Source organism: Cyrtonyx montezumae, unplaced genomic scaffold (genome assembly GCF_038088225.1).
Source record: "Cyrtonyx montezumae isolate F1298 unplaced genomic scaffold, pur_monq_1.0 scaffold_3, whole genome shotgun sequence".
Lineage (NCBI taxonomy): Eukaryota > Metazoa > Chordata > Aves > Galliformes > Odontophoridae > Cyrtonyx > Cyrtonyx montezumae.
Genome location: NW_027072034.1, coordinates 150957784 through 151246141, shown reverse-complemented (window position 1 = coordinate 151246141; position 288358 = coordinate 150957784). Strand labels below are relative to the sequence as shown.

General features: G+C 36.5%; 2 protein-coding genes across 2 annotated transcripts; one reads left to right on the top strand and one right to left on the bottom strand.

Annotated features, from left to right (window-relative positions):
* The first annotated feature begins 101565 nt into the window (after positions 1-101565).
* On the top strand, positions 101566-218601 carry SEMA3C (semaphorin 3C). The gene is made up of 18 exons (XM_065743667.1): positions 101566-101891; positions 104787-104927; positions 169539-169699; positions 172053-172115; positions 175261-175380; positions 178895-178985; positions 183344-183463; positions 184624-184766; positions 186830-186944; positions 188581-188650; positions 191324-191468; positions 195771-195993; positions 205086-205174; positions 207236-207277; positions 208520-208677; positions 211499-211566; positions 214647-214777; positions 216702-218601. Exons 2-18 carry the CDS (start codon positions 104825-104827, stop codon positions 217113-217115), a joined length of 2256 nt encoding a protein of 751 aa, XP_065599739.1. The 5' UTR covers positions 101566-101891; positions 104787-104824; the 3' UTR covers positions 217116-218601.
* Positions 218602-239145: 20544 nt separating this feature from the next.
* Positions 239146-267206, bottom strand: CD36 (CD36 molecule (CD36 blood group)). The gene is made up of 14 exons (XM_065743666.1): positions 267122-267206; positions 263749-263984; positions 254420-254580; positions 252281-252425; positions 249949-250128; positions 249739-249830; positions 249279-249325; positions 246252-246321; positions 244524-244711; positions 243583-243701; positions 242487-242560; positions 241706-241760; positions 240716-240880; positions 239146-240022 (listed from the first exon to the last, which is right to left on the bottom strand). Exons 2-13 carry the CDS (start codon positions 263866-263868, stop codon positions 240716-240718), a joined length of 1416 nt encoding a protein of 471 aa, XP_065599738.1. The 5' UTR covers positions 263869-263984; positions 267122-267206; the 3' UTR covers positions 239146-240022.
* Positions 267207-288358: the final 21152 nt, after the last annotated feature.

Sequence of the window (288358 nt, the reverse complement as noted above, 5' to 3'; positions counted from 1 at the left end):
ATGGATTTCTTTCTTTATAAAATTGATTCAAAAACAATTTATAAATATTAAAAAAGCAATATTTTAATGATTTTTCACAAAATTTTCCACTTATTTAAAAAATCATCAATGTATTTTCCACGAAATAACACATTATTTGAAATATATGGAAATGCATTCATTCTTTTAGCTTGTACAACACTAATTTGTAGAAACTGGACTAGTATTTTTTTTATCTCATGTAAGCTTTTTGAGATTGCTAAAAGAAACTTAGAACTGAAAGAAATTATTTTCAATTCAACAGTAATGGTCTTGAAAACTGTGATTTTATATTGAAACTATTTTAGTTATGGTGACTTACATCAGCCAGTGACCTTTGTCTTACAAGCATGCATATATGCCATAATAAGTGTACATGTTCATTTTCAAAAGAGACATTCATATCCTTGACATGAAACACATGTAGATATAAAAACAGTGGAGATATAAAACTGACAACAGATAGCATAATAAAAGCATACTAAGATGTGTTATGTTGTATTGTCAGGATACAATGCACTCGACAACAGACATTGTCACATAGGCTGTTTTGTTCCTTTAAATCAGAAAACAAGCAATTTTCATTCTCTCTGAAAAAAATAGAAAAATGTATAAACATTATAAGGGAAAGAACTGCAGTGTAAGAAATGATGATGTGGCTGCTGTTGTGCTGTTAGATTTCATCTCAAATAAACACCTATTTTGAAGAATTGTGTTATCTGCTTACACAGAGACTTATGGTGGCCTTTAAAGATGAAACAAATGATGAAACAAAGCTTTATATGCAGAAACTGGGAATGTGAGCTCCTGATATTGTATATTTTTGATAATATATAATTGATTGCCTGCATAAACTAGTATCAAACTTCAGTATAAACTCATGTCAATGTTAATCATCTTATTTTCTTCATTTTAAAATGAATGTTCCTGGAGCACTCTTCTGATACACTAACCTTGTCTTCTACGATCCAACTAAACATATTTATAGACAGTTTTAACTGATATACACTCTTACTCCTTCCACAAATCATGTTTTCACTCATCTTTTACTTTTACAAGTGGAATAAAATATTTTAGTCTTACTTGATAGGAACAGATCTCCACTCCATACTTGAAGTCCTTTCTGACTCTGTTCCAGTATGAAATGGTTTCCTTCAGAGGGTAACCTGCTCGTACTTTGTGTAGTAGTCCTCTACCCTGGATGAAACTTGAGGAGAATCCTAAATGACTTCATAGGAATAGAGACACAGAAGGTGAGCATTTGTGTGGACACGAAATAAGTTCCCTATCTAGACAATCAGATAGATGAATAAGTCTGCTGTGTATCTTTCATGAAATTTAGATAACGTTTAAATTTGCATTTTGTTTCACGTGGCTAAAACTATACTAGTGAGTAAAGCATTTCATCTCAACAGATTTACAGAACATTGTTGGTTTTGAAAATGCAGTATCTATACCAAATTATCTAAAGATATGTATTTGAGAATATACCTCTTCCCTGTTTCCAGGGAAGCTAAATATTCATTTTTAAGAGCATCTTAAAGGAATTTCTCTTCTGGGTTCATTTTCACTGAAAGAAATCCATTCTTCCTGGTTTGAGGCTGCTCTAGGTTGCAAACTTCACCGCTAGAGTTATGGCAGCCTAGAAAGTTTGTTCAAAAGTACAGTACTGATTCTGATTAAAATGACAACAGCAGATTCAGTTACCGTGCCCTTGTGTCCTTTTCCTACTGTAAGCTATTGGAATAGTATTTAACTTACACTTGATTTTTGATATTGTCAAAATTTCTGTCATGCTATATAGCATAGAATAAGCCACAAGTAACATTTCTGAAAAAAAAACCAAAGATCTCGATGTTGAACCAGTAATATCTTGCTGATGATCTGAATTAAAATGAATAAGGTATATAATTTGAAGTAGAAATATGTGAACACTTTTTTTCTTTGTTACTTCCAAAGATGTCATGAGTTGACTTATATGCTTGTAAAAATAGATCGCCCTCCTTTGATTTTTCTTTTTTTTAATTTCACTCTTTGATCAGCAGCTATTGGTCAGCACAGCAGGGATGGAGGAACAGACAATATAATGCTCTGTTCCAAAGGACATATGCAACTCCTTAACAAATATAGTTAGGCCTATTTTGTAACATTTAGACACAATCCATATGTAGGGTGTGGTATGGATCTGGATAAGATTGAAGCTTCTTGGCATCTTAAGTCCTTGGTTTACAGTGAGTCTATACAGTTTCCAGATTTCTTGTAATTTCCCCTGGAATTCAGACTGAACTGGATGAGGGGGGAACATATGGAGATATTATGCCTTGCATTCATATTAGCATCACGACTGAAAGCATGTCCACTTTCTCAGTGTATATTTTGGTCATTACTGGATAGGCAAATAACTTGGTTCTAGATTGCTGCTGGTGTTTACAAACCTACTGTGAGGGCACTGTCCTTTGTTCTCACTGGCAGGGAACTGTTAGGTCCAACCTGCATATTCAGCAGCATGGAAGACAATTCTCACTCATAGAGACACCTGTAATGAACAGGCAACTCTGCAGACAACAATGAAGCTGATAATACTTTGGGATCTTAAAATATTGCACCTATTTTCTCAGAATTTTCTTATTTTGTAACCTGTTTAGTGGGAATATGAAAAATGCATGATTATATTATGCAAAGTCTCTTGATCTGGAACACAAGTCTTACACGGAGCAGCTGAGTGAGCTGGGATTTTCCAATCTAGAGGAGACACAGAGGAGTCCTTATCACTCTCTACAACAGCCTGAATGGAGGATGTGGTGAGGTGGGTGTCAGTCTCTTTTCCCAGGTAACAATTACAATACAAGAGGTAATCACTTTATTTTGTTCCAGGGGAGGTTCAGGTTAGATACTAGGAAAATTTGCATCTCACAAAGGGTAGTGATGCATTGAAACAGGCTGCCCAGGGATGTGACTGTCATCGTCCCTGAAGACAACCAAGAAAAGGGAAGATGTGGTACTGAAGGACAAGTTTCAGTGTGTATGGTTGTGATAGGTTGGTTGTTGGACTAGATGATCTTGGTGGTCTTTTCCAACCTAAATAATTCTATAATTCAGTGATTTATGCGCTAAAATCCACACTGTGTTTCCCATTAAGTTTTTAGTCTTGATTTTGATCAGGAGGCTGGGAATATTCATAAAACTTGAAGGGGAATGTGTACCAGTCTTTGAAACATTCTAAACAGACCCACAGTTCTGGAAGAAGAAATCTGCCAAGTCACTTGGATTTTCCAAGGTTATTTTGCATCAATATTTTGCATTGCTGATCAGGTCTTAAAAATAGAAACCAGTAAAACAAATTTTGCCTTTATATATTTATAATTGAAATCTTTAAAACAACATTACTGAAATTTACTTTTACTTACATTTACTTCAGCTGAACTCTATGATCAAAAGCCAACATACTTTTTACAAATCCAGTCCATATCTGTCTGAATTTTTGTGCTACCTGTCATGTTTGTCTGTGACAACAAAATCCTATCGCCATAACAAACCAAAACATTTTACATTTGTTGCTGATGTTACAGGCTCTCTGGTAGTGGTCATGAAAGTGTGACATTTTCTAAGGAATCGAATGGAAGAGCCAGTTCACTTCACATGAGGACAACTGCAACTACCATCAAAGACAAAACACTGTGTAAATTGCAGCACCATCTTGGTCAATGAGGGGTCATTTTTAACCATTAGAACAGCGACTGTACCTAAATAAAAGTGAAATTAAATACAGAACTCAATGGAACAAGATTCAGTATAAGGAAGCTACTGCAGGCTCACCGTTTCTAGAAAAAAAAAAAAAAAAGAAAAAAAAATTGAAATCTGTTTGACTGTAAATGACAGAAACTATCATTCTTTAGATGAATTAGATGAATTTAGATGAAACTGCTAAATTTTATAATTAATTAGACTAATACACATGAGAATGGTGCAAAAGACAACCATAATTATGTTACAGAGTCTCTGCTGGAAGAAAATGTAAAACCTGCAGAAGGGCAGGTGTTTGTTTGCTTGTTTGTTGTTCCTTAGTTTTCATTAAAAAGGTGGAAAAGAATTTGTCAGTCAAGGTTTAGAGAAGTAGAAACCAAGCAGATAGCAGATTGTAGCAAATATTGGTGTCAGAGTTGCGGGGTCACTGGTCAGAGTTCACTCACCTCTGGGCCAATGATATTTCTGAGTGAAAAGACATTGTCATCTTTTTTCAGTCAAAATCTTCAAACGAGTTGCAGGCTTTCCATTTAGTTCTGTTACATGTTCTAAAAGAAAGGATTTGTATAGGAAATAAAGCACAATGCTTTAATGACTTTCCACTGGATTATGCATGCCGAATCACAAAGACAGAATGAAAGGCTGATGCAAATCTGGGTGGAGGGAGATTCAGAAGTATCTCACTTATGTTGCACATTACAACATTGAGACACACAAATACTTCTGTTCTTCTGTTTTGTTTTTGTTTTTAGTTAGTCTAGGTTGAGTTACAAATAATTTCACGGGTACTCCTTGTAATGAGGTTTACTATCCAGGAACTGATCCCCACTCCTAATGTTTAACGTACCACTAAGATGGAGAGTGGCTGAGTTGCCTCTCTGGGACAGAAATAACTGGAAGACCATATACTCTTCCACAACACATGGTGAGATCTTTAAGCTCTCAGGAAGTCTGTGACAGAATACAAGCAAGAAAGCAGAGATATAAAAGATTATCTTGAAAACCTATCATCATCATTTCTTGAGTAAAAAGAAGACATCTGGAAAAATGTCCTCACAAGATCTATGAGGAAATTGTTTCTATGTAGATATAAGTAATTCTATCATCTAATCCTATTTCTGAGATTCACATTGTGGGGTGGAGAAAAAGGCAGTGCTCATTCTAACCAGCAGCACATTCCCCCATAGTAATATCACTGCAGTTTCATTTCTGAAGTAATGCTCTTGGACAGTCTCCATTTCTTGACTAGCACCGAGGACAGCTTGAAGACCAGAAGTATTGGGTCATCAAAATAACTCACTAAAGGAGTTAGAAATGTCAGCATGCAGTTATTATCTGACAAGCTAGGCTTAAGTGAGATGTAAAATTAATTTGACTATATTATTGGACAATTTTATAATTAGTAGAATTAGAATTTATTAAAACATGTAAAATTAGTCCACAATGGGAGAAATAATATTACATTTCAGGTAGTGCTGAGTTACATTTACATGTACTAAGGCTGAGATCATAACTAGCCAAAGCAAAAGAAGCATTAATATATACACAATGAACTTTCCAATCCTTCTTGAAAAATATTCTAATGATACAAGAAGTTAATTGTTGAGAATCGTGGATTTCTTTAGCAAGACATCCTCTTGTATGTCAGCAAACCAGAATGAAAGAGCTCTGTGTGTATACACATGCAAAATCAATGTGCTGCAGTGTTCATTCTGTGCCTGGATGGGATATGCTGCAATACCTATTAACAAGGTTTATTTCAAACAGCAATCGTTCAGTATCATTCTATGAAGAACCACAATTCAGTCGCAGATATTATCTCCAACAGCAGACATATTTACATACAATTCATCTTCAGATAGCAAAATATAAATCAAATTATTTATAAAAAATTCGTATTCAAGTAAATGTTTCTTTCTGGGAAAACAAAGAAACAAACAAAAATGCAACAGTGAACATAAAAGTAAAGAATTTTCTATTATTCAAAAAAAGTGTGACTGATATTGCTCTTTTCTTGTTTCCCATTCTCTACTTCTTTGTTTCAGTTCTCCTCTTTGGACGACTTTCCCCATATTTTCTCCTGTAAAATACATATTTTCTCCTGTAAAACACTGTAAACATGTGATGAATCTTTCTTGTCACTGTTGTACCACATTTTTGTACTATTAAAAACTGAAAGGATTTAGTTTCCTATGCAAAATTCAATAGTTGGCTTTCCAAAAACTTATAAATGAAACCTTCTTTTAATATATTTATGAGGATACATTGATCTGTGTGCGTGAAATTATGAGCCAGAACCAGAAAGTAGGGCTGATTCTCTTGCCCACTGATTAAGATATCTGTGTGTAAAATAGTTTTCTGTCTCTTTCTGAGAACCTATTTTATTGAAGCTGAGGTTTTTTTTTACTGCAAATTAGGAAGAAAATGGTTATGAATTTTGTTAAACTAAGAAAAGTATGCGCATCTCCAATATCATAGCTGAGTGACATACTGCTTTGGTACTACATTACTATAGAACTTTTTGAGGTATGGCTTTTTGATGAAGAAAGAGCTGCTAATGTTTCCTGCTTCTTTTGAATATCTAAACACATTCTGCAAATTCGTGAATGTCTTAACCATGTTTCTGGCAAATAAACTACTGACAAATAACACTATCCCTGGCTGCTTGTAAAGGTAAAACCTCGGCATGCTTCTACTCAGAAAACAGCTCTGTAAAATTTGCATTGTGAGGCTCTGGATTTATTGTCTCTCAGGGACTGCAGAGAAAGTTTTCCTAAGTGTCATTACTGGAAACTATGAAAGCTGCTTTGATTTCTTTCTGACTTCTACATTAACACAGTTATTAAAGACTCTGTCAAATATCTACTGGGAGCACCTTATTTTCTTCAATTTCTGACTCCAGTTTAAATTTCACTGAGCAGGAAAGTATAAAACTGTGAGCAAAGCGCATTCCTGCACCTGAAACTTTGTTCAGATCTGTTGGTCATGTGGGAACCAAAACAAAAAATGACTCATTTTCCATAGCCACTCGGCTCTACAGTGCTTCACTGGAAGATCAAGTTCTCATTTTTTTTCAACAACATATTCAGCTGTAAATGACTATAAACACTGTATTACTTTTCTTTTTTTTTTAACAAATAAAACAACTTCTGATCTCTTCTGTATGCAGATTCTTAGATCTAATCATGGCTTGAAAAAAATACGTCTGGGAAACCAGTAACTCACCCAAGAAGTGGTATATGAACACAAAGATAATAAATAATAAGTTAATAAAAATACATTACATTTTTTAATTGTCTGTTATGATTTCATATTGAAATGTATGTGTAAAACTCAAGGAGTTTTTAATGTCCATTAGAGAGTCACAAGTGCAATCTTAATCACATTAGAGCTACAGAAAATATAGAGGCTATGTCATATCCCAGAAGCAACCCACAAGGAACTTTTCATGTACAGCATAACAATGAGGTGACATTGAGTAGTCTACCTTGGTCAAAACGACTGAAAATTAGATTAGAAATACAATGCTCTTCATGCCACATCACAGAGAAGAAATCAAAAACTGAGACAGAACTAAGGAAAAGAGAGGGCTAGTGTGAAAGAAAGGTATTGAAATGACAAAAAGAATAGGATAAAAATGAAAATTTACCATCAAGGGAGTGATATTGTACCTGACAAGCTCTAGAAGTTTTAGAAGATTGCATAAGCAAGCTGGATGGTAGAGAAAGATTAAACTGTTGAAATTAAACTGAAATAAACATGTAGTGGCAAAATGTATTTTAATACCTTCATCATTTACATGTCTATTTATATTAAGAATTCAGAATTAGTCATGCTTGTGGTCTAATCTGACTGAAATTTTCTAACATAAATATCTGATTTGAAATTATTTATTACTGTTTCTTGGGCACTGTATCTTGACACTTTCAAGTAAACTGAACAGTGATGTCCATTGAGATGACTATCACAAGATCTTGTGATGGGAAGAATGCAGATTCATAGAAGAGACAGAATCTAATAAATGTCAGTGTCATCCTACTTTTAATTAATTTACTCAGTTCTGTGTCAACTGAACAGAGTAGATCCAGGATCCATCAACATATCTGCTTCATTTTGAAAGCAGAATGAAAGCAAGTTGAGAGAGGTGGTTCTTCCCCCTCTACTCTGCCCTTGTGAGGCATCACCTGGAGTATTGTGTCCTGTTCTGTCCCCAGTACAAAAAAGACAGGGATCTCATAGAGATTCATTCATAGAGAGAATCTAAATTTGAACTAAAACACCTGCTGATCCACTTTAATTGAAAAAAAAATCCATGCTCTGCTTTTCTTTCTAACCCTGTCTGATTTCCAATTACCCATATTTATTACATTTGTTATTAGAATTATCAGCATTTTTTCAAATAGACACATAAGAATGGAATTTATCACACTGTGCTATGTATTTCCTTCAGGAATTAAATAATGTGTAATACTTTCCTTTTTTTCCAGGGACTTTGTCATTTTAGTATCAACATTAAACCATCTCAACTAACAGATACTCCAAACTAAAATGGGTCTGGATAATATATAAGTCATATATCAAAGTTCAAAACTTACATAAGAAACTCTTATATGGAAGTGATTAAAAAAGAAGTTTGTTGTGTTAAACTATGTTAGTGAGTGTGCTTTGGACAGCGTAAATTGATAGTATTTATTCATGTATCAAATGTTTGTAGGCATTCCAAACTGTGATATAAAAAAAACATTAATGAGCATAGTTTGAATTAAACACACCTTATTTCACACTTCAGGTGAGCTAAGAATATTCACGTCATTTCCTATTGCAGAGTTGATGAGTGGAAGTCTCATTAAAACACAATAGCTTTTGACTGTGTAACCTGAGGGAGTTATTTTAAGTGGTATCTGGCAGCTTTCTGCATATCTCTTCAATTTCATAATTAGTTTGAAGAAAACTAAAAAAGTTTATGTGATGATATTCAGCATAAGGAAAAAATATAGAAACAATGCAGGAGTGGAAATGGTATTTGACTGTTTTTTACAGAGACAATAGGTGGTTGTTGTTTTTTTCACTTTTCCAGATAATTCTTCATCAAAAAATGTACTCATTATAACATGCAGTATCATATTTCACTTCTCAATGATCCACTGGTCCAATGATATATTTAGAACCAACAGAAAAATTGCTAACATTATATGTATTAAACTTTAAAAACATCACCTTATTATTTCATACTTTTATTATAACACAAATTTTCTTAGAGTCTGCAATGTGAAGTCCAAGAGTGTCTAATACATTTATTTGTTTATGATGTAAAGCACATAGTGGAGGCATCTTTAAGATTTCTCTAGTAACTTTAAAGCCTTTCTTATATGATGAGAGCAGTGGGGCCTAGAGGAGTGGGGTTTTTATAACTTGCTTATTTATTTTTCTTTAAGATCTCTGCTGTATCCTTATAGTCTTCTGTCAGTTAATACATATTTTCTTAGCAGGACATCTCTCAGCTGTTAAAAGGCTAAAAGTCTCATACTAAGTTGTTTCTCTACTTGATTTGTATCCTATGAAATGATGCACATCTGCATCTGCATCATATCTTCATGACGGGTTAAAACTGAGAAGAAACTAGGATTGCATTGGATGTGGAGTGGGGGAATGTAGTCAGAGTCCTCTGTCTGAGCAAGGACTTCTTTTAACTTTTTGATCTTGCTCCTATCTCGGGCCTGAACAACATTCTTGTAACATTCTCCCAAGCTGGAGTTACCAATTTATCTATCTTCTGTGTGGACCCTGTTGTAGAGTATATTTCTGTCATTAATGTCAGTTTTATTTTTAAGTTGAGTGTTGGCAATAAATGGCTTCTAAACTTGATTGCATCAGATCATATTAAGGTCATGCATTCTTTTTTACTTTTACTGTATACTTCATGCCAGACTGAAACTGTAGAGCCAGAAGAGTTCAGCACAGGTCTTGCTTCGAATTCGGGATGAGTAAGAAGATACTGATATGCCTGTCAGATTTATAGTTAAGATTGGCTTCAGGGAGGTGATTATATCTCAGACAGGATAACAAGGTGTGGTTGTGCAAATATTCCACATAAAACCATGACATTTCATGACTTTTCTAGTGGTCAAATCCTGTCATTTCATTGCATTTAATATCACTGACAGTAATGAAGCCATTGAGACAACGAAGCTTCTTATCAGGTAAGATTAAAAAATGTCAGCTGTCACTATATAGAATTGAGAGCAAAATTATCATTAACCTATTCCTTGCAGTGCAAAACAAGAGCTAACATATATCTCTCTCCTAATAAGAACAAATGTTCTACTCTTAAAAAAGGATGGGTTGCAAATTTTCCAGGAACTTTTTTCTTAAGAAAAGACTAATGTGATAGAGATTTGTCTCATTAAGACATGCCTGTGAAATGTATGATGAATTAATGATGTTTTTATATTGTTACTGAAACTGTCACCCTATTTCAAAATGACTAACTTTTATCTTGAGTTTTATATATCTTGCTCCAAAAGTAATGCCTTCTTATTTGTTTCCATGGAAAATACAACTGGTACAAAGAGCACAATAACACTCTGATAGAGCAAATTCTTAGCTACAAAACACTATTTTTCCTGCATAGACACACCATTAGCTATGTCTTTTCACCAGCAATGAACAAGAGCCTTCATGCTATACTCATATAAGCCTGCATGGCCATCTGGAACGTGGCTTGCTCTTCATGTCACTCTCACTACTGCTGAAACACATCACCCACCTCCTCACTGTGCTAATATTCACTGTTTGGTCTCCATAAATGTTCAGCAGGCATCAATGAATGTCAGTGGGTGCAATTTTTTCTGCTTGGAGGAATTCAGTGATGCAATTTTTTTCATAAACATTTCCACATCTGACACCATTTTGTCAGACTGCCCCTCTGCTGCCATATGTCACACAGGAACAAAATGTAATAGGATGTTGGAGTGTTCAAACACTCCTGTCATATTACCACCATTTGCTGCTGGCGTCAAGAGCTAACAAAATAAAATAGGAGGCATTATTTTTAAATTAGCCCTCATAAAGCAAATTGTCCTAAGTTCACGATCAGAATTAAATTTTTCATGTTTAAAAAAAACCAACCACTGTAAATAGAAGCAAAACACACTGTTTTCAGTATGTATTTCTGAGATAGATTAACATATATTTTGGTATAGAAGAATAAATTTATCTACAGAGCACAATAATTCAATTTGTTTTTTGGTTACCTCATAGATTGCCAGTATAAACAGGAACACTCAAATACGCTATTTCCCAACTGTAGGTGTTATGAATCTCATTTCATTTAACTAATTGATGTGCCTGTAATGCACACATTTATATCTGTGCTAATTACTGTCAGCTATTTCACTAGTTAGCAAGAAAAAAATAGTGAATTTATTTCTGCCAAATACTAAGACAGCTCAACTGAAACATATTCTAAAATCTCTTTTTCAACATTAAATGCCGAGATATTAGTGAAACTATGATAAAAAAATGTGTTTACATTAATTTGACAGTAGCTGCCTGTAGAAGACTTCTGCAGTCTACAGACAAGTGATTTGACTCTATCTTTCTCAAAATCTATATAAATCAGGTGATTTCTTGAAAATAAATTAAATCTGGATTTGAAAAGACAATAAAAAATAGAAATGTTTTAAAATTATTTACTTTACAGAATTTTATGGAATCATTGTATGGGCTAGATGTACACATATATGAGGAAGGAAATATGTACAAATAATAATGGAAATGATAGAATGTTTTGAGTTGAAAGGGACCTTTAAGATCATCTAGTTCCACCTCCTCTGATATAGGCAGGGACACTTCACACTGGGCCAGGCTTCTCAAAGTCCCATCCTCCCTTTCCAGCCAAGATGTGTGAAATATTAAAGTGTAAAGGAAATATTCATCCTCTCCATAAACATGCATTAAGAAACTGTATCTATATAAATATGAAAGCATATATATAGTATAAGTATTTCATGACTGTTGATCTTTATCAAATCTGTTTATATGATCCATTTGTTCTAGCCTGTATGAACTGTGCAATTGTTATAAATACAACTCTAAATTTAATAGGATACTTATTGTAGAATAATTACATTCCAAATGCTTATTGAAAACATGTATGGTTTACAAAGTTTTGATGGTTCTTTTGGAAAACTGTATCTGTTAAGTTTCAATGATTACTTGTTTAAAATAAGATTCGAATTTTCATATGCATTCCTGCCAAGCTCCATATGAGACATACTCAGGCTGCGACTGATTCATCTATTTTATGTTTTGCAGATGTAGGTTGCTGCTTTTTTTCATGTGACAAGGATGTCAATAGACAATAAGATGAAACAGACAATGTCAATGGGACAATTATTCCTAGGTAAATGTTGACAATTTACAGAAATGAATCAATTTATTTTTTCCACAACTAGAAATCATAGAGAATCATAGAACTTTAGGGGTTGGAAGAGACCTCTAGGGATCATCTAGTCCAACACCCCTGCCAAAGCAGGCTGTCTAGATCAGGTTGCACAGGTAGGCATCCAGGTGGATTTTGAACATTTCCAGAGAAGGATATATTCTACCACCTCTCTGTGCAGCCTGTGCCAGTGCTCTGACACTGCACTGTGAAGAAGTTCCCATGCATATTTGTGTGGAAATTTCTGTGCATCAGTTTGTGGCCATTTCCCCTTGTCCTATTGTCACACACTGCTGAGAAGAGTCCAGCCTTGTCCCTTTGACTCCTGCTCCTTAGATACTCATAGAAGTGGATCAGATTCCCTCTGAATCTTCTTTTTTCAAGGCTGAACAGACCCAGGTCTCTCAGTCTTTCCTCATAAGGGAGGCATTCCATGACCTTTATTATCTTTGTAGCCCTCCACTGGACTCTTTCAAGGAGGTGCTTGTCTTTTTTGTACTGGGGAGCTCAGAACTGGACACAATACTGGGCTCTCCAGTACAAAAATCCTATACTGTGTACTCAATATATTTCAATAATTTTACCCCAAGTAATATATCTAGTCTATATAATTACATATATAGACATAATCTGGAAAACACTACCCTGCATTTAAGCTACACTGTGGACAAATCTAAAAAATCAGAAACTCTAGTGCACTACCATCCAAAACTAATTGGAAGTTGCATCTTATATTTTTAAGTACTAAAATTCAACTGATGGCACAAAAATTAATAATGTAAAACGGAGGCTTATTAATCTTCATCTGTCAAAGTAATTTCCTGAATAGAACAGGCAGTTTATCCATAGGATAAAACTGGTAGGATAGCCTGGTTGGTGAAACACAACAAGGAACTGTCGATTAACAGAACGCTTTAATTCAGAAAATGGGTTGTACACATAATTGTTATTGAAATAGAACTTTAATACTCCCTATTTTGCAGTTGAGTTTTCTTCAAAAAATAATTCTGTTTTATTGTGGTTTTTTTTTTGTTTGTTTGCTTCTGTTTATCGGAATTAACACCATAGCTAAGGTGAACAGAACTGGGAGGAGATCTCCAGGCATAATTCAATGAATCATCTCAAAAAGGATATTAGGATTGAATAAAGAATGCAACACAAGTGATTGGAAAGTACAGTAAAATGATACATTACAAAGCAATAAAACCTAATTGCAAGTGTTTCTTTTACCATTTTAAGTAAGAGACAAAAAATGAAAGAAAGATTGTAGAAAAGAGAGAAGACTGGTAAAGTTTAAAACTGTTTTTTTTTAAATCTAGTAATAAACTTGTTTCCAGTAAGAATGTTGCTGTATGATATGGGATGGAATGTAAACTGGTTGATATAGGTGAAAGTGGAAAATTGATATAAAATGATAAAAACTCAAGATGTCTCACAGCTAGCAGTTGAATGCACTGACTAATGTGACGCCTGGGGCAATGGGAAAAAATAAGGATGAGAGAGAAAAGTTGTGGGTGAAAATGAAGAATGGAAAAACACCTACTACTTATTGTTACAATCAAAACAAATTTGATTTGGAGAATTTAGATAAATTTATTTCCAATTGACATAATTTGAACACTAAATTAGTGATTCAGATACAGGAACCAGTAATAAAATGATTAGAAAGACAAACATTTAAACGCTCTACCTCCTCCACGCCCAGCTACCACCCACTTACACCCAGTATATGCACAAAAGAAATGTAGAAGATGTTTAACTGTTCTGTTTTTTGTTTTGTTTTGTTTTGTTTTCATTAATTTTATTTTCTCCTTTCAATTAAATGAATTTTATATGCTCAGGAAAAAAATATGTATATCCAACAGCTCGTGCCTGGTATCTTCAACAGTCTAGCATACAAAGTAAATTTAACTGCTTCAGATTCTTTTGTAGGTTTGGCCCACTGAAGTTTTCTTACACCTAAAACGATTACAGGTGAGTAGGTCAACTCTTCCAACTCAAAGAGCACTCTGAACCTCTAAAGAGAGAAAATAAACTAAAAATCCATCAGAAAATTGGAGAAATAGTGGAGGTTACTTCTTTGTCAAGAGGGAATTCTATTACATGTTCTCAAGTTCTGAAGGCACTAAATCAGGACTTGTGTAATGCATATGAAGAAATTAACATAAAACAGATTAGTTTGGAAGCTCACGCTATAATCTGTCCTCAATAATGTGTTTTTCTATTCTATTAACATGTATTTTTTTGTTACCAATTACTAAATATTAAACTAAAAACTGAGTTTAAAAGCCATTATGTTATCAAAATCATCAAGTCTATAAAATGTGCTAGAAATTCTAATTTTGAATCCTTCCTATTTGAAGACATATAGGAAGCTTACTGAATAAAAGTGATTTAATTTACACTTGTTTCATGCAGGAAATACTGCATAAAATTAATTCTATTAATAGAAACAAAACTAGAAACTCACTAGATACAATTTATTAGGTCAATATTATGAAAGATTGTTTTTTTGCATGATATTAATAGTCTAGTTAATCTACTTAGGACCAAAACTTAATTTTAGATTTACTCACATTCCCCTCTCCTACCTCACAATATCTTAAAGTTACAAATTTTCATTTTAGTTCATTGCAAACAAGATTGCTGATTCTTTTTAAAGATTATTTATCTGTTGGTGTGATCTTCTGTTTGATGATCTTGAAAACTTAACTGGTTTATATTCTTCTGTTTCTTCTTTTGAATCTTTATTCTCTCTCATTTTACCCTAGTCCACATCTATCTGAGAAGTGGTTTCAATTAACATTTTGACAGTGTTAAGAAAAGCCACAGAAAGACTTTATTTTTTTTTCAGTAAGTTGTATGGAATACTCATACTTTTTTTTCCAAAGTCCAAAATATGTTTAACCTTAGATAAAGTGTAGCTTTATATACCAGTACAGGTAATATATGCAATTTACTCTCTCGATACATACTAGTATATTCCATACAATCTATAAAATATGTACTTAAAAACCTGATGTTTCCTGACTTTTAGGGCAGATCATATTATATTTCCTCCACAAAACGTCTGTCTGGATCTAAAGTAACCCTTTATATTATGTTCTGGAGACTTGGTCAGAGAGGAATGCTTGGAACTGAAATAAATAAACTCTCTAACTCTCTTAACAGACCAACTTTTTCTATGTGCTTTTCATGATTTATCCAGCCAGCTGCCACTTTCCAAACCTTGGTCTCAGTCCATTGTGACGAAGAACAAAGGAGGTGGCTTTTGTTTCAGACAAAAAAGATTATAGGTAAACTCAACACAGAAAGATAGAAAGCCTACCAAATCAAAGTCTGTAAAAATCATAAAGCCTATGATAAGTGCTGCTGAATTTCCTCCTACTTGTGTAAAATGTGATCTATGACATTAGGTTAGAGGACTGTCACTAAGAAATGCCACCAAACTACTTTAGTAGACACTTCTCCCTTCTGTTTTGACTTGTTAAAGATTCATATCTTTTTTTATAGGACACTGAAGACAGGATATTCCATGACCTATTCTATGATTAATTTTTGAATTCCAATATTGTATATGCATTTGATTGTCAGCAGTTCATAACTGTTAGTTATTTGCTAAGATATTTCTTCGAGTAGACGAAATAGCCCATCTTTGGACCAAACCTGGATAAAGTTCTGAATGAAGTTCAGTCTTAATTACTCAAACAGACATCACCATTTAAAGCTAATCTGTAACAAAATCTACAGCTGAGTATTTGTATGAAGAAATCCTCATGCAGGTGAACAACAAACTCATATGTTATCAATCAAATTCCTATTTCCTTCAAAACCTATTTAAGCAATTAAGTGAACAAAACACATGAATATTAATTTTTATTAAAATATTTATCTGTTTTCAAAATCAATGGCTTTAATGATCTTGTGTCCAGTCTGGAAGGAGAAAATAATGAACAACGACATATAGTATGTGTAACAGATGGTCCTTAAGAGGTGGAAATACACACTTCTGTACATCATAGGAATACAAATATTTTGAGGTAACCTCTATGGGACAATATTATGTCTGAACTTTCTGGCCACAAACAGTAATCAAAAAGCAGAAGTATTATGTATGAACAGCCACATTAGGAAATAATCTCTAACTGAAAAGAATGTTTCTGTTCCCCTCAGCCTCAGAGCACATCAGCTGTACATCCATGCATTGTAATACTACACCACCACATAACTGTAAAAAGCTGTAGTAATATCCAGTAACTCCAGGGCTCTATTAGCTTTATTATAGTGATAATCTGCTAATTTTGACTTACCAATATTGACTTGGAATAAAGAGAACCCTTTTTACAGTGTTTCAAGTGCCTGACATTTAACAAGATAAAGTGAGAGATAAATACCATTTTGCCAAGGATGCCAAGAGAAGAAAGAAAAATACGATGACTGCAGAAAGGTACAGAGCTAGTTTACTGTATGGCTGCCTGCCTACACCCTCTTCCATTATTCTTAAGTACTTTGTCGGTACATAAATATTTATATTTATTCTTACTGCAGTGGTGAAAAAGATAAACTGTTGTAGTTGCAATGGATTCTCCCTTTCCTTTAACAGTGGTTTTACTATTATACAGTTTGTCTGGTCAAGTTCAAATATTCTTTGTGGTAATATTCTGACATCAAGAGGTTATGGATTTTCTTTCTAAAACATTACCTTTTATTTTTATTTCATTTTCCAGAGGTTAAGTTAGGAAAACACCCATTAAAATGATATTCTATGAACTGGAATGAGTACAGCTCAGATTTATCTTGATAGATATAATCAGAATGTAGACTAAATTCCATTGTTATCTCTTGGATTTTTGGCAGACTAAAAAGTGAATCAGAGACAAAAAGCAGGATTCCATCAGACACATAAACATTTTTTTCTTATTCTGAACATATTCATTTAGCCAAAGATACCTAATCAGCACAGTATAACTGCTAAGATCAATGTTTACATAAAAGAAATAACAGAAGTTACATTTATTGTAGTGCATTTAAACTACTATATTCCAAAACCTGGAAAAGAAGCAAGTAGATTCCTTTTTGCTCCTGTATGACCTGAGTGGTGTAGTGGTACTGAAGGGAACAGATGCCATCCATAGGTACCTTGACAGGATTGAGAAGTAGGCCCATGAGAACCTGATGAGATTCAACAAGGCCAAGTGCAAAGTCCTGCACCTGGGTTAGGGCAATCCAAAGCATAATATCTCAGGTTGGATATTAGGAAAAATATCTTCACAGAAAGAGTTGTCAAGCATAGTAAGAAGGCTGCCCAGGGAAGTGGTGGTGTCATTGTCCTTGGAGGTTCTTTTGGGAACTTCTTTATTACTGAAGGATAAGTTCTTATAACAGTGCTTTTTTCTTTTAAATATGAAAAAAAAAATCTGTCAACTCATCAAATAGTTAGCTTTACAGAGAATAATTTCATATTTTCCTACTATTTAAAAGGAAAAACTTACTTGAAACTATCCTATTAATATTTTGCCACACTGACAAATCAACTCTAAACTAGTTCACTGCTTTCAAAAACTGCTCTTTCCTTTACCTTTCCAATGGCAGAACCAGCCATGCTAGAAATTGTATGGATACTGATAGCAGCTTCATGTAAATAAAAGGGAAATTTCTGTCCTAAAGTGGGGATTAAAGCAGTCAACTGATTTCCAGTAAGTTTACTAAATATCTTTTAAATATTCTGCTGTTATTTTTTGTTAGTATTATTAACTCAGAACTGATTCAATCAAATAACTTATTTTTGATTAACAAACATCTGAAGCATTCAGTCCTCAGACTCAATAATTTTTCCATGTATAATTTAAAATAATAAGAATACATTTATAATTTAACACAGTTACTGTGCTTCTGAGCAAACTATTAGGTCATGCACACGACCTGAATGCTGTTACAGAATAACCAGAATCTATAGAAATGTAGCTGGTATTTTATCCACAAAATCTCTACAAATTTCAACACTGTGCTTCATTTTAAACAAATTTATCTCTATTTTTTTTTTCTATGTCAATATGAAGGAAGTAAGATTTATTTTGGTGCAGTACAATGCGCAAGAAACACTGCTATCATGTGAATATATGCATTTAAACAGTACATTTAGGATAACATTGAACAATAGGCTTTCTCTGTCTGAAATGTTAGGACAAATAAATAAGCACAAAGTACATAAGGGAATGGATGTGTTGGTTGATAAAATGCACACTGCACTTTAATTTGTGGATTTAATTAATAAATCTAAATTGTTGAATCAAATCTAGACATTCAAGCAAAACTTTATTCATTTTCTGCTCATGAGAGTAACCTGGGCCCATTTCAAATCAATGGTAACTTTTATTTTGACTTGACTTTACTGAGGCCAAGTTTTTATCCAACAGATTTAAAAAGAAACCAAAGAATGTGGCCTGGCTTTCAGTACTATGGATTGTCATACATGGATTATGGAAGCAGCAGCAGCACCATTTTTTTGAGGACTACTCTAAAGAATCCTAAAAATCTAGACATGCATAAAATGTCACAGCTGTTGCATCTTTCTTTACCCAAATATTTTTTCACAACATTGTATATACATGGCATTGCAAGAAATACCTTTAAATTAGCAGTTGGAAAAGCCAAAGCAATTCATTTGTAACACAGTTTTCATAAAGTACATAGCTCTCTAATGCTTATTTTAGTTTCCATATCAAAATAGCATTTGGTCTAACTTGAGGAAAATTATAAAGTTGGAAATAGGAGCATTCACTCACTGGAATGTTTTCTTTGTACTGTAAATGTAACAGAGCTTATTAAAAACAAACAGGATTGCTTTAGCATTTAATGCATTTAATTCTTTGAAATTTTTTTGAACTTGTTTTTATTTCTGTATAAGATCTTGCCATGCAAAAATCTGAAGGTTCTTTGAAAACACAGGGAAAAAATTGAGGTTGGATATCATATTAGTATTTCAGAAGATAGTTTAACCTTGAACTAATGTGTTTTTCTAATAATATGGCCACTGCTTTGTACTGTGTATCATGATTTTTCATTTGTCAGACAGAAATCACTACCATACTCCATGCTATCCTGTCATTGTTTCCAAATCTACAGATTGCTTGTTTGCTTCTGAAAAGACAGAACTTTCTTTACTTGAGTTTGCCTATTAGTTATAAATTATTTTCAGTTATGCTGAACACTAACTTTTTCACAAATTAGAGCTTTTTCCTCATCTCACCTCTTAGAAATGCACTTTTCACAAAATTTGAAATTTGATACATAAAATCGAGTGGCCAGATGGAAGGGATTTCTTGCTGAAAAAAAAAAACCAAACCAATAAGATAACAAGTAGTCTATAGGAATCTGGAACAGGTGATTTCATTTTCTCTACTTTTCCCCATCTTACTCAAGGTTATTGACATGAAAAACCTTGTGATTATTGTTTTTTCATATAAAATATAGCTTACAGCAATCACCTCAAACCTTCCTGTCATGATCTGTGTTTGGTGTTCCTATTTTTCTTTCTAGAGTACTCATCTGCTAAAGATAAGCAATATCTGTCCTAGTTAAAATTTGGAATCACAGATTTGGTTTATCGCTTTTTATTTATCTACTGATTGATTGATTATTAATCTTTCTGTGCTGAATTTACAAAACACAACCTTGTCTGGTTGGTTTTTTCTGAAAAAATTACTTCTGGTGTTGTACACCCAAACAGTGTTTGATTTAGAAAACTCAACGATCAGCTCACACCTACTGAAGTCTGAAGTTAATGTAGCATCTTGACTCCCTGTCTTTTTATTACAAAATTCCATTTCAGTCTCAGTATGTTCTGGAACTACATCATATCATTAAATTTTACAGATATAGCCACTTCAAATATTTCTTTAGGTTAGTACAAGAGGTGAAGAACAACATGTCCTTGGGTATCTGTGATGTGAAAAAGCCTTGGAACTCATTACTATTACAGTGAAGGTGGTTATCTGCTGCACAAAGTGCGGCACATCCACAAAGAATAATGTTCTGAGTCTCATCTTAAAGGAACTTGTTTGTGCTTTGAGAGGCAGAACAGGATGAGAGACTGGGTCTGGGATCATGAGGAAGTCTGCACATCCTGAAAAGGGTAATGTGAAGAACTGAAGAATAGGCAGGATACACTGAGTTCAGGTAGAAATATATTATTAAGGGGAGTATGCAGAAGTATCACTTTCTGTTAAAGATTTGGTGGAGCACAGAGCTTCCTCCAAACCTTTATTACCTGACATTTTTAGTTCATGACTTTGCTCACATATAGGATGCCTTGTGATATCTTTACTGATCTTCAGCTACTGATCTGAAATGCCAGATGTTTCTCTCAGACCAAATTATATGGATATCATAAGTTTTCTATGACATCTCAAACATCAGTAGATATCTGCGCATGAGTACTCAAGTCTTTGAAGTCAGCACAGGTCAAGATTCAGGCATATGAAGCTGCCTGCAGTGTTTTTATTTACATTTGAATATGGTACTGAAGCTCCCAATAGAGCAGACGGTGTCTGCTCTGAGGACTAGAGAACTATTCTGCACACCTCAGACCTGTCTTGCATCTGACTGGCTGTAACTGTCTGGGTTTGACTGACTGAAAACACAAGAGTCTTGATTCACTTCTCAGAGCAGATGTAGCCAAAGATATTTTGTTCATTCTCCACATCCAGAGCTGCTGATCAGGAGACGCACACATACAGCAGACTATGCCCCTCCCTGCTTTGTGCTACCAGAGACAAACAGTATCATTTTTGATCTTCCTTAAGACAAACAAGCTCCCCTTAGATCCTTAGTACATTGAAGCCTACTGGGTGTAGAAAGGACAACACACTCTGTCAGAGTACAAACAGAAGACATCTGGTGATGGTCATGTGCAGTTGCTCTTTTTCACTGAGTTTTGCTTTCCTTTAAAAGCACAGTTATTAGTACACAGCTATGGGCAAACATATATACAGAGATTTGAAAGATTTTTACCTCCAGATTTATTCACACTACCCTGAAATTGTGCATTAAGACAGATTTGGAAAACTAACAAAACAATAAGCTAATAAAACAATCTTTAAAAATCTTCAGATCTTAAGAAGCTATACACTTTGCCATTGCTTCTTTGTCTTTTATATGTCATTCACAAACATTTTTCACAAAGATTTTTTTTCTCCATTTTGATGTTTGGAAAACTGTCTGATATATTCTGCTACAGAATCATAGCTCTTGTGTGAAGCAGCAAATAGTTATTAATAACTAAGTCTGATTATTTTATTTGAATAAACCTAGTTACAACACCTGTAAATGTCTGTAAATGTCTTCAGTGTTTCAGTGAAGAGAGATCTGAAGATTTTGCTTTCTTTTTTTTTCCTCAGCTATCTCTTCTATTCATTGTTCGGAAAAAGCCCTTAAAGGACAATAAGCAACACCATGTGTCTTGGCATGTCCTTTGCTGATGTCAAGCCACATAATAAGCTGTAACTAAGTAAACAGTTGGAAAACAACACTTCAGCCCTGAAGTATAAAACTGCATTACACATCGTGAATTACTTGAGGGTTGCATTTTTGCTACTACAATAAGGAGGGTAGGACCCAAGGTTCAAACACTAGCACATGGTACCCCCTTGAGTTGAGATCAGGACAGTTCCTAACAGACAGTGCATGTAAGGGTGCTCTGTCTAGCACCTGAGGGCTGAAGAGTGAACCCTGTGCTATCTTACTTTCAAATAGAGATGGAGCATAAAGGAAAAATTTGTGAGGCTAACTGAGGCTGCAAGTAGTAAAGCATTTTATGTTAAGCCTTTACAGAAACAGTATTTGGGTCTTTGTGTCAAATTCAAGTTTAAAAGGATTGCTTAAAGGAGGCTCATGAACAGAGTTAAAGAGCAGCATTTGTCAGACAATTCTTTTTCTGTGGTAACTGAACCAATTTAACTGTGATCCATTTCTTTGTTCAGAACTAAGACTTGTTTATCTGAAGAAAGAAGATTGTAAAAGTTCCGAAGAATTTACTGCAGAAATGTTAGACATGATATACTCCCATCATTATGATAAAGGAATGTTGTGTATAACAGCAAATGTTGCTTAAAGGAAGAGATTCTAGGGCCTTAAATTTCTTTTTGCTATAAAATTTAATATAAATAAATAACAAAGTGAGTTATCGATAATTTTAGCATGATTTATTGTGTTATCCTCAAAAATAGATAAACATCTCAAGGACTAAAGGAAAAAGCAGCTCTTCAGTGTACTTGAAATATTCATGGGTGGTGGATGCACTTTGGGCTGTAATGGTTTTAGCAGCTGGTTACAACAGCCTCTTCCTAAACAGAGGCTTCCTTTAGGCTGAGAAGTTTTCTCTTTCATGTAAAGACAAAGCTCTTCCAAACTGATTTGTAAACTTGGGTAAGTTGAATACATGTCAGCTGAATAAAAGTTGTAACTACATCTCAATCATAAGCCATTATGTTGCGTAAACTAGAAAAAAGTATATCAGCAACTTAAACATCCAAACATTTGCCTTGTTACTTTCCTTGTTTCATCCATGGGCAATCAGCTGTGCTGTCCTACGAATTCACTGAAGGTTATTCCTGCATAGCACTGTGCAACTTGTCCTGCTTACAGAATATGCAGCAAAGAGAATCTTCTTCATTTGAAAATTTGAGATTGGATAGAATTCAAAAACACATAGGTTGCTCCAAAAATAATGCCTTCTGTTTATTTTTGTGGAAACAGATACAAAGAACACAATATTATTTGATAGAAATTCTTAGCTACAAAGCACTGTTTTTTCACACTCACCACCATTAGCTCTGCATTTTCACTACTGATGAACAGGAGCCTACATGCTGTGCTTGTAATTGCCTGGACCAGCAGAAGTTACCCACTGTTGCTGTCAACACTGATGAAACACAACATCCACCACTTCACCGTGTTCACATCCATTGGTTGGTCTCCATAAATGCTCAACAAGTGTTGATTAATGTCAATGGGAGCAATTGTATCTGCCTGGAGGAATTCAATGACACACTTCTGCTTTACACATACTTCCATGTCAGATGCTATTTTGTCATACTGCCCCTCTGCTACCATCTGTTTCACAGCAACAGAATGTGACGAAATATTGGTGGGAAGGTTCAGTCTCTACTCTCATACCACCAACATCTGCCTCTAATGTCACAGGTGAACAGAATAAAATAGGAGGCACTGCTTTTGGAGCAAATGTTATATATACTTTGATTCAACCAAATAAATATGATTATGATTTTGATGTTGACGTTACAGATCACACAGATTCTGTGTTCCGTCTCACACAGGATGTGAGTTTACAAATTTCTTAATGATACAAATCAGCCATATATGTTTTCTGTCGCTGGTGCTGTTGCCTTCAGGATGTGCTTTGTAGCTTTGTAGCTGTGCAGGAATTGACAAAACATCTTTTATAATACTAACTTCTTACTGTCTAATTTGTGCTACATCAAATCCTCTCAGCAGGAGTGCCTTTAAAAACAACAGAGTTAAATGGATTTACTAGCAGAATAATCAAATGAGATAGCAATATATATGCTTTTAAGAAACTACATGAATGGGTTTTGCTTACCTACACATATTTAGTTTTACTTTAAAGTGCCAAAGGATACCGGTGAAGTTCAGTAATAAAAAGTAACCTTTTCTTTTTCTTCCAGAAACTTTAATTATTACTTCTGCAAAGTCTGAGCAGTAAGAAAGGAAAACACCCTGTTTAATAATAGAAGGCTTGTTATATTTTGAGTTACATGCAAACCTCCTCTCACTAAACATAGGGAGCTACTTAGAATAGAGTTTGCAGATGTCAGGTAGTCATTCCAGTGTGTGCTTCTAGGGTTAGATAAAAATCAGAAGAATTTAACTGTCTTATTCTGTTTGCTTTTGTTGTTGGGTTTCTGATTATTGTTTTTTGATGGTGGTCATTTTTGTTTGTGTGTTTTAATGAAAAATAATCACCTTCATTTCTGAAGACCCATTTGGATGATAGGTGATGAGTTTTTGAAACTTCTAATGGTCAATTTGTATCTTACAATTGATGTTTTTGCCAATTCTCTATCACTGAGACAGGCATAGAACTGATTGGCTGTTGAAACATGACTTTACAGGTTTTCTGAATAATATACTGCATCTACTTTCTCCCTGTGTACTTTCTGAGGGAATATTTAAGGGTTTGAAAAGTCTGTAGAATGGTTTATGTGGCTGAAAATTTCACCAGGCATTATTTTAGTTAAAAATAAATAAACAAAAAGAAAAAAAGCACAAACAGAAAATCCTTTCTATACAGAAAAAATAAATTAAAAAAAAATCAAAACACAAAATTACTGAGATTAGAACATTAGTTCAGTACCTGTACATTGTATCCCATTTATGAATACAAACATATCAGAATATACATTGAAGTTGCAATACAGAATCTTCTGTTATAAGAACTGTAAGAAAAACTAGATTGTTTATTGTAAGAAAATTCCTGATGCCTTCTGGAAACTTTTTACTAGTAAGTATGGATTTAAATGCTTGATTACATGGAACAGTTGATGTGGGTCCAAAGGAGGCCATGAAGATGATCAGAGCACCTCTAATTGGGTATATTCTCTACCACTTGGCTGGTCTTTTTCCATAACAAATGAGCAGATAGAGCAATGCACTCCAGAAAGAAATTTTCTTTCTAAAATAAGCCAAATTGCTTTCCGGACACAGTTGTCTTATTCCATTGACTAAACAGATTGTATATGGAAAACACTAAAATGCTTTGTTATTTATTTATTAATTTTCTTCTTAACTGCTTCAGTGCTACATTTTCTTACTTTTATTAATAGATTGCACACCAATTGCAGTCAGCATATTAAAATTTGCCTCTGCTGCATTCATAAGACATAGCTTTTGCCTGTTACTGGAATTATGGATTTGCATGCTTTCTCTCAAAGACTTCACAAACTAAAATCAGAGTTTGTGATTCTTTTCATGATTTTGCTAAGTATACAGTGCACAGCCAATTTTCCAGCTTCTCTGCAGCTCTGTGAAGGCACACACCAGTAATTTATTTGAAACTGTGATCAAAGTTAAACAGATAAGTCTAATTTAGCTAACATAGCAGTGTGAGTCTACAGCACTGCCTCTTTCTAAATTAAGCTACTCATGATGGCTTACAGCTTTTTAAACTTGGAAGATTTGTCCCCGACCCCTAGTGCTACACATTCCCATTTGTCTTTTCAACATTGGTTCTTATCCCTGGGCTACCTCTCTGAGTTCATTCTACAAAATAAAAAGTACACAGAAAAGATATACATATTGGACAGAAAAATGCAGAATTTCACTTCTATCAAATATAGTCTTCTTTTGTAGCATTTATCTGTGTATCATATAAATAAGTTTTGTATAGAATGAGCATATTAACTTTGTATTTGTGATCAATGTGAAATGTATGTACTTTTTATACAATATTACATTATATTTATGCATTCAGAGAGCTTCACTTTGTCTCCTCCGATGACATTGTAAATCTCAGCTTTGTTTAGCTTTCAAAAGTACAATAAACAGAGGGGCTTTGGGGGGCTGGTTAGCTAAAACATAAATTGCACATGCTTGTGAGTTTTCCACCCAGATATCCACTAGGGAGCGAGCTTTCAGCTTTTCCTGGGGAAGTACTTTGAATGGATAGCTGATCAAGTAAAATAAAGAGATTCTGTTTGAGTTTGTGATGACATCACATTAAATGAGGAGGACCTCAGAGAGATACTGTTCTGAGCATAAAGGCTGGGGGTCCTGTGAGGCTTTGAGGAACAAGACAAGGAAGAAGTAATCAGACAATCCTCTCATTTCTGACTTTTAGCTCCGGAAAATGGATTTTAAGAATACAGCTTATTTCTCAAGATCTAATCCTGATAAGAATTACTTTACCTTAAAAAGAAACAAAACAATAAAATTCCTTTAACAGCTCTTTGATAACAGAAGTATATCCTCGATGGAGAAATTGCTCGTTAGTGGTGTCATCTAAGGGTTGCCTTTAGGTAAATGAGATAGCTGACAAACACTGAAGAAATAGGGGAAAGGTAAAAGCATCCACGATCCCACTCCTGACATCCTCTGCCTCCTTTTGACCCTTTCCCATCCAATGGGTTTCCCTCCATTGCTGGAGGTTTCCAACCATCTCTCCCTACTCTCAGCACTAGAAAGGCACGTGTTTTAACCCTGAAGCCAGTAAAGCAATTCTGATCTGGCAACAGCCCATTTATACAGAGAAACCTCTTGACAAAGCAGACTGATACTAGCCTGGGGATAAATGTGCAGTAGAGAAACACATTTATATTTTCATGTGTTTGCTGAGAGCAAACTATATGTTTCATTCTTTTATGAAATCATCTCACTTCATAACTTTATAAGCATTAAAGTGAGATGCCAATATGTTTGTAATTTTAACTCAACATAAATTGTATTAGGCAATGTCTAGACCAAAAAAATAAAAATAAAAATAAAAAACCACTTTTACAGTGGCTTGTTGAAAGTTACAAAAGTTCAGTAACAGTTTTAGCAAAACTATAGGATACACTTTTTTGAGGGTAAAACTATAAACCTTTTACTAAATGATTTCAAATGAAGATGTGCTATTGCAGCTTCTAAAAGTATTTATTTCTGTATCGGCATTACTGATTTTCATTCAGCAATTTTAAAATTAAACATGTAAATATATTTGGTATAACTGTTGTGTAATATCTAGAAGAGAATTTTTTTTAGAAAAAGAGCAAAGCAGCTGAGTGAAGTAATATTATAGGATTTTCTATACTGAGAGGAGGGGAAGAAATGTGATGATAAAAATGCATTTGAAATTTATTATTAGAGGTGAAATATATATATATAACATATTACAAATTTGTGATCACATAATGCATGGAAATCAGTGCTGGGGAAATAAAACTTGAACTTCAAAGCATGCCCTGATAAATAACTATTCTCTATTGGTGTTATGATCATGGGAAATTTGGGATTCAAAGAAGATGTGAAGAGGCAAATCCAGTATACACCCAAAGCAAATTGCTCAGATATTATTAATATATAAATAGTGATGAGACTGCTGGAGAAAATCTCAATTTCCTGTAAGCCCAGGTTTCAGCTTCTGATGTATCTCTGAGGTCTATAACAGAACAAGAGAATTAGTAGAATTAGTCAGGCTTGTTTCGTTAGAAGAGTGCTTCCACCTACAGCAGTGACACTTGTATCCATGCTATAACGGTTCAGTACTATCATGGATTCACATTAAAGCCCAAAGTAATAAAATTGCTTGAGAGGGGTTTCCTTCTGCAAAACTCAGTATCTGTACTAATATTTAATATTTCTATATGAGTGAGTAGTACTACAGACAAAGAAGAAACCTTTTATATTAAAGTCATTTAAGCCAAATTTGCTATTTTGTTTCCCTGATTGTCAATATTTTGAAAAGAAGCTGTATTACTCATAAACTCTTTAAGGCCCACTAATTCTCTATTAGCATGACCCAAGGACTGTTGTAGCCTTGCCCAATCCTGTTCTCTAAGCAAGTATGCATCAGTTGTGAGATGATAAAGAGGCCCATGTACATTCTCGCCTGTCCCAATACCAGGAGTAAAGCACTGGCAGATTGCATAGAATCACTTCACAGAGAAAGGAGCATGGAAAAATCTTGCTTGCAGATCTGACAAGTTAAATAAAAAAAATCTCTGAAAGAAGAAGGAAGTAGATAAAGCTAATGTATGTCACTGCAGTTTAGACAGTACTGCTCGATGTTTTCTGGAATAGCATAATACAGACGCAATTCTTCACTTACATCAATCTCAAACAAAAAAAAATGCATACCCTTAATCAACTGATATCAGCCTTACTTCTTGTTTGCCAATACTGACAAAGATTTAGAATAAACTATTTATTTGTGAAAGTATTTTGAAGCAATGTTTGTTTCAGACACGCTTGTACTAGAGATGGCATTGGTCTTTGCCATTTCTTCAAACTAAAGATGATTCTGAAATATTTACTCATGTTTATTATCATTACTTCCCATAAATGGTCCCTTTGAGCTAATATATTTCTTTATCCTTTCTTGAGTACAGTATTATATGTGGCCATGTATAATGCAGCACTGTTTGCCTAGCCTTTCCTTGTCTGCTTCTGTTAAATTTTTATTGGAAACTTTCCAAAAATCTTTGTTAAAAACTGTTCACAACAGTATCAACAGAACACTTGAGCTTTGTTGGAGTACTGGCTAGGAAACATGCATGAATAATATTGACTGTATAAAAACATATCAGATATGAAACTGAGTAAAATAAAATTTGTGATTATAGAAGATTATCGAAGAACAAAGTTACTTAGTTGAAGTCCCAGAGGTAAGAAAATCACACAGGCCATGAAGCAGAATATGTTCCCAGAGCGAATGAGAATGCCGAGTGGTATCTGTGAGTAACTGCTGGGTCACAACTTTCTGAGGAGCAGTCCAACAGCAAAAAAATGGGGAGGAACTATGGGAAATAAATAACTGTTCAGTAAAAAATCTGAAACAAGATCATTTAATAATATGAATCTATTGTGTGGATTATAATTCATCATTTAGTCAGTTGCTAGAGAACTAGATACTAAAACAAAGGTTAGATCAGGATTATTGAACTATATGATAAGTTGGTCAAGATCAGACTAATTCAAATAACAGACAATTTTGTATTAATCACATAATGATCTTTTTAGATACTATTTCTTAGAGATCCTTCACATGTTACAGTGTATCCAGAAGAAGAGATAGGATTCATATTTAATATCTAAAAGTTAAGCAGATAATCCAGTCTTAACTAAGCTCAGACATCCTCTGAAACAGATGTTATGTAGAAACTCTTTATGATGCATTCAGACAAACATCTACAATAATTCAAATACCTGGAGATGCAAACACATCCTCTGATCTTCTCGTGACCAGAATAGAGATGATATTGCTTATTTAGATGGGGCAGCTGACTCTACTACAATCAGAATAAAATAGTGAATGAAACTCACCTGAATATTTGACCTTTCAGAGTCTCTACTGACTAGCTGAATGCAGGGTATTATCATCATTCATCTGTACACCATAATTAGAATACTGCAGAGGTCATTGCTGTTCATTATCTAAGGGAGATTCTATTGTAGTTCCTGCTTTCTCATGTAATCATAACTCAAGAATAAATAAAGGATTGATTCCTCACTGGGGATATAGTCTTCCAATACTTTGAGCCAAGAAAAAAGTCCATCATCTTCTTGAGAGCTTAAAAAAGTAAGAAACAATCTATAGAGTTTTGTACATTTTGGTTTGAAAACAACTATGGAAAAAGCAGAAAATGCATCCAAAAGACCAATATAGTAGTCTAGACAGGAAATACCTAGGGCATGAACCATTATTTTGGCCCTTGATAAAGTAAAAAATTCTGAATTGTTGCGATAGTAAGAATATTAAATTTAATCTGGCAGTTGTACCAGTAAAAGTAGCAACATTTAGAGCACTGTGAAATTAACTATTCTTAAGGATGAAACATGAATTAGGTGTGAAGAAATGAGTCTGAGAAAATCTCTTTGACGTTCTTGGAGCTGAGAATTCCCCTGTGAGTAGAAGCTGTACCACATTATAACAGAAGCTTTATACATCTGCATACACTCATTTTACCCAGGTGTGAACTGATTAGAGTAGAATAAATAAATCTCCCATAGGAAAAAAAAATCATGCTTAGCATTATGGCATTGCTTTATAAGTGTATATTTAACATATTAAGGAAATAATTGGTGCTTCAATATTTTTTAGGATTTTTTTAAATACTCCACATATAAGAATTTCTCTTTAGTTTCTTAGAAGCTCAAAGTTTTTTAAAACTTGAAACAAATATTTGTTTCCCACAAAACGGTGCTCTAAAAATTTTAAATGAATCTTTTGCAATTTTGCTTTCTTAGAAATCTCAAAAATTCTATCTCCTTTTCAGAGAACTTAGAGGTTTGAAAATGACTATATATAAATTAAAGATTAAAAAAAAGTTAAAAGATATGTCTGATTAAAGGGAAATAATATTTGCCTTATATTATTATTATATTATTTATATAATATATTATAATATTATTATATATATTATATATAATTATAATAATATTATATATATATAATAATATTAATATATATTATAATATTATTTGCCTTATATTTATTATTATTGCCAATAATAATAAATAAATATCCTCTTATGAACTAGAAAGTAGAAACATATAGATAATTATATACATTAAAGTGAAAAAAGTTATATAGCAAGGACCAATGTGAACCCTGTGAACAGCATTATGCACAATTTATTTATTATTTAATGAATCTTAATTCCACAGGATCAAAATAAGTTTTCTGAGAAAAGATCACAGTAAAAGTAATTATCAGATATACATTCTGCAGAAAAAAAATTTATTGGACAATGGTGAGAAAGTTCTAAGGAAACACCAATGTCCAATGTGCACAAATGGACATCTGTACAAATAATATCCTTGCAAACATGAAGGCTAATATCTGATACTGGAGGGGTATTTATTTCAAAACTGTGGCACACAGTGGTTCCATATTCATTGAGAATTGATTATACACCCCAAAACAATAGGATTCTGATCTAGGTCTGGTGTGACTGCTTGGTTATATTTCTGCTGTGGCATGCATGCTGTGCCAGAGCACACCATATGGTGCTTGGGCTGACTTTGTGTAGCTGCAGAACAGATGATACTTGATCTGATCCTGAGTCTGCCAGAACAAAACTGCCCTATCAAAATATTTAGAAGAAATTTGGATCATCAGTATGAACATGTACCAGTTCTTACTTACTAACATGTGCCTTCAGCTCTTTTGATCCACTATCAGAAGCTTAAAAATTGTTTTACTTTTCTTTGAGAGTTTGTTTAATTTTTTGAGAGGAAAAAAAAAAAAAAAAGACATTTTCTAATGCTGAGCTTCCTACTGCCTGGGATGATTCTGTGTTTTGGATTTAGGATGAAAATAATGCTGATAACACACCAATGTTATAGTTGATGCTGGGCAGTGTTTATGCAAAGTCAAGGACTTTTCAATTTCCCATACTTCCCTGCCAGTGGGGAGATGGGAGTGCACAAGGAGAGGGAACGGCATAAACCAGGAGAGCTGACACAAACTTGAGAAATGGATATCCTGTACCATATGGTGCCACGCTGAAATACAGAACTAAAGGAGTTGGCTTTGGTGGATGCCCTACTAGAGGGCTGGTTGATCAATAAGCAATTGCACTGCTCATAAATTATTTATTGTTTTTATTGTTGTTTTTCATTGTTACTATTTCATTTTCTTTCCTCTTTCTTATTAAACTATCCGTATCTCAACACATGAGCTCTTGTGCTTCTCAATTTTCTCCTACTGAGAGGGAGAGAGTAAATGGCTATTTGGTGTTTAGCTGTCTGCTGGGTTAAACGACCGCAAAGCAGGAAAGAACCGAATACTCTTGATCTAACTGAATTATATTTTAATCCAGTGGAACAATCAAGTGTAAAATTCTAACTAGATGCACTTCCAAAATAAGTAATTTCGATTTGAAATCTAGACTTCATTTCATAAATATGAAATCTTCCCGAGATATACCAAGATTTCCTAGAGATTAGGAGATTAGGGAAAATTTTAGATTTTTATTTGTGTCTGTCTTCTTCTTTTAGAGGTTATAATATAAAAGAGATTTGTGTTTTATTATTTACCTGCTGTTTTTATTACAATTAGTATTACTATTACTATTATTTTTATCTGTCTTTTTATTTCTGGCTTTTGTCTATGAGCAAGTAAGAATGACCTGAAATTTCATAGGAAGGGTATGCTTTATTCAGCTATTTACTTACACCGCTTTGGAAGAGGGAATATCCTTCAGTAAGGACTAAAGAATGAGAACATGGAGGGCTGAAATCACACCTGCAATCACATTTCCTGGACTTTATAGATGAAAGAGTTCTGATTTCTTCTAACTGACCCCTCAAACCTGTTAAACCTCTGTTGCATTAGTTACACAGTTTCAGTTGTTCTTAAAGGAGAGTTGCACAGCCTGCTTAGATTTGAGATCTTACACTGTAGAACAATGCAGGGACAGATCACAGACATAGAATCAGAAATTAAAGAATGGGTGAAATCTCTACAAGGCATATCTGCTTTAATCACATGAAAAGTCATTAACATTTTCCAATTTTTAACCACACACATTAATTTCCTTCTCTTTAATTTGTTCATTTGATGTTTGATTGTTTTATACTAAAGACCCCTTTAAAAGATGGAAACATCCATGTAATCACTCTTTGAAGTGGACATAGCTGCCAAGTCCAGCTTCTGTTAGCATCTGCTCATTTGTTTCCACTTTTTCCTCCTTTCTTTTGTGTTTATTTAAATGTTTATTGAACTTGATTTTAAGACCTACATATAGCCATATGTTGTGGCAAGCTAGAATTACTCTTCAGGTCATGCACTAAAGAGTTTGGTCCACTGAGTATGGTGGTTAAATTCTCTGAAATCTAATCCTACTTCTGCTCTGTCAAGCCTTGCATGGCTGACAGCAACTCAGCAGTAACGAAAGGTCAGCTTGGAAGTCAAAGATTTACAACCTCTATGTCTCATTTGTCTGGAGACCACAGAAGTCTTATTTCTTTCCCAATACTTAAAAATAAGAAGGCCTATTCAAGAAACCACCTGCTTTTAAAAAAGCTTCATATTCATTTTCCTGTATGAGTGGAATTCAGACATAAAATAGAAATAAATTAAATAGAACAAAGAGGTAAGTCAAAACTAATTGACAAAACTTTTGACACAGTAAACAGATCTACTGTCTTTTAGGATAAAGCTCAGTGAAGTAAACTCAGAACTCAGCAGTTTCCCTCATGGTTTGAGGTGTAGTCTTTGACTCAGTGTATTGCACACGTTGCACTAGTGGAGGCCCATGTGCTTCTTTTGCCTTAAGCTTGAGGTTTCATTCCTGTTCTGAAAAGCACCAATGGGATATTACAGAACTCCTAGTCATTGACTCAGCTTTGCTGCCAGTATATTTCAGGATGGAGCTGTGGCCCCTCTCATCTACCATCTTCTTCGTCCATTTGCTTGAGGAGAAACTGTAAAGTCAGAGTAATAACCTGAAAATTATTATATTGGAATGGGTATCTGCAAGATATCCTTTCACATTTCACCCACGTGTAGGCACATAATTCACAACCCTACGGAATTTAGCATAATATTAAATACAGGATCAAAAATAGCACTAGATGAGATCCTCATATGCACCAGAGAGAAATATGCGGACTTGAGAAATTTTAGACTTTTATCCGTATTTATCCTAAATTTTAGACTCTTTAACCCTTTTATTTGTAAATATTTATGTAGATCCAGAGATGGATGAAGAAGGGATGCACATGAATTCCTTTCCCTCAACAATGTATAAACACCTGAGGACAGATAACTGTCATGGTAAACTCTTTCTCAACAGGTTAATTTTCTCTATGGTATATGGAAATTGGCTTTAATTCTCAATATTTATTACAAAAGATTTTGTATGAGCACTCAGGGTTTTGCCAGAACAATGTATTTCTAAGTAGCTTGAAATAAATAAACAGATAAAATAGATGGCCTTGTATTTTACTGCTAGTCTTCTGTTTGCACAGAATACTCAGAGCAATATATTCTTTCCCACTTTCTTTTCATTTCTATTTCATTCACACTACATTTTAAACCATGAGGGAGGAAAATAATAGAAGTTTGAAAATTGAAACAGCTGTACCAGAATCAGAACAATGCCATGGTTCATTTCAGTTTTTATTTCAGATAAATTTAACACTCTTGCTCTCTTCCTCTGGTGGCTTAATATGGAAATTGTTTAGTTTAATTATTATAAATGATCCTGTCAAATAGAGAAAAACACCGTGGCCCAAATAAATCACGACAGTATTACAGATTCTTAATTAGAACAAATCCCTAGTCTCAATTAAAAATGAATGTCTGTATCAAGAATCAAAGACGTTTTTATTCCTCACTCAAATTTATATTTGGGAAGGCATCTGGTCTATTTTAAGTGTTTTTTTCCAATACTAAAGATGGTGGAATCTTATAGTTCACTTTTACGAACTTAGTCCATATGAGGCTCTGAGATGAGACTTGATCTTGTTATGAACTTCTTGGGAAAAAATTATAGAGGTGCAGGGAATCATTAAAATAATAGGCAAGAGACAGGTATACACAGAGTATGTGCAAGGATATTGACAAAACAAGTACATACTGTGTTCAGTGGTCTGCAATGAGATCTTGTAGCTCTACTTCACCTTCTTAGATTTGGTCTTAGTTGTTGCAAGACGACATAAAAAAAATAAAAATCAGTCAGTGCAGTGCAGAATACAAGCAAGAAGAAAAAATATAACAAGCAAGAAGTAAAAGAAAAAAGAACAAACCTTTTTGGATAGGACAAAAGAATTGAAAGTGTGAAAATAGACTGGCTAGAATAGATGGACATAAGGACAGATGGACAGATGGAATTTCTCTGTTCTTTTATTTTCAGTCACTACAAATATTGCTTCAATGAAGAACTCTAGGAATCACTTCTCTTCATGGGAAAATATAAGTCTGTAAAGCAGAACAGAATCATTAAGAAAAAAAAAAGAGAGATGTAAGAATGTTTATTTAACTAAAATAGATGAAATGTGTGGTTTTATTCTTCCTGCTAGTACTGAAATATATGGACTTTCCTGAATAAAAAATCTTGAAAAACTTTCATTGGGGTAATCAGCTTAATCTACAAGTCCTCGTACAAAGTCATGTTTATCACAAATCATTACCCTCACATACTTTAAAAAAATGTTTCTTCCTCTAGAAGCATGCATTCACCTATTCCTAGTTCGATCTTAAACTTCAGCAGTGAAGGCTTTATGGCTGAAAGTAAAGAATTTACTAAGTTAAATAGGAAAGTGGTACTATATCTTTGTCATATTCTGAGTAACGAGAAGAAATGCTCAGTATAATATAAACAACAGGCAAGAAATATGCAAGACCACACATGAATAAAATGAACAGAATATTCCTTAATATTCTACAGGATACACCTTTGTGCCAGGCCACACAGCCAGATCACTCATCTTTTTGTAGTTGTCTCTAATGATCAAATGCAGTTCAGGACCAACTACTTAGAAGTCTTATTGTCACCAAGAAAATAAGTTGGAAGAAAAGATAAGGGAGGAATGCTGGTCCGAAAATGTTATCTTACTCATTCAGGTTTACAGACTAACTCAATATCAGAGCTAAAGCTATAGACTTTATGAAATTGTGAAATAAGCTTATGTCTTTTGATGCTTTGTTACTTATCATCAACAGGTGAAAATTGGGATGTCTTTAAAAAACAAGAGAGGAAAAATCAAAATCTGCAAATGCAAGATAATAAGATATGGAAAAATATTTCTTTTTGTTTATATGTTGGAAAATGGGATGGCTAAGGAGATTTTTAACATTTTTCTGTATGTAAAAATCTCCCAGAAAATAGGCTTTTTAAAACTATACCTTTCTTTAAATAGTGAAAGTGTTATGAATTTACTGTATCGATAATGTGTATATTGATAGGCAAAGTTTATTTTAGGATAACAAGATTCTTGGGATGTTTAGCCCTATTTATAATTGAATGCAGAGCCCTAATATATCCATAAATTCTAAATATTCAGTGACAAAACAAAAACAGTATATATTACTTTCTTTATTCTAACAATTTCTATCTTTTTCTTAATGTGAAACCTGTTAAAATTTGGGTCAAATGTATGTGAAAATGACCAAAGAGATATTGGACTTAGATCTCAACTTTACAGACATTCCACACCAGAGCATGGATATTACCCTGGCAAACAAATGCAAAACAGGCAGAAAACCGTTGGATAGGAATGACTGGGCAGACTTACTGGAAAAGTTAAAGTAGGCCACATTGAAGATTGTGGACCTTGAAACTGGCACAGGCCTTGAAGCTACAGGAGTGCTCCTCTGACCTTTGGCAATTCTCAGCGCCTATTGATTTATCTCAGTAGGTAATGTTATCTCCTTTATTAGCATCAGCCAAAGCCACACCAGGTAGATCAATACATGCATTGTAACTTTCTGTATCTTCCACAGATGTGCTCATAATCACTTACAGTGTATTGCTTGCATTGTGTTACAGACAATAATCAGCTATTAACCCATCATAAAATACATATGTAAATAATAGAAAGCATAAGGCATTTTTTAATAATAAACATAATCTAAAACAGACAAAGATCAGAACTCAGCTGTAGAGATATGTGATTACTCCCATTCAGGGTAAGAATTCAGACATATCTCTGAAGTTTTCAGATAATCAAGCACTCTAAACTGAACCACCAACAGAAGCAAACTGAGCACCATCGGTTTAGATGGTTGGATGGTTGCTTTGATCAAATCAGACTCTTGTTTTACTGTCCTGGAATTGTCCCTCAATCTGAGCTTCACTTGAAGTAATTAGTCGAGGCTTATTGATTTCTTTATATAAATACTTGAATCTAGGCTCTGCAGATCTCAGCATATCACTTGTCAGACCCACTTTAATAAAACTCATGCACAGCACAAAAGAGGGGTTTGCGACCAGGGTTTTCTTTGGCATGAGGAGTAGGTGTCAGTGCTGCCATGTACGTGGTGAACCACAAAATTTTCCTTGTTATTCTTGTCTTCTTGTCAATGCTTGATTACACATTTCAGGAAACATTGTGGTAGGTCTATGTGAGGAAGGCTGGAAATGTGGAAAGAATGAAAGAAAAGCATCTTTACCCACGGTTCAGGATGTGTTCAGGAACCATTTCTGAGCTTAACATAACATAGTCTAAACGGAAACAGCTATAAACAAAGAAAGATGAAGGAGCTTTTAAAAAGCAGTAAGAATACTTAAATACAGTTCAGAGAGTACCTGGACCCCATTTTTGGTTTGAGCCATGGGGTTGAGGGTTCCAGAGAGGTTGTGAACAAAGAATCTCTGCTGTGTTTGCAGCACTGGAGCTCAGATTAGTCTCACACTGACCATTTAAGCCTTTGCTGGTGCTTCCTGGCAGTGTGATACACTTTCATGGCAAGGTTAATCACTTTTCTTTCATTGACAAAGCCAAGTGTAATACAGGCTCTTGGTCTATCAGTCTGCAAGTCAAATAGATAAGATATATGAGATCAGGAAGTAAAATGAATTTGTAGCTTCCTCTAGGAAAGTCTGTACTCAAGTTCCTCTGTGTGTATGGCTCCCAGCTGTATTCATCATATGAAGAGTCAAACCATAAGTGTTGTTTAATTTATGAGGTTTTTTTTACTGGGAAAGAAGATACCTGTGAGAGACACATTATACCTGACTTGCTCCCAAACAGACAAAAGTCAAGAGGCAGAACCTCTTGACAATGTCAGTCCTCCTGGTGACTACACAACTAGCTGAACAGGTGAGCACAGCTTTAGGAGTGATGGCAAATGTCATGGGGCCACATGCTTTCAAAAGTCATTAGCAACCTTGTCACTGCTGTTCCAGCCTCTCAGCAGGAGAAGGAGAAGCTCCATGATGGCAGTGCCTGGAAGAGTGCCCAGATGCTGATGGCAGATTTTTGGAAGCACAGTTCCTGATAAGCAAGAAACCTCCAGGTTTAGGACTGGAAAGCGGAGGGCAAAAAGTTTCCTTCAAGCTAAATCTCAGTCTGTTTCTGGAAAGAGGTATATTCGCCTGGGAATTTACACATTTAAAATCTGTTTTCAGGAACAGATGGAAAAAAATATTCACTGAGGATAAAAAATTATCTGGAGAAAGAAAAGAATAGACAAGCAGTAGTGAAAGAGTCCTTATGAAAGGTCATTTATTAGAGAGAAAGGAAAGGCTGAGATCAGAATCATAATCTTAACAAGATCCAGTCCAGGGTGGTATTTCTTAATGGAAAACTTCTGACAGATCGCAAGGGGAAGCAGTCTGAAAACTCTGCTTCCCAAAGGCCCTCATGTGATTTTGATTTGAGAGCATGAACAGTGTTGAACCCAAATGGCAGGACATCTGCTGACTAAAGCCTAAGAGAGCGCTTTCAATTTCCAGTCATTTCTCAGTTGCAAAGAATTTCCTCATTTGTAACATTTCTGTTAACTGTTTCTCCTCCATATCGTAAAAATATGTGTCAATGTAAAGTTTTATGAAAAAAAATCTATTAGCACAGATATCTATTTTTGCAAAAACAATTGCAGCTTTTTTCCATCTTATATCCAGGTCATAGTGTTGCTAAGCAGTGTCTAGGTCCTGCTAGCTTAGATGCCTCACATTTATGAAATCATAGAATAGTAGAATCACCAAAGTTGGAAAAGACCTCCAAGATCATCCAGTCCAACCATCCACCTATCACCAATATTTCCCACTGAATCACTTCCCTCAGGACAACATCTAAACATTTCCTGAATACCACCAGGTTTGGTGGCTCCATCAGCAACCTGGGCAGCCCATTGCAGCACCTGACCATTCCTGCAGAGAAGATTGTCCTAACGTTCAATCTGAACCTCCCCAAAACTAATTGAGCCCACATTTCTATGATGAATTATGTTATTTTCTTATATTATTGATGGCATAAAAATATCTGTTGAAAAGTGACCAGGCATTCAAATGTTATTCTATATTGTGGTTCCAAAGGTGTCAAAATGAGGTAGCCTTTCACATTCACTTCAGCATTCACAGTGTGCCTGAGCCCAAATGTATGCTCTTGTGTACATTATTTGCTGACATTTTTAAGCTGTGAGTGCCATACATATGGCAAATTATACAAGAGATTTGTGAAGAACGTTGGCTGTGTTAGCAACATCTGTAAGTTACTAAATGCATCCAATTTCAGCAAAATGCTGGTGTGCTCTGCAGTTTTCTGTTTCATAGGACACCGGTGGTTGCAAATTAAAAGAGAAAGCGAACAGTAATCTTCAGCTTTGCTATTTTCTAAAGATCACAGCTCTGAGTAAGTGAAGCTTTTCTGCTGGCTGTGGACTTGGTCAGATCTGACACTTCAGCAACAGGTGTTTTTGCTCCACAGATCTAGGGCACATGCCTAGACCTTCTTCTTCGTCCTTGTCTCCACACCTCCTGCTTTTATTACTTTGAGACTAGATTCATATAGAAATGATGATTCACAGAGGTATCATTTAACAAGATAAACAACCAGTGTGTCTGTGAAGTCAACAGATGGATCTTATTTACACTGGTATAAATCAGTGGTATGCCTCTAGGTGAGTGGAGTAAGTAGGAAGATAGGAAGAGGCAGGATAATATGGCACACTTTATCCATGGCTGTGCTTACTTAAAAGCACATGACTGGTAGCTATCAGAGACAGTAAATTTTCAGATATTATCTAAGTAAGTTCAGAGATAAGGAAAAAGAGAATGATCTCTAGGGAAAGTTCTGAAATGTACAGCCTCACCAAAATTCTTCCCAAAATAGAGTTTGGTACATGGAGTTAAGCTTCCTCAGTACCAAATGTTGAGACTGGTTTTGAGAGATGGGAGATCATCCTTTTCTTTACAAAATGGCAGGAGAATCTTTTACAGCAGATGTGATTTCCTTGCATCCAACAGAAATGTGTTCATTTAATAGCTAGGCATATGCAGCATCTGATAGGAAAGGGTTTGCCCCCAGTACCTCTTTGGTGCTTTAGGGAATTACTGCAACATACCTCAAAAAAAAAACAAAAAAAAACAACACATTTCTCACCAGATTGTCCAAAAGACTCACAAAAGTGGCTACAGTAGTGACTACTGAAGTAATTGTGGTGGTGGTGGTATATCTCAGACAAATCTTTTGCACATTTTTATGACTTTTACATTTTGTCTCCTTAAACATAGTAAAATGTTTTTGCAACCTAAAAATTTCTAACAATGTAAAGAAAACACAGAGCTGTAATTATAATATTTTTCATGTTAGCCATCATCAAAGTATTAGGCCTAATTTACTCTAAATCATCAATTTATAAAAAAGCTTCTGTTTACCAGCTGCCAGCTGTCTCAGTAGCTGCCCAAACTAATCAGACTGACCTCAGCTGGAACAAGGGTGACCTCCATCAAGTTGAAGAGTTGATTCCTCTAGTGCACACAGATTCAGCAGTAGTTTTGAACTTAGAAACCCATCCTCTGCCTCTTGTACCACATTATATTATTTAAGAGTATTGCTTCTGTTCTTTCTTTTAAGAAAAAAAAAGGCATGTAAAATTGGCCTATTTTCTCATTGGAAAATCATATTTCTATAATATGTTCCTCTGTGGAGATGAAAAAAAAATAGCACCTAACCTTATACTTCACTAAGTATTGACACATTAAATAGATCTTTTAATTATACTAATAGACACAGTACTAGAGGCAGGGGAGAAAGAAGCTTTCACAGCATCTGCCTTGGGATTTATGACAGTTGAGTTTTGTTCTAACTCTCTTTGTACAATGGGAGGTTTGGATTCTAGGTGCATGTTATTTCCTCCTTGACAGAGAAATATATAGAAATGAAAAGGAGACAATGTCTACTTTTGTGCTAATGTATAAATTCTTACATTCTTTTAGAGCAATAATAAAAGGGAAAGTATTGACTGGTAAACTTAGAGATTTTAAGCACGTCTAAGACTTCAGCATTGGCTCGCATTAAGGCACCCTCTTCATGGTGGCTGCTCATGGACACTAATCCAATTACTCACAGTTGTGAAAACTTTTAGTCTTAAAGAACAGGATCCGTTATCCTGAAAATGCTGCTCAAATATTTTATTAGGTTCTGGGGGCTGATCCAGCTATGAGTAACTGCATAACTCCCTCTCTCTTCATGTTGCACATGCGATTGGACGTTTTGCAATGGTAAATGACTTCAAGAGTCAGAGTCAGAATTTCCCTTCATAAATGTGAAGTGTAAATGAAGCAAAAAAGAAAATATAAGCCTTGAAGTTTCTCAGACACTTGTCTCAGTGAAAAAAGAACTGCAAAAGTTGCTGCAAAATAAAATGGCTACAAATCAGAATTAACATATTTTTAATCTATTTCAGACAATCACCTCTTAATGAACATGGTGTAAAAGAGAAAATGGATCACAGAGTGAATATTTTTCTAAGCACAATGATGTGGTAAGTGCTGTAACATATAAGACTCATATGCAGAGTATTTGGGCAAGTTTTTTATTAATTTGTTAGTTTGCTATTGTTTCTTTTTTGTTGTTGTTTGCTCTTTGGAGGTGGGGTTTGGTTTTGTTGCCATTGTAATATTCTTCCTCTTTCTTCTTTCTTCAATTTGATTTAAAAATAAAAATTACACAGAATAGTTAGGAGAAGAAAATGGGGAAGAAGAGAAGAGGGGAGGAAGAAAAGATGGGAAAGGAAAGGAAAGAAAAGGAAATTTGGCTTCAAGGAAAATGTTTCAAAAATGCCTACTTTTAATAACTGCTGATATGTTACAAAAGTTAAAAGGATCCTACAAAAGCACATTCAAAGAAGATAAATAACTCAAAAACGAGAAAATTAAAACCAGAGGAAAGTTCAGTATTAAAACCTTTGTTGGCTTTAGCTGGACACGAAGTAACCCCTTACATTTATTCTTTCTGCTTATCTGGAGTCCCCAAAGATTCAGTAGGCTTCACTGGATAGAGATTCACTAATTCAATGACTTAATACTGAATCCTGCACTATGTTGTCATGGCTAGAAAATCTCCGCTTGTGGAAAATGCTTCTAAACAAGGGCAACTCCTTCTTTATTTATTGTTTGAATATAATCATATGGTTTCCTGCCTCGCACATCTGGTCCTAGATAGTCAGATCTGGAAACGATAGCTTTTTACATTTTTAACCCCACCCTACAGTGTCAGTAAGGACTTGATCCAGATCCCAGCTGGAGTCCTTTCAACTGACTACAGTAGAAATTGAACAAACCCCCACTGAATTGCTGTCTCCAGTGCATTGGATATTAAGAAAAAAAGTTCCAAGGGAAAAATCTGTCTTATGATGGTAATAAACCAAGGATTCTTTACTTGAATCAGCTAGTACTAATTGTGTGTCACAGAAATCTTCATTTGTCTTATCCCTTGGTATTCATTAAACTATCTCTCTGTTCTAAGGTTCTTGGTTGCTGTTAAAATATGATTTATTTAGGAAATTACAATAGACTTGATGCTTTTACTATGTGACATACCATGTTTAACTTACTCGTCTCATACATAAATCTATCTTATCAGCATGCTACTCTTTAAAAGACCCCTGAGTCTCATCACTGTTAATTAAAATGAGGTTATTAAAAAAAAGAAAAAAAAAGAAAAAAAAAGCTTGATGCTACTGGTTGTAGAACATAGCTGTAATTATACATTATTAATTCATAATAAATTCAATTTTACCCAAAGTCATTTATTTTCACACAGAACAGGGAGAGTTGGAGGGTGTGAGATAGAGTTTTCATTTGTTCCTTTATCATAACACAATTAAAAAGTAAACAGTAATCTACTATAACAAACAAATAAAGCAGTTTGAGCAGTAGCCTGTGGATAAAGATTCGGGTTTTGCTGAGTATTATCTTTTAGCTGGGTATTATCTTTTCCTAGGATCACTAGGATCATAGTGATGAGGTAAAAAGAGAGAAAGTGCTGTCATCCTGTCAAAACTGGGTCCATGAAGTGCATATACAGGCAGTAGTGCTGAATAAATACAAGCATGGGGCAAAGAGCATGAGATTAGCACTATTCCCTAAGTTACCTAAATAGAAATAAAAATACCAGTGTTCTTGTACAATACTTACCATAAGGAAAAATGCAGTGTTTCTTTTTTAAAGTGACCACATATGTCCCATTTGTAAACCATTCAGCATGGCAATATCTGATACTATGGAATAAAATTTATTTTCATGTTTACCTGGGCTATGGTTCAACAAGTCAGAAAACTTGGCTCTAGGGCTCTTCCTATCAGATCCCAAACTCCATGGCCACATGCCACTAAGAACTGATCCAGTGTAAACCCACTCTGCTGGTTCAGATTTGTTCAAAACATCTTGAAGGACTAACCAGTGGCCTATGCACTGGACCAGGGAGCATCTGTTCTCACACAGCTGGTAAAAATCTGCCATAAAAGCACAAAATGCCAGCTAATACAGTTCTAGTTAGTTTGGTTTGCACATGTTCTGGATTATATTTATACTGATGAGTGATCTAGCATTGTCTCACAGTGAAGTCAGGGCTTGCGGAAGCATTGCTTGTAGCAGGGAGTAAGCTGCTCACTGTCAATGCGCAGACACTGGATATCTTTGCTTCTGCACAACCACCACAAGCTAAATTCTTTATTCCCTCCCCAGTAAATATACAAGCAGACAAAATGTACCTGAAGTAGGTTAGCCAGTTAATAATGGCATCCAACTAAGCTCTACTCAGATCACTCTCTGAAGAGGTACAGTAAAGCAAACAATAGCCTTGAGACTTCTGAGATATACGACTTGATAAACTAATTGATGTTCAACTTTAAAAGTTGTCTGTCACTCAGTGCCAAAAGATGAACTCTAAGTAATTGAAATAATTCATATAATTTTTCATCCTTTTCCATATTAAAAGATACAGTCAAATTGTTTACCACATATCCACCTTCTTATATCTAGCTTGAATAAAGAGGTGTAACTTTCTTCTACGTTAACAAATGTAAGGTAATTTCTAAACTCACTCAAATTACACATCTTCTATAGACTATAGCAACTAATAAACTGAACAGTGCCTTGTATATACAGATCTCAAAATGAGAGACTGATAGCAAATATAAATTTTTGTCAAGCTAATATATTGGAAAAAATTATTCTGATTGTATGAGATAGTTTGCTCTTCTGAATGTTCTGTTCTTTTCTCTTAACTCTCTAGAATCATAGGCAGTTTGCTTGGAAATCCTTCTTGAGAGAGCAGAAGGAATTTTCAGCTGTTTTTTTGTAATAGCAAACCCAAGACTTCACAGAAAATACTGACTCACATTTATACCAGTAAAGTGTTGTTAAAGATTTCACCAGGGGTTTAGCAGGAAATATAGATTGTAGTTCTGGTGATACAACATGCCATTTCATAGCTACACATCATTAACACTTCAAAATGATCTGTTTCATTTATTTTTTCATTTCTATTTCTCTCACTTTGCTTCTGTCAATTCTCCAGAGATATTTTCTTAGCATTCCCTTTATTCTTGAATCTGGAAAAAGAAGACTTTATAATAATTATTTATTTGATTGAATACAAATTCTAGTGGTTTGAAAAGTGAAAATTCTCAGATAAGCATTTTCTTCTCAGCACTCCTTTCTGACTGTTTGGCAAGTTTTTGATGATTATTTATTTATTTGTTGATTTCTGCCTGTTCTGAAAACATGAAGTCTTCTGTGAAGGAAAACGAAGCAGTTCTGAAGGAATATAGTATGACAAATTGGGATTATCTTGATCCAGGTGGATGGCCTTGCACATGGCCTTGTTAAACTTCATGACATTGGCATGGGCGCAGCTCTCAGTCCTTTCCAGGTTCCTCTAGAATGTCAGCTGCACCACTCAGCTTGGTGTCACCTGCAAACTTGCTGAGTACACTCATTCTCATTGTCCATGTTGCCTACAGTGCTGTTAAGCTGCACTTATCCCAGCACCCATCCCTTAGGGATGCCACTTGTCATTGATCTCCATATAGGCACTGAGCCACTGACTGCAACTCTCTGAGTGAGATTATCCATCCAATTCTTATCCCATGAGTGGTTCACCCATCAAATCAATTTTTCTGCAATTTGGTAACCAGCATGTCATGCAGGACAGTGTCAAATGCTTTGCACAAGACCAAGTAGATGACATCAGTTTTTCTTCCTTTAATCACTGAATGCTGTAACTCCATTATAAAAGGCCACCAACTTTGCCCTTTGTGGAGTCATGTTGGTCAGCCTCTATCAATTCATCTTTATTTTCCATGTGCCTTAGTAGGGCCTTCAGGAGGATCTGCACCATGATCTTGCCACTCACAGAGGTAAGACTGTCTGGCCTGTAGTTCCTTGGATCTTCTTTTTTACCCTTCTTGAAAATGGAAGTTATGTTTCCCCTTTTCCAGTCAGTTATAACTTCACCACTGCTGTGACATTTCAAATGTGACGGATAGTGGCTTGGCAATTTCACCTGCCAGTTCTCTCAGAACCCAAGGATGGATCTTATCAGGTCCCATGAACTTCAGGTTCTTTAGATGGTCTCGAACCTGATCTTCACTTGGGTAGATCTTCCTTCTCCCAGTTCTTACTTTTGCTTTATGGACTTGGGTGGTGCAGCTAGAGCCTTTGCTGTTGGAAACTGAGGCAAATAAATCATTCAGCACCTCAGCTTTCTCCATATCCTTTGTGTCCTAATCACCCGGTCTAGTTAAATCTGCTCATGAGTAATTTTCAAAAGCATGAACTATAACCACCTTGAATTTGGAAACCAAGCAAATTCTTTGAAGTATTGGAGCACCTGTGTAGTATGTTCAAACATGTATGCCTGGACAATCATTCTGGCTTGCTCCCTTTAGGTAAAGATCCACTTAATAATATTTGATTATTGTTTACTGATGGGTTTGGAGACACAATCAAAGTCCATTCCTTTTCCACATCCAGATGATCGTTCCCATCTTCTCATCACATTCTTTCATTTGATCCAACTAATGAAATTATTCTTAGGGTTGTGCTTTAAACTGGATAACTTAAATGATGCAGGTATAAAAATAACTCTAATCTGAATAAAGAACTATTTTAAACTTGGTATGTTGATGAAGATGAACTTATGAAAATATGTCTTTTGTAAACAAAATATTGACCTTTACACATTCAACAGAGGACACATGAAGCCCAGCATGTTCCTTAATGATTTTCTGTTATTAATTAAATACATTAATAACACACAGTTTTCAGCCTCTGTACTTAATTTTCTCAGAGTCTGGTAAAGACAAGCAACCTTGGGGAGAAGTAGTTTGCTTTGTATTGATACTATGTAGAAAAACAGCCACAAAGATACCACTTGACAAACAGGATCATGAGGAATAAGCATGTATTCATAGTCCGACTTCCCTGAAAATGCTGTTTGTTGCCTACAAGCTCTACACAAGGTTCAATTAGAAAAAGATCTATTAATGAATAGATGGTAAAACAAATATGCAGAGTAGGCTGCGTTTAAAAAAATGCAAGAGTGAATATGCCCTTTTGAACACAAAGAGTGCTGAAGCTTCTATCATTGCCTGTGGTATTGAGGATGGTAACCAATATCTTGTCTAGTATGTCTGGGACTGCATAGGCCAAGGAGATTCTCATAGGAAGGCCAAAGACTCAGAACTTAGGACACCAAAAAACATTGTTTGGCCACTGTTCTGTCCATTTAAATGGGTAGAGATTGAAAAGTCAATGTTGGAAACATTTATGCACTTCTACCCTGACTAAAAAATGGAGAAAAACTGTTCCTTGAGTCTGCAATCTGCTGCTTGGATTTAGCTATATGACTGATTCCGTGCATGTTACATGCAGCACCTGCTGTTCTCTGTAGTAATTTGGAGAAAGCCAGGCAATCTGAATACACATTTTTCACTCATGACTTCACAGTAACTAAAAGCCTTTGACACGCAGAATTTCATGTTGTTACAAGAACTGCTCCAGAGTAACAACCTCTCCCTCTCTCAAGGGAGGAACGGAAGTTTGAGCTGGAAACCTGGATTCCAAATATCTATCAATCTGTTCTTTTGCACAGAAAATTGTCTCTGTTTGCAGTATTTCTGTGTTGCTACATTAATGCATTGTTTGTGTGGGTTTTTTTTCATGTCAGCAACTATATGCTGCTCAATATTTATGGTAGGAACTAGAAACAGAAAACATTTTTGGCAATGTTTCTCAATACTGAGAATTTTCCAAATAATATTTACATTTACGTTTTATTTCGTTTATACTGACAAAAATTGGCAATAACAGGAGATAGTTAAAGAAATAGATAATCTCTTTGTTGCATAGACAAGAAATAAAGGTTTTATTATCTTGTCTTTCAAAGACAAGCCTGATACTGTATGCAATCAGAAACATGTTTCTTATCAGCATCTTTGTAGCTAGATTAGAAAAGTAATGATGGCCAAATTGTAATGTCACAGATGATCATGTATAAAAACTCTATTGTTAAAAAATAAAAATAAAAAAAAAATCAACAATATAACAGCTAAAGCACTAATGCCTAAGGAAAAATATCCTCTTGGATTCAAACTATAGAGTTTTATTTTTTGCCTTTTTCTTTTACATGCATAATAGCTAGTTTTTTTCAGCGGAGATTAAACAAATCTTTCTAATATTATAGTCTTGTGGATAAGGAGAAAAAAATGTTATTTCTCTTCCCTTCTGATCTGTGTAGTTGTTTATGTCTAGTTGTATATGCACACTCTCAAGTCTCAACTATAGTATTTTCAGTGAGTGAACACAATGAAGGAAAAAGACAGATGATTAACTATCAATTCACTACATGTTCAAATTACTAGGTGTAAGAGCATGCAACAAATCTCCCAAGTCAGAAACCAGAAAAAACATGGATTTGTCTTTTTGACAAAAACAAGAGTAAATATGTTGTAACACAGCAAGCATAGAACATATCCTTGTTGCCAAGAAGCTAGGTTGAATATCTCAGACTGACTTTTATATAACCTTATATAAAGATGGAAGAGAAAATATAACATATGAAGCCTAAGATTCATTAAGCAAATGGTGAATACTGTACACAAGTATAGGAAAATGATATTCATGTCACAGGGCTAAATAACATTGCCATAGACTCTGCCTTTGTGTTTAATGAACCTGTGAAGCTCTTTGATATTTTACAGGTAAGACAGTGAAAGGCCCAAGACAACGTGAATGCAGCATCAACAAAATGAGGTAATGCCCCTTCCACCTCCGTCAGTAATGCTATTCCATCCTGTAGAGGAGGTAGTAAAGTGTGAGTCTGGATAACCAGCATAATATATCACATAAATTGCAACATGTGGCTATAATAGTTTACAACCAAATGCAGAACCATATGCAAAAAAGGATGCAACATATGGATGCTCAGGCATCTCAAAGTTGTCCTCAGGACAAGTGACCCAGTGGTGAGGATGTCCTGCCTGGTTTTCAACTGCCTCTTAAATTCTGCACAGCATTCCTAATTGTACTTCACTCTGCAAGCAAAGCAATCACCATTACAAAGTCAGCATTTCTCAGCAATGCCATCCCAGAGTATCTGATATATCATCTTTCTGTCTCTGGGCAGGATGTAATTGCTAAATCTCTAAACGAAAGATTTTTTATGGCAGCTACTATAATTTGATCTCTTTCCTTGATGTGGTTTGAAAGGCCTAGTGGAGACAGTTATTTTATGTGCATCAACATATTTTTAATTTACTAAGTTAATACAGAATCTAATTTATAGGAGATATGAATGAAGTACTGCATCCAAGAGGCTAATAAAATCTCCTAATTTGTTTTCTAAATGAGAGCATTTTCTCCAAAATACCCTTCAGATACACAATCAGATAAAGATGTATTTCTGTGCATGCAGATACATTTCTTTAGAGTGTCACTCTGTACTGAACTAACCATAATGCAGGTTCTCCATGCTTTCCAAAAGAATATTGGTCTCCTATAGGAATTACTATACCATTTAATGCCTACATAATTTCACTGTTTGTAAGATGGTTCCACTAACATGAAAAGTAAATATTTTGGAGGTAATAAAAACACCCAAAACTACATTTGAAATATGTATTATGAAAGATTCTATTAAAAGATTAGAAATTCAGGTTTTATGTGTATGGGCAGTTTCCAAAAATTTCTGTACTTTAACAATAGATTTGGACTTCACAGTGTTTAGAGAAGGAATATCTTGACTGGAAAATTTTTTCTTTCTAGATTAGCTTGTCCTCTCTGATTATAAAATCCACGTCAACAAGAAAACAACCTGTTTTTTAAACTATATTAACTATTGCTTTGGTTTATAAAAGTAGAAAATTTGAAAGATACAAAAGATCAAACTTGCAAGATGTCTTTTTTTCAACTCTGTAATTAGCAAAGCTTAACTGTGAATCTAGTATCAACATCAGGAGGCCTCACAAATTGGTGAACATGTGCCTAGAAGATATGATTAATTCCAGTATCATGAAAAAATAGATTACAGGCAGATATACTGATGGTTTATTCAAAAAGGCCTGCTCTCTAAGGAAATAATTTTCTCTCTTCAGTGTCATTTTATATTAGCCATCCATCATCTGGTCATCAAATTCAGCTATTCCTTCAGTGCCAAGTCTATTTTCAAGTTTCTACATTCCTTATGTGTCACTGAATCTTCTCTTTCTCTCCAAGTGTGCTGGCTGTCCAGGCTGGGTCAAACGTCAAATGTGTCTGGTGTCTTTAGAGGCATTTTTTGTTTGTTTGTTTGTTTTTACCAGATCTTTCTGTTCTCTGTGCTTGCACAACTTTTCCAATAGTTCATTCAAGAAAGGGTGTTACTGAACAGAGATATGGAGAAGTTTCTGTGTGGTCCTTAGGCTACTTGTGTGGGATGGTATAACCCAATGTTACCTTCTAAGGGTGCTAATTCTTCCCTGTTGATTTAATTACAATAGGTTATTTCTTTCTTTTTTTTTCCTTTTTTTTCTTTTTTTCCTTTTTTTTTTTGTTAAAATTGAGTGTTTTCTTTCTCTGTTTTTGAGAACCTCTGTCCAAAATTCTGCTCCATCTTGCTGTCAGATGAATCTGAATTATTTCCACTGAGTTCAAGCAAAAAGTAGCTTTCTTCTCTGCTCTCCTCAGAAAAATCCTTTGCAGAATCCAGTGCAGCATTATTATGATTGGGTAAGCCTTTCTGGGGAAGTTCTTCGTCTTGAGTTACACTCGGTAGAAGTACAACATAAAAATACCTTTGCAAATGGAGCATCTAAAACATTCTTACCCTAGCTGGGCCCACAGCTCAAGCCAATCTAGGTCCATATAATAGTATTTTATTAAATAACGTATATATATTATATGATATTACAGCTCTCAGTATTATTTGCTGGTCCATTAGATGTAAACCTTTTCCTATCGTTTTGCTAACTCCTTTTTTCTAACATCTTCCTTCTTCCATATCTTATATTTTTGCAGTACAGAGAAATTACTCAATAATAACCCTAAAATCGCTTTTAATAATATTATTTATGCGTGCATTTTAGTAAAACAGAAGTCTCTCAAATTTTTCTTAAAAAAAAAAAATCCCTTTCAGTTTCACTTGGCTAATTAGGATTTTTAATGGCTTTGTTTCCTGCAATGTTGCCTCCAGATATAAACATTTATTTACCCTCTTTTTTATTTTAGATGGAAATGTGAGTCAGACTTAACAAAGAACCCAAGTAGAACCGGAGGATGAAGGGTCTCATAGAAATGAAAATACTGGAAAGCTCAATTGCTCACCAAGCAAAGATAGACATTTTTGCCTTTTGAAACACATATAACTGTAGGAGTAGAGTCAGTAAGAAGTGAAAGCAAATGTCTCCATTATCTAATTTCATGATACTTAAATATAGAAGAAAAGATCAGATATCTACTAAATATCTCAAAAGGGTGTGTCTTTGTAATGGAATGCTTTTTCTTTATCTGTTCAAAAGAAATGTTTCGTCTTTTGCCAAAACACTCTTACACAGATCTCAACTCATATTTTTCTTTTCTTTTTCATTTTCTTCTTTTTCTTTCCCCTCCCTTCTGCACCACCTGGGTGGATTTTATTACTTTTCTGGGGTGGGAAGTAGTCAGTGAGTACTGGTAATCATAAAGCAATTCATTTCTGAGCCTACTTCCTGCAGGCTTTTTTAAAGAATACAGACTTGGCAATTGTGCTTTGACATTTCATTATTAGCATTTGGGGAAGAAGTGAAGCTTCAGGACTTTCATTATTGTTTACAGTGACAGCAGTAGCATAGAATTTTAACTGTAACATACAGTCCTGACTCAATGTTTCCGATCAGCAGCAATAAAATTGTACTGCTGCCCTACAGGATTTTGTTTTAATCCTTATGGCATTAACTTTCCATCATGTGGCACTGGGCATTAATTAAATCACTATGAGAATGTAATGGGTAGCTGCAGCAACAGGTGCTGATGCTATGCTGCCTGTGTGCCTGGCTCTGCTCAGTGTGCCTGTCTGCTCTCCCTCCTTTTTTTTTTTTTCTTTGACAGAGCTGAAAGGGGGAAATCAAATTTATGATAACCTAGCAGTAACTATTGTAGTTTAGATCCAGATCTAGAAGTCAGAAAAGAGCTGCTAAGAAGAAAACAGTTTGGCTTCACTTTACACAGAACTTTTTTCCTTATGTCTGGGATGGTCCCAGGAAGCCTCTTTTTAAAGAGACCGGAAACACAAAGCCCTTTTTCCCCACTTCTGCCTGTCTCAGGAACTGCCTGCTTTCTTTCTGCCTGAAGGCTGCCATGACAATATCTGTCTACTTGACCATAAACGTGTAAACCTATACATCTGTTTCATTTTTTCTTAAACTGAAGAAAAGTAATATGGTTTTCCATGAAGTGTGATGTTGAATTTTATCTTGTGCAAATTAAATTTCTATAAACAAGTCCTTTTACCAAAATTTCACACTTGTCCTTTTGCTCTTTACTTAATTTTACTTCTCTTAGTTTAAGGCAACTTGCTCTAGACTCTCTGCAACTAAATCCTAAACCTACTGCCTTCAGAAAAAAAAAAATCCAGATTTCAAAATCAAATAATCAGATGCAACTAAATTACAAATTCCTTGCCGCTATTGTCTGTTAGTTCCTATCATTTTTTCTGATCTTTCTCTGTTGGCACTCACTTCATAACTTCCTTTTTGTCTTCTTCACTCATCATCTTTTCCTTACTAACTGTAGCCACTTCTTTGTTCAGAGCATTCAAACAATTTATCCAATTCCTACTCACAGTAAAATCTGTCCTTCCAAATTAATCTAGACATTTTTAATCAACTACAACCCATGATTACAGACTACATTAATTAAACTATAAAAATATTTTACCAGTTTACTACCAATTAAATGAAGCTGCCATGAGCATTGAAATCTACCTCTCTACATGTCATAACCACATTCTTTTCCTCCCCTTTTTTTTTTAAGGTGAGGATATTAAATACAAAATACTAATTTATTTGTCATGCTCTACTTGAGTCATTGTACAAAGAAACTTCAGTATCTGATATCTTCCATCCATCATTTGGACAGTGAGAAATAGCCCCTCAGTTCCTAAAGTGGTTGCTCCACGCAACTGGAATACATAATGTAGGGAATGTTCATTGTCTCAGACTAACAATGATCTTGTTTATAATATGCCAACACTTTATACTGTGTTTATCAAGAGTGTGTCAGAGGTATTGATGGTAAGCAGAAGGGAAGACGACTGTGCAAACCTCTAAATCTGATTCATTGAATCATATGATCCAGAAAAATAAAATAAAATGAAATCAGTCACAGCAGCTAGGTATTGTTTTATAATCTGATTCAACCCTCCTTGTCTTTAGAGAATAGGAGAAAACATTTGCTTTCCTGTACTTTCTCCCTAGCTGTACTTAGTACAGTCACACTCCTCAACTGCACTAGACAAGAGTAGAATTTGAAATAGAATTTAAGCAGTGCCTAAAACTTACTTAATTATGGTAGCCAAATTAAAAAGTTCCAGTTGGAGCAATTAGATTTCAAAGTCTGTTCTATCAAATGGAAAGAAATTCAAGCCCCAGCATAGTCTGAATACTAATTTGAAATTTATGGCCTTGTAGAACTTATTTAATGCCCAAGTACAAAGTCAAGTTTGTCAGAAACAGGAAGAAACACCACCAGGTTAAGTTTGAATGAAATGAAGAGTGACATAACATTAATTCCAGACCTTCTTTCCTTCAATTCTCCTGAGTATTCATTTTCTTTTTTACTTCTTCATGGTTATTTTCTGCCTTTTCTACTTTCTTCTCACTTATTTCTTTAAGATTTTAAGAAGGATCCACCTAAAGAAATGTATCCTTTTCTTTATTTTTCATCAAGTTGATCTGGAATTCATATTGTGACTCCAAGAATTTGCTTTGATATTTCACTATTTTCTTTATTTAAAAACAAACAAACAAACAAATTTTCCCTTGTATTGTTAGTATAAAAACAGGAACTTTTGTATATAAATAGGTATTCACAAGATAATTTGTGTTAAAGCTGTTGTTGTGACATCCTGAAGAAAAATAATGGAGAAGAAAACGTCTTTTTGAAAAAGGGACCTCTGAAATAGCATTGAGAAAAAAGATTGACATAACACGGAAAGTGAAAAGCATGCAATCTATAAGCTGAAATCATGATCTGTAGTCCTATAATTCAGGAAGAAGACAAAGAAAGGAAATAAACACTTGGTTTATGACTAGTATTGTGCCTTCATCAAGAGTAACTGAATTTGTGCTTATGCAGTAAATGCTTTGTTTATCAATTCTTTGTACGTAAAATGCTTTGTCTCCTTTGATTTTCTTTTTTTTTTTCCCCTCCAGCAAGATTATGGATAAGCACAAACAAATTACTGCTAGTGAGTCATTTGCCTCTTCTGGATATCTATGACGTGGCAATTCTAACCTTCACAGTTGTGCTTATCTTTTAGCATAACATGACCCGCACACAGAGAAATACTTTCTCATACATACATCACTGGCAAAGTTCATCCACTTAAAGCTGTTTCCAATGTAAATAGGTGTCATGTTTTTATGATTTTTGTTATCAATATTCCACATCATAACATTATGTGAGGCACTTGGAGTTAAAGAGTTAATGCTCCAAGGCCATGGACTGCCAAATTTCTGGGTACCAGGTTCTCAGGAGAGAAGAACTACATACTGCAGAAAACTTTACGTTCCCATTTTCCACCCAGAGGGAAAGATAAATCTGCATGCAAGTCCTAAGACTTCCTCTTTTTCTGCTCAACTCGGTGGATGTTCCCTAGCTGTCTCATCTTCAGCTTTAGCATAAGGCCTTTGTTTTCAGACACACTCTCTCTCACTTCATTTGATTTATTAGCTTCAATTCTAAGTATGTGGTATTATATTGTGTTCTTCTGCATTCCAATATCTTAAATAGTAAATCAGTTTTCCTCCAGATCGTTGCCACTGTTTATTTTTGGGCCCATCTCCCTACCCTTTCCCTTTTCCCCCTTCCACTTCCCTGGGGCATGGGTCTGTTGCTCCTTTGTCCCTTTAGTCATGGAACTGGGCCAAACCAGACCATAAGCCATTGACAATAGGGAAAATATTATATTAGAAATCCATTTGTTTTCAGTTTCTTTCAAATGTTCCTGAACATTACCTTTGAAAACAGTTATTTATTTTCTATTTACTACTTTATGACAAATTATATTTTCAAATACTATTCCAAAAAAAAGCTTAATCAGAAGATAAGAGATTATACATGCCACAGCAGGGAGGATAAAGAAATTAAGTTTAACTGAAGGCTTAGGAGTGAAACTTTGAAATGTACCTTTTCTTTTTTTCTTTTTTTTAATCAAAAACTAAGTTAATATACAAAAATTTGATTGTTAAGATATACAAATGTATCATATAAATTAGTTCCATTACCTGGGAAAATGTCCAAAGACTTACTATCAGGAAAAAAATTATTTCCTGGGCCAACCCATGCCTCAGGGGTAATGCTATTCAGACAGAGATCATCTGCCTAAATACCATCTCTAGTGCTCCTTGAATCGTTTTTGTAAAACCATATTTTATGTGGTATTCACCGATCTCTGGAAAACTGACATTTATCTTCTTTATCTTCTACCACACTGAATGAATATAATGTTTTTAATGTATATTTGTGACTAAATAGGAGTATCTTAAACAGTCAAGGAAAGGAAATCTTTAATTTAACCACAGACCTCTCAAATCAGGCGACAGATGTTAATTACAAGTAAACATAAACTAATTTCTGGGACTATGAGAAAGAGCTTTCTTGAAACTCTCTCCTTCAGTGGCAATCCAGACTCCTCAGCACAATATAAACTAATTGAATTAATGTTGATTTTGATTACATGCTTCAATAAATGATGTTTTGGTGGGTTTTCTGTTTATTTGTTTATTTTTCCGGCCTGTAAACAAAAGAAAGACATAATAATGACAGCTGACATTACACTGGTCATTTTATGTGGTCACACTGCATATGAAATCTGCTTCTAATTCATGCTTAGGCATTCAGGACACATACTGAGGAGAGTTTAAGAAAATTAGTTTTAAATAATCATTCCCAATGTTCCAAGCAGATATCTTATTTATAGAAAAAGCAATAAACCAACACAGTAGGGAATCAAAAGTATACTGCTAAAACAGAATTATGCCATCTTTTTAACTAATGTATATAATTTTAAATTATAGGACAAAGTCCATATTTCAACATTTTTCTATATTATTTTCAACATTTAAGCAAGATAATTTAAATACTAAAGCTCTTCACACTATGCATATTTCAGATATTTAAATCAGAAATTTAGTTTTAAAATTTCAGAATACAGGAAGTATTAACATCTTATTTTTCACTTCTCCCATTCATATTATGTTTTCTCACTGTAAAATACATATATTGGTTGGCTTACAAGTATTATCATAGGATCTTTAAGGTTCCACACTATGTAAAATGTGCGTTGTACCAAAGACTCTCACAGCTTTACCTTCAAATATAAATGGGTCACTGTACTTGAGAAGTCAGAGGCAGTCACATTATACTCACCTCAGGAACTGGTCTACTGGTGGAGACAGACTTGAGAGAACCTTTGGCCTTTCCTTGAATGAACTTGAATTCTTTTTGCCATCACATAACTGTTTGACATCCTCCCATTTATAGAACATATTTAAACAGCTTATTCCAGGCCACTGCAGTAGGCAGTCAGACTTGTTCTCGAGGACAATGCTAAGCTGTAAAATCATGGAAGAGGAGTTTTGACCTTTGTTCATGTAGGTGTCACTTGCTGAACTTGGTCAGGCTGCACTTGCCAGTCATTGTATATCCCAAGCAAATGTTTTGCCTGCTACATGGTGTATTGTATTATAGTTGTCACAGCTGTTCAATGTTTTTCTAATGGTTATTATACTGGAAGATAATATTTTCACTGAAAATACTTTCTTGTCTTTTAAAAACATTTTAAATAAGGAAAGAATATGACAGTTCAAAGATAAAAAATTATTTCCATTTATAGTTTAGTTCCTTCCTTTTCCTTCCTTCCTTCCTTCCTTCCTTCCTTCCTGCTACATGGTGTATTGTATTATAGTTGTCACAGCTGTTCAATGTTTTTCTAATGGTTATTATACTGGAAGATAATATTTTCACTGAAAATACTTTCTTGTCTTTTAAAAACATTTTAAATAAGGAAAGAATATGACAGTTCAAAGATAAAAAATTATTTCCATTTATAGTTTAGTTCCTTCCTTTTCCTTCCTTCCTTCCTTCCTTCCTTCCTTCCTTCCTTCCTTCCTTCCTTCCTTCCTTCCTACCTTCCTTCCTTCCTTCCTTCCTTCCTTCCTTCCTTCCTTCCTTCCTTCCTTCCTTCCTTCCTTCCTTCCTTCCTTCCTTCCTTCCTTCCTTCCTTCCTTCCTTCCTTCCTTCCTTCCTTCCTTCCTTCCTTCCTTCCTTCCTTCCTTCCTTCCTTCCTTCCTTCCTTCCTTCCTTCCTTCCTTCTTTCCTTCCTTCCTTCCTTCCTTCCGAATTCCGAATTCCGAATTCCGAATTCCTTCCAAATTCCTTCCAAATTCCTTCCTTCCTTCCGAATTCCTTCCGAATTCCTTCCGAATTCCTTCCTTCCGAATTCCTTCCTTCCTTCCATTACTGAAGTGATTTTTTCCCTTTTATTTTTATGTATATATATATAGATATTATATAATAATTATATATAGAATAATTATATAATAATTATATATTAAATTATGTACATATATACATATATGTATATCAATAGTCTCTGTAATTTTTCCTTTCCCTAACCAATTAGGCTTGGAAGTCCCTACAGAGAGACTGTCACAGGTCCCTTCCTGGTCTTCTGTAGCCCTGTAATACCATTAATTAGTTGCAGATATCAGGCTAAGGCCTAAGCACCACCAACTGCGGAGTGTTTGACAGCTTTATCAATTTCTTCTGCTCTGGAGAATCTATTTCTCCGCAGGTCAAATTTTCTATCCATGTAAACTGTGTTATTGGAGAAAAAAATATATGTGGGTCAAGCCCAGAAAGGACTTCTTTCTCCCAAGTGGAGTAGCAAAATAGAGTAACAAAGCTTGTGTTAAATACCTGGAATCTTTTTTTCCTGGTTTTAAGGCCTATGGTGCTGGACACTGAGAACCAGAACAGTGAGTACTTTTAGATTTCCAGCTTTGGCTTATAGTTCCTACGCAAGGTAAAAGACAAATGTTGAAGGCAGGTGAGTACTTTTTTAAGTCCTAGAGCCATGCTGAGGTGCTTCTGTCCTTGCACACTCTCCCTGAGAAGTTATTTGTGCTTCTCATTCTGCTACACCTCCCATACCACCTTCCTTGTAGCACCGGCTCTGAAACATGTCAAGAAAGGTTCCTTTTTTCTCCTTTTAATAATTCAGTGTTTATAACAGTCATCATTCTTTTATCTTGGATCTTCCTTAGAATGACTTCTAAGTTAACTGTTCTGCAGTAGATTATGTTTTATGTCTGCCTATTTTTAATAGCAATTTTAAAAGTAGATATGCTACTAAGTTCAGTAGTTTGCAATTCATCAGGGGTTTTTTTTTGTTTGTTTGGTTTTTTTTTGGCCCACTCCACTAATTTGCATTGAAGAAGAGAAGTAGAAAATGACCAGATTTTTCAGATTTTTGAGTTAAAATTAAACAAGCAGTCAAATGAAACTTAGAATCAGAAATCAGGACAAGGGTTTCAAGAGTATGATAGATAACATTTGGATATTCACTTTGGAATATTTCCCAGACAGTTATGTTTGAAAAACATAAACTTTAAAAATCCAAGCCTGACTTTCAGCTTTCCACATTTACCGTTAGGTCATGTTTGTGTTATTACCAAGATTCATCTTAAACACGTAGTTAAATGAACTGCGTCCAAACAAATTGGAACTTGCCTGGAAACCAGCACAAAACTGTGATGTGGTACAAGAAGTTGGAGGCTGATGATGTCATACTTTGTCCTCACAAAGTGGAGGCTATGGAAGTTTCTCATAAATGTAAGTGAATGTAACAGTGCTTGTTTACACAGCAGCCTATTCTGCAGGTAGCACTGTGTGTTACAGAGCTGAAGAACAATTTCTGCATGATTTTCCTTAAGTAAGCTCCACTGAAAAATTTCAGGTTTTATTTCAGAAATGTTTTCCTTTGCTGCAGTCATGCTTTCTACAAACACAGTTTTTCCTAAACTAAAGGAAGGAGGCTAAATTCCTACCCACTCTACTGGTGAACAAACCACTGTCAAGTAAAAATAATTGTAATGTATCTCAGTGTTCTGTTAAGTATTTAAATCTCTACTACATAAAGAAAAAGCTCTGTCAGCTGCACTGCCCTATACACTGTGTGAGACATATAAAGAGACATGCCTGAGAAAACGAAATACTTACCTGTGGAAATATTTTCAAACACATTTATGAATAGAAACAATCCTAAAGTCTGACCTATAGAATGAAGGAGATTTCTTTCCTTCCTATCTCTTCTTTTCCTTTCCTCCTTCTCTTCCTTTATTTCTGTACAAAACTATGTGGAGATGTAGCCAATTTGTGAATAATACTGAACTGGCTTAAATAATATTTACAGCAAACTTTCAGAGTGACAAATTTCACTCAGCTCTTGAAAGTAGTCTTGTTACACTTAAGTCAGTTGATTGTGCTCTATTATGTGGACTTAATATCAGCCCAGCATTGTATTCAGCCTTCATTTTCTATGGAGAAATATCCTGCTTATTATTTATATTCCATTGTATCTTTACTTTCTAAGCCAGCTTATTGGCATGTTAACAAAGCCACAGTCTCAAACAAAATAATGATAATTCATTTTGATGAGGTTCCAAGTAGGTGAATGTGAATGTCGTATGTTTGGTCAACATAAACTAAAGTAAAACAGAGAGAAATATGAAAGTATTTAATCACACTGCACTGTCATGCTGTTGAAGAAACTCATAAACAGTCTATTCCAGGGTGAAAACACTGTGCCAAACATTTGTATCTGGGACAGGACTGTACGTTCCACCCGTGTACTGCAGGAGGGCAAGTATTAACACACACAGTTCAGTACAAGCAGAAAAGCCTTTAAAAATGAAGGATGACAGGGCAGAAGGTGGGGGAGAGAAACCTGAAGGGTGTTCTGCATTCGGAAAAGAAGGAATTATTATTTCTCCTAATATGGTATAGCCTTGAGTAAAACGATTTCCTATAACTCATTCAGAAAAGAAGAATGGAAAAGAAATCCCAAGGGACAAAATTTTTTTCTACCTTACTGAAAATAATGTTTTTGAGTGACAAATAACTGATTTCATTACAATTAGCATACATCTTCCACATTGGCAACAAGATCAAACTAAGGGCTATCCACTCTGTATACCTGTCATGTTACTAAAAGTTTTACTAAGTCTAGGAAGGAAATGATACCACTTTGATGTTATTTTTGGCTGTCAAACCCAGGAGTTGGATGAGAAAGTGTTGTAATAATATTCTAACCTGCTTATAGGGATTCAAACCCATATCTCTCAGCACAGTGTCCTAATCACTAAGTGGGTCCAGGCAGGAAGCACACTCCACATGCCTACTGCTAAAATTGCTCCAGAACTCACTGGTTGAGAAGAGGTCAGAGGAACAGATGGGAAACAGATTGTATTCCAGTGGTAAGGCTTTAACCTCAGAGAAACACAGTCCCTCTGGTAACACTTGCACTATCAGAGCACACGGATGGAATGCACGTTTCCTTCCAAGCTGCAGTCCCAACATCTGGGAACACAGCCGACATCAGCTCAGCACCATAGATACAAAAGTTTTGTACTGAGTTAAACTACCAAGTTAATCACCTTAAATACTAAATATGGAGTCACACTCTTTCCTAGGCTGTCTGGTTTCAGTGATGTTTTAATCTTGCACTTTTTTCAGCAGGTAGGATGAAGTCTGTTCTAAACATTGCCTTACCAAACAACCCCTCAGAGGAGTTTGGCCCTGTGATCTGAGCAGAGAAACTTGGACCTGAAACCTTCCAAAGAAGGAGAGGAGTCCAGATGCTGCTCTGCTCTAATGCGAGTTTTCAGTCATCTTCCTGAGATTTCTAATTCTCTCCACAAAATGACTGGAGAGACAATGAAATTGATTCTGGATTTTGGCTCTAGTTTGGTGTCCCAGTTGACAGACTTTTAGGTGGCATACTGCAAAACTCGTAGATGCCTGAATCTACACTCTAAGCCTTAAGGTAAAATTCCCACACAGTGCTTATGTATAAAACAGTTCCTGTGTCATGGACTTTTTCTTAGTCTTCATTTGTACTGTGAAAATTCATCATATTTCTAGGTCTACAACTGAACTTTCGTTCTGAGTTGATTCTGCTGCTATCCTGGTCTATGGCCAGCTGTTAGTCAAACATGGTCAAATTGATGCAGGTGGCTTAAAATCTATTTAAATTAATAAATGAATAAAAATGAAGGAAAAATCAGCAGACAGTTCCCCTTAGCATACAGTATGTTTTCTGTTATCAGTCTGTTTAAATTATAGAATGTCTGGTCTATGTCTTCTCAATTTCTTGAGCAGCACTTAGTACAAGTAAACAGGGACATTCAGCAAAAAACTAATCTAAACAGAACACTCCTTGATTTACTCAAAATCTACAAATTAGAATAAAGACAAGGCTGTATTTTCTTAAATCTCTGTTCTGACTGGTAAACAATGACTTTGTGGGCCAAAATCCCCTTTCTTCAATCAGAGTTGTTTATCATCATTGCATTAAAATGACCACACACAAATTGCTCTTTCCTAATGTCCTGATAGTACACATTTTCTTCCTTGAAAAAATATTCCTACATTTTCAATTTTGGATCTACAATTTGAAAATTTAGTCTTTTTATTTTCCCTATGAAAAATGAATATTTTTCTAAGTAGATATTCTGAGTCCACATCTTCTTGGGAAATATATATTTTTTTCCTTTTGCTTCTCTTAGTCATAGAATCACAGAATCACAGAATGACTTGTGTTGGAAGAGACCTTAATGACAATCTAGTTCCAACCCCATTCTATGGGTAGAGTTGCCATCCACCAGATCAGGCTGCCCTGGGGTCCCATCCAACCTGATCTTGAATGCCTCTAGGGATGGAGAATCTACAGCTTTTCTGGGCAACTTTGAATAAAGAGTTTCTTCTTTACATCTTACCTAAATCTCCTTTCTTTTAGGTTAAAGCCATTCCCCCTTGTTCTGTGACTAGAAGACAGTGTAAGAAGTCGGTCCCCCTCCTGTTTGTAAGCTCCCTTCAAGTACTGGAAGGCCACAATGAAGTCTGCTCAAAGCATTTTCTTCTCCAAGTTGAACAAGTCTCTCTTCATAGAAGTGCTCTAGCCCTCTGATCGTCTTTATGGCTCTCTTTCAGTCACACTCCAACAGCTCAGTATCTTTCTTGTTTTGGCCTTTAAGGTTGTTTTTTCTTTTTTGGGTTTTTTTTTTGTTTGCTTTTTTTTTTTTAATGTATATATATAACACCACCCTTTCATAAACTTACATTAAGGATTTTGTTTGTTGTTATTTTCTTGTTGTTTTCACCAAAGCTCTGCCCTCTTATGAGACAAAACCTTTGAGCTAACTGGAAACCATCATTCATCAATATGAATAGGAGCAAGTATCCTCAATTTAATTTCAAATCAAATCTATTTTTGTGATGACTTCAAATTTATTCAGTATGAAAACTGATGGCAAATACTGCCATGTATATTAAAACTCTCACATACATTCACTTCAGTTAAGCTATCTGATTTGAATTTAAAGGTCTAACAGTTTTGGAAAAAGAGCATTATTTCATAGGTAATGTATAGATCAACTTACAGTTGATAAGACAGTTGTATATGTTGTATAAGACTTCAATTTATTGCATATTAACATCTGCATATGCTTAAGGTCACCCTCAGACATTTAGGCACCTTTCTTTGCCTTTCTTTCCTCCTCCTTTGTTTGGTTACTCCCTAGCTGGTTCAGCAGCCAATATTTAGAATTTCCATTCTACTTTAGTGCAAACAATAATTTAAGTAACTTCTTCCAAATAAATGTAAAAGAAATCCTGACAGTTTACAGTATAGTTACATAAAACTTATTATCCTAATCTTATTTGATTTTCATCTTGTGAAATCTGAGAGATCCTGTATTACTGACATATAACTCCAAAAAGGAGGACCGTTGCCTAGGATTTGCAGTGTAAACAGTTCTTAGTGTATACACCATTTTCCCCTGCTGTACACACCCTCTAAGTTAACTGTATCACAAACAAGCTGCAGTAATTTAAAGAACATGTGTCTCGGCTTTCTCTCAAATAAAATTTGGGCTTGGAAACTATACATTTGTAAATCTCATTTAGAATGACCTCTTAACTTCTTTGTTAATACGATTGAGAGGACAGCATAGCGCCTATTATCTAGTGTTACCTTCCTGACCTCAGCAGTCAATGGGAGTTTTCTACTTCACAGAGCCAAAACGTTGATCTCAGTTAAGTACAAATTTTGGAAAGAAGAGCAGCACCCTCAGTTTCTCTTAATGACTGTGTTCGTTAAGATGGGGGACAAAACATGTTTAAAAAAATAATAATAATATATTTAAAAGCTTATGTCAGATCTCTTTCTCTGGGTACTTTATCATTCATTGAGAGAAAGATACTGCAACAATTAGAAAACAATGTAAAGCATTATACACAGAGTAAGTCATATCTGTCTGGGGTGTTTTACTTCATTTAATTTCACTCATAACTGAACTACAATGAGAAATGCTACTCATCATTCAAGCACTGTTGAGTTTCCAAAACAAAGTGATATAGAGCACCTTTCTGCCCCAAAATAATTTCATATTCTGCTGCAAGATTTTTACACAACCACAGAGTGGCTGAGGTTGGAAGGGATATCTGAAGGTAACCTGGTTCAAGCCCCTCCTCAAGTAGAAATACCTAGAGCAGGTGGCCAGTTACCGAGGAACATGGACATGTTGGCTGGAAGTATCTCTCATACTTTCTGTTCATTTCCTACTTCCTGAAATAAATTATTATGATGTGGGTAACAAAATGACAAAATTTTGCTAACAAATCAACTTAAATTGGTGGTTCTGATTTAGGGGATCTCAGCTCATTCCCACAGCGCATTTCTGTGAATGGTGGTTAATGACCAAGAGCAAATTTTAGAGAATCAAATGCAAAAGAAAATCAGATTGAGATATTTTTCCTCCTTCATACTTTCTCTTCTCTCTTTCTGTACCATGAGTCAAGTCAAATGGGTTTGTCACCCTTTGGCTCAGCTCTGCAGGTACTAAATATTTTGCTACTCTATTAAATAAAATAATGAAATAAAACTAAGATAAATCATCCCAAACTTGAAATTTATTGCATACATTTCATGGCTGAAAAAAAAATGTTCCTAAAACCTGAAATTTTTTTTTGTCTTTATATATATGTGTGTGTGTGTATTACATATATAAATATGCTATGACCTTGTTTAGTTTCAGAGATGATATCTTGTTCAGTAAAAGTTTAAGCCTGACTATAAAAATTGTCCTGCTTATAACATTTATAGTTGTATTCAAGGGCAACTCTTTTAACATGAATATCATCACTTGGCTTTGATTTTGTTAGCTTGGTAGGTATTTAAAGATTTGTCATACAACTACTTCTCATAGATTCACTATGCTACTGAACTTTTCTCTCCAGTAAATGTGGCATAATTAAAAATATTTTATACCATTGTTGTATTTCAACTATTGTGAAACCAATGACAATCAAACCAGTGAAACGTAAAAACTACGTCCTCTTTCTCATGTTGGAATAAGCTTGCCCAGAGCAAATTTACTTTTCTTCTGACCACTTGGCTATATAACAGCACGTTTGTTTACATACCCTATTACAGATTGATTGTCTCATTTCATTAGAGTGTTTTAAAACAGTGACTGAAGAACACTATAGTCTTATTTTACCTGTGAAGAAAATAATTCATCACTGGATATGAGGTTAAATATCATGATTTCAAAACTGCAGTTATTAGCATAACCTGACAGTTTCATAGCAGAAGATCTAAAGGGCCTATTTCAAAGCCTAAGCTAGAATTTTAGCAAAATTCATTAGTTCAGCACCATAACCCAGAAAACCTATAATACAACTCTGAATTCCAAGCTCATCAATCAGTTCCAAGTTCAGCCCTCACACTTTCTTCACACTCACTCCAGCAAAGAAGCACATTGTGTTATGGAGGCCTTGCTTACAGCAACTGCATTTCAGGACCAAATCTGCATGCCCATAATGAAATAACATTCAGTATGAATGCTTCCAAATACAGGTTTCACATAATATAATTCACATAATATAATTCACATAATATAATTAACATAATCACTGGTTTCACATTGTTTCACTGCAACAGTAACTGTCCTCACACAATTTCTATAATAGAACCATAGAAAACAATATTAAAAACTGAGAATGTTGAGTCCGTTTCCTTCTCCAATGTCCAGAAAATTAAATCTATCCCTATATTTTCCCAAGATATTCTAAGGCATGCTATCGAGAATATTTGGGCTTTGGTGATTACTGAGAACAAAAATATATAGAAATTTTGGGAGGGACCTTATTGTGATTTATTGAAACTAGGCGCTAAGCAAAAAGTGATTCAGAACTTAAAGAACTAGAAGACCAAAACTATCTTCTCATCCTGCCAATTTAATTGCAGGGAAAGACATCTGTGGACCACTTCTTGATCTTCAAACTTTATTTTACTACAGCATTTTAAAGTGAAAAGGACTTCACACGTAAAACTTCTTCCCCTCAGTCAAGCTTGTTATTCTGAATATCCTTGCTGGGAATAGGTGCCAAGTTTCAAGAATTGCAGCTATTAGTTATTGCTGCTTGGGCAACTATTCTAGACCTTGACCTTAGAACTTGCAATTGAAACTACTTAGAAAGTTTAGCTTTCAATGCTGTGTGAACACTGAGTGGTATAGCTATAGCTACAGTAAGTAGCAAGCAGTGTCTAACGTCTTGTATCACCTTTAAAATAAAACAGAATTCTTTCTTGGGGATGGAGACAAACTGTCATTTTCTAGTTCTGTTAAATGGCGTTTCTTTTGTTCAACTTGTTTGTATCTCTGTGACCTGCAGTAAATGGTGGCATTGAAACCTATGTGACCTGAGAGCTTTGCCTGGCCATGGATGGAAGACAGACAATATATTTGTTGCTTTCATACTGCTTATTATGGGAAAGCTTCTAGGATTCTCAAGATGCACATATTTAATAAAGTAGTTATTAGTACTAGTTAACATGATATATGTCATGTACCATAGTTATAAACAATTATATCAGTTATAAAGATAGTAGTCTAACAGTAGAGGCTTGTTCAGATATAATCTGAGGCATTTTTCAAACTCCTTAGGAGGGAAAGTTTTCTCTTAATAAAACACTCATTTGATTTTATAATTAAGCCATTGGAAAATAGCAAGGGAATAAAGTCTTGTGTAAGCAATTATGATTCTGATACAAACTGCAGTTTAATTATTAATCGACGCAAACGTATCACACATAAGAATCGTTAATAGAAAAATGAAAAATTTTGAGTAATTTTAGAATTTTAGAAAAGCATACTTGGGAAAACACATGCTTCAACACATTACCACTGAAGGGCAATCTCAAAAGAATCTAGTAAAATTAAATATTCATAAAGACTAAATTTTAGCTGCAATTAAGTTTATTTGACCATTGCTAAAATTTCCACTTGAAGCCGCAATAATAATGTTTACAATAACATCCACAACAAAAATGACCTTTCAAATATTCAGCTTGTGTGCAGTCTGTTGACAAATAAATACAGATTTTTTTACCAAGTATGATTTTGTTCCATTTAAAAGAAGATAATTATATGTATAGCTGCACAGCATCTTTTAGCAAACTCAGAGCCATCAGACTCTAAAATATCTGTCCATCTAATGTAACATTAAAACCACTGCCCCTAGCTCAGACAGTAAAACTCAGCTTCCTAAAATAGGAATTTCACTTCAATAAAAGTCTCTGACCTTTTACCATTTCCACCTTTGGTCAGCAATATTAAGTTCTGACACAAGAATAGAACTGAAAGTTGTGCAATAACAAAAAATAAATCTATTTTTTGAATGATTTCCAGGCTGGATTGAGGAACACTCTTGGAAAGCTCTTCAGAGAGCCTGTCCTCACAAGATTTGCAGGTCAACTTCTTGATGAAAAGGATTTGAATAAACATGAGCACAAGCTACCCCAACCTTTTGTTCTGTGACTTCTCAGGTGGAGAAAAACAATTAAATAATGAATGTATTGGCTCTGGAAAGTTAATTATTGAATGATTCATGGTGCTGAAAAACAGCACTGGAGCTAGTCCAAATTGTATAGTTATAATACTTGAACTGAAAAAAATATCATTTTACTGAAGCCAAAATACAAGAATGCTAGCAATGTGTTCTGGTTTCAAGACATCATGGCAAACACTAGACACATATGAATTTAGAAACTGCAGTTTTGCATTATCAAGTTCAAGCATTAAATACTTTAAATCAGAAGGATACACTTCCTAAGACAGTTACATTGCAGAACTGTGACAAGTTACAAATAAAGATCCATTTATAAAATAAGTGAAGTGATAGATAAACTTTGGAAAATCATAAGAAATTTATCAGTTTATTTTAAAGTGGAATTTTTTTCTTTTTTTTTTTTTGATGGGTACAAGAACAAATCTGAAGAATACCTGCCACTATAAGTACTATTTGGTAGATTCCTGCTCAATGATTTATTTTGCCATTTTTATTCTAACTTGATTAACTTGCACTTCAGCCTGAAGATGGGAGTTCAAGAAATTTGGAACAGTCCATTCTTTGTGAAGCTATAACACGTAGAGCTCCAAGAGGCAGAGATTTTAAAGACTTGCATCTCTCCAATTGCAGCACAGATTACAGTTACACATCAGCTTTGAGAAACAGATGAAGGGCAGCACTTTGAGTCTACTACTTGTAATCAAATCATATAATCTCCTTAATAGTTTTGTCCAGAATTTATAATCTTATATTTTATGAACTAGATGTTCCAAAGTATCCTTTTAATTACACAGAAACATTTTAATTTGTGTTATTTGAATTCATCTACAGTTTACAGTAATTTTTGTCAAGATTGTTCTTGTATTTAATAACTTTTAGTTAACTAATCCAATTTGCTTAGTAATAACATGTCCATTCATGTCCATTTTCATTTTTTAATGCCAAAAAAAGCAGGTTCTTTTATTCTCCTCGTGAAGAGATTTCCATTCTGTCAGTTGTCTTAGCTGCTCTTTCTTCAGTTGTTCTTGAATATAGGTAATTGCTTTTGCTTTATCATATAGACTAGAAATTATGTCTCAGAAGATATGACCACATTACTTTGAAGTTTCCCTCCTTCTGCTGGAAATACCTGATCAGATATACGTTGGGATCGCATCTGAATTTTTCATTGATATTGGTAATGCACAATCATGCTGTAATTGACTTTAATGTACAGGACTTAATCTTTTTTAGCCATTTACAATGAATTACTCTCTGTAGCACATTTGTACTTATCTAATAAATAACATTCTAATTTATGTGTCATATTATTACATTTTATCTCATTAGCATCACACCAAACGACAAAGTATTTGGGTTCATTCTGGATATCATGACATTTCTTTCAGATGGCATCTAACAAACTTGTCATCAGATTTCTTTAAATATATCTTTAATCTAATGTCAATATTGATCATGAAAATATTAAGTTAGAACAGCCATGGGAAAAAATCATTAAAAAATCTGATTAAGCAGAATGCTGACATTATTTTCAACCCATTTTAATTAGTCATTAGTTCGCAAAAAGATGCTCCATTAATTTCCACTTTCTCTAGTTTTGAGAAAATTCTCACGTGGGATCACAAGAAATATTTCACAGAACTCCAGACAGATCACATCTGCTACATCTCCTGATTTTAGAAAATAAGTTAATTGAGGAAATGACAAATGATACCAGATCTAATTATCTTTTCTGAAGGTATGCTGCATTCTCCCATCGCCTGTAGTTTTAAAACAAACAAATATTGAGAATGAAGATTTTGTCTGGTCATAAATAAATCTTCCTTTCTTAAACTAAGTAGAGCATTTGCTGTTTTCCTGGTAAGGTAATGTGTTTTTTCAACACAATTTAATTGAAATCCTTGCTCCCCTAGTATAAATTCTGCAGACTGGAATACAGGAAATTTCATTTGTGCTTTAAGTAAAACTTTTGGGGTTGTGAAGAGAGTCAAAACTTACAGAGGATGTGAAATATCCATTCCTGATGAAACCCAACTGGACATGGGCCTGAGCAATCTGATCTACATCGGCGCTCCCTTGAGCACAAAACTGCACCAGGATATCTCCAGTTGCCTTCCATTTTGGAGAGTTCTGTGAGTTTGTACAAGCAAGAAGTGTTGAAAAGTACTACATCCATTTAGGTTATCCAGAAAATTATATACCTTGTTACAAATACTTAAATTAAAGTCACAATTTTTAATATTTAATTTACTATGTTATTGTTCCTTTTTCTTATTTAATTAAGTGCTAGTATTGCATAATAAATGTGCCAATTGGTTCTCATTACTTAACAATGACCACTTTTTGCCCACACTTTCTCCATTTTATCAGTAGGAACAGAAATTGACTTAGATAGACAGACAGACAGATAGATAGATAGACAGACAAACAGACATAGGTAGATAGATGGATCTAACTAATTCACTTAGTTACAGCGGTGTGTCTTCTCTAAATTTAGTAGCTTCACACAGAGTGAAGTAGATTTCTCATAATGTAAATGTCAAAGAACAGCAAAACACAGTTTAAAACGTATGGGTGTGTGCATATACTGATATAAAAAGTATGTTTACATATGTCCATGTGTATATTCACACATGTATATATAAATATATGCAGGTATGTATGCATAAATACAAATATAAAAATATATATTTAAATATTTAAATATAAAAAGTGCCACCCTGAAACATAAAACAGCATATGAGACCAGGAAAACATGTTTTCTGCAAAGGAGAATACAAAGGTTAGAGTATACTGTCTTTCTTCCTTTAGCAGATATCATGTACAAATGTATTCACACATAAATACACTTGTAGCTTCAACTCAGAATGTCATTGAAGATTTGACAAACAAGTAAAACCATAGGCTGGAGATTAAATAAATTTTTCCTAAGCAAATTATACAAAAATAAATAATTTCAATTTTTGTATTTATTTTACTTCTTTACATTGTTTAAAACTTGTACCTGTACTCTCACATATGAACCTCTAATTTAGTTATGTAGCATGAATCAGACACAGAAACTCTAGTAACTGATATGAAATTTTGAATTCAAATATCCCAAGGCACACAAAATTTCAACGATATCAGCATACTTTTATTTTTCCTTTATATTATTAAAGACACAGTATGTCAATTCTCTAACTCCATTAAAAGAAGCCTATAGAGAAACTTACTACAGTTCAGCTGTGTGTACGATTCACCTTTCTAGTCAGTGGATTTTTGTAGCTCTGAGATTGTAGGGAGTTTCACCTCTCTGCCTTCTAGCTTAAACAGAGTCCATCAGTGTGTTATTTTCCAACTTTTTGATAAAGGTGAAAAACATTAGATGTGTAGCTTGTATTGGTATGCTAGATTTGATTTCAAATTGGACAATGATCTGCTGTGAATGCAAATTAAAATCTGTCAAAAGCCAATGTTACTATGAAACTGCAGTATGGGAGGCTGGAAGAAAGCTGCCATTTTTCTGTAAAATCCCATATAATCTTGAGATAATTATCTCTTAAATTCTACTCCAGAGAGGAGGTCCTCCAGACTGACGTCATGACTGAGCAGAGTTTCAAATAGGCTTTCTGTATCACACAGACACAGATGAAAACCCTGTTACTTCTGCACTGTGCCAAATATTTATTACTGCACATCTTGGCTCTTGGTTATTTGGAACATCTATTTATTTATTTATTTAAGGACCCTGCTGTTTCCCCTATAAGCATAACACAGAACTTGTATTAGTCACCTCCACTGCCAAGTCAATAGGCAACTTCTGTAGTACTGTATGGATCACTGAACAATGAATGTGTGGTGTAAAATAATTCTTTTTTTCCCGTATTAACATCTTTTTTTATTCCTCTTCAGCTTAATTTTGTCATCCACTTGTGAATACATACAGATTTTGAGGTCTGGAAATCCCATATCTGTCTCAAACTTTGGCTGCTCAGACAGAATTTGGAAGATCTTTTGTATGGCACCAATCCTATAGGTTTCCCAACTGCTTTTATATCCAGCTCAGCATGAATCCTCTTCTTTAGCATATTTTCATGTGTATTTCATTAATTTTACTGGAAGGCAAAAAACTAAGAATTTGGAATCAAGATACAGGGTTGTTGTTTTTCTTTTCTTTTAAATAGAGTTTAGATTCAGTCTGGATTTATATCCAAAGTTTTGGTAGTCTCAGTCTTTGAATATAAATTGACAATGATGATCTACTATGACCTTTATACATAAATTTAGTAGTTCCGTTCAACTAAATTCTTATATTTTAGAGATGAAGGAAAATCAGATTTTGCTAATTGAACTTCCTGAGTAAAACAGATTTCCTATGATTATACAGACAGAAAAGAAACTGAAAACCCAGAATGCAGACTTCAAGTCCAGAAGGTTGTGGAGATACAGGCCACAAACAGAATGCCTAATTAATTGCTTCTGAGGTTTAGGAAGTCCCAGGAAAAAACTATTTTATATTAATGTTTTCAGACTACACTATGAGAAACAGCCTAGCTTGGATTCATTATACCAAGTAGTTCTGGGATCCTGCTCATCACGCATCGTGTTTTTCAGGAGACAATTTTACAGCCACAGTCTCCACTTTTTGTACTAAGGGAATCCTTGAAGGCTGGATTGCACCTTTGAGAGTACTGTTCTGCCAGAAAGTGTTCCTGATTAGATCTCACTAATAGAGATACTATAACATATCATTTTGCATAATTATCATGAGATTGTTGCAATGGGATGTTATTTTTCTAGCTGAAAATGAACAAAGGAATCATAACTGAGGAAATATGACTAGTAAAGTATTTCAGGCTTTTGTAACGTGCAATCTCCTCAAGTCTGGATTTAAAACAGGATCTAAACTTCAATTTCCTGGGAACTATTGATGTAAGGGAACTTACCTGCTATTATTTAAAAATCTGCTTCAGGGATGTTAAAGTAAAAAAAGACTCTGGAAATCCAACAGTATAAATGGAATAATGGAAATTAAATAATTTTAAATGACAGCTTATTACTTGGCAATTCTGAACCAAAACTTCATTTTGAAAAACATATAATTCCTGATTTTGATTTTCATCTACTTTCCTTTGCTAGCCAGAAGTTATAGTATAGTTATTATTTCTAAGTCTTGGAAACGGTCTTCTCTTGGGAAATTTCTAAGAGGTTTTTGCAGACACAAAAGGCCCATGGAGTTCTTATAAAGCACTAAAAGCTATCTTTGTGATTCTTTTCCTGAAATCAGACTGGAAAGTACTACACTAAATACAAGGAAACACATTATTTTTTCTTCCTGTAAAGAAGAAAGTTGCAATCAAAAATAAATATTTTACATTTCAGTGTTTTGTTGACTTTCTTGCAGTCTCACATTTATTAAAATTGATGGAGGTTGGAAGTCTTGGAGATTCTAATAATACTTACAGAGAGGTTAGTCACTGTTCGTCTACACTGTGTTGAAACAACTCTTAGTATGCGCTCCAGCTCACTAGGAATAATGAATAATCTGGGGAAAAAAAACAATTAAGAATCCATTTACTAACTACGCTCCTTCCTTTTCCTTTTCCAAAACAAATCAGTGAAACTTTATAAAATTTTGCATATTTCCACCTCTGAAAAATCCCCATCACAAGTATTGGCAAAGCAGACTGAAAAAAAACATGCTTGAGGTTATCTTCACTCAGCTGCAAGCAACAGAGTGCTAAAAACGTTAGATATATGGGACACAACGACAAGGTCAAGGACAGCGATGTTCATCCCATATGACTTTGCAGGTATATAATGTTTTTCCACATCTGATCTATTTACCCTTTCTTTGTAGTCAACAGAACTAAACAGGTAGGGAGCAGGTCATCTGGCTTACATTAGCTTTTTATTTATGAGGTGATTAATTGCTCCCTATTTTTCTTTACAGATTGTGAACAGATATAAGGTCACTATTTCAGGTGTATAGTAGGAAAGAGCAGCTGTTAAGCTAAATCTCATTCAGGCTGTCTTCATGACTTGCTCAGGCACCACTGTGTTATAAACTCTGTGATGCTGCAACAAGACTGAGCCTACTAACTCAATTACAGTTCTGAATTCTCTACATAGTTCTGCAATATATAGTATGCATAAACAATTGCCAGACACGCTCTACAGTTCAAAGCTGCTTTACTTTGAATATTCTGTCTTAAATGGGGAAAATGGAAATATGTTTTCATTGACAACAGGGAGGTGAGGATGTCACTCATAGCTCTTCTGGTTGAATTCTCGTTGAAGTTTCCAACTATTCTCACTGAACAATGACTTGACAATTTAGTTGAAATACTAATAATAATAAAAAGTGCACTAGACTGTGAGGAAGTGTTAGAATTAATCATTCTAGTTTTTAGGTGGGTTATTTCTAAACTGGCCACTTTTTATAATTCCATCTTCTCTCAATAATCTCCACAACTTCAGATGTTTTGTGCAATAGTTTTTGTTGTCACTTTTTGTCAACTGAAAAGCCAATCCTCTCCTTTCCTTTACAATTCAGTCCAATGTAGGATTACTTTTGTGTGTTTAAATGGGAAAAGAATACTCTTGGGTTAAAATAAATATTTCACTTGAATCTTCATTACATGTGTGAGAGTGACTCAGATTATTTTCTTTTCCTTTGAGTGTTGAGCTACCTTCCAGGAAAGTGCCACAACTGTTGGATCATAGGGATTCTGTCATTCAGTGTTATTAATGCCTTCTTCTGACATGTTTTATCTTGTATAAATTTGAAACATTTAGAAAGACAAAGACAAACCACTCTAAGGGAGTGTAGAAATGTTTAAGCCAACAAATAATTCTTCCTGGCTTTGTATTTTATTCAAACTAAAACAGCTGGAATGTAAGAGGCAGAAGAAGAACTAGCTTGAGAAGGCCAACAGGATAAAGAATATAAGATTTTTTTTCTGATAGTCTGAAACCCCTTTTTTAAACTTCTGTAGGAGTGGAAGTACCTGCGAGTTGTGGATGAATGGCTGGTTGTATCCAGACTATAAAAGAGAAAACATGCACAGCAGTGACTCCATCACTCTATTTTGAAACATGGTCTTGACTTTTCCCAGAAAAAAACAGTAAATCTGGGTCCTGAAGAGCTTTGGGACTAATGGCACTACATTTTTCAAGTAGTAAAGTGTTTACAGATCCACAAATGTGTGCTCACATTTCTAGATACTGTTTCCAGACTTTGTTTGAAATTCAGTTGTTGAAATGTGCTACTTCTGTGATGTCTGATATACAAAGTTTCTCTTGGAACCTGTATTTTATATAGGACATTGCTTCTGGTCTGGGCCAAACGAGATTTCAGGGATTTGGCTCTTTCAGTTCAGTTTCCTTTCTAAATAGATAGCCAGAATAACCTGAATGAAAAGTATTTTTCATAACTCCATCCTAAATATATTACTGCTGTACTTACTCTGCTAAATGCTTCTGCCAGGCAGTGTTTTCTGATTCCCCATGCTACCTGATGTAGAGAGACAGAATATGATAGTACTTTTCTCTAAAGCACACTGGTGGAACCACACTATGCAGCACTGGAGAGACACTCATCTCTGACTCTTGTTCTCTCATAATTACATGTGTGGTTTCTTCAGTGAAAAGTACATGAAATGACCTAAAGTTGTGTTTCTGGAACTGTGTAGGACTTTCTGGGATTGTAAAGGAAAGTTATTTAGCATAAAGGATGTTCTGGTGTAATTTCATCTGTGTTATCTTCATGTGTCCCTGGAACATGCTCTCTTCAGAATGAAGGGAAAAAAAACATTCATTGCATAAAAATTCCCAAGTTTTGCAGATGTATTTTGTAGTACTCGAAAGTAAATTCCTGAGCATCTTTTGATTTCACCATTTTCATTTTGGCTACTTTCAGTTTGCCTAGCCAATAATTCTTCTTGTGAACCCCTGCATAAGTAAATAACACATACCATCTGACACATGACAAAACTATTATCCGAATATTCTATTCAAATCTTAATTTTGTCCATCTGTAACTTGCATTTTTTGTATATTTTCCCTCTTATACCCATGAGTCATTACTCTGAAGAATCTAAAGGATCCTGATTAAATGTGCATACTGTACGTTATAATAAACTAAAGGGTAAAGAATGTCAAATGATTTTTTTCCAACCAATTAAATAATCACAAATGGTCCTTAATTTCTCTTGCAGATATTTTTAGGCTAACTTGATACTCCGATGCTTGAAATTTAAATAGAAGGGTAGCAAAGTTATGTATAGGAGGCATTTCCTAATTTCCATAATTTGTATATATATATTATCCATCACGAGATAAAGATGTAGACAAAGATTGCAAGTGTAAATCTATACACACACTATGATGATTTTGCCCTGGCCAGACCCAACTCTGGTCCATTCTCTAAGCACTGAAGATGCATTAGTGTGTCATTACACTTCAGTGATAACAGCAGAGTCTCAGCAGAGCTCAATAGGTTCAGTATAGCTCTAAGCTAACATAACCAGCTCACTGACAGATTGGAGCAGGCTCACACCCACATACTCTGGAGTACAGACAAAATAAGTTCAAGTCTATCTGCACGTGTTCATAAAAGCAAAAGCACAGCTGCACATCCTAAAAGAGAAAGGGAGTGGCTCAGGCCAGAAGCTCACTCCACTTCCTGCCTAAAAATGGAGAGGGAACTGAATATTTGGGAGGAGAGGGAGAACTGTCTGATTTGATGACACAGTACACAGAATTGTACAAGGAGTTTGCCTTTCAGAGAGGCATGGAGCTGCACTTCCCCTAGCACAGAGCTATTGCAAAAGGTTACAGTTAATCCTTCAGGGTATGATTCCTATGTATGTTAGCTTTTGAGCCTGCATTAGATCATCCAGCTGTAGGAAGGAGAAATACTTGGCAGGAAAGAAAGGAAAGTAAGGCAATGTGCATATGTATTTGGCTCCATCTTCCTCCCAGTTGAGCACTACAATTATATTTCTTTCAGGTAGGAAGGAAAATCTGTTAATAATTTGGCTTTGTGTATCTCATCTCTGTGAATTCATTTTTATTCCTAGTAATAGCAGAATTTATAATAATCAGATTTTCATAGTGACATAGAATCATTAAGGTTGGAAAAAACCTCTATGATCATCTAGTCCAACCATTAACTCATCGCCACCATGCCCACTAAATCATGTTGCTAAGTGCCACACATTACTTTTATGTAACTTTTTAAAAGGATTTCAACTTTATTCTTGGTTTAAATTTAAGCTCAGATTACAAATAAAGTGTTGTATCTATTACCAACAGAATAAGTTGTATTTAAAGCAAATGTATTAAAATATACAGAATGTTATTCATTGCCTGTTGCCTTAACTTACATTATTTTATAACACTAAAATTAGTATTATGGAGAAAAGTTGTACTTAGCAAAAAAAAAAAAAAGAAGGGGGAATAATTTCTCTTGGGTGCATATTCATAATTTCTCAGTATTACAAATTAGACATTCGTCTGCTGGATTTAAATTTGTCTATTTTTAAATTCTTTCTTATACAGACTTTTCTTTTAAAGTAAAAATCTGACCATAGTCAAATTTTTATATTTTAACAAAAGGATTACTGGAAAAAATTGCTTTTACAACTGACATACCATTCTAAAAATTCACAACAAACACCACTCAAAATGCAGAGAAGTTGTGCTGTTCATATCGTTGTACCAGAAATCAACTCTCCTTTTTCTGTAAATTCAGCACTCAAGAAATATGTGGAAATGACAGGATTGGCTGAGTCAGAAGTCACCTGCAGGTGACCAGAGAAAGCATCTGTTTTCAAAGATAGAGTAACTAAATACAGAATTGTTTATGTTGTATTCTGAATAACAGATGTTGATGAAAATCTATTCTGCCTGAAAGACAGGTAATTACATGTTAAAAACTTATGCACCTATTTTTTCATGAAGTTGAAGGGGTTTGTAATTCTAACAATTTACAACAAAAAACTAATATTTCTAGGAAATATTTCAAGATGGATCATTAATAATTTCAAGCAAAATGGGATTCCATCCACAGCTGGACATAGTTCATTATCCACAGAGATTGTCAAATATTAAAGAAACACAAAGAACATATTTTTTCAGCCTTGGAAATTACCAGTAATAGGATAAAATCTAGAACAATTAGAGGGATTTAAACTACTTTTTCATTTCTCATTTGTCACTCCTAAAGAAAAAAAAAAACATAAAATATCAATTAAAAGCACAGAGCATACCTGAAAAACTTCTTTGTCAGGATAGTGACTGTTTTTAGAAGCAATTTAAAATGGTAGTGATAAATCTAAATGTCATTTTCAAAGACACTGGTTACACACAGGGTTGCCTGTTATTTCTTGTTATGTCTGTTATCGTCAAGATAGGTTTTGCTTCTTATTTTCAGTTAAGATTTTAATCGGCCATTTTTTATCATATCTATCATATGCATAATTATAATAAGTTCCAGATCTCTGACTTGGCAATAGTTTTCTAAACATCAGAATCAAAAGACAACACCATTGCAAAACACTCAGTAAATCTGGAATGATATAGCTTTAGGTACTGTACTGAAATACTACGAGTTGTCTTTATAACCTAGGTAGAGAGAAACTAATTTATTTTCTTCATGTATTCTTCACATGAACACTTCTGTACTTTTACATTAACTATTCCTTGTAATAGATTATAACAACAATCCTGCATGTTAACAATCTGAGGCTTTGATTGGTGCTTTTCTTCAAAATTAGGCCAATATATACTTAGCATTAATCCTAAAGAAAATGAACATATAATTGACAAACAACACATGCAAACAGTGAGAAAAGTGCTGGAGAATATGTAAATTTCTGCTAGAAGAAAAAAAAGCCAGGTAGTAATGATGTTTAGAAAACTATCATGTCAAAAATAAAAAGACATTCACTTGTAAGAATTTTTAGTTTCTGCCAATATTCAATATATATTACAAATATCTCAGAGCTGTTTCTATTATTCTTGTTGTAACATAATAATGCACGAAGCAAAACAGCTTGGTTTGCAGCTTAATCCAGCAAGGTACTGATCTCACTTCTGAAGATGTTGGGAGGAAGAGACATCTTTTCTAGTATTTATCAACAATAAACTGAGGAAGCACCTCAGATTTTGAATTCTGATGAAAATCTGGGGACAGCATTGCAAAGATTAACAATCCATATTGATTAGAGCAATTCATTTGGTACATAAACATAATCCAAATGAGAACATAAAGTAAATTTCTCCAGCCTCAAAAACAAAACAAAACAAAATTTAAAAAAAATCCATTACACATCTCAGTAAAGCTGCAGAAACCAACACATACTTCCACAAGGAGAGAAACACTCAGATGAGCTTCTGGGGTGCAGAAGCATTCAGAAGCTTCTGAGTACACCTGTGGAACTGTGGGTTACAAGAAGCCAGAAGTCCATACCTCTCCTAATGTAGGTTCCTTCTCTTTGTCAATCTGCTCTGAGAAAGATAGATTAAGCAAGTATGTTATAGGTAGAGGGAGCGTATGGGCAGAGAGGCAGGAAAACTCAATTGTGGATTCCCTGTGGAATGCATGATCACCAGATATGGGTGATGTGAGGCAGTACCCTGAGATGATAGAACAGTCCTTGACTTGGTCCTCTGAAAAATGCCAAAGTGCTTCTCAATTAGTTCTTCTCCCTGCTGATTGATGAGGTTAAGGAGTTTTTGGACCTCTTTTCTGGGTGTTATGGTTAAACCCAGGTCTGTTCAGCCTTGAAAAAAGAAGACTCAGAGGGGATCTGATTCATGTCTATGAATATTTAAGAAATGGGAGGCAAAGGGACAAGGCTGGACTCTTCTCAGCAATGTGTGGTAATAGGACGAGGGGAAATGGCCACACACTGAAGCATAGGAAGTTCCGCACAAATATGTGTGGGAACTTCTTCACAGTGAGGGTTACAAAGCATTGGAACAGGTTGCCCTGAGAGGTTGTAGAGTCTTCTTCTCTGGAGATGTTCAAGCCTTACCTGGATGCCTAACTGTGCAACCTGGTCTAGTGATCCTACTCTGGCAGGGGTTTTGGACTAGATGATCTCTAGAGGTCCCTTCCAACCCTACAATTCTGTGATTCTATGATATGAACATATATAACGATACACAAGTAACTGCTCACCACCCACCAACCAATGCCCAGCAGTCCTCCAAGCAGCAGAAGAGAGAAAGATGAACTCCCACTCCCTTCAAAACTCCTTCCACATGATGTCATATGGTATGGAATATCCCTTCAGTTGATTTAAGACATCTGAGAATGTCCTTGGCTCTGTTACACTGCTTAGCAGCAACTATAAACATCACAGTGTTATCAACATTGTTTTCCTCTCAGAACCAAAACAGAGCATCATACAAGACACTCTGAAGAAGACAATTCTGTCCCAGCTGAAACTAAGACACAAGGAGAGGCCCAGGTAGGTCACTCCTCCCTTATCACATCAGAGTTAAAGCTAAGGCAAAAGGTTAAATAGAGTCAGAGATAAAAATGAACTATTTTTACAAGATTTGACTTGTTAGCAAACTCATATCCATAGGAAAAGCATATGGATGGAAAATACAGAAATACATAGAATAAATGAAATCAGTTCCCAAGAGAAGCAGTTGATCCAGGCTTCCTTATACATGAGAATGTATAAACATAATAAGATTAAATATTTAATTTACAGTAGTAAGGTCCAAAGACCACATATATGCTTTTTTTTTGGCAGAGATATGCAGAAATAAATCACAGTGTGCAAAAGGGTTTATTATATCAGGAAGTCCCCAGGGCAAGAAGGTGGCCACCCAAAGCTGCCAGAAGCATACTGTCCTCAGAAGAGCAGCCTACATGGTGGGGTAGAGCTTGGAGCAGCAATGTAACACCTCCACATGTACGTAGGCAGCCCTAATGGAGCACAGTGATCTGGGCATGTTGTGATATTTGGTGTGTCAATTCCAGCAGGGAGGGTGCTAGGTGGGTGGCTTACTTCTCATCTGGGAACAGGAGAGTTCAGCAGTCTTGAAACAAAAATGGTGAACATGTCAGGCTTAGGCAGAAACCCAGACAGAAGGGCTACAACCTCACTGGGCTAACATGTGCACCTGGACAGACTTCCTGAGTAACAACAGAGCTGCCCAGACCTTAAGTTGTGGGGAACTCCAGAATCTGGAAGCAGGAAATTGGCATGGTTGAGCAAGGACCTGCTGGTCAAACTGCAGGATAGGGAAGGACATGTACAGACAGTGGGAGCAGGGATGAGTGGCCTGGGAAGAAAACAGGAGTGCCATGCGGATGTGTAGAGATCAGATCAGGAAAGCCAAGGTACAGATGGAACAGAACTTGGAGAGAGGTGAAAAATAACAAGGAGGGATTCTACAGTACATTGGTAGGAAGAGATAGACCAAGAAGAGTGTACCCCCTCTGAAAAATGAGAAGGGAGATATGGCAACAACAGACATAGAGAAGGCTCAGCTACTAATCAAGTTCTTTATGTCAGCCTTCACTAGCAATAATGTTTCTGATGCCTCTCATATCACAGAATCACAAAATTGCAGGAGTTGGAAGGGACCTCTAGAGGTCACTGAGTCCAGCCTGCCAATAAAGTAGTTACCCTACTCATAGGTGTCCACACAGGTCTTGAATATCTCCATGGAAGGTGACTAAACAGCATCTCTGGGCAACCTGTTCCAGTGCTCTGTCACCCTTACTGTAAAAAAGTTATTCTGCTTGTTTATATGGAACTTCATATGTTCCAGTTTTAGGCCATTATTTCTTATCCTTTTGTTGCACACCAGTGAGAAGAACCTGGATTCATCCATTTCCCTCCCACATCCCTTTAGATATTTATAAATATTAATCACATCGCTCCTCAGACTTCTTTTCTGCAGGCTGAACAGACCCAGGTTACTCAGCCTTTCCTCATAAGGGAGATGAACATCTCTGAACCTCTTAGCAGGGGTCAGGAGAGCAAAGTCTCACTCTAAGAGCACAGCAATTTGAAGACTGCCTCATGAGATTCAGTGTGAACAAGGGACCTGATGACATACATCCCAGGGTCCTGAAGGAGCTGTCTGATCTGGTTGCCAAGCTACACTCCATAGTATTTAAGAAGTCATGGCTGTCAGGCAAAGTTCCTGATGATTAGAGAAAGGGAAACCACTGAAACTATACAGATAATTGTGGTGACTATGTTGAAAAATAGTGTTTTGTACTTTAGGATTTGCTCAATCAAATAATGTTATTGCACTCTTTGTATCTGTTATAGTTTCCATAGAAATAAACGAGGCATTACATTCGGAGTGATCTGTGTTTTATATCCTGAAAAGCAGATAAAATACCAAACAGGTATACCTAAATATCAAAGCACTTAAAAACAATAATAATTAAAAAAAAATTCCTCTACTTCTAATTCATTACACTAAGCTGATATGACAGTTTGATGCAGTAATAAAAACCTGATGTGACCCTATAAATGAATAGAACAGGACAGCATGATGTTTTTTCCACTTTGCATTATCTGTGGAAAGTTACAGCATAGGTGTCATTAGTCTTTCCTATGTGTGCCATGCCCAGTATCATTGTGTGTTTACTGGTTACGCAGTCTGACGTTTTGCTCATTCATTTATCCTCCAAAATTCCCAGCACAAAGAAAAAGACACCTCTTGCATCATCAGCTCAGTGACTCATACCACAGCATCATGCTTCCTCTTTATTAGGCCTGGAACAACTGGCTTGACCCAAGATGTAACAACTGTTTGTAGAGGAGAGAAAAAAGAAGCTGCAATTTCCCTTAAGCATAAGCAGAACTGGTAATAAGAAACGTCAGCTTAAGTGGGTTAACAGGGTCATGGAATCATTTACGTGTTGTCTGGCATGTGAGTTTCTGAGTTTCTGTTTGTCTTTTAAACAAAAGCAATTATTGTACTAGGAAAGAAGAAAACACCAACAACTTCTGTACAAATAACAGTTTTCCAAGTTAAGACAGTCAAAAAATCTCAATCCTGTATCTTGGAAACTGTCGCTGACTACAAATAAATGTGGTGTCAAAAGCACAGGGAGAAAACAATTAAGAATTCATTGCAGAAACAGCAATCAGTATTCTTTTAATCTGAGCAAATACCAATGTTCCTGTTACATTTTGTAATTACAATTTTTACTTAATAAATCAATTTTAACTTCTGAAGGTCTCCGTTATTGACAAATCAAATTTCTCAGCTGTCTTTCTCTCTCCTGTCCACTAAATTAATGCTCTGACTGTTCACTGCATTCACATGATGAGCATTCACAGATATTCTGCAGGAACATTTTTCTCCCTCTATTATCCTTACCATCTTCTTTCCCTCACACCTAAACAACCAGTTACCTTCACGGTACATCTTCATCTACACCTGCCCACTGTCACTGAGGGAAATGCCCATGAGATACCAACTTAGATTAAAAAAAAAAAGCATCATATTTGTTAAAAAAATTAAAAAACCAGGAAATACAAGTTACTGATCTTTGTTAATACTGAAATCACCATAAAAATGTTTAAATACATGAAAATCTGATGCCAACAAAAGAATGTTAAGTATTACATAGTTTACTCATATCAGCCTAGTGCAATCAAACTAGATCCACAAACATCAAATGAAGCAGAAGCACAGTACAGAAAGGAAAACTTTTATTCTCTGCCAAAAAGAGATAAGAAAAGGTTACCCAAGCAGGTTCCACAGGAATTACTAATTGATGTTTGGCACAGAAAGGGATTCAGTGGGAGTTAATAAATCTCAAGAACTATCAATAACCTTTGTGCTTTAAGGTTTCATTGCAATTTGTCACAGTAAACCAAGCACTACAGCCAAGCAGGAACAGGAGTTAGGCAATCCGCAGCCTTCTGATGGACATTTTGGAGAATTCCCATGAGGAAGCACCTTGAAATCTTTTGACTCTCTTGCAGACTGACTACACAATCATGATCTTTACTCTCTCTTTCCCCGTACAGCTGCTGGGTTTTATTAACAACTGTTAATAAAAACAACTCAAGCTTGAAAGTCCAAATGTATATAAATGCTTGCTGCCAGCACACGTAATTGAGTAATGCAAGTGTGTTAGTCACAGCAGTGGAGTAATAGGGCAATGTAAAACTTCTCCTCTTTGTTCACACCCCAGCATTCCTGGCATTTGAGCCTGGACTGCCATGGGAACAAGTGCTGAGTCAGACAGGGAGGATGGAGTGAGGGCTGCTCTCATGGCCTTCACAGGGCAAGCCCCCTGCTCCTGCACCAGCAGAAAGCTACATCTATCCCTCTGTCTTGATGCAACCATGAGGCCCATATCTGAACGTGCTGAGAGACTTGAGATCTTAGATCTTATTACAGTAGCCAAGGGATTTGGGTAATGGCTACTAAACAAGAGCACATTTTTTTAAGAACTTCATCCATCTCCTAACTTTTACAGTATCAGAGCTAAGTTTATCTAGAAGAGTTTTTTTAAGTTATCCAGATGTCATGTGATATATGGCTGTGTCCATGCTCCAGACAGATTACATAGGCTCCAAAAATCATCCCCAGACCTCATCAGGAGTAAAGTGACATCATCCTATTGAACCTGCTGACTGCACTGTCTACAGTCAAGATGCTCAGAGCTGCCAATATGTGAGATATATCCCATCATCTGCAAATTTTGTACATCCTTTGATCAGCATATATATAAAAAAATATTGCCAGTCCTCAAAGGAAAAATACAAAATTTAATTTATTTTCTCTTTGAATTGTTGGAAAGTTCAACAAGTGATATTCATTTTTCCTGTGAGGGACTTTCCTCCTTCATAAATGCTCTTCTTTCCAGTATTTCCTCCCTGAAACTCATGAAGCCTTTCATAAGCTCTCTAATAAAACCTTGTTCTTCCATGCTTAAAATATCCAGTACTTACTGTCATGGCTATGACTCAGTGGAGTCTGTTTATCTCTCTGTATATTAGACAATTGAGAAAAAAATTACTTTATGTATTGTTTTATTATACAAAGCTAGTGAACTACTCTTGATGGCTATCTAGTATAGCTCAGTTCTGCAGTACTGCAGACATTCTCAGGATTTCTGTTTTATTGGAATGCATCCACATAAAGAATATGAAACATGAATCATTCTGACTTAGTCAGCATATTACTTTTCAGGGAGGAGACTTGAAAAATAGTGTATTCATGTAAAACCAGAGAAAAATGTAGGCACCACTATAAACAGTACTTTTATTTAGCTGGAATTTGCCAAGGACCATAGGGCTAACATCTCTGTTCTTGCTAATCAGCAATTAGAATAAGTGCTAAGACCTGCAATTTTGCAAGTCTCCAGATGTTACAGGAACATTTTCACTTCTCAAGATTAGACTTAAAATAAATTATGGGGTATTTAATAATGGCAAATGATCATCTTTATGTCTCATCTAGCTTTGTGGATCATCATCAAACTACCAGAGGAGAGTAAGATCATTTTAATTATAAACTTGAAGAAGACTTACTTATTATTCTTCATTTTCAGAGCTCCTATATGTCTGCTTGCTACGTGAGTCAAAATCCCCAGGCACATTACACTACACTCCTGCATTAAACTGAACTTAAAGCAACAGCATGAAAAGTGAGGAAAATAATTCCCTTACAGACTTACAATTTGGAAAGTCTTTCTGGTCAGACATGTTTAAAAACAAAATTTTGTCCCTAATTTCTTTTTTTCTGAATTGTAGACAACTTGGAAACCTGAATTCTTTAATGGCAGCATTGTTTGCAGGTAAATAAATCCAAGACATCTTTTATGTTAGTTTTCATCATATAAAAAAGAAAAAAAAACCCAAAACATTCTTGTTCAGTAGTTAGTTACTAGTAACTAGTATAGCCCAGTAATGTCTCAGCATTTGGACATATAAGGAAAAAGGGGATCATTGAAAGCATGTATGATAAGAAATTTCACACATATTAGTCTGTCTACCTCCAGCGACTTTCAGATTTATTTTCTAAATGCTCATCCAACTGTCTTTAAATCCATATAAATACTTTGCAAATACAACAACCTTTGGCAAAGAACTGCAAAGTCATAAAACCTTTTACATGAATAATCATCACTTTTTGTTTGTTTTTAAACTGTACTACTAGAAGATAGTAAAAACAGACTAGCTGATGGGTCTGTCTTGTACTGAAAAATAAAATACATGAATAGATCCCTATCTACCCTCTATACAGCAGTAATTAGGTTGCAGATCTTTTCCATACACCTTTTAAGTTTTCTCAGAAAGTCTGGTGAGGCATTGGAACAGGCTGCCCAGGGAGGTGGTGGAGTCACCATCACTGGAAGTTTTCAAGAAAAGTGTAGGTGTGGCACTGAGGGACATGGTTTTGTAAGCATGGTGGGGATGGAGCGATGGTTGAATTAGATGATCTTAGTGGTCTTTTCCAATCTTTGTGAGTCTATGATTAAGGAGGTACAGGCACAGGATGTTTTGCTATGACCAATTTTCTGGGTGTTGCAGAACCACTCTGGTTAAGTGGATGGCTCTGTATGCTCTGTACATTCCAGTTTCTTCATTAAAAAAATGTATGTATTCCAAAAATTATCTCATCCACCACTGAAACATTATACCTGAATTCAACATTATATTGCACCAAACAGCAGCCACAGTGGCAGTGCCTTCCATCTGGTGCTCACATATTTTTAAGAAAATGGGAGCATAATTTTATGTTGTTTGCCATAGTCAAAGGTTTTGTTCTTTCTTATATGAATCAGAATTGAGGAGAAAGGATAAATGTATGCTCAGTGCTCATTCTTGCTGTAAGAGAATGAAGATAATACCTGGATATCAGAATACTTCACGACTGTGCTTTTAGCTCCTCTTTATATAGTTCCTCCAAAGCCTAAGCAGGAGTTTTTGGCAGTGGTTCCTGTTCTCATGAATAATGCATGCAATGTTATCGCTCCTCATTAGATCCTATTGATTTACTTTGGTTTTAAAGGAACCCAGGATGAATACCTGTCAGCTTAAAGGAAAATCAGCGACACACTTTCTGCTTTCACAAATAATTGTGTAACTACTATAATATGCAGTGCATAAGTTTTATTCATGGACAGCGAATATAGTCCCAAGATTATGAAATGTAAAGAGGCAAAATACAGATGAAGAAAAAAAGGCTCACAGGACTGCTAAAAAAAAAAGAAAAGAAAAAAAAGGAGATGCAAAGAATAATCACTATGGTTTTTACTTTGCTTTTGCTTTGTTTATTTTCTTTTATTACTTTTTTTTTTTTTTTTTTTTTTTTTTGTAAAAGCCAGCATTTAAATTGTGGGCAGTCATTTTTGAAGTATTTTAAGAAAAAGCAACGACGCCAGGTTGGATCGCTGGCTTTAGATAAAATGCCAGAATAAGGTGTAGTGTGAGAAGAAGATCAAAGAGAGGGACAGCAATTGTGAGGTGTGCTGGCTGCCAGCACAGGAAGCTACAGTAAAGGCAACCAAGTCAGAGACACAGTGCAGTTATTTAAAAACAGAAATGAATACAGCATGTCCCCACTTGGCATTCAGATCTGCCTGTAACTCTGTAACTCAGGCTGGAAGCAAACTCCCATTAGCAGGAAAAGTAGAGGGAGAAACCATAAAATGCTTTGCAGATCTGGTTGTCTTTATCTTCATTTGTAAATCTAGCCAACCCAGTGAATCCATTCCAGTGTGTAAATGCTTCAGCAAACCATAAAGGAAATGGAGGAGAAAGTGGGAAGAGGAACACATAACAGTGTGGAATAAAATGTGTTGACCATTTTAGACATACTTTTTCCCTCTGGTTGTGTTAAAATGTCAATGGCAAAGTAGCAAAGTCTCTTGCACTGCAAACTAATAATTACCTTTTCTTTTTTTGAAGCTCAGTGCATCATTCACAGAATTAAAGTCTAGAAGGATTCACTTCGCCAGGTGACTCCAGCTACCTGCAGGACATAGGCCTTAGGTTTTCTCTAAAGATATTTTTGTTTAACCACTATAGGTAGACATAGAATGAGGACTTCAATCTCACAATTCATTGAATTAAAACTGGATTTTGATTCTGTATGAACTTTATGACTGAATTGATTACATATACAGAGATTCCTGATAAATAAACACAAGAAACAGCAAAGAAACTGCAGAGAATGAGTCATATAATCTACCAACAATGATACTATACTGATCAGCATATATGTGATGGTAAAGTTCCAGGCTGCAACTCCACCCACTTTCTCCTGAAGTTACAAGCTGTGGGATCACGATCTATCAGCCATTCCAGCTGACACCTAGTCAGGCACAATGTCTACCTTTGGTGCCAAGTGCCCACCTTTCTTTTCTAAGGAAATGGGAAACCATTGGTTGGTGCAACAGCACAGAGGTAGCAACACTTATTTTTGTGTTAGTTAGAATCAAAATATATTTGTCTGGTTAGATTGATGTCAGCATTATCATGAATTTTCAGTTTATCCCAGAAGGTTTGTTTGCAAACAGTGCTGAAAATGTCAGCCAAGTTAAATACACTGTATATTCGCCTAATGAACTGAAATACATTATCATGACAACTATTTCCTTCATGCCTAATTAGCACACCCTTGTGGGCTTTAAAATCTTACCAGTGCTATTAAATAACTAAAGGTTTACTTCTTGCAACTCTTTTCTTGCTGGGTAGCACTTCATTATGTGAGCCCTCCCATGGACTTCAGGGACACTGCTGAAGCTCCTTCTCATCACGAAACGGGATTTTATCTCAGGCATCTGTATTTAGATAGTATTTGCAGGAAGCCTTGTACTTCTTTGATGGGTGTAAATACATTTAATAAATCTGAAGAAATCTCAGCTTTGGTAAACCAGTGTATCCTTAATATGCCTGTGCTGTGGGTGAGGAATGTATTTGTGTGTATTTTGGAAAAGGCAGGTGGGAAGGGTAGGAACTTGTACGCATGTACATTATCCTGCCATATTTTGCCCCACTGTTTCAGATTCAAGATTTCTTCTTCACTTTCTTTTCTTTTTTTTTTTTTTTTATTTCCTTATTTTCTCTGCTTTGCAATTTATTTTTTATTTATTTTTATTTTTTATTTTGTACAGTTAGGATATATGAGCATTTGTTTTTTTACTAAGGCTCAGAAATGCCACATTAACTTCCAAACCTATGTCTCTCCTCAGACAGCAGTGTGGTTCCATGCTGCCAAATCCAAACTTGTGGGCTAGAAGCCTCGTTTAACAAAAGTAACCTGAAACTCTGTGAGCTTTGTATAATGCTAACATCTGCATTTATTCAGCTGCAGATTATATGTAAAAGTCTAGCTCCTAGCTGGTGTAAACAAGGTTGGCTTCTCTGAAGTTGGTGAGGATTACCTCCACTTACACAAGCTAAGCATATGATATATATTCATTAGTTCACTTCCCTTGCACAAAGTTGGTCAGATTGCCAGTGAGGTACTCATTCATAGACTACCCACGCATACTTTCACTATAAATCACAGCTCTCAATTACGAATTCAAATATGTATCATTGCTCAGATCACGGATGTGCTGAGACAGTTTCATGTGGTACAAAAGTTTATCGAAACCAACATTGATTCATAGATTTTCTAGTTAAAATAGAATCTCAGAAAGTTTAACTCTTTTTGCACAAACCAAACAACTGTGTTGGCTCGTCCTGCCATGCTCCATATCTGCTTAAGAAGAGCAAACTTAACTAAAGAAAACAAAATGAAAAGACAAAGGGGAATAAAGCAGTAGACTTAGAATCAGTCATAAAATCATAGACTCATGGAGGCTGGAAAAGGCCACTAAGATCATCTAATCTAATCATCAATACATCCCCACCATGCCGACTGAACCATGTCCCTCAGTGCCACATCTACTCTTTTCTTGAAAACTGCCAGAGACAGTGATCACCTCCCTGGGCAGCCTGTTCCAGTGCCTCGCCACTCTTTCAGATAATAAATTTTTCCTAAATTTCTTCTTTACTACATAGTTGGGAACTGTAAAGACAGAGGCAAATTCACTTCACGGGAGCACAGTGTAAGGACAGGACGGGATCAAGGAAAGGACAGGCCAACATAAATGTCAAGAAATCGCCCATAGATATGAGGAAAAAATGCTATGAGAGAGCCAACATGCAGGAGAGGGCTGCTCAGAGGTGATACTGTCATCCTCAGGGAGTTCCAGGATTGACAGGATACCAAAAATGTCATTACTCTCAGAAGTTGGATTTGACATCACAGTTGGTCTTGTTTTGAGATGGAGTCAAACAAGATGAAATCCATGAAAATCTAACTCATGCTGTGATTCTGGAATTTAGTTCAGCTCACATATCAGGTGCCAAAAGTGTTGACAGTTCTAGTGACTGCAAATGAGTAACACTGCATTAACAGGAATATAGTTTACAACAAAACTGGTGCACACCTTTGTGATGGGGGTTACATTATATGTTCTAGTGTGGTTTGCTGCTATGATAGATGGTATAATATATACTATGATTAATTTCATTGAAACTTTCCCCTCCCCAAAAGATGACATTCTAACTTATCTGTGATGCACTGATGAAACCTACAGCCTAGGCAGATATTAGGAATAAGAAAATACTTTCAGATATTTTCTATGCAGTACAAACTTCCAGATCCAGTGCACTAATTTTGATAGCTTGGAAGATTTTGTTTCATCCTTGGGGACAGATTTCTAAAGAAAAGGTAGATTCCGAATAGCACAGTCCTGAAACAACATTATAAGAATGGAATATTTTTGTTTCTGTAAATATTAAATGCCAAAGGATTTGAATTGCTTTTGGTATTAAAAAATAAAAAATAAAGGAGTTTTGGTTATTGATACATTGTTTTTTAAGCTGTAGAGCAAAGTATTCTTTATTTCTAAAATCGTTAGTGCATATAATGATAACTAGATGTTTGCATTTTATATATATATATATAGAAAGTGAACTTTTTACTCAGAATTCCCATGAATGTTATTATTTTCAGTTTATTTTAAATATTACTGAAGGTGATAAACTGACCAAAAAGGAACATAAGTAGTAAAAAGAAATCAATTTTTCTTCCCTTTGTTTTCCTCACATTTGTATATCCTATATAAAAATTAATTATGTTTGGACTGTGTAGAACTGCTGATCTGCGTACAAATTCTGTGCTCCTCTGTCATAAACTACTATCACATATAAAGAGATCACGTTTTTTACTTAATATAGTTGCACAAAAAGAGCATGAAAATAAAATTAAAAAATAAATCATTCTCTTCTGATTGCAATTTACATCACCTTGCACCTGTGAAAACCACCAAACAAGGTGTGAAGTAGTCAACAGCTAGAGCCGGAATACTTCTTCACTAACAGAGATGCTTTAAAAAGATCATTGTATACAATTAGTTTCTACCACAGGAGAAGAAAATTAACATACTTAAATATTTACAAAGCGAATAAAAATCAACTAGGAAATCAACATCTTCTCTAAGATGTAAATAGAGTCTGTCAAATTATTCAGAATAGAAGATGTATTCAACAACTTGAGCCCCATTTTCTTTTCATGCATCTTCCTGAATAGACTTGATTTTTGATAATGTTCTCATTATTCAAAAATATTTTAACCAGTCATTACCCCAGGATGAAAATAAGCAGGAATGAGTCCTGAGGCTCTTTGAGGTGGCTCACAAATATTCATTTGCACTTTAGAAGAATTTTTTTGGCATACTAGAATTGTTCCTTCAATGCTCAGAGAGTTTGAAATATGATGGAAAACACGCTTGGTAAATGCTCTTTTTCAACAGTAATCCCTTTCAAATTTAACTAGGTTGCTAAATTCATGCCTTTGCTTGATTTGAAAGGATACCTCATAAATACTCAGGAAATGTGTGACACTATCTCGGACAAGATAGATTCATACAACTTCAAAACAAAAGGTTATATTCTGATGATACTGAATTCTGTTGAAGGCTCTTCAGTGTTTGTTTTGAGCTAATTAGGGTCATAACAGAAGAGTTTTAAGGATCCACCTAAAGGCAGTATAGCTTTAGGTCAAGTACTGAAAAACAAATCCTCTCTGAAATGTTTCCCATTCCTATAGAAAAGTTAGAGAAAGAATGTGAATACACTGAGAGAGTTTTCTTGTCTCCTTTTTCTATAGGAGGTAACAGGATGGCACACAGGAATCGAGGTAAAACTTTTACACACAGTAATTAAAGATCAAAGTCACAGCAAAAAAATAAAATAAATTGAAGTATAACTTGAAAACTATAGAAAAAAACACAACGTATTCCTTTTTGTTGTTGGTGGTGGTTTTTTGGTTTTTTTGAAAAAATTAAAAACCTACAGAAGTGAAGAAAATATTTCCTTTTAATCTGACTTACTTCTTGACCAGGCCCCACCTGAATAAAGCTATTGTCCTAAAGACAGGCAGAAACAGGAGAATGTGACACCTGAGTACAAGTCTGCAGTATGTAAAAGGCTGTAGATCTCCTTCAGAGCAATGCCACAAAAGAGAGTAAAAGAAAATGTATGTTAGCCTAATGAAGCCAATGACTCCTGAAGTGATAACAGATATTTCCTTCTAAGAGAGGAAAAGTAATAGCTCTTTCATACCTGACTACCCTGCTTGTTTTCAAAGACACTTGTAATGAACTGCCTAAAATAACATTTCATGAAGTAGCTCTGTGTTTAAAGTTACTGGCAAAGTGTTGAAAATCCTTTAAACCTGTACCTAATGTATGTTGCCAAGATACATAATGTTTGTGCTAAACAGAGAACTAAAACAACAGAAGGAAAACACTGCCTTTCGACTATTATCGTTAAGAGATAGTATAAGCCTGTTCCTAACACAAAGGAGAAAACAGCCTGGCAGAAAGTTGTGTGCTCCCAAGTAGGTACAGACACCATTATACATCCACACTCAGCTGAGTCTAAAAGATGCATTAGGTGCTCTGGATGGAAGTGCCTGCTTTTCAGGCCAGACAGAAGACACTGCTGCTTCTCAAAGACCCAGCAGCCACTGGTAAAATTTCCTGATAGTTACTATTATTTACATGAACCTGAAAACTCCAGTTTGTCATTTATTATTTGATATCACCAATTACGTTATTAATGATTATAATATTCTAATAATGGCAAATAAACATTACATTATTTTGTTCAAGCAAATAACTGAATCCATTCAATTGGGTGTACAAAACATTCCATAGGTGGAGCAAATGCAGCATGTTTGACAGCTGCTCGTCATGGAGCTTTCTGTTTGCCACATACTTCCAGTCAGTATGACAAACACAGTACTCATGCCTCACTCAGATTATACACTGGAATTTATCACAGCTGTACCACTTCAAATTTTTCCTGGTTAATTTAACAAAAATCTTGGCATTCTTCCTCAAGCAGAAAGAAGGTGGAAAACATGAGGCTGCAGAAGAAGAATTTTTTTTATATGATTTCCATTATTTCAATTTCTAATGCCAGAATTTCCAGAACAGATAATGATGTATCATTGTCTTGGGGAATGTATTTAGATCTTACAAATACATGCAGGCATTAATGAAAATTGTTAGCTCATAACTCAGTGGACTTACTGGCTCTACCAGAACAATAACTTTTTTAGTGAAACCACCATAACGGCTTTTCAACTCTTAGTGTAATGGCCCCACAATGAAAAAATTGATTGAAATTCAAAGAATTTAAATCTTTAACCTTGTCAATATTTAAATATTAATAATTATTAATAAAACTACCCAAATGACAAAAAGACTTGTGTTCATCCACCGTTTCCTTCAAATAACAGCTTACTGCTGGATCTCTGTGCTTTTCCATCACATGTCAACAGGAGAAAAGATCTGACAAGCTGGAGAATATCCCAAATTTATTCAAAATCCATTTGTATTCTGCTTGCCAAATATTATCTTTCCGACAGTTTTCAGTGACAGTGATTTAGAGGTAGATATCATGTGATGAATTACATAATTCTCAGAAACAGGACAATGAAATACATCACTAGCATATGTTAAATCGTATTGAGTCAGAAAATGATCTGAAGAGATTCAGAATTGAAAGAATGCATTGAAGAAGGATAATACAATCAAATACTATGTTTAGAGACATTAGTAACACCTGATAAAACAGGGTAAGATATGGACAATGATTACTTGAGATATCCAAAATATATGGCCATGAAACTGGCTGGTCATGAAATGCAGAATTGAAGCTAACATGTTAACAGCTTTTCAGGACTTTGAAAGCCTTACATAATGCACAATTATTTATTGAGAAGTTTTGTTGTTCCAGGCTGAAAAATTTGATGGTTCCTGGGAAACAATCCACCATTTGCCAACATTAACAGAAGTCATGACAGCATGTTTCGGAATCTAAATTCTACCCTAAAATTTCTGGTATGAAGGGGAGAACTTTTTTCCATCAGAAAGGTTCCTCATGTCTGCATTTTGTTACAGTGCCTCTCCGTATTCTTCCTGTTCTCACAGCCTATGTCACTCATTAAAAACTTTAGAGGACCAGGATTTAGATGATTAAAAATTCATCCCCCTTGTGTTATGCATACTCTCCTTTACATTAGATCTGTTTTCATTACAACATTTAAAAAGTGTTTTTTGTTTTATTTTCTTTGGCTGTTTTGCTGCTTGTTTCAAGGAACGTGCCTGAATGTATCACATTGGATTCACATTCACGTGGAGTGCATAAGCAAGTGCTTCACATCTGCTCTGCCTTGGCATACTTTCTCAATTTCATCCACAGGTCAAAACACTAGCTTCTCACTTTGCCTTCTTCTGTGGTAATTTCTAAACTGCAGAAGTAGCACTTCACCTCATATTTGGCCTTGCATTTTCAGACTATGCAGAAAGAAATTACTGACAATACTAAACCAGTCTCAGCGACTCATTTAAGGTATTCCTAATTACAAAGGTATACATATTTATTAGTCATTTTGTACCTGAATGCAAATAATTCTCATTTCTTAGAATGTGTGTTTATGCTGAGATATATTTTCTGTTCTAAGTGCACAAATAATGCCTTCTCATGGCAAATTTTACATTATGAATTTATGTTCAGAAAAAAAAATACCTTGAAAAGAAAAGAGAAAGAAAAATATGTTGTACACGATACTATGGTCAAAATCAGTCATGTTTTTTGTTTTTCTTTATACTTCTTTCACTTCTGTGACATCTGAGTCGCAGAAGCTTTTTTCTGATAATTAGGATAAGAAACTCATTTCAGTATATTCTGATGAGTGTTCTCTGCCAATTTGAAAATTAAAATATATATAAAGACCATGTATATATTGTGCATATATATTAATTGATGTTGACAAATTCTCCAATGACTGCTGGAAGTGTTTGTAATATACATAAATTCTAAGGAATAAACAGACAACATTGTGATGAAACGTTACTGAAAATCTTTATCTTCAATTTCCCAATTCCTTGGAAGTACATTAAGATAAATTCATATGAAGTATTTTAAATATTGACAACAGCAAACAGAAAAGCTTTTAACAAACATTTTTTATCTATTCAGCGTTTTTCATTTGTTGTTTTTTTTCTTCTTCCTAATTGAATTTGAATAATTGACAGTGATTAAACATATAAAGTTATAATTGCGGAGAAGGTACTTTGTTCTGGCTGCCATTCACATTATAGATTTTATTTTATTTTATTTTTGTCTTCTTGACTTAAAAGAAATGATTTCTAATAGATTCAAATAAAGATTCAATTAACAGATGTTCTGAAGAGAGGCAGATTAAAAAAAGATAAATATTTAATGGATTGTTTATATTCTGAGAGAAAAAAATTAAATGTAGGCTCACTTTAAATTGTGATTCTTACAATAAGAAGCCAAGAGCAAAATTAAACTAATAAAAATGTCAGTACACTAGAAAATCCTTAGATTTAATTCACAATTCTGTATTATATGATGCTGCATTTCTTCTGCATTAGGAGTTCCATAAAGGCTGTGCTAACTTTGTGTGGAAAATTAATAAAATATGTAGAAATCACATTTTAATCTATTATGACCAATAAGTCAGTAGGTAATATGCTATTACCTATGATTCTTTCAGCCCTTCTTTTTTTAAATAATAAAATTTGATTTTAAACTGATGACTTAATGTTTTTTTAGATAAGCCCATATCTTGATTGTCCTAGGGCCTAAAACTGTACAAAGAAGTCAGCTGACTCTCTCAGACTCCACAAAACATACTCTGACATCACAGGCTTTCACTACCCAAGCCAAGAGTTTGCTCATGCGTTTTAAGCAACATATTCTAATTAATATAATGGGGTGGTTTTCAAGAAAGGATTTGGTGACTGAAATATGATAACTTGCCATACTAAAATAGAATTTTTGAAGAGACTTTCAAAACATCCATTGCATTGACAATGAAAAAAAAAAATGAAAGCAGAAGCTGGTGTCCCTGTGAATCACATGCATCTGGAAGTATTATATGAATACTCCCTGTGACAAAGGGAGAAAAGATTGAGTATACAGCACAGAACATGACAAAGACCAGAGCTTTCATTTCATCTTCTTTAGGATCTTAGAAGAATGCAGAGGTATCTATATCACAAAGCAGTATAATGTCAGGAGTAGAGCTAAAACATCAATACAACGTCAACTGCATCATGCTGATTCCAGGGCAACCTTTGATTCACAGCAAACAATATGATATCCTTTTAAGAAACAGAAAAGAACATTTTCCTGGAAGCAGGAATGCCTTCCTTAATACTGAGATAACGCTATGGTCAAGAATCAGAACTTGAACTCCATGGTATCTTGATCTTTTCCACCTTTTCCTTTACTGAGAGCTTTGGATTTCCATGAAAATTACCACTGCTTACTTAAGAAAAAATAAAACAGAGACCTACTTAAAGATTCTGACTCTAGTAACATCTAGGTTATAATGCAAAAGGAGCTTGATGAGTAAAGAAAGAAACATCCCTGTGGATTCAGTGTCATCTGATCCATACACACAGATCCTCAATATCCCTAGGGATGAATTATTCAGGTTCTTCCCGACTACACTCTCTTTATTATGATCGTATTGAGTTATGACCTTTTTCAATAGCTTTGCTTTTCATTCATCTGAAGATAAGTTATTTAACTTCTCTTCTGCATGAGAAAAACTTCCTTAGGAAAGTAGCAGGGACAAATTTTAACAGGCCATGCTTAAGAGGACAAGGCATTTGCAGAGGGGTCCATCTGCCCTGCACACTCCTCTTCTAAAGCAACGGCTTCCAGTATGCAGACAATATGCAGTGAGCAACTAGCTAACAAATACCAGCAGTATCTCTTAGTCTATACTTACAGAGAACTAAATACATTGAAGACTTCAAGGTATGCTGTCATTACCTTTCATTTGACAGTGGGAAATAGAACTGAACTGGTATACTACCTAGGACCACACAGGAGATGGGTAACATTTTATAATAAGGCTTCTGGGGCAGGTTTTATATTACCAGGTTGCATGTTTCAAACCTAAGATAAATGAAACCATAAGCTTTTTGTTGTTGTTTTGTCAACCAGAGATTTGCATAATACTCAATAAAAAGTGAAATAGCTGAATCATAGGCAAAAACACTACCTTTCCAAAGCTTCCTTCCAACACAGTGAGAGGAAGTGATGTGAGCCCTTAAGCATGTAGCAATAAATCAAGCACCAGGCTGGGGAGTGGCAGCTCATGCTGGAAGCTGCTGTGACATCCACGGGGTTGTCGTTGGCCTTCTCTATTCAAAATTAATCTCTTCTCCCTAATCCTCCTACCTCTGTTTTCCTGTTTGGATAAAAAGCTTCTCCATTTGCAGCTCCTGTTTTCTTTCCCTGTGGCCTAGTAGATCTTCTCACACCACAGGACCTTCATTCCAAATTCTTCCAGTACACAGACAACAAGCACATAATTGCATCCTCTATGCACTAGCATTTGTATTTAGAGCTTACTTGGCCTGCAGCCATCCTTAGTGCATCAAGGACCATCCCTTTTCATTCAAGTCCTCCTAATGCATATTCTTATTAATTCACTTATTAAGTCCAAATAATGATGACTTGTTTTATTTGTTAAAAGCTAAAATCCAGCTTTGTCTAAGCAGAGTGGCTCCAGTTATATCACTGACCTCATTTAGTCATACTTGCTAAAAGGTGGAAAATCTGACCAAAAGACTGTGCCTCTCCTAGGAACAGCAGTAATGCGGTTGCCTCGCTGAAGAGGGAGGGCCATAAAGGCCTGGTAGCATACCAGAATCAGCTTACATCTTTTGTACAGACACAGAAGTAATTATTTGATGATGACCTTAAAGAAACCACAATAGGTCCCTTCCAGCTCAAGATATTCTATGATTCTATGACAGAGCCCACTGTGAAGTGCTGGCACAATGACTTCCAGGGAAGCTATTCAGCGCTATGTCAATCTGACTGGAGACAACTGGAGTTTTATCAAAATAAGAGCATGTTTGCCCCTTTCCCAGACACATAACAGTGCTTCATTAATATGGCTTCACTGATCCTATTTGTAAGTACCATATTTTTCTTAAACTATGAAAAAACAACTTGTATCCTGAAAATGAACTTTCATTGAGTATAAAGTAGTAAAAAGCAAACTGTTTGGTGAATTCAGTCTGACAACATATTATTAGTTACATTCCAGAGGTTTTATAAGGCTTTGACCTTTGTGATGAAGCCTCGCTCTTCATGAGCAGTCCTTGTTTGACCCATGTGAATAAGCCCATTGACCAGTTGGGACACATTATGCCCAAAGACCTCACGCCATCTCTGATCATTCAGAAGAATCACCAACAGCCTTATCTTTAATGTTTCTTGCAATCTTTGGATGATTTGTCATGAATAAAAATATAAAGTGCAATTCATATCAGCACACCCTAAAAACAAAAAACCAACATCTTTCCTAAAATAAACTACTGTCGCATTTCAGAATTTCTCCAGTTCTTGTAAAACAAAGAAACAAAGATGAACTCATTGAATTACCTAATGACTGCATTTCTGTAGAGGATTTGACACTCATACATGAAGACAGAAGAAAGAGAACTTAATACCATTTTCTCATTTGGAAAATGCACATCACAGTATATGCAATTCCTCAGATTTTTAAATAAGGATTATATTTGGTGGTCACTCTAATGTCTTTACTATATACTGTTTTGATATAATAACATCTGACCTTGCTTCAGTAGTATGTTTGTGCTCGTGTTCAAAGCAGAAACTGAATACTGAACATCTTGTTAATGAATAGGTACTGCAGATCCAGAGAAATTCCTGATTCTTTTCTATCAGGCCATCTTTACCATTCAACATGTGTCTTAGGAGATTTCTGTCTTCTTCCTCTACCTTATTCATTGCTGTCATCTTTTAAAGCTGTGCTCCTTGTGCTCCTACTGCTTCCATTAATTTTTCACTTTTTCAGGAACTTAAGTGGGGAAGAAAAACACAAACAAAACATAAAAGCCAAACCTCAAACCAAAACCTTAAGTCAAAGCTAAGATCTGCCTTTGACTTTCTTCCTCCCGGCTTTGGTTAGTGTTTAGGTCTAAAGCTAGGCCTGGGTCCATTAGGATAATTTGTTTGGGTAAGAAGCAAATACCATGCACAGATAGAACAAAATCAGCATCCGCTTGTTGGCTATGAGTGTCTGCTCAGATCACACTGTGGGGTCAGAACTGCTCCAACTCAAAGCTGAGAGAAAGGGCCTGGTTGTCACATGTAATGCCACTCGGAGTAACTGCATGCAGTTATAAAACCCACAAGCACCAAATCAGGATGAGAAGCAAATCCTACAGCACTCTGCCTGCTTAGTGAATACATCAACGATTAAAAATCATCTGCAAAGCTGAGTTGAACTTAATTGTCCTCATCCCCACGTTAGCCAGTAAAATACACTGCCTGGAAAGCAAGTGTCTTGCATACTTTTCGTTTCACTCATAGGGCTTATTTGTGCCAGTAGATACTGAAACCCCACCTCATGGTTTGGAAAAGCAATTTCCATTCCATGAGTTTTGCTTGAAGCTAATGCATGCTATTAGAAAACATCTGAAGTAAAACTTTAACCATTTCACTCAGCCCAGCTGTGAAGTTCAAACTGCTTTTTAAAGTTAATTATCTTGCTCTGACCTGCACATATGCACATTAAATATAAATAAATCAATATGGCATGCTTATTCATGTCTCAATTTGCTTTTTGTTTTTAAAATTAGCATACTCCTGATTTGCCTAACAGATATACAAGTATGATGGTATCTCACAGATTAAAGTTTTGTGTTTGTCTCTTTGTAGTTCATTTACTATTTTATAAAATCCAAAGTCCTTGAGGGAGTGTCGGAAATCCCCATAATTTTCTTCAATGTTCCATTTTACCTTTTTATCTCTGATATAGCTAGCACATATGAAAAAGAAACACAGATAGCCAGATGGCTCCCTGGTGTTCATATATACCAAATTACAGACAAACACAAGTGACTTGAACTAATGCTGCTGTTGATTCATGCCTGAGTATTCTGTTGTCTTTTCCTAAGGATGCCTTATTAGGAACATGTGTTTGTGATCTTAACTACAAGATCTTTCCTCTGAACTTTGAGAAGAAAAAGTAGAACTGTCAAACTTTTTTTTTAACAGTTAAAGAAAAAATATTTGAGAAGGATGGCTACAATTACCATAGTTTTCACTGTTGGTTATTTTGTAGCACCATTGTTTTTTGGTGGCTTTTTTAATTATTATTATTATTTTTATCTGGCATTGCCACCTACTACAATTCTGCTAAGAGGTTATTTCTTGTATTCGCTTTGTGGTTTTCTGTGCACTCTCCTCTGAATCAGCCTGCACAGACCACAGAAAAAGAAAATATGGAGTTAGCTGATTCACTTCTGCTGCTTGGTGTGGTGATCTCTAATTGCACTAGTTGTGGGGATTTTCCAAAGCAGACAAGTGACTTCTTCTCTTGCCAGGTTGCTGCTGTCAGACTCTGAGGCATTTGGACATTACCACATCTCAAGGATGAGCAGCATCATGTTCACAGCCACATTACTTGGCCAATGAATTAACAACTTCTCTGGTGGTTTAGTTTAACAGCTCTCAATGGCAGCAAACATCCATGTATTTCGGCATAGCTTCCTTGTGTTAAACAGAACTAGAACAAAAACAGCAACGATTTGGAGAGTTCAGTTCACTTGGTGGCATCAACTAACCTGTCTTCAAATGCAATCTGAAGTGAGTAAATCCTTATGAAATTCTGAACTCCTTTCTTTTTGGGAATCAGTTGCAAATCTGACATCCCTTATTTTCAGGTTCTCTGGAATTATGGATGTCTCATAATGCAGTAGCTTCCTGTTGAAAAAAACACTAATGCCAGTTAGGCACTCAAGCCTGGGAAGAAACTTCCCAAACAGCATGACCCCAACACATATGGGTGAGCTTTTACAATGTGGCTTATATACTGGCCACAAAAACATCCACATGCATGGACTAAACTTGCTCAGTACTTTGGCTACAATGCATTAGTATTATTAGCTGTTTTGGTTATTTTGGCTAGACTGTAATAGCTGGAAACAAAGCCATAACTTGAGCATGTGCACTGATTCACTTTGAGTCCTTATTTACTTGCTAACGTATTTTTGCCCATAGGACAAGGCTGTATAATAGGACAAGGCTCCATGAGCATCCTTTGAAGTAGAGCTGCAATAACACTCAGCATCACAGCCCTCAGTTGGATCACTGAACACTTTCCACTGCAAAAGTGGAAATCTTGATTCAGAAGAAGTGTTCTTCCCAAATGTCAAACCAAAACAGAACACACTCAAAAAATAAAAATAAAATAATTTAGGAAAACCTTCCCACATGGCCCAGAACCCAAATATCATTGCCTGGAACATCTCAGTGGCTTTAATGGAGATATGCTGCAATCCCCATTTTCAAAACAGCTTGGTTCAATTTTCAAAGCTGTCTACTCCCTGAGAGCAAAAAACACCATGGAAAAAAAAAATTAAAAAACAGAACTAATCAACAGTAAAACCATAAAGCCTACAAGAGGTAACAGTTCAGGACCTCGGGCAAAAACCGAGTTTCTCCCAGTCTTCCGTATTGCAGAGAAGATTCTGAAAGCTCATGGAAAAACTGGTACAATCAGGAGACTGATTTACAAATTGAACTACTGCGTTATGGCTTTTTTCCTTTTTTTTTTTTTTTTTCATATTTTCTATTAAGTTTCAAATAGAGGTAACAATTCAGGGAAAATTAAAAAAAAAAAAAAAAGTCCTCGCACACACACAAAAAAAAGACATCTCCCTATCTGGCGGTAGATAAGACCTGGTTTCCTCCTCCCCTTCGTCTTTCCCTCTCTTCACAGTGACATCTACCGGCCTGCCCGACGGCTGCCCCGCACCGTCCCGCTCGCAGCCCGGGGCCGTTCTCCTCCTGCACGGATCCCGCGCTGCTGCCGTCGGAGCACAGCGGCACCGAGGGGAGGAAACTTTCTCGGCGAGTTTCCCTTCAGCGAGCTCCACAGCCGCGGAACACACGCGGCTGAGAGCTAGCAGGGGAACTAGAGAGCAACCTGCTGCCGCCTTTTTCCCGGGATAAGCCGGGTGCTGCTCCCTCAATAGCCTTAATTGAGCCGGGAACCCCACCCCGAGCGCCCGCTCCGCGCTGCCGAGAGGAGCCTGGGGCGGGCCGGGCCGTGCCGGCGGCTCCGCGGGGTGTGGCCTCGGCATTATTTATGAGCTCCAGCCCCTATTTGCTCAGCTAATGATGCACCGCCGTGCCTCGCCTCTCAGCGCGGCGGCGAGGGCCGGGCAGCGCTGTAACTGGAAACCGGAGCCTTCACCGTCACCGCGCGGCCACTTTCCATTCACTTCTAGGTGCTTCATTGACGGCCGGGGAGAAGCGCTCCCGGTGCCTTAGGATTATTTTACAAAGGAACAAAGAGTACCTTTGCAACCACGAGGAAGAGATACTTTACGATTTTTTTTTTTTAATTTTGTTTCCCCTTCCCACCGTGAGTCAGGTTTGGAATTAAAACGTTCTTGTAACAGGAGTGGAGCCCATAAACTGATAGAAACCAGATAGAAATCTGTTACTGGTTCCTCCAATAGCCGGGTAAGCATGACTGAAAGTTCTCTCCTGTAATAAATGTGAAATGTGTTTGATAACTGAATTTTCCTACTGTTCACTGGTAGTTAAAGCAATATTTTCTAGATCAGCACAGTCTGAATTTGAGGTTTTCTTTTTTATCCCTTTCTTTCTTCGTGTTCTTCTGGCGAACGCTTTTCCTTACGGGATGTCAGGGTAAGAGTGAGGCTGCAGCAGATGACACCTGCGCAGCACTTACAGCAAAGCTGCGTAATAGTTTCCAAAGCAAAGCAGCGTGCTGGAAGCAACCTCTGTGTCAGGAAAGCTTCAGCTCTTCAGTAGTGCTTTGCTGGTTTGTTTACAGCTTGAGTGGGGTCTAACAGCAGACAGAGAAGTGGAATTAGATATTGCTTTTTGTCTGTCCTGAAAGATTATTTAAGAGGACTTGAAAAGATTTGAGGTCTGTGTGTTGTCAGTGAAGATCATGTGCACAGGACGTGCTGAATATAGTATCATGACTTACTGAGATAAATTCAGAGCTGGGATATAAGCCCAAATGGAGATTCAAACCTGCAATGAGTTTGTACTCAGTTTCTAGATGTGTAAATCTCTGAAATGTAACTTACTGCCATTAGGTTACTGACATGTCAGGCACCCTGAAGATACCTTTGTGGCACTGTATGCATTTATTATTTATGTGTCTAATAGCTGGCTTGGAACCATGCTGCTTATAGTCTCAATCATACATTTGCCTGTCACTTCTTTATGAACGGTGAAGATGTGTGATTTGAGCAATGAAATGTAGTAATGTTTCCCTCCTGTAGCTGATTGTGCTGGAGTTGGCAGGAGGCATAAGAGTGGGAGGGAAAGAGTGCTGAAAGGTTTATTTTTTATTAGTATTATTTCTTACAGTATCATTTAAGGGAAGACAGAAAGCCACATGCTTTTTCCTCTGACTTTTCATCTCTGTTGCAAAGAAAGCAAAGTGCTACTACTGTAAAATACTAATCCCATTGCATCTGTTAAATCACATGTTCAGTGTGATTGGCTATTTGTTTTGGCCTGACAAAACAGTCTCATCAGGATTTAATGGCCTTTCTCTCTTAGAAGAAGGCTAAGTTAAAAGATATCCTATAAGCTGGTTGCAAGGTTTTGAGTTTAAAGCCCACAAAGCAGCATTAATATTGGAGTTCGTGCTGCTTGTTTAAGAATTATTCTTGGCAAAACTCTTCAACTATCATTTTATTAGTTAACAGACTTTTAGAAATAATTTGGAAGTGGGCCATAATGGATATGTTTCTTCTGTAGACCAGATCTGTATCTGGAAATTTTCTGACATCAATGTTTTTGTCAATTAGAAGAATGGTAGCATTATTTGGTCTTAATGTACTTATCAGAGCTAAATGGGCAGGGCAGGGCAGGGTACAGTGTGAGCTACATAGCTGTGCCCTCCTGCACACTCTCTTCATCCCAGACCGACTTAGTGTGAAAGTCTAATGCAGAGAGAAGCCTTTAAAAATGAATTACAGTGCGTGGATAGGGAATGACAGAGCTGGTAATGAGATATGGAGCTTTTTCCTCTTAGTGGTGTGAATCCAGCCCGAACTGGTGCTGACCTAAAGTAATTCCTGTCTGACAGATGGTTACTCCCATGATGAGATGGTTGCAGCCGGTTCTTTTAGAAAAGGTGTGAATGTCAGAAGAGACTCAGTGAACAAAGATGTAGAGATACTGTCTTCCACTGGAGGGACTGCAGTGCTGGAGCTTATGTAAGGAAGGGTAAAGTGATTGCACAGGCAACAATACTCTTCATTAAAGAAATACATAGACTTCAAAGGTATCTACTTCTTGCCTTTGGAGTCGTGCCCTTCAAGGTGTTGCCATTTACCATAGAACTAACTTTCAACTGATCAACCAATAGATGGTGTTCAGTAGAAAGGCTCTGCAGTTTTTTGAGAGATGCAGTTTACTGTGTATCTATGATGCTCATATTCAGTTACTAATATTTGGGTTTTATGGGTCTAGTCCAAAGTCAACTGGAATTGATAAGAAAGTGACACTGACTCCAGTGAGCTCAAGCCTGTTTTGAGTCTTCCTGACCTATGAAATGATACAGTTTTGTTTGGAGTGTTTTCTGTTCTCTGAAGAGCTCAGTATTCTCAAAATCTTCACCCTACCAAACGAACATAGATTCAGCAGAAGTATAGGAGGAGTAGCTCATGTATCAAGTGTTTACACACTGTCCTACGCAGGGCAGTTTTGGTGCTCTGTAAAAGTCTGAGAGAAATAGAGTAACCCGGAAGGGGAGATAGTCCAAAAAGCAAATGTTGATTAATAGTTTCAAGCATGTTGAAATACTTTTGGTTTCAATGCTTTTGAGATTAGTGACATACATAGTCAGGATTTCATCTTAAAAGAGGGTATAGATGGCTACTAGAGCACTCAACTCAAACTGAAAACTCATTTCCAAACATCTTTGATATCAAATGTTTTAAAAAAGAGATCATATATGATGTTAACTAAGCAGAGAGGTCTAAAAATATCAGCCAGCTTTTTATTTGTGAAACTTTATCTCCTGTCCTTGCTTTGCTCTGCCTTGACATTTAGTATAATTATTTTTCCAGCAGGTGGAATTGTCTTTATTTAAATAATCTGAATCAAATGCTGTAGTCTTCTGTAGCCAAAACTAAGGCTCTGCAGGTTCATACTAACAGCACAGAGCTCTTTTTGTGCCAGCACATAACACAGCTGGAGAAAACCATTTTCAGATCTATAAAGAAAAAACAGAAGTGTGCTACCTCCTTCATATTATCATATATTATGGGATCAGATGGGAGAACATTTCAGCACAGATTGTTCTGTAGTTCTGTATTTGCTCCACTAAATTGTAACAACATGTAATGCCAATTCTCTTTCTTTCAGGTTTCAGTTCTTGGATATTAAGTTGCAAATCTGACGAGATGGCGTTTCTTGCGCTGCACGCGGTGATTGGGATATTTATTTACTTTAGCAGTGTAAAAGGATCTTCCCAGCCTCAAGCAAGGGTGTTTTTAACATTCAGTGGTAAGAAAGACGATAAACATTCTTATGTTATGATCAAACATGCTCTTCTCTGCCTTCAAATCAATAGCTAAGTAGAAATTGTCTATTTAGTCTGTCTGCAATTATTTTTGGTTTGTGTTGTTGAGGTACCTGTCAGTCTAAATTCTCACCTGAAGTTCATTGCTACTATGCATACATAAATAATAATACATTTTCTTTATTTAAAAGTTATTACGACTTAGCAACAACTGAAGATTTTGTCTTACCTTTTTTGGAAAGAAAATGTATATGAGGTACATGTCATATAATAGAAATCATTAATAAGTTTACTTACTTCCACTTGGTGCCCAGCTGAGATATTTGCACTCTGAAAATGAAGCTGTTTGAAAGTTGGCCAAGATAGCAAGACAGATTCTTTTGGCAATATAGTGATTTTTGCACACTTCATATAATGTATTGGATGTACTTAACATTTTACAGTCATGGATGCCTGCATTCTGTAAAGAAGTAATTGAAATAATTGTTTTCAAAAGAAAAGTATGTTTACTTCTGAAGTGATGAGCAATACATTATTAATCCAATTACTTCAATATTACTTCAACAGCAAGGTAGCTTATTCTTCTTGCATTAAGGTCTCTCTTAAATGCTGATTTTTAGCTATCATGTGGTGTTTTAGCCACTACTTGACAATGTGTGTGTTCTTTGGGCTTCTGTTAAAGTTGAGCCAAATTTGTCACTAAATACAAAAACATTTGCTTTCTTCAACCCTTTCTATTTTCTGAGATTGACTCTGAAGCATGATGGCTCACTGCTCCCTATGTTGATACAGTCTACTAGTATAAGCTGGTTTGTGAGCCTGGGGCTGTCCTGCAGCTGCTGTGCTCTGCCATGGATTTAGTCTGCGTGCTCTGATCAATCTTTGAAGTACCTGTGTGACAATCACTGTAGTTAGGAAGTAGTTCAAACTGCTTTTCACAGCAACAGTTATAACTATGCACTCTTGTGACAGAGAGGTATTGGAATGAGGCCTGCCTAATTAGACCTTCTGTAGATGTGAAATAGACTGAACAACTGCAAGGTGTTTTATGCTGTAAGTGCAGGGTTGTAAGTGTTTGAGCTCAATAGTGCTTATTGGCATGGCTCCAGTAAAGGCAATGCTAAAACTGGTGCTCCAAGAGGGAGCTGCCAAATGAAGAACTAGGTGGGAATTTCCTTTCCTTGTGGATGTAATGGTGATTTAATGTAGATGGTTCTGATTCTACGCAACTCAGTCTGGAAGCAAATTTGGACTTGATCATGTACTGCGCTTGTAGGCCTGTCACAGTTATATAAAGCAGGCAGGTGCAGTGTTGCATATTCTGTCCACAGTACCCTTGACAGTCATCTAGGTTTCTCCTGATCACCTGTTGGAGTCTGAGGTAGGAAGCACTCAGGTTTTTCCCACTCTTTCTTGTGAAAGAAATGTAACAAGGGGTTTTAACCTGGACCAGAGAGATTTGTATTTCATTCTGAAACACAGTGCCACCCATAGGATTGGGGGGGGGGGGAGGCTTAGGGATTCAGGAATAAATAAATGACCAGGTAAACTGAAACTTTAGTTTGTCTTCATTTGAAAGGAGGTTGGCCCTCCTTCCTCTGAAAGGAGCTGTGTCAGCTCTGCATCATAGTGGAGCTGATTACAGATTAATCCTACAACATCTTGTATAGGAGTTGCATGATTTGTTCCATGGCTTTGTTTTTTAAAGTAATGTTTTGCATGACTAGAACTGAGACTCATTTACAGTGAAAGCAGAAAGTGTTATCTAAACATAGTGATTCTTTCCAGTTGTCTTAAAATTTAAATTTCCCTAATACTTCTTTCAGCATTCAGACTTTCTAAAAAAGTATGTTTGTGTATATATATTTTTTATTTATTTTTTTAGTGAGTCTGTCAAAGACATAGAAGAAATTATATAGGCATTTTATAATATGTCAAGTAATGTCTGAAATATAAGACAGATCTTTTAATACAATATAAAAACAGTAAGTTTATTTTTAAGCCTGATTTCCAAATCAAATTTTGATTCCAAATCAAAAAATTTTCTTTATGTGAAATGAGTGTTTGCAGGTTCTTGTGTACAAGATAATGGTCCTACCAGTTCTACTAGCTGCTGTTATATAAATCTTTATTTAAAGACCTAGTAAAATAAGAGGAAAAAGGTAAAGCATTCTATTGTTCTTTTGCTGAAGTGATAACATAATCTTTCTGTATAAGCTGCTTCATAGTGTATTTTTTCTAAATCACATAGAAATATCAAGTTATTGGCTGTCTCCATGTCCTGAGAAGTTGTCAGGTTTTTAAGGAGAATTGTCACTCTTTTAAAGTCTACCATTTGAAAATAAAACTATAATTAGAGGTCCTTATGTTCTAAATGACATTAGACGATAAAGACAAGTCATTCAAGCTTAGGATACTTACATTATGTTTTTCAAGTTCTGAATTGGATTTGGCTTAGTGTCAGTAATTACAATGCTTAAGTTTTGGGGGTAGAATGTGTACAGGAGGAGAAAATGAGTGATGCTTTTCAAAGCTAACCTACTCCTTAAGGATCAAGTCAATTGAGCTTATTCACATCATGGCATTTCTCATGGGAAAATCCAGCAAGTATCTTGACCTATTCTGTTGTTCATCAAGAAAGATAAAAATGTGAATCGTTTGAATCATGGGCTGCTTTTCTCTTTGCCATCTACTTCATTAAGAATCAACTGTAATTAAAAAGTAAGCCTGGGTAATACCTCAAGAGCCTGATAATAGGGATTTTGCAATTAACTTCAATGGGTGAAGGATTGCAACCCTAATTTCTATTTTTAAAATCAAAAGCTTGGCCTCTTGTCTAATTAAAATGTAGTTCATGACTTAGTTGAGATTGTTAAATGTGCGACTGACATGGGTGTGGAACTTACTGCTGTTTGCACCCAGAGTTTCTTGAAAATTCCTGTGTCATGCAGAGCTCCTAGGCCTGATTTTGTGGGCACTGTGCATAGCCGTTCACTCAAGATAAAAGGAAAAGTCAGCCTGGAGCTGAGCCATGTGCTTTGCACAGGTATATGCAGTTATATCCAGCACCAAGCATATACAGAATCAGGTGATAGGATTCTCAGTTTTCTTGGAGTGATTTATCATAATTTGATTGGTCTGTTTAACAGTAATGGCTCAGGCCATCAATTTTGTGCTACATCTGAAGAGTTGCCTCAGCTGAAGAAAGGTGGCTCCAGCTTTTTCTGGTTCTTAAACTGAAAAGATGTTAAGTCTGTGGTGCAGCAGCTGCAGTAGTGTTGGGATTGTTTGTGTTACCACTGAGCATGTGAGAACTGGGTAACCTGGGATAAGGAAGGACTCAACACGTGTTCCTATACCATTTCTCGTCCTCTTACCTCCTCTAGCTTCTTCTGCCTTAATAGATCTTCCCTAATCTAGTTAAATCACCCATCATAATTTAAAGAACCATAGTTTTTCTTCTCATAGCAAATGACTTATCTGTTCATGAACTATCAAGCATCATGCCTCTATTTTTCAAATTATATACATTTCTCCTTGTTACTACATTTCTGAACAAATATCTGGGAGCTGTATCTTTCAGCCTCTATAGTGACAAGCCTTTCTCAAGGCTAGTGGGAGTATTATCATAATAAAAGTAGAGTTATGAGATGCCAGGATAGTTTAAAACTTTCATTTTTGTTCCAGCTCCGATTTACATCTTCAAACTTGCTAAAATCATAATGTGAGCTGGGCTGTGCTGCTTTAACATCAGGTTCTGAATCTGTCAGAGTATTTCCACTACTTTTGAAAATGTATTCAAGCCCATCTTTGAACTTAGAATTTATACAGACACAAAATCAAGTGATAATTTCACAGTTTATTGGGAACATTTCATGCATTCCTACCTAAAATGTCTGGCCAAGCAGATATTTCCCATGCAGATTCTCCCATTGTCTACCATGAAAATTCCATAAGAGAAGTGGATCAAGGCTAATTTGCAGACTGTTTTGTTTTTCTTTTTGTCATAAAATTACTAGAACACGTAAAGCACTTTTAAGAAAGTATCAGTGAGCTTCATTAATGACAATTAAAAAGCATAAAATGTCACCAGAGCAACAGCAGCACACATTCAACTGTCAACATATTTAAAAAGATTTAATGCAACCCCTGTGGTTACCCTCAAGGAGAAATAAAGGAACTGAGAACCGTTTTCTTTGAGCTCTTGAGCAACAGCAGTACAACTTGTTTTTAAACAATCCCTCATTGTAATGTTAATGTTACCACAGTTAATAAAAAGTTCATTTATTATTTGGTGGACTTTGTGCTGATGACATTCTATTAGGCAATGGGTTTTGCTTAAAGAGTTGCTTGAATATTTGGTGGTGTCCATGGAATAAAAGCTACTTGCAAAATGAATTAAAGGAGTAGTAGGTTGTTTGTTTGTTTGTTTTTTGTTTTGTTCTGGTTTTTAAGAAAGAAAAAAGAGAAGCAAAACATCTATTTATTTCTCATTTTTTATTTTTTAAGACCTTATATTGAAATCTCTTCAGTGTATTTTAGTGTCACAGTATTTAACAAATTGTGGGTCATATTTTCTCAGAAGTGACTGAGTTGTGGCTTTCATGGCTTAATAGATCTGAAGTGATGCTGATTTACAAAGTGCTGAGCACCAATCATGTGAAAATTCAATTCAGTTGTTTCACTCTGGAGATCTAAGTATTTTAATTCCTGAATATTGTCAACTAAAAATTTTCTCTTTAGTATTGAAGTTGGTGTTATTACTCTTGGTAAAACTGACAACTAAATCTTTGGTTGTTATCAAAGACAAGTAATTTAAAAATTACAATCTGAGGGTAGCTTTTAGATCTTTGTTTTTCTTTGTAATCCTTTTTTTTTTTTTTACTGTTACAAAACAACAGATGAAGACTTAATAAATCTTGTATGTAAATTTGAATAGGCTATGAGTTAAACATAACATATAATATTCTAAGAGATATTTAAGGTAGTATGGGATAAAAGCTTGATTTTTTTTCTAGAGCTTACTGAGAACCCACTGCCAAGTAAACTTTAAGCCTGATTGTTTTCATGCTAACTCTTGGTAAGCAACAGTGCAATTGACTTTCTTTCTTTGCCATTGTTGAAAGAGTATGAGAAGAAAATTTATTCTATTGTTTCGGTATGCAGAGTTAGATTGTACGTACTGTGTTCAGTTGTGAAAACTCATGTAATAAAGCTGAAATCACAGGCAGTGTTTGGTCTTTTGATTATAGATTCTCTGAAGCCGCATGTAAGAACATGGTCTTCTAGGTAATAAATTATCAGGCTCCAGATTTAAGGGAAAAATTTATCAGTGTAGTCCTATTCCAGGATGATCTCATCATCTAAACTTCATGAAGAAGTCTTAGGAGGGATACTTGACTGTTCCTCACATGCTAGAAAGTCTAAGAACTCGTTTAGTCCCTTTAATCTTTCTTTTTCCTAACTCATCCAATTTGACCTGCATCTGAACCACATTTGTTTTTTGTAGAAAGATCACAGCTTTCTTATTTTTACAGATTCAGTGTATCATTAGCTGTCTCTACTTTTCATAGAAGAAATAGCTACCTTGCACAATTCCACTGTCCTCCTCGTGTTTTGTGTCTCAAGCAAATGTTAAAAGTCTCTACATAGACTTATTACTATTATTATAGAACACATCTTTTATGTTTAAAGAAAGTGTAATGAGGAAAAAATGACATAGACATTTCTAATACCCTATCTTTTTCAGAATTGTATGTGTATCAGTAATAAGAGCTTCTCTGTCAGCTGTTTCCGTACTGCATGAGTTCACAGTGCTCTTTGATATGTGTTGTTGCACAAGTCTTTTTGTGTATCAGATACAATTAGTGATGTAACTCACAACAATTGCTCATTTTATTGAAGTGCGTTGACTGGAATCCTGGCATGAACAAATACATAGACCAAGACCTCATCCCGTCACTTGAACTGGCTGTAACCTCAGTATGTGTATTTTGATCTTTTTGGTACTGTCTTTTGAGTATTCTCAATTACACCCCTCAATAAAAAGACTAGGCACTCTTTCTCAAGGAAAAGGCCTTTGATAAGGGCAATTTTCCATTTCTCAGTGTGCCATCTCATCTTACATTCAGATTGTTGTGTCTGCAGCAGGCACCAGGTTGAAAGAAGGTTCTGTGTTTTCCCCTCTTCATCCAATTACAGAGTTGGGGCCTCAGGGATTCACCTGAGGTGTGAAATATACTTCATTATCTGCACGACTCAGAAGTTCTGATATCTCACTGTGCACAAATAAAGATAAGTGTGTCATTCCAGTAATGAAATGGAAGATGATGATTAATGAAGGGCTTACACTGTTAATTCTTCCTCCTTTCCCTTCATACAGCCATCCTTATTCTGTTCAGAGTTGGTACAATTTGAGAACTAACTGCATCTGCATCACAATTTCATCCATCACTGACATGGCTTCTTTGGAAAGCAGAAATTCTGCTTGATGATATACTGGAGCTAGGATTCTGGTACTGCAGCAGAATGAAGATAAGCAGTGATAGCCTCTCCTGTGAAAATACACTTTTTCTGGAGGTAGGACCATCACACCCTACAGATAAATCCATTTTTCTCCTTCTCGTAAATATAAGGATAACTTTGTTTCCTTGGAACAGAATCTCGTTCTCCTTTGGTGGATAAGGTTGGTGGAGGTCATGTTTCCGTTCCATCTGAAAAACAGCGAGTATATGGGATACTCCCAACTGCTTCTCTTATATGACAAATCAGTTATATATGCAAAAGTATATTTTATGAATGCTCCTCCACAATTAATACTCCAGATTACACAGATTATTTTCAGAAATCAGTATAAATATTTTAGCTAAAGTCCTTAAAATAATTATATGTTCCAAGGCAGAGATAAAAACAAGAGACAACGTTTTGAAAAGCTGTCCTGCTGCCATCGTACGTTTTGTCTACAAGAAACTGCAATCCAGAGTATTTCATCATTATCCAAAACAAATATTCTTCTGTCCCCCACCCCTTCTCCATCCAACCAGCTTGATAGAAAAATGTCTGGAACAGAGTTTCATCAGTGCACAGCTCCTGTATTCCATTGAATCACCATGAGAAGAGAGATTCTCACCTATGAGAATCCTTCAGGGCTAAGGTCTTAACTCTCTCAGAAATAGAATTTGGCTGCCATCTCAGGATATAAAATTTCCGTGCCCATCTGAAGTGTGTTATAACATTTTTAATGAGCTCAGTTATCTTGAGGAAGAAAAAAGAGATTAATATCATCATCATCATCATTTGGGGGCTGTAAGCAGACACTTCTTATTAAAAGAAAAAAAAAACAACTATTTTTTTATGAGAAGATTTTACTTGTAATACAAATCTCAAGTACAAATAAGATTTTTGGGATTGCAACATGTAGAAACAGAATGAATACCCAGACTTTTGAACTGTCTGCTTAATCTTGCTTACTGCTCTGGGATAAATGATCATTTCACCTAAATTATCTTTTAGGTTATGAATGAGGAGACATCACAGTCATCTTGGGTTGCCAAGTTGCTTAATGGAAAAACAAAATGTCTCTTGGCAATTATTTAAAGAAAAATGAAAAAATGTCAAAAGGAATCTGAAGCCAAATTCTTTAATTAAAGGCATTATTTTCAGCCATTAAAAAGGTCAGACTGGCATACTGAGATGAAGAAAAAGGAGTTATATTTAGTGACAGTAAACGTGTGACATTAAAACTTCCAGCTATCTTCCATATCATCTCATTTTACCATTTCCTTTGCTATTTCATAGTTCCTCTGTGTGATGACATTACTTTACAAATGCAACTAAAAAAAAAAGTTTTGTATAATTTTTTCTAAGAGAAATGGCCTTCCACAGTCATGTGGTCTACTTATCAAATGTTTTTTCTTAGTTTTTCTTCTTTTGCTTTATAATATCATTTCCCTTTACCTGTCTTAATGAAATGAACATTTACTTTTAAAAGCTTCGAGTTATGCAGAATAAATCAGTTTCTGTAAGCTCGGAGTCAATTCAACTGGATAAATATTTTCCTTCTTTTAACATCTGTGTAAATCAGGTCATACATCTCAGTCACCTAACTTAAAGAATCTGCAGTGTTAGATTTATAGGGACAAAGGAAATATATGGGGCCAGGGTCTGACTGCAATTCAATGAGGGGGTTCATTTTCTTTTCTTCTCACACATTAGACCAAGAAGACAAAGTTTTGAATGACAGTTGAAGATTTCACTACATATATGTACACAAAGATTAATAGCACTGCAGAAAATAAAGGGGGAAAAGCAGTAGGATGGATGTATTCATAATCTTGAAGTAGTTTGTCTTTAAAGGAAAAAAGATATATTCAAAGCACCATAAATATACACCTCAGTACATATGATGTTTTCTGGTTTTTATCCCAAACATTTGTGTGAACCTAAAGGTGACAGACAAACTCCTTGAAAACAATTATTGATCTCAGAAGAGAGCAAGACTGGAATTTCCTTGTCCTCTACTGAGCCCCAGCTATTCAGGAATGAAACATGTTTTCTTTGGAATTGCTACTCACATTTTGACTTTTCTGGTGCGATTTGGAGGCACAGGATAGTTCATAACACATTCAGTTTCTATTGTTTAGAATTTCTGCCTCTTCTGAAATAACCAAGCCTGCATACCTGCCATTGCAGTTCGGTGAGACAGTCTGTGTTAAAATGTTGAGTGTTCTTACAAGCCACAAGATCAAACTAGTATACAAAAACGTAAACACTTACATCTTCACAATAGCACTTTCCATTTTTTTAATATCAACCAATTAAGATGTTATTTTCAAGGAGAGGCCTGGCATTTCTTCAAAAATTTACTTTTTGAGGCCTGAAAAGGATTTAGTTGGCATGGAGAACTGATCCTGGGCTTAAACTTTTTGATGGCTTCAATGTGAACACAGCTGGAATTTTTTAAGCTGATTTTGTTAAAAACCCACTTCCTGCCACTGTTGAAAATAATGCACCATCTTTTTTTTTTTTTTTTTTTTTTTCTTTTTCCCTAGCAGATAAACCTGTAGTAAAGATAAAAGAGTTTAAAGGACTTGTGAGGTATTTTCTGTTAAAGAAAGAAAGGTATGCATGCTTGACAATAAAGTATGAAAAGGAGTATGTCTGTAGGGTAATTACCTCAGATTTAATATCATCTTTATAGTTTTAGTAAGTCCCTTTACAATGAGTAGGGTGCCCATCATCCATATTTCCTGTATTTTTTTTCCTTATGAATGCTTGTAAATGGATACTTCAAAAATGATTTTTAAAAATAAAGTAAGTGAAGAATTGAATATCAATGATCTTTATTTTGCTGGATGTTTTTCAAACTCTTCTCTATTATTTCCAGAACTTAGGTCCATAGATGTGTTCTTAAGCTCACATGGGCAGCTGAAAATCTATTCCTGAAGTGGTAAACCTGCATAAAACTACAAAAATCATTTGAAACTTTCAGATGTGGTCAAGTATGTCACTGTCTGCACTGACCCTGTGCAGAAAATGAAAGTGAAAAGTTACAAATCTGGCTGCCACGATTTGGCCCACCAGCCACATCCAAGAAACAATGAGCTTTTATCTGGTCTCATTTTCTCTGAGACACAGGAGCATCTCTGTTTGGCACTACATGTTTCTTCAGCAGACAAATTCTTCCTCCTGCCGCAACACTCTGATGATGGGCAGAGATTTCATGAAGCACTAGCGTGGTGCCTATGGAAGGGAGAGGACATAAATTTAGCTGTGCTTGCATGTATGTGTGTATGTATGTATTCATCTGAACTAGTTAAAGCTGTTGCTATGTCCACTTCAGTAAAAGCAGGCACTGGGGGAGAAGGGTAAGCACAGGAATTTGGTTTCTCCCATAGCAGCTGGGGAGAGCAGACCACCCTGATGCCGGGATTCTGAAAAGAGTTTTATGGAGGAGGGTTGTGCCAGCTGAATCAATACTGGAACAGGTTGCATAGTTGTAGTGGCAATTTACTTAGGTGTGTTTATGGGTCTTCTAATTAAATTAAACAATTAATTAAAAAAAACCCTTTTCTTGAGTTGGTTTTGTTTGTAGTTAGAGAAATCTGCCACAGATAATGACTTAAATGCCATTTACTTCTTAAAAAATAATAATAATAATAAATAAAAATGAAAAACCTGAAAAGATAAATTTCATTTTAGGCTCTCAGAGTGTCATTGTCAAAGCACTCTCCAACCTTGTAAGAGCACTCCAGATAAATCCAGCATTGCTGTTAAGTGATGAGATTGCTCTCCATTATAAATTGTTATATTCATGTTTCTACTGAGTGGTTTTTAATTGGTGCTGGTGTTGGGGCCAGACAGTGAATGCTGATTATGAGGGAGTCTGACCTCACAATGTACATTCCTTCCAGGCCACCAAAGCAACACATAAGGAGATGTTCACCTGATTCTTCTCAAAGGCTGACAGTTACAGAAAAGAAAATATTAAAACTCTGGCATGTTTGAAATGAGTTGCCAGCAAATATTTTTATGTATTAGCAGTTGCATTTGTATACTTGGTTCCTCAATTATCTTGTCCCTGTAGAAGTGAACAAATTCTACCTAGTCTTTTCCAAAAGGCAAGAACTGTTTTCACTTAGACTCTGAATGGTAAAATTTTGCTTTAAGGATATTATTCTCTTTCTTCATGACTCTCCTGTGGCTGTGAGAAAGATCCCTTTCAAATAAACCTGGACATGAGAGAAAGCATCTAACAGCTAAACTTGAGATGGCATGTAACGTCAACAAACTGCAGTACTTTGAATAAACAAGGTGTTCGCTCACTATTTACTGACTACTTTGGTTATTTTTCCTGCCTTGTGTCTGTGATAGCCACAGCCTGTTTGCTGAGCAGCTGAAAATGAGCTTTGTCTGATTCTTGGCTGATAGAGATAGTTCCTATGTGAAAATGTGTGAGAGAGGATTTGCAAATGTGAGATACTTTTGCTTTCAACGGTCCTTGTGAGAAAGAAACTATTTCTCTAGAGACTAAGAAGGTGATGTAGCAGTGACCAAGAGGTTAGGGGCCTTAGGGAGATTACTTACGGGCTCAAGGAGCTGGGATGAGTTCACTCCACTCCAGCTCACATTGTACAAGACCATTCAATCATAACAGCTGTTGCAGAGGCAATCTCCAGCTCCTTTGAAGCTGACTTTAACTATCTAAAGATATTAGCTCTTCTCATGTTGAAGAAAATATAAGTACTTATCTCTTTAGGAAGGCAAAATAGAAAGCAAAATATTCATTTTGTATACAGAAGTTGAATATGGTTCTGACCTATTATGTCATTAATATTTTAATTTTTTGTGCAGTCATTCCAATTTGATATGATTTGTGGAGTGATCAGGGACAGATAATTGTTGTCTTTGCTAGGCCCCCTCATAAGAGAGAGACATCAAGATGTAAAGAAACAGTGAGATGCAACAAATCTGTTACATGGCTGGAACATGTGATGGGCAAGGAGAGCCTGAAGCAGCTGTGTTAATTGAGCCTGGTAAAGAGAAAGCTGAGGGTGCTTTCAATGCTGTCTTCAACTGTTTAATGGGAGGGCAAAAATAGGCGTTTCTCAGAGATGCAGTGACAGACACAAATTTTAGAAAGATATTTAGAAATAGTAATGCTTTTCCTTTATTTTGGGATTCCTATTGGTTTGGGGTTTTTTTCACCCTTGAAAGAGGATGTTCAGGCAAGCTATGAACTCTCCAGATATTCCAAATTGATCTGGATGAGGTCCTGTGTAATCCCATCTCACCTCAGTAGTGAGTCCTGTTTTGTGAGGAATTTGGGTAGCATAACCTTCAGATGTCCTTTCCAACCTGCAGGCTTTGCACTTCTGGGATTTTATCAGTGTTCAGCAGGTGTGAGCATTATGATGTTGGTATCAAGTTTGGCACTGTGTCCAGGACACTTAACCGGCTTATCTGTCAGTTCAGAAGAAGAAAGCTAACTTTCCTCAGGAAGGTCAGAAGTGTGACCCAAATGACCTGGCAGCCTGTGTGTCCACAGTAGAAGCTATAAACACTCTACATCAGGAATTAAGTTTTCTTTAGGATGCCTTCTGCAAATTCTTGTGCCTGAAGTGTGGTTTTCCAGGATTGAAATCTTGTGTACTACTTGATTTCACTTCTTGCAGTTAAATGTGTTACATACAGTTCCCTGGCCTAGAAGGGAAGAACATGTACCTGTCTCTGGCTGACTGCAGAATATAGAAATGCCTATTCTACTGAATTTTAATGAAGTCACAGATATGCTGCGTTACATGAAATAATACAAAAGCAATCTGTCAGATGATTCTGTGTGTATTTTCTGTATGCAGTCTCATTGCTGTCTTGTTTAAACAAACAAACAAACAAAAGATTGTCTTGTTACTTGTGGTATGATGAGTAAATTACTACAGCTAATGATGGAGTATACAGAATGCAACTGAATGTGTAGATGCAGGATTTTTTTTTTATTTTTCAAAATTCTAATTGTAGAATTAAAGTTTAATTAAATAAGTGACATTTCTGACCAAATTTGACAGGGTACCTTTGGTCTCAGAACAGATACCAGATCTTTTCTTATGGTGACATCTGGTTTCTGTTTATTTTCAAAATTTGTATCTGTACACATATATAATGTTACATATAGCAGATAAATCAACTTTATGTAGTACATTATGTGGTTGTGGATGTATATGTGTCTACTTCTGGGAGAGTTCTATATTACCTGATATATTACAGAAGTATGTAGGGAAAAAGTAAAAAAAATAATATTGAAACTGCAAACAGAGTAAAACATTCTAAACTACCTGGCCACATCCTGTTTCATGTGCATATCATCTTAAAGTTTATCAATATGTGGTATTTTGTTTTCAATGTCTGAGCTTGTGAGATTAAGCTCTCCTTTTTACAAACTTGGACACAGAACCTGTATATAAAAGTCTGGTAATATGATGTGTGTTTCTGAGCTACATTTACTGTGTGATTTTCAATCTTTGAAAAAAGCATAAAAAGTGTATTACTTGCTAGGCTGCCCAGTCTTCCTTAAGGAAACTTGCTTTAACTTCTCAGAAAAGCAGTAATCGTCTCTAACAGTTATTTAATGAAAATGCTCTATATTCCCCATCTTTCATAGAATCACAGGATCATGTGGGTTGGAAGGGTCTTCCAGCCAACCTCCTTCTCAAAGCAGGTCTGATGAGGCCAAGTTGAGATCAGGATGTTCTGGGATATGTCCACTTCATGCTTGAGTAACTCCAAGGGTATAGATCCCACAGCCTATCTGAGCAACCACTAATGGCTTTTTTTTCCCCCAATTGAATAGTCCCACATTCCAGAAGCTCCCCTGGAGTTCATTATAGACAGTTATAAGATTTTCAGTTTTCCTTCACTACTTAAATCTGAACAAACCCAGTACTTTCACCTCTCCTTGTATGCGCTGTGCTCCAGAAATTTTGTGGGGTTTCTTTTTTCCACTCAATTTTTGTCTTAGAAAGTGATTCTTCCATTCCAATGGCAACCTGTTAATTCTGGGAGGCGTTCACAGTCTATTTACCCCTCTCCATGTGTATTTCCACATATAATATGAACAGAATCTGACTTCATATTACAGGATTTCAACTTCATTACTCAACTACTTTCAAATTGAGTAGACTTGGAGTAAGGTCCGTGCATATGTCCGTGTATGTATGTAACTGTTATTAAGTTGTTCAGCATTCAGCTGGGGAAGAGAAAAGGAGCCTTTCATTATCCTCAGTGGGTTAGATTAAACTACTGAGGTGGGATTTTTTGAGGCTGTGGATAAATATGAGTGTTGTGCCCTCAGGTAGTTATTATTTATTGAGACTTGAGTATCATGAGGAAATAGTCTGCCAGCCACTTTTACAGAAGTTTTCCTAGAACTTTCTGAATATACCTTTCAATCTCTGTGCATAACTCAATTTGTTCAAGCAGTTAAATATGAAAAGCCTATGCATTCATTATCAGTTCCCTATTAATTTAAAATATCTAGCAATAATTCTTGTCACTGGAGAAAGACGCAGAATTATGCCATGTTGGTGCAATCAAAGTAGGACCAAAAATATTTTATATGGATTATAAACTAGAAAGCATATTGGTTTGTTCGTTTAAACTCCCCTTTGTGAAATAGATATGTTCTCTGTGTGGTAAAGGACAGGTGGGTTTTGTCTGAAAAGGAGTATTCATTTTCATTTCATCTTCCTTAATCCTGAGGATAGCTGTTCAGATCCCAGAGCCATTTGAAAACATTAGCTTGATGCTTCCATGAGCCTTCAAAAGCTCTATGATTGAAAGCTTTCAGCAGCTGTTATCTACTATAATAAATACCAATGATAAGGAAGTCCAGGAGAAATGAAGATATATTTTGAAGAACAAATAAAACGATTTTCTTTCAAAATTGTTAGAAGAATAAAAACCTTTGTTGTTTTCCTTACTGATAGAACACCAACAAGATTGTTCTTGGATAAAACTATGGTTCTTTTCCCTAGATAATGCTTGGGATCTGGGGGTCACAGTTCATAGCAAAATATGCCGCCTCTGTTTGCCCAGCTGCCACACCTTTTCTGCCTTGTCTTCAGCACATGAAAAAGGGGGCTGAAAGCAAGGTAAAGGGAATAACAGACTTAGCGTTGCTCTGCTTGTAGACCATGCAAATGGTTTTATAGGATTAAGATTTTTTGCTTGTGTACATATCCCACCCAGACAGAAAGTCTAACCTACTGTTTATGGTACATCAGTACTCAGCACAGGAAAGCGGGTATTGTGCCTTGATGTGGTCAGGCAGACAGTGACATGCATGGTGATCCAGAATGCTAGAGTAAGTCTTGAAAGATTATTATTATTATTATTTTAACTGAAAACTGCTGCTCCAGCATAACTTGAGCAGTCTAGATACAGTAAGACCCTAGGCAGAAGCATGCCAAAATGTCAAAACCTAAGGAAACTCGTGAGGGGAAAAAAGGCACAGAAAGTCGGTTTCTTCTAGTTTTCATTCTGAGTTCAATTTTATGGATACCACACACATGAAACTAAGACTGTCTTACAGAAACTGTGTGTAAGGGGCAGTGCTGAGCTCTGCTCTCTGTGACAGTGATAGGGCCCGCGGGAATGGCATGGAGCTGTGTCAGGGGAGGGGCAGGGTGGATGTCGGGAAAGGACTCTTCACCAGAGGGTGGTTTGACCCTGGAACAGTTTCCCCAGGGCAGTGATCATGGCACCAAATTGCTAGAGTTAAAGAAGCATCTGGGCAAAGCTCTCAGATGTGAGGTGTGATTTCTGGATGGTTCTTTGTGTAGCCAGCAATTGGAATTGATGATCCTTATCACTGAATCAGAGAATCATAGAACAGTTTGGGTTGGAAGGGTCTTCAGAGATCATCAAGTTCCAACCCCCATGCCACAGGCAGGGCTGCTCTGCTGGATCATGTAGTAGATCAGATTGCCTAGGGCCCTGTCCTTATGGGTGCATTCCAACTTGGGATATTCTATGATTCTATTATTATTTCTTACATCCCTACTTCAGTGTGAAGAGTTCACCTCCTTCAGATGTTTCAAAGTCTGTGTAAGTGGAGTTGGCACTTACAGCCATGAGGACAGCCCTGACCGATCCCTTGGAATGACGAGTGCATTATATGTTTCCCTGCCCATGCCAGTAATTGCCACACTGTGGTATTTATAGAAATAAATTTGGTTTTCAGATTCTCCTCTTTTCTCTTTAGCCACTACCCCACACAACTTCACTCAAGATTTTTGTTGAGGTTTGCTTGGTGGAGGTGGAATTAGTGATTTCTGTGCACTTTGTTATCATATGACAATTACAGCAACTAAAATGAGCCACGTTAAGCAACTACTACAGAACGAAATCAGTAATTTACAAGTTCATACAAAGGCTAAGGAAATGGCACTTCCCTGTAATTGCATTGTTAGTTAATATTTTCATGTTTAAGAACATTTAATTTTCCTAATTGAAAGAATGTTACATTGCAGTTGAGAAGAAAGTATGAAATAAAAAGCAAAAAGCTATCTCTTTCTCAGCAGAGTGGTGCTGACATTTGTGTTAGCTAGTGGAAATAACCTGGAGAAGGATGGGTAGTGATAATTCATTTCTGTCTTTCCTGTACCTCATTAAATATGTCTCATATCTATCTTACTAAAGCTGTCTTTTTTCCATTATGCTGAGAATAATAAGATTCTTCTGAAATGGTCTAAGAGTAAGTCTCAAGTATCTCAAGACTGTCATGGAAAAGAAAAAAAAATAAAATACAAATACCACCCTTACTGTTTTGACTTGAATTATGCAAAGTCAAAATGAAGACAAGATTTTCCAAAATAAAAGGAATAGGAAAACTCTCAGCTCCAGAGCATCTTTAAAGAAAAGAAGCTTAGTATTTCAATATTTCATTAGAAACATCAGATACCTAGAAATGTTTATAAACTTTCTAATACTGCTAGTACATATTTTATGCTCATGGTGCCTCTTCATTCATGGAGATGTTGATAAAATAAAATATAATGGTAATGTATACTTGCAAATACCCAGGTAATGTAAGTACTGAGGGAGCAACTGTAACCTCTACAAATTTAAAGTAAAATTTCTATGGCTGCGAACATTTTCTTCCTATTCTGATCTTGACTTCTGTTAGTAGCTTGGCCCTTTCAATCTTAAACAGCACAATACATTGAAGAAACATTCACACTTTACACAACTATGAATCAGAAAGCTGATTATCTGCTCCATAGACACAAGTTTAACAGAAGATCCTATGTGAAATCATACATTGTCTCACGTAGCAAGTTCCTACTTTTTGCCCCTTTCCCAACCCCCATTTTGGCTGTCTTTCAAATAGTATAATTAAAGAAGGATTTTATAGAGCTGATCTCTTTAATGTCCTTCCTTTTCTATAAAATCCATTGTTATTTATTTCTAAGCTCTTTAAGAGACCGTGTGCTATTTTGCCAAGCTAAAATGTGCACGGCCCTGAGAATTCTTCACACTTTCTGTCTCTTCCAATTTGATTCATAGTTGCTGCCTTCTGTATCTAGTCTTCTTCCCAAGTAAAAAAGTAAAATAAAGTAGAAGAGATGTTTGGGCCTTCGAACACACTTCTGAAAGGTTCCTTTTTCTACACGCAAGTGTTCAGGGTATTTCTCACAGAAGAATAGCATAAATTATGGAGATTGCATTCACAGAACAGTGAATGGTATTGTCAGTTTGCTTAGGAAAAACTAATGGGGTTGTAAAGAAATACTATCCACTTTATTAGAGTAAAATTTGACAGCTGGAAAAACAAGGGCAGTAGGCTGGCTTCCATTTTCCATTGATTTTAGCCCCTACCTTTCAGAATACTTCCTTTTCTGCAAAACCACATTCACACTGCATACGCACGAACACACAAAGCTCTTTTGCTTTAAACCAGAGGCAGATTAAACTTCATTAGAAGAGTAAAGCTTAAGGAAAGTTCAAACTGTAACAGATAGTAATTTGACAAATAAAGAATTAAGGTTTGTTTTACTAAAGCCAGAAATAAAGACTGGAGCAAGGTTCCCATGGTTCTTTTGTGCCTTTAACTATTGAGTAGGAATACAGTCACTGTTCACTGTGTGGTTTACATACCTTATAAGCCTGGTAGCCCCATACCACAGCTTTTTAGTAGACTTAGGCACCCAATGGAAGCTCACATATCACTCATTAAATAAACAAAAATATGTCTATAAAGTATTTACCTTAGAGCAAGAAATGAGAACTGGAACAAGAATGTGTACTCAGACTTCTCTTAGGTAAATACACTAATAGCTCAGAAGAAGACAAAAGGAATTAATGCATTTTAGGACTGGATAGAAAGGATTAGTTTTCTGTAGCAACATTACAATTCTCACCAAAGCATCCTCACAACTGCTTGCTTTCCCAAGCTCTAGGATAAAAGACGGATCTTTGCAGCTGATTGACAGATACCTGCAGTAACTGATGACCTCTGATTTGAGAACTTGAGATATGTTTTCATTCCACAACCACCCTGTATAATGGTTCAAACATAGTGGCCCAATCCATTACAAGGGTCTATAACAGTAATACTTGAAAACTTTATATTAAATTATAGTGAATGAGCTACAAAAGACAATTTATCAGTGAATGATACCGCTTGCTGTATATTATATGCACAGCAGATTCAGAAGTAAAATGTAGTAGACAGTGACTGCATGAAATCAGTATTACAAAGTGAGGGAATGCTGTGTCAGTGTCTAGCAACAATAGTTTTTGTATGGCTGGGTCCTGGAATGTGATTCAAAACCAGTGCTAAGTGCCTGTTGCTTACACTTGAGTCCCTTGGGAGAGTTAGGAACCTCAGACAGGGAGCTAAAGCATCCTTGTTGAATAAACAAATGCTGCAAGAAAACATCATGCTTCTTTAAACATTACCTGGGAGTAGCTAGTGGGGAATTGCTGAGGACTGAAATATGACATAAGTCTTAATGTTTAGTTCCCTTATTCAGGTCTGCAGGGAGGTACCTCCGTCAGTCTGGAATTCAGATGAAAGGTTATAGCCTAAAGAAAAATGTTTGCATAGTTTACATTCAAAGAACAGAGCAGACAATACTTTCTTTTCTTCATTGTGTATTGTAAAAAATGAGAGAGAAAATGATTTAATTTCCATCTTAATTTAGTAGCAAAGAGGCAGAAGTTCCAATTCTAGACCATGCTTCCTAAATAACTGTCATAAGTAGGATATATGAGGTTATCAAATAAGTGAACTTTTCATTCCTTTTTTTAAGCTCTGCCCATATTCAAATCAAATAAAATAGAATCATTAAAAAAAAGTACAGAATGAACTGAACTATGCTGAGAAACATAAAGAGCAGTAGATGAAATCTGAATCTTAACTGTAGATTCTTGTTTTCATAATTGCAATTTGTTAGTATCCTAAGTAGCAGCTAAACTGTCTATGAGAAGCAGCCTTTTGGGTGATGGAAGAGCAGGTTCCTTTTGTGCATCTGCCAGATGGTTAGTCAGCCCATTAGAGAGAGGGAGCATTAAGCACATGGCCCCAGAATCTTCTCTTTTACTGTCATCTGCACAGATAGAGCCTCAGAGATCTGCTGTTGGGTTGGATATGGGGAAACATTTAGTTTTGGGAAGGCTGCTAGCCCTTTGGCCTCGCTTCAGGCCAGCTAACACATGGCCTAACTTAGTGAATTTTGTGCATGTCACTAAAAAGTTTTCTTGCATTTGGAAGTTTTATCTTTTGCAGTTATGAGTGAACAGATTTTGTCATTTCTATATATTAATAATCCCCAAATGCTTCATATAGACATGCATATCATAGAAGTATAGAATCATAGAATCACTAAGATTGGAAAAGATGCCCAAGATCAGTCCAACTGTCTACCTACCATGAATATTTCCCCGCTAAACCATGACCCTTGGTACAGTATCTAAGCATTTCTTGAACACATCCCTGTGTTCTGCAATGGATGTAACCCCTGGTGGATATCTCTTTTTAAACTTTGGTAATGTTAATTAAATTGCTATTAAGTGCTTTTTAAGAACAATTTACTTCGTTACTTGGAGGAAACTACAGTTCCCAAAATAACTATAAATTATTGTAGACTGTGAATTTTGTTGTTTTGTACATTATTTTTACAGAAGTGAAAAGAAAGGGTGAAAATAGTGCATTTCTTCAGTATAAGGCATACTTTATAGTGAATATGTATATCAGAACAATCTTAGATGCTCATTCTAAAATTGTGAAATGGAAGGCAATATACATATATATAAGCTATGAAAATTCTGAAATGAGTAATTAATAAAATTGCCCTATGTTGCAATTAGGATTTGTGCTGACAATGAAAAATACAATTTGAAACCACACATTTAGGCTCACTCCCACTTCTCTCTTCATCATTCAAGTAGCCTTCTCAGCTATGTATGTGGGGGCAGCTGCACTTCCCTCTAATGAAATTATGCCAGCAGAAAATTTGGCTGTCTTTCATTAACTTCTCTTGTTTCTTTGAGCTCTCATGCCTCATTCCCTCAAGCAACAGGATAACTATCTATACATGTGAATTCAGAACACTTTTATAATTTTTGCCCCAGGTAAAAAAGATATCTAAGTATCTCCTTCTGATATGTGTACATGTACATGCACTTCTCTGTCCCTGTCTGCATGCACACACATAGACACATGCACAAAATATCATTGAGAGATCTTTGTCTTAAGAAGCAGAAACAGTGTGAAATGGCATGTGTTATAAGTATAGGAATCTTGAAATCAGAAATTAGAAACCTTGAACTCCTCTAATCTACCTAATTTTAGTTCAAAAGTGTTTGCTCCAGCACATTTTTGTAGTGCTTTTTCTTGTTGAGAAATGAATGTCCTAAGCACAGAAACTTTTCTTCTGAGCTGTTATTTCAGGAAGTAGAATTATTTTCTAACTGTGAGCCTTTGTTTTCTATTTTATAACTCTTTGTAACAGTGAATTATACTTCTGTACACCATCCTAATCCTCTCTCATCTGTACATAGGGCACTCATACACAGTACCATTGTTATGTTGCTTCGCAGTCATCTTTCAGCCTTGCTGACCATGCTTTGGCTTGTTTGTTTGTTCGTTCATTTTCTTGATCTTCCTTCATCACTCAGTCTCTTGAATATTTTAGCATTCCCAACTTATGCCAGTTTCTCTTCACATTACTAATACTGAAGGGCACAGCAAGGTTAACTATTCCATGGATTATCTCAGAGTGGTATAGGGCTGTGCCATGATAGACTTCCTTCAGATAGGGTTCAAAGCAATGCTAAATACAATTTAGTACATTTTTAATTTATTTCTTGCAGGTGCATGTGCTTGCATTGTTCTGACATTAATTTGATGTGTGCAAATCCAGGCTAACTCCCTTGAAGTCAATGAATATGTGCTACCCTCTTAATTGCGTATTAAGGTATTAGATTTGCAATAGTAAAATTATGGTTGGACAAGTCCCTAGGCATCCTAACATACCACCAGCAACACAGTACGATCCAAGTGATAATGAGGTAATTCCACCAAGACTTTGGACCACTCTCTTTGCATGCTTGTATGCATGTTGTTTTCTAAAGCTTGTCATTTCAACATTTCAGTGACTCACCAGCTGTACAAATATGTGGGGCTGCATTCTCAGCTTTTTAATACATTCAGACATGTCTTTTCTTGCCCTATAAGGACCACATGTGCAGTAGGACAGAAGCATGAATTAGAGAGTATGTAGTTCCCGAGGTTTTGAGACTACTTCATCCTGTGTTTTGCCACTCAGTTTGACTGAGGAAGGAAATCTCACAGAGAGAAATTATATCTGCTCAAACAATTTATTTCCTGATGCTTCAGGCAGAATTACCTTACCTTGTAATGGAGCAGAGCCACACTAAAGTGGATTGCTGGTAAGAGCAGGCTCTACTGTGCTGCTGTCATCCCTGCTGCACTGTGCTCTTAGGCACCAACGCAGTCTGTGTTGAATGGAGTCAAGCAATAGATAGGTCTCAGTACAAGGATCATAGAATCATTTAATTGTAGAATGGCTTAGGTTGAAAGGGACCTTAAAGACCATCCAGTCCCAAACCACTGACCGAGCTGGTTGCCACCCACCAGATAAGGCTGCCCAGGGTCCCATCCAACTGGCTTTGATTGCCTCCAGGAATGGGACATCCACAGATTCCTCCAGTGATAGAGGCCTTATGATGTAGAAATATGTTCCTCACTCCATGAATGATATTGTCAGTATTGTTACCATTACTGGAATATTATAGTGAAATTACATTTCATCATCTCTGAACCCCATCTTCATGCTATCCTCAACGTATGAGTCTGTTCTGCTGAGGGCTTCGATTGGAAAGCAGAGGTTTGATTTGACCCTATAGGCTTGTGCTGTGCACAACCTCATACTTCGCTGACCATATTTAGGTCTGAAGTTTAGTGTGAGCCTCAGGCTTAATGTAATATTGTTTACTCAGACAATTGTCCCTGGTGCCAACACTCTTCATTATACACTTCAGCAATATGCTGCTTCCTAGTCCTATCCAATGACATCAGGACATATTTTGCACAAAGGAGGCCAGAATACGGGATAACTAGTCAGCATTTACCTCTTCAAATGCCCCAAAAGAAGACAGTGATGGAAAGGAGGTGAAATTGCAGTTTCGCAGCAGCGTCTTCACTGCTGTTGTGCAAATATGCATGTAAAATTATCTCCTTATGCTAGTTGTTTAATATGTCACAAAAAAAAAAAAAAAAAGTTGCACTGCAGAGGAATTTGCAGTCTTGTGAAGAAAAAGTTCAGTTGATCCATCAGTTCTTTCAGCTGAAGTTAGAAGGGGCAGAGAGAAGCAAGCACTTAGTGGGAGTGAATGGACTTTTGTTAAAGAACAGTAGAAAACAAGAAAGCCTCTTTCCATGATGCTCGAGAAAAACTTGTTTTCCCTACTGCTTTAGATATATTTCTAGCAAGTATATCCTTGCAAAATATGTTCCAGGTAGTGCAAAATAACAAAATAAATCAGATATATATATATATTTTCATTTTAGATACGTAAGGTGCCTGAAGGAAGCTTGCAGACATTTCAAAGGATTATAAAATCAGTTATATACCGTATGCAAAATAAGAAGAATTTCTGGTTTGTTCTTTTGCTTTCTTTGTGGTTCAATGTTTGTGTACAATGCAGCTGTCAATTTTAAAACATAGTATACTTTATGTATGCAATGGTGTTTAATTAATGGTGTTTAATTAATGTGATGCTACTGTTCTTTAAGTAGAGTTAATGAATATATGTGGTACCTTTTGAGCCCATTATTTCTATCACTTCCTTAAAGGTGTGAAAAAATTGGAAGAAGCATTAGAACAAGTATTAAATAAAATCCAAAATGCTTATGTTTTCATTGGAACGTTAGAATCTGTGCTTGGATTTTAAAGCAGTTTTTGACTACCTACTGTGAAGAATTTTTGCATAAAAGCCAAGAAAACTGGATTGTGCAATTAAATATATCAGGAGGCTCTACAGAAGAGAGCTTGGAGTCAGCTGCAGAAACTGGATTGAGATCTGTAAGACTGGTTGGAAAACAGGAGCAGAAAGTCTTCTCTGCTATCATATTACAATGTGGATTAGACATCAGAACTGAAAATAAGACAGGAGAAATCAATCCTTCTAATTTTCAGCTGTATTTTAAGCACTTTTTTCCTCCATTTTTGCTTTCCAAAATAAATATGTTTTGTGTAATAATACTAAGCCACTGTAATGATCCTTCTCCTCCAAGTTGTTTTGATCCTGTGCTTCTCGCACCTTACATACTACAACGTCCTGATGAGGGATTTGATTTCAGGGGACCAGTGAATATGTGGGTAAATCTGTCAGCCCTTGCTTGATCTGTGCAGCAGGCCAGGGCTCCTGGCATTGCTCCGTGCTGTCACCACTGATGCTGTTGTCACTCTCATGACTTCTCACCCAGATGGCATTGTGAGTGCAGGTTTGTGGCCGTCCCCATGCCCACAGTGTGTTGTGGGGCAGAGGTGCCGCTGCCAGCTGGCCCTGCAGCTCCCACTGTGTATTTTTAGAAGACTCTGAACTTTAGAGTTCAAGATGTGCCAGAAGGAGTTAGAAGTTTAGACAGTACTGAGCATTTGAGGGCTTGCTGCCTCGCCCTCTGATCTAGCAGTATTAATAAAGCTACCATGGCTGTCTTTAACTGAATTCAGCTGGATCAAACTTACAGATGCAGGTCAGAAAACTGAAGCAATTTTCTTTTTTCTTCATCCGAGAGTTATTACTGCTCAGTGGAAACTCTCAGCATTTGTTTAAAGTGATTGAAATGCATTTTTAATTTCTTCATGCACGAGAGCTTTTTAAGAGCAATTTCTTTTTCCAGAGACTTGAGACTTTTAATAGGTCCTAGAATAGATTGGACTGGACAAGTATTTAGCAGAGCTGATGAGCATGCTGCAGGCTCTGATGAGAGGATGAGAAGAAGGCTGAAGAGGAAAAGGAGGGAATGACAGAAGGAGGAAGAAAGAAGTGGACCATGTTTTACATGAGCAGACCATCCAGGATAATGCTGAACTAGGTTAAATGGGGAAATAGTTTTAGAGAAGGGATAATGAAGAGCTTCGATTTGTCTGAAACAGTCTAAATAGTTAATTTCAGTGGACCACATGCTGGATTCTGAGGATTGAAGGACTGTGTATCTATTAAATCATGTTTAAGATAACAGAAATTTTTTGTTGCTTCAAGTATTCCTTTTCTTTCTGTAATATTCCCAAGAAGGAAATTTTTGGTGGCATTAAGCAATGAGAACGCCTACAGTAGGAAATGGTTACTCTCTACTTACCTGGAATTGTCAGTTTCTCTCATCTGATCTCTACTGGTCTGCTAATACCGGGCTGGCTGACAATGTGGTGACTTCTCCAGCATTTAAAGGCTGGGAGCAGAGGGGACCCTTGGAATTTATGTGTGATCAGGGGAAGAGAATCTACTACTTTCTAACTCTGTTCCCCATTCCAGGGTCCTGATAAGACATGAAAGAAAAAAAGAAGCATCTTGCCTTAGTGCTGCTGTCTTCTTGCAGTGTGTTTAAGGAGGCTGTTAGCTCTTCCCTATGCACCCTGGCACCTACAAAAGTCTGAAAGTCTCTTTCACTGTACTTGTTCCTGCTTTGCCTCTCACCTTTGTACACTCTCCAATGCTGGGTACTGCTTTTGCTACCTTCAGCTCTCTGAGACTGTGGAATAGAAGCTCAGGAAACTAAATCAGTTAAGCAGTGTAATGCAGTGTTTCATTTCTGCTACTGTTGAGTCTCCCAGCTGAACACTTGAAATAAACTCTGCCTGGATCAGAATTCACAAAGCATCTTGGAGCAGTGATTTGTGATCCTTCCACTCACATGTACACACATCCAGTTGATGCAGGTTTATTTTTTATCTGGTATTGGGCTGCATAAAACATAAATTACTGCAGTTCTTTTGCTAGTTTATTTGATTTTCCAATATAAGCATACCATTGTCCAGAAGAGGCAAACAAAAGGATGTGGGAGTGTTTGGGAAACAGTTGGGCTTCTGGAAGTATTAGAGAGATCTTGCTGGCCTGCACATGGCCCGAGCACATTCGTTAAGAAGATGAACATGGAAGCAAAGTAGTAGAGTGTGAGAATCTTCTCTGCTGTAGATCTGAATGAAGTGATGAAAGAAAGGACTACTCCCTCAAGTGGTAATATGTAAGGGACCACTTTATCCATTTAGCTGTTGTGAATCATTACTGAAACAGAACTGCTTAGTATGCTCTACAGGTTTGACTGATCACTTCCACTTCTGAGCTACAGTTGTGTGGCACTTCAGCCACAGCAAACTAAAACCTCATCTGTGGATGTGTACCATTTAGAAATATTTCCTTTATATTGTCTGCCTGAAACTATCTTCCTGCTTTCTCTCTTTGTATTGGTTGTACAGTTGCCTAAACTGCTCTGAAAGCCACTGTTTTCAGTAGGGATTAAAGTTGCAGTACACTTCTATCTGAAAAGACTGGAGCTTGCATCCACAGAGCTAATGTCAGCTCAAATGTTGAGATCTTTGCCTTTAGGCTACTATTTTTAAATGCTACTTCATGAGCATTCACCTAATTCTTCTACATTTTTATTTTCTTTATTTTTCTGTGTGGTTCTGCTATGAAGAAGACACTGCTTACTGTCCAGCGTAGAGAAAAGTTAAAGAGTACATTCAGTGGGGCAGTTCTGTCTCATCAACATGTTAAAATGTTGGGAGGTGAAAAAGTTTGGTGAACCCCTTTTAAGTGCTTCACTTGAAATCTCTTAAGTGTTTAAATTTTCTACTTAATATAATATGTTCTACCTGTTCATCCAAAAAAGTTCCAATGTTTGACTTGTTACACTGCTAAACACAGAAATTTAAATACACCAAATGAAGATCTATAAATGTGTGGGAACGTTTTATTAAAAAAAAAAAAAATTGGAATCTTGTGTGAAAGATCATTTTCATAATGTTTTTCCCCTACAGCTATTTTGGAAGTGGACACTATGTAGACCTCTGGTGTGTGCTAAAACAGCTTTCTTTATATTCTAACATAAAGCTCATTAAAGATTTCACAGAAGGGCTCCTACAGATTGCATAGCTGTCTGGCTGTCTGGCCAAGGTCTGTGCAACAGGTGTTTAATTATGATCTCAGTCACGTGTACCAAAAATCCCTGGTGCTGCTTTTCTGTACTTTCTTTTAGCTCAAAATCTAATAGTTTTAATATGATCTCACTACTGATTATAGTTTCAGTGCTTATAAATTACATCTGGGTAATGAACACAGTCTGAAGCATTTTTGGTCCAAAAGGGCAGTTTCCAAGGCTGAATTGTTGTTTTCAGAACTATTATAATAATAAATTAACAAAGATTCACACCTAACTTCTTCCATCATTTTCCTTTTTACCCATCAACGTGCTCTACCCAACAGGTCTAACAAACAGCCGTATACTCTCTAGTCTCAAGGGAAGTAGTTTCACCTTGAAAATGAGTCTCTCACTACCAAGTTGTGGTAATGGATGCTTACAGCAGCAGTTTTATGTAAGCTAATGGGGCAGCATGCAACAGTATCTCATTTAGATGAAAGGGTTGCCTAGTCTCATTTAAATGTTTGGGACAGTGAAAGATGAATGTTTGTAAAAGCTAATTGAAATGGCACTTTTTTCACTGATGAGCATGCTAACTATAGCTGCCACACCCTACCAAGGAACACTTAGAGTATACACAATTTTAGCTGTATTTTTCTGCAAGATATTTTCGTATTTGTGGAATAAAAAAACCTGGCACTATCCTGTCAGTGTAAAACAGCATAACCTAAAGAGGGGCTTTTACATGTATGAGCATCATCCCCTCTGCACTTGGATGAACTGGAAACTATCTGCAGAAAACCCAAGTTCTAAGTATGCATGTGAAGTTCAAACAGATTTTACAAACATATCTAGCAGTCATCAAGACCTGGATTTATGTATGCTATGGAATAAGAAAGCCAAACTGAAAAATAGAAAACAAATAAGATTTTTTAAAAGAATCCTACTTTGATATTTGTTGTGCTTTGTTGTAGAGACCAATATATGGCATATATGGATCCAAGTCTGTAGAAACAAACCATTTTTATTCTGTGTGCCATGGAAAAGCTGTTCTCGGTACTACTAATGACACCCTATCTGCTTCCACAAAAAGATTATTTTAACCACTGCTGCTAATGTATCATACCCTAGTGTCTCTCAGAGGAATTAAAAAAAACTCCCAAGTATAGTGTATCACTACCTCTTTCAGAGGAGTGGAAATTGGTCTTCAAGTGCCAAATATAAAAGTTGTCACTATTTACAGGATCTAAACACACGTACATTTTTCCTTTATTTTCATATGCTATATGGTAATAATCAGAATCTCATTGTTTCTGTTGCTTGCGACAACCATAAAATGTTTTTCATCTGAAGTTTCTGTTCCAGTTAGGAAGGTCAGAAATGGGCTTTTGGCTAGACTATACATGTCAAGCAAGTTGAAAATTTCAGCTCATTTCAAACAAGCTTTCTCTCCTCCAGCTGTGAGTGGTGACCAACAAGCTATCCAGACACTCAGTTAAGCTGGCATCTGTTTCAGTTCTTGCTTAACATGTAGCACACAGCCTATTTAACAGAATCTTTTAATTTCCTTAGATACCATGTCAGTTTTCCTCTGTATATTTGCTTCCATATAGAGCATGTAGTATGATAAGAGGTCCTGAGACAATACCTTCCCATTTAGGATAAAATTATCTGAACATTTCAGATCCACACATTAAAGTTTGTTCAGGTTTTGCTCTAGAGATGGGAGATTTTTTTTGTAGGAGAAAGGGCAGCTATTTCTCTAATTGAGTCTGTTTAATTCTAATTAAGATAGTTTGTGGGGGGTTTGTTTGAAAAGTACTGAAACGCGTTGCTGGTGTATATTGTAATCTCTTGTTCAGACATGATGCTCTTAGTTTAAATATCTAGTTAAAGAAAGCTATTTAAACAACCCTTTGTAACATGCAAGAGCCAAAATGCCTAGTTCGTCTTTTAAAATTTAACTAGACCATATTTTGGTAATATATGTGTAACTTTCTGTTTGTTTACTTCCAGCTCCTCCTCTTTCAGCAACTTGTTTTACATATATTTAAAACCTAAGTTTCATCAAGAGGACCTGTGGCCTCTTGTTTGCAAATCTGCAGGGAGCATCAAAGGACATTATAAATGCACTGAAAATATCCTCTAGCAAGAAACAAAACCACTATGTTCGTGCACTACTTAGATTTATTATCTACTTCAAAGGTCTCTGTTACCTTAGCTCTGAGCCTTGGAATCTCTTGTAATGTATGATTTGGTCAAGACCTTCTGTATACAGATATCAGCCTTGCAGACTAAGCTTGATGTCATGAGTAAGTGTAGATACTAGTGTGTGTTGCAAGTTATCTGAACAGTGATCTGAAGAATTCATACCTCTGTGAAATTCAGGAGAACGCTTGATTTTGGCATCTTTTTAAAATCTGATGCGCTGGATGTTGAAGTCACTAAAAAGATTCCCATGACTGACCTAAATGTTGCTGTAGAAACTCGCATCTCAGAGTGAGCCTGCTGGCGTTTTCTGATAGGACTCCAGGCTGGATAAGAACTGAAAAACTGACAAACTATATTATTAAAGATCAGAAAGCGTAAGAGCTTGTGAAATGTGAAGCCTTTTAGTATATCAGGTCAGCTATTCACAGAGATCCCCCTTTACAACAGCCTGGAAATAGAACTGATGAGTGAGCACAGTTGAGAATTACAGTCATTACAAAACTCTTCCAAAACCCAGCCATGTGAAGATAGCATTACTGAAGGATCAAGTCAGTCACTAAAAGGCTATGAAATGGCCTAAATTTCACTTCATTCTTTTCATGATCAGTGTGAAATTATCATTCCATTTCTTTGCATACTACCTCTATCTTTGGAATGAACCAGAAATTGAGGTATGATTCTTCACTGTGGATTGCTACTCTCTTATTTTTTTCCTTTTTCCTTTTCCTTTTTTTTTTTTTTTTTTTTTTATGGAGTGTGGAAAGTATAAGTGGAAGGCAGGAAAATTTCAGCTCAACATTTTTGAGGGAACTTAGTCCTCTATTTTTCTTTACTTTGACAGTGGTTGACACATTAATTAAGTAGCATTTTCAGCTGGTCACAAAGTGCTTCCAACAGGGCATGAGATGTCTCTGATTGCAGAACTGCAAAATATTTAAACCTAAGGCTTGATAATAAGCAACGTGAAATTAGTCATACGAAGTACTATGCTGTGTTAGTCTAAAAATACATGTTTTTGTTTCTCCATTTGCATACTGTATTTTTTAAACTGATTTCTGTATACAATAATTAATACATATTATAATAGTCCCTTAGATAAAATTTCTATAGGCACACAAAACTATACTATGTAGTACTTAGAGAAGTTTAAAATATGGTCTTCAGAAGATGCTGAATAATTCTTATCCTTGAGGAAAGAAAAAGAGAAAGAAAAAAATATTAAATTACTTAAAGGTTATTCATTATTCCACTCACTGGATGAGTTAATTGGAGTCCAATGGAAAGTATGTTAATGCAATTAAAAAAATACTATTTATAATACTGTATTTCATAATAACATAGTGGTCAAATTCCTTTTATTCAGGCAGAGTACATCTCCTGAATACTTGAATTTGCAGTACTAGTTTTTCTTCTCAAGTTGAATGAATGAATACAGAACTCCACAAAAGTGAAATGTTCTGCAGTGCAGTTAATCAAACTGAAATAGAAATATTTCAATGTGTGTGTTTTTTATAATAACTCCAGAAAAAATTAAATTTGGCCTAGAAACTCTTCTTTTTACTTAAGTCAGAGAAGAAGGAAAGTATTCTTACTCACAAGTCTTACTTCAGAGCAGTGGGATGATATACTGTAAGCTGTATACTGTATACTGCAGGTACTGTAAAGACTTTTTTATCTTTCAGTCTTGCTATGAATATCAAGATATTTTCATCTTGGGTCAGAGTGGCTGGCAAGCTGCCTGGAGGAAAAGTATCTGGGGGTATTAGTTGGCAACCAACTGAACATGAGCCAGCAGTGTGCCCAGGTGGCCAAAAAGGCCAAAGGCATCCTGACTTGTTTCAGAAATAGTGTGGACAGCAGGAACAGGGAGGTGATCATCCCCTGTACTTGACACTAGTGGGGCCGTACCTCAAGAAGTGTGTTCAGTTTTGGACTCATCACTACAAAAATAAATGGAGGAAAGGGCAGCAAAGATGTGAAGGGTCTGGAGCACAAGTCTTGTGGGGAGTGACTGAGGGATCTGGGATTGTTTAGACTGGGTAAAGGGAGGCTGAGGCAAGACCTTATCACTCTTACAACTGCCTGAAATGAGTTTGTGATGAGGTAGGGCTTAGGCTCTTATCCAAAGTAACTATGATAGGACAGGAGTTAGCCTTAAGTTGCACCAGGGGACTGTCAGGTGAGAAATCAGGAAAACTTTTTTCTCTGAAAGAGAGGTGAGTCATTGGAACAGGCTTCAAAAGGAGGTGGTGAAGTTACCATCCCTGGAGGTGTTCAAGAAAAGGGTAGATGTGGCACTGACGGACACAGTTTAGTGAGCATGGTGGGGATGGGTCTATGGTTAGACTACATGATCTTAGTAGTCTTTTCCAATCTTAATCACTCTATGATTCTGTGGATAAGAAATGGGAAAGAGTACAGATAAACACGTTCTGGTTATAGGTTTAATGGTTTATTTCAGTGGGGAAAAATGTTGTAATACAGTAGGATAAATTTAAAAACATATTCAGGCAAACCAGATATTTTCAAGTATGAATGGCTGCTTAAGTTTACACTAGAAAGAAGTAAAACGAAGATCTCCAGGTTTTTAACAAGTTTATCTGCAAAGCAGGGCTTCCGAATTCAAACCATTTGATGGAAATCTTCCTTGGCAATTTCTATACCCGAGCACAAAATGTGGTTGGTGAAGTGCTTCCTGCCACCAACCAAAACAATGTTGGGCTTCTGTTCTCACAGTTAAACACCACAGACTTCTATTTTCATTTTTAATAACATAATAGGTGACTGTTTTTCTTACTTCATAAGTAGTGTTAGTGAGTCTTTTCAAGAGTCCTCAGAGGATGGTAATATCCAAGTGAATCAGAGTACAGCAAAGATGATGCTGCTTTTGTGGAAAGGTAAACAGAGGGCATAAAGAAGTATAGACCTGTCAATAATAAAGGAGCCAGAAAATGCATTCATTTTGGGATAGTGAGAAGAACAGAATCAAATAAAGTAGATTTGAGTCTGATCAAACTCCTTCTTTGGTAGATTATCTGCTTTTGTGGAAGTGAGGTAGTTACTGTACACTTGACCTTTTCAAATGTATAAAAGTTAATTATAGAACTGAAGTTCTACATTAATTTAATACATGCTTAGTGGATAGAAATCGATTTAAGAATAGTGGTTGTTTTGCTGTCAAACTAGAAACATTTCTCTAGAGTCATTTTAAGTTGTATGTCTGGAATGTCATTCATTAAATACTTCAACATAAATTGGATAATGGAATAGAATTTCCACATTTGAACGTGACACAAAGCTGTGAGGACTTACAGGATTTTTGGAGGATAATGTCAGAGCTATATAAAATAATCTCACTGAATTGAAAAGTGATCTCAGATAAATTGAAATTCAATAAGGAGAACTGCAAAGTCTGTATGCGCAGTTAGGTAGAAGAAATGAAATGGTCAAATGAAAAATGGAAGATAGTTGGGCAGCAGCTTTTCAGAAAAGGAGTCAGGCATAATTCTTTGCTTAAGAGTTGGTAACAGTATAAATGTATCATACAGATTCATGGAAATGTCCACTTTAGGACAGGAGGCCATTATGCTGCTTCAGCTGATGAGTGCAGCTTTGGTCACCACACTTACCAAAATGTAAGCAAAGTGAAAAAATCTGAAAGACAGAAAGGGGAGAGATAAGAAGTATGAAGATATGACCTGCAAGGAAAGCTTGAAATAATAGGGTTTGTTTAGTCTAGGAAGGAAAAGACCTCATAGTGTGGGAGAAGAGTACTTGATAATGGTCTTCTAACTGTTATTGCCGTAGTGTTTATCAGTTGTTCCCTACATCCACTAACGACAAAGCCAAGAGTTACTGATGTAATTTACAGTATGATTTCATAGGAGAAAATTTCACTGGACTTGCAGTTGATGACTGAAACAGGTTGTGCTGGAAGAATTGAAATAATGGTCCCTAGGGAATTACGCATTTATCAGAAAAACAGTGTAAGCGTATGTACATATACTGATGCTTCTTCAACTCTGCAGGATGGTATAATGATGGTATTCTTCCTAATTCTTCTTCTCCATTTCGATTTGGTGCATTACATTAGCTTCCATGTGAATGGTGTAATAAATAAAATACACATTTGTGCTTTTTGACAGCAATCTAACCTGTAACATTTTTAAAATGAAAACTGTTCTTTCTTTACTCATTTTGAAGGAGGGTGGGATGTCAGTGTTTGAAGCTAATGAGTTACATAGACAGGAAACAGAAATACAAATATATTTCATACATTTCTGCATATTCTGTGTGTTCCATATATTTATATAATATGTGCATTGCAAAAGTTATCCTATTTTCACAGTCTCTCCATCACAGATATGCTAGAGCTATCTGGACTATTCATTCAAAAATGAAATGTTTAGGTAAATAACTCCACAATCTGACAAATGAAACCTTTTGTACAAAAATGTACTTGCAGTCATAATTTTTGGCTCTAGCGTGAATCTCCTTTCAAACTAAAAATGAGCAAATATTATAGAAACTACCATCTGAGATCCATAAAATCAGCAAAATAAGGCAATATTCTGCCACCAACTTCAGTGGCAATACAATGGAGATATTTAATAAGCAAAATGGAATTCCCTTTTCAGTCGCTTGTGTAAAATTGCATATTTCCTGATACAGTTCTGGGATGCTGGCCATCTATGAGTGATGCCATCATTTGTGTTGTGATGCATAGTATTGCAACCCTGGCATTTCCCTTATTTTTCATTCAGCCTTAATACTTATTTTATTTTATTCTTTTCCTCCATATTTCCTACTGTGCTGAGCTCAGTTTCCTGTACTGAAGATGTCTACTAGTATTTCTGGAATCCCTCTTGGGATGTCCCATGTTCTTACTCTGATGTTAGCTAAGCCAGATTTTTAAATGCAGCAGTATGGTATGTCCAAAGAAAATAGAATTTGAGCTATTGGAATGAGGCATATAAACCAGAAAGAAAAATGTGAATTGAAAGACAACTTTATTGTTACTTTCAATAAGTTTTGCCAGGATAATTTTATTGGTCTTATGGTAATTTAACTTGATGTTTTGCATTGAGCATTCTTTGTGGCCGCCAGTGTCTGCTCATCTTTAATCTCTACTTGCTGCAACTTGAGTGGTTGTGATCATTAATATTAAATAAACGTGAATATTGAACTTCTCCACATGCTTTTATAAAAGGAAATGGGGCATGCTGTAGAGTAGAGTCCACTTCTAAATTCTCTGGACACGTTAGGCAAAGGCTTCAAGTGTGGCTGCAGATACCAGCAGTGTCTCAAAGGAAATGGAAGAAAGCAGAGGTTGGTGAGGATGCTGCAGCAGGGCTTTGAGGACTATGAAATATGCAGTGACACGAGATAGGAGAGGGCAGCACATTTAAAGACTAGCTGCTAAAAGGTTAAAACCTACGTGCTAAAGAAAGGAATAGAAATCTTGCACCTTAAGGTGAAGTTCATGAAATACTTCGAATTCCACAATCCTTCCTAAAATTAAAAAAACTGACAGTTTTTTCAATCCTGATGTATTTTCAGAATTCAGTAAACAAGTAGACTATTTATTTAGTAGTAAGTAAGTTCTTCTGTGCTGTGTACAATAAATTAAGAAAATCTGTGTCACGGTTCGGCCTGGTTCAGCCAAGTTCTGTGACAGGGGATTAAGAAACACATGGAATGGGGGAAGGGAAAAGGCAGAGAAATGGGCCTTGATGCAGAAAACAGTGGCAGTGAGCTAACGGAAAAAATTAATTTATTAAATATAATATAATAATGCAAGATAATGCAATGTAATGCCATATGGTTGGAATTGAAGCTAATAAATCAAATAAAATGAGTGTCTGAAACCAAAGTCCTTACTTTAATGCTGTAGGTGATGTTCAGGGAGCACAGAGAGCAAAGAGACGGTCTCATGGTTCCCACTCAGTTTTATCTTTCCCTCTGAACAGAAAACGTAAACAGAACAATGAAGTCTTCTGGGAGCTTTAGTTCATTTTTTCTCTTCTGAGACCAAAAGTCTGGAACAATCGCCAATCCACGGAACTACAGCATTAGCTCTTTAACTCCGAGTGCTTTACATGATGTTATGATGCAGAATACCAATCAAAAATCATAAAACATGACCGTGACATACATGTCACATTTTCAGTCTGAGAAAAGCAAATAGAAATAATATGATTTTGTGCTGTTTATCCTTATCAACTTTAAAATGTGGTTATGGAAAGTGATTTGGCTAGAGCTACGCCAAAAACTCTTGTTCTGACAGTGCAGGCTTATACATATTAAAGCAAGTTTTTACCTTTTTCAAGCAAAAAGGTTATAAACAACATAATCCAGAAAAATAATTCTTTAGGATTATAACATCTTCAGTGGCATTTTAGTATAATCTCAAAGGCACTCACTTCTACAAGAAGTCACTGATAACAGTACGTAATGATATTATGCAACAATTTTCTGGAATAAGCTATATCTCTAATATTTACTATTTGTGAAACTGTATTACACATTTGCATGAAATTTATGGATAGACAACAAAAGTACATCACTTTTTTCCTGGAATTTGCCTTGAAAAGGCTCACGTTTATCAAGTGCTTGAATATGGATTCTTTGTCTCTGAGAAGAGCACCTAGGTTGAGCCAGCATGAATCTGCCTCGTTTTAAAGATAAGCACTTTAAAGATAAAAAGATAAAAGTCACGTTTAGCCAACTTAATTTTCATACATACAAATAACATTTGTTTGGAAGGAAGTGTTACTGTGCCTGTATGTAACTTTTTAGTCCAGCATTTATCTGAGTTAGTGATTTCACCACAGAGAGGCAGAGGAGTGAGTTAACAATTGATGATGCTATAGGATTTTAAAAGAACAAGACAACATGAGCCACCATCACTCCTGAACAACTTTTTTCAGGAAAGAACAGGGTAGGTGTGAGAGATTCTGGCTGAGGACAGAAATTGTATTTTTGGCAGTTTGCAGAAGGGTTTTATTTTTTATTTGAGATTCAGTGTTAACGTTTTATTTGGCCTGACCCCTCCATGGTATCACTTCTAGGGTGAGCATGGGAGAATGGGAAGCTGGATGCATTTGTCAGGCTGGATTGATGTGATTTGTTATGCTGATAAGGAATAAAGAAGGACAGAAAAAAAAGCTAATAATAATGAAGTGGGTTTGGCTAGTTGAAATGAAAGGTAAATGTTGATTCTGGTTAAAACATTAATGATGTAGAGTGGCTGCCGGATCTGTATCCCCAGTGTAGACTGTAAATGCATCAGCTTTTTTTCCATCAGTAACGTTTTGTGAAGGTCAGCCTTTCCCTCACACATATGCCAAATCTACTTGCCTGTTAGCATTTCTTATCAGTTACGCCCACAAGGAATGACGAGTACTTAATATGCTAAATGTATACAGTGTCTTTCTGTTGGGATTCCAGCTGTAAAATCACTTAATATTTCCATGATTAAAATATTAGAGACCTAGGGGAAACATTTATTTGTCTGTCCTGAACTACCATAGCTACCTCAACAGCCTTAGTTCAGATAATGTTTTGTGTGTTATGTACAGTTCAGTTCCTTAGACAATGACAAGTCCCCAGAACCCAGAATTGAGAACACCTCTAAAAAGCACTGAAATGTGGGGAAACTCTAAACTAGGTTTGCAATTCTGAATGTGGCTTTTAGTCTTGAAGTTACCCATATGGAGGAAAAGGGAGTGATTGGAGCCCAGGGCTTCCATATGGAACGTGTTCAGCTACTTAAGCAGCATCATTTTTAATATCTCAGTCTTTTCCTGTGCTTCGGGAAAACACCCAGGTTCTTCTCCAATAATTAAACCCTTCTAAGTAACATCAGAAGGGCTGTTGCACCAAAACAGGTACAGGTCTTGCATTTAAAAATAGCACAAGTATCAAAACATGACATACTACGCACTGTGTTCATAGGATATGAGATTTCTATCTTGTTGACTTTAAAGTGCAGTCGTATGTAGAAAAGTCTATCTACATAATATTTAGAATATCAACAAACATAATCTTTTTGGAAGAGTAAACAACTCAGCAAGAATGCAGAGTTTGTAAGGAGGTAGCACAGCAGGTACCCAGTGACACAGAGCTGATCTTCAGGTTGTGCAGGGATTTGAAGCTGATGTAATGGGTGGCAGCAGTGATCTTAAGGATTCGTAACTGTTTTAATTACAGTGAATTTGAACCAAATATGGCTTCAGCACTTCAATACGTAATTGTTCTGTTTGAAACTATAGGAGGAAATTTTCATCAGATATAACTATGACTGTAAATGTGCTTCTGGTCTGTCATACTGGTCCTTCTGCTCCCTAAGTATCTTGATAAAGTTCTGTAACTGTACAGAATGCTTTTCAGACCATTTTACAGAAAATTTACACTTTAAAGATGTGTTGTGTTTGGATTGTAATTGAAAATGCTAGTGTCTGTAAGGTACATAACCCCCATCTGCTGGGACAATAAAATCTTTAATGACACAGTGTCTCTGTGGACTACTGGTGAGGGAGAAATGCTTGCTGCACTTGAGAAACTATGGTTTTCTTCACAGCCTGCTGGTTTGCATTACAATCAGATCTGAGTTTCCAAGTCAGCATATACAGCACCCTGCCAGAGAGTTGTTCTTGGAGCTGCTGCCTCTTTATAAAATGCAGAGGGAAAAAAAAAAAAGAGAAAAGAGAGAAGAGAAAGAGAAGAAAGAGAAAAAAGAAGAAAAAAGGGAGAGGAGGAGAGGAGAGAAGAGGGGAGGGGAGGGGAGGGGAGGGGAGGGGAGGGGAGGGGAGGGGAGGGGAGGGGAGGGGAGGAGGGAGGGAGGGGAGGGAGGGGAGGGGAGGGGAGGGGAGGGAGGGGAGGGGAGGGGAGGGGAGGGGAGGGGAGGGGAGGGGAGGGGAGGGGAGGGGAGGGGAGGGGAGGGGAGGGGAGGGGAGGGGAGGGGAGGGGAGGGGAGGGGAGGGGAGGGGAGGCGAGGGGAGGGAGGGGAGGGGAGGGGAGGGGAGGGGAGGGGAGGGGAGGGGAGGGGAGGGAGGGGAGGGGAGGGGAGGGAGGGGAGGGGAGGGGAGGGGAGGGGAGGGGAGGGAGGGTGAGGGGAGGGGAGGGAGGGAGAGGAGAGGAGAGGAGAGGAGAGGAGAGGAGAGGAGAGGAGAGGAGAGGAGAGGAGAGGAGAGGAGAGGAGAGGAGAGGAGAGGAGAGGAGAGGAGAGGAGAGGAGAGGAGAGGAGAGGAGAGGAGAGGAGAGGAGAGGAGAGGAGAGGAGAGGAAAAGAATGGTTACTGGCAGCATTTCACTGTTTAGGATGTTACAGAGACAGCAAACGATGCTGTCTGGACTCTGAGCGCATGGTGTGCAGGCAGTGTGGTTTCTCACTCGTTCGATTTTGCTGGTAGTACAGCAGCACAGGAAAAGAAAGGAGGACTTTCACTGAGAGGAACACTGACACATGCATTTAATATTGAATGAAACAATGCTTCCAGATTTTGTGAAAAACATAGTGGAAGCTTTACTATTTGTTTTTATGATTTCATAGTTGCCCTTAAAAGGAAAACAGTGTTTTGGAAAACATAAAATATTTTTTCCCCTAAGATTCTGAAAATTCTCCAGTTTCTAGAAAGATGATTGAGCCAAGCCATTATATTTAATGGAATTTCTCCAGGCTACACTACTGAAGTATGTAAAGAATTTGGTTGTTTGTAAGATATTCAGACCTGTTTTGCTGACATTTAGATGGTAGCAACAGCAATATTTAACATTTTAGTAATGTTTGTAGCATCAAAAGAATGGCAGAGGACTTATCAGCTAGGTAAACTGTAGGACTGAGAAGTCACCCTAATTGTTCAAGTTCAAGAGAGCCTATGTTATTCCTCTGACACACAAATCAGCATGATACAGTACTTTCTCTGTTTCTCTCAATGTGTTGCATACCCTAATCTAGGTTTTAATTACTAACAAAGTACAATTATATTTCTTCAGTTCTGAAGGCAGAAGGCTTACCAAGCAGTTGTATTGCCTCCTGCAGATGACAGTTCACTTCCCCACTGCTTTTTGAGCAAGTACCATAGTCCTCTACCTGTAATTTTCCATCACAGGAGCAGCACTGGTACATCATTATGAGAATAAAGACACAAATATACCAGATATTATGGTGACTATAACTGTTAAAGGCAGAACAATAACAGCATTTCTTATTCTGTGTGCCAGGACTCAAAGTCTGAGTCACCTTAACTGGGTAGGATACAACAATTTAAAGTCTGGATCAATTAAGTACACTGGGAGTTCATAATCAGGACTTAAATTTCTGTTATTTACTTTCATCCTAAGTTGTATCTTGTTGCAGTTTACAAAGACATCTAAAGGGAATTACAGCTCCTAAACCTTAGATTTGCTGAGCACACTCATCAGGCAAGACACTGGGTACATGTACAAGTTTAAAGCTAGGCACAGTGCATCCAAGGAGAGAGTTTGCATTTTACTTAATTAGAATTTCATATAATTCTACCAAAAATAGCATTTAGAGAGGGCATTCTAAGAAGGACTAATTGAACTGTAACTCTTTGATGTTTTGTTGCATACCTTGTTACTTAAAAACTCTGCTTTAGAGAAAGAAAAAGCATAAAAAGGACACGTTACTCATCTGGCTTCTTTACTAGCTGCACTGTTCTTTATGAGTTCTGCATCCTCATTTTGTAACCTTAAATGGAATTACTGCATTGGCTAATTGTAAACTAACTACATAATTAAAACAAAGCTCCTTTTTAGCATTCAGCAATGCTTCTATCAGTATTTTTTTCATTCTTCCTGGTTGTTTTTTTTTTGTTTGTTTTTTCTCCTTTATGAACTTTGGCAGTGACCACAAAACATACCGTTTTGTGACATACATTATCCAGTATGCCTGTATTATGAAATGACATTCTTTTTTCTTAAATGTTAATAGAGGGTGGGGTTCCAAGAAGCACTTATGGCGACAGAACAAATCTTACCATAAGTGAGTTGTACTGCTAAACATCTTAAATGGAAAATTCCACTCATACTTTTCATGTTACAGCAATGAAATCTGTATAATTTTTTTTCTAATCAACAAACATGCAATTTTAATCTCAAAGAAAAAAAGATCATAGCAGTGTAAGGCCATAAACACATTTAAAGGGATACTTCACAATCTTTTTTCTTACAGATAATTTTTTTTTTTCTTCTTGGAAACAGCAGAAGGAAAAGCAATGGGCTTGTTAGTGTCAGCTAACTGTGCTCTTTGAAGTCCTTGAAAGTATTATCAGTTTCCTTAATAGGCAGTGATGAAGAAATTCAAATCTGGTTCAACAATAAAGAGGTAGAAAGCCGATGTTCCAGAAAACAAAAATAATTTTCTTGCTCACCTAAGTGATGAAGCTATGGGGGTTACATTCTGTAGAAGATCTGTCCAAATTCTGAGTTAACTTTTCTCCATAGGCCAAAGGAAGAGGTGCTGGCTGAGGGCTGTCTGGTTTCCTTGCTCAGAGTTCTAGGATACACTCCCACATAATAGGGGGGTGAGAGGAGGATACAGTTTAAAGCCCAGACCTGATTTGTTTAGAAGAACAAATTATCCTGGCAGAGAGTGCTAGCAGCCACACAGCAAAGGATTTTTTAGCGCTTTGTTAGCTTTCATCTTCTGTATGGTGGATTGTACTGCCTTCTGCTGTGTCATGAGGTGCATGCCATTTTCCTCAAGCCTCGATGTTGTATCTGTAGGAAGGACACTGCTAATTGTAACACTGGATTTTTTGGTTAACTAACCTGGTAATGAAGCTTTTCGTGCCATCTGCATCATGTCAGCAATGTAATCTTCAGATTAGACAGCAGCTGGGCATGGTTTTCCTGACAGATGGTATCCTGTCTCTTTAGCAGCTGTTTGGACATGGCTGCATGTCAGCGCCACCATGATATAATCATTGTAGTCCTGTGAAGCAAGCCCAGTGTGACCCTTAAGGCACTTTGGCATCATGCTGTTGGTGGCATATTTTGCAAGAATATTTTGAGGAAAGAGTACGGAAACAAGACATCTGAGCACATGTCACATATGTCCTTCCTCTGCAATCTTTTATGGAGAGTGACAAATGTGTTCAAGCTTTTTAACAGTAAGTCTTTTGCTGCTAGCCAAGCTTCATTTTTAACTGAAGAAACTATACAGAGTTACTATGAAACTGTGCCAGTTTTTACAGTAACATTACATTGTTCTGGCTTTATGCCACTGATACTGACACACAGTCTTTTATATTTAGAATTTAATTAAATTTATAGGCAAAAATTTATAGTCAAACAGAAAAAAATATATACAATCAGTATTAGAGAGAGAGAATATTAGTGGAAATGGTGGAAAACTACTTTGAGGATATATATAATATTTTTTCTTGTTATCAGTTTATGCAATGTACGAGTCAGAATGGGGAAAAAGGAGTTAAAAGAACTCCAAGCTCTGAAGAATAATAACAGAATATTTTTCCATGTTGGAATTTCAGTGTTTAACCTGGCTGGTACAATGAGATTCTTTACATTTTTAGACTCTTATATTGTGCATTACAAGCCTTAGCTATGTGTTTTACATCCATGAGCTCTGTAATCTTCATCATTTAATGTGCCCTCAAAGATGAGTGTCCTTTTCCTTTCTTTTCCACAAGTTTGAAATACTAAGTAGAATATTGACAGATGTGACACAGATTCTAATATGTCTTGTTGACCAGTCCAAAATAAGCTTGGTTGGAAGTCTTTTTGAGTCGTGTGTGTGTGTGTTTTATATATACATATAAGTATTTGCTTCCAAGCCACTTTGGCCACTATCTCTGAGTTCAAAGAATCTGGAGTATGAGTGCTAATTTTGTCCAGATGTAAGTTGTTTTGGTCAAACTGAGTTGTACGTAGGACTTCACCACAGGAATCTCATTTCCGGTGTCTCCTTCCTTGACCTTTTCTGTATAGCTAATTAGCAAGTATTGTGACTATCAGTGAGAATTGGCAGGTGATGATTAGATTCTGTCTTTCAGTGGGGGATATTATATTTGATTATAACACCAGGCAGCACAGCCTGGGTCATTCGTATGTGCACGACAGAGTAAACTCACAAGGCCATTATATCATTCAGTATTCCTCAGTGTTGGTTAAAATTTAAAGAAATTCCTCACATAAATACAGAATAAAGAACATTTTCAATGCAGTCGAGCGTACAAAATACAAAATGCAATAGATTTCTTAGCATCTTTTTGGAGTTTATTTGTTTGCTTTTTTTTTTCTTTCCCCCCTAACATGGAAAAAAAGTAAACATACTTCCAAGATTATCATAGATTCTCAGTGCTTAATAGCTATGGACATTTACATTTTTGGTCGAATTTTCATTTACAAAGGAGAAGTGAATAAGAACAAATATGCTGTGTCCATGCTGTCATTGTTTCCATAGGATAGTTAAAGAGGGTTTTCAAAGGCATGACATTTTTCAGTAGGGCTTTGCTTTCTTAGAATACAGTATCAAAGTACCAAAAAAATCTTTTCCAAATAGCCAGGGCTCTGACTTTCTGAGGATTTCACTTTTCTTTGGAGCCTGAAGAGCATGAGATATTTTTTAATGATTACAGATTATGCTGATAAAATAGAAGGCTGTGTCCAAGTGAATAGGTTACAGCATTCAAGACTCTTCTACCTGCAGTTGTTTCTGTTGATTATTTTTGCACTGTTAGCATACAGATAAATACTTTACCCTGACTGCTACACAGCCAATTGATCTCTCACAAGGCCAGTCAGAAGAAAATTTCTAAGCATCAAAAGCATTAGCATACTAGAATTGATACATTGATGTGGAAAGAATTTTCCTTTTCATATGCTTTTTAGAAGCTCATTGTGCTTATTTATAGCATACATGTTTTCGTGAGCATTTTACCATCACAAAGACTAATCTCCGTGATGCTTATTTTCAGCCTTGACAATTACTGATGAGAGCACAAGCCAATATTTTCCAACTTTTTATACCTGGATATCTTTACCTATCTGGATCTGAATATGTAGAGGATAACCAGAGCTATGAACCAGTATTACTGACAAGTTCCCAAGTAGATATTCAAAAATCGTGTAAGTCAGCCATCAATATCAAAACATAGCTTTGTTATATTTTCAACGGTAAATATTTCTTGGTGTATTTTTCCACACTTAGCAAGTTAGTGTTCATTACAGACAGCTTGAGACACCACTCCACCTAGGTTTTGCAGCTGCTCTGGTTTGTAGAAGGATCCTGCCAGCTCTTGGTGCTGCATAGTTAATTGGAGCTGGATCTGCACACGGGCACACCCAGCTGATGCTACAGTTTGGTGATTCAGGGAACGACCTCTCCTACAGCAATACAGACAAAATAGAGTTTGATTGCTTTATGTTGTGAAAGGTGTTGTTTTTTTAGGTGAAAAGTTAAATAGTGGTCAGGTTAGCAGATTTTGAAGTTTCAGACATAGCTTTTGAGCCCACATATAGGAGTATAAAACCTAAACCTATTGACTACAGTGCTTGATGAACCACTTGAATTTTTGTTTGGTATTCACTTTTATACTCATCCCTGACTTTAAATGTTGTTTGCTCTGTGGTGTGAAACAGCTATTACCTTTCAACCTGGAGCTGCTTGAGTGATGTGTTCTGTGTGCTATGATCATTCTTCTCCAGGCCATATGCTAAGATGCAATTAAATTTTTTTAAGAAGTCTGGGATCTTTGGTCTGTGTTACTGCTTGTTACAGTCTCGTTACTCACTGCATTCATAACTGGTAGTTTCTATTTAAAAAACAACAACAACATGTTTTGTGAGCATGACCTAATTTTTTAAAATACAATACTTGATATATAAGGTGGAGAGCGTTAACATGTTTATTTGGAAAAAAATAGTTCAATTTTTCCCTTCCACCAAATTTCTTCATGGAATGTATTGAAAATAAATGAATACTATCCATACGAATAATGCATATTCCATACTCCTTATTAGTGATATCCAAAAGAAAGATGCTGTTTCATGCCAAAGCATCTGATCTGGTCACAGAACTGGAGTTTAGTCTTGTCCCTTCCTACTCAAGATGAAAACTTCCAAAAATAACATAAAGTCAATTCCATTGATGTTTCACTGGACACGTGTAGAGAACAGGATTAGAGCTCTTCCTGGATGCCAGCTGTGAGACTATATGCTTTTCTGGAGGGAGAAAGAAACCGTTATGAAAGACAAAACTTTTATTTACCAAGTATAAATACAAGTACAGTTTATTATTTTAATATAGTTTCTATTACATTTTTGTTCTATGAACACTTGCTTTATTAGTTTTACCATTTTTACTAATTACTACACCTTCTTTTGCTATTTGAATGCTTGCATTGTGTCACAGCTAGATTTGCTGTTAGGCAATTACTGCTATTCAGTCAGCGTGGGTGAATAGAATTGTTGTACTTAGACAGCTGAATACTTTATATGGCTTTAACACATTAATTAAACCTGTTATTACTTAGCCTGCAGGACTGACTCTTAATCCTACAGCTTAATCCTAGCTGTAATAGAAACAAATACATTATGAGACCCTAAAGACTTACATATTCCCAACTAGCATTTATGATTTCCCTATGCAGCGTTAGGCAACAAATGAAGCTACTGTGAAATATTTGTGCTGGGAAACATTATCAAAAACCTCATTATTATGTAGCCCATTTTTACAGCTCAGTCAGTTATTATATGGATGGGGAAAGCCTCAGTGAAATCAAGATTTGGTTTGCTACTGATGAAAACACCAAGCTGAACTTCCAGCTTTCATGTTCTCATCAAATATGGCCAACAAAACAAGGGAGGTGATCCCACCCCTCTACTCTGCACAAGCGATACTTCACCAGAAGTACTATGTCCAGTTGTGGAGTTTTCAGTGCAGTGAGATGTGGACCCGTTCGAGTGCATCCAGAGGAGGGCCACAAAAATGATCCAAGACATGGAACACCTCCCCTGCAAGAACAGGCTGAGAGAGGTGAGGCTGCTCAGCCTGGAGAAAAGAATGCTCTGAGGAGATCTGAGAGCGGTCTTTCAGTATCTATAGGGGGGAGCTGTAAGAAAGGAGACAGATGCTTTAGCTGGGTCTGCTGTGATGAGTCAAGGGGAAATAGTTTCAAACTAAATGAGAGGAGATTTTGGTTTGATATAAGAAAGATATTTTTTTACAGTCAGGGTGATGAGGCACTGGGACAGGTTGCCCAGAATGTGGTGGATGCTCTGTTCTTGGTGTCATTAAAGGTCAGGATGGACAGGGCTCTGACCCCCTGATCTAGCTGCAAATGTCTCTGTTCATTGCAAGGGAGTTGGACTAGGTGATCTTTAAGGGTCCCTTCCAACTCAAATGACTCTATGACCCTATGATTCTGCAATTTCATTTGCACTCCTTCCTTTCTCAGACTTACTCCTGGTCATGGTTCTATTTCACTTCATTAATCTTTTTAATAAGGTTTTCTATTGTCTATAACACTATACCAAATAAGTCATGTGCTTTATACAGAAGGCTCACTCACATGATCACCTTCACTTTCAGCCCACTTTCAGTTAAGACTCTGCTGCCTCTGAGCAGTGCATGCCAAACCCAGCTGACTGTCCTGGTGCACTGGGAAATGAGCTCACAGAGCAGAGACCATGGTCTTCACAGCAGGAAGAGCTCAAGAGCACTTTCTGGAAAGAATGCTCCCTTGCAGAAATCCTTGGCTTCAGATTCTCACCAGCACACCCAGCATACCCTTTGCAAATGCTCTGGTGTGGAGATAGAACCATTCACATGACCCTGCATGGGGAGCCTGGTGTGTTAACAAAAACTTGGGAGGTCTAATGAGCTTGGACCAAGTCCTGTGGGAGAATTAGCATTGCTAATTTCCTATCTTTGTTTGAAATCATGTTTCAGTTTGTGTCAGAGGAATAACTCTAAAAGTTATAGAACATCAGGAAACATCCAGCTACTGCTGTTCTGAAGAAACAGGAGCTACTGCCACAAGTCCTGTGATACTTCAGCCCTTCTTCCAGAGCTGAAATATCCAGCTGTTCTTTCAGGTGAACCATAAAAGAATAGTGGGAACCAATATCCATAGTAAGATTTCAAGGAATAAATTGTTTAATTTCTTTGATTCTCAGTAGAGTGGCCTCATTTTGGAGGGATAAAAGAGGTTTTATTGTTTTATTTCACAGAGATTGAGTCATATTCTATTCTTGCTAGGAGACAGATATTTTCCATGGCTGCTTTATGATGTTTGCTGTACCAGAAGCATTGTTTCCCTAAGTCTTCAACTCCTGATCTCCTCTAGAAGCATTGGTCTTGAATTAGATTTTGTTCTGCTTCTGCTCTTTCCTATTGGTGTAACTCAATGGTTACCATGAGATACTTTATGTCTCTCTATTCAGATTTCTCTGAACACTCATTTTCTGCCACGTGTTTGTTTGTTAAGAAAAAAAAAAGAAAAAGCATTCTCTGAACTTTTGACTTGTGTAATATTCCTCAAGTCAGTGATATTTATAAAGGGTAATGAAACTTTTGTACCCTATTTTGATGTCATGAAAGAGAATGGCAGGGTTAACTGGAGACCACTGTGTCCTGCTGCTTGCTCCTGATCTTGCAGGGGCAAACATTCATTCTTCAATCTCTGAATTTTCTTTGAAGCACTTCAGTGATGAAAATGTCAATTTTTCTACTTTTTTGGGCCAAAGCCCTCACATTTTTTGTTTGGGACATTTGACTAGCCAAGACGTACATACATGGCCAAAATATGTATTTTTTAGGAACTTTAAAACTTTTTTATCTCTGGATGTGTATCCGATTTTTCTTTTCCATTTCTTCCTATTCTTCATGTTGTTTTTGTTTTCAGGGTGGTGATGAGTTTATTCATTGCAATAGCATTCTAATACAATGACATAAATCCGCTACTAATAGGAAACAGATAGCAAAGTGCTTTGTATACATTCAGTGCATGCATATTAAGCATAGCAAGAGTAAGAAATGTCAGATAAGACAAATCAGAAAACCAAACAGTGATCAGTGGCCTTGTATGCGGCAGAAAGCAGGAATAGATTTCAGTTACAAGGTTCTGAAGTAGCAAAACTTTGCCATGTCACATACTGTGCTTAAAGGCTGTTGAGTGCTGAAAATTGCATTGCTAGATTGCATGCTTGTTTGATTCTAGAATGTCTGTGTGTCTGTTTTTTTTTTTTAATTTTACAACATGAAAGTCCTCCTCTCCTCTCCTCTCCTCTCCTCTCCTCTCCTCTCCTCTCCTCTCCTCTCCTCTCCTCTCCTCTCCTCTCCTCTCCTCTCCTCTCCTCTCCTCTCCTCTCCTCTCCTCTCCTCTCCTCTCCTCTCCTCTCCTCTCCTCTCCTCTCCTCTCCTCTCCTCTCCTCTCCTCTCCTCTCCTCTCCTCTCCTCTCCTCTCCTCTCCTCTCCTCTCCTCTCCTCTCCTCTCCTCTCCTCTCCTCGCCTCTCCTCGCCTCTCCTCTCCTCGCCTCGCCTCGCCTCGCCTCGCCTCGCCTCGCCTCGCCTCGCCTCGCCTCGCCTCTCCTCTCCTCTCCTCTCCTCTCCTCTCCTCTCCTCTCCTCTCCTCTCCTCTCCTCTCCTCTCCTCTCCTCTCCTCTCCTCTCCTCTCCTCTCCCCTCCCCTCCCCTCCCCTCCCCTCCCCTCCCCTCCCCTCCCCTCCCCTCCCCTCCCCTCCCCTCCCCTCCCCTCCCCTCCCCTCCCCTCCCCTCCCCTCTCATCAGACTGCCCCTCTGCTGCCATCTGTCTCATGGCAAAAAAAAATGGAACAGAATATTTTTGCAAAGGTTCAACCTCTACTATTATCTCACCAACATCCACCTCTGATGTGAGCCAACATAACAGAAGGGCAGCCCTCATATAGCAAACCTATCCTTACCAGACAGTAAAATTTGAACTTCTTTGGACTAAACTATCGATATCATGATTTTAACCCATAAACAAAATATAAATTCTCATTGTGTTTCCATTTTTAGTTAAGCAATTAATGGATGTTTAAAGATGGATTTTCCACATTTTTCTCCTGAAGCACATGCTGTTAGCTTGCTGCCCATGGAAGTATGTATCCAGAGTACTTAGTTCCTTCAAGGACACTGGAAGTGCTTCAGAGACTTTTACTGGGGCTCTGAGAAGGTATCCTGGCTCTGCAGCATGCATCCTCCTTAGGGACAACTACTTCCCAAATGATTTCTCTTTGCTTAGAGAAAGGTGATAGCCTTGATCTCCTGGGACACCGTAGTGGTCTTGGCAGTTAGCACATCTCCCAGTTGTGATCTTGGATGAATTTTGAGAGGTCATTTTTTCCTCTTTATGTTTCTGATTTCTTTGATGTAAAAAGGTTCTGCTATTTAGACAGAGATTGCCTTATATTTCAATCCAGCTTCTTGTATAGAGCTGCAGTTTTGCTTTGTACTTCACTTAAATTATCACTGTCAAACAAAATAAAATATCAGATACATATATTAGCATTTGGAATATTTGGAGAGTATCCTTCCACCATCCTTAAGCATATCCTTAATTCAGAAGGAATCTTAAAAATGTCTCTCTTTAAATGCCTGCAAGCAGGTTTGCATAGAGGAAAACAGTATGAAAACCAATTTTCATCTGTGTTGGTAAATCTTATTTCTAAAATGGTATTGTCCTCTCTTCTTTTTGTACTTTCATTTTCTTCCACAACTCTTAATTCTTGCTGTTTCCTCTGCTGGGACAGTAAATAATTGTGACAGCCCAGTGTGTATTTACAATATCCAGCTAAACTTTATCTTCCTATCTTTCCATAAGACATTGATATGCATTTTAAATCACTGACATCACTATTCTCATTTAGTAATAACTAACTCAGTATTTTCATTTCCTCGAGTTTGCTTTTGTTTTTATTTTCTCTTTGTGTGATTGTCATTCTCCTCTTTCCTGTTATACCTGAAATTAAAGGCTGGTTCAACAGAGCAGGTAAACATGCTTAACTTGCATTTCTGAGTATTTTTTTATATTTTAAGTTAAATTGTAAGTGCTTAAATACCCTAGTGAAGACTATATTACAACTGTAGCAGATAAAAATCTGCCTTTATTTTCTTCTTATATCCTGTCTGAAATCTTAAAAGTTCCTATTTTCTTTTTACCTTATAACCTTGTCCTGCTGGAAATACAGCCACTAGTCTTGGTGCACTCTTGTGAGTTCTGTTGATTACAATAGGAGCAAGAATGTGCAAATTTCTACATTGTACAGTTCAGCTGTGAATATGTATAGTCACATTGCAAGGACATAAAAGGAAGGTGGAAATTTATTAATTAAGACTACACTAACCCTAATTAAGGCTACAATTTGTTGCTATCTTGTCGCTAATGACTCCTACAAGTTTGTAACAGGTCAAGTTGTATGAATTAAAATAAACTGCAGTATTTTGACATAAAAGGGAAAACAACAACAACAGCAACAAAACACTGATCTGTGGGAACCAGGGTTTTAAAAATTGCCCTTGATCTTTTATGCTTTCCGGCAGCTCTGATATCTAAGGAGAAATTAAAACTGTGATGTGTGGCCTTATGCAGATCAAGTAAACTGAGAACTATTAGTAAATTAGAGTTAGAGCCTCAACTTTTTAGACCCTTTTCCAACTCATTAAGTCAAGTTCCTCCAAAGCTCCCTTCAGAGAATCAAAGCTACCCCCTCCTCTGTTTAACTCATTTTTCTTTGTTAGAGTATAAGGAGCTTTTAGTACTTCCAAGGCAAATGCCTGCAACAGACTGTATGACTTCCTGAAGACTACCCTATCTCTGTATGGGAAAATGCATGTCTTCTTGGGATAAGAATGTATTAACCAAAAAACAAAAAGTAGTGCAAACTATATTCCTACCTTCAGATAACCAAGTAATCTTAAAATGGATTTTCTGAGCCCTCACTTGATTGAATAAGTATTGACTAAGTCGGAAAGGGTGATGAAGCTGTCAGTTTTTGAAAGAATGCACTTGCCTTTCTTCCTCTTGTAATGCTTTCTGGCATTTCTGCATAATGGCAATCCTGACTTTGGGTTGGTGGTTTGTGCTTCCACAACTTCACTTTCCACTGACTCGCCTTGCTTAATATTCAAAGGCAGTCATTACATATCACTTTTTCTGTGTGTTCCTTGCCTGTTTATTTGCTCCAAAGGCTGATGCTTGTATTGTTTGTAATCCTAACTCCCACAAAGGATTTGGCCTTGGCTTGAGTCATTAATGTGGCTGAGTGATTCACCAGCAATGATAATGTATTTATCTGGCATCTCCTGAAGCAGACTGGAGGCAACCTGAAGGAATGTTTCCTAAATGAATATTGCTCTTAGACTGTTTGAAACAAATATTGGGAGCCTAAAATCTGTCAACCTAAGCCACCATTTAAAACCTAGTCACAAAAGAGCATTTGTGCCAACTCCTTTTAGCCACCATAAAAAAAATTTTTGCATTAATATTGCAATAAACTGAAATTATGTAATATGTTGTCCCTACCTGTCTACAGAGAAGTTCATAAACTGTCTGTGCCCTGTCTTGAGGTGGTTATGATCTAAATAGACATGAGAGACCAAAGCCAGAAGGAAAAATGGAGAAGTAAAATGATGCACCCACAGTTATGCAGTTGGTCAGCAGTCAAATTTACATTAATCTAAAAGGTCCTTGTTGCCAGAAATGTGGGTTGTTTTTTTTACAGTAGGAAAAACCTGGGGAAGGACAGCTAAAAGGCAAGTCTTTGTTGAACTGCTCACTATTATTTTAGAGGGCAGACATAGGAAAAAATGTGACAGCTTAATGAATTCTCCAGCAGACAAAAGATGTAAGAATGTTGTCTTCCATGGCATGAAATAGAATCAGAAATAACCTGTCCCTTATCACACTGTTGTATTCTGACATACACACCCATTATAATTAAGTGCTTTTTAGCTTGACATATAATGAATAGATGAGATTCTGGGAATATTTTAACACTGTGTCTATTCCAGTGTGGTACTGTATTTATTTGAGTTCTCTTATTTTAACTGGTATCAGAAGTTATTTTATGCCTTTTCTACTTAATGTTTTTGATTTTTTTTCTTTTTTTTTCTTTTTTCGGTACACAGGCAAGCTTGTTGAAATGCTTGCTCTTTTCTGATTAGAAGGATTTTCCCAAGGCTATTGACATAGTTTTCTTTGCTCAATTAAATCTAGCCAAGTACTGTCTCCTGAGTAACAATATCATTCCATCAAAAGAAACAGTTCCAACAAATTCCACTTTGTATTCACTATAGACACACATCAGCATGCTACCACTATTTATTAAAATAATTGATAGGGTTTATTTTAATTAGAATAATACAATAGCCATAAATAATTTTAACAGCTACTTAAAATATCATATTTTGTAACTGAATAGATGAAGTCAGCAATTTTAAGAAGATGTTTTGCTGAATATGAATCATTTGTGAACCAGAGCACAGGAATGAATGGTCTTACAGCACCTGCATTTTATAATTTTGCAGAAGAAACGCTACCCAAATTTTGAAGCATAGTATTGTTCATACTTGTACCTGAACTGTCTGTCACCTCAGTTGTAGCCCACAATTTCATACCAGCTAAAAGTGTTTTATCTATTTATTTTATTTATAACGTGCTTCATTAGAGAGCTGAAGGAAAGAAAGCAGAAATGAAGGACAGAAGCTGTATTGATTATATGACCTGCACAAAGTTCTTTGTGAACAGCTTGTAAATATCAGTGGCATACAGCCAGACTGAACTTGCATTTATTCATGATTATTTTTTTGCTTCTTTGGAAAGTCTCATTCTGATTGCTTCTATAAGTAGAGTTTCCAGGACCTTTGCTTTGCATTTCCCTAGTGTGTGACCGGCAGCAGGATATTAAATAGCATTTAATGTTATCAAGAAATAAATGTAAATGTATTCAAATTGCAGATATTTTATTGTCTTCACTTCCTTCCTTTCCTCGAGTGTTGTATGCCTTCTAAGGTCATAAATTCAGCAAGTTAATGTGTCATGGCAATCACACTCCTTTCTGTCTGGGTATTTTTCTTTTGTCCTGGTTGAACATTTTGATGCAATTTTATATTCAACATACAGACAAGTAGGGAAGGAGTAAGGGGAAGGGGAAGGAGAAGGAGAAGGGAAAGGAATATGGGAACCTGCACAAAGGTTGAGATAAATTACAAAGAACAAACTGAAATCAGTGTGCAGTAAAGTGTTAGCTTCGTCTGTCACTATTCTTTATTTCAAAAAAAATGTGCATTTATTTGGCTTGATAAAAGGACAGGCTGTTTGTTAAGCAGTGAAAAGTATAAGTCAGCTGGCTTTGCATCTTGTAATTTGGATCAGGTACTAGATGTCTGACTGTAACCATATCACATCTGCATGACTGTTCAAGTACGTGAAACAGGGCAAAGTACAAAATGGAAAGGGTTTCATCAAACTCCAGAATGTTTTCTTTATTATGAAATCAATAGCTATTGGTGAATCCTTTTGGAAGGTAAAATGGCATTGTTGTACTAGATTTAGCTGTAAAAAAGATGGCAATAGTTGAGACACACCAGCAGTTCAGGTAAGGAAAGTGTAGTATAGAAGGGAAGGATAACATGGAAGTTAACCAGCATAACATTTTTGAATCTAAAAACACATCTAGATGGGAATTAATAACCTATGTTTGGGATATTAATTAAAGGAAAATCAAGCTTAGCTCAAAATCAGAAATAGTCATAACTGAAATCTGTACTACTGGACATATTCAGTACAGCATGTCTTTGAATTGGATTGGCTAACACAAAATTGTTTCTCTACCTAAATCCTTTCACAACCTTGATATGCATGGTTAGGCCCCACCAACATGCACCCGGTGGTCTGTGATAGTCATAAGCATAAGACAGAAAGGCTTCTGATGCCTGAAATATTATTCTGAGAAGCTGGTGACTTCTGCTCTTCTCAGTTCCACCTTGGGGCTACACTACTAGAGTGAGAGTCTGACACATACTGCAAAGCTGAGAATCACATATCTAAGAACTCTTGTCTGCTCTCCAGTTCAGCAATAATAATAATAGTAGTAGAGTCCAGTGGTCTGTACTTCTAGGTCATTTCTCACCATGATATTTCAACATTTTTTGGAATTTCATCTGCAGTCATCTGGTAAATTTGCTAAATTCAGATAATTAATTTCTGATAGCTGATTTTGCTTGGAGAGTTAAGAATTGATTTCTAACATTTTCAACATATTTTATTCCAGTAGATCCCTGTTTATTTTATTGGTGTTGAAAATGGAAATTGGGAGCAAACTAGTGGAAAATGAGGTCAACAGACTGCTGGTCAGTGACAGTAAAACCCTGAATTGCATAAAGTGTTAGAATTCTCAGTCCAACAATATTTTCAAAAGAAGGAATACATTTGATAACTTCTGTAGCAAAAATCAGGGAAACAGATATCTCTAGGCTACAGTGTTTCCAGTGGTTAATATTTAGGCTTTAGAGTATAATACTGCCAAAAATATGTAAAAATAAGCTGAAAATATTTATTCTATGCTTCTGATGCAAGAAATTCCACTTCTAAAATCATTCACTGCAAATAAACCAAGAAGTAATCCTACACTGAATGGTAAATAGAGGTAAGGAAAGGAAGCAGCTCTGAAGAATTACTTTAATAGAAGTGATTAGACTTAGTTTTTAATAACTGATGAACAGTTGAAGTATATAGTGAAATGCAATTATAGTGAAATTATAAAAAAAAAGCTAGTAATAATATAGATATAAATAAACATAGTAGTGAAAGCTCTAAACATTAGCTTAAAAGATATACCTTATTAAAAATATTTTTAGTTCAAGCTAAGAGTTCAGAAGGTAACTGGCATTTTTCTTCATGAACAAGTCAAATTGAGTTAACAAGCCACAAGTAAAAAAAATTCTGACTGAAAGCCATTCAAAGCTGTCTCTCTTTACTCTTTCATAATCACGTGATTCTCACTTTGCAGAGACTTCCTTTCTATTACATTAGAATTTGAGATAATGTCTCTTTAACAGAGCTGAAATGAATCGTGCATTAAGTAGCATTACTTTATATGAGACTGAAACACCAAAGCATGTATATTTGTAAGGTGATTTAAATATGTTATGCAATAAACTTAAATTGTTAGCAGAAACATGAATTAGAATAAAGATGCCTTTCCTTTTTTTTTTTATTATTATTTCAAATATGCATTAGCTGAACTTGATAGTAATTATGAAAGGCAGGTAAGTGTGATTATAAACATATAGCAGATGGTTAGATGGGAATAAATGGAGAGTGAGAAATTTGTTCATGGTCAGAGAGCAAGTGGCCAGGAGTTCTGACTTATAGTACCCTGTTCTGACCATGAAACAAATCTTCTTTGTTCTTGGTGTTCTTATATTATGCTTTAAATGAATAGTCATATTATGTTGCTTATGCTTTTAATATGTGAGTACAGGGCACACACAAAGGAATCAATCTACGAATTTTGGCACAAAGCTACCTCTAAACTAAGTGGAATTTTTGTTTTGTTTCAGGATCAAGTACACAGAGCTATGTACTGAGGGCAGTTGCATCATCCTCTAGTTCAATTTTACTGCAGATCTAAGTGGTTATCATTATTCACTTCTGTCTAATACTATTCACCTATCTACTACTGCTTCTTATCCTATATTTGCAATGTGCCAATATGAGTCTACTCAGTCCTTAGTTCATTTCTATGCTGAACCTGTAAGAGATCCATAAAGTACTTCAGCAGAATATGTTACTCCTCTTGGCTCTTTTTTTCTTTTACCTGAAGTAACCATTTATCTTCATATTCTCTTTGTTGTTGTTTAGCATATCCAAACAAACTAACAGTTCACTCCCATTAGAGCATAAAAAATATCTAGAAGTGGTACAGTTCTAATCATGAGATTCTTTGCAACTTAAGAGTTTAATATGAACATGTAGCTTTTCTCTAAAACTTTTTGATATCTCTGAATAAGCAATAGGGGAGATCCTCATATTTCTCCCTTCTTTTGGCCAAATAGTAGATGGTCATCCTGCTGAATAAATATGGCAAGTCTAGTTTAAACATGGCGTGAGTGACTGCAGAAGGTTTGTTTATTTAAATGGATTCCCGTTCAGATGAAATCTAAACAGAAAAGCATAAAGTTATCTCTTAAATCCAAACCAGAGTTTTGGCTGAGTTTATTAAGTCAGAAGAGTCTGGACTTAAAGCATTAACAAACAAAAAAATCTCTTTTTGCATGTGAAGCACACTTGAAATAACCTCCTCCAACTAATTCATTTAATTTCAAAGGCTCTTTTGTACATTACTAAATACAACCCAGAACCAGTTCTGTCAAGTAAACAGTAAACTGTTAACTCCACTTTACATATGTAACTCATATGTTTATGTGACAAGTCTTTAGTCAAAAAGCAAAATACTATCAGAATGGGATTTAGAGCTGAGTGGACTCTAATCCACCAGGCTGAACCCAGTAAACATGACTTTTATTGTGCACCCAAATACCAGCTGGTGATCACTTGAAGATTGATGGTAGCATGTAGCTCTGGAATGTGCTCCTAAATTCACTCTTTGTGTCAGTCTTCCTGGTGTGAAAAAGAATGAAATATGGTTATGTTCTGTGTGTTTAAACAGCAAGCATGGTACCTACTGAACACATCTCCCCGGGGGGCATAGGTGTAGCACTCTTTCACTCTCACCGTACCAGTGATAGCAACAGCCGCATCTCATAAAAGATACCTAATAGTGACAGACCACATTCCAGCTTCCAAATCCATATGGAAATAAAGTAAGCATAAATAAAATGGTATTCAGTGCACAGTTCTGGAAACATTTTGTTCCTGAAGTTGACGCTAAGAAAAAAAAAAACCAAAAAACTAAGTCATAATTAATTTACCAGTGCAAATACTCATAACATTCAGAGCGAGTAGAGCAACACAACGCAGAATGATGATGAAATTAATAACTTCCAGTTGTGTCCAGCCTCTGAAATCCTCTGGGATACATGACCAAAACCTGTTTCCAGTGAAGCAGTTTGTGATATTAAGCTATTTGGAAAAAAATATCAATATGTAATCTGATATAATTACATGGCTATTCTGATAGAGTGGATAGGCATTAATATACATGTGTACATAGATATGTACATAAATAAGGAAAATATTTAAAGGTAGACTTTACCTTTACTCTTCTCACAAGTCACCATTTCCTTGAGTTCAGGAAACCTCTCAAACACCCACATAAAGAAAACAGCTTGCTTTCTGTCAGCACAAAATGCTGGGTGGCCTCTCCTCTTGGATGCGAAATCAAAGAGTCCAAATTAGATTACAGTGGATGATTTAACCATGAAGAACAACACATAAATATAGAAAATGGAATGAAGAATATCATGGAGAAGTTTTCTACCATTCTCATATTTCTATTCTAGAGGTAAAAATATCAAGAGTAGTTTTGGATTAATATAACTGTGAAAAAACTCTGGAATTGAGTATGGCTTTCTGTCTTGATAAAGTTTGTTATCTCCAGTATAATGACCTGTCTGGCAACACGTTGGAGTAGAGGTTCAGTGAAGGTTCACTGAAGGAGAGATGCCATTTGTTAACCTCCAGCTGCTTAGTTTTCTCTTAGTTTTCTCTTTTCAGTGTAGAAAGGATATGTGCTTCTTTCATCCTTCTGAGATGTAAAGCATAGCTTGGTAGCATTCTAAGTTGTAACTTAGTATATACAAACAATTCTCTAATATATAGACAATAAATAGATACACATCATCTATTGACATACTGATACTTTAAGAAAACAAGAAAATATACTAAAATAGGAAGCAGCAGCTTACCTAGTTGTGTATGATACCACTATCCCACATAGCTGGTTCTTTATTTTAATAAAATGATTTCTTTTACAAACAACCCTCTGTATTCAGTATTGACAAAATCTAACAATATTTAATTTACCAGTCCATTGAAATGAATTTATCAGTGAAATTCTTTTCAATGTGAATTACTGCCCTCCAAACATTACTCAGCTCATGACTGAGTAAATTTAACATTATTTTATTGAAGAATGAATAAAAGCTAAGCACTGGGGACTTAGCTTGATCTCTTTGTGTCTGATGTTTGCCTGTTAGCTCATTCTAATTTGATTAGAATGATAATAGTAATAACGAAATTGTAACCAAGCCTGCAAATACTAAGCACTAAGCTTCCCTTTTTTACACAGAATAAGGGCAAGGAGTGGCCTCTGAAGATCTGTTGGTAAAGTGGCAGGGCTTAGAACTCAGCTGAAGTTGGTTGGATCAATAAAGATAGGGATTACTGCAACATGGGCAGTAATTCCAATCCTAGATATGGAGAAATTGGCAGAACCTCTGGGGAGGTTTCTCTTTGAAGATGAAACTGAAATATAATGAAATGAGTTCTTCTTTCTCACCACAGTGAAGAGATTTCATATTTCATTACAGAACTCACAATAAAACCTTTCACTGATTGAGCTATTTTTTTTCTCAATGAGATTTTATCAGGACATAATTCTGCAGCTTAATGACAATGTGCATGGTGAGAAAAGGAGGACTGCATGTGACTTGAAGTGGAAAAGTTTTTCAGTCAGAAAATAATTTGAAAGACCAATATAATACTTTAATTATTTAAGGTGCTGGAGGTTTTGCAATATTCAATAATTCTTTATTCCAGTTCTCCATTAATATTCAACAAAAATATATTATCCCCTGAAAATGGCACTTTTTTTGGAGTGTCTGCCTTTGTCAGTTTTGTGAAGAACAAAACCTATCTTCATTATGTTTGTTAGTAAAACTCCAAATGACATTATTGCATGAAAACAGAAAGGTAAACTTGCAAAGACAGTTCTAGCAGTAAAATGACCTAGCTTTCTTTCAACCTTCCTTATACTCTCCTTGCTCCTCTCCTTCCCTCCCTGTTATCCAAAAATATCCCAGCTACCCTAAGCTGTCTCATGTTTATGGGGAACAAATAGGTACTCAAACCGAAACTTAAAAATGTTTACTTTTATCATAAATAATAACAGCATGAATGAGATGTAAAACTAATACAAAGTCTCCAGACCTCTTTCTACTCTCACAGGTAAAAAGTATGAAGTTGAACAAATGGGGAGAACAGTTCTCATGAGTCTCATTTTGCTGGCAGTTTTAGTAAGAGAGCATTGTTTCAAGTCATTTTTTAGAGAGAAGATCATAATAATTCCTTTTCTTCCATTTCTCATAAAATTTTTTAAACATAGATCAAAGAGTTTTCATGTCTGCATGCAGTAAGGGCTTCAGTTGTCCAGTTAGTGTGGTAGCTACTTGGAACATTTTTGGATGTGAATAACATAGGGAATCACAACCTTTCCTTCAATGATGGAAATGTTGGTTCGATTAAAAAATATATAAAATAAAATAGAGCAAGAAAACACAAGAGATTACAATAAAAAGATTTACTTCTCCCAGTAGAATTTGTCTAACTTCTTCATGGATGTGTTGATGTTTTTTGACTCTCTTCATGTCAAAACTACTGTTATATTTGTCAATCTAAAGCTTCCCACTTCAGAATCGGGAAAACAAAAACATATCAGATGCCAATGGTAAAGCCATGTGGTGGACATGTACATAATCTAGAGGATGAGAATGATTCTTCTTGTGGAGCCTTAAGCAAGGTGGCAAGTACCCTCATCTCCATTTCTTTCAAATTGAAACAAAAAAATTAATCTTCATTATTGTGTGCAGACTCTGAAGTATACAACTCTTGGAGAGCAGTTAATTTTCTACACAAGGCACATAGAGGGTTGCCATCCAACATGGCTACCTCAGCTGCAGTAATTTTAATACCAGTTGGCTTGTTTATGCAGACCTCCACACTTGTCAAGATAGTTTCTTTTGTTTCGAGACCAACAGTTTCTGCTGTGTTCTATGGTGTGTCAGTATTTGAGACATCTTGACACACTCACACACATGCACACACACACACACAGAGAGCTGATGACTGGTACAATTATATCTGCACTCTATCTATTAAAAAATAAGAAGAATACATTTCAGCATTTTTATTTTTATTAAAATACCTATAGAGATTGCAGAGGGGTTCAGAGGGGTTGTTCCACATTTACTGTGAGATAAATGGAGGAATAATCTGAACATTATGCCTTGAAGTGCCTATAGCAATGTGTGGCTGAAGGGTGTGGGTGGTCGTGCATAATTTTTAATGGAGGAATCTCAATATTGAAATATTTGACAAGATTTGGAATTGCTATGCAACTGCAGTTTGGAAAATGTTGATGTTTTTCCAGGTTCTGCTGTGGAATGAGGTATGATTTCATCATGACAATATCTCTGTAAATCAAAAAGAAAGAAAGAAAAAAAAAAAACAACCCAGCATTGTAACAGTATCTGTTCTTTATAATATAAATCAGCAATAAAAATGCACTTAACCTGATGGAGTATGGTGCACTGATGAATGTGCCAAAGAGCCATGCTGCTGCAATTTGCCACACGGAAGCAAGTAACTTTCTCTCACTGTGTGTTTGTCTTTGCTTAGAAAGCACATTCCTCCTGTGCAAAACTGGCAGCTGCCCACACCTCAGCAGGTCTGCCTGTCCTTCAGCAAATCATAGAGGAAAACATTCTAATAGTTGTGGAAGCAATGTTAAGAAAATCATAATAAAACAGCGCTGACACAAGTGATTACACTTTCAGAACAAATTTTGAAAATCCTCACAAAAGCTGTTTAATAATCCATGCTACCAGGATTGTAGGACTTCTGTGTGTTCTGTGAATTGTAAAAAGGGAATCGTGTACAGACATACGTGAATGCTTTGCTTAAAGTTAACTATTAACTGGCATGTGTTTTCCTATCAACACATGGTCCCCCTTCACAAAGAGCTATTGAGCATTTTACTGCTCCTAATGTGTATGTTGAGCTGCCCAAGGTGACAGATTATACTTCAGACACTCTAGACCTCTAGGCTTCATTCTCCAAAGACTTCACCTTGGCAGTATTATTTCTGTTTATAAAAGACTTCAATATCATAGACCAGTAATATGTAAATTCCATTTTCAACTCATTTAGCAAGTATAATAAGAAGTATTCAAGTTGTGTAGTGAAATCATCACGTATAGATACAGTTGACATTTCCGTGTTATTTATCCTTATTTCAAATGCAGTAATTTAAGTTTCCTCCAAGCAAATTCTATGTTTCAGCTCTGGGCAAAGAGGGCTCTTGTTTCAACCTGTACTGCTGAATTCCCTTCCTCCCTATCCTCCAAGTGATCTTGTTAATTAGTTAGTCTCTTATTTTATGAGTAGATCTATTTTCTCCCCTTACTCCCTCACCCTCACTCTTCGTTTTTCTTTCTTTCTTTCTTCTTTCTTTTTTTTTTTCTTTTCCTGAGGTAAAAATGTAACTAAAAGCCTTTCAGACCATCAGAAGCTAGCAAGTCTGCCCGTGATTTCCAGTTCTAATAAGCCTATTGCCTCTTAGAAAAAGGCAGGTTTCATTCTAACAGGGTTTTAAAAAGTGGTAAGACTTCTCATGCGTGAAGAAGAGATAAAGAAAGAAAAGGTCAAAGGTTCACCTGAGCTTTTTGGGCCCCAAGTGGTTAAGGCACCCAAGGGACTGGAAGGGAGCACATCTGGCTGCTGATGGCTCTTTGGCCAAATAACTCTGGACCCATTTATAATCCGCTTCACTTGGGAGTGGGCTGAGGATTGGTTTGTAGTTTGAACACTGCAAAAGCTGCAGCACAACGCTGTAACAGCTCTCTCACTCCCTTAAGTGAAAGGAATCAATACAGACTTCTTAAAGAATAGGTATATTGATGGAACAAAGGTGACATGTTCTGAAGGTTTGGAAAGGAAACGTGGACTGTGTTCTCTTTGCAAACATAAACAAGTAGTCACAGTGTATCATCTCATAGTTGAAAAGCAATATAATAAATTATATACTTTTCCACAGTTGTATTGTGAACTGTAAAAATAAGAAATTTCTTCTATTTTCTTACATTAAAAAAAAAAAATCAGAAATAAGAGCCAGAAAACGATAGTTAAAGTGAGTAGGTTCTTATGAAATCTGTTATCTTTTAAATACTTCTTTTCCAGTCATTTCTGCTAGAAGGGTAGAAAACAGCTAAGTTAATCAATGCAAAATAAGAAGGAAGAGGTTAAAAAAGTAATTAAAAAGAGCCTTTATTTTTTATAATATATTTTTAACTTTTTTAACCTCTGATTCCACTCACATTTTTCAAATATGTAAACATTCCTTTCAATTCTATCCACATTACCTACAGTCTCCTTAAGTTTATATGCACAAATGTTTTTTTTCACATGTTCGAAAGTGATTGAAGAGTAAAATGGTGCTGTCTACTTTAGATATTATAAGAAAAAATATTTTTCTGCTTATGTATTTATTTCTTGAGAAAGAAAAAAGGAAAATAAAGAGAGAAGGAAAATTTGTTCTATTTCTGTTCATGGAAACTGAGATTTTATATTGCAGTCTCACATTTGGCATGGGCTGGCACATTTGTTGGCACATACTCATGGTAAAACAAGACTTAAGTGATTCTTATAGTCTCTTTTACTAGGGGCTAATGTGTTCAAGCCTACTGCTGGATGTACACATGGCCTGCTGCTGGTGGCACCCATAGCTCATGAGGGAATAAAGGAAAAGAGTGCAGTTTTGCTGACTTTCAAATCGCTAAGGCTATGTAAAATCTGTGCCAATTTGGGCAGCAGAGCTTCCCCATGGAGAACCTTTTTTCAGAAATCTAGGTTCCTCCTCTTCACTGTTGTTTTCTGTGTGTAAATCCACTGCTATATTTTATTACATTTTATTCCTTTTTATTATTATTATTATTATTATTTTAATGTCTAAATCTGTGCTTCTTCTCTGAAGCTTCCCCATAAAGAAACCTTCTGAGGATTAATTCCTGTGCCAACAAGAAAGAGGAAAACATATTATTTCTTGTACTTTACCACAAGTAAATTAAAAGCTTGACATTGTCCTAGATCAGCTCAAGAAGCCCAGCCAGCCTAAAAATCCACAGACAGTTGAGCACTGAGAAGTCAGCATGCACTCTCTGACTGCCTACCCAAATCTTATCTGTGGATAAACTCAGTGCCTTGAACATGGGCTGGGGATGGTTGCATAGGAAGTTGTCACTAAATATTGCATTAGATTCAACAGTATATGTTCAAACATCCATATTAATATAGGATTTATACTGATGAACTCACATTAAGGTTTCTTTTGTCTTACAGATTTGGTATTATATCCCTTATATTAAGAAATTTGGGTTACGTTTTCAATCACCAGTGAATGTGAAATAAGGAGGGCTAAAGGGGTTATGTCAAGTAGTGAATTATGACATTCAGAGGTCTGCCTGATTGATCATATGTACGTGTGCAATTTGGACAGTTCAGATATAACAGTGGAAGGAGTTATCTCCAAATTCCTTGATTTCCAGTCTCTGATAGCTGCAATTTGCTTTGTTTGAGATGAATTTTTAGCATTACGAAGGCTTTTGTAATATTAGCAACCTATACAGCACAAATATGTATTTTCCTCCTGTGAAAGCAAGTCATTTTCTCTATAATATTTGTGTTAACTTTTATGAGGTGGATTAGAGGATAACTAAAGAGTGCTGATCTAAATTTCATTAAGCTGTATGCTGTGGACACAGAAAACTCCTTGTCACTGGGAACTCCACATGTGTGGTTCAGTAATAACTATTGTGGGGAGAAAGTTTGTCAATGCTTTTTGGTTTTCCTCAAAAGAAAAGAGAGCTATTCAACCATATCATATTTCTAATGGTAGGAATCAATTTGTTATTGGTGTTATCATCCTAGGAAAACCAAAACCAATTTCACTGACCTATAAGGGAGGATGGACAAAGGTTACTCTTGCATAATAAGTGATGGCAGTAATTTACATGGAGAATATATTATAATCTTTACTTTGATTGCCATAGAAAAATATTAGTATTCTCAAGGATCTCTCTATGACATTATTCTCCATAGAGATTTCACTGCCATGAATGCCTAGTTAAATGGATTTCTGTAACAGTTATGGAAAATGAATACCTGTTACTGTTTGCATGTTGATCATGGTTTACTTACTATTACATTTATTCTGAGATCTGAAGCTATAATGGAGGACATTACATAATGTAATCAATATGCTCACATTTACACAATGTTTTGCTGGAAACTGCTGCCTTTCCCAGTTTGTCTCTGCTTTTCTAGCATATCAAGTATACAGTTATGAGATGGTTCAGTTTCACCTTAGAGCTGCCAAACATTACTGTAAAGTTAATAACCCACCCAGGAAAGAGGGTGAGCGCTAGCTTCTCAGACATGGTATAAAAGGTCAGTCTGAGAATTTCAGAGGGAGCAAAGGGTCTGAATTTTAATGTCAGTATGAATGAGTCTCCCAGGTACTTTTGAAAGTCCCAGCTAAATGTTTACATAAAGACATTTTTAAATAGAATAAAATAATTGATTTTTCAGTGACTGAAGACAGATTTCTGAAAATTATATGGGCAATTTTCATATATATTTAATGACTGCAGTTCCACTTGAAGACCTTAAGCATAGCCTGTAGCCTTTGACTGAATGTTTAACTTCTGCTGAGCAAAATATGAAATAGAAATATTATTGATCTTTTAAATATTACCGTTAACTAAAGATGCATAGGAAAACATTTGCTTTTGAAAACTATCACATCTAAAAGTCAATCAAAACAACATATCTTTCAACCATCAAAGATATTTTTATCCTTCTGTGAAGCTATGTAATAATCAATACAAAAATTAAGTAAGGTTATATATTATATTTATCAGTACAAATCATATTCTGTTAAGAGATCTTTCAGTCATTAGTTCCATAGTAAAGAGAAAATTCAGCCCTCTTAAGGACTTCAGTTTGCTTCTGTGTTGTATCCAGCTTGTCAAAAATTCCTCTCCAAGAAATATATTTCCAAAATATTATTGGCCCACATTAATCTAGTGATCTGAAAATCTAATGTGACTAATTTTTGATAAATTATCTACCCTTATCCATAGAAGATGATTGAGCAAAACCCTTGGGGTTTTTTTGGAAAAAAATAAAAAATAAAAAAATAAAACTTTTCAGGCCTTAGAAGCAGTGACAAGTCGTTTTTTCACAGTTATACAATTTACAAGAGTTGTGGGTGCAGTGCTTGATCTATAAATTTTGGAGGGCTTCATCTGTATTCCGTATTTGCCACTCTGTTAACTATATGTTAACTATATGTTAAACATTTAAATACAGGGAAATCGATAAAAGTTTTTTTTTTTCCATTATCAATTATTGAGAGATATCCCTTCTATTATTGAGAAGAAAAATAATCTGAATGGAGGCCAAAATATATTGGCCAAACAAAGACAGGAAGGCTGATCTTTCTCAAGGGCAGCAAGTATTACTTGCATTACAAATGCTTGTACTATTCCTGAAACAGGCCTGATTCTGCACTGCTGAGATCAAAGGATGTTTTTCACTTCAGTTCCTTGAAGAAAGTTTTAAGTGAAGGGAAAAACAACAACAAAAGAGCCAGTTCTACATTTCAGATAGTTTGGTCCAAATCCCATAAACAAATAACAAAACAAATGAACATATCTAAGCTTGATCAAATACCTTTTTTATATTTTTTCAACTTTTTTTAAGTAAGCCATGCATGATGATGAAGAACTGAAAAAAAATTGACCTTGGAAACAGTAAAAAATCTATTGTCGATAAAGCCCAGTCAGGAATACCAAATGAATTATTCTCACTTAGTTTGTATTGACTCTGTAGGTTTTGTGCTGTCATAAACTTCAAAATGTATGGAATATATTGATTAAATTAATATATGATCTTCCTTAGTAATCAAAGCTGTAAATAATTGTTCCTGTAAAATAAGGACTAATTACATGACTGAAAAAAAGCAAGGCTGGATTTTTATGAGCTATGTGTAGTTAGTATATGAAAAATTTGCATTCAAATCAAGAATTGCATTCAAACTATTGTATTATTACTAAATGTCTCATAAAGGTTTTTATTCTCTTGTTCCTAGTTGAATTTGAAGATTTGTTTATTTAGAAAGAGTTGCAGCTGTGAAGTGAGAATGGCCATTGAACATACGTGCAAAAACTTCCTCTCTTTACTATTTCAGAGCTGCAAGAAACTAAGACCTCTGAATATCACAGAATATCAAACAGTCCTCTGGATTACAGGATACTATTGATGGATGAAGATCAGGATCGGATCTATGTCGGCAGCAAAGATCACATTCTGTCTTTGAATATCAATAATATAAGTCAAGACCCTCTTAGTGTAAGTATTTATTTTAAGAATCCAATATTTCCTTACTTTTGCATTTCTTTTTAAGACAGAAAATGTGTATTTCATTAGTTTGCAGTAGGCAGAAGTCCAGATCCACGCCTTATTGAACTGCTAGTACTTGTTTTATGTGTAATGCAAGATGAACAAACTGCTAGTACAGCTGCTCCTCAGTCACTGTCACTATTAACTTGTTTTGAAGTGACATTGAGCATGGCTTGGCCCCATAAGGAAAATTTGTTAATAGTTGATGGTTTCCACTCCTTTTGAAGATTTAAGATAATTCAGAGATGCACTTCGGAAAAAAAAAAAAAAAGAGAGAGAGAGACTGTAAGGAAGAATGTGGTACACGCTATCATTTTCAGCCCAAAGGGAAAAAAAACAACAGGGACCGAGCTGACTTTAACCTCCAACTATGTGTATTTCTGTATTTTACACTGAAGCTCAGTCTCTGAACTGTTTTTCATACTTTGTTATGGCTATGTTGTCCCCTTACTCTTCAGCTTGATAGCTGAGACGTCATCAGCTTGGTGTTTTTTGGACAGTGTGACCTTCATCTCACTGTTTTTGTGGCTGTTCCTCTCACTTGCTGAGATGCCATTTTTTAAGATCTCTCTCTGTCACAACTCCCCAGCCTGTACTAGGAACTCTTTTTATTTAAAAAAATCAAATTAATACTGAAACATTTTGAGACTCCTTTTCTATTTCCAGAGGCAAATCAAATCCAGCTTTTCTGCTTTTAAAATAAGCGTCCTGCAGAAATATTTGTTTGCTCAGGAAGTGGACTATTGAGAAATTACAGACTTTGACTCATTCACCTTCAGGTTATTACTTCTACAACAGCACCTGAAAATGTATCCTATATGCCGTGTTATACTGAATTAATCTATGGGCTTTGTTACTGAACTTCAAGACTGTCAAGGGGCAGAGAGATACAACTTGTGGTAGGGAAGTTTGATATTTAAGAGCCAAGGCTTTATTGTGTCAGCAGAGAGATAGGAGGCCCCAGTAAAGAGTGATTAAGAGCACTTACATTAGACTGTGCTCTGAATCACCCTCTGTGCACTGCTGTCTACCTGAAATTATTGTGTGGGGAGCCTGATCTGACTAACTCTCTAACTTACATATTTAAACTAAATCCAATTTTTGGGTTTATATGAATATGTCCATCTCCCTTCTAATGGTATCTGTAATGGGGCTACCTGCTTTGGTTGGAAGTAGCCAGCATGGTCTTCATGCTAACTTGGTCTGGAAGTGGTTGTGTCATGCACTGCACACCCTTAACAGGTTGCTTCTGATTCTATAGATTTTGGTAAGGTACAAAGACTTTTATGGCATAAATTTTGCTATATAACGCTATGCAATCTTTCAGCAATCAAGTTAGACATTGAAAGCCCAAAATGAAATTATAGAAAATCAGGAAGAAGCAAAATACTCAAAAGTTTTCTGGCAGTGATTGTGATCGCCCAATATCAGGCTCATAATTAGTCTCTGCTGTTCCACACATTCTTTCTCTAGTTCATTTATTTTTATAACAAATTTACTTTACTTATTTTATGCCATTTTGAAACACTACATACCTATGAACCTGTAACTTCTGCATAATAAATGTAAATTAATATATATGTTTACATATGGAGAGAGATTTTAATGCTATTACTTATATTATCTCGAGGCTAAATGTTATCAGATCATGTCACTTTTTAAACTTACAGATTGAAATTTCTAAATGATGTCTTTTCTACTCTAAAGATAAATAACAGAAGAAACTCATGGGAGTTTGAGTATAGCTCAGATAAATATTTGTACATTGTGGTGTTTGTCAGAAAGCTATCTAAATTGCAGAAAAAGAAATCAAAAAATTAATTTGAAATCTTAAAATTTTAATCAAGTTTTAGCACTAAATATGCAAACCCTTACTGTTTAATAACCATGACAATAATTGTTTACTGTATTTTTACTGTATTTTCCACTGTTAACTATTTATAGAAGTTCAGTAAAAGTACAAAAAAAAAAAAGAACAGTAATTTAGAAGATGATGAGAAATCTCACTTATTTAGAAAAATAAAATAAAATAATTAACTTATCTTCAGATTGTATAGTGATTGTAACCTATATCAGCCAAAGACCTTAGTCTTTATTTCATTTACTGCCAAGACAGAAATTATTTTCATTTATAAGTTAAAATTCTTAGAATTTAAGTGTAAAAAAAATCAGAATATTAACCTATGTAACTTGGTATATATAACAGTATAACTTAGGCAGCTGAGATTTTTTTGTTTGTGTATTATTTAAAAATAAATTCTGTAATAATTATGTTACTTAAAAAATCTTTCTTTCCACACAGATCTTGTGGCCAGCATCAGCAAACAAGGTTGAAGAGTGCAAAATGGCTGGCAAAGATCCTACAGTAAGTTATATTCTACATGTGTATCCACACACATACACAAGTTACATTCTTGTCAATGAAGTCAGAGCAGCTCGACTGCAGCCAAAAGCAAAATGAAAGAAGTGTTTATTTTGAATTTTAAATGTTCTACAGACCAAATGGCAAACTGAAATTATGAAAAGCCAGGCTATATAAGCAGAATGCACCTTCAGAATTCAATAAATTGGGAAAAACAGAAAATGAAACAAAACAAAACAAAACAAAACAAAAACAAACAAGTATGCCTTACTAGGAGAGGTGAAGAGATTCTCCAGAATCATTTGAAACAAAGACTGTCGAGAGGTTATGTTGATTCATTTTGCATGCCAGCTGATTATTCTCCCATCTGCATTCAGACACCTTCAAAAGCATCCAAATTTAGTGATAATTTCTCATTACTCTCTTTATAGAAAGTAGGTATAAATGCACTGTTCTGAAAAATACAGTGGTACAATACAGCAGATCCTGGCGTTGGTAGAGTTTTTGAAGGATGGTTTTGCACAGTATTTTCTAAAAGAATAATCTCTTGTTGGATTGTGAAGCCACAGTGCAATATTCAGTTTAATCACACAGCAAAATGCAAATGGACTTCAGTAGGTCAGTAGTGGAGAAATAGGCAAAAGCTCACAGATGATCATAAAATAGATTTCCTGCCTGTGAGCATTAAAACATGATAATGTTAATGTTGAGCCAACTTCTGTTACTCATCCATAAATCATCAGAGAATAGGGGCAAAAATACACCACGTATCTGATGCAACCTCAGAGGGCTGTCCTTAATGAAATCCTTCATTCATCTAACCACCCTTGCAGTTTTGCCATAAACAGTTTAGAAAGTGCATGGCATGCTATTGGAGCAAAATGCAAATACCCCATTCCTGTACTGTTCATCCAACCATTGGCTCCTTGCTCTGCTCCCTGAGGACTTTTCTTCTGAGGTTTCTCAGAATGTACTGCTTTTTCTAGGGCTCTTCTGAGAAAGTGTTTTGCACACAGCAAAAAAGAAAGCATCAGTATGCAGTCTGGTGTACATAAGTTAGTGCTATAACTTCACTTTTTTTTCCCTTTTCACAGACATTGTGTGGACTGGTAGTACTGCTAAGAGAAAGCTATTTTCAATACCAAGACAATACTAAAGCCTCTTTTGAGCCAAACTAAGAGAGTAATATATGAGACAATAGAAACCTTTAGGAACAACCCTCACTTTGGAGAAGTGATAAATTTTGACTGGGTTAAAGGGTCTTTCTGAGGGCATGCAGAGTTTCCTGCAGAGAAACTGAGAACAATGAGCTGCTTACAATTATGCTCCAGTTTTCAAAGGTTCTTGCAGAGTACCAGCTCCTACTGAACCAGAATAGTTTGGACTGTTTGAATGAGGATTAATTCTACAGATTTTCATGAAGATGACTGATGACGCAGTTTCCAATCCTATGCTCAAAAAAAAACACAATTCTCACTTTCTTTGTTGAAGGTTTGGATGACTGGAGATGAAGGCAGGTCTGAGATCTCAGTAAGATAATATTCAAGAAAAAAAGTCTATTTTTAGTCCAAAGAGCATTAACAGTAGATGACAGTGTAAAAAGGAAGAGCAAGAGAAGATGAGAGTATGTTGGAAAGAGAAAACTGTAAAACTGATAGTGTGAAACTGTGTGGCACTTAACAGTCTGTTTCAGTTTTCATGCTATTTTGAAGATGTTACTATTGATCTGTAAAATGAAACAATAGTTCACTGCAAACTCACTTATGTTGTTCAGAATTCTAATCATTTGGAAAGAAATTGTTTACAACAATATTGAGATCTGGACTTCCTATGTTCTTTAATTATCATAGAATCATAGAATGGCTTAGGTTGGAAAAGACCTTGAAGATCATCTAGTGCCAACTCCCCAGTAGATCCTTTTGTCTTCCTTTCTCTCTTTACAAAAAGTAATGTTTCCATTTTCTAATCACCAAATTCTTTCTCTGACAGCCACAACTTTTCAGATAATATGGAGAGCCATTTGTCAAACATATCAGCTTGTTCTTCTGGGCCCCTGTGATGCATGTCATCCAGCCCCATTGACTGATACACAGTCAGCTTCATTAGGAAGTCTTGGACTTGTTCTGCTCTTTGGGAGAAATTTTACTACCCTGACCCCTGCTAAGAGATTTGTGGAGATGAGAGGCATGGAAATCTGACTGCCAGTGAAGGCTGAGTGAAGAACTTGTTGAGTACCACAGCCTTCTCCATGTCTGTTTTAGTCAGTTCTCTCTTCTCATTTATCAGATGAGATACACTCTCCTTGGCCTGTCTTTTCTGATCAATGTGCCTCTACATTTCCTTGTTATATTTCACATCCCTTGTCAAGTTCAATATCCATACTCCTCAGAATCATGAACGTGACTAAGGCATAGTCGCTGCAGCTCAGGTTGCCTCCAGTCTTAACCTCTTCAGTGATCTCCTCTGCATTGGTGAGCAGCAGATCTAGTAATGCTTCACCTCTGGTTGGTTTGTCTACTTAGGCCAGTAAGTTATCCTTAAAGCACTCCAGGAGTCTTTGGGATTACTCCCCGTATTGTTTTCCAGGTAGTTGAAATCCTCCATCAGGACAAGAGCCTGCAAGTGTGATGCCTCTTGCAGCTGAAGCGAGAAGGCATTCTTCCCCTTGTAGAAGAACTATCTTCAGCTACAGTGGGAAAAATAAACACAAATAAATAAATAAATAAATAAATAAATGAGCAACAGAAAACAACTCAGAGGTGGGGTGAAAAAAAAGATACTGATGTAGATGTTTTTCCTTAAGGAAACTTCATAAGATTACATATTGCTTTCCTGTGCTCCTGCTTCTTCCTATTCATATACAGGGAAGTCTGTAAATGAAAATCAAATTACTGTGTAGAGATTGAAAAGCTATAGATAATATTCTCATTGCTCCTCTATAGTGCCCTGTCAATGCCTGATTCTGAGCCTAGAGAAAATGGCAAGAAAAGAAGGAAGATGTTTGCAGCTGTTCAAAGCCAGAGACAAGCAAAATTGGTAGCTGTTCTTGTGATGCAACTGAAAACAAGAATTGTTTCTATTTCCTAGATTTCCCAACATCCAATAATATTTGCCAATGTCATTTCTGTTTATTCTGTAATCCCTGCAGCATGGCTGTGGAAATTTTGTGCGGGTGATACAGTCATACAATCGCACACACCTGTATGTCTGTGGCAGTGGAGCCTTCAGCCCAGTGTGTGTGTATGTCAACAGGGGACGCAGGTCTGAGGTAAGCCTCTTTTCATCTTCTCATTTTGTGCTGGATCCCACTAGTGTTGTGCAAACACAAAAATTTGAAAATTCAAAAGGTAATGAACCAAGTAGGTACCTTTTCTGGTCTAAAACAGAAAAAGAACAGATCCATGTTTTTCTAACAGCCCTATTATGAGCAAGCAGCAAAACTAATCAAAAACCGTACTCAAATGCAATGCTTGCCTAAAATTCTAGTCATCTCAAAAGTTGGACTACATACAATGCTACTTTTTATTTGATGTTTTCTGGTGGATTAATTCCTTCTGTTTGTTGGAATTGTCAAGAACTGCTTGAAATGGTCAATTAGATAAAAAGCTTTTTATGGTTCCCAGTTGTTACTGATTCCTGGGAGAAGCACTTCTGTGGACTAACTATACATGGATAGAAGTGTTTGCTGAACATTGGTTTAATATCCATTAGATGCAATCCAAGTGTAGATAACTTTGATCTGCAGCACAATTTTTGTCCCAGGACATCCTGCCAGAATGAAGTCAGTGAGTTTTCTCTTCCACTGTGAAACCTTTCAGGGTATAAATCTAATTTTCTCTATTTTTTTTTCTTTATTCAATTTCATTGTGTGTTTTAAATATACAAAGTTCCATAGTTTAGTAAATATCTTAAAATTGTCCACATTTCACGATTTGCATGTAAAATGTTTATGTGCAAATATAATAGATAATGAAGCAACCAGAAGGGGAAAAAAAACAATTTAACCAAGACCCAGCACCACAGTAGTTTTTGGGTCAGATTCATGTCTGCAGGCACAGAGATGTATGATATATTTTTCTGTACTACATGAAAGCAGATGTGTTGGAAGATCAGCAAGTGCTGTCTGGAGTTTTGCCATGTGAGGGCAGCTTCGAAGCTGAGCTTACTGCTAGGGAAGACACTGCGAAATTCATCACTGATTTCATTGGGAGTAGGATGAAGATTCTGGTCAAGAACCACGACTACTACTATAGAGTTTTTTTGAGGGGTGGATAAATCATTGTTTTTCAACATAGGTTTACATGGAATTATTGCAGTGACTTTTGGTGGATCACTATTGGGCTCCAATATCCTTAGCAGATGATATAATCTGAATCACTGCACCTTCAGTCCTAATGGATTATCTGAGAGTAGAGGCTCATAGTCCTGGATTTAAAAGCACAGGAAAGCAGAACTGGGTGAATAAATCCATCCATCTAGATAATGGTCTGCAATAACTTCTTTTGCTCTATTTTGAAACAGGTTTACTTTTCTCAGCACTCCTATGCTAATGTATTACTCAAAAATTTTCATAAAAAATTAAAGGTGATAATTAATTAATGTAAAGTCCTTTTATCAGCTTAAATAGTACTGTCACAGGGGGCGTTGAATCTCTTTGTATTAGGGATTTTGTAAATGAGAGTTCTGTCAGATAAAAATGACATGAGTTCTCCATGTACATGAGTTCTCCATGATGGAAGATGCTAAATTTCTCAAGTTAAAAATAAGGATACACGTCTTGGAAGAGCAGAATTGGCTTCACTTTGTCTGTCTGTACAGCTACATGCCTATGATCTATTGATTAAATAAACTGCTGTTTCAGACGTCTGGAGTCTGTCAGACACTTGACTGTAGGCATTGCATGCTCAAAGCCCTTACTGTACAGTCCAACAATAGCATAACAGTCTAAAATCAAGCATTTCCTTTTGAACCAATTGCATGTGTAAGTGCATGCATAGAGAAGAATGAAGAACTATGCAATGCTGATGGGACTAGGGAACACAATTTTGCTTTTGTCAGTTCACCTTGAAATCAGTACGGTTTTCCATACACAGAAGGCTGTTTTTGCAGGTGCAGAATTGCTGTTTTAGAAAGCACACCTGTTTTTCTCTAGGTATTGCAAAACACTAAGAGTAATAACCAGCAATCCGAAGACCTAGGCCTGTTCCCCCCCCTTTGCTTTCAAAATTTCACGTAATCCCATGGAATAAGCAAAGTAATGAAACAGAACGTTGCTCTTTTCATTGAAGCAGATTTAAAAAAAAAAAACTCTTTTTTTTTTTTTTTTAACTCTGCACTCTGCTTTGGTCTTTGATAATAACTTTTAGTCACCTGAAGATATTATAATGTCAAAGTAAATGCAAACAGAAATGTAATCACTATGTGAATTAATTATAGACTAAAAAGTAGTTTAATATATATGAAAATCAAGTGCAAACCTGGAGCTAGCCTACTAGTGCAGAAATGAGCATTTTGAATTGGTAAATAGTGGTAAGTATAGTAAACATTGATTATCATCAAGCTGCATATTCATTTAGAAGTAAAACAACAACAAATACCCAAGATTATATTTGAAATTTTGTACTTACATTTTAACTTTTGTTTTAGAGAGCTTATTACAAGAGTAATAGATAAGATCTCTGTGATTAAATTAGGCAAAACAAAAGAGGGGAAAGAGAGGTAGGGGATAAAACTTCCTCCTGTAGCTGTTTTGAGTTAGCAGTCTTCAATTAGCTGTTGGCAGATGGCTGCGCCGTGATCCATGTGGTATTCCCATTTCACTAAGATTTACATTAAATATTAAAGAGAATTTAAGGATTTTCTGCCCTCAGTTTGTTTCTTTCATTCTCTTTGCAATTTTGTCATTCAGAATTTTATTATAGATCTTAAGATTGTTATAGAATGATGTTTGTTGTTTATGATAGACAGTGGCTTGCAAGAAGATGTGCTGGAGGTCTGTCTCTAGTATTACTGACAGTGTTTTTCAAGGAGCAGAAACAGAACCAAGAACATACTGCACTTTTCAGTGTGGATAGGACCTGAAAAAGGAGGAAATGCACCCAGATGGGGGATTTTTCTAAAGATATTCAGGCTGTATGCTTTTTAAGCTGTAGTCCAGGTTGCTTTGACTTTGCCAGATGTATTTCCTATTTATGAATCACAGAAAATAAAAACAAGGCTCCTCACAAAGATTCCTAAAGAGCAAAAATTTTCTGATGCAGCAGAAGATATTAATGAATCATATTTTATTATGGAACTAGAGCTGCGTGTATAATCCAAGAAATGAAACCAAAAGTAATATATATAATTCAGGATTTTTTTGAGATTTGATGGCTCAGTAGAGATCAAATGATTTATATGATCAATAAATGACAGCTGTCATAAAAGATTTTTATTTAATTTGTATTATTTTTCTAGCATCTTTATTAAAATGTTACCTAGTATAATTACCACCACATATTCATAAAATAAGTGATAAATAATTTCAGAAGCACTGGTGCAATTTCTACAGCTGTTATTGTAGACATCAGTCAACCTCCACAATGCATAATTGAGTGAGAGTGGACAATTTTGTGTTTCAATGTCTTAAATTTGTAACAAGAGTCTAGAAAATAACTGGGTTTCTACAAAGATGATGCTGATGATGAAGAAATAGTTCCACGCAACTGTGAGCACTGTTAATGTTGGTAAAATCACATTACATGTGACAAAATGAGAAAGTGACATACAAATCTACATTTCAGGAACAAATCTTCAAGATTGACTCCAAGTGTGAATCAGGAAAGGGACGTTGTTCTTTCAACCCAAATGTGAACACGGTGTCTGTTATGATCAGTAAGTAAAAGTATTCCAAGATGCTAAGACTTAATTCCATAGGATTGTGGATGGTGAGGAATGGCAGGGTGCTAGAGATGAGCTGGTCACAGGATTCAGCCTCCAAAAAGGAGTCCTTTGTGTCTATGTTAATAGGCAGAAAATTTGTACTCACCCTCATTACAAGTTTTACATGAAGCTAAGGATTGATGTACAAATGAAATAAGAAATAAGCTGTTAAAAGAAAGAGAAACAGAAGACAAAAGTTTGTCTCTTTTCCAGCTCTACATTTTTTCCCAGAGTTAGTTTCAACTTCCTATTACCCTGTCTAGCTTCTTCTGTTTGAACACTTTCTGACCCTGATCATCGTAGACAGCACTTGTGTCTCATTTAATCATTTGTAAAAACTCAGAGTACTGAGGGAAAAAAAAAGCCTGAAGACAACAATTAGTTTGATTTTCATTTTTGTTGTCATCTCTGTGGTAGAGCCCACTATCGCAAGTCTGTTCATTCTTCACTTGGCTTTATACCCAACCACTGCTGCTATTTTTCTTCCATATAAAAGACAAGAAACTGATACAACTGTCACATCTCAACTATTCTTGTGAATTGGTGGTGACTGTACTCAGCAACTGTGAGATATCCCCCATAAAAACAACTACCCCAGTGCTAATTGACCACCAAAGTGAAATCTCAAAGGGAATATAGGCTTTGAATAACTCAAGACTCAATGCAGACAGAAGGAAAAATGTGTGTAAAACAGTGCAGCTCAGCTTCAAGTTTATATTGGGTGTTTTGCATTGTTCTGACAATGTGAAGCACCTTCAAAAGGAGTCAGAGAGTAAACTTTACTTTACTATAATTAAAGTTTAGTTAATTAAGCAATGATTAGATCCTCTTAGTCCTATTTTATCACCACTGATGCAGGGTAATGTTGGCCCTACCACTGGTCCTCTCTACCTGGCATGCCTCATTTCATATTTGCATCACATTTGTTAACTTCTAATTCCAAAACCAGATTTTTAATTCCACATTTTCAACATTTGCTTTGATCTTTGCTGTATTTTTGACCATGAAAAGGAACAGAAGTTGCATAGATTTTTCAGGCTTTCTTTAGCAACGGCAATTTGTCACACACAGACACTAGATGTTTTGCCCAAGGTTTAGGAAGGAGCAACATGTGGTGTTTCTGCCATTTGGCATTCACTGGAATGGATTGATGTAGATATTTACTTGAAATTTTGAGTCTCATAAAGCTTAAGGAAAATATCATATAGTCTGTCTTACATAATCTGTTTGAAATATATACACTTTAATTCCTCATTACAAATATTTTTAGTGAAGGAGACACAGAGATATGAACTGAAAGCCTTTAGAACACAGGGAAATTCTACCTAGTTATTTCTCTGAACCTTGACTACACTTATATCTTTATCTTTTCACTGATCTTGCTGTGTAAAGTAAATGTTTGTTTAAGGCCAGTGATGGATTAACCACAGCTACTTATTGCTGCTCTGATAGTGTTATATGAATCTTTAAATGTCATAAAAGAATAAATATAATATAATTTATAAATTCCTTCAATATTTTATGAAAATCTACTGAAGTACTTCATTTCTGAACTACTGCATATATAGTATGCTGATTTTCCTCTTTTTTTTTTTACAGTATATCAATGGTAGCTTTATTCATCTTAGTAGATTTTTACATTATCTTCCTTGATCTATCTCAGAAGAAACCTTCCTGGGGGTTTAAACTGTCTTTTATGACATAATTCATTGGCAAAGTTTAAATTGTTCTGCAGAGGTCACATTCTTTTTCAAAACAGTCTCACAGACTGAGTTTTGTACTTTCTCTTGGAAGTGCCTATTACTGCAAAGATCAATTACTTCTAAAACTTCAATCTCGAATGAATTTTTTTCTCAATTCCCATACTAGAGAAGGGAAGATTTTGGAAATTACAGCGTGAGTTAAAATACAGGACCATATACGGAGTCCGTGTATTGGACATTGAGCATTCTTCTGGAGGAGAAATTCGTTCCTCTCATTTAAAAACATAGAAAATAATGCCAGACTGGGTAACTATCCCACAACAAAAGGAGCATTTTAAAATATAGCTGCAATTTCTTGACAATTTGAGGCATTGCCAGCCTCCTGCCTTAGCATAAAACCTGACCCTAGATTAAGATAGGAAAGCTGATTCATCCTTAGGAGGAAAATGATACCATAACAACAAATTTGAACTTGCTACAGTTTGCCATTGTACAAAGACATTTTTACATCAAAGCCACAAAAATTCTACTTTGAAGAAGCTTGGCAAAACTAATGTGCATGGTACGTCTCTGAGATATTTATAATCACAGACATACATCTCCAGTTGAGTTATTCCCTCAGTAACAAAAAGAAGCAGTGTGAACGAGTTGTTCTTTGCAGACCTAGTGCTGTGTGGAATTTAAGAGTTTAACCAAAAGGAAGCAGAGCTGACAGATATCTGATACACAATTAACAAGCAGACATTAGGAATGTTGAAGGCATAACTAATAGTGTTGATATGTAATAGGATTAACATTTCTTACTGTAGCACTATTATTAATGTGGATGTAGATGTGCATAAGACTGGACTTAATGATTCATGAATACAATAAGCTTAATCTTTTCCACCCAATTTATTTCATAGTAAAAATAAAGCCCTGACGGTTTGAGGCCATGAGGCGTCAAATACAAAATCAGCTTTAAACTAGTATAGATCTAACATCATTCTGCTGATATATGTTCAGGAGGTAAAGGCTTCACAAACATGCATTGTTTAAATCTCCTGTGCATAAATCTTGTCTTTGCTGGGAGAAAGGAGAACAAAAGAGTGGAAGCAATATCTACTGGCTGCTCTACAGAGGTACAGTTTGGGCTGTAGACAGCAATTGGAAAATGGAATCTCCAGAGTTTAAATTATCTCATGAGCCAAAAGTCCTTCATATTGATGCACACATGCACATACTCACACACATACATAAGCATAAAAATAGCCTCAAGTCTTTCTGAAACTGTGACTCTTGCCAGTTTGACCACACTCTCTGGGTAGTCCAAGAATTCAGACAAAAACATAAATCAAACAGCCCAGCTGTATTGGAATGTGTTCAGCCACCACTCCCACTCTGAAGCTTAGAGTTTATTTTAGCTACTGTTCTATATTCTGGGGCTTCACTGCCATTAGTCAGTGGAAACTGTTTGGTTATTCACAGAGTGGAAAATGATAGTATATGTAATTATAATTACAGTTTTACATAGAAACATAGAATGGTTTGGGTTGGAAGGGACCTTTAGGATCATCTAGTTCCAACCCCCTGATATAGGCAGGGATACCTCCCTCTGCACCAGGTCGCTCACAGCCCCATCCAGCCTGGCCTTGAGTGCTCCCAGGGAGGAAGCATTCACAACCTCTCTGGGCAGTGTGTTCCAATGTTTCACTACCCTCAAAGTAACCAGTTTCTTCCTGATGTTTAGTCTAAATCTACCCTCTTCCAGTTTAAAGCCATTTCTCCTCATCCTGTCTCTGCATGCCCTCATAAAAAGTCCTTCTCCAGTTTTCCTGTAGGCCTACTTCAGGTGCTAGAAGGCTATTGTAAGGTCTACTCGGAGCCTTCTCTTCTCCAAGCTGAAAAGCAGCCTGTCCTCATAGTGGGGGTGCTCCAGCCCTCTGATCATCTTTGTGATCACATGTATGTATTTATGCACACATACACAAACACATATATACAGTCTGACTGAAGAACAGTTTTCTGCCATTCACAGGGAGCAGACGTTCATATCTCTGTTAATGTAGGAATTTGCATGTCTAATTCTGTTCACACGTAATGATCATTTACTCAGAATTGAGCACACCATATGAGGCAATTATTCCTCCACATAGTTCTGCATATAGTTCTATAATAAGATTGTCTAGAATCTGTAATACTGAAGTCAGCTTAAAACTACCTGAGGCAAACTTAAAATAATGTTGGTATATACTAGCACCAGTCCATTAACTGAAATAGATGTTGTGCCAGTTTACTCCAGCAAAGAACTCAGCCCGATCATTTTGTCTACTTCCATAACAAAAAACCTTGTTTTTTTTTAAGCACTTAAAAAATTGAATGTGACACTTTCTGATAACACTAGCCTGATTTTGCAGTGGTCTATAGTTTTGAATGTTCCACAACTAAATTTATCTCAAAGAACTGTTCTCCACATACCTGTCTCCCACTATCCTGTATTTATCTGTATGGACTCCTTTGAAAATAAAGAGTAGACAAGTTTAAAAGTGAAAGTAGATTAGTCAATACATATTTCCCAAAAGCCGTACAGTATATTCAATTTTGCTCCTCCATTTCAATTCGTTGCAGATGAAGAGCTTTTTTCAGGAATGTATATTGATTTCATGGGGACGGATGCAGCCATTTTTCGGAGCCTGACCAAGCGGAATGCAGTGCGAACTGACCAGCACAACTCCAAGTGGCTGAGTGGTAAGAAGCCTTTGTTTTATCAAGGCCTCATGAGTTTCACCAAGATTCTCCTTTGTTCCATTTGAAATAAGGAGCTTGTCTTTTAAAAAAGCTTTTCTGAATTTAGCTTATGAAGTGTAACCATGAAGAAATGTATGGAAATGCACACTGCAGACAATGCAGAACTGTGAAGGACTCAATGTGGGAGCCAGCCACCTGATGCCTTGTTCTGCATTATGACTAAACTAGGCTGTTTGATGGGAAGTATATGAAAACTTTTCAAATAGCAAGTTGTCAGACAATCTGACTTCTAAGGAAGTGCCTTCACCTCTAATGCATAAAATGTTGCTGTATATTAGGTTTCCTGAGGTTCTCCCTTCAATTTCCATTATATTTTAGCACAGGAAGTTGCCAAAAATAAGTGCAGGTACCAACACCAGTAGAACTGGTGTCCTAGTAAAGCATTGCAATAAACTAGTACATAGTGACTAGCATTTCACAGTGTGCACTTACGGGAGAATGCTGGTAACAGCACTGGTGTAATTTGTCTCTTAAGTCTGTTCATGTATTTCAGAGATCGTACACTCACAATTACACATTTCTATAATTCTTCTCTCTCTGTAGAGCTCCTTTGCAGTGTTTTGCCTGAACACTTGACTGTGTTTATCTACCTTTTATTATGGACTCAAATGCTATTCAAGCCTTTACATATCCTGCTCTTATCAGTATTTCAGGAGTTATGTTCCTATAATTTACGAATTGTTACAGCACTTTACATATAAATTTCCTACTGAGGTTTAAATACCTTACTTTTGCTTTTTGCCTCAATGAGTCTTTCCTGGAATGCCTGTGATAGTACACTGATTCTTCCCTTTTCTTCCTTTAAGTCTGTAAATCCCTGTTGTAAACTAATACTCCTGCTTCTACACATGAATCACTTTTCTAGAAATCTGATGTGGGATAAAATATGAGGCAGCAGAAATGTAATGCTGCCAGCTTTAAACTATTTGCCCACTGATATATGATATGTACAGACAGGAGGCCAGAGTGTATAGCTTAGCCTACCACAGCAGTACCTCTATATATCATGTTTCCTTGAAGCCATCAGTAAATGTCAAATCATTAATTGCTTATACTAATACAGCTTTTGGTTTCGTCTCTTTGGTACTCCTTCATTTCAGAGCCTATTTTCGTAGATGCTCATGTCATACCAGATGGCACTGACCCCAATGATGCCAAAATCTACTTCTTCTTCAAAGAGAGACTGACAGACAACAGTGGCAGCACCAAGCAAATTCACTCAATGATTGCAAGAATATGCCCAGTAAGAACTATTTTATTTGCCAGGTTCTGGGACAAGCTGCTCATAAGACATGATAAGCTAAATGACTTGTTCATTAAAATGATTGAAAGGCCTCTGATTAATTTTCAAAATTAATTTCTGGTTTCTGCTTCCACGTTCGTAACAGATATTATTGAATGCATAGCAAGAGTCTGAAGCTGTTATGTATATCTGTATATGTATCATGTATAATGACATGGAAACTGAGAGATCCAAGAATTTGTGTATTTCTCTGACTGGCTCAGGATAGTTACCAGTGTTGAATTTCCAAACTTTCTATACTTGGCAGGAGTCGGCTGTATTCATTGCTTAGAAAAACTAAATTATGAAACAGCAGTCTTTCGTATGTGCACACTCAAAATCTTTGAAGCATGTTGGAAATATCAGAATCAAGCATATAAATACGTTAATTTAACGTTCAAATATTGCTTTGTCTTTTTCACTGCTTGTCCTTTTTGAGTTCATGCACTGATATACGACTGAGTGTAACCATAATGTGCATACTTTGAATGTGAATACAGCCACTCCTCTGCAGTATTATTTTTCAGTCACACCATTCTTCATTGTCTCCACTTCTTTTTTCATATTTGTAATCAACAGTATATGAAAATTGATTGAAACAACTGTGAGTATCTCTGTTAAACTGGATTTCTTTATTGAGAGCAAAATTATAAATGCACAGTTACTGCTAGAATTTTCATTCCTTCCTTTGGAATGGTTCGGGAAGAAAATTGTGACTGTTTGTTTATTCTCCATCTTTCATCTGGATCTTCTTTGAAACTGCTTTTTGATGTTGTACAAGGGTGTGAGGGTGTGTTTGGACTCCATTAATATGGCTCTGGCAGTTTGATGACCCATGTGATCTGTTTTATAATCTCTGTTTTCTATATTTTTGTGAAGGAGTGCAAAGGCCTTTTTGAGCATTTTGCAAGACATTTCACACTATTACAGCTGTATTTGTTATTGTTACATTCATAATGAAGCCCAGATGATTTTGGAGGCGCCTCAGCCTGTTTAGACTTACACTGAAGTCAGTGGCAGAATCCCAAAGACAATGAAAACAAGTTTGAGCCAGTCGTGCTTGCATATTTGTATACTTGTATACAATCATATTCATATAACAACACATTTGAGACAGGCCACATATGCTAGTAAAGCAGTGCCAAAAGAAACCCCATGAAGGACCTCTTATGGGTAGCCTCAGAAGTCTGATTAACAGCTATATGAGCACCACTGGAGTACGTGCAGCATTTCAAAATAACATGTGCCCAGCTTCTACATTATCCTTTTTTCATTCTCTTTGGTGACATTGTGATATGCCATTTGGAAGATGCTGCTGTTACCTAAGGTGTTCACCAGCAGAATGAGGCTGAACAATTTGTTTTAGCAATTTCCTACTCCACTGTGTTTTAGAGAGAGACAGTGAGAGCTCTGAAGAAGCTGTGAACAGGCTAGTTCTGGGCCAAGCTATCAGGGCTTGCAACAATGCAAAGCCAGCTTGATCCATAATAGCCATCATTTCTTAATTTAGTTTAGAGCATTCACCCCATGGGCCAGGATAGATTAATAGAAGCTATTCTGCTGTCAGATCTAGAGGAAACATCCCTATATAATTTACTGTTACTGGTAACAGCAATAACACTGTGAACAAATATAATTCCAGAACTATGATTAGAGTTTAGCATGTAGAGTATTGTGAATGCTCAGTTAATCAATAGCATAGACTTCTCCACACTAAGTGACCATGAGTACTACAGACACTCAAGAGTCAGCTCCAGCCATATACACATACATCGTCAGCACAGCACCTTCTGCCCAGCCCTCCCAAGCCTTCAGCCCACAAAGCCTGCTTAGAAAATTAGCTCTTTGCTGTTGAGTATTTTGATGAAGTCATTTGATTTAGTCCTAACTATTTTTTATATAGGATGTAACTGTATAAACCTCTAGATTATGGGATTAAATTAACCTGAAGAAAATGTGGGAAAACCCAGTAAAATATTATCTCTGTTGTATTTTATTTTTCTGAAAACATTATTCCTTTCCAGAATGATACAGGTGGTCAGCGTAGTCTTGTGAACAAATGGACTACATTCCTGAAAGCCCGACTGGTGTGCTCAGTAATGGATGAAGATGGAACTGAAACATACTTTGATGAACTAGGTATGATAAGAACATATCCAAAAGGTTTTATCTAAGTTCTGCACCCTATACATACTGTTTTACACATTTTTGAAGCTCCTGCAACTCCTTGATGAATAGAGAGCTGGAGTGCTCAGCCTGGAGAAGAGGCTTACAGAGGGGATCTCATCAATGTCCTCAAGGGAGATGGCAAAGGGGATGGAGCCAGGCTCTTTCAGTGGTGCCAAATGCCAGAACAAGAAGCAGTGGGCACAGACTGGAACATGAGAGTTTCCATTTGAATACCAGAAGCATTTCTTTACTGTGCAGGTGACAGACCTTTGGCACAGGTTGCCCAAAGGCTGCACAGTCTCCTCCACAGAATCTTACAAAGCTGCCAGGACGTTGTCCTGGGCACCGTGCTCCGGATGTCTCTGCTGAAGCAGGGACAGATGGACCCAGAGGGCCCTGTCCATCTCAGCCATTCTGGGATTCTGTGAAAATGTTGACACTGAAAAGTTGTCCCTGTAGAAATCCATGGCAAAAATCCCCTTACCTGGAAAAGAAATTTTACCTTTTTGTAAATTTCTCCAGGTAAATATCAGCCTTCAGAACTTCTCAGTGCTTAGCATCTAACCACTGTTTTTTAGAGCTGTCATGTGCCGATCTATTCCTCTTCAACAATGCAGCAGGAAAACTACTTTTTTTTTTTTTTGCATGACAAAATCCAGGAGCAATACAGAATACGAGACAATGTTCTCAGTGTGAGCAGTAAGAATATAGCTGCATCTGGAAACACAGAAAAATCTGAGGGAGATTTCATGTATAAGAGTGTAACACTGCCAATCCTGCATAGTGAAGTCTTTTGCTTTTCACATATTTGAAAGAATATTTAAAAATTCCTAATGAAGGAGACACTTTAATTAATGGAAAGCTGAAGAATATATTCTCTTTATAAAAAGGTCAAATAGTTCAGGTTTTTTCAGTTAAAATAAGCTTAAGAGCTGACTTGATTATAGTAAAAGTCTTGAAGATGGTAGTATTTTTTATTTAAATGTAAAAAAAAAAAACACAAAAAAACAATGATCAAAAGATGAGAGGTAAAAGTAAGGAAGTTCAGATCAGTGAGTAGGTCCAGTTTTGCCGAGTAGAGTTAATAAATCCCTACACAACATAGGCTGGCAGGTTTACTTGCCTTTACTGCAGAACTATATGCTATTCCTATAGTGTTGAAAATGAGCTAAGGATAGGGCATCTAGGGTGTGTACAGGATGATAAAACACCTAATTATCCTCCTTTGGATTATATTTGTCTGAGGGAACTCATCGTCTGACCTGCTGCCACTTAAATATTTGACTACTGCTAAATAACCTGCTGAAATGAGGTCTAGCTCTGAGTGGAATGTGAGACATGGGTGCTGTGCATATTTGAAAATCTTTGTCTTCTGTCTTCATAGTGCTAGATGGTGTGAGTTAATTTCTAACTCTGTTTCTGCAAAGTTTATGCATATGGTCTATTCATGTGATAAATACATTGTTTGGTCGTTTTTTTTTTCAAGTCTGAAGCAAAACTACCACTGACTTCAGCAGGAATAAAGTCTTAATTTAAATTGGAAAACGAAGTTTTTATCAGTGTTCAAAAAAAGGGTTTTCTTTTTCTTTTTTTCTTTTTTTTTCAGAGGATGTGTTTCTTTTGGAGACAGATAACCCCAGAACAACGCTTGTGTATGGAATCTTTACAACATCAAGGTAAGTGGTTCTGAGCCACTCAACTCTGCATGAAAGCTGAACAAGATAGTCTATGGTCAAGGCTGTGCTGTGCAACGTTGTGTGTCACCCGTGATCTATATTTGCATGCAGGAATAACAGCCTCAGTTAGCATTACTATTGCTACAGTATGTGCCCTGTGCTGCATGGCCCAAGCTGCTCCCTAGCATAGTGACAGCTGACACTGGCATTTCTGTGCAGGGCCACTTGTTACTGATCAGCAGCAAAAGGCTAAAGGACTTCAAAGCAGGGAACTTGTGTAGCATCTGAAAGTGCTTAACACCTCCTGAAGAACAGGCAGCACCCTGAAGGATCAAACCTGGAATTCTTGCAGGAATTCATACAAATCATTTCCAGTCTCTCAGCTGGCAGATGATCGTACAGATGGCAAATAACCCACGTTGGCTTCAGTGAGCTGTAAAAAGACAAGCTTATACGGTGTTTGGTGACATCCTTGCTACTTTAAGCTACCCTTTATCAGTAGCATTCACTTATTTGTCAAGTTTAGAAAGCAATCAGTGAACTCCCAAGGGAAGTGGAAGTAGCAAGTGTGGCTTACTATGCTGAAACTCTCCACAAAGACAGATCTAACAAATCTACCATCTCTACATTTATTTATCTTCGCTTTTTTTCTTGCCCTCACCACCTGCAAGTAGCAAGGCGGGGGGGGCGGGGGGGGATGGGGGGCTGGAGTAAGTGGGAAAATTTCAATTTCATTTCATTTCTTTGATCAAATCAGCAGAGATTTTAACTTATTCCTTACAGTTCCTTTAAAGTTAATTTCCAGTTAAATAGTCCTTAGATGAGAAAAATATTTGATCTTGATAAACTTTTCTGCCTTTTTCATGTGAATCTGCATTCTCAAATGTGTGAACCAGCCAGGAAAATGTGACATTGTAATACTGAATTGGGAATAAAAAGATTCCATAACTTGTAAACATCTGGTACTGTCTATATTTTATGATTCCTTCTACACAAAAAGAAAAAAATGCTGAGGTTATGTTTAGCAGTAAAACCACACTTATGGTTAGGTTGTGGATATAACATGCCTGAATTGGAAACTCTTATACCTAATTCTCCTGGAATTCTTGAAGTGGAAGTGAGGTTTGGTGTTGCAGGACCATATAAGGTGACAACAAAGAAAAATTCCAAAGAAAAATTAACTTATTCCTGGCTCTTAAGCTGTATTCACTTTCTACTGAAGCTTTTACAATCACATGCATTCCTGTAATCATGAACCACGTAGTTTATGGTTTCTTTATTGTTGGTGGTGGGATATTGTATATGTTACATAGTCAAATAAAATGTTCATCATTGTTTTTACTCCTTTAGTTTTTCCTTTTTCTTCACCTCTGTAGACCTCTAATTCATAACAGTACCAAGAGAGATACATCCCATCGAATAATAACTATTAGTACTTTTATCAAGACCATACTGAAGGAAAATAAGCAATACTGAGACAAATCATCTTGGTGGCATAATTTGCTGCAAATCTAGTGGAAAGCATCTGAAATGATTAAATGCATTTAAAAATAAATAATAATAAAAAAAAACCTTGAATGCCTACAAAAATTTCCACAAATATAATCCATCTAAAAGGTTCTTCCTGCTAATATATATATAGCTGAGAGCAATGTGGATTGCTGGATAATCTGTAGCTCTTAGATTGTTTAGGCACTATGTAAATGCATATTTGAAAATTTTATGTTTTCTTCTAGAGTGATTTTTTCTTCATTGTTTGAAAACAGTTACTTAGATTACTTTTGTCCTGCAGTTGATATCAGACACATTTTAGACTGTTTGGCACTTCCACTTTACTGGGATAAATATCCTAAATCTTATATGCAATGAAAGCTTAAAAAAAAAAAAGAGAGAGAAAGATAATTAATTCACAGCAATAGGTCTTAGCATTTCCCTAGAGTTATTCCTGTGATGCTTTGCATGGTCACTGTGTGCTGGAGGCCATTTAAGGCTTGTACTGTTTGAGAAGATATCAGACCATTGCTGGACCCATAACAGTGCTAAAAAACATACTTGCCTCAAATGGGACCCCCTTGTTTCTCTTCAGGAAGCTTTATACTTCAACTCCCTTTGAGGACTGCATCAGAGTATAATACTCTTACAGCCACAAACTGTCCCCATTTTACTTAGAACTACTAGCAACTAATTGTAGTGATTTAACCATTTTTAATTGTGCTGGATGTTTTGATTAACATTTTAGCCATGGATTTTAGGAGGCTTATGGTGGTCTTGTGTTTAATATATTGATAGTGACTTCCGGAAATCTCTGCTAAGCTTAGCAGCACAAAGTTTATAAAACTGTTGTCTCACTTGAGTCAGCAGTGTTTTTGCCACTGATTTGACTGGGGTCACATTATATATTTTTTTAATGTCAACATTTGAAAATTTTCTTACTCCTACCACAGAGGTAAAGTCCTTCCCCCTCTTTTCAGTTCAAAAATATTGCTCAGTTGTAAAGGGTAATGGTGTATCCTGAGAAGCTAGATCAGTTAATTTAAAGTCCATGCTATAGAAGTATTAAATTGTATTATGATATTTTAGAAGTATCTTCCAGCATTGGAATGTACAAAATAATGGAAAATCTAAAGAAATATTGGTAGGTTAAAATACTAACTTTTTCCTACTGTTTTCCAGCTCCATTTTTAAAGGCTCAGCTGTGTGTGTGTATCATTTATCTGATATCCAAACTGTGTTCAATGGGCCGTTTGCACACAAGGAGGGCCCAAACCATCAGCTGATTCCATATCAGGGCAGAATTCCATACCCACGACCTGGCACTGTAAGTACATAATATGTTTATAAAGGCTTGCCAATTACTTCTCTTTGTTTAATACATGAATAGATATTATTTATTCCAGAACGGTCTTTATGTGACTATGGCATTTAGTTACAGTTCAGAACAATTTTATTTGCTTCTCACCTTACCACTCAAATCATGCAGTATCTGGGAGTCTTCCAGAAAAAAAACTTTCATTGTCATGTAAGATATTAATCTCTGTTGTTCTTTCTGCTCAAAGATGGTAAGAGCTATTTCACTAAATAACAGTCAGATGTTTTGCATGTACATTTACATTTTGAGTGTAGGATTTAGTAAAAGATAATTACATAAATAAGCATACAAAGACAGCATTGTGAGTGTGTTCAACAGTCTGGTTCCATACTTCTGTCTGTGGACACTGTTTTTCATATTTTTATGCAGTTCTTAATGGTTGTAAGACTTAGAACTTTGTGTCCCCAGTTCTGTAAAATTAGCTAATCTATATATGATATTCCACTATGTTCAAATGCTAGCATGGTTCTTTCTTTGTCATTAATTTGTACAGCTCTAATCCGATGAGTTCACTGAGGCTTTAAGTTTAAACTTGACTTAAATACAAAATAAATGGCCCATTTAAGTAGGAAGTGTCATGCTCTTGTGATTTCAACATTTCTTGCTGATTCAGAATATTGTATTTGTATATATTTCCTCAACCACTGCCGTGTTATTCTTGGTTTGCCAAGAGGGAGGTTCATCTTGTGGAGACTTACGTGATAGTCCAGATGAATCTGAGGAATAGATTCGACATGGTAACAAAAAATTATCTACCTTTTTCAGAAATGCTGGCAAACTTTTAACTTCAAGATGAATTTTTAAATCACACCAAAAATAAAACTGAAACATGTTTTTTTTTAAGATGATCATTATTGTTTTTCTGATCACTGAATTTTTTCATCTTCCTCACAATTCAGCCATAGCACAGCAATCCAAAGGTGCATTTTCTAAGGTGGGACTTCTCTAATTTTGTTTTCTAAACTCTCAAAATATCTTACTTTTTTACATGCATTCTGCAAACTCTGTTTTTTTTTTTTTTTAATTACATCAAAATCTGTAAAATTCAGGTCATTAATCATTTTTTCTGCTCAGAAATTTTATTCTTGGGATTAGCTATCAATTTCCAAGTTTGCACATTAAGGAACATAAACCTTTTTCTTCTGGAATGAAGGTTACTGCTACTTAAAGAATGCTGAACTAGACTGGGATGATTTTTTATATATATATACAATGGAAAATCCTACTTTATAGTTGCCTAGAGAGATATTCATACTAAAACTTTGGACAGAAATGAGCATTTATTATGTTTCAGTATACTGGATAAACAGTGACAAGGTTTCAGCATAGCTTCAGTAGAATCAAATAAAGCAATACATTTGTTTGGCCATAATCAATTCTGCAGAATTTGGCTGCCGTTCACTGAATACCAATGGTTTCTTATTTCTCCACAAGTAAAACTTACTTATGGAAAAAAGAAACTGTATAATTGGCAGCTTCCTACTAAATACAGTCATGTTTGAGGATAGTTTCCATTTTTCAGTTTACAGAAATAGTATTTGTACCTACAGCACAATGAAGAGTATACTGTAAATGAAAGAATTCTGTTTTTGTCTGTAATCTTACTACATAATGATCAGCTGTGAACACAATTATTGTATAATTGAGCTCTTGAATGAAGTGTGGAGAATACAGATTCTACCCCTCCAGGAAAGGAGAAATTTTTAATGTTCTTCAGTAGCATCTTTCACTTGGTATTGGTTTATATGGGGAATAGCAAAAGAATGAATTGATTAAAGATGTTTTTTCTGAGGAGTTGCACAGAATAATATTTTAATGTAAGTCTTTAGAGTCATACTTGAATGAACCATAGCGCAGGCATTTTGCTGGAAGTCCAAGACATGAGTCTTACGATATTCATATGATAATATGAGGACAGGAGGCAGGAGGACAGGAAGTTTCAGAGAAACTCTTTAAACTGAACTGTGTGAGATAAAAAAAGTTGAATTTGGATTGCAGGTGAAACAGTCCATCTAGAGAGGAAACATTAGCTGGAAGATCACCACCAAGAAGATTAATCTTGCTATTAGACCTCAGATTTATGAAGACAATACTTTTATCATCGCTTCTTACTAGTCATAGCTTCCTACAAGACTGTATGGAAGCTCCATGAAAGGAAGGAGAAGGACAAACAAGATAATATGAATTAAATTTTGTCAACAGTCTTAGAAAGCCAGCATGTAGTAGTATCATCTGTGGTGAGCACATAACTGAAACTCTCAGGATAAATAACTAAGTTCAGAAGAATCAATTGTCAAGCACTTCAGATGGGAAAAGAGACCCATATATGAGCTGACTTCCAGTCCTTTCTGCTGAAGGTAACTGATGGTAGAGCAGTTTCTTTTAAACTATCCCTACCAAAGCCAGAAGCCGATTTCAAAACCCGGTATTAGGCTACAGTCCTCTTTGTAATTGTTTTCTGGCATTGGTTAATAAATAGTTAATAAGGTGAACAAAATGGAACAGCTTTTAGTGGCAAGAGTAGAACTGACACTCCTGCCTCGTGGTTAGAGGGATCCCCTGGGATGTGAAGACCCAGATTTTAATCTTTGCTTGCATCAGGTATGCTGGACATATGAGTCATTTCCTAGTCTCTCAAAATATGATTCATTTTACGTAATTTTAACCATATAAAAGCAGGGTATCTAGTCTGAATTACTGACTACAGAGGGAAGCTAGATGGCTAAGAATAAATGTCTTAACTTTGAGACAGCAAAAGTCAGGTGAGGTGACACTCTCCCTAAGCTACTGGCTATTTTTGTCTGTGGTTTTGACTACAAATTCCATCCTAGACCTAATTGCTCTCATCTAAAGGAACAAATTTTCATGAAATGTTTTGTATTTAACAAATTTTCCAACGGGAAAATAATCTGTTGAAACATTTCTGAATAACTCCAGTGCTCCAAGGAAAGGTTCATATCCCAGCAATGTGGCAGCAAGGAAATCTTAGGAGCAGCAATGAAAACTGAGATAACAGTTGCTGAAGTAGTTGTGTAAATGAGAATGAGTACATCCAGCACATTGTACCAGATATAATGTAGCTCCTGACATCTTAGAAACATCAAATCTTGTTTTAGGTTCACTGTCAGCAGGCACTTGAACATTTTAAGGCTGCTTTTATTTTCATCTTGAAGTCCAGAATGCCTCAGGGCTGATCAGTTTGGTGGTTATTCATTGCATTTAAAGAAGCATCTGGAATACCAGAATACCAAAAATAATGACAAGAGGGATATTAAACAAATTGCAAAACCAAAATAAGGAGGTGATCCTCCCCCTCTACTCTGCCCTGGTGAGGCCTCACCTGGAGTACTGTGTCCAGTTCTGGGCTCCCCGGTACAAAAAAGACAGGGATATCCTGGAAAGAGTCCAGCAGAGGGCCACAAAGGTGATAAAGGTCCTGGAACACCTCTCTTATGAGGAAAGACTAAGAGTCTTGGGTCTGTTCAGCCTTGAGAAAAGAAGACTCAGAGGGGATCTGATCCATGTCTATAAATATCTAAAGTGCAAGGTGCTGGAGGCAAAGGGATGAGGCCAGACTCTTTTCAGCAGTGCGTGGTGATAAGACCAACGGAAATGTCCACAAAATGAAGCATACAAAGTTTTGCACTTCTTCACAGTAAGGGTGACAGAGCATTGGTACAGGCTGCCCAGAGAGGTTCTGGAGTCTCCTTCTCTGGAGATGATCAAGACCTGTCTGGACACCTACATGTGCAACCTGGTCTAGGGAGCCTGCTTTGACAAGGGAGTTGGGCTTGATGACCTCTATATGTCCCTTACAACTCCTACAATTCTGTGACTGTGATTCTCTGATTCTCTGATTCTTTGACTATGTATCAGACTTTACCTTTTGTCTTTCTAATAGTACTATAACAAAACAGCCATATCTTCTCTGTCAATTACTTGGATTTTTTTTTATAGCACACTTGGAAATACTATGAATGTGGAAATAGGTCCAGAACTATGGAACTTGCTATCGACCTTTTTTTATTTGCAAAAATATGTTTGCATTTGCTTTATCTGAATTGATGGGAGACAAAAGCATAACTGTTCAAGTATTTCATTCCAGTTACTGGAATACCATCACTTTCTGTCAGTGTCTGAAGCGTTCTTTTCGAAACTTATTTTGTCAGCTCTCAGTCAATACTTGTAAATTAATTAGAGAGAAAATTTCTGTGAATGAGAGCTAAGCATTACTGTGCATGTCTTATGCAGTGTCCAGGAGGAGCCTTCACACCCAATATGCGGACAACCAAAGAGTTTCCAGATGATGTTGTGACCTTCATTAGAAATCACCCTTTGATGTATAATCCCATTTACCCAATACATAAGAGACCATTAATCATCCGGATAGGAACAGACTACAAGTATACAAAGATTGCTGTGGATCGAGTGAATGCTGCTGATGGAAGATACCATGTCTTGTTTCTTGGAACAGGTAAGGCAAAATTACCAGTAACTGTTTTCATCCATTGCTTTATAATTTGAATTTACAATATATATTTATTTAAACATATTTACTATTTACAGAAGTGTCTACAAAAATGCATAAATTATGTCTGTTTGTTTCTTTTACTTTATTTTTATGTTTCCTTTGAACCTGAACTATGTAGTGGATAGAGAATTATATCCAAGTTTTCTAAAATAATTTCTAATATGGCCTACATTTTTGTTTTAGCTTCATCAAATTTGAATCTGAGGTTATGCTTCTGAAGTCTGCTGGGAACACATGAGTTATACTCATACTGATCAAATTTGATTTTTCAAAAATACTCAGATATGAATCATACTCTCTTGATTAAAGCAGACAAGCAGAGTGGAACTCTGGCTAGACTATAGGATTCATTCACATGTGAAACTCCCACTGGCTTAACACAACATTATGTGCTGATATACACAAAGGCTAATCTTTTTTACTTCAGATGTTTAAAGTAGAACAAAGGAAAAGAACTCCAGGAGAACAAATATCTCTCTAAACATCAGAAAATGATTATAGAGATGGTTTGCATTGCTTTTACGGTTTGCCTATTATTTGGGTCCTGGTTATTTTCTACTTGTAAAAAAAAAAAAAAAATGCCTGCCAGTAAACTCACATGGGACTGGGAATAACCAGCCCGATATAATAGATTTAGGAAGCTGCTGGTAAAAGCACTTCCAAGAATGTCAAGCTTCTAATGGGATGGAATTATAAGTAAGTCTCTTCAGTCTTCTTAGAAGAACCTCCTTAGCTATCAAAGTTAGCTAGGTACTCTTATACCAAAAGGGTATAAATGCCTACTGCACTGTATCAGCAGAAGCATATCCAGCCAGCAGGACGCTCAAAGAGTACCATATCCAGCTATGGGCTCCCCAGTACAGGGATAACATTGACACAATGGATTGAGATCTCTTGGTGGACTGTAGCATGTGATTGATGAGAATGGGCTGAGAAAATTGTGTTTATTCAGGGAAAGCAAAGTGGAGATCTCATGACCATCTACATTGTTTTACATATTTATTTAATATACTCAGTGTTTTCACTGTCAGGATGAGAAGCAATGAATACAAGATGGAATATGAGGCATTGAAATTATATGGAAAGGAAAATGATTCACCATTAGAGGGATAAAATATTGGAACAGAGGTCCAGTGAGGTTGTGAATTCTTCATCTTTAAAGAATCACAAGATTCAAAGCCTAACAGCGCATGGCTCTGAAAATGTTAATGTAATAGACCCTGCTTCAAGAGGAGTATTGCCCTGGATAACTTCTAATGGCCACTTTCAGCCTACAGGGTTCTGTGGTTCAAGGACAGGAAATAAGAAAACAGAAATACTTGGCTCACATTTTATCACACCTCACAGGTTACCATTTTCTGTACTGTGAAGGCTTGGTGTATTATAAGACATCATTAGGATAGAAACATCTCTAAATAATAAATTGTAGTAAAAAAATTCAACCATTTTTAATCTGGACGTTTTAGTTTTCTAGGTAGGTAGTTGCTGAATGAGTTTTAAAGCATCCTTTTGATTCCACTTGCAAGGTCAATGTAAGTGAATTAGGTCAGGTCTTCTTCCTTGTCATTTTTCTTCCTAACATATGGACACATTTTCTTTTCAATTTAAATAACACAACTGCAGTTCTCAACTTTCAGACAATTTAGGGTCATATTTCTTCTTTCCTTCAGAGGTAAAGAAAAGCAGTTTTCATGCACTACTGTGGAAATATCAGAAGCATTAATAGATACTGACAAGGAGGAATGGTCACAAATTGATGCATAGGAAGTTCCGCACAAATGTGCATGGGAACTTCTTCACAGTGCAGTGACGGAGCACTGGCACAGCTGCACAGAGAGGTGGTGGAGTCTCCTTCTCTGGGGACATTCAAGACCTGCTTGGATACCTACCTGTGCAACCTGGTCTACGAAGCCTGCTTTGACAGCAGGGTTGGACTACATGATCTCTAGATGTCCCTTCCAACCCCTGTGATTCTGCGATATTATCCCAACTATTCTTATACAGCTCCTCAAGATCTCTGTCCTAATAAAAGAGAATACTTGTCTATTAGCTTTATTCCGTGCCAAAGCAGAAAGTCTTGCTGTAGAAATAGCTTGGCAGACTAAAAGAGATCTTTCAAATGCTTGTTTTAGGTATTTTTTATATAGTGGTACCGCTAACTTAAAATGTTCTATAAAGATCTAATGTTAATTGGAGGAAAATCCTACTAAAGTTAAGTAGAAAATGCACAGCACAGACTTTTCCAACTAATTCAGGATCCATAATGTAGCAGTGTTAGTTAATATTGAAAATGCGTTGAAAATAATGTGAATGAAAATGCACAATAATGGCATGTAACATTGCAGTAATTCTGCAAGATAAATATAAGCCATTTCATTTTATACTCCAGTGAGCTGCTGACCATTCTTAATGGTGTCTATGATGATTTAAAACATTAACATGCCTCAGCATGTACTATGTTTTTTTAGTCCGCTTCCAAGTACCAGCACGGGGTCTGCTTTGGACAGAATACACAACCTGTAGCTCTTAATACCTTATGTGCATTATTTTTAACTTCTGCAGTACATCAGAGACAAGGATCGCTGTCTGTCTTCCAGTTAGTGGTGAGGGTGGGCATCATTATTCCTGAGTAGGACACAGTGATTCCCTGAGACACTGATACCTTCCAAGATCTTCCTCAGAAGAAACTGATGTAGTGAAAGTTACTGTGTTTCTCAATCCTTTAAAATAAAAGTGATCAAGTTTCAAACACTGAGAGGATAAACTTGTTTTCTTTATTCTCTGCTTTCTGTGAGACTCAGGAGAATACAATAGAGATATTAACTGTCAAAAGGAATGCAGAGGGGATTTGCTTTGGTGTCAGTTCATCCCAGCAAATGGAAAAACCACACTGTGTAGGAGAATTTCATGTGATAATTTCCTTGGGAGCCTGGTGCCCCACAGCCAGAGACAATGGTCACGGCACCTGGTGACAATTACACTCAGCTCAGATGATGAGTTACTGCTGCTGAACTGAGATGTTGCCAGCCATGTCTGTCACTGTCAGTGACCTGTCTCATGCTTGAAACTGGAGTGTTTTATGTCTTGCCAGATGCAGAGCACAAAATGTTTAGCTTTTCCTCTCTTCCTCCTCTATAGCCTCAGTAATAAATCAGTTCCTGGATGCAAGTGAGGAATAACAGAAGTAGAAAGCTTAAAGAACCCCAGTGGTTTTCATGATGTAGCTGTGGTCTGGGAGGCTGTAGGCAGCTGTGTCATTTTTTCATATTAATGTGAACTAAATGTAGTGTTTTCTTTGCACCCTTAGACAAAAATGTTGAGTTTAAAGGGACTAGTCCATGCTGAAAGTCAATATGTTGCCTTTATCTCTCTTTCTGTCACCTACATAGCTAAGAAAATAAATCCCACAGTTATTATTCTTGCAGCATTCCACCCACTTTTCGAATTATAAGGATCACCTATGTTTTTTTGGGTTTTTTTGTGCTATTCAATCTGAAGACTCTCAAACCACTTAAGAAACTTGCCAGTTCACCCAAAATAGGTGGACTTCATCTCTCTTTGAGCCAAATTAGAGTAAGAAGAATCAAGTCTTTAAGATAAATAGCAGTGCTACAAGAGAAAGGTACTGTGCACTTTGTCTTCCCAGAAACCAGTGGGATAATTCACTGTGATAAAATGTAATCACTTAGTCGCATATTTGACGAGTACAGTAATGATAATGTTTTTTTCCTATGGGATGAGTAATAACATATTCAGTTATTCTGCTTCATTTATCCCATTTGTATGGTAGCCCACATTTCAATCTTGTAGTTTTTGATTCACACTAGTATTTCACTTTAGCCAGTCCAATTTTATGTAAAGAATTCAAGAATACAATACCTTCCTAGTTTATCCCTTGGTAGATTGTCCTGCATTTGAGTTTTAAGAACAGTAGTAAAACAGCGTGAGGACATTTTCCTGAGATTAATATTTATTTTTTAAGCATGCCACCTACTGCTTGCAGTATTGAAAGCCTTTAAAGTCCACACAGATTGCAAAACCAAGAAGTTGTGCATGTGGCTTTTTTTTTTTTTTTTTAGCTCTGGTGATATGAAAGTATTTAAAAGTTGGGGTCAAACTTGGATACATTAAGCAGATATGGGCACTGATAGGATTTTTTTTCAGGTCCTTGCCATCAGTGTTGGATATGTTTTTGTGTGAAAAAAACTAAGGGATTGACATGAAATGGCACTTCAGGTTTCAGATGATTAATGTAGGCCAAATGCATCTGATGTGGCATGAGGTTGATCAACGTTTTTAATAACTTTTATGATGCAACACTTGTTTTCAGTCTGGAACAGTAAGTGCTTTCCAAGCATAAGGTTGTAATATAGTCATAAAGATGTGAATTAATTTTGAGAATACTTGTTTCTAGGGTGTTACATGATGACTGTCTTCTTGGAAAACCTAATCTTGCTGACAACAGTAGCCTCCAGTAACACAACAGCCAAAATCATGTAATAAACTACATATTCTAACAGGGAGAAATAATCTGGTCAGAAGAGCAAGCGTGCCTCCCGCAGCTGTAATGACTACAGCTTCCTGTCTGTGAGCCTGGGGAGGTGGTGTTGCACAACCACTGCAGACAGGGCTCCTGTCCTCCCATTGCTCACACAGGGGTGAGTCATTCAAAACCTCTTAGTGACCAATTCTTCTTAAAAAGATACGTAAAGAAGATGTCCCTACACATTTGGTTTCCTCTTATTTTTTGTTCAGTCAAGATAGTGTTGTTTCCAGAAATTGGATCCAGCTCAATCTGTGTGAAAATTTTGTCCTCAAGTGTGGCTCGTACCTGACTATTGTTCTTTGATGCAGCTTGAAATTATTTCGCCAAGTTTCACAGCAGCAATATGAGATGAGGAAAAAAACAGATGGTGGAGTTATGTGGCTGTGGTTAGAGCCCTGATTTACAGCTGAATGTAGAGACGTCTCTCAGGTCTCACTGCTAACCTGCTACCATCCCAGGTGCTTTGCTGAGACTGAACACTGTCTCAAGCAGAGAGATTTCAAGCATTCTGCCAACTCTTTTTTTTTTTCTTTTTTCCTGATAATTTTATCTATCTGCAGCTGCTTCTACTCAGTTTAGAGACCAAAAATAATGAATCTGCCTGTGGTCTGACATGTACAGCACAGAGAAGAGAAAAGCTTATGAAGGGTTTGTTGTGATGTCTCTTGCACCAGGGCTAACATAGTAGGCCCCCGTGTGAAGCTTTTGGCAGAATAGCAGTTGATGTCCTTTGCAGTCATTATTTTATGATATGTGGAAGTTGGATTTCTGATTTGTTGTCGGTTTTGTGCATACAGCATGGCTTAGAGGTGGCTGGGTCCTGTCTCTCCGATGTTCATCATACTGACATCTGCAGTGTTCACTTAGGACTGGGGAAAGAAAGACTAGGAGGAATTTGAAGAATGAGATTTAAATTCAGACCTATAGATTCAGCTTCTGGAATGCAGACTCCATTCAAATACCTGCATATTTTTCATCACTGATCACTAAGCTTTGCTTTTTCTATTGCCCATGTTCAGTCAGACCAGGAATTGGTGTTGTTATGAGGCATTAGTATTAATGAAGCTCAGTTGGTTAATACAAGCCCCAATTTATGCTTTGCATTTCAAGGGAGTTTTTGTTCTTTTTGCTTTACTACCATTGTTGATGTTATAACTATTTATCTCTCCTTTTCCTTTCTTGGGTGCTACCTTCCTTCTCAATTTATTTCCCACTCTGCATACTCTCTACTCCATCTTATAGCCTATGACACATCAGTGCTTTCCTCTCTTGCCACTCCCTCTTTATCAGTCCTCTCAGGAGGGAATGTGTTCTCAGTGACATTGTCTTCCCCATGGAGCTTGGAGACTGCAGTTGCTCAAGCAGGTCTGAAACAGAAAAACAGTCATAATGAGTTGTCCCTGTCATCTTGCTGTCAGCTCAAGGGAGATTCCTCCAGATGTCCATCTGCCCTCCATTCCCAGCCCTGGGATGAAGAGAGTTTACAAGCAGTTCCTAGTGAAAAGTCAGGGCAAGTAAGTGTGAGCACAAGTCTATCACTTCACCTGGGACATTCTAGCAGTGGGTTTATGTTCTGGAAACACAGTAGCTTTTTTCACAAGTATGTGAAGTCATAACTATATAGAATTGCTTTCAAGGGGACTTTGGGAAGTAACAAGTAAACATAGAAAGAAATAATCTCATTCATTTTTATGATATTCGCAGAATTAGCTTAAATGTCATAGTGTGACTAGACATGAAAAATGTAAGTAATTCAATGATCTTGTAGCTGGCTCACAACACAAAAGATTACCCGTTATGAAATACACTGTAAAACCACTCAGACACTGCTATTTTGCATACATTTCCTGCAGTGCACAGTAACATATCCTTTCCAACCTTTCTTCTTACTGATGGAATTTACTTTGTTGCCTTGCTGTTATAGAAAATAAGCAAATACAATGCTCAAAAAAACTCAGATGTGCCATCAGTGTTCAGACATAAACACGTAGAAGTGACTGATGGCAGCTACTTGCTTACAATGGAGACTTCAGTACCACTGAAGAATAAGAAGTGTTTTCTAAGCACAAATATTTGCTTTTCATCTTTTAAGGAAAAGGCTAAGTAACAGTAGAAAGACTCTTTTTAAAAGCGGTGGAGAGTTATGGCCTACGAGCACTACTGGAAGTATCTGTATTTATATGTACAGTCTGTTGGAATTATCTAAGTGGCTTTATTTAATGAATAGCTTTCTATTGCCTACTTTCCCTAAGAGGAAAATGTATTCTAAGCATTACATTAATTTTACTAATTGCTTTAAAACAATGGAGAATATCTTTCTGCAAGGATCTGTCCTTAATGGTACAATAGTGAGTCAAAGGGAATGGTAAAATATTGAGTTAAAGGGATTGACTCGTAAGGTAAACAGTCCTTAACTTTGTGTGTTTAGCTAGGTTGTGACAAAAGGGTAGATATGAACCCTGTTTCTAAATGGGAAAGGTTATCAGGACACAAGGGTTTGGCGTCAGGCATTATCAGTATTTTCTCACAATGCCCTGGATAAAATCTCCCCTCAGGTTATGATTTCAGTTTCGAGCAATGTTTGAGGACCAAAGACGATTTAGGATTTTTAAATGTGTGACATGCACTAATGGGTCACTGAAACAAACCGGTTCTTCGGTTCTTTGGAAGCTCAGCTTCACATTCCTTTGCAGGTAGGGTCACTGTCAACATGCTTCATATCCTGTAAGTCAGGGTCACAGGTAGCTGACTCTTTGCAGGCAGCTGAAAAAAATCACAGAAGGCTGCAACTCCTTTTTTCACTTCTGAGGCAATGTTCTAGACTGTACAGTTTAATATTTGTCATTCATAAAAGGATGCCAAAAGACAGAGGTAGACTAGACTTAAGCTATGTATATTTATGCGTGGGTTATTCTCTTTAGCAGAAATACACACATGCACACATGCACATGCTTCTTAGCTGTAGTGAAGGATGCATCTGTAGCAGTTTAAAGCTTCAGTGTGTCTTGGCAGTTTGTAAAACTCTCTCAGGTTCCCATAGCTTTGCTAATACTGGCACCTAGTCTCGACCACAGCTGTGCTATCAAGAGATTTAGTTTCAGTAATATTTCTTTGGAAGGAACTGGTTTATTGTGCCACTGTATAATGAGAATAAGTGTTTTCCACAGAAAATTTTCATGAAAAATTCATGTCTAATGTGCCCTGAGCACGCACAATTGATAGCTACAGATTTTTAAGTCTTGTCAGCTTTCAATTTCTATTTATTTTATTTTATTTTATTTTATTTTATTTTATTTTATTTTATTTTATTTTATTTTATTTTATTTTATTTTATTTTATTTTATTTTATTTTATTTTATTATTTTTTATTTTTTATTTATTTCTTTATTTATTTTGAATTGCCAAACCGGAAACTGGTATTTCCCTTTCTCAGTCACAAATTCATGAAAATATTTGTAGATACTTACCTATATTGTGCTGTACAGTTCCTGGTTTTTCCAGTTTTACTAACTGCAAAAGTATATACTGCTCATAAAACTTTTGAAGGCCAAACAGAATCCGTACCATGTGTTCCCATTCCTCAGAATCAATACTGAACAAATAAATTTATTGTACTCAGACAAATTTCCAGACCTTTCAGATGAGAGGGATTTTTCGTGTTCTGTTTCTTTCCAGTACATTTCCCATATCTATCCTTCTGATTCTCCACAGTCTTTCATTTCTGCCACATGTGAAATACGTCAGTGAGCATCTCAGCCTTTATGAACCTCCACAGAATGACCGCTCCATTTCATATGTTGTAACCACATAACCACACTAAATCACAAATTTTCTTACTCAGTATACACCCACAAAAACACCACCACTGACACCTCATTTTTGCTTCTTACTTCTTCAACCTGAGGGGATTGATTGTACTTTGACATGGCAACTATAAATGATTCACCACAGTGACTCCTTGCCTTTTTTTTTCTTTTTCCACATAGACAATAACTCCTACTAATATACAAAGGGCTTAAGTATTGCTTGATTTTCCTGCAAAAAAATCAGCTTATTATTTTTCAAAGTAGATAGTTATTCTTTGGAATATTTACCTTTCCTGTCATCAGTTGTCATTTCACATTATTACTGAGCATGAATACACTTCAATTATACAGTAGTTCTCTTTCACTTACTGCTCTGTTTTTACCATAAGATCATTACTGACTTTGATTGATATTTCCAGGTAGAATGGTGGTACTTACTCCAATCTTACCATGATTTCTTGAAATTCATATATAAGAATAATACTGTTTACAATCTTGTTGAAATCTGTGTCTTTTGAGGGGATCATCTCATAGTCCTTTCTCGCCCCAAATTAATACTTTTTCTTACCTTTCTCTATTTCACAGTGCTGGCTTTGAAGGTTTCTTTTAATAGTTGATAATGTTTCATCTTTTCTTGTTTTTCTCTTTGTCATGTGGTCTGATTTCTTTCTCATCTTTTCCAGATCAAGGAACTGTACAAAAAGTTGTTGTCTTACCCACCAACTTCTCTGCAAGTGGAGAACTCATTTTAGAAGAGCTGGAAGTTTTTCAGGTTTGGCTTGCTTCTACATTTACTCTTCCAATGTGTGTGTTCGTACAAACACTTTGTTCTGAAAGACTTTGGCAAGGGCAACTGTGACTTGATAAAAGACCAAGTAAATGTGCCTACTGCCAGCTTGATACCCACCCAAAGAGCAAACTAAAATGTCTGAATGAGGACGGTAACTAGGCTTAAATCCTTCTTTACCTCTATATAAGTTGCTTATTTTTTATGTTGTCATACTAGATAGAAGGATTTTTATAATCACATTAGTGGCTTCTGGATGGCAACTTTTCTCATTGGCATGCCATATTGAGACTATCACTATTTACAGATAAAATCTAAGACACTTTAATTATCTGATAGTCTTCCTATTTCTGTGCTGCATAACTGGAGCAAACTAGTGGTTTTGCTCAGCTGCAGATCTTCAAAGCTTATGGAATCAAAATACAACAAGATAAACACAACAAAAACCAAAAAGAAATGTAAACATCTAGAGGGAGAAATAAAGGAATAGCTGCTGTCAGTCACTCTGGCATGTAGCAGCTTGTAATAACCTAAAGAAAATATTCATCCTCATGTTGAAGATTCCCCGTCAAATTATTGAATGGGATGTTCTTTAAAATAAGTAGCCTGAGGTCAAATGGTGTTCATCTATAAACTTAGCTAAGGGTTTTGTCATGGGCTTTTTTTCTATTTCACTGAGAAGATACAAAAACAAAAATGTAAGCTTTTTATCTAGGCATGCAACAACAGCTATTTCCCTAAGAAAAGGAATACTTTCTGTGTCAACCTTCAGAAAAGCATAAGTAGCTTTTGTTGAAAACCTCTTTTTGGAAAAGATAAATTTTAGAGTAACACCCCTTAGAGTGTCATTTGCCCAATTATTACTTATTCCATTTGCAGAAAGTAGATAGGTGAGATGGGAAGAATCTTGATTCTAAGCCTCATTTCTGGACATCTGTGCACAGACCTTTTTATCCCAAACCTTCAAATACATAACTGCAATTGGAGTCTGTGCAGGCAGTGTGGCAGTAATAAGTCTCTCTAAGGGGAATAAGATCACTGGCTTTGTTCTGATAAATGTGGATAGTAAGCAAAGCACAGATTCCAGAATATAACCAAGATGTGGCATCAGATCCAGTGTTGCACTGGAACTTGAATCTCCAGACAGTTCAGTCATAAAATACTGCAGAGCAGCACTACATTCCTTCAAACCTTTGCCAGTTCACGTGATTCACAGGCAGATTTTCTAGTCCTGGCCTTACCTCTTTGTCTGTAGTCCACTGCAGTTAATCCTGGCCCACCAGTGGGGCTTTCCTTTGTGACTGAGCAATTGCTAAATCTTCAAAAAATGCTAAACATTTTTATTGCCATCATTTTAATCATTTGTTTGGATGAGAATAATGAATTGCTTCACTTGCTTAAGGCAATGAACATGATCATTCCTTTTCCAGCTCTTTAAGATTTGGTTTGGACACAGACAATAACAGACTCCAGTGATGACACACAGTAGTATACTGTACCGTCTCTGGAAACAAAACATTCAGTAACACACATGCCATTTTCAATATTCTTATCATCAATAATCTGAAAGTATGTGTTGGATGTTAGCCAAAATGTATGCACTGTAGATAACGTGTAGGAGAAATATGACATATTCTTAACTGAGTCATGTAGTAAATATGCATGAGCTGTTGCATGATTTTTCTGTATCATCAGTTTTGAAGAACAGAAGTTTCTTATTGCAGAGTGAGAATAATGGCTTCAAAACACATTGCCCCCATATTGCTGAACTAACACAAATGCAGGTAGTAGTGCAAAAAATCAATGCACACAATGAATAATAATGCTGTTGAGCTCAGCCAGTGCATGTACTGAGACATTAATTGTATTTATGAAATTTCTTTAGTTCTGAAAATAGCAAAGGAGTAGTAGGAGTGATGCTTTTCTAAGATGCATAAAGTTTTGTTAGATATGACTCCACTCAGGTTTTATTGAACTTTAAATATTAATTTTGCAAGTGCATTAATGACAGTCTTTGTAAATGTGCTTTGAAATTTTGTCTTTCAGAGTAATTCTCCTATAACAACAATGAAGATTTCATCTAAAAAGGTATGGAAAAGAGGAATGATTGCTTAATATTATTAACAGGAAATCAAACTGACTTAAAATGTTAAAAGATCAATTGTAATGCATCATAGTAAGCATAGACATTTTCTGTAATAAATGTGGGGAAACATGACAGGATCTGACATGAGCTGTTCACCTGTCCAAGATCCAGTAGGATAAAATAATGTATATTAATTATTTATGATTTCTAAATCACTTAAAGTATCTTTAAACAGTAGAAATAATTTTAAAAAAGGCAAATAAGAAAAAACGTACTAAAAGATTAAATCTATACTCATTTTATTTAAGTCCTAAATAGAAATTTTCCTTTGAAAGTATGGAGTGTACAAAAAGTGTAATGTTGGATCTATGGAGAAATTGTACATGTCTGTTCATTACTAGTAAAGATGGAAATAGGAACAATGACAATAACTGAGGATATCTAATGAAATGTCAAACACTTAAACTAAAAATTAGTCATTTGTGGTTTTCAAAGCAGTGTGTTCCTCAATATTTAAGAAAACTACAAAGAAGTAAACACTCCTCACTCTTTACTGAATTAAATTCAGTGTAATTTATTAGATTTATGACCAAAAGACCATGGAAGTTTCTAGATTTTCCATTAAATAGTCATTTATATTTTAGGAATAATAAAAGTTTCTATGTAAAAGTGATACATTGGCCCAGAGTATTGTGATTCACTTTGAACTTCCCTTGCAAAAGTTACCATTTATTATAAAAGTTCTACTGGCCTATTTTTCCAGGTATATAAGGCTATCAAACCTGGCTCTAATCCCCACCATAATCTCTAAGATTTATAGGTTGGAAATCTACGCATTGGAGAATCCAACTAGGAACTCTGCAAAATATTTATTTATGTGATTATATGCATATAAAATACTTAGTTCAAAGGCATGATCCAAAAATCCTCAGTGAATAAAAACCAAGTTCTCAAATCTGAGCTAAATGACATCTGCCTGCCTGCCCCCACGTGGAATAGTGACACTCAATGTCCTAAAAGCCATTAACATTCTAAGTAGTTGTAAGTATTTTCTGTCAGGAAGGTGGAAATATTAGTCCTATTCACCCAAGAGATCCCTGTTTTTTGGCTTTACGTATATTAGTGGCTCCTCTCTTGGTCTCGAGTTAATTCCAGAATTAGTTGAACGGTTTCTAGTTGTGTGAACTGAGTCTTGGGCTAAGCTCCTCCACATTTAAAATAAATCATTCCATTTCCTTCTACAGCAACAGCTGTACGTGAGCTCAGAGGAAGGGGTCACACAGGTCCCCTTGCACCGCTGCCACATCTATGGGACTGCCTGTGCTGACTGCTGCCTTGCCCGGGACCCATACTGCGCCTGGGATGGCAACTCCTGCTCCAGGTTCTATCCCACAGGGAAAAGGTGAGTAGCCCTGTAAAGTCTGCCAGGAATGTAGGAATGAAGCTTCTTCTCTGCTATGTAGCTTAGAGCCCTGTAATGTGATACAGAAGTGGAATGTCTTTCTTTTCAGGAGCACATACAAATAACACCTCTGTAGCCGAGGTGCTTGGTCATATTGTTCATCACCTAAGAGTGTATGCTAAAAGAACTTGCCTTTTCATATTTAAAGCAACAGATGGGAAAAAAAAGAAAAAACACCCTACTTATAATCATAAATATTAATCTGATGTCTCATATACACAAATACAAAAAAAAAAAAACAGTGAAACATTTGTTCCCTTTGTTAAAATTCAGTTGCTCACCATGGATATAATTAAGATAGCCCTAAATACAGCCAACTATCACTGAGGCTATTTGACAAATTAAGTCATTTATTTTTTTGTTCCACACTTGCTCCTAAATGAAAACAATTATTTCTATGGAAATCTCAGGCAAATGTGACTTCCATGTAGTGCTTGCAATTCTGGGGGTTTTGACATGAGATTTATTAATGCAGGCAAGAAGAGCAATTTCTCTCTAATTTATAACAGAGCTAATAATCTGTCTCATAGTTCTTATGCAAAACAGGAGCCTCTTTCCACCTCCCTAGGGAAATATTTAATAGCAGGGAGCTGCAGTGAGATCTTGTATTGCTAAGATTCCACTTCATATACAAACAAAGCTACAGAATGTACAAGGAAGTATTTCTGCGGAGACAAACCTTTCAGTTACATGCCAGAGCTTTACCCTGTGAATACCATTGTGCTCACACCCTGAACCTGGCTTGTTCCAGTGACCCAACTAGCTGATGACAATGTCACTCCTAGGGATTAAAGACGGCTTTAATTAAAATTCTTGAATTTTTATATTCTCGAATAATTCCTAATTTCAGATAAAAACACAAAGCCCAACATGGCTATAGGTATAAAAGATACAGTACAATACCTGGGCCTTGTACTGCTTTCACTTAGCAAATTCAGTTTGCAAATTGATTGTTTTCTTCCATGGAGCAAAGGTCAGAAGACGGAGGGGAGGAAAGACAAAGAAAATCCCCAAGTCTCAGGCCACCTAACTCCCACACTAACCGAAAGATAATGAGCAGTGAAATATAAGCAGTCTGTACAGTTTCCAGTGGATTCCTTTTCATCTCCATGTATACACCCAAGGTTATTTCCACTGGGACGTTCTTTCTTGTTGACATTTTATGTGCAATTTGCTTTTTATATCAAATGAAAATAAATACCTAGAATTGTAAGGAAGAAATAATCTGTTTTTCACATGTGAAGGAAGTGAGTGGTCCTGTTAAATATCAGGAGAGACTATGAAGAAGAAAACGTTGACAGTTAGAGACAAACCCCATAGTTTATGCAGAAATATCTTTCTGCTTGGCACATTTGTTCATTTGAGTCTTTTGACACCCTGTCTCTGTTCATCGCCTAAACTGGTTTCCCTGAGAGTATCTTCATTTTCTAAAACCACCTTCTCAGACTTCTTTTGGTAAGTATTAAAGTTTAGATCCTCAGAACTGCTTAATGTAACAAGCATACCACTACTGATGGAGTAGAGCAACTCATGGTAGCAACAGTCATCCTGAAATTCACTGAGAAATTTATCGTCTCCTCTGACTTAACATGGGCAGTTCACACAGGTTAAGATCCTAAGGCATAATCACGTTTTTAATGTTTACCATCAAAAATATACTTGGAATGTCAGAAATGACTCCTTTGAAAGATCAGTTTTCAAATGTTGTCTTTTAAAACTATCTAGTGAAGGATCAGGTAACAAAGGATCATAAAGGCTGTCTCTCACTGTTTCTACAGTATCTGGTATAGTATGAGCAGAAAGACATCACCCTTCACTTAGCAATGCTGCAGCTCCAGGGCCTTTTTTGGTTTCTTACTCATAAGTCATTAGTTCATAGTTCAAAGTATTGTAGTTACATATCTCATTCCTTCACAACAGTGTGTACTGGCAATGTATTTTTTTTTTCATGGAACTCAATAAACATTGAACTAATGTATGGAATATTCATTAAAAAAAAAAAAAAGTAATATATACTAATAAAAATTCAGATTCCAGATCTACATGCACTGAATTCTGTGAGCAGTGATCTCCTAGCTAAAATGCCAGTATTTCCAGTCCCAGTAAACTGGGAAAAAAATCCGAGTAGTATAGTGAAGTCCCATTTTGAAGTATTTTAAGACTTGTTGAGTTAGAGTATCTTTTGGGAGGAAACAAGTTATATGCCCTCAAGTAAAGGGAAGAACTGAATCTGAGCTTTTCACTAGTCTGAATACTTCTGCCTCTCTGCTATCACAGCGGCTGCAGACACCAAAAATAAGTTGCCTCCCAAAATCGAGTGGGGAACATGTCCTGCATCATAATTTTCTGTTGATGCATTAGATATGAATTCTGTGACTCTTCTATATCTCATGCTAAGATGCTTGCCTGTTTGATGATCATCTGAATCTGAGAGGTCTGTCTCTGAATGTTAGGTCTTGCAACACTAAAGCTATGTCTGCTTTATGCATCACCTCCAGCCCTTCCACGCCTATGCCTTTATTGCAAAACTACTTTCCCTACCAAAAGAATAATTGTCTTCAAAAATTCAGCAAACTAGTTATTCACTTAAACAGTATCTTCTCTCTAGTATGCCTGGGAGCATAAAAGCAACCTCCAAGTAGGTTATGAACTATACCTGATAACCGATCAGGTTAAATAAAAAAAAATGTGTTTTTTTTTCTTTTTTTTTTTTGAAGTGTAGCTGTTTTGGAATAACAATTTATGTTTTAAAATATTTTAGGAGGAGTCGTAGGCAAGACGTGAGACATGGAAACCCTCTGACTCAGTGCCGAGGTTTCAACCTGAAAGGTACTGTAATTTAGAGATTCTCATGCTATATAAAGAATGCATGGCTTTCCTCATGTGATTCATTGTAGCTCACATCTGTGTGGTTTACTGGTAAAGCATAATTATTTTCCAAGTCTGAGTCTTTCTTTGCAATTATATGACTCCTGCATCAATGTGATGAAATGATGCCCCATGAAATGTAGAGTTCAAAACACATGAAATAAGAAGCTGATAGTATTGGCTAGAAACAGGTATAGTTAATTTGAGTGTTTTTCTAAGTCCTTTAAGTCTTTATTAATTTCTCTTTATGTGATTAAGGCTCAGACCAGAACATCTAGAATAGAACAGAATTTGAGGTTCTATTGGTTTTTAGAGCACATGTTTCGGCAGGTTCCTTTGAGTTTTCATTAATTTCTCCTTTTACCTAGGAAAATAAATTGCTTTGAACCTCTTTATAAAGTCCCTTATTTCTAGTTGTACAACTGCTTAGCCAGGCTGGCACAGTGCAGATAGACAGTGGGGAAAAGGCTCTGCCTTCCCAGCTGCCCCTTTCTCCACATTGCTAGTCAACAGTCAGATATGGAGTAGGTGTGCACATAAAGTCTGCTTACTCCTTTTTAACACCTTGCATGTCTAAGCTAGGCTGTGGCAATATCAAAACACAGACAGAGAATCGTGTTCCAATATCTGAGCCTGTCTCACCAAAGTGTGCTCTCAACTGTGTCATCTGGAGATGAAATAATAGATCTTTCTGCAAATTCTTGATTAAATTTTTGACTGAATGAGAGAAGAATGTTTAAGGAGTTACATGTCAAAAATTCAGTCACATAAAATTTTGTATTGCTTTTTTCTTTCTCGGTCTCACAGGAGTCTCCTGCTTCCACTTGTGGTCTCTTGTTTTCCAGGAGTAAGTCAGGCATAGAATCCTCAGCCCAAATGTGGCTAATTGTGCTCTGGCTGCCCAGACTCCCCATGACTCAGTGTTAGGTCATTTATATGAATCTGAATAGTTTGAACAAGTTAATCACAAACTTATGATCAACTTCGACCCACCATTAGATTATCCACCTGAGCTCTGAGACGTTCATATCAAAGTTCAGGCTCTGAACCATGAAGAAATTTGAGCTGTGTGTCCTACCTTGCAGTCATGTGCAGTGACCACCCACCCACTGTCTGTTCCAAGGACAGGTGTCTCCTCTTTCAATGTGGAAACTGTGAGAGTGTCAGCTGTCTGCTTTGTGGGCTGAGGGGAAACAAACATTTAAACCTTGACATTCTTGTGACACGGGAATCTTGTTTTCAAGACATTTTTCTTAGTTTTGATATATTTAGGGACTCAGATGTTTTAGCAATTTTAAAGGATGTTTCGGTGACAGCAGTGTAGGTAGATGATGCTGTCTTCACTGGGGAAATAGAAAAGAAATAGCAACTTGGACTCTTTCAAAGTATAATTCAAGCTACTTCTGGAAAAACTACGTTGGAAGAAAAATTAAAATCTGCCTAAAGGACAAAAGAGCAGAGATCTGGATGGCAACAAGAAATCTTCCAAGTTTATAAGGAACAACAGTCATGAAACTCAGATTTCAAGCATGACAGGTTGCATACCGTAGACCAAAACTAATATTTTAGCCTATTGCTATTTTTTAAGAGATTGTTAAGAGCTAAAGGGTTTGCAATATTGCTTTTCTGTTAAGTACTTCAGTATTTTTTATAATTGCATTTCTCTAATGGTTATAGAGTAGCCATTAGAGAAATGCATTTTTATTTTGTTACTCCTCAGTATGCCTAAGTGCTAGTAGAATGGACTAGCGAAGAAGTTAGATAAGTACTGAACACTTGAATAGTGTTAAAAAGTGCATTTATGTGATGTATCTAGCCCCAGTCTAAAAAAAAAATTAAAAAAAAGTGCTACAGCTCTGATTCACTCCATGTTTCAAAGCTACAGACAGGACAGCCAAGATCTTTGCTAGTTTATGGCCTTTGAATGCAAAATATGTCTACATTATTCTCCTAAAAAATTGCAGTTGATTTTGGCACAACCTCAAAAATGTGTTGAGAACTCACAAAGAAAAAACTATACAAAGTCTCCTTCCTTTGGTAGCATAGATTCCCGTTTCATATGTGAATTGATGAAAGAAGTAGAGAAGAATAGGAGATAAAATATTTTCTGAGGAAGACCAGTTCTAGGACTGTGAAAAAAAAATAGTATTATTACTACTCCTTTGTGAAAATAAATAAACAAGAATTTTTATTTTAAATATGTAGTATACTTTTAAATCTGAAGTGCATTTTTTTCAGGACAAATATTATAATTTGTGGCAATTAATGAACATCTAAAAGTTCCTTTTCAGTAACTGCTATGAGTCTGTTAAGGGCCACAGCAAGTCTAACTGATGACATACACACACTCAGCACTTGTCCACGTGTTTCTGGAGTGCTATATATCTTTCCTGGTCTCTGTTGATGGCATAATTGTTCACTGAATTTCACATTTAGAGCCAGACCCTTTTTCTTACTTTTTTAGATAGAAGGATGATTGGGAGTCAAGTCTGCCCTCTCTTGCCTCCCTGTGATACTGCATGACCATTGAAATGTTGGAGATGTCCTTATGCCATGATGTATTTTTGATCATGCCAACAATATTAGCCTAATTTCCAAACTTTGAAGTATGAAGAAGTATACCAAAAATGTTGTTCTACATTGAACAGTTCCAAAGAGGTTATTTTGTCTTAGTAGAGAATGAGTTCATTTCAGAGCTGAATGTCAGTTCATCGTCAGCTCAGTTATCCCACTGGGAAAGAGCGATTTCCAGGCAGAACTCCACTCCGTAGAAGTGTCTGGGCATGTGTTTGCCTGCCTTTGTACAGGTATCCTCCTTTCTCAGGAGAGATCAATATTCAAGTGATAACACCAGTATTTGGAGCTGTCTTTTCTTTGTTACATTTTATTTCTGTAAAAATTCCATACCATGACAAACATATTATCTCCTATTATCAGGATTAGATATACTTCAGTTGACTATATTGCAAATAGTGCTGCACAGTTATTTGTTTTCTATACAACATTTACAGTAGCCTGACTTGTCTTCTTTTACTTTCTAGCATACAGAAATGCAGCAGAAACAGTCCAATATGGAGTGAAAAACAACACCACCTTTCTTGAATGTACACCCAAATCCCCTCAGGCTTCTATTAAATGGCTGCTACAGAAAGACAATGACAGGAGGAAAGAGGTGAGTAATGTCAACAGCAGCTCTAGAAGGGACCTCATTCAGCATCCCTACCCCAGACTGAAGCAGGATGGCATTTATGTTTTCATTAGACACTGAAGCTGGAGAATTTGTGTGGGTGCAGGACATCAGACAGCCCTTTACTTATATAAGTCAACACAGAATGTTCAGTGTGGCAGAAGGGCATTTCACTCCTCAGCTCCACCAGGTCTGATCAGAACAGAGTATCTGTCAGAAAATAATAAAGTCAAGGAACTAGTTAATGAATTTTTCCTTCACACCTTTCTAATTGCAAATGGAAAGTTTGCAGCACTTGGGATTTACTATTGATCTGGGAAACAGGCATGAAGGCAGTAAACTGTATAAAGTTCAGGAAGAAGTCTGCTTGCAGACTTCTGCTTTCTGTGCTATTGAAAAGATAAAAGGCATAAGTGGGAGAAATGTGAAAGGTTTCTTTAGCAAGAACACATATTGACAAAAGCATTTCCCCACCATGCTGCAATCACATTTTCCATTACTGCAGTCTCTAAGGCTCTCAAATTTCAGCACTATAATATAGAGTATGATTGTTTATGAGGAACACATATATCTTAACTAATATAAAAGGGGAAAAATCCATTTCAGATCAGAGGCAGTTGCCGTGTGAATAAAAAGGAATATATTTTGTAAGGAAAAATTAAGTGTTATGGTGTCTGTTGATAGTTTATAAATACTGAAAAGCACTACTCTCCTATCAAGCCATTTTCCAAAATCAGATAGGACTTAGAAGCCTTTTGTTGAGTCTTTCATGATATTCTGTCCTGCAGTCTTGAGAGACTCATGCCATGTCCTGGTAATCTAGGTGAAATTCTTTGACCCTTTGCTTCAGAACAACATCTTCCTCTTTTTTTTTTTTTTTAAATTTTTTGTTATATTCCATATCAGTACCAGAATCAATGTGATTTTAAATAGAAATTGTTAAACTAAAATAATCAAAATGTTAATTACATTTCAAGCTGAATGTAATCACTCAGGTTTCTGAACAACGTCTAAAGCATTTTACAATAACAGAATAGCGCAGTAAATAAATGAGTTCTCGTATCAGGTGTAATGAAAAGTTCAGTGTCAAAATAGAAAAATATTTCATACAAATAGCAGCACTGGTATTCTTTGATAATTTTTATTTCATAGCAGACGTGGCCAAGGATTATGTGCAGTCATTTATAATCAGATGATGACCAAACAAGTTGTGGTAACTTGCTTTCCTCAAATGACGTGACCTTCTCTTGGGACTGTCCAAAGTCTGAAGCCAGAAAGGAAACGAGAGAGTATAAAAATTGCTCTATGTTTCCAATAAGGTAACATAGCTGATGCTATGTGAAGAATTCTATCTGAGCTGTGGCTTTAGACTCCACAGCTCAGATAGAGTTCTGTGGAAGTTAGCTTCAGAAACTCACTAGCACTCCAAGTATTTCACCAGAAGCCACGTTCTATTCAATCACAGATCAACCCTTGGCCTAATCCTGCACTTTTCTTCCATCAAGTCTCAACAGCAACCTCTGAGGCTGGAAAGGATGTTCACAGACATGAAGCCTTGGCAAATAAAAGCTCATTTTCTCAACTTCTCTGCTTGAACGTTTGAAAAATTTTATTTAATGTAGTCTAGATTTACATCTTTATCTTCATCCCTAACAAATCTACTGTGATGTAATGAATAAAAATATTGAAACTGTTTTCTTTAGAGACACATCATGTTAGGATGTAATCTCTTTCCTAACATTAGCAGGAACCATGGCCACTGTGATACATAGCGAAGCAAAATATAATATTTTTTAAATGTCCTTTAAGAAAGATAGAGGCATTTAAAGTAACAGTTAACAAGGACTTGCAGTACTGCATTGTTTTGTAACGTTCCTGATAAAGATCATTCTGTCTTTTCTACATTTAGGTCAAGCTTAATGAGAGGATCATAGCTACTGAGCAAGGACTTCTTATTCGCTCTGTCCAAGACAGCGATCGGGGGCTTTATCACTGCATTGCAACAGAGAACAATTTCAAGCAGACCTTAGCAAAGATCAATTTCAAAGTGCTGGATACAGAGATGGTGGCCTACATGACTGACAAGTGGTCCCCTTGGACCTGGGCCAGCTCAGTGCGAGCACTGCAGTTCCACCCAAAGGATTTTGTGGGAGCTTTCAGCCACTCCGAAATGCAGATGATCAATCAATACTGCAAAGACAGTAGACAGCAAGGTCAGCGGAGGGAAGAGCCCCAGAAGATGAGAGGGGACTACAGCAAACTGAAGGCTCTTATCAATAGCAGGAAAAGTAGAAATAGAAGAAATCAGTTACCTGGTTCTTAATTTTACTTTGCAGCAAAAGTTGTCTTTGTCCTTACTGTAGAAGGCTTCTATTTGTCTATTGAGAACAAAGTTGAGTAAATACAGTTAAAAATTAAATGAAATTACAAGCCTAAGAAAAGATCCTCTTCCCAATAAAATGCAGTGTAACTCAACTACAGAAAAGATGTGGAGTATTTTCAGTCCTAAAAGCTTATTGGCACTAGGTTAGGCTATGTCATGGAAACAAAAATGAGTGTTCTTCTTAAACCAGATTCATATTTAATATCTTTATATTTAATTAAAAATTGAACAGAAATTTTTACAAATTCAGTGTAATATCTTGCAACTTTGGGACTGTACTGGACTGGTGGTGGAAGAATCTGGGTTAAGATGCATGCTCCAAGTAGGACGGTACTAAAATTTCCTTGCACTGCATTTACGAACATGAGATTCTACTTGTTTACTGATACTGGGTTTACAGCTTTCACTCATTGTTCAGATCATGTGAATACATGCAGATAAGATGCGAGTAAAGTATAGTAGAAATGTTTCATTCATTCAGAGGTCAAATGAAGGAATGAGTAGAAGAGAAAGAAAAAATGTTTTTATACTTTGTCAGAGGAAACACTGATTATTGTGCATAGTATGAGTTGTAATAAATTAATGAGTTCTGGAATGTAACTTAAAATATTTCTCCTCATATTGATTTTTATTAATATACGATGTCCTATAACACTACATAGCTTTATAAGTGGTACAGTGCTAACATGAGAATGTTCCTTATATATACAATTTTGAAAAGCACCTAAGTGACTTGGGTATTTGAGCTGTTTTCAAAGAATTACACTCCTTTGTTTTGTTTTTCAAAAGACAGAATGTGTAGAGCGTTTATTAAAAAAAAAATCTATTCCATTGTTAAATTGAAGTTGATCTGCAATATAGAAATGAGTTATGAACATCTTTGAAGATTTTAAAACTTACGTTTTCTGATTCTTGACATGGAAAATGTTGTCTAGATTTTCTCAATTAAAGAACTTCCACTTTTCTTTTTAATGTTATTTTCTCAATTTTCTCCTCTGTTCTGTTTTTCTCCTGTAAGGAAGATATGAAAAAGAAATGAAAAGAGAGAAAAACCAAATTTAAAAAACTGGTTAGGGTATAAAACCAAAAAGTATAACAACATTTTGAAAGATACATTTGAATTGAAATATTTTTGTTTAAAAAGAAGCTGACAGGTCCAATAAAGTACATCTTATTGCCAATTGGTTGCATGTGCATCAAACTATCCTGGTTAAAAAAAAAAAAAAAAAATCACCTTTTATTTTGAGGAACACTGATACCAAAAAAATAGGGACAGGTGTTCCTTATTTTATCATGTAAGAAGGTTTTGGTATCCACTGAGTCTCTCCAGAGGAATTAGACACTTGGGATTAAATTCATGGGAGTACCTTAGAAAAAAATATGCTTTATTTTATGATGGTGTCAGATAATTAACTAAGTATGGTCAGCTCAAAATTAAAAAAAAAGAAAAAAGAAAGAAAGTAACTTTTTAAAAAGCCATTCAATGACAATAACTTCTAAGCCCAGCAAAGTTAACAAAGAAAATGGTTAGTTCCAGCCAGTAACATGGATATTGTACTTTAAAACACAGTATTAAAAATTTTAATTGATGTTTGTTGAAACTCTTATGCGTTATTTTGATTCTACACTGGTCATAACTCTGCAGGATGTAGGAGAGCACCTCAAGTTTCATGCCAGTGTGAACTAAGATCCAGTGTAATTGAGTTAACTCTTAGTGAGATGATACCAGAGTTCAGTCATATCATTGCCACGTGGCATAAAATAGCTGGGAAATGGGCCCTGATTCGATAAACCACTTAAACAGTCTCCCTAAGACCCTTTGATGCTGATGGGAGTTCTTGGACTTCAGTTTATGTTCTCAGTGCTTGTTTCAAAGGGAATGGCAATGCCTGCCTCTTGGCACATTACCATGCAGCTAAGTGCTCTCCTTAATCAAGGCCTAAATGCATCTTTCTGCAGCATGCAGACACTGGTATCTGAGGTTCTACTCATGGAAACCAGTGGATAAAAATTTTCCTTTGACTTCCATGAGCTTAAATCTGTCTGCATGAGGTAGCAGAATATTTTCTGGTGAGAAAAAATAGAAAAAAATAAGACAAAAAAAGAGAGGGAGAGGTGGGTAAAAGAAAAGATAAGACTTTGCTTTCCCCAGCAAGATGCATTTTTGTTTTCTTTTTTTCTGAAGTCAACTGACTTCTGGAGACTGTAACTTACAAACCAAAAATTGAGTGCCACAAAATGAAACTACCTCCTAGAATGACATTAGTGCATATGCTCTGCATGCTGCCATGCTCTTCCTATCTCCTATTCACTGCCAAGTTAGCATGATCTTAATGTCTATTGTGAGGATCATAATTGCTTCCAGATGGAGTACAGTGATTAATAAGTATTTAAGGGTACAATTTACTCATTAAATGGTTAGGTACAGTGATGTTTTAATAGGCCTCCATTAGGCCTCAGAAATTATAGTTACACTGTTTTCTAATAGAACATTGGCAATAAGGGATTCCGTTAAAACAATCAGCATAGCTCAGAGTTTCATGTGATTATAAAATAGTATTTTTAAAGCTGCTTCATATACCATTCTTATGGTATGACTGTTTAAGGGATTATACTTAAACTAACATTTTTCCTGCTGCATGAAAACTTCAGCATATATATAATAAGCTTTTGTCAGTTCATAAGCGGTCCAAGTTTCCACACTTTAGCAGCCTTCCCCTGTGTATAGAGTAGTCAGGAGCCAGATGCTCAGCTGGTATAAACTGATGGAACTTCCTTGCTGTCCATTTAGCTACTGTGCTTTCTACCATCTGAGTGTTTGGCCCCAAATGTAAATACAGAATCTGCAGTTTTTCTTTGTTTCAAGTAGCCCCTCTACTGTAGGCAGCACCAAAACTTAGGACTGTAATATTATTTGTGCTATTTAATACTTCCTATTTTGAGGATTACTAAATAATGTATATAATTTTATTTCTAAGAAAATACAAAAGCAAAAAGACTTCTAGGTATAACTTCACCAAATGTAAAGATATGTTCTCTGCTAAGAACTTCACCGTGTACTGATATTTTTGGGCTATTTTTATTTCGTGTAGTTTGTAAAGTTTGCTGAAATCTTGACCTAATAATGTGTTCTTTGCAATTGTTGTTACTGTAGATATGCGTGTTTTATTAAGAAAATTCTGTTTTTAAGTGTAGGTTTGTGTATAAGTTTCTAGCACGATGAAACTGTCATTACAGTGAATATGCATTATATAGTGTGTAAGAGAGAACAAAATGTAGTTTAAAATAGTAATATTTAATTGAATATCTAAAATACTATTTGCCTGACAAAATAAAGTGTGTTGCAACAACTTAATTACCTCCTTACAGATGTTTGTTAAAAATAAGGAGCTTTATTTCTTTATCTGAAGAACAATTCCAAAGGGTTTCTTAGGCAAGTCCAAGAAAGTACTTGCAGCATCATATTGCAGCCTGTCGGTTCTGAGTTCTGCTCCAGTCTGAACACTCACCCACAAAGATTTCCAGGGACAGATGAGGAGTCCAAGTTGAATTCTTACAGAAGAGATCCTTTCTGGAGACCTTGCAGGAAAACAGGCCAGCATTTTCCCATTGCTTACACATATATGCAATATATGTATATTTCATATATCTTTTTCATGTTTCATATGCAAAAAATGTTTTCTAGTAGCAATATAAACTCTATCAGCAATATCTGACTCTAAATGAGAAGAGCAGAGTAGAAATGCTTTCTAATTTTATTTTACTTTGAAATGAAGCAAAACTAACAAAACCACCAACAACCCATTTTGTGAAACCCTACAAATGAAAATTTGTGCTGCTCAGTCTTTTGGTTTTTCTTTCACATGAGACGTTTCCCAATCAATGCTCCAAATCTGGAAGGCTGGTGGGACTGCACCATAATAGGGACATGCAGCTCGCTCCCATTTCCTGGCCTGTCCTTGCAGCAAATAACCTGCCTGACACCTGCAGTACATTCCTTTTTCCTACATCTATCATCCAAGCAGTTTCATAATTGCTCTTCTTATCTTCTGTTGGGTTCAGAGTGGTTCAAATGGAGCATAAGGCCTGCTCCATTTTAAGGAATTCCTTGAAATACCAGCCTTCATGACAAGGTTCTGCGTTAATAAAACTGGATTCTGAATTTCCAAGCAGACAGTTCCTGCAAGGCATTATGAAGTGTGAGAGAGATAAGACTACCTCATGCTAGGATTTCTGTACTGGCTGCCTCTGAGGTTGCTGACCCTGGAGAGATACCCGTACTCAGACCAGTTTGCGTCTGAAGTTGAGGCTTTGAACATTTCATCCTGCTGCAGGAAATGCTTGGATTAGGCTCCAAAAGGCAGGGATTTAAGAGCAAGGTATTTACAGGCTATAATGCTCTGATATACTTTTCACAGATCTGGTCCTCTCTCTTTAAACCTCAGTCAGCCTTCTTCTGGCCCTCTCTGCCTTTTTTACCACTTGGATTTGCAGCAAGGTTCAACCACTTATCACTTTGATTCCTTAGCTCCAGGCAGCAGCAAAATAGTATACTTGATTTCTCAGGGCATCAGATGCAAGATTTTCAAAAACCTGAGCTTCCTTCTTTCAAATGTGTTAGATTTTTTTTTTTTCATGTGGGAGCTACTTGCCTTTTCTAATGACAAACCCTGTTGAGGGAAGCAGGATGTGAATAAACCACACTCACATAACCTACTGTGAAGCATGTGCAGGATCCCTAGAAGGGCAGAGCAGTGCTTGGCACATGGTCCTCTATGCATCGACAAAAATCCAGAGGGAACCAATGAAAGTTGTTGCATGCACAGGAGGCATTGCTAACACCAGGGTGGCTCCCAATGCTGCAGAGTGACTGTTGCCTATGGAATTAATTGTCATCTCTAGAATTAAGTAAGCAGCTGTAATTCTTTGGGGCAGGCTATAAAAGCAAGCTGCGACACTATGACTTTTGTCTAAAGCAATGGACTAAGTCTCAGGAGATCCATATCTCTTTATCCTTTGAGCTGCAGCTGGTTTGCTAAGCCCATTCTCCTGCAACCCAAGGTGGTCTGGGGAGAAGTGACTTCATGTGATATGAACTCAAATAAAATTACACATGGGTACTTATCAGCTGGTTCCATACATATACATGCATGCACATAAGAACAAATATAGAAGCTTTTCATTACATATTTGCTGGTTCATTTAGCTTCTTTTGACATTACTGTACATCCTTTTTCTGTTTCAATTTGATCAGATTGAAACAGGTTTTCAAGACATTAATAACCTGAGTAGAACAGTTGGTATCTCCAAGGATATTTTAAAAGACAAGCTATTCCTCCTCAAAAGCTCTTCTAATCACTCTTTTTCTAACTTACCTTCTTCTCTATCTGAACATGAATTTCTTTATTACGTCAGGAAACTTAACAGTAGTGTAATTAAAAAATATATGCTGGCATCTAATGTGTCTGACTTAAACTAAAGGCTGAGATTTGTCAATGCCTTGGCATTCTGGACACTCCAAGATATTCAACATAGCTGGCTCAGCAGCCAATAAATAATTACTTCACAGTAATAGATTGTCAGTTGTTAATGGGCCAGTTCAGAGAAGGTAGGTAGATGGGCCTAAAAGCAAAACAGTGGCAGTGACCTAAGGAGGAAAGCTAATTTACTAAATAAGGTACTGGAGTGCAGAATAACACAATATAATACTATACAATTGGAATTGAAGCTAATAAATCAAATGAAGTGAGAGAGAGAGAGAGAGAGGGAGAGAGAGAGAGTGTCCAGAATTGAAGGTCTTACTCTAAAGCTGAAGGTGAGATGGCTAGGGAGCTCACACTGCTCATGAGCAGCAAAAAGAGAGGCAGTCTCAGGACTTGTGTGCAGTTTTATCTTTCCCTCTGAGTGGAAAATGGGAACGCAAAATCCTCTGGGGTATGTAGTCCTTCTTCTCTTCTGAGAACCAGATACTCAGAAATTCATCAATCTATGGAACTGGAGCATTAACTCTTTAACTCCCAGTGTCTCACATGATGTTATGATGTGGAATACCAATAACAAAAATAGTAAAACCATGACATAGACTGTCCTGTACCCCAGGACTTAATACTGGATTCTATACACAGCTTTATAGATCAAACAGTATTAATGTATTATTAGCACTGTATCAGCTTCATTATTGCTATTTGAATGCAAAGTTCTACAAATGAACCCAAATGTTCTCGGAGCTCCACAATCAAGACTGCTCAAGCCATGAGATTTCAAAATCATACAACACTTTAAAAAGCCCTGAAACTTTTTCAAAGAATTTTATAAAAAGCAAACTAAAACTTGGTTAGAGTTTTTTGTGGGGAATGAGAGAGTCAGTCAGACTGTTTTCTATCTGAGCAACTTGTACAGAAAGATTTAGCATTGGGAAAGGGTAAGCAGAAATACATTTGCATAACCTTCAGTACAAAACTCTTTTGGATAGCTGTTATTCCCTTGGCACTTTGTAGTAGCTCTGTTTCCAGTATCTGCTTTCTTTGTCTCCATTTCAAAGACTGCAAAGACACATAGGGTCTATACTTGCTTTCAGGTTCATGTCTCAGAACACAGCTGTCCAGGGTATTTTCTCTAAAAAACTTCAGTAAAAAGAACATTACCTGTATTGTTAACTATTACATCTACTTAAACAGAATCAGCTGTTAACACAGCGTTAAATAATAAATAGATAAAAATTGCATTTTAAAAATTTTGCACAGAATGAATGACTGAGCAATGAAACGTGCTGCAGATTTTGTGTGAACATTGTCAATATGAATTACTACTACATGTTGTTAAATGATGGAAACATCATTCTTTCAACCTTGAAGGGACAATTCTCCCATAAGTCAAAGCTAACCAAAATTTTCTTTCACTACTAACAAGGATTTGGTTGGTCCCTTTCCAGAGCTTTTATCTCACTCTTGGTCTTGATTTGTTTTGTCTTGCTTTTAATTCGAACATTTTCTCTTCCAGAAGTTCTTCTTTCTCTAGGGTTCTTCGTGGCATTTTCTTTATGGTCTCTTATTTATTCTCTATCCATTCAATTAAACTCAATCTGACATGAGCTAGTTTAATTTAGAGGCTTTAATTATAAACCCTGCTCATTCCAATACTCTGAAATATATTGCTTACTATAATCTTCAACAGATGCCACACATTGTTGGCCTCATCAAGCTTCTCTTCTTCACGGCATCAGCTGAAAAATGAAACATAAAAGTGTATTTCAAAGTTGTATGCAGTCTTTTGAGCTTAAGAACAAACATCAGAACCAGATTACATAGTAGAATGTATGTGTTCACACTCAAAAGACATTTGGATAATATTCTGTTATGGTTTGTAGAGTGTTTTTCTTTTCAGTACCATATGGCAGGCTATTCCCTTTATTATGCCTAAGAATATAAGCTCCAATCCAGTCTAAATGATTTTGTTTTGGGAAACTTGAGATAAGAGAATGGAGAAGATGGAAAAGTAAGACATCAGTCAATTGTATGACACAGATAATCCAACAAAAAGAGATTTGGTAAAATTACTATTAGTAGACATTATTTTGTAAGTCAGAAAGGCTAATACTAAAAATAAAAAAAATAAAAAATTAGTCAAACTTACCTAAAACATTTTTTTCTCCATGACATCAAAGGTCTTTGTCATAAGGATGAAAATGACCATTATTGTCATAGCATGAAAACAAGTTCACCCTTTACATATCTGGGACAAAAGGAGTGCACAAGTTTTCTTTCCTTTGTCAGATTCCTAAAGATTACAAAGATTTCTGGTATTTACCTGAGCATGGATCTGTCCTCTGTAGAGATCTCTCTTGTGCTATGTTCTCCATCTACAAGTTTATGGAGTGAACTATCAGGAAATGGTTAAAGCAGCAAATAACATACCTGGTGGATTACCCTAGGCTCCAGAAGTAGGGGCTCATGTTTGCTGCCACTTGTTGATCACCTGCCCTCTGAATCACTCTAGTCATCTCCCAGTGTGGGGCCTGTTGTGATGTGGTACAAATTAGCCAAGGAGTCCTAAAAAGAGCTCAAGATGGTACATTTACCAGTGTTGCTGAGGACCAGTTGGAGATTAACAAGGAAAGAAAAGCATTGCCAGTTTATTCGTTCCTGTCAAGAAGGCAAGCTGTTATTTTGAAGGGAGCTAACGACACGATTGTGAAAACCATATAAGCTGAATAGAAACTTCCCCTGTATCCTCCAGCCAACTGTAAAGTCAGCCAGCAGAAATCTTGGAAATCATACAAGTCTTCCTGCATTGAGAGCACTCAGGTTTGGATGCCAAGAATAAATCTCACTCTGAGGGAAACCTCTGAAGTAACTTCTGTTGACTGAACTGTTCTGGCTGGTGAAGGCAGAGCTGAGTGTGGCAGACAGTGTCACGCCATACCAGATGCTGTATCCCCCTTAGCTCAGTTTACACCAGATTTTGCCTTACATGTCAGTATGGAAAGAGATGGAGATAAAGCAGTCCACTGCCTTTGCTTCAAATTGGCAACTCTGGGCCTCTCCTTTGGTTCAGTCCATCATACTTAATGCTATAGCTAGAAAGCTAAAACATTCATTAAACACCATTTAACTGGTGCATTAATTCAGTTTGCAGCTGCTCTTCATCACTAGGATTGTGCAAAGCAACCATTGGTTCAAGGTCATTATTTCAGTCCCTTTACCAGGACAAAGCACTAAGCTGCACAGTTTTGAGACTTGTCAGCATCCTAAAGAAAAGCAGAGCATGGGGAGGGGTGGTGCAATAACCAGGAGAGCTCTGATTTGCAAGTGATGCTTGGTAGTGACCTCTTTTGGCATTAAGATGAGGGAAGAATTTCTGTAAATATTTTCTTCAGGCTACAAAACTGTACTTTCACAAACAATTCTTTCAGATATACTATAACTTGGACTTGAAAATTAGCCACTCAAAAGGACTAGGAAGTGTGTAATTAATGAAAGATCCAGCACTCAAGATATGTACTGCATTGTAAAATAGTCTTGTGCGATGTCATAAATTCCTTGACTAACACATGCATCATCTAACAATTTCCATCTCTACATCCCAGGAAAGATCTAGCAAGTATTTCCTTGAGGACAGATTAAACTGCAGCCCAGTCCAATGTACTCCTCATTTTCTTAAGCCAGGTTCCTAGTGAAAACTCTTACTGATGTTAGCTGGTTACCTTGGATGCGTGAGGTCTGAATAAGTCCTGTGGGATTTGGATTTCTGAGAAATATCCTTGGCCTCTTTTTCCCGTTTCTGAAGTCTTCTAATTTTTAAATCGTTCTCACCACCTTATTCTGGGCGTTCTATATTCTTTCTATAAATTGATTCCAACTCACTGACAGGAACACTTATTTTCTGTGTCGTTCATTTCAGGTTACTGTGGCTATAATAGCCATATACAAATCAGTATATTGCAAACATAAAGTAATATGACATTATTCTGAAAATCTGTTTTTAAAAATCAGAGAAAAAATAACTTAATAGTATGTAGAGGTTTTTTAAATCATAATTAATTAATTTCCTTCCCAATTCTATCTTTATTCACTAAAAGATAAAATAAAATACAATCCATTTGATTTTATTTGACAAATCACAGTCATAACTGTGTTATTGCTCTCAGACATCTCCATACAACAAAACACTCAGATTCTCAAATAACTGGATTAGTTCCTTCACACCAAATAGCATAAGACATCTAAACACTTTCTCCAATCAAGGTTCTTTCTTATGAAAAGAATGATTTTTTTTTCTTTTCAGGAACTGACATAGCTCTGAACCAAACCATGAGGTGTGCCTGACTGCAGACCTGGCTGTCCCGTAATGTTTCTGTTTCATCCACCACCACCACTACGATCATTAGTTTGCTGGCTTGAAGCTGACTTTGAAGTCATCTAAGTGGTGCATTTCACAATTTCTGAATACATTTCTGCATTGCATTAACAAACATATGGCTCATATTCTTCTTACTGCCCATCAGACAGTACTTAGAGCTTGGTTTGATAGTGTGCCTCCACATTAAAACATTTTGAAATAAGTCAGTAATGCATTCCAACCCTGGACTAGAAATTATTCACAGAGCCTCATTAACTGAATATTGAGATGATTTTAAGGACAGAAATTAGAATAAATATACATTTTATAAATCTCCTCCAAAGTCATAGGATGAAGATGCTTGGCAATATCCCATTGCTTTCCTTCACTGAAGGTTATTTTGTCTTCTTTAATAAAAGAATTTGTATCAGTCAAGTAGTTTAATTTTCCTTGCTGCTACAAATCTTGACCCTTGATCTCTATAGCTCTCTTTGCATGATGGTTCTGTGCTTTTGTTTGTAAGTTTGTTTGCAACTCACTTAGATCCACTCACCTGAAGAAATGTGATGCAATTAATATGGGAGAGCTGCAGAGACAGTTGAGCACAGACTGAATTTATATTTTCATTTTGCTTCTGAGCAAACTGGTTGCAGTACAAAATTAATGTGTCATCCTAGATCTCACACTCTTTTCTGTGGGCAGCTACACATGCACAGCAACAGCTGAAATGAAAATACAGGTCTCAGAAGATATTTAACCTCCAATTATTTTCAACTTCTCTTATCATCATTGACCTCAAATTGCATATGGAACATTTTACAAAGGCAAAATGAGAATTAGAGCTGCTGGAAAATGAGTTACAGCAAATGAGCACTGTGTGTTCTCACACTGTCCCCACAGTTTGCTTGTAATGCAATTATATGTGCCAGCTGACTGTAGTGAACTATTCAGGAGCAGCATGTCTATCTCCACCCAGTGTCTTTCAGCAGTACAAGAAAGCTGATCATGGCTCAGCCATTGCCATGAATGTCATTATAGTTTTGCATATTAACCAATTCCTCTTCACTCAAATATGAAAATTAAAGGAATAAAGATATGCTTCTTGAAGCCCATGGGCTGGAGAAAATACAAAAAGAGGATAAATGATACAGGGAAAACATTTTTCTGTTAAGGTAAATATTGACGCAGCTGTTTATTGCCCTGTCTACTGAGAAAAACAATACCTACACAAGGTCAAAGTTTTCAAATAAACATTAACATACTTTCTGGTTGAGTAAATTTAAAACGATTGCTGAAGAAACTGTCAGAATTAATTGATTCATTCATGTAGGATTTCTGTCAATCCACCCTATTGAGTAAGAGAGAAGCTGAGCAAATCTCAGGCCACACTGTTGGGTTGCTGTATGTTATAGGAGTTAGATGGAGGCTCTGGACTGGATATATATAAAGGGAAGTTATCAGTCCTCAGAGAAAGTGCAAGTTTCTCTGCAAGTTCACAGTCCTACGCACTGTTATTAAAGCTTGTGAGACTTCCTCTTCCCTTTCTTCTCTTTTGGAGTGATATTGGCATTTGAGTTAGTCCTGTGACCTATGGCTTAAAAGGAAAAGTGGAAAGTTTCCTCTTCTGGATGTCTGAGAACAATTACAGGCTCATATTTTGCCACTGAAATAATATATGCTGTGGAAATCCTTAGACCGCCCAAGGGTTTAGATGACTGGTATGCATGGATTGTGGATAGACGAAGGATCTAAGGACATGTAGATGAGATAAACTTCAGCATATCTGCCTCATGAGACAACTGAAAAAGCAGGTTTTGGAAGGGAAGAGGAACGGGGGCACAGACACCACAGATGAAGTGAAAACTTGATATGTGGCAGCTCACACAAGGCCATTAATTGGGACGTGTGCACAAAGAGTGCTCCAAGTTCATTTCCCATCCCCTCAGTTTTGAATGAAAGTCAGTGAACTCTAACTGAAGAGTACATCCATGCTTGTATTATATATAAATAGGACTTATATATAATATGTTTCTATATATACATATATATATTATAAATAAATATTATAAATAGCACTTATAGGCATCAGGCAAGGACAAGGCTCTGCAGGCAGAAGAGATGTAAAATCCTAATGTCTTTTCTCACAGAGTAATTCAGGATGCATGGCCCACCTCTGCAACTTCAGTGACCCACCTGATCAAACTTCATTTTAAATTATCCAATTTAATGGTAGGAAATGGCCTTTGGCCTTTTGCCTCAGCTTTTAAAAGGATTGCTTCAGCTCTAGTCGATTACACATACGCACGAACCACCCACTTCGATATGGAAATCTTTGCAGCTCAAGGGGATTTCATTAATTACGTAGAGAGGAGGGCATATAATGTCACTTGCTGTAACTGGATCTACAATCAATAAGTGACCATATGTGCATGTGCCAGTAGTATTTAAATACCCTCAGCATCACTGTGAAAAATAAATAAATAAATAAATAAAATTAAATAAAAAATAAATATTGTTTAAAAAAATCCACAAAACAAACAACAATGCAGGAGAGAGCTCCTTTATCTGTGACACAAGCTTGTGATCTCAGGCACATTTTCATTGCTTAAAAGAATCACACAAGCCATGCTGTCACATCAAACCACACAAAGCCGGCAGATTTATTGTCTGCTTGGAAAATCAAGGCAACCAAAGAGCTTTACAGTTCCAGATTCATGGCTTGAAAAGCATTGTAAGAAATAAAACCTGTTTTATATCTGAGCTTTCATAATCAGGCTATGTTTTGCATTTATAGCCCAAGTTTGCTACTCCTAAAGATGATGTTTTTCTGAATTTGAAAGAAATTCATGGTATTAAGTGCTAATGCAGCTGTAAATACAGCTTTCTCTTTGTATTTTATTTCCTCCTGCTCTGTTGACTAAAACCCTAGACAGCTGGTGTTTGCTCGATGGCATTCTTAGGGTGAAGAGTTTGTTCTACATACACAGAATGTGTTCATTCCTCAGGAATCAAATGACCACAGCAGAGCTAAACAATATTCAAAGCATACAGTTTATTTCTCCAGATGCTGATAGCTGGTAGATTTATTAAAGTCTGAGTATAAACCACTGTTTTTCAGTGGAGAAATGACTATAAGAAAGAGCAAAAAACCTTTATAGGGAGATGTTATTTGGAACTTCACTGAATGCCTACTGCCTTAAAACCAACTATTCCCAATGTTCAATGTGAAAATAGAAATAAGACAAAGCAAAGTATTGCTTAATTATGAGTAATCTTTAAGGAAAAAATGTCTTGAACCACCATTTACTGCATTAATGGAAAACTCTCCATTGAATTTGTGGTACCTGGAATGAGCAACCTATTTGAAGGCAGAATAGGTAATAATTTTTATTAACTCACCCTTACTTGTTACTTCCTCCAGTGTATCCCCCTTTACATTACCCTTAGTTGTTACTTCCTCCAGTGTATCCCCCTTTACATCACTACCAGTTATCCAACCTTACTATTGCAGATAGATGGAGATTTCAGGTATGGTCATATGCAGAGGTGGAAAACAGATGTTACCAATGCTATCAGTGAAAATCAAGGTGAAAGAAATGGATGAGGAGTGTGTAAGGCAGTATACCATGTCGTGAATGTATCTGCAGATGATTTAATGAAAAGCACCAGCCTTATCAAGTGCAATTTTTATTTTTATTCTTATTTATGTGTGTATGAGGTAATCATGCCACGTATTCAGCAACAGCCTTCTTCATAATTCATTTTTTTACAGGTTTCTGTCCTGTGTGTTTTGTCTGCTAGCTGTCACTGCCTGTCTGGAAGAACTGTCAGCAGCCACTGCTGAGTGCTGGAGGAATCAGAGCAATAGGGACAGAAAAGCAAAATATGTATCAGCAGCTGCAGGTGCTCCCTGGTGAGTCAGCATCTGGACACTAATTCATGTGATGGCAGCTGCCTATGAAATCTACCTTGGCAAAGCTGGTAATGGAGGAAGTGTAATATATGTTGCATATCTGTCATTTTAGCATGCCTCCACTAACTCCTCAGACCTGCAAACACTATCCCTGCCTTCAGGCACGCTGTGGGAAGGCTTGGTCTTCAGCAGGAAAGCAAGCTACTTTGTGCCAAGCTTCAATTGGACATTTGCTGCAAAGCTTGTTTGTAGAGCCTATTTGAATACTGGATACAAGTTTCTAAATCAATATTTAAAACCCAACAGCACAGAAGTCTTCACTATCATACCAGCTCCCTGCAGGATCTTCTCTGTGCCAAGTTTAGTTTGTGCAGGTAGAGCTTTTCAAAGCTCTCTGTTCTTCAGAAAGAGGCAAGTGTGCCAAAAATAATTTCAGCCAGTAGAGAAAGGTAGAGATTTCTTATTGAAAACGTGTGAAAAGACAAATTTGATAATTATACATATGAAAAGGTCATAAGAATATTTTTATACCAAAGAACTGTAACATTCAGGATAAAATCCTAATCCTTAAATTCTTTCCAGAAACTTCCATAACATGATGGATTTTATGTGAGAATCAGATACACACAGTCAAATATCCTCCTCTAGGCAGCTGAAACCGCCTTCAGGACATCCATACATAAAAGAAACAGAGGGAAAACTTGAACAAGCCCTGTGTTTCGCACCTTCTCTATTTTGCGATACAGAAAATTTCTGATATAAAATCTTAATTCTTAATTTCTCTTATGCTTAGTCTTGAAGGTTATGTTCAAATGTCCTCACAGACATAGCAAACAGAGAGAATCAAAGAAGATTAGCTTTCTGGGTGGAGAATATTAAAAACGTGAACTCTTGAAAACTGGTGGCTGCCTCTTTGATGGTAAGCTAATGATGAATGGGGCTTCCTGAGCATTGTGGTGTTCTCACAGAATCACAGGTTTTCAGGGGTCAGAAGAAATCACAAGAGGTTATTCAGTCTATCCCCCTGCTAAAACAGGTACCCTACAATAGGTCACACAGGTAGGCATCCAGATGGGTCTTGAATATCTCCATCGGAGACTCCACAACCTCTCTGGGCAGCCTGTTCCAGTGCTCTGTTACCAAGCCAGTGATGACATCATAGAAGGCTACCATGTTAATGAAGCACACATGATAGCCTCTTGGTGAATCCATGTTGACTACTCTGACAGCCTTCTCTTCTAATTGCTTGGAGAGGGTATCCAGAACGAGTTGCTCCACCACCTTTCTAGGGATGGAGGTGAGGCTGACTGGACTGTAGTTTCCCTACTTCTTGCCCTTGTTGAAGGTCGGAATGACATTGGCTATGCTTCAGTCTTCAGACACATCTCATGTTCACCATGACCTTTCAAAGATGATAAAGAGTGGTTCAACAATGATGTCTGCCAGCTTTCTCAGCACATGTGGCTGCATCCCATCAGAGCCTATGGATCTGTGTGCACTAATTTTGGCTAGATGATCTCTGACCAGATCCTCCTGGACCAACAGGAAGTATTCATTTACCCAGACTCTCTCTCTCTTATCTCCAGGATTTTATGCATTCTGTGTCATATCTTTCCTCAGAGGTTGCCGTTCTGGCTTTGTGAGTAGGCACAGTGCTATGTTTTGACTGCAGCATATGGCAAACACTTTAGAAACAAGGAAAAAGGTCTCTTTATTTATTTATTTATTTTACAAAAAGGATGGTAAGGTACTGGAACTGGACATTTCACAATTTCTTCAGAAGCTGAAACACAACTTTTTAAAAACAAACATTCTCTATACTACCCGTCTCTCCTACAAGCCACATGCTGACATGCATGAACGAATTAGGTAATTGTTGCAACACTACAAAGCTGCGAGGTGGTGATGCAATGCTTAATTTATGCTCCAGATTTGTGCGAATAAAAGGGCCTCAATTAAAGTGTCACTGCAGCCAAGTACGTCCACCGGGGACACACGTTTCGGGGAATTCGGACCAGCCTAGATGTTGTACTGTCATCTAGCGGCCATCACATGCACTGCACGCCGGGGACTGGAAGTTGAGTTGTGCAAACGTGTACGAGAGTAAGAAGAATATTCAAAAATACTCGTTTCTGAGATTATTTTTGATATATGATGGCGGTAGAAAATTCTTCATCGAAATATCCAGTCTCGTCCCTCCTTTTCTATAGGAACAGTAATCAGAGCTGTGTTAACTTTTTATCTTGCAAAGCAGACCCAATGTGTGACCAGTGCAAAGATAAAGAATTGCATCCATAGGGTAAATACATAGAGAAGTATGTGCTTCCAAGTTTGTAAGAACACACATTCCAGTGCTTGTGAGGTAGCAATCAGGCTTTAGCTAGTGTCATGAAAGAAAGTATCCCTCAAGAAATTTCTCTTTTAGAAGCATTCATATAAGTGGGATTTCTATTTGTAAAAATTACTAACAGAAAGTAGGGGCAAGAAACCAAATTCCCTTCTCCAATATACAAATATTCAAGTTCAAATGATATGCAAATGAGATTTAGATGCGTCCAAATCTTACATCATGTATAAGAGCATACAGATGGCTGTATGTAAGTCCTGATTTGTCCACAAATCCTTAGTGTTAAATGATTGCTTTTTGGTCAAGAAATGGAGTTCTGAAGGCTCAAATTACATCAGGCATTTATCCCATAAAACGCCACCTCAGAGAACTAAGGGGAAACCACAGTCTTAGAAAAACGCTCCAGAACAATAGTAGGCATCAAACTTTTCTCATCAAACTTTCCTCAGTCTGGCATTCAGCAGACATGTAGGACATGATTTTTACCATGCTGCTTTTAGAATGAAGTAATTGTGTTGGATGATGTCAAGTGCCCCCGAAAGAAAGAAGGGAGGGGAGGGGAGGGGAGGGGAGGGGAGGGGAGGGGAGGGGAGGGGAGGGGAGGGGAGGGGAGGGGAGGGGAGGGGAGGGGAGGGGAGGGGAGGGGAGGGGAGGGAAGGGAAGGGAAGGGAAGGGAAGGGAAGGAAGGGAAGGGAAGGGAAGGGAAGGGAAGGGAAGGGAAGGGAAGGGAAGGGAAGGAAGGGAAGGGAAGGGAAGGGAAGGGAAGGGAAGGGAAGGGAAGGGAAGGGAAGGGAAGGGAAGGGAAGGGAAGGGAAGGGAAGGGAAGGGAAGAGGGAAGGGAAGGGAAGGGAAGGGAAGGGAAGGAAGGGAAGGAAGGGAAGGAAGGGAAGGAAGGGAAGGAAGGGAAGGAAGGGAAGGAGGATGGAATTCGGAAGGAAGGAATTCGGAAGGAAGGAAGGAATTCGGAAGGAAGAAAGGAAGGAATTCGGAAGGAAGGAAGGAAGGAATTCGGAAGGAATTTGGAAGGAAGGAATTCGGAAGGAAGGAATTCGGAAGGAAGGAAGGAAGGAAGGAATTCGGAACTCGGAATTCGGAAGGAAGGAAGGAATTCGGAAGGAAGGAAGGAATTCGGAAGGAAGGAAGGAATTCGGAAGGAAGGAATTCGGAAGGAAGGAAGGAAGGAAGGAATTCGGAAGGAAGGAAGGAAGGAAGGAAGGAAGGAAGGAAGGAAGGAAGGAAGGAAGGAAGGAAGGAAGGAAGGAAGGAAGGAAGGAAGGAAGGAAGGAAGGAAGGAAGGAAGGAAGGAAGGAAGGAAGGAAGGAAGGAAGGAAGGAAGGAAGGAAGGAAGGAAGGAAGGAATTCGGAAGGAAGGAACTCGGAAGGAAGGAAGGAAGGAACTCGGAAGGAAGGAAGGAAGGAAGGAAGGAAGGAAGGAAGGAAGGAAGGAAGGAAGGAAGGAAGGAAGGAAGGAAGGAAGGAAGGAAGGAAGGAAGGAAGGAAGGAAGGAAGGAAGGAAGGAAGGAAGGAATTCGGAAGGAAGGAAGGAAGGAACTCGGAAGGAAGGAAGGAAGGAACTCGGAAGGAACTCGGAAGGAAGGAACTCGGAAGGAAGGAACTCGGAAGGAAGGAAGGAAGGAAGGAAGGAAGGAAGGAAGGAAGGAAGGAAGGAAGGAAGAAGGAAGGAAGGAAGGAAGGAAGGAAGGAAGGAAGGAAGGAAGGAAGGAAGGAAGGAAGGAAGGAAGGAAGGAAGGAAGGAAGGAAGGAAGGAAGGAAGGAAGGAAGGAAGGAAGAAGGAAGGAAGGAAGGAAGGAAGGAAGGAAGGAAGGAAGGAAGGAAGGAAGGAAGGAAGAAGGAAGGAAGGAAGGAAGGAAGGAAGGAAGGAAGGAAGGAAGGAAGGAAGGAAGGGAAGGAAGGAAGGAAGGAAGGAAGGAAGGAAGGAAGGAAGGAAGGAAGGAAGGAAGGAAGGAAGGAAGGAAGGAAGGAAGGAAGGAAGGAAGGAAGGAAGGAAGGAAGGAAGGAAGAAAGAAGAAGAAGAAAGAAAGAAAGAAAGAAAGAAAGAAAGAAAGAAAGAAAGAAAGAAAGAAAGAAAGAAAGAAAGAAAGAAAGAAAGAAAGAAAGAAAGAAAGAAAGAAAGAAAGAAAGAAAGAAAGAAAGAAAGAAAGAGAAAGAAAGAAAGAAAGAAAGAGAAAGAAAGAAAGAAAGAAAGAAAGAAAGAAAGAAAGAAAGAAAGAAAGAAAGAAAGAAAGAAGAAAGAAAGAAAGAAAGAAAGAAAGAAAGAAAGAAAGAAAGAAAGAAAGAAGAAGAAAGAAAGAAAGAAGAAGAAGAAAGAAAGAAAGAAAGAAAGAAAGAAAGAAAGAAAGAAAGAGAAAGAAAGAAAGAAAGAAAGAAAGAAAGAAAGAAAGAAAGAAAGAAAGAAAGAAAGAAAGAAAGAAGAAAGAAAGAAAAAAAAATATAGAAGAAAGAAAGAAGGAAAAGAAAGAAACAAGAAAGCAAGAAAAACAAAGACAAACATTACAAATTTTAGCCAGGAATATTTCTGGCTGTCCTGACAAGAACTTGTGAAAAAAAAATATATATTATAAATATGCCCTTTGGGTGGCGCCTGTTGCAAAGCATTTGGCTTCTCATGCGGACTGAGTAAGGTCCCAGCCCGACGCTAACCAGATGGGCTTGATTTCATCTGCTGCTTTGGATACAGCTCAGAGATGGTGCGACAACAGAAAGCCAGGGACATCCGATATGCAAAGAGGGACAGAAATTAGAAAATACATGGCATCTAGTTATAGATGCAATTTGCTTTTGGTAAAGGTGAGTAATTTGCATCTTCAGCTTCTTTTGATGCTTTGTTTTTGTTTCTTGCGTTTTTTTTGTTCGTTTTGTTTGTTTGTTTGTTTTTTGGTTTTTTTTGGGGGGTGTTGGTTGCTAAAAAAAATGTAAAGTGTAAACATATTTCATTTGTTATTATATTGTTTGCTACTGACACCATGCACGGCCATGAATAAAACAAGTCCTTAAATAGCCTCCCAGATAAAAGCACAGACATTACTTTTTTTTTTTTCTTTTTTTTTCCCTATAGTGGCATACTTACATTACCTATAGACACCGACAGGAAGAACAGGTTATAAGAAAGGTTTTTAAAGTGTAATTGCAGCTTGAGATTAAGAGCTGGCACACCTGCTCTGGGGTGTAATTATGTAGGCTGGGTACATTTGTGGCCAAATCTGATTTTCATCAATAACTTTCACCCATAATGACCTGGAGTGGGTGGGGTGTATGGGGTGAGAGCACAGCTAGACTTCTTCCCTGTCCAACCCGCTGGGCCAGCAGAACCAGCAAAGGATGTTGTGATGTGCTGCTGGATGAGCCAACACCTCCATCTCTAGGGCAGGGAAAGCAGGCTTTCCTCTGACCTTGCTTCCTCATGTGGCCTCAGGATTACTTCTGTTTGGACGTAAAGTTATAGAATCATTACAGACCTCAAAGATCATCAAGTCTAACAATCAACCTATCACCACCAGGCCCACTAAACTATGTCCCTATATACATCTACACATTTCTTGAACAACTCCAGGGATGGTAGCTTCAGCACTTCCCTGGTCAGCCTGTTCCAATTCTTGACCACTCTTTCAAAGGAGAAATTTTACAACATGAACTTCCTCTGGTGTAGCTTGAAGCCATCCCCATATGGATTTGATTTAGTAGTTCAGTGGGTAGGGATAGTGATAGGAGGATGGTTGGACTAGATGATCTTGTAGGTCCTTTCCAACATAATGAACCTATGAACCTATGAACCTATGAACATTATTTCTTGTCCCATTGCTAGTTACCTGGGAAAAGAGGTCAACCCCAACCTTGATCCAACCTCTCTTCAGGTAGTAGTAGAGAGCAACAATGTCTCCCCTGGACCCAACTTCTTCTCTCCTCCAGAACAAGCAATACCAATTCCCTCAGCTTCTTCCCATAAGACTCATGCTCCAGACCCTTCTCTTCTTTGCCTTTCTCTGGACAAACTCCAGTGCCCATGTCTTGTAGAGAGGGGGCCCAAAACTGAACACTGTATTTGATATGCAACACACTGGCACAACATTTGATTTGACATGCTAATGCTAAACTCTGCCACCAAAGTCTACTGTTTTTTGTAACCCACTGTGAAAATTCTGTGTCATCACACTTCATTGGGCAACAAGGAAGATGATATGCTTATCCAAGTAGCAGTGATATGCCAAACTACAGTGACATAATAAGGCTAGGCTTATGATTGTTCATTGTTTAGTTTATAAAATCAGTTTTAGGAAAATAAAACACACTCAAAACACCAAGGAAAAGAAGTAAAATGAGTCCATTATCCAACACAAAATTTATTTAGACATGAAGATCTCAGCAAGAAAAGTCTGAGTTTTATTTTATTTGTATTGAGCTCACAAACATCTCTAATAAATGTTTATCCCACATGAGTTTGAACAAATGCAAATAATTAACCTTAGGCTCAATTACATCAATTAAGAATAATTGGAGCCAACACTCTAAACAAAATAACAATTAATTTTAATTCAAGCACAGTCTAGGAGCAGAACACATTTTATAATTCCAAACCTGCATTTAGATCAATGAGATTATACATACAAACAAACCCATTTGTGTGCATGCGAAATTGGGCCCTGAGACATTCAAAATCATGGCACTTGATCTGCTAGATCACTGCTGCTGGAGCAGCACATCCAACTAAGACACACTAATAGAGTAATGTTAAATGGCTACCAATGGAATTCAAGCTAAAGAAAACTAAGCTGAAATACTAGTGCATCAGATTCAATAGGAGCATGGCTGTTGTTCCTCTGGTGAAAATATCACACCATTAGGTTCTGGCACACAAAAAAATGTATGTATATATAAAATATAGTGCATTATATATACATACATATGTCAGATCTTGAACCACAGTGAAGGAGAAGGTGAGTTAAACAGTTTAATGGTACTCAAAGTTTTCTGAAATGTCTATAGTACTCTAGGGATATCTACAGTTGAGTCATTGCCTAGGAAACACAATGAGGAAGCAAATGCATTCATTTTCTAACTGAGAGCAGAACTTCTTTTCGGAGTCATGCTTCTTTCACATCACCTGCCCTGATACTTCGCACTTCCAGCTCATGGCTGGAAAAAGAGACACTCGTGATCTATTATGTAGACTTTGCCCTCATTAATAGTCCTTTGGGATTTTTATGATTCATCAGCTCTAATGCACAATGATAACTATACAACTTTGTACAAAATGAACATTAAACATGATGGATTTAAACAAGATAATATTGTTGGGTTTTTCCCCTACTTCCAAGAGGGCAAAAAAACCTTGTTAAATATACCTATCAAAAGATAATGTCCTCTGTTAGCAAGTTAAATTTTTCTGGATTAAAATTCATTATAGCACTTTCCAAACACCAGACTATTAGAAGCTGTCCTGTGTTTGATTTTCCTTTTTCTTTGCAGCCATATGAGGACAGAAAATTGAAGAAATCTTATAAAATGCTGAACTCAGGCTCTTATTCTGAATTTAGTGACTCCATGGAGCACCCCATGATATTCAGTATCTGTCACATTGACACTTATTTCAAAGATATGGCATTCAGATTAAATGAATAAGTAAACCATTTGCACAGATGGCAATGTTTGCTACCTATCTACAGGCTGACACACTTCATTAACCAAATAATTGCACATATTTCCTTGTGGCAGATGGCTTATCAGAAAAAAAAAAAACTAGGGCTACCTGTTCTCATTTATGCTCTAAATCAAGGAAGTGGAACACTCTTGATGGACCCTCTGGATCCTCAAAATCATTATCTCTTTTTATCTCTATATGTCTCATTATATTCTTCTGTCTCCAGTATTCTGGAAAATTTTTCTACATCTTAAAGGTGATGTATCAGAATATTCCCTAAGATCTGACTTTGGTGAAGTGAAGCCAAGGCAGCGAAGAGGCTGGTATGAAAGGAAAAGCCAGAAAGAGAAGCACACAGTAGAGAATACAAAGAGTAGTGGAGGCTGGGAGTTAAGGAGTAGCTTAGATTACCAAAAATCTATGGGGCCAAATAGTGATGAGCACCATCCCAAAAATGAATGACTGTGGTATGTACACGTGCCATCTCTGAACAAAATGGATAAACGAAGTATTTTAGTAAGTCTTTTATTAATTTCATGTTTTACAGTTAGTAACTTTACATAATAAACTTCACATTCAACACAATTCACATCCCTGAATAGAGGACAGAGAGCAGTTCTATTGCTGCAGTTTCCATTCCATGAAGGAACAGAAAGAAACATGTAAGTGAGAGTATTGAGGCTTGAGCTCAAAGGTGTTGTCATTCCCTAGCCTGTGCTCAAAGCTAGAACATTGGCAAGGGTCTTTCCTTTGCCATGAAGTTCCCAGTAGAAAAAAAGTAGTAAGTTGCATAAACAGCAGAGGATGAACTGAATTCCAACTGCATTTCAATGTCAGTCTGCTTGAATGTCACTTAAAACTTGTAACAAGGTTCATATAATCAGCTTTTTGAAAGCATAATTTCCACAGTGGTCTCTTTACTGATGTCAGAAGAGTGGGCCTTTGGAAACATCAGCTTATTTGGGTTATTCAGTTGGTCTTAAAATGGAAAAGCACACTGAATTCCATAGCATGTGAAATCATACCTTTTGTCACTGAATTTTAACATGCTTGACTGAAACTTCATCCTTTGCCTACATTTGAAGTCTTGTTACCTGTAGTGAAATAAAATCAGAATTCAGCATGTGATAAGGTAAGTCTTCTTAAAAACAGCTCCTTACTACAGCATAAACTTTTTCACTTTAATTCATATTTCTGCTTGTTTCCACCATCTGGTTATCCTATCCAGGACAGAAAAATATTTCACCTTAGTGGGCTAGCTATGTTTGGGAGGTGTTAAGGCTCACATGATAGTGAGGTGAGACTGTGAGAAAAAGTGAGAAGACTTATCCAATGCTCTTGATAAGAAATTTAAAGTGAATTCCCTGAACCCCAGACAGCAATGTGTTTTGGAAGAGTGCAGGAATCTGCAGCTGAGTGGTCTTTGTCCAAGGAAAGTTCTAGAAAGCACTTCTGAAGTGTTTAACAGTCTTTGTTAAAATGTGTTTCCATCAAGTCACAACAATCTTGCTGTCTTTTTGGGGAAAAAAATACATATATTGGCTTTCTGGATTTAGTTCCTAATATCCAATCCTGGGTATGCTGAGAGCATCCTGAAAGATTAAGGCTCAGAAAAGAATTTGAAAACATTAGGTAAATTATCTAGATTTTCCACAAAACTGAAATAAAAACTGCTAAACTTTACTAGCACTAGAAAAATAACATTGGACAAATATGTAATGATTCTGAACATCTCAAACCCTGAGAAGAAGTTGCTGCTCAGAACTGAGCCATTAGTGCTTACTTACTTATTTTAATTTCTTCGATCTGCATATGAAATAGGAACCCATGAAAGCGAGGAACAGTACAGAACCTGAGATGATTAATGTCATCTGCACCACACCCAATAACTGGACCGGTCCAGTGACTTTATTTCTGAACATTTCTGCTTTTTCATCTCCAATAACAGCAGTCTGTAATATTGCAATAACAATGTCAGTGAAAGGAAAGTATGCAAAGATCTCACTTGCTGAATATATTCTTAGCATTTGCACATAGAATCATAGAATAGCTTGGGTGGGAAGGAACCTCAAATATTATCTAATTGCAACCTTCTTGCCACAGGCCAAGGTTGCCAAATACTAGATCAAGCACTAGATCAAGTTACCCAGGGCCTCATCCAACCTGGCCTTAAATAACTTCAGTAATGGAACATCCACAACCTCTATAGGCAGCCTGTTCAAGCACCTCACCATCTCTTAATGAAAAACCTCCCATGGATGTCTAATCTAAATCTCCCTTCCTTTAGTTTAGAATTATTTCCCCTTGTCCTATCGCTATCTATCTGTGTAAAGAGTTGGTTTCCCTCTTTTTATAATCTTCCTTCAAATACTGGAAGGCTGCAATGAGATCTCCCTGGGGCCTTGTCTTCTCCAGACTGAACATGACCAGCTTCCTCAGCCTGTCTTTGTAGGAGAGGTTCTTCAGCCTTTTGATCATCTTAATGGCCTTCCTCTGGACCCTCTCTCATTATTCCTGAGCCAGGGGCCCCAAATTTGGATGCAGTACTCTAGGTGGGACCTCATGAGGGCAGAGCAAAGGGGGGATAATCCCCTCTCTCAACCTGCTGGCCACCCCTCTTTTGATGCAACTTGGAATATAGTCGGGCTTCCTGGCGGCAAGGACACACATTACAAGCATTAATTTAATTGATCAGTGACAGGGTAACAAGACAGAAAAAGTCATCCTGATTTTTGTGTACTTTTTTGATAGTGAACATATGCAGAAGATATACTAACCTCATTTAACCAAAGAATAGGGAAAACATAAGGTTTCTGAACTTTTGATAAAGCTCTGGAATGAGAAAATAAAACAGGCACAGAATGTTACTGTTAACTTGTTGCATACATCCAGTCTCTACTTAATTGTTTCTTCACCTCCACTAACAGTTCTGTCTCCAAGACATACTTCTATAGCACAGGTTTTAATTGACAAAATAAGCCTAGAATTAGTAATAGTCATTTTACATATCAGGTGATTTCCTGTCTAGTTTTTCATGTGCAGGCAGTCAGAAGAAAGTAATGCTGGACACATCTAAGCGTTGGAGTAAGGGTCTGAAAATCTGTGTGGTATTCACTAAAGAGGTGTCCAGAATCTGCACTTTGGGACATTTGGGACAATGAAGAGAAGAGAAGCAGAGAAAAGACCCTTTACCCTTCTGATAAAATCCAACCAGTGACAGGGAAAACATAAATTATATCTGTCATCGAATTTATTACAGAAAATATATTTTCCTTTCTATTTCATTCTCTACTTGAGTTTTGTAAGGATGTTATTTTTAAAAACACGTGGTGCTGTAAGCTTCTATGGGGAAATCAGATATGTGACAAAATATTTGGGCAGTGCCTTGCACAAGAAGGCTGCTCTTTCACTGAAATTTATATTCTCTGGGAAGTCATAACTGAAATTTTTGCAAGACACAGGGAGAATTTTGGTATTCTCATTCCTTCTTTTCCCATTTCTACCAGCGTACTTTAACATCAAATATATAAAAACAACAAAAAAATAAAAAATACTTACTCAATTTTTGTTGAAGGTGTCACAAGAAGGTTTACTTGTAGTCTTTTGGCAAATTGTAGTGTAAAACCAGTGGTCTAAAAATGGAACAACAAAAAAAGAATCCACTAATTTAATTTTTAATTGAGTACATAAATGAGGAAATTGAATGCAGAAATTGGCTAAAAGGTCTGCTTCAATAAGAGATATAAATTTAAATGATATAGGACAGAAAACATTTTTTATCAGAACAAGCATGTCTTAACCGAGGTCAGATCTTTTCTTCATCTCTTTTTTACCTCTGTTCTCCAGAAAACTTAGATTTAGAAATCTTGAATTGATATCTTTCTTTCAAATGAAGGGAAGCAAATCTTGACTGTAGATCTCATTGAAGTTATGTGGCTTAATGCAAAATCACGACTAAAAACTATTTTAGGGAAAAGTCCTGATTTTCACCTTTTCATCCAAATTCAGAACAAAACAAATTTTTGAAACATTAGAATTAATCTCACAATTCATAACACATTAGCACGCACAAGAATATCAATCAGTGGAACAGAAGTAGAGCTAAAATTGGAGGCAAAGAAAATCAGAGGTGTCAAATTTGTTATTTTGGAAGCTTTGTTGCACTATACTAGTTCTGTTCTAGAGTGAGGCAAATAGCTGTGCTTCAGACTTCAGCAAATTTCTTCAAAATAATATGATCTATATTCATTTACTACAGTTAAACTGAAATAGTAATTATACAAAAGTTGTTAACTATGAAAACAGTAGTATAAAAGGAACAGAAGGCATCTCATAGAAAAGAATTTTTATGAAGTAGTTGAAAGTCATGTAAATTCTAACACACTTCAAAAATTTGTGGGGTTTATTTAACACTGTATTCCCAGTAAGGAAAAATCAAAGCTTATTTTCCATACTTTGAAGGTCAGAGTAAGACAAAGTTTTGCTCTAAATTTCCCCTGCTAAAAGCTTAACACCTTTGTGAGCAGATCTTTAAAAAAAGAGTATAAAAAGATTGCATTCTCTGCTTGTCTCTCTGGTAAGAGACCTACTGACTGCAATTCAGTTTAAGCATCACGAGTTTCCTGAGTTACAAATATTAAATATTTGGACTTACAGGCTCTACATCTAGAAATGTCTCATGTTCCTCTTCATTTGGGCTCAGACCTTCAACATCATGCAATATAGATTCACTTGCATGAAGGAAATGTGGAAGAGAGATATACACTGGTCTTCCTATTTGAAAACAAATAAAGAAAAAAATCATTTGAATCATTAAGCCCTTTTTCAATGCTCATCTTCTGAAGCTATTTTCTATGCGCACGATTTATTATACAGACAGAAAGAATCCTGAAAAACAAAATCTTTAGTATCTCCCAAGGCTCCACAACAATAAATAGATGTTCTCTGTGATTCTCCTCTCATGAGGAGAATTTGCATGGTGAAATAAGTTGTAGTTACAAATGCTGTTTCTTTGTGTCTATGTTGAGGAGCTGGGAGCCTCCTGCTCCACACTGAGGTTATCCCACGCTCTTGATCTCATTTTAGTAGAAAACAACCCTGAAAGGGACTTGCACTGTCCAATCTGCACCACGGGCAGTCTGTACATATTTTATATACTAATGTAAAATTAAGCCAGTGGTGTCTCTCACTTTATTCACATGCATATAGTTGTGTACACACACACACACACACACACTGTAGATGTGAATTACCATAAATACAAGAACTATGACTCTCTCTGGCTTTCATATAGTTCTTATATATAGTTCCACTCCTTTCCTTTCTATATGTGTATTCCTGAGAAGTTCAGTAGGGAATCTGTAGTATCATGTTTTGTTTTGTGTTCCTTCATAGTGCCATGCAAAATAGAGAAATATTATAGCCACCATTTTGGGAAATGAAACTACAAAAAAGGAAAGATCTCGCAAGCAACCTGTGGAAGAGTTTGTGGATAATCACAAGCATCCCAAATCCTAGATCAGCACTTCAGTCACAGGACACACGCTTTCTCCCCAGTCAGATATCCTGTTTGGCAGTACCATGTCCCTGCCATACCTGCTTTGCAGGAGCTAATGTCTAAGACTCCAGCCAGTGTGCAGTTCTGGGATATGACCTGATCTGTACAGAAGCAATAGTTATCTCCAACATCTACTGGTGATGCAAACGCTTCGCGAGGAACTGTGAATCGATACAATTGAATTCCTTTCACGTTCTTAGTGGTCTGGTAAACTCCGTAGATCGATCTGAATATAGAAGAGGAGAAACGTCACTTGGGTTGAAAATCTGAATTTTACTTTTTAAAAGAAATAAGTACTTCACAGAGCCCACATCCTGCAGTTTGTTAGGGTGTTCCTCAGTAATGGAGACTACTCTATGCTTTCACAAAGGCTTGTACCCACTCACAGGTAAGCACAGCAAGACACAAAAAAGGCAGATAAAAATACCAATAACCAATATACACAAAATGAATAAACTAAGAGCTCTTTTTTGCTACACTATTCTATAGTCTCTGTTATAATTAAATGCTTGAATTTTTGGGAGTAGATTATAGACAGTTACTAATACATGCGCTCTTGATTGCAGTGTTTTCCTGACCTGATGATAAAGATCTAAGCTTTATGGTGCAAGCAGCATATTGAGTATAATTTTACTCCATTGCATATGAGCCAGAATACCACTTCAGACTGTTTTGCTGATACATTATGAACTAATAAAGAGATATAATTTGTATGCAGTAATCTAACCAAGACAGTAACAGTTTGTACTGCAGTCAAAGGAAGGAAGGATTCAGGGTCTTGCAACATGGTCAGAAATCTTTTCCATGACCTTGTTTCATCCCAGACCTTTGGGAGGTTGTTATTGCCCTTCTTTGTTTATGAACTGTGAGAATTATATGGCCAGAGGTATCTTTCAAATTATGACCAATTAATCCAAAGAATTTTACGATTTCTCCATTATGAGTTTCCTTTCCCATAACTTGAGAAACATTGTCCAGTTTTGAGATACAATTACTCCAGAAAAAAATAAAATTAACTGCATGTAAAAACACTGATCTTTCAAAGAAAACAATTTGCAAAGCAAATGATCTACTTTATCCCTTTTTAGAAGGAAGCAGATGTTTCCAGGAAACAAAATAAGGATTGAACCTCCCAAAACAAATACACTCTCATGCCCTTAATATCTCTTCATATTGATCTAAGCTATCCCACTGGAGAACTCAGGAACACCAGAAAACCATAACAGAAGAAACAGGCTGAAAAGCCATCAGTATGGGATGAATTAAGCAGGTTAGTTTGTTTGTAAATACATAAAATATGTAAAAATAGCCTGTGGGAAAACAATTTTGAGTATGAAGTGGCTGACAGCAGATTCTCTTCTGCACAGATGATATTTATCAGAAATCACCAAAATGGGCCCAGCAATCCTCTGCAGAGGGGCAAACTGCCATGTCAGACCACATAGGCAGGTGAGGGATCAAATCTTTGAACCCTGCAGGTTTCAGCATCTGTAACAGTTCATAGCAGTGTTTCCCTCCATAATAAGCAAAGGCATTCCTGAATTACACACCTGTAACTCTGAAATGAAACACCATAAATAGCTTGCTACTTGACACAAAGAAAACTGGTAGAATTAAGCTCATGAGCACAGCTCACACAGTAACTCATGCTTAGGTGAAATGATTATGTGGAACTACCTCAGCAGTCTAAGCTCCAGCAGAGATCCCTCCAAAAAGAAAGAGCACGAGGAGGCACACATGCACGCACAGCATGAATATCAGCATACCTGCAAATGTCAGAGGAGAAGAAGCGCAGTACCTGATTCTTCTTAACAAATGGAGGAAATGATGCCCCATCTGAGAAAAATAAAGAAGATATTAATTAATTTCTAGCTCAATGCTCAACTGTTACTTTCCCATAAAAATGTGAAGAAAGTATCCATAATGAATCATTTGTAGGGAAAATATTTATGTAAGTTATTGTACAATGGCAAGTACTCCACAGAACTTTCTGAAGGTGAGCCAAATAATAGCAGCTTTTTTACTTTTATTTTTTTCCAAAGTTGTGAATATATATCATTTGTCTGTTGTGATAAGAGTAGGGGAAGAGGTTTCTAACTAGCAGAAGGGAGATTCAGATTGGATATAAGGAAGAATTTTTTACAACAAGGGTGATGAGGCATTGAAACAGGTTGTTCAGGAAGGTAATGAATGCCCCATTACCCCCATTTTTGATGACATTCAAGGACAGGGTGGACCAGTCTTTGAGAAACCCAATCTAGCAGTAGGTGTCCCTGTTCATTGCAGGGGACTTGGACTTTAAAGTTCCCTTCCAGCTCAAGCAATTCCAAGACCAGGAAGGTGACTTTCTCCCTGTACTCAGCCCTGCTGAGGCTAAATCTTAACTTCTATGTTCAGTTTTGGGCTCCTCACTACAAGAAAGACACCGATGCTCTATGTATCCATAGGAGGGCAACAAAGCTTTGAAGGTTCTGAAGCACAAATCTTATGAGCAGTAGCTGAGGGAACAGGGATTTTTTATTTTATTTTTTCTGGGGAACAGAAGACTCAGGGAGATCTTATTGCCTTCTACAACTGCCTGAAAGGAGGTTGTGGTGAGGTGGGAGCCAGCCTCTTTTCCCAGGTAACAGTGATAGGACAACAGGAAATGGTGTCAAGTGTCACCAGGGGAGGCTCAAATTAGATGGTGGGAAAAACTTATTCTCCAAAAGAATGGTGAGACACTGGAACAGGCTGCCCAGGGAGGTGGTGAAGTCACTGTTCGGGAAGGGTTCAAGAATCATGCAGATGTGGTACTAAGGAACAATCTTCAGTAGACAACAGTGGTGGCAGGTGGACAGTTGGACTAAGTGACCTTGGAGAACTTTTCCAACATTAATGATTCAGTGATTCTATGATTATCAAGTCCACAAAAAACAGAGGATAAAAATACCAATCCTACTTAATTTGACTCCCAATACCTGCTGCTATTGCTTCAATGTATATGTAGTCTAAGGCTTTCTAGAGATGCATGGTTCACCCAAAGTTCATCTGGCACCTGGCGCTTATAACAAATGCAACTTTAGTCTTCAAAAGTGACTAATTAATTAAAAGTACTAAACATTTTTCACTCAAAACTGCTCAATTGGAGCTCCTGGGAGACAACCACAGAGGGTGAGAGAAAAAGCTCATTGCTAATGTCTTTCTCTCTCTTGCCATGAAAAGAGCAGCTTGCCAGTTTAGAAGCTTACTTCTACATTACATGCATCTTATATTGAGTAAGAGGTGTCTCACCCATTTTCCAAGCAAGGTGTTGTAACAATCTTTTAACCAGTACATTTGTTACTTCTTGCTACAACTCAGTTTCTTAGTCAGCAATTCAAACCAAGAAATAGAAAACATCTGTGATAACTTTGAATCTAGTTGGCAAGAGCCAATAAGCCAAATTACACACTGCTGCTCACCCACTGCTGACGGAAGCACTTTTACTTAAAGACAATCCAAGATTGTTCTGGAGACACGCTCTATTGTAAATCTTGGCAGTGTTGGAATGTTTGCAAATACTGACTCATTTCAAGCCTTACAAGCATGCTATTTAGTCTTTTTATCTAGTTATTTACTTTTGCTCAGAAAACATGCTATGCTTTGGTGTGAAAGCTTACAAGATGCACAGGAATTCTCACTCGCACAACATTTTAAACCTGCTGATTCTCTAAACATATGTCCCATCCTTAGCAGTCATACTGTGTGCTCATATAAACTGTGCAATGACCTTTGCCAACGGTGAAACTCTCATCACTTTCAAAGTAATGAAGCACTCAGTCAAGTTACCTGAGTGTGTTTATTCCATCAGCTGTGGAAGAAGACAAAAGAAAAGCAACAGTGGGGAAACAGATGGATTTCAGGTTTCATAACAAAAAAAAAGTAAGTTCCAGAACCTAAAAAATATTGCCTCTAATAAAATTACTCCCCAGAAGAACAAATTCTTCCTAGTTCACAGCCTTTTGGAAACTCAGATTTTTGGGAATTATTTGAAATACTCCAAAATGAATTGCCAAGTTCACTGGTTTATACATAAACCACTGTGTGCATGCTGGGGGAGGAAGGGAGGGGCAGAGGCAGGGGGAGGAAGGAGGTTATCTCTCTTCAAGTTCTTTTCACGATATCTGCCTGCCTCAGCTCAGTAGATTTTGGTGTCCTCACAGAAACATTGTCAATCATCCAGAAGAACTGCATCCCCTTTTATAAATGTATCCTTAAACAACACAACAATTTTCATAAGTATTCCAAAAGCAAATTGAAAAATATTCTTCTTTATGCTATTAAACCCAAGCTAATTTATGTCTCTTTATCCATTTTTACTTGCTACTACCCTTGCCACAACGATTTCCCTTTCTTCCTCAAGAAAAACTTTTCTGTCCATTCTGGTACATGTAATTTCATTATTCAGCAGCGCAAAAGAATATATATATTACCAAAATTAAAATCTTGTTTACATTCTAACAGGCAGATAATTCGTAGAAATAGTCAGCTAGATTTTTTCTTGTTTCTCTTCCTCACCTACTCTTGCTGAAGTGTGTATAAGCATATATAAAATAGTGTATAATAAATGTATAATAATGTACAATGTATAATAGAGACACATGTATACATATACAGTAGCAGAAGTATGTATATATTTGTATTTATATATAGACATTTGATGTGAAGAATACAGGGCTCTCAGAACCCAGAGGACTTGTATATTGTATCTCATTGTTCCCTTGCCATATTAAGAAATAGATAGAAGTTTAAAAAAGTTTTAATAGACTCACCAGTGCCGTTAACCAAATCACAGTAACCTTCCCAGTAAGAAAGATTCCTTTAACATAAAAAAAAAGTCATGCTTCATGTATTATATCATGTAAATTATGTCATTATTGCTAAGCTTCAGTGCTCCTTTATAAGCCTAATTCATTAGAACTGGACAGAAATAAATTGCATTCAGATAAACTATATGATACAGTAGAATAGGATAAATGGGATATACCTATTTAAGTACACAAGGCAGGAGTAACTACTTTTAATAAAGAATCAGTAAGTGTCTTCAATCCAAGCTCATAACAGAATAACAAATAGCTGAAACAGGCAATTTTACTAAGCCTGGAGATTAATCAAGCTTTTCTTGGGTTATTGATGACTTTCCATATGACTATAGCTCTTAGTGGGGCATGTCTTAAAATCCATACCTTGAAAATACATACTTTTTTTTTCATATATGCAACATTATGATACCTTTTGTTTTTATAACTTTCAATTATTGCTGTTTTGCTTATGTCTTCTTTCCCAGTATACACTCTATAAAGTCCATCAGATGTCCCATTATACTGTAACAGACACAAGAAGGAATAACAGAAGTACTGTCAGATTTTTCCTCCTTACAACAGTAGCCTTGATTTATTCACAGAACAGTAACTGAATTATCTCCTCTATGGTTTCACTCACCGGGTAGAAGACTCCCAGAACTGGATCCAAGGGGAAGGGAACCTTGCTTAAGAAGGGGTCTTTATATCCCCATAGTATTTCTTTCACTGTTCTGTTCTGCAGCATATTTGATTTAGAAGATTTAATCCAGGTATTTAAAAGTAGTAGGATGAAATTGTTTGTATACAAGGCAGGTGCAGCCTACAACAGCAATAAAATTAATGATTGGATGAAAAATACAGACCAACTCCAAGAAATTTCTGGCAAAGCTGGTTAGTAATGTGGTTACAACTCACAGTAAGTTAAATTTTTACTTACAATTATTCATTAACAATAAACTGCTGGATATAACTTACATAAAATCAGATGATTTGTCCTCACTGTTTACATGAGTTCACTAGGTCATCCTTAAACTCTTTGTACTTCTGGTCCCAGTGCATATTACATGGACTGTACCACATCTGCATTTGTTAACTGTCATGTCTTTATGTCTTGTATGCCAGTCTTACAAACATTGTAAGTACATAAGTACTAACACACATGCCTTGTTACCTGCTGGTTGTGATTTAGACTTAATATGGTGATGAAATTTTGCTAGCAATAGTATGACTATATCCTGCATAAAAACAATCAACTGCTGAAGTACCATTATTTTTTACTCAGAAAGTATACATTTTTGCTCTGGAAGAATACATTTCTGAAACTAACATGTCCTTTCTTGAAAGTTTTGATTCCACATAACAGATGAAGATTTTCTATTCCAATGAAGAATTATGTGGTATTTTACCAGCAGTAATTTAATCTTTTCCAGAAGCATCAATACAAAGTCGAGTTCCTAAAGCCATTGGTTAGCTTGTGGAAAACAAACAAACAATCTAAGTTGGCTTGCACAATGAAGCAGGAAATGACAGTTTTGGTAAGTAAATCATAGAATTGTAGAATCACAGAAAGATTTGGGATGGAAGGGACCTTTAAGATCATCTAGTTCCAACCCCCATGCTGTAAGCTGGTACACGTCCCTCTCGTCCAAGTTGCTCAAAGCCCCATGCAGCCTGGGCTTGAATGCTTCCAGGGAAGGGGAATAAACAACCTAATTGGGCAACCTGCTTCAGCATCTCACCACTCTCACAGTAAAGGATTTCTTCCTAATATCTAGTTCTACCTTCTCCCAATTTACCACCATTTCTGCCTGTCCTGTCATTTACATGTTCATATAAAAAGTTGCTCCCTAGCTTTCCTGTAGGCCCCCTTCAAGTACTGGGAGGCTGCTGTAAGGTCCTGGAGCCTTCTCTTCTCCAGGCTGAATCTGCGTAAAGGAAAATATCTCTCTTAGAGCAAGCTCGGCCTAGGCTTTACTGGACTCTTTTTGTGTGCAGTGCTACACAGAAGACAATGGAAGAGTCACAGACAGTCAGAAAGTTGAACTCATAGAGACAGAATTGCTCTCTCATACATTTTTATTTTTTAAATCTCCCTTAACCCATTGATCCTTCATTCTTATCTGAATTCAAACTCAGAGCAAGCTGCAAGAGTGGATATGGAAAGATTACGAGATAAAGGAGATGTGGATTCAATTCCTCTCATGGTTAAGCATGAGAAACATCTCCTTTGATTTCCCAGTCAGTATTCTGACCACAAGGTTATGATATAGAAAGTGATCTCTACTAGGCAGTCATTGGTGTAGCCTAATGAGCTAGGCAGAACCTCTCTGGGAATTTAGACTTATCCCAGTTTGGTTCTGAGCACAAAAATAAAGCTTGAGTAACCTGCCCTTACATACGCTGATGACTCCCAGGCAGGAGCTATGTTTAGATTCATACAGCTACATGGTTTAAAATGTGAGAAATGAGCAGTGTTAGTGAATGCCATGACATGAAGGACTTTGATTCACAAAAACAAAAGCAGCTCTCTGAAAGGGAGATGCTAGTCTAGATTAGAACACAGACAATTGGCCATTATTTCCTGTTTACGCCAATCACCTCTTCATTCTAACACCAGCACCCACTCTCTCTCTCTCACAGTGGTCCTGAAAACTCACATGCAGAAACCACAGTGTCATTAGGAGACGATCCAGCAACACAATCAGGGCTGATAACTCTTTCCCACACAAAACTTGCATAGAAGAATGATTTTTGTTAACATTCTATCCAAGCTGGTGATTTTGCTTTCATTGGCAATAATAATTCAATTTTCTTTTATAGTTGAGATTACCCTGAGTGTATAAGGAAATCTTAATGTAAAAGCAATATGCCCTCACATTATTATTATGCATTATTAACACTACATTCTCCTCTTTTCCTTCCAGTATCTCTACAACTAAATTTGGATATTATTGATTGGTTTCTTGACTTACAACAACAGCGAGGTTGAGGCATGTGAAGGTGTCATTTTCTGTCCCAACAGACATATCAGGTTCAAAACGAGCAGCATTAGGCAACATATAAGATATTGTGCCATTAGAGTTTTCTGTGACATTTTCTTTAGGTAAATATCGCACCCTTGAAATACAAAATAAAAACAGAGTATTTTAAAATCTGATTTTTTCATCAATGTATAACCAGACCTGACTGAAATTCTTTGAAATGCTGATGAACACTTTTGAAAATGAATGTTCACCATTTTATAACCACTAAAATTATTCCAAAATTTCATTTGAATATTTGTAAACATGTACTATGTATTTCTCTTGTAAACATTTCCTTAATGCCCAATGCATTTTTGCTTGACGCTAAAATCTGCACAAATACTTCTCTTTAATCTTAGCTTCAGTGATCATATCATCATGTATTCTGTTCTGAGTTAGTTACATTTCATCACATTTTTTCTAAGATTTTTAACTGTTGCATGCTGTTAGAAGGGAATGACTCAGAATAATAATGACTCAGTTAATAAACACTCTTGAGATTTGATGTGATAAGCTTTTGTTCCAATTAAAGAGATTATAGGTTAAATCTATAATGGAAATAACTTTGTTAACATTTCATAACCACATGGAGATCTGCAAACAAACTTTCAACATCACTAAGAAACACAAAAGCCCTTCTCCCTTGTGTCTGTAAGTGCCTGTTTTTCTATTAGTGGATCACTGAGGCATAAAATCTCCAAGCTGTTGCACTCCTGGCTTCTTCTGAACTCTTCATGTCTCCATCTTCTTGCTGACCTCACTGTGGGGGTGGGATCAAGCAAGCATTGTGTGAGTTAGTCTATACTGTGGGACCACAAAGTTCCTACTGGCTTAATTCAAGAAGTAATTCATGCTCCATCAGATCTTCCAGCCTGCATGAGGGGGAACCAGAAATTTCAGAGCACATTTACCTATGGTATAGATGTAACCAGTACAAGTGGGCTTTCCCAAAAAGCAGCTGGATCTTTGCTTCTCAAGAGTGATCTGAATGCATGCCACTTAAATTAAGGGCCTACTGTGTAAAGTAGGTATGTAGTAGTTGGGAGGTTTGTTTTTGAACAAAAGACTTAAAATGAAGTTTTCCACTTCCGAGGATAATCCTGGGAATAGCTGCTGTTTCAAGGTCAGTTGTTCTATTCTGCAGAGAATAGTGAGAATTAGTGAGAATTCTTCTTCTGCAGTATTTCTTAGCTTAGTTTCCTGACTCCTGTATACACATTTCCTGTGTAATATATGAGCCAGGTATTGTATTGCAGGTAATGTATGATCCAGGATATTGCAATGCGAAATTAACATTTTAGGCATTAAAGCCCCTCACCATTAGATGCTGCAGTCCAATACCATCTTTGGAAATATTGCATACAGCCCCCCAAAGATATTAAGAAAGATATTAAGAATGAAATAACCTATTATAGTAGGAAAGAATATCATAAAAAGAGTGCCCATAACAATTGGGCACTGACTGAGCTTAGTGATTCAGGAAGCATCAAATGGTCCTATGTCAACATCAGATTTAAATTCAAGTAAAACTTGATTAAGAGCTTTCCTGAAAGAGGAAGGACTGTTGCATCCCAGTCTTAGCTAGTGTGTTAAAAACAAACAAACAAACAAACAAATAAATAAATACAACTTTTCAGAGGGAAATTTGGGAAAGAAAAATCTATACATTAACAAAAATCATAAAAGATCAATGAAACAAGACATTTCATTAAAATAAATGTGTGATGCATGGCTGATAAGAAAATCTCTTATTTTCAAGGCACCTGACAAGAGGTTGGCAAATACTGAAAAACAAGTGAAGTTTAATGCCTATTTGCTTTTATGGTAAATGCCTTGCTAATTGGCAATCATTTTTCACAAGCACAAATAGCTTCATACCTAATTTGTACTTTATATTCATTTTCCAACTGTGAAACAGAGTACCGAGGGTGCTTGTGAGTGCACTGCGTAGCTGCAGATATTTAGGTATTTTTTTACAAGTCTGACTAAAATAGGATTCTGGGCTTTCCAAAATCATTTTTAATCCCGAAAACTTTGACTAACAAAAATTCTGATACAATATATCATTTATGTTGGGACTCTGTTTACCTGTAAGTGTAAGGTCCTCTTTGTTCAAGTTTTGGACGTGCTCCAAAGTTTAAAACCTCTGATGGATTTTCCACATTAAAGATCCAAAACTGCCTGTAAACAGAGCTTCCTGGAACAAGCCAATTATCATATGCAATTGTACCATTTGAAATGACAGCTTCCTAAAAGGGTAAAAGAAAAAGTTAAAATTAACAACAGAAATATGACTGACAAGCAGTGTTTACTTTCCAGATATCTATAGAAGGTTCCCAAGGAAACAGAAAAAAGCTGTTTTATCATCAAGAAAAGGCTTATAGTGCACACACATTTAGCCAGCATGTGAAGGCAGAATGACAAAACTAAGTCCCTCTAAAATAAGTGGGCACAACATAGATATCATTACTACTGTAGCCTATAGAAAGCTTCTCTACTGCTGTGGTTGCACATTGCTTTAGTTTTCACTCTCCAAATCCACTGATGACTTGTAAGGAAAAATATCTTTGAATATCTGAATCTTATCCAGACGTTTTTAAAGTCCATAAACTACCTTTCATACATTTGCCAGTATCCCACAAGTGAAGATGAGCACTATCTCTGACCACAGCACTAACTTATTTTACAGTCAGGGAAAGTGAATAATGCTCATGTAGGACTATTTTTTGTCAGAAAATTCTTGTGACCGAAACTGCTGAGACTGTCTATGAAATCTCTCTGTTTCATTAGGGAGATTTCCCAGGTTCAGAAGATGAGGACAAAATAGGAATAGAAGGAACAGACAAGAGACTGGGAATTGCTATAGAGTGACCAACAACTTTTTGAGTGTGGCACTCAGGCATTCTGTGATAAATGCATATTGAGTACTTGGTACTGAAAAGTAAAAATAAGAGTTCAAAGGTATGTCAATCACGAGAGTACTGTGAGAACAACTTGAGCAGATATAAGCTGAAGGACAGGGGATTTGCATAAATGCAAGCTCAAGAACAAAATGCAGAGGCTGCAAGACTTGTTGCCGTGTGAGGATAAGAAAGTAGAGTAGATGTCCTGTTTTTGAAGATAAAATGGCAAAACAGATGCCTCACCTCAACGTAACATCAGTGGGAATCAGTTCAGGCTACCTCCCCTTAAAGGTTGGAAATTTACAGTGAAAACGAATATTAGTTTTAAACCCACAACCACCAGAAATGTCAATCATTTCTTGGAATTTCTGTACATGTCCTTGAAATGTAATGAATGTGTATGTGCTATGCCTTTAAATATATAGTCGTTTCTCTCTTCAGTGTGCATGTTTGGTGAGTGATCTCCATACACCCAGTGCTATAAATAAAAGGAATACCTGCTTGATATAACTGATTGGTAATTCAAGTTACTTTGCCAGTTTTCTTGGCTTCATATGTTTCCCATATTGACAGGGGTGTGACCACTCTGTCTCATCTGCTGTAGACTTCTTTCTATGTAATTTTCCTGGAATAATGGATTGTTGTAAATACATTGGTTGTAAAAAAATTTTTGCAAAAGGAAGAAAACTCTAAGCAGCCTATTTCCAACCTATAGCGTGCCTTCTAGCTCAGCTGTGCAATATTATTTATTTAAGTTCCACAGTTCACAAAGCTACAGAAAGGAAAAGATTTTCTGGAATCTTCTAGAAAGTTATGCAGCAAGAAAAAATGCTTTAAATTACAATTTGCTAAATTTTCTTTCTATCTTTATTTTCTGATTCTAGAGTTTGTTTTAGCAAATAGCATTCAAAAAAGAATACTACCAATTATGAACCACTGTTTCACAAATGAATGTGACAACTTGGAGGACTCCCAATACAGACACAGTTTTGCCTGAGGAAAGGCTGTTTTTGTAGTGGAGCTGCAGATGCCTTGCTTATAATATAAAGCATTGAGCTTGCTGTCCAAATTTCTGATATAATTCATGTGCATTTCTGTGATAGGGGAAGTAAACATTTCCACAGCAAATGTGTTATCAGCTTGAGGGCTTGCACTCAGACCTGATAGCTATAATTCTTTTCAACCTTGTTTTGCAAATCCTAGGAGGCTAAGTACTGTTCCAGCTGAGATCCTGAGTGGGGAAGGCCATTCCCACAGTGAAGAGAGATCTTACATGGTTTGGAAATTAGCTTTTCAGGTTTCATAGATAATTATTCAAAGAATCTGTCAGAAGCAAGTCAACATAAAGACCTGAGGTTGTTGAATATGATATTCATCTAAAAGAAGGGCAGGAAGAAAGATTCAGGGAATTATAGGCCTGTCAGCCTGACCTTGGTGCCAGGGAAGGTCATGGTGCAGATTATCTTGTGTGCTACCACACAGTACATACAGAACACCTGGGTGATCACACCCAGTCAGCATGGGTTTATGAAAGGCAGATCTTGCTTGACTAACCTGATCTCCTTCTGTGATAAGATGCCCCATTAAGTGGATGAAGAAAAGGCTGTAAATGTTGTTTACTTGGAGTTTAGCAAGACATTTGAAATTGTTTTCCACAGCCTTCTGGAACTGGCTGTTCAAGGCTTGGATGGATGTACTGCTCACTCACTAAAGAATTGGCTGGATGGCCAGGCCCAAAGGTTCATTGTGAACCTTTCATTTCATTGTTAAATTCATTGTTAAATCTCATTGGTAGATGCTCACAAGCGCTGTTCCCTAGGACTCAGTATTGGGGTCAGTCCTGTTTAATATTTTTATCAATTACATTAATTAGGGGATTGAGTACACCCTCAGTAAGATTACACAAATATGACACCAAGTTGGGTGGGAGTGCTGATCTGCCTGGAGGTAGGAAGTCTCTGCAAGAGGGATTTGGTAGGCTGGATTGATGCGTTGCATTCAGTCATATGGCTTTCAACAAGTATAAGTGCAGGGCAGAGCATGTGGCTCATAACGTGATATAGGCCTGAGGAAGGGCTGCTGAAAAGCTGACCAGCAGAAAAGAACATGGGAGTGCTGGTCAACAAACAGCTGAACATGATCCAGCAGTGCGCCCAGGTGGCCAAGAAGGCCAATGGTGTCCTGGCTTGCATCAGAATTAGTGTGCCCAGCAGAACTAGTTTATCGCTCTGTACATAGCTCTGGTCAGATCACACCTCAAGTCCTGGTTCAGTTTTTGACCCCTAACTACAAGAAAGATATTGAGTTGTTTGAATATATGCAGAGAAGAGCAATGAAGCTGTTGGTGAGACTAGAAAATCAAGACATCTGAGGATCAGCTGAGGGAAATGAGGCTGTTTAGTTTAAAGAAAAGGAGGCTGAGAAGACCTCGTTGCTCTCTACCTCTCCTTGACAGGAAATTGCACTGTTAATTCTCCCTCCTCAGGTAACAAGTGATAGAACACAAGGAAATGACCTCAAATCACAGAAGAGGAGGTTTAGAATGGATATCAGGAAAAATTTATTCACAGGAAGTGTGGTCAGGCATTAGAATGGACTCCTGAGGGATGTGGAGTCACCAGCCCTGAAAATATCTAAAAAACATGTGGACATGGTTTTGCAGAGGGGTTGCAGAGTCAGGTAGATGGTTGGACTTGATGATCTTTAAAATCTTGTCCAACCTAAATTGTTCTACTCTAGTCAGATCTAGTCTGGTCTAGTCTATTTGTGTGCACCTCAGCCTCCTCAGGGTCTGCCCGTGTATCGTACTCAGCAGTATATTTGGGTGGGAGCACAGGCAAGAACTCGATCTCCTGCTTCTGGTTAAGGATCTCTTGCAGCTAGATGGTCAAGAATAAAAAATAAAATCTCTGTAAATCTACAGCACGTAGCAGGCATTAAAAAAAAAGTAATAGAGGAGTTGCAACCCTGTGACAAAATTTGGAAGCAATGTTACTGGCTTTATAAAACCTTTAAGGCTTCCCTACACCCATCTCTTCTTCCTTTTATAACCTTTTGCTAAGTATTACAGCTGTACAGAATGACACACTGACTCCCCAACCACTGCAAATCTTGCCCAGAGATGTGGGACCTCTCCTTCCATCCATGAGAGGCACAGAAGTAGCATCCTATCTGACCCCAGCTTTAGAAACTTGGGGCACTTTAGAATAAATATATTCTGCAATGATCGTATCTCATGACCTTGGATTGAATTCAAAGAATGTAAAGAGTATGTTACCTTACATCTTTCACCCTTTAAGTGATCTTGTTTCTTCAAAAGAATGGATCTTTGTCTCTCATTCTACCTCCACCATTCCAAGAAAATCTGAAAGCATGCAGGACTTTATACCAGCTTTTTAGCACAACCAGGAATACTCTCTTTATCAGCTGAGACTGTAGGTTCTGAAACAATCATTTTAATGCCTGCTCCTTACTGTATTTTACTGTACTATGTACTTTTTTATCAATCAAGAACTAATTTGCTGTCCACATAGAAAGGTGGGGTGTTTCTCCCTTACTTTTCATGTAGGAATAGTCATGTCTATTTTACGTGCTTGGGAAATGGTAACGGAGAAAAATGACCTTGGGTATTGTATGAAAAGGAGTCAGGCTGAAGCGTGCTCCCTTATGGATTTGCAATCCATCCACAAAATGGCCCTGCTACCACCATGGGAAACACTTTAAGGGGACAGACTACCTGATCTGACAGCTTTGCAGATAAAAGGAAAAGCTACCACTAACTCTGGGACCTGGCCCATCCGCCTTGCCCTTCCTTTGGGCCAATTCTCACTCCTTCAGGGGAGCTATTTCAACTTTCTGGACTGAAGGAAAACTATTCCTTTTTCTATTTTTTTAGGTTACTTTTCTGCCAGTGAGCTGCTCAACTCAGCTGTGTGGGAAGGGGTGAGGATTAAATGAGAACCAAGATTTAAACATGGGAAGCAGAAGGACAAAAGAGGGAGGAGGAGGAAGGGAGTAAGACTATTCTTTTTGTTGGCATTTGGCCATTATTGTAATACATTTTGACAAAGAAGGTGTGTATTTTAAGAGTGAAAATCGTGGGTCAAAGTGGAAGAAAATCTAGAATTTTGTCTAGTAATTCTGCCATGCTTTTAGTCCATTGTGATTTTATGAAAGGTAGAGTAATGAAAGGGAAGCAAAAAATTCACAGCTGTTAATATGAAACATGTCTCAGCTCACTAGTCGTAGAATCATAGAATAGTTCAGGTTGGAAGGGACCTTAAAGATCATTGAGTTCCACTCTGCTTTCCGTGGATAGAGATAGATACTAGGAGCTGATGTGTTTATCTCTAATACCTTGTGCAATATTTAACTATCATTACTAAAAGTAACTATACATTATGCAATTACTACACAGACAAATTCATCTCATGACCTAAATGTGCAGGAGTGAAATCAGTGGGACTTTAACCCCTTTTATTTCTGATACTTTTTCCACTGGTGATGGTTCAACTAATAGTACATAAACTGAAGGTTGAGGCAGTCAGCAAAAGAAGCCTGCTGTATTTTATTGTTTTACACAAAATTCAGAAAATTACACACAATCAATCCAAAAACTGCCACCACTCTGTGGGGACAGAAAGATGTTGCATATACCTTAGACTGCAAGAAAACTGCTACTAGTTTATCTCTGTATGTTAAATATGCTGGGCTCCAGATGCAAGCTGGAGAAAACAACATGGCTCTGTGAAACTGAAGTAGCTAAATTCCTTGGAAATAAATAATCTGCCATTTTGTAGCTGAAAGCAGGAATAGACATTAATTACTTTTTATGTCATGATAGTTCTCCAATGTATTAGACTTCCTATACAGGCTTTGTTGAATCAAAACTTAAAGTCCTTTTTCAGTTCTTGGTCATAAACAATTATGAAAGCCAATCAATTTTACCTCTGTTGAAATATACGTGATATTATCACTTATATTATTGGAGCCAGCTGTTGCTTTATTTTTATTAGTTTAGATAGAGAAGTTGCATATATCTCTCAGAGGAAAAAAAAATCAATTAGAAATGTTTTCTATGCCTCTGGTACCTGAGAGGCAGTGATCTTGCTAATCATATATAACAGATATAGAAATAGATGTAGAAAGACAGATGGCTAAGCACAGTAATAGCTAAAATCTGATAACTTTCCTTCAAAAATAGCAGAGGCTAACCTGAAATGATAGAGCCCTGATGCATTATGACAAAATATTCTGTATTATCTACTCAGAAGGAATTTAATATATTAAATAATATTACAATAGCTTCTCTTAATCTCTTGAGTTTGCAGTCAAGTAGGCAGTAAAAGGTCTTAGAGAAACAGTGGAAAAATTGATCATCTAACAGTGGCTTGAAAATGGTTGGAACTTTACAAAGGCTGAAAAAAAAAATATTTTGTCTAAGTTAATAATATTGGGTCTAGGGGTAGAAAGGCAAAAAATATATCTGAGCTGGGTCAATATACCTCCTTTCAATATTATCAGATGTAAATTTTCTGATTGGTTGTTTTGAATTGACCTCTCCTTTTGCTCTTTTATTTTTTAATGTTAGATGACAATAAGCAATAGAAATGTATTGAGTCAGATAAAAAAGTATATTCTGATAGCCTCAAAAAAAATACTTTAAAGAGTTCTTCAAATTTCATGCTTCACTTCTTACTGTGAAAGATCAGTTTTCTAAACCTCTAATGTCTTCATGGAATGGTATCTTTTCCCTATGGATAGATGCAATTTGGGAAAACAATTTTTATCCATTTGTTCTGGAATCAAAGATGCCTTTAAAAAAAGGTGCCTTTCACTGTATAGTATTAGAGCTGAAATAGTTAACATTGATCTTGTTTAGTTAATCTCACTCACAGTGCTACTGGTGGTGGCGTCATCCTTATATCTCATTAAATGGAAATATGCTCACTTATAGATTGCCTCAGAAAAAAAAAATCTTTTTTTTTGTTTGTACTTTGTTTCTGTTCTATAGTCTCTAATGCCAAATTCCAATGACATTGTCACTAAAACCAGACTGTTTCTATGAAACTTGCTTTAAAAGCAAAAAGGTTTAGAAAAAAACAAAATATACTAAAAAAAGCAAAAATATTCATAGGTTCATAGGTGCATTAGGTTGGAAAGGACCTACAAGATCATCTAGTCCAACCATCCTCCTATCACCATCCCTACCCACTGAACTACTAAATCAAATCCCTTAGCACCTCATCTAAACGCTTCTTGAACAGCGCTAGGGATGGTGCCTCACCCACCTCCCTAGGCAGGCCATTCCAGTGCCTGACCACTCTTTCAGAGAAAAAATGTTTCCTCAGGTCTAAATCTTCCCCGGTGCAACTTGTGGCCATTCCCTCTCGTCCTGTCATTATTTATCAGGGAGAAGAGGCCCACCCCCTCCTCACCACAACCCCCCTTCAGGAAGTGGTAGAGTGCAATAAGGTCTCCTCTGAGCCTCCTCTTCTCCAGACTAAACAATCCCAGCTCCCTCAGCCGCTCCTCATAAGACTTTTGCTCCAGACCCCTCACCAGTTTTGGAGCACAAGTCTTATGAGGAGCGGCTGAGGGAGCTGGGATTAATCTTAAGTATAATAGCATAAAATAGAAAATATATTTCTTTTTCTAGTTAGCAATTTCATTTACACAAGTAAATCAAAGCTAGTTAGATTCAAGACCCTCCTGTGCATCTTCTGAGCCGGTTCTGTATTTTAGCTGTATAGACCTTGGCATATTTTTTGAGAAAAACAATTGTCTTACAGTCTCATTGTCTTACTGAATAATCAGCACAGTAAACGGAGAAAAAATAATCCAGTTTGACTTGTGGTTAGAAAACTAAAACATACCCTAGTACTTAAATAAACAAAGTCTCTACAATTTACCCTTCTATTATTCAGATGAATAATGGGCAGTAAGTTTCATTTTTACATACTTCATACAAGTTGCCTTGAAATAGTTACAATCATCTGAAACATGTTGACAATGCAGAAAACTATAAAAAGGAAGAGGAAACTTACTCCATCTAAAACTTTACTACTACAGAACTTGTGCAGGTATAATTTAATGTGTAGAAATTTGCAAAGTACACTGTATAACTGGTTCATTATTACAAGTAAACAGATGAACACAAAACATTTGCAGTGTGTAATTTGCTTTGAAAATACTGAATGGCATAAGGCAACATTCTGGATTAATTGAAAATAAATTTTGTGTAAGAAGATAGATATACATTTAAAAATAACATGTTTACAAGAAAAACTACCAATTTCCTCAATAATTCAATCAATTTAAATTATTTGCAACAAGGTCTATATTTTTGTAAAGTACTAGAAGGTGTGTGAAACTTTGTGTACAGACACTCCTCTTTTCCATTTTTTTTTTTTTTCTACAAATCTGAAAAGATTATGAAAGTATACAGTGGATGCTAAGAGTTGAATTGAATGCAGAAGACTTTTTTTTTTTTAAACAAAGTGATGGTGGAATCTAGGCAAGGCTTCAATAGACAGTAAACATTTCCTGACCATGTATTCACTTCTCTGCTTGACTTATACTGCTGATGAACAAATTATGGCCAATCTACCACAAGGGTCGGAAGAGGTTAAATAGCTCTCTCCAAGGATTCTGTAATCTTCAGCTTCATAGCATATGATTAGGAAGAATAACCATCAGCCAAAACGTGATTTCTATCTGTTGGATAGCCTGATGGACCAATTTTAACTGGTTTCCATGGCTTCCATAGTCTTTTCCTTTCAGCATGGTTTAGACTCTCTTGAGTTAAAGTTATAAACTCACTTTCACTGAAGATTTAACAAATTAACTTCTTATTTTTAATTAAAGTCAAAACCAGGTTATAAAGAAAATCAAGTGAAAAGAGACTGAGAAGGAGAGAGAAAGGGAAATGTTTCTGCCAGGTCCACAACACTGTTCCTTGATTCAAGGATTGTGAAGAATAATTGAAGTAGAGTGCGTGGTGAGATTCTGTAGTCTCATGGAGCAAAGGATGTTTCAATTATGTAGTCACAGAACATAATCTGAATGAACTCAAGAGTAAGACTAGATTCTGTACTTGAAATTTGTGTAGGTTATGTGCAGTAAGGAGTGCACAGTTGCATGAAGTGCATCCATTAGTGCATGGAGTGAGTAACAATCAAGAAAAAAATGCAGAAAAACAGCCGGATTGTTATAGTGGTAAAAGAAGAAACCAGTACCAGTTGTAATTGCAGTAAAATAAAATAGACTTAAAATTACATTAATTAAAATTCATCGCAAAAAATATTTTACCTTCTTACACAAATAATGAAAGAGCAAGCAAACATGGTAATGTAATTAAAATATTAAAGCAAGTGCTGCAGCAACTATCTAATCCCAGGAAAGTTTGGATTGTGTATATTTCACAAGGTTTTTAGAACAGAACACAAGATTCAGAAATAATGACTATTCAGGAATCAGAAAACAAGCGGATTGGAAAAAAAAAAAAGTTTGTACCTTTTTTATTGCTTTACTTATGAGTCTATCTCCAATTGGTATCAGAGCTCCTCCAAAGATGGCCAGCACAGCACCAATGACAGCCCCAGTGAGGAGCCCACAGCTTCTGTTACAGATCATTCCTCTTCTTTGACAGGGTGCAGACAGGAAATGTAAAAATACCCTTGCTGCAATCCTCCAAGCTTTTTTTTCACACTTCTTGGTTCCAACAGACTCACTGATCTTCGTGAGAGAAGCTGATATCATACGGAGACAGTGAACAAAAAATACATTCCAAAGGTCAAAAATACAAAGTACATGAGGTGAAGCAGGTAGGAAGATAACAAGTAAAAAACAGTCAGATAGTGGATAACAGTAAAAAGAAACAAAAAAAGTTTTATACACATTTAGTGTGCTAGTCACAGACAACACTTAGTTTTTTCCTCTTCTTTTCTTAAAGACCATTACATTGTTTCATGTGCCTTTTTTTTTTTCATTTTCTTTTTTTTATGGCTCTGTGGTATTACGGAAAACTGTCATAACAGTACTCAGCTGATATTCTTCCTTAGAAAAACACTTTCTCAGAAATCTCCCTGTGACAAAGCAGGAGGTTACAGCCTTCAGCCTCTATCACAGCCTGCAATGCCCATGGCTACCACTTCAGGCAAAATCAGGAGTTTTCACCGCTTGTGTAAGCCACCCAGGTTGGGCCTGCAACACATCTTAGTAGGAATAGCAGTCCCAAATGAGAGGCATCTACAAAAAGTCTGTCTTCTCTTACTGCTGTCAGTCACAGTCTGCTGAAGGGGTAGAATCAGAGAATGGCTTGGATTGGAAGGGACCTCAAAGATCATCCAGTTCCAACCTCCTGCTGTGGGCAGGGTTGCCAGCTGCTAGATCAAGCACTAGATCAGGCTACCCAAGGCCCCATCCAACCTGAACTTGAGCGTCTCCAGGGATGGGGTATCCATAACCTCTCTAAGCATCCTGTTCAGGCACCTCACCACTCTCTCTTTGAAAAACTTCTCCCAGAGTATCAGCCACTTCATGGGCAAAGCGTGACTGGATTTTCCTTGTAGGAACTGAGTTCTTACTCTCAGCCATCCACCCCGTCAGCTGATTTCATTAGTCTCAGTTCCTTAGGGTAAGGAAGACTTCTTAACAAAACACCTAGGTTTTGACTGTTGAATGTGTAACACTTTATATTTCATTGAGTATCAGAAAAAAAAAAAAAAAAGTTTGCAATTATTCATTGGAAAACAACATATGCTGGCGGTATGAGTTTGAGTATCTTGAAATCTGTCTGCCATCTGAAGATGTGAGAAGCAAAATCACAACAATATCAGTGCTGAGAAATGGTAAAATATAAGTTCCTACTGATACTTTAACGTATTTATTAATGCTTATGAAAACAGCTGCATAATTTTTTATATATACTTGCTCAGGAACTAGTTTCACCCGCAACATTTCTGAGTTTCTTATTGACCCTTGACCTCCAGATAGAATCATAGAATCACCATGGTTGGAATAGTCCTAGAAGATCATTAAGTCCAACCATCCTCCTATCACCATTCTCACTAAACCACGTTCCTCAACACAGTGTCTCCAGATATACACATTATCTGTTTCCAGATAGTAGTAAGTCAGCTCTTTTCTATTTTAGATTTCATAGTCCTTATTCTTACCAGCATCTGTTTGTCACTTGTTGGGATCATCTCTAAATCACTTATAAAGCAGGTATTAGTTGTAGAGATAATTACACAGTCATGGCCAAGGAGAGCAAAGCAAAACAGAAGGATGTAATGAAACAACTCAACCTTAACACCCAGTTTACTCACAATTAAAGGGCTAAAAAGCTTCCTGGATTTCTAAATAGTAAAGCAGTTGTAGGATGAGCCACGTTCTATTTCTGTAAATCCCAAATGGAGTTACGATGCCCTTTTTAATGGGAGAAAGACAAAGGACGCACACATCACATACTGACACCATGTACATGGTCAGCAGGTTAATGCCGTGTCCTCATGCCCTACACTTTGTTGTCACAACAATAACATCGTGTCTATCTACACCTGAGCCCAGACTACACCTTTCATCTGCTTTGGACATCCATATTTCACCTGTTTTTTATACATCCTAGCATTTTTATTTATTTTTTTTTAATGAGGAATTTTGTAACTATATATTTTAAAATTAAAAACAGAAAATACTTTTTCTGTGTTTGAAAGGGGCTTTTAGATATTTTCAGACTATTTTTCTTTGCTTATATAAGGAAGCTTTTCAGATTCAACAGAAATATATATTCCACTGAAATGTGTTGCCATCTAAGCTTTTACAAGCTGTTCCAGTGGATTTTTTACAATTAGTAGACTAGGTGTCCCTCGTCATCACAATTAATAAGCAGAAACAACTGGCTGCTTATAGCTTCTGCCTATTCCAAATTTATTCACCCTTCTCCCACCAAACACAACGCAACAATAGTCTAGACATAGCTCAGTTTATGCAATTCCAATTATCCATTACACAACAGCAAGGAACAGCACTCACAACTTATTTGCACAAAACTAAGTAACACATTTCTATCACAACTGAACATAAACATAAAATGTAAATATTGAAATAGTAATTTCCAATGAGAATATTTCTTAGCTACTTTACTTATATGTTTGTACATATCAATTCCAAGTAAGCCCTTACAAAAGTTGAAGAATATTGTCTGCACTTCCTTAATGATTTCTCCAGATCCAGTAGTCTTTTTAAAGCATTTTTTGGTGTGAACTTGATTTGCTGTCCCAGGTAACAGAAAGTAAACAGGGAAGCATTCATAATGAAAACAAGAAGAAATTCTGAAAATATTTATGAGGATTTTAGCCCACAGACTGGTTTTTTGCAATATAATTACACTTATTCTGTTTGAAGTTAGAAGGTAATATTAAAACATCATGAAATATTCAAGAGATATGCTTTCAGGAAAGAGATTATTTCTGCTTTTTTTTTCCCCCTTTAAAATTTGACGTACTTTGAAATTATAGTTTTGAATTTTTTATTGTCAGTAATAATAATTAAAATATTTACAATATTGCTACAGTAAATTTTACAAATATCACTTTAAAAAGATGCATTTTCTAAATATCCACCTGACTTTCAGAACTGCGATTTCAATAATATTAAATATCAAATGACAATGAAATTGGGAAAACCAGCAACATTAAACATAAAATCCCACTGTCAACATTATAAAGAGACTCACTGATATGTGTACACTTTTATTTATCCTTACAGATTTGCAAAATCCTAACATTTTAATTTATATTACAAATATAATTTTTTCCAAGTGAATTTAAAAATATTTCTGAGGAAAACCTTCTGATTTTAAAGGTTGTATCATATGACTCACCTTGGATAAGGGCAATTGATTTTCAGCTGAATGTACAGGCACTTAACACACGACTTGCATCGAGTTACAAGACAAGTATCTAAACTCCCCACCAAGCACAAACGGTCAGAGCTCTGAGGGGGTGCTTATATATTCCACGAGATGTCAGTTCCCTGTTTATCTTTCTGCCAGAAGAAAAAATTAAGTTGTATTGGTGCTTGGGGAGGGGAATGTCTATTTTTACAGTCTGACTAAATGCCACTACCTACATCCCATGGTAATATACTTAGCAGCTGCAATCTTTGCCAAATTTTGATCCAAGTGAGTCAAAGGTCAAGGAGACAAAAGGGTAATTTACTTATTTGGTTCCTGGTCAGTTCTCTCCTAATACCCATTTGCTTTGAAAGTGCTCATATTAACAAGTTATGACTAACTTGCTTAACTGCTTCTTTAAGATACTGAATATTTGCAAATACCCTTTGCTACATAGCATGTCCTACTGTATTAAGCCTTACTATTGAAGTTACTGTGCCAAAATAGAGTATGAAACCCTTTGCAGTTTAATCATCATGATAGTATATTTTCAAGTAAAACAAAAAGCAGGAAATGTCAGAAAATTTTTTAAACTGATTTTTTTCACAAGTTGGATTACAACATTTCCTCACAAAGTGCTGATGATCTTCCTCTTAAACTGCAAGTTCAAAAAACTCATTGTCACAAGTTCCTTTCTGTTAATGGATCTAAAAATCTGTTAGATTTACTTTGCTATCTTACCAAGTGTTATCCCAGCATAGCATATTCTAAAAGTTATTGGTTGGGCAAATTTTTGCAGAAGTATATATTTTTAAAAAACCTCTTCACCTCCTGTGAATTAAATAAATGGATTTTCTTAAAAGGTCCTGGCAGCATCAAGAGGAAGTGATAAGTGGTTTTCTTGATTACAAGAGAGAAAATACCCCTAAAAATAGACTTTTAGGTTCAGACTTTCAGAATAGTTTCTGATTCACATATTCAGTATTTGTTACATGTTTTAACTTCCTGATTGTTGTTCCATTTTTGATATTGCCCTATTTGAAAGTTGAACTGTTGTGGAAGAAGCTCCCTTCTTTTAATCCACTTCTGCTAAATCAGTCCAAGATGGATTAATGAACCTGATCTTTTCCTCCTGGTGGAGAAAGCAATAGTGACAGTGACCTTAGTTCTTAGAAAGTAACATGAAGGTCAAGCTTTCTATTAGACTCACTGACAGGAAATGTTGACCTTGACTAACTCCAATTTCACATCCTTGAAAAAAACTGTAAAACCACAGTTCACTTTTTATAATTAAGGACTGAAGTTTAACTGTGGAAAGAATTAGTCCTTCATGCTATGGTTCACATGCACTATTTTTATGGGCAGAAACTAGAACATAGGAAGTTTCACACCAACTCAAGGAAGAACTTTTTTACTGTCATTGTGACAAAACTGCAACAGCATGCCCAGAGAGGTTGTGGAGATAATGGAGATTCACCTGGAAGCCTTCCTACATGACCTGCTGTAGGGAACCTGCTTTAGCAGGGGGTTGAAAATCATTATCTAGAGATCCCTTCCAACCTCTACAGTTCTGTGATTATAATATCATTATTTCCATTGGAAGTATCTTCATATGATACTGTCCTTAGGATGCTCATGTTAGGAATTCTTTCCCTTCTGCTTTCTTCCCAAGCTGCACTACCTTATTATGTACTTATCTGTCTCTTCTAAAAGGAAGGAATTCCAATTACTCACATCTGTCCATGCATATATATTCTCTACCATGACCATTTTCTTCCTTTGAAATACACTGAGACCAGTATGCAGCATTCAAAAGAGGTGAAAATATCTACTGCTGTGTTTTGTGGTATTAATTTTGTTCTATATTATTTTGTTTTATTTCGTTCTTGGAGCCTTCTCTTCTCCAGCCTGAATAAGCCCAACGCCCTCAGCCTTTCTTAACAGGTGATGTGCTCCAGCCTTCTTATCTCTTTCATAGCCTCCTCTGGATCCACTCCAAAAGATATGCATTTTTCTTGGGCTGGGAGTCCAAAGCCTTGATGCTGTACTCCAGATAGGGCCTCACAAGCACAGAGCAGATATAAACAGTCACTTTCGTCTCCCTGCTGGCCACCAGCCCAGGATATAATTGGATTTACAGGCTGCAAGCGCACCCTACTAGCTCATGTCCAGGTTCTCTTAGGACACTTAAAACCTTCTTCACAAGGATGCTCTCAAGGAATTCTTCTACCAGCCTGTACACATATCTGGAATTGCCTCAACCCAAATACTACATCTTGCACTTGGCTTCGTTGAACCTCACTAGGGTCTCATGGGCCAACTTCTAGAGCCTGCACTGGTTCTTTTGGATGGCATCCCTTCCTTTTGTTGCATCAACTTCACTATTCATCTTGATGTTTTCAACAAACTTTCTGAGGGGCACTCAATCCCATCATCTATATCACTGATAAAGATGTTAAAGAGTACTGGTCCCAAGACAGCCTCCTGGAGACACCGCTTTTGACTGGTCTTCACCTGGGCAAAGAGCCATGGAAGCAAATCCTCTTTTGGCAAGCTGTGCTTGCTGGTAAAACCAGGCCTGCCAGAGTCAATGACAAAAACCAGCTAAAGAGATTTGAAACAGAGGGAGTTGCTTACTGTCAAATGTCTTATTTCTCCATTTCTTAAAATGATTTAAAAAAAAAGTACTTAATGGTACTTTTCTTTCCGGCTTCAGATCAAAGTTCAGACATTATAGAGAAAGCAGACACACAAAGCAACAACTGTAATGACAGGGAAAGAAAAAAATTACATACTTCATCAGAATCTCCAGTGGTATGACAACAGGCAAATTGCTTCTACAAAGAAGCTGTAAAAAAATGACACTCATACACTTGATGAAGACATAGAAAACCACAGAAAGCACACCATATGAACTCTACCCCAATTTCTTGACATAAATACACCACTGATAAGAAAATTCTAAGATTAGTGTGATTCCTGCCTTTTTTAGGCAATTCATAATATCAACTTCTTTAAATCACTTTCTTTGGTGTGCTTTCTAAATATAGGAGTGAATGAGGAGAGAGACAGTCTTTATGTTGTGAGATAACTAAATACTAAACAACCTATTCTGTTGTTGTTTTTTGTTTTGTTTTGTTGGTTTTGTTGTTGTTTTTTTTTTTTTGGGGGGGGTGGGGATTGTGTTTGTTTTTAAGTTAAAATCCTATCTATTAGAGGGGATGACATTCTTTTATGGTTCACATAATTTGAATTCTGAAGTACATCCACATGAATATTCCCACATTCCTGTGGGAATTCTCTGATGTAAGGCATGACTTTGTATGGCATGCTTCCACACTACAGAAAAGCTACTTGCTGGGTTTTCTTCATCTGACTAACCTGAACATCCAAAATATTAGAATACTCCAAGAAACATTTATCATAACTTTTGCACTCTCTGAATAGAAACAAGAAAAAAAAAAAAAAACCCTCACATTTCTTAAATAAAGGGCTGATCCCTAGAGCGCAAGATGAAGTTAATATTGTCAGCATTCAAAGCATATCTTTCCAACATCTTTCAGATACTCTTCCTATTTGGAAGTAGAGGTGTGAGAATTCATGCTTACCTCCTCTCTATGGCAAGTAAAAGCAACAGTTTGTTTATAGCAGTTCAAAATCCGGGTGCCACCAACCAGTCATCCTCTCAGGCTCACCCACAGATATTACAAGTGTCTCTTATCCACAAAAAACCTCTTTCTGATTCAGCACACTCCTCTTATATAAACTGTGAACTAAGGCAGACAATGAGGAAGTTGAATCATATGCAGAAGAAAAGGTGCAATATGCCACCAGATAGATAAGAATTTTGCCCTTTTGCATGCACGGAAGATACTAGGAGATTTTTTTTATATGGAGTAAAGTTTCTGTATTCGTGAAAAATAATGTAGTTTCCTCTGGCAATGAAAACCTGCTGTGTATCACCTAATCATACAATACACAAGTAGCATGCGAACTTTCCACTTGGACCAGCTTCAGCAATTTGCTCCTACTGCTTACAAGGATCTCCTAGAGTGAACATGACCTATATGAAGATACTGCCTGAAAATAAATTGAATATATAACATCAATATAATAATAATATATATATAAAAAAAATAAAAAATTATTTTCCTTAATGCTACGTTCACTGTCTTTGCCTCAGCTACTCTTACTGTGACTGGTACTGTGTACTATCTTATTTTCCAAAAGCCATGGGAAGGAAGAGGACTGCATAGAGTACTAACTCTAGTTTAAAAGAGAAAACTACAAATATATTTCAGTTGTTTCAGTTCTGCTTTTAATATCTCCTCTCTAAAGATCTAAATAAATTTTCATAGCTATTCTTTTCTTTTTTAATGTTATCTACAAATATTTGTTTCAAACAACATTAAACAGGTGAAAATTAGCCATAGGAACTAAGGAAAAGGTATCAACTTCCTGTCCTCTCCAAAATGACTTGCTTAAGTTAGACATTTAAATTTTAGTTAGTTAATATTAAAGCAATTCCACTCAGGCTCCCTAGTGAGATTTTCAGCTCCTCTTCTCATCAATTTGTCATATCACTAGTGCCATGACAGTTTTATGAGGTTCAGATGAATGCAAACAAGTTGCAAAGCAAATAGAAAATTTAATGGAAGAAGTTCAAAATATTTACCACCCGACATCAGAAAATTTGGTCAAAGACTTCAGAGATATTGTAGCATTTTTTGATCACCTTCCATCATCGACTTTTACTGTACATGTGCTAGCCTTCAAGGCCTTCCAGTGCAAGCCCTAAGGCATACCACAGCCACTCATATCAAGCAGTCTTCAGCCTGCTTCAACCTGGAAAAAGATCCTCCCAAGCATACCATACTTGATCCCATCACAAGAGCACAGAAGACTCAGTTCAAACTGCTGTGCTGTTCTTTCATTACCCACTAGTGACTCTCAAAAATAGTTTTCCCAGATCTATGAAGTTTCAGGACCTAAAGTGCTATCCCTTGTGATCCTTAGTGTGTTCTGATGATATGGAAGTCATCTTAAAATACCACTGACTCAAGCCAACTTGGCAGCAATACAGTGGAAAGAGTGTGATACATTTGGGTCCTGCCAATGATATGTTTCTCTATTAAACTGCAATTAGGTTATTTAAGGGCAAAATGGGTGATGGAATATCCATTAGCTATTTCAATTCTTTGTTTGCCCAGAAATACTGATTCTGCATTCTTCTTTACTCACTATGGCATGCATGAACTGCTGCTTTTCTCAGTTCTCAAAATTATATTTAAAAACTATTTTAAATTCATTTCAGCAGTTATGAATCATAGAACTGTAGGGGTTGGAAGGGACATCTAGAGATCATCTAGTCCAACCCTCATATCGAAGCAGGCTCCTTAGACCAGGTTGTGCAGGTAGGCATCCAGTCAGGTTTTCAGTATCTCCAGAGAAGGAGACTCCACAACCTCCCTGGGCAGCCTGTTCAGTATAACAGAGGCAGGAGTACAGCAAGCTTCAACTTTTCCAGTCCCATGCATTCATGTGAGTTATTCAAAGTGTAGAAATGAACACAATACAGAAAATGTAATATAATAACAAGTCTCTATACAAGTCTGAAGTGGCACAGGCCTATAAAAGTCTTTCAGCTAAAGGTCTGGGTCAGTCTGTTAATGCCAGAGACTTTTCTCTTAGAAATTTAAGGAGAACACTGAGAGGAGGCTTTTATGGTAAGGGAGAAAAATGTTGAAACAGGTATCTTTTGAAAGTCAAGTAAAATGTAACAGATCTTGTCCTCACTTGGACATCTTTCACTTCTTGCAAAACACTGCTCCTTGGTTAGAAGTCATGGAATAATAGAGTAATTTTAAACTCCTTCACTGGTGCAATACCTGGTTGAGAAACAGTCATCATAATGAATCATCCCAACCAGACAGTGGAAGTGGCTCTGATGAATGACTAGGTAGTTGTTGTATTAGCTTTTGCCTACTGGAATTTTGTTTGTGCAATACTTACAAGTGAGTTTTTCAATGAATTAAGAAGCAATTTTAAGGTTAATGCGTTGATGACTTCCCTAGTGATGGAGACCTGGCAAATAATTAAAATCTTTTTATTTTAGGTGACATATTCCAGTCCTAGAGAGACATAGTTGCCCCTGAGCAACATGCAGGTCTTCCCCAAGACTTCAGCTCTACCATAAACACAAGGCATTAAACCCAAATCACTATCCTACTTCCAGGAAAAAGAAGGAAAATAAAATAAAAAATAAAACTCTGCTCTAACCTACTAATCCTTTAAATCATAGAATGGCCTGGGTTCGAAAGGACCCCAAGGATCATCAAGCTCCAGCCTCCCTGCCACAGGCAGGGCTGCCAGCTGCTAGATCAAGTAGTAGAACAGATTACCCAGAGCCTTATACAACCTGGTCTTGAACACCTCCAGGGATAGAGCATGCACAGCCTCTCTGGGCAGCCCGTTCCAGCAGCTAACCACTATCTATGTGAAGAACTGCCCCCGGCATCCAATTTAAACCTTCTCAATATTAAATCCATTCTCCCTTGTCCTATCACTATCTATCCAAGTAAAAAGTTGATTCCCCTCCTTTTTATAATCCCCTTATAAATTCTGGAAGGCTGCAATGAGGTTTCCTTGCAGCCTTCTCTTTTCCAAGCTGTCAACCTGTCTTCAGAAATGCTCTAACCCTCTGATCATCTTCATGGCTCTCCTCTGAACCCTCTCCAACAGCACTGCATCTTTCCTGTACTGGGGGCCCCAGAGCTGCACACAGTACTCCAAATGGGGCCTCATGAGGGCAGAGTAGAGAGGGACAATCAACTTCCTGTCCCTGTTGGCCACCCCTCTTCTGATGGAGCCCAGTATACTGTTGGCCTTCTGAGCTGCAAGAGCACACTGCTGGCTCACATTCAGTTTTTCATTTACCAGGAACCCCTGGTCATTCTTCTCAGGGCTATTTTCAAGGACTTCTTCTCCCAATCTGTATAAATATCTGGGATTACTCCAACCCAAGTGCAAAGGGTTTGGAGGGGTCTTTTTTTAAAGAGTCCTACATCCTGGGACAATTCACCACCCTCTCCTTGTGAATCAGAATTGGTAGTTGGGATAGTATCTGGAGACCCAGACCTCTGCCAGGAATCAGTTTTCTTACTAGAAGAAAGGAAAACAGAAAACATTATCTACACAATTAATATGGGACAAAGTCCTTCCTGATGCAGCGATGTCCCTTGAGGGAATATTTCAGAGACTACAGCTATGGTAGCACAGAGCTAATGGACAAAAAAAAAAAAAAAAAGAAAACCAGATCTTCCCCTCCAGCTGGCAGCAGCAGTATAGACTGTGTGGGTCTTGCCTAACAGTTTGCATGAGAGAGCAGCACTCAGACTGCTTCAAGAAAATGTGCTACAAGTGTTTTTTACCTTCTATGACCTTTCCCCATGGATCTGATGAGCTAGGCCACAGAAAGATATCTTGGCAACAGCTGAAGGTCTAGAGAGATTAGGAAAACATGTGAAGAGTTATTGCATATTAGGAAAGACTAACTGTGAAGAACAGACCAGTAGAAAAAGTACTAGTGGTAAAATCAGTGCTCTGGTAGGGAACGAAACAGGCAGCTAATAGATACCTTGAACTTCTCAGATTATACACTATTCTGATGCTAAGAAATGACTCTATACTTTCAGATGAAAACATGTCACAGAAATATGCATGTAACTATCTGTTGCATACACAGTAGCTTAAAAATATAAAAATGTAACTGGTTAAAAAAAAAAAACCAACAACTGCATTTTTCACCATTTTCCTGTCTGTGCTCATTATGGGTTTTTGAAGTATAACTTGAGGACATGGAAAAAATCTTTTTACACAGTAGAACTACAGACCATACTTTTTATATAAATAGGGTATTTTTATCAAGTTAAAAAAAAAAAAAAACACTGTGTTTATACCATATTGATTACACCAGCTTTTAAAGAGAATTGGATCACTAAAATTGAACAAGTTATTCATATATGCATAGTTACACTACATTTTCTGAGTTATCTCAGAATCTCCATAACAAGATAAAATTAATAAATGTTACATCAGCATCTTTCTTGGGCATGAATTATAATTTAAATCTACTCATGTGCACACATTTTTCTGTACTTCATTATTGTCATTATTTTCACATTCACTCATAACATATATATTTTTATAAGCACCCATACCACATGATAATTCTCTCTTTTCACATGATTAAAATAAATACATAATTGTTTGTGAAACATATAAAAGACAATATCTCACAATGATTATATATGCTTGTTACAGTTTAAACTTTGAATATATTCATTTGAATTGCAGTTTACAATTAACAATATGTTAACATGCAATTAAATCATTTTATTGGCAGTATATTTATTCTTTGTAAGTTCTAGTAAATGAGCTCCTAGAATTATAAGCAGACGAGAAACAGAAGTCAAATAATCCCTTTTCAGACATATAATAATTCAGTAATTCAGACATATAGTATTTTCTTAGCAATAGTATGCTCACAAGAAACTAATACACCGTGCGCTGAGAAGCTGCACTTAGTTCAGAAGCAGCGTTACGTACCTGTATGGAGGGGGTCTGCTATGTTTGCACCTTATTCACAGAATATCCGTGTTTCTCCAGGAATTCTACAGCTGCCCAGTATCCTACAAGTGAAAAGACCACAAAGAAACAGTATGCAGTAGATAAACTGTCCCAAGTGATGCTAAAGTTAACACTCTTTCACCCTCCTGCTTCGCAAGAAAGACCAGGTCTAAGAAACCCTTTCAGTACCAACCTCTGCCTCTGCCCTCCTTACCCTCTGCAATAACACAGCACTTGGAGACAATGTGTCAGTTTCTTGTTGCCAATCCAGAACGATTTTAATTGCTTCTGGTCTATGCAATAACTCTTTGCAAACACAGTCTAAATCCTACTTAATCCCCTCAAGACCCTGCAAGGCAGGTGAGGCATTTCAAGCTAGAGATAACTCTTTAGATTCAGGTTTATATTCTTAGTTACATAAAGCACAGACAGATCGGAATGATGGATCATAGCTGTGGATATAGCTGCTCCAATTCACTGATATTTCTAAAGAACTTCACAGGCTTTGGTTCCAAGCTTTGCCATCTAATAGAACTTATAAGTCAAATAACAGAGTCATGGCTTCCTCCTGCCTGCCTTTTTGGATCCATTCAAGATCCTTTTCTCACAGCAGTGATGAACTGTTCAGGGTTTAATTTACTTTTGGATTTAAACAGCAGACTGAGGCACTTCCTTACAGACTGTTAAAACAAACAGCAACAGTGGCAGCCTGGCTGTCGTGGCCTTTCATAGAGGGTTAACAGGTCCTGAAGTGAGTCAGCCTGACAAGAGCTAGAAAGCTACTTGTTGCATAAAGTAATTCATGAAACAGCCAGTGTCATAAAACTCCTTGTCTTTCTTTCTGTGAAGCTCCATCTTTAAAGCCAGTCAGAAAATGAAGAAACAAGGAAAAGGAAAGAAAAATATTCCAGAAACATGTTTGTGAATATTTTCTGACCTATTAATTTATATAAATACTGTTTTTCTACCTTTGGTCTTCTTGGATACCCGTTGTTTTCTTCCTGTATGGCTTTCACAGCTGCAGCCTCCAGTTTGTTGCCAGACTTACCTCCTGCCTCCCCTTTTACATGTGATACCTTTGACTCCTATTTCCTTCCCAGAGAATCTCCTCCCTCCTCCAGCTCCCTGTTTCTCTCACCTTCCAACCTATCATCTCAGTAGTCACTCCTCCATTAAGTATCTCCTCTCATCTGTCTCCTCCCTCACCAAATTGTCCCCTGGGTGTTATGTTTGTTTGTTTGTTTTTCCATCACTTCCAGAATGTACAGCTTTCCATCAATTCTACACTTGTTCCATGCCATTAGCTTTTGTCTCCTCAAATCTCTCGCGTTACTTTTTTCTTTCTTCTACATATTTTCCCCCTTTATGGAGTCTTGGTATACACCTTCTTATAGTATCACTTAATCAAAAGCTGACTTCAACTGAGAAACTGGAAGCCATTTTCATCAGTGCCCTTAGGTAAAAAGATGAATTTTATATGAAAAGATTAATTGTAAATAATTATTGTTTGGTATCTTAGTTCTGTAACTTGTTCTTGTTAGTATTCCTTCCTAAAGCCTCTGAAGGGTAAAGCTCATGGTGTTCCTGCCAACTATTTTTTTTCCTGTACAGCTGTCATTCAGCATGCTTTTTGAAATGCTCCTTCTCCCAAATGAATTTGAAGTTTTGCCCGTACACAAAGCAGATGTGCTATGTAAGGAAAGGCAATGCTCATCCTCCACTTACCTGTACCAGAACTGAGAGGAGATTGGAGAAGAAGTTGGGAGCAGCACAGACTTCTCTTAATGCAGAGACAGTGCAGTAGAAACGTTGGACTGCAAAGAATAGTGCAGTGCCCTTTCCACAGCAGCTGGAAAGGTACTAGAATCTATCCTTCACCACTGCTTTTTGTTTTGAGAGGACAGGGCACAGCATGAAACACCCCAGGCATGTTTGTGGTGGAGTGCACACTCTCCGCCTAATTATACACAGGCTTCTCTGTTTTGGGAAAAAAGTTAACACCAGTCACTTATCAGATTCCCTAAATGGTATTGGAGAGGATTCAGCAGGGCACTCCCAAGCCTATCCGGGTAATCACAGCCACAGGATTACAGACATGTAAAAACTCTTTTCTTCCAGCTTCTGGTAGCTATTTCTTCCACCATGAGCTCTTCTTGGTTAGTGGCTTTCTGGTTAGGTTTTCACCACTCCTGCCTTCCAAATTCCTTTATTCAGCTGCCAGATTCTATTTAACACAGGCTTCATCTTCCTTACTTAAACCTTGCTGTTAGACTTCTGCCCACCTCCTCTCATGGGATAAATCTTCACTATGTCACTAACACTACACCTAAAAGTCTCGAGTGAGCAGACTGCAATTCCCATCACAACACTGCACCTTCATGCAACAGAGAAATTCCAATCCACTGTACTCCCTGCTGTGTGAGATCAGTTTTTACAACACCTATCCAATCTAAGTATTACTAAACATTTTCTTTTCCAAAGTCCATGTACACATGGGAGCATGCCAGAATCTTGATCAAACACTACAGACAGCTCCCAGCTGATATCAGTCAGTTTATCTACTGTGTCTGCCTGCAGCTTTAATGTCTACGACTGTAATGTAACCATACCTAAACAGTGTATGTACACTCAGTGATCTGTACAAATCCCTTTATAACAGACCAAAGCAATTGTATACATTAATTTATGGCCTTCCAACAGCAATACTGGCAGACTGCGCTGATAGATCAAGCCTACACAAGTCCTAGTAAAACACAATCACTTTGTCATTGGGAGACAGCAGATATTTTGATTCTTCATCTAAGTGATGAAAAGAATCTTAACCTTGGCATGCCAGGCATATATTGCCTCATGCATTGGTGAGGCTTGAGAGAGTCTTTTCATAGATGTTAAACACGAGAACATATATTTCTGTCTTCTCTAGGAGTAGTAATACTCCACTTTTGATCTAACAGATATTTATACATTGTGCATTCTTGTGCATATACACATAAATGCACATATAGTGCATTGTTTCAAATTCAAAACATGTCTCCAGAGCATTGGTGTGTAACTGAGTTCTCTTACATCTTGCAGTCTTACCTGCATGTGCCTCACACTGAAACATGTGTGACTAGATGGATTTGTGCTTACACAGACCTTTGAAATTGTGTTATGTGTCCCCACACAGCTTTGCCAAGCTATACTTTTCATACCATTCAGGCTCCTCACCTGAAGAATAGGGAAGTAATACAGGCCTATTACTTTGGCATGTTGCCACTCATACTGTATTATTGCTTCAGTGAACCTTTCTGAGTTACTACAGCCTCCTTTAATGTGGTTACTGTATTTCTCTACTACCTTCCTTTTCTTCAGATTAAATTTGCTCATAACAGATTTACACTTTTAGAACTATGCCTCATTTAAGTATCATTTTAATAGTTTATGTATAACTCACATTATGAACTGGACATTATACCTTGAACATGCATTAAAACTGTAGATGGGACAAGACCAACTTCCAAAGTATAGACCCAATGCAAATATGTACCCTCAACACATCACTTAATTTCTAGTTTCACTGCCACATCTTTCTGGATCACCTAAAATATGTCTTATTTGGATCTTACAATTCTAAGGATCAAAATCTAGTGTAAGCCTGTTATAAGTATGTAAGAAATGAATAACACCTTAATGAAGGAAATCTTCACACTGTTGTTCCCAGTTGTGAAGGTAATGTAAATTCTTTGTGTGCTCTCACAGAACTGAGTTTCTTGTTTGTGAACTTCTGTCAAATTTTCCAGGACTAAATTTTAATCAATATTAGTTAAAAAAAATAACAATAAAAATAATAAAAATAAAAATATGTAACAGACTACATCTTAAAATCTTTAGAGCATTGTGACTCAATATTAATTTTGTGAAGTGAAAGAAATAAACTGACAGATTATGATTCTTTTTTCCAATTTCAGTTGTCCACATTGTAGATATCTGAATGCCTATCCAAAATCACTTAGTTGTCTGCAGAGAACAGACCTTTCTAGGAGCTAAGTCCTCTCACTCTTCCTAGATGATAAACCAAAAATTATTCCTATGGGTTACCTGCCATGAGTTTCTATTCCTCTGGAAAAATTTTACTCAGAATATTTCCTAATGTGAGATGTTGTGTCTCCTTTTTTTTTTTACTGATCAAATAAAAGAGAATATTATTCCATGCAATTCCACTGACAAGTATTATACATGGGCACTCCAAAGATTTTGAAGGATTTTCAGGATTTCTGAAATAACTTGGTTTCTTGTGTTTTGTTAGACGTTCAAAGGAAGCAGTAACTAATAAAATAATAATACAAAATGTATCCAGCCTGATCTAATCTTCATTTTGTAATTGGGACCTATTTAGTTCTTGGTTTTACAAACTATGGGAAGAGTGTCTTCTTGAAAAAGTACTGCAGTTATCAACATTTAATACAGTGATATACCTTTAATTTAAACAGTATATGGACATTGTTTCTGTTTGACCTGGGATGAATTTCATCTCAGTTCCCAAAACACATTATTAAATAATTGCAACATGACATTGTCCTATTCTATCTGATTCAGTTAGATTTTTATTATTTAATTTTCTTATTCTTTATTGCACCATATTTTAATTAATAAGCAATTAATTTAATATATAATTAATAAACAATTAAAACTTGCTAAACACTCTTGCTTGCAATGTTCTGCCTAAGATTAGTATTGTGCTGACACAGTCCAAATGAGAGGTTTTCTGCAAGTAAGCATATGAATTATTTATGGCTTTTAATTAATAAGATATTCATATATTATTAAGTTTGACATTACGGTTTACAAGGATCTTGTAGGTCTAGAAACATTGTACCATGCTGAGTGATGCTCTTGAAGAAGTAGTACATTTACAAATATTTGGTGAATATGTGGTGCGTTATGATATCTCTAATAACAGAAGATCTAAAATATAGCAGTATATTGCATTTATGTTCAGAAGCTATTCACGAGAACTCTCCTTGTTGTTTATTGCATGAATAACTGACACCAGGTAAAACAAGGTCATCAGGAACAATTTTTAATTTTTTACAGAAAATTGGGATGAAAATACCTCCTGGAGGGTTCAGTGGCTTCATCCTTAATATGATAAATGTACTTTCTTTGTGTTTACAATGTTTTGGAGCCTTTGAAAGAAATGTTTTACTTGCTTTTTATTAATAGAGGCCTTGACAGTCTCAAAATTATGAATAAAATAAAAACAGAACATTATGTACTTTCAATATTTTCTTTGCATGTTACATTTTGATTTGAATGTAAAAATTGCCAAGTAATGTAGTTCCTTGTTCAGCCAAATCCAACCCTGAAAGATTTGCTCAGCTGACAGTATTCGCAGCAAATCCCCACAGAGCCCACAGGGAAGCTGGGAGAGTTAGCACTGATGTTGAGCTGATAGACTGGAAACTCCCAAGTCTTGAAACAAAAGAAGTATATATATGAGGAGTTTTTCCAGCATGACACTCACAGTGTTCACCTTCTCTCCTACTGGAAAGATTCTTAACATTTGTTTTTCATCTCACTTCTTTGAACTTCCAGTTGTATTTTCCAAACATAAGTGGTATCTGTCATACCTCTTGATGAAAATGTGAGGTTGAGCATGCCTTATATCTCTTGAACCAGCATTGATTTGAAGTATACACATACATGTAAAATGAGGAGGTAACCTGGGATAGCAAACATGGCATAACTGAGGGCAATTTCATATATGTGTAGAGACTGGTAGAACTCTTTAAGAGCAGCCCTGTAGAGAAGTCCTAATGGACCACAATCTGGACATGAGCCAGCAGCATGCTCTGCAGCCCGTAAGTCCAAATGGGCTCCGTCAGAAGATGGGTGACAATAAGGGAAAGGGAGGTGATTGTGCCCCTCAACTCTGCCCTTGTGAAGCCCCATCTGGAGTACTGCATTTAGGCCTGAGGCCCAGCAGCAGAGAAAATTATGCAAAGCCGTTGGAGTGACTCCAGAGGAGGCCACCATGATGATCAGAGGGCTGGGGCACCTCTTCTATGATGAAATACTGAGAGAGCTGGGCTTGTTTGGCCTGTAGAAGACTCCAGGGAGACCTCCATGCATCCTTACTGTAGTTAACAGGAGCTTATAAACAGGAGGGAGACTAACCTTTTACGCAGTCTTTAAACTAAAAGAAGGGAGATTTAGATCAATTTCTAGGAAGAAATTCTTTACTTAGGGCACTGTGAGGTACTGGAGCAGTCTGTCTGGAGAAACTGTGGATGCCTCATCACTGGAGGTACTCAAGGCCAGGTTGGATGGGCCTAGTGATTGGCAACCATGCCTGTGGCTGGGGGACTGGAACTGGATGATCTTTAAGGTCTCTTCCAATCCAAGCCATTCTATGAATCTATAACCCATGTGCTTTTAAGCACATCCATTCTCAGAACACCTTTTTTCTATGAGTTCTTGATATACAAAATATATATTTAAGAGCATATGACACTACATCAATTAAAGCCATAAGTTTTACAAAGAATTTACAGACAGTCCCTTCTTTTTCTGCAATATCAGATTTAAAAAAAAACCACCTAATAATTATATATTAATTAAGTTATAGTGGGGGGGAAAATTGGGTTTTTTTGAAGAGTAATCTTCTAAATTCATGCCCTGCTTCCCAGCTTTTGAATCTAAAGCCAAACTCAGTAGAAGACATACTCTAAACAAAGGAAATAATTCAAAACACATTCTTTTATAAATAAGGCCCCAGGTTTACTGTCAGAGGATACCATTAACATCTTAATGTGAAATTTTACTTTTTACACCTGTTTTCAAACTTATATATGTGTTATAAGAATCAGAGATCTGTATGTTACATTTCTGAATTAAAATCTCCCTTAAGGAAATATACAAGTGGCAGTAATATACTTGTTTCTTTGAAGCAGAGCTCTCCTGCAAATTCAACAGCAATTAGTATTTGAACCTATTTAAATCATTAATAAACACTATTTTTTTTCAAAGTTTACATGCATAAACAGCCCAATGAACCTTTCCTTTATGGAATATGCAGCCTTTCTAATAAATGAGAAGTCCAAATTCTAACCTTTGCTCAAAATCCTCTGCTATTTGCATTATTATAGTTGTGAGAATGCAGGTTACATTATGAAGAGTGGAAATGTGTGTATATTGCTCAAAGACTATCTCCCCTACTTGATAGCAATAATGGACACTGGTGCTTGTTAAATATGGAAGTTAATGAAGAAAATGTCACAAGAATGCTTTCTGCACTTTGTCAGGACTTGGAACTAGACAGGCTCTTTGAATCTCTAATGGTCCTGGCAGAAACTGTGGGAAGAACAGCAGCCCATGTGAAACCGGAAAGTCAAGAGTAAAAAATGCTGGGATTGAAAGAGATCTTGACATTGCACAAGTCATACTTAAACAAGTGCCAAAAACGACTATTCAGAGGCCAGTAACCCGAAGATACTTGGCTTCTCTTTTCATTTTTAATCATTTTGTTCCACGTAAAACAATACCTAATTGTAAGAATGCCGTGAGGCAAATTTCAGCTCCAAAGAGTATGTAAAAGGGTAAGGGAAGCTCTGATGTTAATAAAGGAGAGCAAGGCTTAAGAAGTGGTGACTGAACAGCCTCTAGGGATGAGACAGCAATTCTCTAGTATGACTAAAATATGGATGGAAATTAGGAGAAAAGTAAAGATTCTAAAGAGATACTAACAATTACAAAGAAAATAAGAAACTAAGCAAAAAGAGAGACACAGAGATTACTATAGAAATATGAAACAGAAAACCAATGGAAGTATTTCAGTTAACTGACATCAATTAAATCAGGATTACCTAATGGTTTTGCCACTTTACTATGGATCCTAATGGTCGTTTAACACTGCTAAACGACCATTTACAGAGTTAATATATATGGAGAGAGCTAACAAGTGTTAATATAAGTAGCTCAGCTTTCTTTTCTGAAAAGAAAGTAAGTTTCTAGTAATTATAGTTATAGAAAAAAAAGAAAAGAGAGAAAAATATATTTTTGCTATTGTAGAGAAATAAGTCTCTCCAGTGAGCCTTATTTATCATTCTTGGTGGCTAGGAGTATTTGTGTTGAAAATTCTCAGTTTTTGCAAAATGTTATCAGCATTTGGAGTAACTCTAAAACTACATTTTAAATATTGGATTCTATTATTTTTACTTGATTCCTGGTAGAAAAATCATCATTTTAAGCTAGAGTTCCTCTTACTTATAACAGAGTGATAATAATTTGAAAGCTATATGCAGAATGGAAATCAACTTTACAGTTTATAAAGTCATAGAATGGTTTGGGTTGGAAGATGCTCTAAGGTCACCAACTTTCAATTCCTCTGCCATGGATGGATATGGCTCCCACTAGATTAGGTTGTACAAAACCTCATCCAACCTGGCCTTGAACACCTCCAGTAATGTGGCACGAACAACTTCTCTGGGCAGCCTGTTTCAGTGCCTCATAGGAAACAATTACTTTCTAATATCAAATACAATCATAACCTCTTTTAGTATAAAGCCACCACCCTTTGTTCTATCTCTATGCTCACTGATAAAGAGACCCTTACCATCTTCTCTGAAAGCTTCCATTAAGTACTGGAAGGCTGCTATGAGGCCTTCCTGGAGATTTCTCTGGGTTAAACAAGCCCAACTCTCTCACTGTATCTTCATAGAAGAGGTGCATCAACCCCTTGATGATCTTTGTGCTCCTGCTCTGAACCACCTCCAGTAGCTCCATGTCCTTGTGCTGGAAGCCCAAAGCTGAATACAGTACTGCAGGTGGGGCCTTGTGAGGACAGAACAGAAGGGAACAATCATATCCTTCACACTGAAGATTGAAGAAGTGACACAAATGAGTGTTTTCTTTGCAGTTCTTAAATAAGGTATATTACAGATGTTTATTTGTTCCTGGACAAATTCCCTTCAGTGATTTAACTGGAGACAATTTCCATGGAAGATATATATCTCAACATACTTTTTTTTCCTACTCAGAAGTCTTATTGACACCACATCTGTATGTCCTTGTAAAATAATTCCTTTTCCTGCAGATTTCAAATCACACAAATGCAGGAAACTATTAGCATAAATGTTCCTTAGGCAGCTTTGTTTTCATAGATTGATATTTCTAATTCTTCTAATCTTGATTTTCTGATGATAATCTAGCTGAAAATGTAAGAAAATATTCTGGAGTTTCAGATCTTTCATATATTTTTTTAAAATGTTCCTGAAACGTGGTAAGTGAAGGAAATCCAACTTAAAAACACTGCTTAAGAGAAAAACATTCTACTGCTGATTTCCCAGTATCACACAATTTCTCTGCAGAAAGAAGTCAGTAAGTGAACAAAACAAGGAAGATAGCCCTTAATCACAAGGCAGAAAACACTGACCTGGCCTCAGCCTTTAAATGGGAGGGAAAGTTTCTTAATTGTTTAGGTTTTTTAGTGCATCATTTATTTCTAGCATCTTGTCATCCATCTAACAATTAGAAATTTGTCACATGCAATTGCTGCCTAAATTAGCAATTACTTCAAGCTGTGTAAGTGATTTAAAATAGTTCCATTTAAAAAGCACAATTACAGAGCTGCTAAGGGCTAGATGCAAAAAGAAGCTTATAAACAAAATAGCTGAAATCAACTATTTCACTGTGAGCTATGCTTGAGCATGGAAACAATCTAATAGTAACAAAGCTGCTTTCGAGAAGTACTTACTTATAACTTAATTAAGAAATTCTATTCTTAGGCCGGTTCATACTAATCATACTTTTGATGATCCTAAAAAATATCTGCAACAGACTTGGAAAGATTAGTTTACATCAATATCAGATAAATAGATATGTGCATGTTTATTTTGAAAATCCTGGTGTTTTGCTGAGAGGCAAGAGAACAAACCAAATTTTGATTCATTTGTTTTTTGCCATGAGAGCTTGCAAGAGCTTCTGCTTTTTTCATGAAGAGCAGCAGGCATTTGTGCCACAGCTATAGCTTTTTTCAAACTCTCCTACTGTGTTTATTTAAGGCAAGGCTTATCTGAACCGCTCAAGAGCATTAAATATTATTACACTCCAATATTCCGTATTGTGTAAGCCACTTCTATTAATTTACCAAGTTAAACCTTCAGCAATATGTGAGTTGGACTAAAATGACAGCTCTGAATGTTGACTGCAAATCCTACCTTTCCTTCCCTCCCACCTCAACGCTTCCTTACCTCCCACTTTAAATGATGATTATCCTGAAATCTGTAATGAATAAACCACTGAAGTGAGGCCAAGCAGATACACAGGAACATAAACTGACTTAATTTTTCTTTCACTGTCACAGTGAAGTCTTAATGCTAAATAGACAGGGTGCTCCAGCACAGTTTGGGTTTTGATTATCTGCAGGTGGGGCCACTTCTGAACACATATAAGTTAAGGAGATTGGAGGTGGAGGTAAGTAGTGGCATTTTGTTATTTTCCATATTTTATTTACTTTTTTGAAAAATTAAGATCTCAGTTACAAAATCTATAATGGAACAGCTTATTCTATATTACTGTGGTTGATAAAGACAGACCATTTCTTACTTCAGTGAGAGCTGTGAGCAGTTACTGAAATTGAATTTATTTGGGTGTCTAGACTGTGATTTCTATGCTATTATATTTCTATTATATACTATATGCTATTTCTATTATATAAAACAAGACTAAATAGACCAACTTAAGAACAGACCACAAACCAGAGCAATAAATCCAATTTCCTTTTCTCTAATGTTCCTGTATGTACTTGTGTCCTCAAAGCACAGGAAAATATCTTAATTTTGATTGAGCCTTTAACCCATATCAGTATACCCAACGTCTCAGGTACCTAGTATCTCATAGGGATTTCTACATTTCAGTCAGAATGTTAGTCTATTTAGATAAATCCTCATTTAGTTGTACCAAAGATTGATAGTAAGGAAAAGTCCTGAAATCCTTTCTGACAACAGGAGTTTATCAGAGAAAGGATAAAATAAAAGTGTTCAGAATCTTTCAGAATTGAAATTAGGTCTGGAAAAACATGATCACAAATGATTAATTAAAAATTTCTCTTTCTTAGCCAGAATATGTAAATGCTGCTGTACAGCAATTCTATGTTGTTATAAAGTATTTTTAGATTATCTTTTTTCTTTATGGAGTAGAATGTGATCAAAATCAATGTATATAAGCTATATAAGCAATATAAGCAACTGTATAAAGCTTAAGAATCATCTTTCTCACCTGCTGTTCTACAATAAGAAGTGAAATATGGCAGGTTGAGGAAAAAAATGCATTTTGATATTCTTCTGTTCGAAAGAAAAGTCCTTTTGCCAAAGGCACAAGAGCAACTTAGCACCTGTTATTAATTTCATTACATTCATTTAGATCTCTATGCCATAGAAATCTCAGTTCTACAGCTTGATGACATCAAAAAATTACTTATAATCCAATTTTATTTCAGAATATGAAGAGTTTCCTTTGAGACTTACATTTTTTCTTTGCTTCGTACCTAACATTAAGTAGCTTGAGAGGAACTTGATCACAACCGTGAAATGGTCTTAATTTTTTAGGAAGATGACCATGTTTTTGAATGACCAGTCTTCTAGATCCATATGCAAGTATGGACCAAGTAGTCTGGTATCAGCATAGCACTCAGAAAATTTCCTTGCTAATTTGAAAGTTGGATATGATGTGACCTTTCTTCTAGCATAACTCAAGGAAATAGGTAAGTACCAGGGAATAGTTAATAAACATCTCTCCTTTGTTAAGGGAAGTCGTGCCTCAGAGTTTTAAGAAGTGAGCAAAAATGGATACAGGAAATCCTGTGTATGCAGCCACTTCACTTTGAAAAAATCGTTCAACAATATCATCTATCAAATACTCCTCAAGAAGTCAAGGTGGCAAATTGTAAGTTGCTATATCCTGTGTAAATGAGGAACTACATAAAATACAGACAATAGATTGCAAAAGATAATAAAGATTTTAAAATAATTTTACAACACTAAGAGGCTGCTCAGAGATTTTTGTTGGTGATTATGGAGGTCAGCATAGCTGTAAAGATTAGACGAGAAATAGTAAATTGATACATTGCTAATAAAAAGTGCTAAGAAACTCTTACTCAGGTAGTAATGATGAAAACCATATGTGGAGAATCCTAGAAAAGTGTAATGATGCTAAATGACTATACAATAAGCTTCCCCAGAAATGTAAGTGAAGAAGAAAATAGAGCTAAAATTGCTAGAACTTTGGCTGTTATCGGTCAGAAATCTGAATAAAGAGACATTTTAGATAGAATAAGCAGTTCAATGAGACTATTCTCTGAATATTAAACAAAATGTTGAGAACTGTATTGAGCTCTTTATACTCCAAAAGAGAGTGCTGAAGTAGGACAGAGTTCTGTAGCTAGCCAAAGAAAAGTGAATGATTCTTTCTTTCCATACAGGAATTAAACTTAGTAAACTTTGAAGGGGAATAAATGAAACAGAAGCATAGGCAAAAATGGGTGTAAAACAAAGGACATGTGTCTTTATACTCTTACACTATGAAATTAGTTGCTGCTATTAATTTACTTGGATTCAG

Coding starts and splice junctions, on each gene's coding strand:
- SEMA3C (XM_065743667.1), top strand. CDS start 104,825: ATGGCGTTTCTTGCGCTGCACGCGGTGATTGGGATATTTATTTACTTT. Junction 104,928..169,538: donor GGTGTTTTTAACATTCAGTG/GTAAGAAAGACG, acceptor TTACTATTTCAG/AGCTGCAAGAAACTAAGACC. Junction 205,175..207,235: donor AAGAGCTGGAAGTTTTTCAG/GTTTGGCTTGCT, acceptor TTTGTCTTTCAG/AGTAATTCTCCTATAACAAC.
- CD36 (XM_065743666.1), bottom strand. CDS start 263,868: ATGATCTGTAACAGAAGCTGTGGGCTCCTCACTGGGGCTGTCATTGGT. Junction 241,761..242,486: donor ACACCTTCAACAAAAATTGA/GTAAGTATTTTT, acceptor TTCTCATTCCAG/AGCTTTATCAAAAGTTCAGA. Junction 240,881..241,705: donor CTATTCTTTGGTTAAATGAG/GTTAGTATATCT, acceptor GCAATATTACAG/ACTGCTGTTATTGGAGATGA.